At 40.7% G+C, this 253,742-nt stretch overlaps 1 protein-coding gene across 2 annotated transcripts; it reads left to right on the top strand.

The window, feature by feature from the left end:
• The first annotated feature begins 21,790 nt into the window (after positions 1-21,790).
• DOCK8 (dedicator of cytokinesis 8) lies at positions 21,791-246,119 on the top strand. 2 transcript variants are annotated; one of them, XM_007182233.3, is made up of 48 exons: positions 21,791-22,232; positions 71,818-71,920; positions 84,905-85,080; positions 87,805-87,876; positions 104,989-105,112; positions 109,734-109,946; positions 114,316-114,401; positions 118,213-118,279; positions 120,392-120,541; positions 124,132-124,212; positions 127,573-127,732; positions 129,641-129,771; positions 131,366-131,459; positions 132,187-132,349; positions 157,510-157,627; positions 159,087-159,157; positions 160,235-160,373; positions 160,990-161,091; positions 164,031-164,126; positions 164,819-165,053; positions 167,628-167,792; positions 168,982-169,151; positions 172,159-172,254; positions 176,374-176,469; positions 182,343-182,492; positions 184,278-184,391; positions 190,774-190,929; positions 192,739-192,878; positions 198,513-198,682; positions 202,431-202,573; positions 204,475-204,657; positions 204,988-205,120; positions 206,087-206,174; positions 211,133-211,229; positions 212,614-212,748; positions 213,787-213,939; positions 215,004-215,162; positions 215,794-215,894; positions 216,641-216,833; positions 221,901-222,044; positions 223,606-223,737; positions 224,200-224,334; positions 225,760-225,849; positions 228,816-229,052; positions 231,554-231,697; positions 232,933-233,039; positions 242,276-242,446; positions 242,835-246,119. In XM_007182233.3, the coding sequence occupies exons 1-48, from the start codon at positions 22,180-22,182 to the stop codon at positions 242,893-242,895; spliced, it is 6,297 nt and encodes a 2,098-aa protein (XP_007182295.1). In that variant the 5' UTR covers positions 21,791-22,179; the 3' UTR covers positions 242,896-246,119. The 2 variants fall into 2 exon arrangements, with proteins under 2 accessions (XP_007182295.1, XP_007182296.1); XM_007182234.2 differs by lacking the exon at positions 21,791-22,232 and adding an exon at positions 23,235-23,307.
• The last annotated feature ends 7,623 nt before the right edge of the window (positions 246,120-253,742 follow it).

The following is a 253,742-nucleotide window of genomic DNA, read 5'->3' as shown; positions in this document are numbered from 1 at the left end:
ATGGTAGGGTTGAGTCCCAGGTGGTTGGAACCTGGAGTGAGTAGCCTGTCCTAAACAGCTCTCATGAGGAATAGGCTTTATCAACTTGACATTTCTTAGTATCATTAAAAAAATTTTTTAATTCATAGGAGAAACAATGGGAAGCTGTTAACACTGCAAAGGTAATTGTAATTTTTCTGCCTGAACTAGTGAAACTTTTTTCTTTTTTATAATTGCATATTTTACATGTATATCCAAATTTTTACCACGTACATGCATTATTTTTATTTATTTTATCTTCTCATTTTTTATTTGGACTCAGGTACCCTGAGTTCATTTATTATATTCTTTAGTGCATGACACTCTCATCCATAATCCATGGATAGTCTGGACAAAGAATGTCACCTGCCATATCAGTAAACAAAGGCTGTTGCAGCCGTCAAGTCATTAGCCTCTGCACCCTACCAACAGTGCACCCTGAGGGGATTCAGGATGGAGAAAAACAGGATATGGGCCCTAGATAGTTAAGGTGCATATCAAAGGAATGATTTCATTAAGCCCAGACTCTTTCATCTTCCCATACATAGAAAAGCAGTAAATTCATTAACTTGAGATGTCTGGTTTTCTTTAACAGTAATCTTTTGACGTTCTAGCTACCTGGTTTGTTTTTTTTTGTTTTTTTGGTTGTTTGTTTTGCAAAAACTCCTAGATCCTGGCTCCTCCCTTACATCTTCAGAACAGTCCCTTAGAGCTATCTGAGAGGCTGCTCCCAGGCTTAATTCCTCATGAATAAAACGTAATTCTCAACTTTTAGTTTGTGCATTTTTTTAGTCTACAATAGCTCTCCTTTATATTTACATATATATTTATGTATATTTACAATGAACTCCTTTGACCTCACCTCTAACCCAAGAACATTACCAATAAGTTACACCTATTCATGTGGCTGTCTCCTATTCCAACCCTCTGCCTCTCCTCTGAGATAGTAAGCACTCTCATAGTGGTTGATCATAGGTGACTTACTTCCTCTTTTCTTTTTAGTTCTATCACTTATATATGTACTTAGACAATATGATGTTTAATTTTGCTTGTCTTTGAATTCCATAAAAAGAGTATCGTACAATATATAATCTCCTAGGGTTAGCTAATTTTCTAACTCCACTGTTGTATTATATCATTATATGACTCTGCAGCAACTTATTTATCCATTTCCTGTCAATCATTTTCAGGTTTTGCTCTTATGAACAGCATTGAGTGACGCTTCAGCATTACTGCCTGAACAGAAGCTGTTACAGCTGTGACTTCATTCTCTTACATACTTCTCAGGCAAGTTCTTGCAGATTCCCTTACATGACTCTGGCTGAACATTATACTAACATCTCTTATCTCTCACCAGGAACCACCTGTGCCCTTTAGCGGCTCAGTCAAGAGGATGGACAAGTACTGCTATAACAGTGTGTAGCCTCAGTCAGGAGCAAAAAGAGTTTTATACAGTGGTCAAAAGTTAAAGGCACCCCAAATGTCCATCAGCTGATGAATGGATAAACAAAATATGGTATAATGGAAAAGTATCTCACAATAAACAGAAATAGAGTACTGATACCTGCTACAAGATGAATGAACCTCAAAAGCATTATGCTGAGTGAAAGAAGGCATTCACAGAACACCACATATTATATGATTCCATTTACATGAAATGTCCAGAATAGGCAGATCTATAGAAACAAAGTAGATTATTTATTACCAGGGACTAGGGGACTGAAGGCAGTGACTGTAATGGGTACATCTGCGGGGTGACGAAAATGTTCTAAAATTGACTGTTGGTCATGGTAGCACAACTCTCTGAACACACTAAAAACTACTCAGTTGTACACTTTAAATAGGTGTATTGTACGGTATGTGAATTTTATCCCAAAAGAGCTGCTATTTAAAAAAGGCTCCCAGGAGTTCCCAGGTGGTCCAGTGGTTAAGACTCCAAGCTTCCACTGCAGGGGGCCCAGGTTCAATCCCTGATCAGGGAACTAAGATAAATAAATAAAAATTTTTTAAAAAATAAAATAAAAGAGCCTCCTCTGTGCATCAAAATGTGGTGGTGACAGTGTGCATTTGCATAGAAGCACTGCCTTCAGGTCTTGCCTCCAGCAGTTTCAAGTCCTGGCCTTCTGTGTAGAGTTATCATTTGTTGTAATTTCCCAATTGAGACATACCTAGGTATGAGTATAAAGATTAGAGCTTAAAATTTTTCTTTTAGTCTTTTTCCATAATATTCTTCAGCAAGATGTCTATGCATGAATTCTATGAAGTTCTACCATTTTCTTTTCTGACTAGTAACTAGACAGAATTTAGGAAGCACGTGTCTGAAGAGATGAGGGATTTGATTTATTTAGTTATATGGCTTTCAATCTCAGCTCTTCTTGCATGTCTGAGTATGACTGTTTTTACTTCTATCTTAACACAGGACACCAATTTTATCCATTCTATTCTGAGTGAGACGTTGTTGTTGTTTTTTTTATTTAATCCAAAATGCCTTTTAAAGTAAGTTTTTAAATGTCCTGAGTATAATATTGTAGAATCTATCACAATCTCTTCTATTCTCTTCTGCAATCTATTACAATCTATTCCAATGTAACTTTAAAATTTCCTCATTTTTGCGTTTTATTTAATCACAGTTGCTTTATGGTAAAATGATAACAATAATAATAATGTGTGGATCCCTTACTAAGTGATAGACATTATGTTAAACATATTAAATGCATTATCTCATTTAACTCTGCAAGATAAATATTATTTGTATGCCCACTTATAAGCAAGGAAACGGAGGCTTAGAAAAGTTAGATATCTTGCTCAAAGTTGTACATTCAGTATATTCAGCCCTGCAGCTCAATCCAGATCTTCCTGACACTAAGTCCCATGCTCTTCTAAACCAGAGATCTGCAAACTTTTTCTGTAAAGGGCCAGGCAGTAAGTACTTTAGTCAACAGGAAAATTCAAGGATGTTATGTAGGTACTCATAAGAGAGAAAACAAATGTCCACACGTTTTGCAATTTGAGCTTCATATAATTTTCATGTCATGAAATATTATTCTTTTAATTTTTTTCAACCTACAAAAAATATAAAAATCATTCTGAGCTTGCAGGCTGTACAGAAAGAAGCAGCAAGCCATAGTTTGCCAACTACTGATCTAATATGCACTGCCTTGTTAAGCTGAATTTTGCAAAAACAGATCACCCTTGCTATTTTAAACTCAGTTTGTAAATCATTCACCATTGCAACCACTCCCCGTCCTCAAAGGGTTAGGTACCATAGTATACTACCATACTAATATTCAGAGGAAGGTAGGTCTGAAACTGAGAAGTCTAAACGAGTTCTCCAAGGACACTGATACCCAATTTAAGGAGCACCTGACTCTTTCCATTGTGGTAAGAGCCCTCTGTTGGCGCAGAGCTGAATTCCAGCAGCTCAGCTTTGTGGCAATAACCCTGCCATATGTCCTTTGGCATAATTCCCTGCTCCTCCCTTTTGCCTCATTTTTCTCCTTTGAATAATTATGATAGTTGCCACGAGAAAAAGTAAGGACTGTAGCTACATCCAAATCAGAGGAAAGCTAAAAATAATGCCAATTTGGTATTGTTTTTTTCTCTCAATTTTGCAACTTCCTGCAAAGGAAAGAACACATCAGTGACCAGCAATAACTATTGGCTTAGAGAAAAGGAAACTGAGGGTTTCAAAATTAACCCAGTTCCTCTTATCTAGCTGTGCTTGGTAAATAAATAAATATTTCTTAAATGCTAATATTTATTGATTTATTTGCTATTTTTCATTAGATGCACATGAACTTAGTGGGAATATCTCTGAAAGGCCAGAGGCCAGTGGTTTTTATCCTTGTAACTGCCTTAGTTAAGACAGAATAACAATATTCAAGTATCATATAGTCCTCCGTTAAGATGTAAAACCATTTTATGCACATGAAATAATATTCCTTCCCCAAAATATTGAAGGTGACTGGCAGGTGAAATAAGTACATTTCTGTGTTTTTAGGGAGTGTGACTTTCATTTAAGGCTGTCAGTAATGTTACTCGAATTCATTGTCTTAGGCTGTTAAACTATGCTACTTATAAGGCTTAGTTTATAGTCCAGTCACTTTTAAATCAGCTTCCCACAAAATCTTTTAAAAAAAGAAAAGCACTGTTCAAAGCCTGCAGGCTGGCCAACTTGAGTGGTGCACTATTCTCTCCAAAATAGACTATCAGGCAAAGAGTGGGTGTTGAGCAAAACTAGAAAAATGGTGTGCAATGATTTATATTGTAATGGTTTAGGAGACAGTCTAAATAATATCCTCTTCTACTGTCGATAGAAATTTAGAAGTGACATTTGTGGCTTTATTTAAGTTTCACTTTCTAACTTTTATGGTTTTAAAGAAGTGTATGCCAAAATCCACAGGCACCTGCTCATGATTGCTTAAATGTAAATAAAAGACAGAAACAAAAGTGAAAGATCTCCATTCTTCCTTCCTCTTACTATTCCTCCAAATTTCCTCAAAGAGTGTTTAATTGCACTTAACTGAAATACTGTGCTCTCAGCAAAGCCAGGGCTTCCTGGTTTCAAGACCAGTGTCTTTGGAGTCCCATAGCTCTGTTTCTCAATTAGGCATTACGACTTCACTTATGGAGGAAGATTCATGAACTTTCTTCAGGTTGACTTACTTACTTTCCTCTTATTATTTTAATGTTTTTGTTCTGCCCTTGAGTCTCAGTGTAGGCTGCTCCAAATACATAGCAGCAAATATTTTCAAGCCACGCAGCCACTTCCGTGTCTCTATCTCAATCACCTAATCTTTCTATGGGAACTTCCTTCACATCAGCATCCTTCGGCACCCTTACTCCTTCTGCAAGCTACCTTTATTTTAGTGGTCCTTCCAAACGTATGTGCATAATAATTTGAAATTTCCTGAATTAGGTAGTGTATGACTCATCCCCCTCTTCTTTAATAATAGCAGACCCCCTGAATTTTAAGCTAGGTACGTGGCCTCTTAGGATAAAGATTACCCTTCCTAGTCTACCTTGCAACTAGGAATGGTCATGTGGTGAAGTTCTGGCTCATGGACTGGATGCGAAGTGGTGTGTGGCAGTTTTGTAGAACCTCATGTCCTTCATTTCTTCTTTCTCTTGCTGCCTGGGATACAGAAGTGATGGCTGGAGCGATTCTTGGTTACTAAGAATGGGAGCCACACCCCAGAGATGTGGGAGCAGAGACCTGGAAGCAGCCCACACCCTGGCGTGGAGCTGCAGGAGAGGAAAATGAACTTTCGTGCTGTTTAAATTTCTGTTCATGCCACTGAAACGAACTCTAACCAATAGAAGGTTTTACTTGTTTGTCTTTAAAATAATATAGGGCTTCCCTGGTGGCGCAGCGGTTGAGAATCTGCCTGCCAATGCAGGGGACATGGGTTCGAGTCCTGGTCTGGGAAGATCCCACATGCCGCGGAGCAACTAGGCCCGCGAGCCACAGCTACTGAGCCTGCGCGTCTGGAGCCTGTGCTCCACAACGGGAGAGGCCGCGACAGTGAGAGGCCCGCGCACCGCGATGAAGAGTGGCCCCCGCTTGCTGCAACTAGAGAAAGCCCTTGCACAGAAACGAAGACCCAACACAGCCAAAAATAAATAAATAAATATTTTTTTAAAAAAAATAATAATAATATAAATAACACCTGAATGTATTCTAATTAGAAAAAATTCAGACAGTCCATGTATATATGAGATTGTACTTATGTACGTGTGTGTGTATGGTGACACGCATCCAGTATGTTTGAAAGGATACACATCACTGTAATAATAGCAGACAGGGGCAATGGGGGAAGAGGAGAAATGGTTACATTTTATTTTTTAATACATCTTTGTATCATATTACTGGTTACAAAAGACAAAAGGTATCTATAATTTTTAACATGAAAACTAAACATTTTTAAATAAATAAGATATATATCAACAACCTTTTTATGGAAGGCAAATTTTTAAATAGCTATCAAAATCTTAATTTTATAGGCCTTTTGACCTAGGAATTCTATGGCTAGAAATTTGTCCTACATATATACATATGCAGACATTTATGACATTTATAGTAGGTGTGTTGTAGGTAAAATGTTGGGAAAATCCTAACTATCCACCTGTAGAGGAGTAGCTAAATAGATTTGACACATCCATACATTGGAATACTGTGGTAGAGTAAATCTTTGCACTGTATTTACATATGAAACTGCTAGAAGCATCTTTGTTTTGGACAGCCCCCAAGAAAAAGAAAGAAGAGTCTGCATGAAGCTTTCTGAATAACAAGAGAATCTATACTATACACGATGGATTTCTTTCTGATCACAGGTGTGGTAAATTCATGTACAGCTTAATTGAACAAATTTAATCTCGCATAACACTTGTATTCTATAGATTAAATAACCAATTATGATTTCCTTTAACAAACATGTTTATAAGCTTTATGGTCATTACATGCCTTAAAGTTGAAGGTGACATTCCTAGGAGGTTAAATAAAAACTTTGAAGTTAACAATTGACTCAACTGGAGAGCTACTTGCTCTTTTGCAGTAAACATTGAAGAGGAAAATTAACATAACAGGGATTAACATATACACACTACTATATATAAAACAGATAACCAACAGGGACTTATTGTGTAGCACAGAGACCTATACTCAATATTTTGTAATAACCTATAAGGGAAAAGAGTCTGAAAAAGAATATATATATATATGACCGAATCACTTTACTGTACACCTGAAACCAACACAACATTGTAAATCAACGATACTTCAATAAAAAATTAAAATTAATTTAAAATTAAAAAATAAAGACCAGGGCTTCCCTGGTGGCGCAGTGGTTGGGAGTCTGCCTGCCAATGCAGGGGACACGGGTTCTGAGCCCTGGTCTGGGGGGATCCCACATGCCGCGGAGCGACTGGGCCCGTGAGCCGCAACTGCTGAGCCTGCGCGTCTGGAGCCTGTGCTCCGCAACGGGAGGGGCGGCGGTGGTGGGGGGCCCGCACACCGCGATGAAGAGTGGCCCCGCACTTGCCGCGGCGGGAGAAAGCCCTCGCACAGAAGTGAAGACCCAACACAGCCAAAAATAAATAAATAAATTAATTAATTAATAAAAAATTAAATTATAAAAAAAATAAATAAAGACCATACTCATAAGCACACATATGATAAATGTATCATAATAGCAATAGCGCACACATAGACCTTTGCCCTACCTGGCCAGTGCTCCTTGTCTCCTTGTTCGTTGTGCTTCTGTGGTCACCAGAAAGTAAAACATTCACTTTATTATCTTAACTGAACAGAATAGTAACCAGATGAGTACTTTGAATTCTAAAAACTCTTGGGTCAATAAGATTCTGCCTTTCCAAGTTTTGCATCAAATATCATTGTGACCCATAATTTCTCTTTTAATATTAAGCAAAGCAGAATCAAGTTTTCAGTTTAAAATGTTTTATTTCACTAATACAAGAGTCACTAAAAAGATATATTCTTAAGAAGAAAAAGAAAAGTACAGAATAGTGCAGTTCCACTGGGAAGGGAAAAGCAGGAAAGAGAATGGTTAATATAATAATATTTAGTTTTAGTACTTCATTTAAAAATGTCTCTACCTCACCTTGTTTTCCTACTTACCGCTTTCTGAGCAATGGGTAAAATTCTGGTCGCTACTTCACCATTAATTTCTTATCAATCCATTGCCATTTTCCCAGCTGAAAGGTAAAACATCCTTTTAACCTTTAACTTTTCATTTTGAAACTACTTCAAAATAACTTACAAAAGTTACAAAAATAGTACAGAGATTCCCACATATACCCTTCATCCTGTTTCCCCTAATTTTAATATCTCACACAATCGCACCACAGTTATCAAAAGCAGGAAATTAACATTGACACAATGCTGTTAACTAATCTACAGACCTTTTTCAAATGTTGCTCACTGTCTTCTGTTTGCTCGCTAACATCTGTTTTCTGGACGGGGATCCAGCATAGGATCTCACATTGCACTTAGCTGTCACATGCCCTACTTTAATCAGGAGTATTTCTCTGTCTGTCATTCCTGAACTTGACAGTTTTGAAGAGTGTTTGTCAGTTATTTTGTAGAATGTCCCTCAACTTGGGGTTGTCATATGCTTCCTCAGGATTAAATTCAGGTTATGCATTTTGGGCGGGAGTACCACAAACCGATGTTATATCCTTCTCTGTGTATCACTTCAGAAGGCATGTGATATCCATCCGTCCCTTTACTGGTGATGTTAACTCTGATCATTTAAAAGTACTGTCTGCCAGGTTTCTCCACCATAAAGTTACTGTTTTCCCCATTGCAGTTAATAAGTATCTAGTGGGAGATAATTTGAGACTATGTAAATATCTTGTTTTTCATCATACTTGTACTTTAGCCCACTAATTTTATCATCCATTATTCTTTTTTTTTTAAATTACAGCCTTTTTAGGGTATAATTTACCTAGCACAAAATTCACCCATTTTTTAAAAAATTTTTATTTATTTATTTATTTATTTTTGGCTGTGTTGGATCTTCGTTTCTGTGCGAGGGCTTTCTCTAGTTGCAGTGAGTGGGGGCCACTCTTCATCGCGGTGCGCGAGCCTCTCATTATCACGGCCTCTCTTGTTGCGGAGCACAGGCTCCAGACGCGCAGGCTCAGTAATTTTGGCTCACGGGCCCAGTTGCTCCACAGCATGTGGGATCTTCCCAGACCAGGGCTCGAAGCTGTGTCCCCTGCATTGGCAGGCAGATTCTCAACCACAAAATTCACCCATTTTAAGTGTACAATTCAAGAGTTTTAATACATTTATCCAGTTGTACAACAATCACCACAATCTAGTTTTAGAACATTTCCATCATCCCCCAAAGTTCCTTTGTGTCTGTTTACAGTCTTCTCTCCACCTTGGGCCCCAGGTAACCATTGATCTGCTTTGCGTCTTTGTTTATACAATACACTAATCTTTTTCTCATTATTCATTTGCTTGACTTTTTACCCTTGTTCATCTGCATAGGAGCAGACTAGATAGTTTACAAATGAGAAAACTTAAATCTAACACATTGTTTGGTATTTGACACGGGACACTGGTCAGCCTGAAAGTCAAGAGAAATGATGAATCATTCATTGACGTCAAACTAAACATGGCCTTTGGAAATTCTGTATATTAGTAGGAGCTGAATGATCCAGATGCATTAGATCTTCAATTAATTCATAAGTCTTCTCAATTAAATTCCCTTTCTGAATATGCTAAGTCAAAGGCACAACATTTGATATCTTACAAGTGTTCAGTAATTCTGATTTTATCACATCAGCGTGACTTGGAAAAATATTAAGGTCCGGAGGTTTTGTTTCTTCATTTTGTTTTGTTTGGCTTTGGTTTCTTAGTGTTATAGGTCTTCTTGGTTTGCTGTTTAAAAGTGTTTTCATCAGAGCCAGTTTAACTAACTCGATACAATATAATTTCAGGGCTAGTATGTCTTTCCCACACCCTCCAAGTGAGTATGAAAAAGCTTCATCATTTTAGAACTGCCAGCTTGAACTATATAGACCTACCTTACGCATCACTTCCTTGGGAAAGATTTCATGACTTTCCAAGGATCGATTTGGTGTCTTTCGTGTGCTTCTGTAACACATACAGAATCCTGTTTGCCTGATTAAAGCAGTGAGTATCCTGTGTAGAAATTATTTATTTACTTATCTATATCTCAACTACACTAAACTATAGGCTCTTTAGGACAGCGGCAATAGTCATCTTATTTATGTGACATGTCTATAGCCTAGTGCAATGCCTGGCACATAGCAGGTGCTCATTAAATATCTTGTTGAATGAATAAATAAACGAATGAAGTTATACATACACCTCAGTTTGAATGAAAAAAACTTTTTCATTTAAAATAATGTTCTAATGACATTTTAACATATGTCAAACAGGATTTCATAAAACACACATCTTTAACACTTTACATTTACTATTCAGAATACAGATAATATTTTAACTTCCACATTTAAAACTGTAGTGTGGATGTTAATCCATGAAGTAAATGCTGACAAGTTTGCAAAATACTTATTGAATTTCATTGTAGAATTTTAAAATATGAATTTTAATTTATATATAAATTAAATGTCATCTTATTCTCAGATAGAAATCTGTCATGCTTTGAAGCCTTCTGTTTTAATTGGGGAAAAAATTCCATTATATAATGGTAAAGTAAAGTGCAAGGAATAATCAGAAAAGTATTTATGATCTCCAGTTGTTACTGTGAATGGGGATCTGTTGCTATTTTTCTTGAGGTCTATGTGGTAAACCTCTTATCGTAATTCCTGAGGAAATAGAAATTCATACAACTGTTATCAGAATTTATGCAAAATGTTTCCCAGAAGATGTGATTTTCCAGCTTAGACATCCTATGATTCAAAATCAGCCAAATTAAAAGAGCAGATTGATGGGATAAAAGAATGGGGAGAAGTAATAAACTCTTCCCTGAAAGACTACAACCTTTTACACAGTCTTTTAAAAATTGTAAAGACTTCAACTGCTTTGTCATGACACCCCATACAAATCTTTACAGTGATTTGAGAATCCACCTGTGGATTCTATTTAGAATCAGGGAAGGCCTAGGAAGCCACAGTCAACCTCTGAGCTACCCTTGAGGGAAAAGAGTCATTGACCAAATATTAACTGTCCAGATATATTCATAGCATGGCCACACAGAAATGAGAATGAATGGTCTCCAACTGAAGACAACAATATTGATGAATCCACAAACAAAGTGTTGACCAGGCAGAAAAGCTTCCATTTACACAAACTTCAAAAGCAGATAAAACTGATATATGGTGTTAATAGGATATTAGTTGCCCTTGTGAGAACTCAACTAGGAAAGGGTAGGATGGGGGCTTCTGGAAGCTAGTAATATTCTCTTTCTTGAGCTGGGTGATTATTACATGGATGTGTTTACTTGGTACATTTATTGCTGTGTACTTATCTCTATGTCTCTTATACATTGAAAAAATTACTAGCAAAATAAAGCATCATCTGTAGCATTTTCCAATAATCTACTGCAGTCTCCAAGAGCTCCTAATCTAGGGAAGAGAATGCTCTGAACTATGGCCTTCCTAAATGTGGCTTAATGGCAGGATATCTAAGACTATAGTAACAATATGCTGAAATGTAAGTTCCACTGGGATAAACAAATACAACAAATAAGATATTCCACAACCAGATCACCATATGCAGAATTTACCAAGGAAATTCTGAGAACCATTTCCATGATTCTTGGATCCCACAGGATTTCTAAAGTGTTTTTGTTTGTTTGCTTGTTTGTTTTGTTTTTGAGAAGATTTTGCCAAGGAGAGTTCCCATTTCTGCCTGTGGGGACAGGAGACATAAATGAGGGAGGGCTGCTACTTCCTTCCAAGGCTTCCAAGACACATTTTAGAGCTTGAAATGACAATTTTATTGCAGCTGGGAGACACAAGTATGCTGCCTGATGCCTGACCAAGGATGTTAAAGTGGCCTGGGACACAAAGGTAGAGGTTGTGTTGGTATCAGCCAGGATTGTCAAGCCAAGGAGTTGATAAGCAGTTTCAATGAATCGGATGTGGGCCACATGGAAAAGATCCAACCAAGAGTCATTTGGGGTCCCATCAAGTAGGGTCACTTAGAGAGTGGAGGACCCTAGCAGCAGGAAATTGGAGGGGAGCTGCAAAGGAGTCACAAGTAAACAGGAGGCATAGAAATGAACAAACCAAGTAAAATGACTTATAGGAGAGAAGTCTCTAGGAAAACAATCTTCCAAAAGACCTAAAAAGATCCAAGGAAAGAGTCAGCTTTGAATAATAAGAGCTTTCTTATACTCACCATTCCTCCAACCCCAAGAGGTCAGAAACTAGCTAGCCAGCTGTGGTGGGAGAAGAAAAGAAAGGAAAAATAGTGCGAAGTGGAGGGAAGAAGCCAACCATGCATTCTTCCCCTCCTTTGCCTCTGCAGGCTGCCAGGCTCAAGCATTCCCCAGCTGGGGGAATATTTGCCATTAAACATAAGGTGGAGTTTTGATCAGTATCTTGGGCTGGACATTCTGGTCTCAGACTTGAAACTATGTTTGCAACCAAGAACTTTGACCTAAGAGTAAGAGAAAAGTCATGGGACCTGCCCACATTCCCATATGGGATTGGCAAGGATTATCCCTGCTGAATGCACTTTTGAAGAGGCAGTGGGAAACCATAATAAAGATATGTTTTGTTTCCATTTATCAGTCATATATTCACTGGATGGGTTACGTGGACATTTACATTAGTATACTCAGTTTTTATTTTTTAATCTGTTTTTTAATTTTTTAATGAGGTATAGTTGACGTACACTATTATATAAGTTTCAGCTGTACAACATAGTGATTCGCAGTTTTTAAAAGTGTACTGAATTTTTAAAAAGTTTATTGCTGAATGATGATCTGGTCCTGGGCAGAGAACCATGTCAGGCTTCTAAATTCACAGTATGCCTGCTCATACAGGTTGCCTATACTAACTGACGTTTCTTCAAGCTATCCCTCTCAACTATGTTAAAATAATCCAAGCTAAAACTTCACCTGATAATAGTTTTTAATCTTATACCCTTTGAGGATATTTTCATTTTATTTGCTAAGTCTCAACAGCTTTGGTATATAACAGAATCATCTGGAGACCTTGGCAGACTTATGGAGGTCTATGCTTCATCCTATTTCAATGAGTCTGGGCCTCTGTGTTTGTTCTTAGCTCTCCAGGTAATTCTAATCTTCTCAGAGTTTGAGAACTATCGTCTTAAAAGACACAAATTGTTAGTGGTTGGGACATAGGTTTGGGGGCGTGGCAGACAGAGCACCTGAATTTAACATATTCTACATATTACTCTCCACCAGCACCGTGCCGCTACACTGTTATAAGAATTGCAAAGATCACATGGTTGAATTGTGCCAGAGTATGACATCCAATCTGTGGTCCTGCCCAGTCAGTGGTGTGTGAGGACCAGGGGACACTGAGTCAGGCAAATTTGGACAAAGAATCACCGTGCAGCCTGCTTTTCCATCTTTTGAAAGTGTCCTGGTGCTTGTCATGCTACCTGAATCCTTACGGTAATATGTGGGGCTATAGGGTGGAGTGAAGTGACCTGGGAGGATATTGAAGAACACTGAAATGGGAAAAAAGCATTTCAAAAATGCATATTAAATTCGGTCTCCTGTTGACAGTCATCCAGGGCCAACAAAATTTCTAAAATTCTGTGAACTTGTCTGGTTTCCACTTTTGTCCAAATAGCTCAAGGTATTTAGGGAGATCATAGTTCCTTAAAGAGAGATAACCTACACTGGTAGCATATTACTCAAAAGGGTGGACACAAATCAACAAGAAAAACTCTAAGGCTTTAATAGGCAAGTGGGACAAGACACAAATAGACACACAAGAAAAATACAACTGTATAATGAAATAACATGGAAAAATATTCAACTCATTTAACTAATAAACACATAATTTAAAATTTATTTTTAGTTGAGTAAACTTGCAAAAATTAAAAATGAATGCCATTGTTAGTGAGCATATAATGAAAGAGCCTTTTTTTTTTTTTTTTAAAGAAGCTTTTTTATTTATTTTTATTTTTGGCTGTGTTGGGTCTTCGTTTTTGTGCGTGGGCTTCCTCTAGCTGCGGCAAGCTGGGGCCACTCTTCATCGCGGTGCGTGGGCCTCTCACTATCGCGGCCTCTCTTGTTGCGGAGCACAGGCTCCAGACGCGCAGGCTCAGTAGTTGTGGCTCACGGGCCTAGTTGCTCCGTGGCATGTTGGATCTTCCCAGACCAGGGCTCGAACCCGTGTTCCCTGCATTAGCAGGCAGATTCTCAACCACTGATCCACCAGGGAAGCCCTGAAAGAGCCTCTTATACATTGCTTATAAGTTACCACAAACTTACAAAAGCCAGAATTATGTTTGTAATTTTTATTTTTTTATCTTTAACTTTTTATTTTGAAAATTTTTCAAATTTACAGAGCAGAAACTTCTACATACCCTTCATCTAGATTTATTTAGTTAATTTATTATTATTTACAATTTTATTTTAGTATTATAAACATTATTATCATTATCATTGTCGTCATCATTGATGACCATCTGAGAGTAAGTTGCAGACATCATACCATTCTGCCCTTTAGCATAAATACTTCAGTGTACATCTCCTAAGAATAAGGCTATTGTCTTTATTTTCTTATGCAACGACGGTGTAAGTATCAAATTTAGAAAATGTAATTTTGATACAGAGTCAAATACAGAGTCAGTTGGCACATGTTGCAAATTGCCTCAGTAATTTTCTTTATGGTGTTCTTTTCTTGATCCACGATCCACTCCAGCATCCCTCATTGCCTTTAGTTGCTCGGGCTGTTTAGTCGCTTTTAAGCTGTACCAGTTCCTCAGCCTTTCTTTGTCTTTCATGGCACTGACTTTTTTAAAAGATTGGCAGTTGTTCGGCAGAATGTCCCTCAATTTAAGTTTGTCTACTATTTCCTCATGATTACATGCAGGCATTTTTGGCATGAGATTATAACTTTTGACCTAACAATTTCCACTTCTGGGAATCTATTATGAGGAAATAATAGTAAATATGTAAAAAACAATTTTAAAAACAATTTTAATGTTGTATCTACATGAGATGATGGATGTCCGCTAAACCTGTTCTGGTAATCATTTTGTGATGTGTGTAAGTCAAATCATTATGTTGTACACCTTGAATGTATACAGTTCTGTATGTCAATTATCTTGCAATAAAACTGGGGGAAAACCCCAATTTATGGCTCCAAAGCAATACAAATGTCAAATAATAATAAAATCATAGCCCACATGTCCTGAGAGTGCATACTCGATAACCAGCAGTATGTTCTGCCGTTTATGTGCTTCGTCTTATTTAATCTCAATGAAATGAGTCTGGCAGCCTCTGTTCACTGCCTATCCAACAGCTACTCTCCCCTTTGTCCCTCTTCTGTTTTTGCAGCTCAAGAGAATGAATCAGAGTACTTCTAAGCCAAACATAATCACCCACTTCTGTTTCTAGATACTCTTTCCCTGCTTCCCATGCAGCCGAGAAGCAGCATCTGACCCATCTCTGGCTAGTGACTTCTCATGGCAGGTTTCCTGGAGGACTTCTGGGAAAGGCAGAGTTTCTCATGGAGAAAGCCTTAGCCTCTTTCTTTCTCTCTTCTTGGGGTGCTGGTGTGTGCTGTGGCTGATTGGAGTCCTGACCTCATGGCTACAAGTCCAGCTTGTAGCCATGAGGTCATAAGAGGGATAACCAACATGACCAATGGACTGAGTATGGCAGAGTGGAGGGATGGAAAGAACCTGGGCGCTTGATGGTGTTGTTGAGTTACTGACCTAGTTCCTTCCTCCGGTTTACTAGGGTAATAAACTTAAAGATTAAACTACTTTTATTTAGACTTTTAGTAATTTGCTTCTGTAGACATTTCAAATAGTGATAATAATAGGAATAATTATATGTCACTTTCTGTGAGAGTTTTACATTATTTAATCTTTGTAACAATCCTGGAATTGGTACCACTATTAACTACATTTTACACATGAAAAATGTCAGCTGCAGCCTAGAATAGAAGCCCACCACTAAATCCCCCCAGGCGTGGATCAGAACCCAACTTTTCCCCCTGCAGGGACAGTGGAAACTAGAGGAAGGAGAAAGCGCAACATTTAGTGGATGCCTGGGAAATTGCCCAGACATAATAACAAACCAAGGGATGGGTAACTGATTCTTTAGGGAGAAGATGGTAGATTGATGAGAAAGTGGGTAAATAAAGAGGCAGTAACCATATTCATGTGGGGCACTCCAATGAGGGGCAGAGGTAACCAGACCAGAGGACCAGCACCTGACTTTCTGTCCCCCATAAATCTTCCCTCTCTCCATGCGATATGACTTTGGGAAAATTGCCTAAATCCTGATGTAAAGAACAATTTATTTCTTCATTAGTGTCCAGTGTATGTGTGCTCAGGTTGAGGAAGATGGGGATAGCAATGCCAGATCTGGGAGACATAATCCTTACCACCCTGGGTCTACACTCTACGGGACAGTCCTTATCATGGATTGCCAGGTGGCAATGACCTTTATAGAAACAGCAGTCCCTTTTTGGTGGTTTTCATAGCCTTTGGGGTAAAGTCTGAATTCTTTAACAGGACCCTCACATTCAGGTCCTGCCCACCTTCCAAGCTTCATTTCTTGACGCTTCTCTCTGCACCCCTGGACTCCATCATACTTTTGACTCCTGGGATGGGCACTGGTGTCTCCTGGCTCCCTGCCTTTGCATGTAGTGCCCCTTCTGCCTGGAATATCCTGAATGCGCTCTTCTCTGCCTGGTGAATGCTAACTTGTCATTTAAGACCAGTTTCCATGTCACTGGGTCAGTAAAGTCATTCTTCCTCAGCGTCAATTTCTCCGCCAACACCCTCTCCACAAGAATAAAGCATTTCCTGTCTGTGCTTCCTCACTCTCACGGAGTTCTGTGCAGGAAAACATTCCTGCATTGTCCCATGCAATAAGCCTCTTCTTTCCTTGGTAACGTGTATCTTGTTCCTAGATCGTGAGTTCTGGGAAGTCAGGGAACAAGTATTGTTAACGATTTTGCCCCTAGTATCATTTAGTTCAGAACCTGACATATGGGAACCACTTGGTAAATGTTTGGGGAATTAATGGAAGGCACATAAACGATAATGAGAGAATTTATTCATTCATTCATGAATTAATCCAAGGTCCTTCTAGGTATAAAATGCTATAGTATGAATATTCCTATTGAATATGAAATAGCATTGTACATTAGAATATGGCCTAACTCCTACATTTAAAATACTAATATACATAGTAAAGTAACCACATAAGATACATGTATATAATATGTGTGTATACAGTAGTACCCTGTTATCCAAAGGGGATATGTTCCAAGACCCTCAGTGGATGCCTGAAACTGTGGATAGTATTGAACCATATTCATACTATTTTTCCTAAACATACATACCTATGGTACAGTTTAATTTATAAATTAGGCACAGTAAGAGATTAACAATGACTAACAATAAAATAGAACAATTATAACAATATAGTGTAATAAGTTATGTGAATGCAGTCTCTCTCTCTCTAAATATCTTATTGCACAAATTCAATGCCTTTTCCATATTAATAAGCACATATCACATACCGTGGTCATAACTTTTGCAGCCTGAAGTGTGATAGCAAAACTAGTATGAATTTCTTTGTCCTTCTTCACAATTTCATGGAGAGAAGATTCATTCTTACCATAGATCTTAGCAAATTCAACATACGATATTTTTTCTTTCCTTATTAATTTAGGAACTTTCACTTTTTCCCTTAAAAGAAGCGCTTTACAGCTTCTCTTTGGCATATCTGGATTCCAGGTCACTACTGTTGCACTTTGTGGCCATTATTAAGTAAAAAACATTGCTTGAACACAAGCACTGTGATACTGCATATATAACCAAGATGGTTATATATATGCATACATATAACTGACTACTGGGCAGATACACTGGACAAAGGGATGATTCATGTCTGTGGTAGGAAGAAGCAGGACAGCGGGAGATTTCATCACACTACTCAGAACAGTGTGCATTTTAAAACTTATGTTTATTTCTTGAATTTTTCATTTCATATTTTCAGACCGTGGTTGACCGAGGGTAACTGAAACTGTGGAAAGTGAAACCATGAATAAGGGAGACTAATATATACATATTAAGGGAAAGTTTCTTAGTTTTATTCTTCTCATATTTACAGATTTCTTGTGACAATACGAGGAATGAAGTGGAGAAAACTAGAAACTCCAAATTCTAATATCTGAGCTATGGCTGGATTTAAATACTAGCACACAAATCTTTCTATATCTGTTCTCAATTACAAGATGACAATAGAGAGATCTACTTACTAGTAATAATCTATGTGCTAGTTTGATTTCTCAACCCAAGACATAAATACAAAACAGAGCTGGAAGATATTCATAAAAAGGCACAACTGAAAAACTCAAGAGAGTAAAAAAGGCTCTAATGTCCTTCTGAAAGACACATGAACTTGGCCACTCCCATTCAAGTTCAATTTAACAAATATTTATTGAGTGTCTGCTTTGTGTTCAATACTGGATCAGCTTTTCATCCATTTATTCAACAAGAACTATGGAACACTTACTTTGTACCAGGCATTACGCTAGGTAATAGAGATAGAGAAAGGAATAAAACAAAAATCCCTGCACTCAGGGAACTTATATTCTAGAAGCATGAGCGATAATAAACTTGCAAATAAATAAAATATGTAATATGTCAGATAGTGACAAGTGCTATGGAGAAAAACTATGCTATGAAAGTTGGAAAAGGAGCTAGGGAGGGTCAGGATTAGGGAAAGGGGCATTGCAATGTTAAGTAGATGGTCATGGAAGGTGACATTTGAGTGAAAGCTGATGGAGGTCTTGAATGGCTTGCAAAATAAGGAAGGAAATGCACAAATGTCACCCTTTTCTCTATAGTCCTATGGACCTTGCATTCCACTAGGCTGTGTTTACTGGTAACGACCTATTTAACTAAACAAAGGGTGCTGTCAGACTGAATGAGACACTCCTTTAGGTAGAGGTGGAAATTGACAACTTGACTCAAACTTTAAAGGATGGGGAGAGACTGGATGTGATGTCTAGTGAGGATGGCAGGAAGAATGACATAAGCAAAGGAGGCCCCAGGCAGGAAGAACACCGATTTCTCTAGCTGAAGATCTTCCTTGCTTCAACAAAGAGGTAAGGGATAGAGTTAGTTACATGACATGGAGAAGCCACTATAAGCCAGTTGGAGAAGGTCAGACTTGGTCATAGAGGCTATAGGAAGCCACCAAAGTTAATTGAGCAGGGAAGTAACATGATGAAACGGTATTTTAGTAAAATTAATACAGTGGTAGAGTCAGATTGGATTGGAATAAGGAGAAGCTATAGGCAGGGAGCCATTTAAAATCCTATTTTTTGTCATCCAGACATTAATTTATAAGGGCTGGGTCAGAATGGAAACAGTGAGAACAGTGATATTTATAAAGGAGTGATGTTTATATAGAATAAATGACAGGCCTTGTTAGCTGATTAGATCTGAAGGGTAAAGAAGGGGAAGAAGTCAGAGCTGACACATTATAAAGAGAAGAGCAGATGGGGTCATTCTATGACTGAGAATTCTGTGGTCCAAACAGGGTGTGACTCGCTCAGGATCACATAGTTAGTGAAAACCTGAAGCCAGAACCCAGATTTCCTGCTTTCCCCTCCATTAAATGATTCCAAAGCTTTTAACTGGCAAGTGGGAAATAGTGCCACCAACAGAAATGAGTGATTATGGAGGGACAGCAATCTTATACAGTTGGGTAGAGGAGATGGAGAGTTTCAGTTTTTTGTTTGTGGAGTTTGAAGATATTTAAGTGGAAATATCTGGGCGATTGGAAATGCCCCGTACTAGTCTGTGATCTCGGGCCAGTCTCCTAACCTCTCTGAGCCTTGGTTTCCCCAGCTGCAAAGTGAGGATAATGTTATTACTTAAGGGTTGTTATTAATTAATTAATATTTGAAAAGGGCTTGAAACAGGCCCTGGTACAAGGTAAGTGTTATTTAATTGTCTGTTGTAAAAAATAAGTAAGATGCAATGTAAAGAAAGAGATTGGCTTTCTGAGAAGGTAAGAAGAAGATATGGAGAAAACTACAGGAGAATTTGGGATAATTGATATAAGGTCTGTCATAGAAGGGAGGAATTTTATAAAGGTGAGAAACAAAATCAAATGACACAAAGATGCAGAGAAAGAGGAAGGCCTAGAGACGTCACATGGTGTGGAACGAAGGAAGCCTTCCAGAGTGGGCTTTGGACAGAGTGGCAATTAGGAAAGAAGCCCTAGAGGGAAATTGGAGGGAGTGAGAAATGAAGCAAGGCACTTAGCTATTTTTGAAGTTTGCCAGCGATCTGTGACTGTACCCAAGAGCAGATAGAATATTTAAAAATAGGCATTTGCCTAATTTAGTGGATAACACACTCATGGTGAATTACCAAAAGGCTGTTATGGAAATCTGGAGTCATTTCTAACCATCATTTCTAACTAAGGAATTGATGGGATGGAGGTTAATGATGCTGGCCTTACTTTCATAGTTAGGTACCAAATGCTAAGGTGAATGAGTTGAATGCAGCATGAGCTGACATAAGATGGGAGATTTTAAGATTCCTCCCCCCCTCCCCCCACACACAAAAGTTTTCCTTAATTGCAAATTCTGAAAATTTGAGATACTCTCATTACATTTTATTTATGTCTGTGTGGACACCAATAAATTTTGCTCTGTATGAAAGTGTATGTCACAAACATTCAGAAACTAAGAGAAGCCCCAAAGGCTGACTTAGTACACGGTAGACTGAAGATTCTAGTGTGAAACAATTTTCTACAAATCATCTATTTGTTCCCAGTTTGAAGAAGTATTGAATTGTTATTATTGAATTGTTCTCTTAGTATTTTTCTATGTAAATATTTGCTTATAAATTCCAGTGTGGTAAACATACCTCGGAGAATTTTGAAAGTCAGAAACTCCACATTTCAAAAAGTTTTCTTTTCTTTGGATCTCGTTTCATAGTCTATGTAATGCTACACTTATGACCTGTGTCTTATACTATGCTTAAAGCCATTGATATTTGAAGTGGGGAGGGGGAGGAGAGTTACCTAGCCAGCTCTGAAGAATTACTAAACTACCTGAAATCGCTGAAACCAGAGAAAGAAAGGCAGTGGGCAAGAGACAGAATTCACTTCTCAGGCACTTTAATATTAGGTCACAAACTAGGTTCTATTGAACCAGCACTATCCAACAGGAATATAATGTGAGCTACATGTGTAATTTTAAATTTTCTTTAATGAGAGCCACATTCTGAAGAGGGAAAAACAAACAGGTGAAATTCATTTTAATAATATTTACCTAACATATGCAAAGTATCGTTTTAACATGATCAACATAAAAAATCATTGACAGTCTATTTTGCATCATTTTTTCTGTACTGTGTTCAAAGTTCGGTGCGTATTTTACACAGCACATCTCAATTCAGACTAACTATAATTTCAAGTGGTCCATAGCCACATGTGGGTAGTGGCTACCTACTGGACAGTAGTGCAGCTTTGAACCAAACGTATCTCGATTTCGTATTTTTCTTTAAGGGTCAGCTGACAAACAGAGGCATTACATACGGAGTGCTCTAGCAGAGTAAAACTTAGAGCAAGTCGGTAAACACAGACTTTTCCACTACAGTGAGCACTGGGAGTTTTCTCATTTTTTTCTTGAGTTTGGGGCTGGACTTCTTCGTACACTTCTCGGTCTGAAGCTGAAATAAACAGGGTTGCAGCATATGCTTGAATCACAGGAAAGTGCTGTGCACTGTTTCTCCAGAGAAAAGCATTTATCTCCAGGTTTTAAAAAATTGTTATTCCTTGCATGGACTCGTTATATTTATTTAAAGTCACCCCAATAAGGATGACGGACATACCGTTTGCTTTAAGTTGGTATGTCTCCTGAAGTTTCCACCAACGTTTTTTTTTTTTCTTTTTCTTGTTAAATTTAAGCTGCCTGCTCCAGGGCATGGTGCGAACACTTAACAAGGCCTAGCGCAAAGAATTCCAGGGTTGGTTTCCCGACCTCGCCAGCTGTGCGGGGCGGGCGGAAGGCGCACGTTCCCAGCTCTTGCCCACAGGCCCTGGCAGCCTCGCAGCTTCGGACAGATGGAGTTTCCGGCCTCGCTCAGTGGTCGCCGGGTCATCCGCCCGAGCTCCTTTCTGCCTGAGGTCAGGGCCCCGGGAAGAAGCGCGCCGGCGGTCCGAGCATCCGGAGGGCAGTTCCGCGGTGGGTCCACACCCTCCTCGCGCGCCGCTCCCTGCGCGCCGGGCCGGGCGCCGGGTGGCAGGGCTGGCCGCCGCAGCTCTGAGGTTGGGCCCTCCCCCGGGGTGATTTCAGCGCTGAAGGTGGAAATGCGGAAGTTTCCAGCTGCGACTGACAGATGAGGCTCGCGTCCCGCTCGGCACGTGCTGCTGCAGCCCTGCGGCGCGCCAGGCCCCCGCTGGGCGCCTCCCCAGACCCTAGAGGCCGAAGAGGCGGCAGCGCGCCATGGCTACGCTGCCGAGCGCAGAGCGCCGCGCGTTCGCGCTCAAGATCAACAGGTAAGAGGCGCCCCGCGGCGGACTCGCGGCCGCACCGCCCCAGCTGGTGGAGTGCGGCGCCTGGGCCGCTCCGAGGGGTGGGGGTGGAGGTTGCCGCCGCTGGAGTCCCTGGGAGTCCGCGGGGGAAGGGCGGGGAGGGCGCCCGAGACACGGGCCCGGGGCCCCGGGGCCCCGGGGCCCCGAGGCGGCTGCGATGGGGCCCTTGAGCGCGGGATGGCCCGAGGGCTGGGCTCAGCCAGCTCCTCCCCGAGAACCCCAGTCCTCCTGATGGTCCTGTCACCAGTGTCTCTTCCCGGAGCCACCTCCCCAACCCCGCCTCGCCCGCGCCACCCTCGGGGTTGACAGGTGGCCGGGCCCGGGTAGTGTGAAGGACACAGGGTTAGCAGTGCGGCACGCCACGGAGTTTCTCATAAACTACGCCTTGCTTTGAGGCTGCTTGAAGGGGCGAGAGAAGAAGTGGTTGAAATGAGGAGAGTTTTGCTTTGAGGCAGCTGCTTCAAAACTTCGGTTGTTCTGAGGAGGACTCTTTCCCCTCTCGTTTTATTTTTCCAGAAAAAAGTTTGGCTCCTACTGACATCGCTATTTTTATTCTCTGGTCCAAAGGAGCCATGAAGTGGAAAAAGTGATTTTTTAAATTCTCCGTTTAAATAAACAAAAAGGAATTGCCTGTGGCTGACATTTTTACATTTCTAGCACTCCAGCAAAGAACTAAGGACATAGATCCAACCCACCATCCAATTCATAATCAAAATTGCACAAACTAAATGTAAGCACATCTACTGCTCAAAGCTCTCACTAAAGGTGCTTTAACTGCAGTTTTTCCTCCACTGAAAACTGCTGACAAGTGTTTGGAGACCGTTTTGTCGTGCCCTGAGAAATCTAGACTGTCTGGTTAAAAGATAATATGAAATTCATCCTGAAGGGTCAACTTATTATTTTACTGCCCTCATTGCTCTAGGATTAGTTAGTCTTCTTTTAGCTGAGCCTGTGAAAGGCTAGTTCCACAGTCCATTTTTGTGCTGCTAGACTGCGAAGAGGTTTCAGCCACGGGGAATTAGAAGCCCGGAATAATAAGGTGGTAACGTCTTGCAGAGGGCATATTGAGCTTTACTGGCCATTTTATTTCCACCTGTTGTGTAGCTGTGAGCAAACCATTTCTCTTTTTTTTTTTTTTTTAATGATTTTTTTTCCTCCATATTTTAAATTTATTTATTTATTTATTTATGTTTCGTTGTGTTGTGTCTTCGTTTCTGTGAGGGCTTTCTCTAGTTGTGGCAAGCGGGGGCCACTCTTCATCGCGGTGCGCGGGCCTCTCACTGTCGCGGCCTCTCTTGTTGCGGAGCACAGGCTCCAGACGCGCAGGCTCAGTAGTTGTGGCTCACGGGCCTAGTTGCTCCGCGGCATGTGGGATCCCCCCAGACCAGGGCTCGAACCCGTGTCCCCTGCATTAGCAGGCAGACTCTCAACCACTGCACCACCAGGGAAGCCCCAAACCATTTCTCTTACCTTACTATTTCTTCATCTTTAAAATGAGTTTAATTATTATTGTGTACTGTGTATTAATGTTGGAGGCCGAAAGGTAGTAGTCAAAAGGCATAAAGTATATCAGGGATTTCCCTATGGGGATTTTTTTTCTGCATCGGGTTTTGTGCCTGTTGCCATGCAGGAGGGGCAGTTCGTTTGGGGGCTGAGGGAAATCAAACTGAAGTTCCTGATGGATGTACCACTTGTCATAGCTGCTGCTCTTCTATCTCTCTTCTATTTCAGGTCAGGTGGTATGACTCTGACAGAAATATGTTAGAGACTTGGGGTTGGGTGGAATTAATCTGAGGAGAGCAATAGGACCTTCACTAATCCCTATAAGGCAGTCTTGAAAGCGGCAGTGGGGTTGGTGTAGCCTGGGGGTTCAGAATAAAGGCCCTTTCTGACTTACTTAAAATGGTATAGATGATCCTATTTGCAAAGCAGAAATAGAGACACATAGAGAACAAATGTATGGATACCGAGGGGTAAGTGGGAGGGTGGGAGGAATTGGGAGATTGGGATTGACACATATACGCTGTTGATACTATGTATAAAATAGATAACTAATGAGAACCTACTGTATAGCACAGGGAACTCTACTCAGTGCTCTGTGGTGACCTGAATGGGAAGGAAGTCCAAAAGGGAGGGCATATATGTATATGTATGGCTGATTCATTTTGCTGTACAGTAGAAACTAACACAACATTGTAAAGCAACTATACGCCAATAAAAATTAATTAAAAAAACCAATAATACCTGTGTAACCATGACAAATACTAGTCTATTAATCCAACAAAACAAGATAATCAAAACTGAAATAAAAACAAAGATTCTAAAAAAAAAAAAAAAAAAGAATAAAGGCCCTGGCTGGAATCACATCTGCTTACCGATTGGCTCTCTGCACCAGACTAACTGTGTGACACTGGGCATGCTATTTCACCTCTCTAAACTTTGAGTTTTTATATGTTGAATGGGGATATTCATTGTAATCAATACCTACCTTGTATGACTGTTGAGAGGATTAAGGGAAATAATATATACAAAGCGCTTATAGTGCCTGGCTCAGAATAAATGTTAAATAAATGCTAGCTGGCTTCATCCACATTACTATCAGCTTCATCACTGTCGTCATCATCTCCATTGCCACCAACTTGAAGATCCTAAGAAAGAAAGGTAGGGGGCTTCCCTGGTGGCGCAGTGGTTGAGGGTCTGCCTGCCAATGCAGGGGACACGGGTTCGAGCCCTGGTCTGGGAGGATCCCACATGCCGCGGAGCAACTGGGCCCGTGAGCCACAATTACTGAGCCTGCGCGTCTGGAGCCTGTGCTCCGCAACAAGAGAGGCCGCGATGGTGAGAGGCCCGCGCACCGTGATGAAGAGTGGTCCCCACTTGCCGCAACTAGAGAAAGCCCTCGCACAGAAACGAAGACTCAACACAGTCATAAATAAATAAATAAATAAATAAAAGAACGTGAATTTCTAAAAAAAAAAAAAGAAAGGTAGGAAGGAAAGCTGAAGCTGGAGAACTTCCTGTGCAGAGACCAGTCTGGGCTGGGAACAGTGATGCCAGTAGCAGGTTGGAGCCCCCTTGGGGTTGATGTTCTTGCTCATATGTCTTTCATCTCTGTGCTGAGGATACCAGACACACCCAGTGGAACAGAATGCGTGATGCAATCTGACCAAGAAAGGCCCCACTCAAGTTAAATAAAATTTAAAAGGTTCCCTAATCCTCAGGCAAAAATAAGGATTGGATATTCCTGTTTAAGGGGTTCTATTTTCCCTTTGGAAGCATTTTGTGTACTGGGTAGAGAGTTATGCAGAGGAGCTTGGCAGAAATTATTGTTCAAAGGAATGGATTAATAAGGGCCTACCTAGTATTAACATAATGTTAAAATGCACCATTTATTGATCATTTACCATGTCCCAGACACTGTGTTATGTGCTTAACGGATTATATTGTTAGATTCTTACAAAAACCCTATGAGACTCACCTGACGTCTCATATAGAAGAAGAAAATGAAGCTTGGAGATGTAGTTGCACAGGCCATGTAATTTGTTCAAGGCCATGCAAACATCAGAGGCAGAGCTGGGATTACAAACTGCTCCAAAGGCTGTGTTCTTGATTGCGCATGTGCTATTTTGATCCACATTTCTTAAGAATTTCCTTTAAAAGCAAGCAAGTAATTTAAAAAACACATCATTTCAGTAGCAGCATTGCAAATTGTTCTGATGAGTATTTAACATGTAAACAAACTAAGTGTGATGTTTTGCAATTTTGAAGTTGGAAAAGAAAATATTTTCCCTTGCATGCCTGTGTACTATTCTTTTTTTTAAATAGATCAACTTACAAAAGTAAGGCAATGTTGAAATACGGCCATCAGTACATTCAGCATGGGTTCATATTTTTTCACCTTTCTACCCTGAATGATACAAACTATCATTAAAAAATGTTTGTGGGGTTAAATCAATGTGCTTCCTATAAAGGAAATACTCAAATCTGATATATTAAAAATTTTACTTGTAAAAAGCTGAGTTCTGCCCATACCAGCCTAAAGAAAGAGTGAGCAGACTACCTTACAATAGGAAAAGAATGTTCCTCATTGTTCCCAAATTCTTTGGCTTCCTGCAAGCGGCATTGCCCAGTCTAGGGGCAGGACCAAAGTGAAGGAGGAACCTGGGAATGCCCACCAGTGCCCATTCCCCCATGATTGCCCTGGCTCTTTCATATTCTTATGAAGCCTAAATTTCCATGTGTTGGAAATCATCATAGGATATTGTTTTGTTTCATTTTGAGCACCAAGTGTAATTGTATGATGTGATCGTATGATGTGTTACAGTTGAACATCTCTCTAGAACCCACAGCTTGGGGAGATACAAGAGAAAAGATCTACCACTGAATTTTTCTAAGCTGGAAGAGTAAAATTTAATTTCTTATAAGTGTTAGATATTTGTCTTCGTTTCAGTTTAATTGTCACTAACTTCCTGTGCACAAAGGAAAGACTACATCTGAATTAAGCAGTTCATAATTATGTTTGCATTGGGGAATTCAGGCACTGCTGCATTAAGTGTCATAATACATTCCTTGTATGAGTACCAAGTCTTATCAACTACCTTTCTTTCTTAGTAGCATTTAGGGCTTTCATGTGTTATAAAAATTATTATTACGATTCTGAAAATTCATTAAACAAAATCTTAGTTTCTTTCAAACACAGGATATAGAACTAGATCAAATATGAAAGTAATGTAAGGACCTTGGGTAAAGAGAGGAAAAATGCACAATGTAGAAAAAATATTAATGATCCTCTGGACATTAAGGATTGAAAGGGGTAAATAATAATGACTTATGCTTGTATAATTCTTACTGTATGGCAGGTATGGGTCTATGCATATCATAACTCATTCACCCCTGTGATGTAGGAACAATTACTATCTCCATTTTACAGATGAAAAAACTGGGCACCAAGGACTTATGAAAATTGTCCAAAGTCACAAACAGCTAAGGCCAGAGCTGGAATTCAAATGCAGGCAGCCTTGCTCCAAAATCCTCTCCCTAAACCCCTATACACCATGCTACTGTCTCAGTTTTATTATATTTATTTATTTAAAAAAAAATTTTTGCTGCACTGAGTAGCATGTGGGATCTTAGTTCCCTGACCAGGGATGGAACCTGCGTCCCCTGCAGTGGAAGCATGGAGTCTTAACCACTGGACCACCAGGGAAGTCCAGTTTTATTTTAAAATAATAATAAAATAAGTAATATTTATTGGCTACTTACTACGTGCCTAGTATTGTGTTGTGAACTTTACATACCTTCATTTCATCATTGTAGAAAAGGAACAAAATGTGATGCATAATAATTATCATTAGAGAGTGATTTTGTGTAAGATAAAAATAAGGGTCCAAGAAGACAGATTGCATTTAAGAAAAATCCCAATAATCTTAGAAAAAAGATACAAATGAACTTGTGTACAAAACAGAGATAGACCCACAGACATAGAAAATAAACTTATGGTTACCAAAGGGGAAAAGCGGGGAGGGATAATTTAGGGGGTTGGGATTAACATATACACACTACTATATACAAAGTAGATAACTGACAAGGACCTACTGTATAGCACAGGGAACTATACTCCATTTTTTTGTAATAACCTACAAGGGAAAAGAATCTGAAAAAGTATATATATATATATGTGTATATATATATATATATACACATATATATATACATATATATACACACACACATATATATAAAACTGAATCACTTTGCTGTACAAAGTGACATTGACATTGACAATGTAATGAGATCATAACATGACATTGTAAATCAAGTATACTTCAATAAAAAAAGAACAATCCCAATAATTTTCGGCATAAAGACCAGAGCAAGAAGAAGGCACTGAGCTGTTCCTGAGAAGTGTTTGCTAATTTTGTCTGCAAAAATGATGCAAGCATAAAATATATGTATTCATATGTCTAAATGCACGTCTGCAGTGAAACAGTGCTCTTCTTTAGTAGTGATGGCAGAGCAGGGTGTGGTTGCTTTCAGAAATTGCTTCATTTGTCGCATGTGTTCTAGACCAAAAACCATGAGAAGAGGCTTCAGGCAATTGAACTCAGAATTATGGTCTTTCACATTCAGAATCATTTTTTTTTTTTGGATTCTTGGAAAAGCTCCACTTGAACTTCAGGCATCTAGTGCAATTGAAGGAACCTTCTGCCAGGGTGAGCTTTTCAATTGGAGTTCTTTGAGCTCTGACAATTCACATGTATATGTAAAGTCAGTGTTTACTTCTACATGGCAAAGAAAATATAATTATGTCATGTGGTTACCTAGGGAGAGAGGGAGAGCTCAGGGGACCAGGTCTCCCATCTCCACTCCCCACACAGAGCTGGTGATGGAATGAGATGATGTTAAAAACGCCTCAACCTTCCATCCTCTGTAACAGACAGGGATGTGACTACTCAGACTTCTTGCTGGAGGAGGCTAACGAAAAAGAGTGCTTAGTTCTTTTCAATGGTGAACACCGGGTGCTTATTCATGTTTTGGTCAATAATAAGTGGCTAAAGCAACAGGAATGTGCTATTCCTTTTCCCACGAATGTTCAGTCTAACTTATTACCAATCAGCAGCTATAAAGGTTCTCTAGGCTCTACGAAATTACAACAGAGTTTATGCAGTTGTGGTTAAGTGTGGTCCCTGTGCTTCTAGAGTTTGCACTTTAGTAGTATAGTTTGCTGTATTGACAACTTGGGGGTACGCAGAATAAAAACAGAATGGTATCTCTGAAAGTATATAGGAAGGCATCTGTATGCAGGGTGCGGTGAAATCAAACAAATTGGCAAAGTTGGCCTAGGGTATAAGACCATTATATTATGTCCCACTGTGTTTAGATCAAATGCAGGATTAGAAAAGCAGAAATGGCAATGGCAGAACCAGTGTTTCATCCACATTCTATTCTTTCATCCATGTTCATCATTAAAAGTAGGAAAGTACAACAAGCAAAAATTTCTATTACCCATAAGTTATAACTCTTAATATTTGGATGTACATCTTTCCATTTTTAGAAAAATGAGATCACATTGCACATGTTTTATGCTGTATTTTTTAAATTTAAAAATATGAACTCTCCATGTTCATCCACGTAGAGCTACATTATAATTTACATAGGCTGTATAAAACTGTGTTGATTAGATATACAGTGATTTACTGAATTAATTCTCTATGATTGGGTCTTAAGATAGTTTCTAATTTTTTATAATAATGTACAGAGCTTGATGAACAGTTTTATGCATATATCTTTATGTGTTAGTGCAAATACTCCCTTAAAATTTCTAGAAGTGGAATTGCTTGCTTAAAGTAAAGAAACATTTTTCAAGCTTTTGCTACACATGGCCAAGTTGTTTCCCAGAAAAGTTATACCTATTTACACTCCTGCCAGTGGCCCTACAAGTTCTCATTTCCTCACATCCACACCCCCGCCTGGTTTTATCATTGTTTTAAAACTTTATTAGAAATCTAGACCCCTTCTCTTCAATGTCTCTTACCTCTTCCTATTCAGCTTCTCTCCCAGATCCCTGTATGACCTCTGAAGTCATTCTTTAGGGATTAAAATAGTTGTGCAATATATATACTACCAAATGTAAAATCCTTATGGGGATATTTGGGGCTTGGTAAAATTGAATGGTTGGGCTGATTCTCCCCTGTTTGATCAGGGAGATGTAGTTCCTCTATTGTACCATACCTCAAATTAGACAAACTGGGAAGAATGGCCATGGATAGAAATGTTTTTCCCCAAATCTCTGCTTTGCCTTGTTGCTACACAGGGCAGTACTCAGCACACAGCAAACATCTTCTTTGGTGGAACTGTTTGAGTTCTCGGTAGTCAGTTCTCTGCTGTGTACTCTGAACACTCAAGAGAACTTGGGGTCTCATCAAGAAGTTACCCACCTGAGGCCCTGGATTGTTAGGGAGGCAAACTAGAGTTGCCTAAGGGGTGCTAGTCCTCATGCAGTAATTTACACCAGAATGACCATCCCCTTTCCCTTATGCTAGTGGAAAACTTGGGTTCAAAGTCCACTAAAAATGCACTTTATCCTGCTATTTACCATAAATGTTGTTTCAAGGCAATGCTGGCCATCTGTTCTCTATGGGAACAGGATTGCCTCTGGTTTGCTTTACCTACTGGTATTTTACTCTTTCATTCTAAATCACTACCTATTCTCACAGTATCCCTTTAGAAGGGGTATCCAATTTGCCTATTTTTAAAAATTAATCTTTATTGGATTATAGTTGATTTACAATGTTATGTTAGTTTCTGCTGTACAGCAAAGTGAATCAGTTATACATATACATATATCCACCCTTTTTTGGATTCTTTTCCCATATAGGCCATTACAGAGTATTGAGTAGAGTTACCTATGTTCTGCAATAGGTTATTATTAGTTATCTATTTTATATATAGTAGTGTGTATATGTCTCCAATTTGCCTATTGTATCTTGTTCTCTACCCAATAATTTCAATCAACTCACATGAATTTTTTGATTGCCTATGATTTTCTCTAGGCATTATGAAAAACAAAAAAAACCCCAAACTCCCAAAACAACAAGTTTATGCCCCCCGAATTCAGCTGGAGTGAGCAGATTCACATAAGTGAACACAAGAGATGGTGTTTGGTTGCATGGCCAGGTGAGGGTTAAGAGCAGGAATGAAATGTTGACATAACTCAGAGGGGAAGGAAGGAGTAGCAGCCCTAGAGGGTGAGGAGGTGAGGCTTCAGCCAGGCCTGAAGGACAGGGCGGTGATTGACAGATGAAACTGGTATAGTGCAAAGAATGGGTTGGGGGGGGCTCCATGAGAGGGGTAAGGAGGCAGTTGCAGTCATTCCGATGTGAGGTGATGTCTGGGATTAGGCTGGCGTAATGAGCATGGAAAGAAAAGGGTCTGCGTCAACAGATACTTCAAGGAGAATCAGCTGGACTTGAGAAACAACTAAATATTTATTCATTGGCTCATTTCATGAATATTGATTGTAGTCGACTATGTGCCTGGCAGTGTGTGTTCTAAGAGGTGAGGATAGAGCAGTGAATAAGGAGACAAGGTTCTTGTCCTGAAAGAAGTCATTTTTCCAGTGGGAAGACAATAAAGAAATAAACCAGGAAATGAAAAGGAAATATCAGGTAAAATACGGTGCTATGCAGAGAATGTAAAAAGGGCCATGTCAGGTGTGTGGATACCTTAGGATAGAATGGTCAAGGAAGGCATCCCTAAGGAGATGAGCTCCGGCCAGGACCAGGCAGGGGAGTTAGTTAGCAAGTCCCATACCCAGGGCAAAAGTAAGGCTGATGTGTTGGAAGAAAAGAGAGCCAGTGTGTCTGGATAGAGTGAGTGAGGGTGGGGAGTGGTAGAGATGAAGAGAAAAGTAGGCAGAAACGAAATCATAAAAAGTCCTTAGAAGCCGAGGAAAATGTTCAAATGTTATTCCAAGTGCAATGGGAAGGTTTTGGGAGCAGAGGCACGATGTGATTGACCTCTGTGTTTAGAAGATCACTCTGGCTCCCCTATGGAGAAGAAAAGAGCAGAAGCAAGGCAAGGTGAGAGGTAGTACAGGGTCCAGGGGAAAGGTGATGGTGGCAGGACTGGGGAGCCGAGAATAGAGGGAGAGAAGCCGTCAGCTCTGAGACATATTTTGGAAATTGGGTTGATGGATTAGACGTGGCATGGAGGACAATGAGAGAAAAAGAGGAATCAAGATGTCTCTCAGGTTAGAGTTATGTGTGGATGTTGATGCTTTTAACAGATAAAAAAGACTGGATGAAGAACAGGCTTTCAGGCTGAATCAAGAGTTTAATTGGGGACGCACTAAGATGCATATTAGAAATTCAACTGGAATTACCTACTACGTAGTTTTATTCGGGAATCTGGGGCTCAGGGGAGAGGTCAAAGCTGGATATTTAAATTTGCACATCATTACCGTATAGATGATATTTTAAAATAATGGGGAGAAAGAAAATATTAGAGTTATCTTGGTAAGTTTTTTAACAGCCACAAAGCTATATGTATAGTATGATACCTTTTTTATGGAAAAGTACATATGTGTGTATCTCCCTACAGAGATTAAATAGATTGATACATGTGATAGGGAGGTGAGCGGAAGGACATGTGCTAACATGTGATAAGTGTTGGATAATACCTGGGTGTTAGGATTATTGGTGATTTTTGTTTCCTTGTATGCGACGTGTGTGGTTGTATATTTGACAAGTTTTCTTCAAAGAGTGTTTTTGTAATTGGGAAAACTAAAGTTTATAAAAGAGGTAACACTAAGATTTCCATCCTGGGGAAATTGGATAAAGAGGATGCCAATGAGAAATTATGAAAATTAGGACCTTGAGTTGGTTTAAGGAGGATGATTTTGTACTTCTCTTGTAGAGTTTTGTTTAAGAGAATATAGTAGATTTCACATTTCCATATATTTGCTCTCCCTCCCTGTCAGAGGAATTTACTTTTCACCTTGTTGAAAGTGATGTGGTCACTTTGAGGTACGCTTTCAGAGCTGGCCTGCCCTTTGTCATATCATTGCTTCCTATTCTATACAACCAGTAATGCTCCAGACAGAGGCTGATCTGTCAACCTGTGTCCTAGAGTAGAGACAGTTAGAGCAGAGCCACAATTGCTCTCTGGAAGTCTTTGTTTTTATAAGCCACTAAGATTTTTGGATTATTTTTTATCACAGCAAAACCAAGCCTACCCTGACTAGTACAGATGAGCATAAAATATACAGCATTTCTAATGGGCAGTTTGAGATACAAACTTGCGGCTTGAATGATAGGTCAGGATGGAAAATATTGATTAGGAAGTCATCAATAAGATGGGGCTGGGAATGAAGAATGGACACATTTTCTAAGTAGGGATGTAGACTGGGAAGAGAAAAGGAATGGGCCTAGAGGGTCACTGCTAGTTGGTGCAAGAGAAGAGCTATACAGAGAGGAGGAAGAATTTGACTAAGGTGTGGCAGACTGGGGTGCTATTAGAAAAGGGAGGTAACAGGGCAGTTAAACAGGTCAGATGCAAAATTATGAGGACAAAGAAAGAGGCATCAGATTTGACTTGATGGTGATCAGTGTGAACCTCTGAGACAGCAGTTTTAGTGGAGCTGTGGGGAAGGAAGTCAGATTTCACAGGTTATGAAGGGAGTCAATGCAGAGGAAATGGAGGAAGCTGGTAGAGACCACTCCTTTCAAAAGTTTGGATCAGGCGGAGGAGAAGTGGGGCAGCGGTAACCAGCGGCTCTAACAAGGCTTTGACTTTCACACAAATATCACATGCAATGCTAACAGAGGATTCTTTCATCTTAGAGAGAAAGCACGCAGTTTATTTTTTTTTCCCTATAAAGTAAGTCTTACATGTGACTAAAGATATTTAAAATACCTGATACTGTCTAATATATCATAAATTTTGCTGGCACTAACAGTAATTAAAATAGTCAACTTAGATATTTTCTTCCTGGGAGATTTTGAAACTCAGTGGCCCTGTTATATATTATCTTTAAGAACATGGTTATCCTTTCTGTTTTATTTTCTTTACATTTATCTTCATATGTTTGAATTACAAAAATTATAGGAAAGAGTACCAATGTTAGCTACATGTTAAACAAACCACGTGTTGTGCGTTGAGTTGTGTCCCCCCCCAAAAGATTCCTAAGTCTTTGTGAACGTCATCTTATTTTGGAAATAAGGTAATCAAGTTAAGATGAGGTCACACTGGATTAGGGTGGACCCTAAAGCCAATCACTGGTGTCCTTTTGAGAAGAGACACAGAGCCACACAGAGAGGAGGCCATGTGAAGACAGGCAGAGATTGGAGTTATGTCACCACATGCCAAGGAACACCAAGGTCTGCCAGCAACCACCAGAAGCTAGAAGAGGCAAGGAAAGATTCTTCCCTAGAGCCTTCAGAGGGAGCAGGTCCTGCTGACACCTTGATTTTGGACCTCTGGCTTCCAGAACAGCTTGAGAATAAATTTCTGTTGTTTTAGGCCACCAGGCTCATGACAATTTGTTATGGCATCCCTAGGAAACTAATAGAGTACCTCAAAGTTTATTCACTTAAAACAACAGCAGTTTAGTGTTTCTCATGATTCTGTGGGTTGGCAGTTTGGGTTGGGCTCAGCAGTTTGGTTCTGCTGGTCCTGCTGTGGGCATCATGTGGCTGCAATTCCCTGGTGGCTAGACTGAAGCTGGAGCATCTAAGATGGCCTTACTCACAAGTCCAGGGCCCTGGGGGGCTGGCTGTCTCTCTGCACATGGTCTCTTTTCCTTCAGAGGTCGGCTCCATATTCCTTACATGGTAGAGAGGACATTCTAAGAGGATGAAGGTGGAAGCTGCAAGGCTCCTTGAGGCTTAGTCTAGAGCTCCTACAACATTACTTACACCACATTCCTTGGTCAAAGCAAGTCACAAGGCAACCCAGCTTCAAGGGATAGGGAAGTAGGCTAAGTCTCTTGATGGGAGGAGCTGCAAAATATTTGTCCATTTTAATCTGTTACAGCCCCCAACAAAAAAAGTGATCATATCCCATTTCAAACTGCACATATTTAAGCCAAAGGTCTTGTCATTCTCTGTTCAGATCACAATACCCATTTCACTGGCAGAGAAACTGAGAACAGATTAAATCAACTCCTTCAAAGTTACCAATGAATCATGCTTTGTGAGAGACTTTTTTGGCCCATGGAAGACAGCTATATATCCGGAAGAGCTAATCACAGTCCTGCCTGGAGGCAAGTGAATAAACTTAATAACTTCCTGGGTTTCTCTTAAATCCCATAATTACATTGATGGAGCCCAGATTGCAGAGCTCTCTAGTCCAGAGATGAAGCAGCAGTTTGAGGATATCAGAGAAAGAAGGTGCTTGAAAATTGCTATGTGTCATTCAAAGGAGCAGGATTTGAGGCTAAATTAAATGACTAGGAAAAGGGCCAGTGAGCTCTTTATCCTCAAGAGTTACCAAATGGGCTTAGAAATTCAGTGACTGCCCTGGTCCAGTGTATGTTCTGGGCTGGGAAGAATTAATGAGAGTAGAAGAAATGAATGGTGCAGAGAAGCAGAGAGATCAACCTGTTAGGAAGGTATGTGCTGTGGTCTGTCTTAGAAGGTTCACCCTTTTATGAGTTAGGATTGCTTTTAGCTGCTGCAAGGAACAGACAATCCCGCTAAACAGTGGCTTAAATAAATCAGGGGTTTACTTATTTTTCTTGAGTAGGAAGAATTCCAGTGGTTGGCAGTCTAGGCTTGGTGTGATAGTCCAAAATACCACTGGAGACCCAGGTTCCTTGTGTCTTTGTGTTCCACCATCTTTAGTGTGTGGCTCTCATCCTCATGGTCAGAAGATGGCTCTTGAAATTCTACTCATTGAAAGAATATTGAAGACAGGAAGAAGAGGAAAGGCCAAAGAGGCATGTCAGCTAACTTTGCTCTCTTTTCAGGAACTTTCCCAGAAACTCCCACAGTGACATTTGCTATATGCCTCATTGATCAGATCTGTTACTCTACCTATAAGAGAGGTTGGCAAATGTAGTTTTTATTAGCCCAGCGCATTGCCACCTCCAACAAAACTAGGGCTGAGTTAGAAGGAAGGGGTAATGTCTATTGATGGGCAACTTAATGGTCTTTGCCATTGCTCCCAACAGTTGCTCTGGGGACAAATTAGTGACAGAACTTCCATTGTGGCAACATGGTGCTTCCATCCCGTTAATACTTGTAGCAGATTCAAGCTCATCTAATTCCAGGACCCTGGCCTAATGAGGAGGGATATCCAGGCTTATAGGTCTAGTATTAAATTAGCTGTTGTAACAAATAATCCCAAGATCTCAGTGGATTAACCCAACAAAATCTTATTTCATATTCATGTCACAGTCTGATGCAGGTCAGGTGGCTCTCCTCCAAGCAGTGACTCAGGGACCCAGGCTGCTTCCACCTTATGGCTCTGCCATCAGAAAAACTTTCAGGTTTTTCTGATAACATTCAGCTGTTGGCCAGGAGGAAAAGAGAGTGAAAGATTGTGCCTCCAGTTCTTAAATACCTCAACTCAAAAGTGGTCCACATCACTTCCACTCACATCCCATTGATGAGGACTACTTACAAGTCCATTGATGTGCAAGGAAGGCTGGGGAAGATAGTTCTTGTCCAGCAGCTACTTTCCAGCAACAGATCTTCACTGCAAAAGGGGAGCATGAATCTTTGGGGGTCAACTAGCCATCTCTGCTACAGGGTCCCAATCACAAAGGAGGAGCCATTAACAAAATATCAATAAATGTATGTGTAGGCCTGGTTTGCTGTGCGTTTGGTGGATAGATAAAAGCCACGTGGTCTCAGTCACAAGAGTATGAGAGTGGAGGCTGTAATGGAAGCAAACATGAAAAGCAAATGCTGAAAGCACCTGAGATTCTAGGAGGAGATAATAAGAATACAAGGCATAATTATCCTTTTAAGGCAGGTGACTGATAGTTAAAAAAAATTTATTTTAAATCTAATTGCAGTCAAGGACACCAGAAGGGCTATGTACAGCTGAACACTTATTGGAAACTCTGCAGATTGACAAGGAGCCAAGTTGCTCAGCCATTTTTTTTTTCCTGAGAACAATCAGTTTTAACACACTTGAGGAAAAACCACAAGATGAAGATATTTTTAAAGCTTTTGAGTGATTAACTTAGAATTAATATTTCATTTGACAGGAAGTAAGATGTTTCGTATGTTAGAGAAAGAAGCATTCGAAAACTTTGCATTCCCACTGAGGAGTAACAATGTCATAGTCCGATCTCCCCTCTGTGACAGGAGAACTTTGATGAGAAGCTGAATCACTTTACTTTTCGTGACTGGTTCCCTTTGGGTCAGTTGAATTCTCTTGTTTATTTGCCTTTTAATCGTTTTAATAATCTGTGAAATCAATCTTCCTTATTCATGTTAACAGTTGTAGTAATAATAATAACAACAACCCACAGAGCTCTCACTGCAGGGAGAAAACAGGTTAAACCTTTGAGTCAGGATAGGAGGAGGCAAACAAGTCAGATTCCTGTCCCTACCTACTGATTCCCAACAGGAGCATTTTTCAAAAGTTCTTTAACTTCCCCGAGTCTTAGTTTTCTCATCTGTAAGACAGAAATATTAATAATACCAACATCAACAGGGTCAAATGAAATAGTATCTGTGAAAATGCCACATAAATCAGAGAGCACTGCACGCATTTTAATAAAACATCTGTAAAATGGGAATAGATGCCTTGTTTCTGTGATCAGTCGATGAGGTGACATATGTCATACACCTGGCACAGGGTCTCACACTTGGTCACACAGGATCTCAGAAAAGAAAAATAAAACACATCACACTGAATATTTGAGTCACACCAGGCTCCAAATGCCCATTTTACCACTTCCTAACTAGCTGTGAGCAAGCTACTTAACTTCTCTGGGCCTCAATTTCTTTATCTGTTACATAAAAAGATAATGTACTATCCTATAGGGTTGTTATTAGAATTAAATGAGACTATGCAGAAATTACCATATACTTGTTTGATAAATGTTAATTTCTCTTTCCTCTTCTCCTTTGGAAAAGGAAAGTGATTTGGTATAAATAGTTGAATTCTCATTTGCGATTAAGAAATAAGCAAATTATTTAATCCATATTAAAGGAATTGTTTTGTTTTCTGAGCAAAGTTAAATAGCAACTGCTCCTCTGCAGTTTAAAAAATTTTTTTTAAATGTTAAAAAAAAATTGTTGGGGGCTTCCCTGGTGGCGCAGTGGTTGAGAATCTGCCTGCCAATGCAGGGGACTCGGGTTCGAGCCCTGGTCTGGGAAGATCCCACATGCCGCGGAGCAACTGGGCCCGTGAGCCACAACTACTGAGCCTGCGCGTCTGGAGCCTGTGCTCCGCAACAAAAGAGGCCACGATAGTGAGAGGCCCGCGCACCGCGATGAAGAGTGGCCCCCGCTTGCCACAACTAGAGAAAGCCCTCTCACAGAAACGAAGACCCAACACAGCCATAAATAAAATAAATTAAAAAAAAAAAAAAAAATTGTTTTGTTTTCTGAGCAGACTTAAATAGCAGCTGCTCCTCTGCAGAGAAGGGCAGCCTGAGCCTCCATATCAAGTAGTCCTGGTGATTCAGATTTTCTTTTGCCTGAACACCGCTCTCCTGGGCTGCTACACACACCCCGCATGGCCTTAGAAGAATTCACACATTTCAACTTTCTGGGTCTCAGTTTCTTCAAGATGGAGTTATAATAGATGATTTCTAAAATCCCTTTCAGAGCTAATATGACTTTGTTTGTTTATAAATGCTTCCCCCACTAGATCCACTCAAAAGGATGAATGCCAGGTCCCAGACTGTCCTTGAGAAGAAATTTGGGACCCAAGCCAATAACAAATGACAGCAACTTAACTATGACTTTTTTCAAAATTCTGTTTTACTGAGAAGTAGACAGATCAACTGTATAATTTGTCTTCATTGACAGAGGAAGACTGTCAATGAGAAACTGAGAAATCAGTGGTATACTTCTTGTCACATCAGAAGGAAAGAGATAGACACAATTCAATCAATGACTATTATTTTTAAAAATGAATTCTTGCATTTTTTGAGCACTTTTACCATGTCCTTCACATGTGTTACCTTGTATAATTCTCATAACAGCCTAAAAGGTTAAGGGTGTTCTTATTATCCCAAGGATGTAGATTTGGAAACTGAGGCTGTGAGGTTATACAGTTTTCCCAAGGATATAAATAGTAAAGCTGTGGTGGAAACACAGGTCTAGCTGAGACCAAACCCGTGCTCTTCCCCGCTTGCTTCTTGTTACTGCCAAGCATTGCTGCCAGCAAGCCAACTTTCTTGCTGAAATAAGTTTTCATCGTGACCTTGCCATGGAATTTATCAAGATTGTTTTTTCCATATGCCATAATATGTTTCGTTTCGCCTCAGACGAGTCAGAGGATTAACTTCCAAGAGAGACAGACTGTGTCCACTCCAAACACAACTAGAGGTAGCCTTACAGCATCTGAAAATCCTGTGCTGGTGTCTCTTCATCACAGCTTGAATATGATTTTATGGACTTTTTTCTATCGTTCCATTAGAGTGAACCAAAACAGACTTGATTTTTTTCCCTGAAATTAGCTATGAACAAAGGTGCATTTTCAAACTAAAGAGTCTTTTTTTTCCCTCCTCCATGTTATCAAAACTAGAAACAGTCCACTAAAAGCACTGCCCAGCCTCAGGGGCTTAATTAGCTCAGGGGTATAATGGATGAAACCTGATTTTTAGAAGGAGGAGAGAATGTTTGGGATGTTGGGAGGTATTGGGAGACCTCTTTATGTTTTGGTGTAACAAACACAGTTCCATTCACATCTGGCCCCTTCAAACCAGTGCCCATTCCCGTCCCCGAGTGCTGCTGACATTATGAACTGCACCACACCCACAGATGGAGAGTCAACTGCTGTGTTCATTCTCTGGGAAGATGTCATAGTGTGGAGAAAGAGATGCCACCCTGGGGATCAGACTTGGGTTCTAGTCTCTACCACCAGTGAAATTCGAGTTTCAGATACAAAGAAGAAAGATCTGATTGATCCCCTGAAAGTTCAATATTTACTAGTTGATGCGTGCTTTGTTTAATGTCAAGATTCTCAGGGTGCCCCAGTTTGAACAACAGCTGTGTTCCCAACTGCAGAGCTGTTTTTCTTTCTTCCCTACCCTTCCCCCGAGGCCTCAAGTGGCTCCAGATGAAATGGGGTGTGTGGAGGGAGGGGGGAGGGGGATGGAGTTATTTCATTTATCTCATTGCCCAAATCTAGACGACTCTGACAGCAAAAGAATTTTCCATCCTACCCTCTGGAAGAGTATGTCAGTGAAAGGGACTGCTTGGTCCACAGTCCCCCTTTCTCTCCACAACTCCATCATCCATCCTCAAAGATGATGGTACCTACTACTCCAAAATCTTAACTTGTTCTTTAATATTAGCTTTCAAAGTTTTTTCACCACTGCCCACAGAAAGAAATAGACGGTACATCACCATCTCCCCGTTTCATACACACAGAGCACTCTTCTCCTTTCTAGCATGTATCACAATTTGTAATCCTAAATTTGTGTGATTGTTTATTTCATGCCCCTGCCACCCCACCTGCCCCTAGTAGACTGGAGGCTTCAGAAGGGTAGGTTTTGCTAACTTTCCAATGTTTAGAGCTTAGCATAACTCCTAGCATATAGTAGATGTTTAATAAATATTTATTAAAGAATTAATAAACTAATTTATGTGGCCAGCCTTCCCCAGGTCTTCAGGGTTCCTCCATAGAATTCCATCACTCCTCTCAAGTCTAATGTTAGCTCCCAGCTGTGGAGGTTTGAAGTTCAAAATTATTGGAGGTGCTTCCCCACCATAGCCCCTGAAGGCCCTACTCGTGTTTTCTTCCTAGTCCGTCTATGGTCGCTTATGACAGGTGGGCCAGTGAATTTTGAAGATGGCTGGCTACTGCCTCACTGAGTTCTTGGGGGCAGGTGCATCCCTCCAAGGGAGCTGATGGAAGGGCTGTCCAGGGGCAGGGCAGACCTCTGGATCCAAGTCACAGGACACCTGGGTTTTCTGACTGCTGGCCATTTGTTTTGCCCACATCAGATTATCATTCTAGGTCACCCACCTTCTGAGGCTGCTTTGCTGATTGCTGACTTCAGGTCCTAGGCCCCTAAGGCCTCACTCAGCCTGCTGTGTACAGCGTAGTAGGCCATCTTCAGCTAACAGCATGGGTAATTTAGCCTTCGAGGGTACTTGCTTTTTTAAAAAAGGCAGCTCTCAAAGTATTTATAATACATCTCTAATGATGAAATCATTAGGCATCTTGAAAAACAGTGAAGAAACTGAAGGGTTCTCTCCATAGGACCCCAGTGAGGCTGACCCTACCCTACTCCCTGCCATAGGTTGGCCCCATTTGCTGTACTGCTGTGACTAAAGAAAGAAACTGATATCTTGAAGCATCTACTCTGTGCAAAGTATCAGGCATTTTCCCAAGTATCTCTGATACTTACACAATTCCAGGTCATTGGCAGAGAAGCCAACATTCGTTGGCTAGCACCAAGATGTGGATGTTAAAGCTTCAAACTCACTAGACCAAGTGATATGGGACTTTGAGATGATTTTTCAGACAATTTAGGCAAGCAAACAAAACAACTAAAAAGGGCACACAAAAAAAATGTGGTTTTTTGACCTACTTTTTATCTGACAGAGGCAGGAGAGGCAGAGGAAATGGACTGTAGGAATACTTAAGGGATTATTTTTTATGGTGGAAGGAAGGACAAATATATATTTGAAACCTTTAGAATATACCTATAAAATGATTCCACTTTTCTAAGTGGTCTTGCCGTTGAATCCCGAGATTGTGGACATGTAATTCACAGGTAATTTACCAGTTTTAAAATAAGACCTTCAACAAGTCCAAGTAAGTTAGGTAAACTAGATGGAGATGCCACAGAAAAAAAAGAAATTTACCAGTATTTTTTCTCTTTGAGCATTCAGTTTAGTGTCTCCTAATTGGTGTTGAAGATCACATGTGAATATTGAGTATTTAAAAGGTTTTATATGACCTGAATATTTTCCTTTTGATGCTTAATAAAAATATTTTTATACTTACACCCAAAATAGAATATAATACTGCATAAATTAATTGCCATTCACACCTGATGTATAGAAAGAAGTACATTTCCTTATTTATCATACTATTAATTTGAATTTGCTGTTTGTTTTTTATTTTCTTTTTTATTATTATTTATTTATTTATTTTTAACATCTTTATCGGAGTATAACTGCTTTACAATGGTGTGTTAGTTTCTGCTTTATAACAAAGTAAATCAGCTATATATATACATATATCCCCATATGTCTTCCCTCTTGTGTCTCCCTCCCTCCCACCCTCCCTATCCCACCCCTCTAGGTGGTCACAAAGCTGATCTCCCTGTGCTGTGCAGCTGCTTCCCACTAGCTATCGGTTTTACATTTGGTAATGTATATATGTACATGCCACTCTCTCACTTTGTCCCAGCTTACCCTTCCCCCTCCCCGTGTCCTCAGGTCCATTCTCTAGTAGGTCTGCGTCTTTATTCTTGTTCTTCATGACCATTTTTTTTTTCAGATTCCATATATATGTGTTAGCATATGGTATTTGTTTTTCTCTTTCTGACTTACTTCACTCTGTATGACAGACTCTAGGTCCACCCACCTCACTACAAATAACTCAATTTCGTTTCTTTTTATGGCTGAGTAATATTCCATTGTATATATGTGCCACATCTTCTTTATCCATTCATCTGTCGATGGACACTTAGGTTGCTTCCATGTCCTGGTTATGCTGTTTGTTTTTCAATGTCTCTTTGTCAGCTGGAGAAACAGATTATGAATTGCTATTTTATATCTTTTCACTGCTTCCACAATTTGAAAATTAATCAAATACAGCAAGCTAATGAGCCTGTAGAATTTACATGAATTTTCTAATCTTTTAATCAAGAAGGGTATTTTTGACAGGAGATCTTTTATGGTGCCTATTTGTCATTTTTAAAATATTCAAACTTGTTTTATGGCAGAGAAATCTTTGTTTCAAAAGTGTGGCAGTCTCTGGGGAAATAAATATTTCTAAGCTTAACTTCTGTTGATAGTATTATTGTTTATAAATAAAATATTTCTAATTCCATTCTGTAGCCTCCATGTAAAGTATATTAAAAAGTTCTTTTCTGTTCCTCTATAAATTAAAAAAAAAAAAAAGAAACAGAGTTGAACAAACAATCTGTGCAGACTTTGTGTTGAAGTTCTTCAATACCTTCAGGAAAAAGAGTCTTGTGTTTGGTATAGTAATCTGGTGGGCTGGGGCCTCGGGTGAGGTGGTTTTTCTGGGGGACACTGACCCTGAAGTGTTACATGCTGCCACACTCACTCTCCCCCTTGGGCTGTGTCCCTAGAGCCCCAGAAGGGAGCCCTTGGTTCTCTTGCTTGACTATTTTTCCCCATGCTTTCCTTGACCTGTGCCTTTTATACAAAACACTAACATTGCCCTTTCTATCATCTTATGGCCTGACTCATTACCAGATTTACTTGGTCAATTTTATATTTCTTCCTTTCAAAGAAATACCATTCACTTACATCAGGTGCTCTTTTTTTTCCCCTTTTCTCTGATTCAGTTATCAGGGCCTAAGGAAAATTGAGACATAAGTGATGTCGGTTTAGATTGTCCACCTTCCTATTCCGTCCCTCCCTGGCTCCACCCACTTCTAGCATGTTCTGAGATTCTGATCCAGACATGGTCTGCAAGGGCTCTCTCTATCTGTATCTGTCTTTCTTCTTCTCCCCCAACCACCTTCAAAACCATCCCTTACCTGATCCGTCCTTCAATGTGAATTGGTTTGTGGCTGGTAAGCATGCAGTGGGTTATTGCTCATAGAGTTAGTTGCATTTTTACTGAGATAAAGTTATTAATAAATGCAGGGTCACTGCCTGGGGAAGCAGAACTAACTCTGGAAAATGGGACTTTCCAGAAACATCATAATCTTATGGATGGGCTTTTGTGGCCTGATACTGTTACTTCATTCTAAAGGACAGAATGAGGTGAGGGCAGAGCTGAATGCAGTTTATACCTCCACTCTAGGCAGGTAGCAGGGAGGTTATGCCTTCCCAGGTTGGACCCAATGCCCCATCTTCTCATTTCTCTCTTTGTACCTGGTTGTGTTTGTAACTGTTGTCACTGCTGTATACACTTCCCTTACCTGGGACCTCACAGGATGGGGTGAAGGTGGAGGCAAAGGACTGCTGGGAAGTTGCCCAGGATCTTGGGCCAGTGCCAGGAAATGGCAAGCTTTCATGTCCAGAAATAGCCCTATGGCATGACTTTTGGGGATAGAACTGCCTCCACCAGAGTATTCACATCCCAAATTTGTCGCACTGAGTTTTACTCTCCGACAGTAGCCTCTTTAAAGCAGTACAAAGATAAGTCACCATTCCAAGTCTTAGCCTGCCTCTGACTGCCGTCTATTTCTCCACGCAGGTAAATGAAAAAAGAGCAGTCAGTGATGTTTTATATACTGTCAGCACCAATCTGACAGCCTCAATAAACGTCCCTTCAAAAACAATATATAACATCAAACCTTTCTTCTCTGTTCCTGGCTGGTTAGAGTGTATCACATCTGCCATGCCATTTTTGGCCTTTCTAAGTATATTCTATTACTTTTATTATAGCATCAAAACAATTCATCACACCCTGAAAGCTTGATAAAGTTGCCATTGGCCCAAAGGCCCTCTCGCTTATTTTAGAACATGGGCTTTGTAAGGAGGAGTCACAGCTTGTGACCATCTGATCTTCCTGACTGTATTCCACACACCAAGGATCTTTTAAGTTGTCATTATGTCCTGACACAAGCATTTACCCTATCTTTAGGAGCATGTGCGGTTCAAGATGAGAGGGCAAGAGAGGGCTGGGTTGTTTATTATTAAACTGACAGGAAACAGTCAAGGCTCATGCGCTACTGCTTTCAGTTGGGCAAAAGAGGAGAAATTGATTGCTTTATAGAGATTCCTTTCTGCATTCTTTAGGGAAAAAATTTTCCATGTGGGCCAAATGATCAAACTGGACAATTTTGAGCTCAACAACTTTGACATTGGCTCTTGAAGGAATGAAACAATTAACTGATTTCCTTCGAGAAAAGACCATTTAGTATAATCTATCTACTCTGCAGAAAATATTCACAATAGACTCATCACAACAGGACCCTCTAATACCACATATCATTGGGGTTTTCATTGCTGGGATTCTTCAATTTAATGCTTCCCCATATTTGAGGAATAGGATTTACTTACCTGGACCGGCTGCTGATCCTTTTCTTCTCAATCCCAAATTTATTCAAGTACTACCAGTTGGGAATTAACAACATCTAAAGGACAGAAAGGGGGAGGAAAACCAATTTAAAAAACTAAGGACATTTGGCTCGGAGAGTTGGTAGTATGTGTATAATTCCAGGGAGGGGTTTCATGAAGGATGGAGAAGGTCAACAGTGTGTGATGCAACAGAAAGGTCAAGTTAGAACAGGACTGGAAAGAGGTCAGTGGCTGCCCAGTGTATCAAGGGCAGCTTCTGCACGGAAGCCTGGGAGCCCTGAATTAAGGATGGGAGGGGGTGGCGGAAGGGGAGCTTGGGTGGTCAGGGGAAGGGGAGAGATAGGGAGCTTGAGGATGAAGGGAAGGTTTTCTTTTCTGACGGAACTGAGTTGAGCAAGTTTCTAGGAAGTAGTGAGGAGTTGGGAGATGGAGAGTGCTGGTTAAGATCGTATATGGATCATTGATGAGGAAAGATCTTGAATAACATTTCTGTTCCAGGTACCTTTTCTGCCTTCTCCATTCCACATCCCCCCAAAATATTTAGTGCATTAACAGATTTTGGATTTCAAAGGGCTTCACTTTTCATGTGCTTGAGATTTGTTCCTTGGTGAAACATGAAGAGACAAAACTCTACACAAAAAAAGAGAATCATAGTTGATGAAAAATCAACCTTCAGTAGTTGCTCTTAAATCTTTTACCATTGCTAATATGGGTATTTGAATTACATTTGGAACGTATTCCAAGACTACTTACTGTGGAAGGATTAATGATGTTGGAGCTGGGTTCAAAGTCTCAATGACAAGCTAAAACCTGTTCTCTTCAGTAGTCAGATGTAAGGTTTAATACCCCTTCTTCAGAAAGCTTTCACATGCTGGGCTTTCCATTGCTAAGCTGCTGGAACAGGAAAATGCCAGAAGTTTAACTCTTATAGCAATTATGTTATGCAAGTTTCTTAACGTTTGTTGGCCTCAGTTTTCTAATTTGTAAGGTGAAGATAATACCCATCTCATAGGGTTGTTGTGAGGATTAAGTGGGCTAATTAAAGCAGTTCCTGTCAAACAGTAAGCCCTCAATAAGTGTGAGCTAGCCTTATAATTGTAGCGATTGTAGGCTTTTCTAGGTTACAGGGATTATGGATACTAATTACCTCTGGTAATGGTGAATGACCAAGTTCCCTGTTAATATGAACTATTTTAAGGATACGACACAAAGTAAGGAGAACAGGAAACTACTTAGCACATTAGGTCGGCAGATCCAAGGGAAATGTTTTGTTTTTTTTCTCTTGCCAATACTTACAAACTGTAGATTTCATATGAAAATTCAGATTTCCAGTAACACTAGGCATGTTACTCCAATGATGGCCTGGAGCAAAGTAGTCCCTCACTTCTCCAGATGGGTCTGTGAGCTCAGGTTTGCCAAGGTTAGTGCCAATCCCCACTACTAGTTACGGGCCCAGGGCCTCCATGTAAGGTTGTTCAGGTTACTCACTGCACAAGGCACCTAGCTATGGAGCCAAATAGGGGCTGAATTCCTACAACCTGCAAATGGCATTTCTTACAGCCTGACAGATTTGGGACTCAGGGTATCCCTCTTTCCTTCTTTTCTTTATCCGCTCCTCCTTCCTCCTCTACTAGAACCACTGACATCTTTTCATTTCATGGCTTCTGCTCACCTATGGCTTCTACTGCTTTACAATTTCTGCTTTTGGCCTCCTCTTTGTCTCTATACCTCTGCCTACACCACCATGTTTAGAACGTCAACTAATTTGCCCCAAATCACACAATTAATAGGTGATGCAGCAGGATCTGATCCAAGGTTATCATTTGTTAGAAAATGATTACTATATAAGTTAACATGAGGATATTGAAGGTAAATTTCTTATTTGATTTTTTTATTAAAAAAAACTCCTATGTAGACTTCCTCGCAAAAATTAGGGCAAGGCTTATCGTTGACTTTTATTCCTAGCCAACATGCATTTAAACTACCTTGTTATTTCCTAATCTAAGGAAAACTGGAAAATGGACAAAGTTGATCCTAGAGTGCCCCCAAGGTCTTAGAGTGTCCCAGTGTGCTTTGTTCTGTCCCTGGGACAAGGGTTTGATTTAAAATGCATTAGTCTGAGACTAGCCTTGAAAACCTGATTTTTGCCTTTACTCTCCATCCCTCCTGGAAGAGGACCGGACCCCCCAGTCCCACCATTGCTTTTTGGGACTCGTTATCTTCCTCAGTCCCCTAGGCCAGCGGTCCACAACCTTTTTGGCACCAGGGACTGGTTTCCTAGAAGACAGTTTTTCCGCAGCCGGGAGGTAGGGGGGAAGATGGTTCAGGCGGGAATGCGAGCGATAGTTCAGGTGGTCATGCGAGTGATGGGGAGCGGCAGATGAAGCTTCGCTGGCTCGCCTGCTGCTCAACTCCTGCTGTGCAGCCCGGTTCCTAACGGCCCTGGGGTTGGGGACCCCTGCCCTAGGCCACCATGGGATGGTCTGGGCTCCATTTCCTCAGTGTCCCTGTATGAGAGTAGAGGAAATAGATTAAGCCAATATAGGGACCTGGCATAATAGTAGGTTTCATTTATATATTATTCTCTCAAGTGACTAATCAATGCAACCCAATGAAACACTTCCTATAATGCTTTAGAAGTGGCAGAAATTACAAGTACAGCAAGTTACGGTTGGTCAGGTATTTTTGCCCCCTTTAAATCATAACACATTGATGTATGCCCATTGTGCCTCCTTAAAGCAACTTTCTTAAGAAGAAAAAGACCACAGCTGACTTTCTTGAGCACTAAGAGAACTGAGTTCTCGTCCCAGCTTTGCTGCTTGCAAGGCTTGTTAGCTTTAGCCAGTGGATTAACCTCGCTGCTTGCTGACTTGTCCCTTAACTCCCTGAGTGTTGTTGACTGGTCGTGCCTATACGCAGTGAGGCTTTGGGCAGGGAAGGTGAGCCTTAGAAAGGCTCTAAAAGTTGTGCCAAAATAAGATACTAGCAGAGCTGGAGACATGTTCAGCAGGCTTCTTGTGGGAACACCTTGCCCTTGACCAAAAGGGATGCTACAGGATGGGCTGTGTGATTTTGGCTCTGTGCCCATCACGTGGCCTCTCCGCTAGGTGCAGTGGCTTCATGTCAGAAACTTGTTTTAGATATTTTGTTTCCAAAATCTCATTCATGTTAATTACCATGTAGTAACTTCCCCCCTACCATGTTTTGTGCAGTCATCTAGTACAAAGGCATTTGAACACTTTCAGGAATTATAAATACATACTCATGCTTTGAGCAAAGAGGGTGGGTGTGGCCAAGATTTTGAGATGTGTTCAAATGCAAGAGACTTTTTTTTGGCTGCATTGGGCCTTCGTTGCTGCGCACGGGCTTTCTCTAGTTGCGGCGAGCAGGGGCCACTCTTCGTTGCGGTGTACGGGCTTCTCATTGCGGTGGCTTCTCTTGTTGCAGAGTACAGGCTCTAGGCACGCGGGCTTCAGTAGTTGTGGCACGCGGGTTCCAGTAGTTGTGGCACGCGGGCTCAGTAGTTGTGGCACACGGGCTTAGTTGCTCCGCGGCATGTGGGATCTTCCCAGACCAGGGCTTGAACCCGTGTCCCCTGCATCGGCAGGCAGATGCTTAACCACTGCGCCACCAGGGAAGCCCCCGAGAGACTTTTAAAACACAAAGTGTTCTAGAACTGTAGGAAGTTAAAGCTAAGAGTTATTCCTTTGTCGAAGTTCAAAAGTAAAGCTATTTTCAGGAAAATGCTTTTCCTTGTGTGTTTAATCACTGGGAACTGCATAGGAGAGCAGTTTAATAGGAACCATGGCATCAACAGTAAGATACTTCTTAATGTAATAGCCAGACCCAGAGTAGAATTTGCAAACCCTTGGCAGACATAGGGGTGACTGAAGAAGAATTTGGTCATCAAGAATCTCACTGAGACATGCAATTCCATGCCATCACTTGATATGGATTGAGATTTCTGAGCAAGATCATCCTTTTAAATGCTCATGGACTCTGCAGAAAATATGAGGCCAGAAAATGAATGATTCCCAACTCTTACTATTTGGTTACTGGCCAATATTCTGGCTTAGCTGAGTACATGCCTTCTGAAGCAGACCCTGTAATTACGCAGCATTTACACTGCAGTCCATCCCACTTATGTGAGCCATATAACCTTTCTGTTATTTTTTTTCCTGTAAAAAATCCTCCTTTTCCATCGTTCCCCCTTTCTCTTTTCTCTTTCTTAACTTTTGTAATCTAAAGCCCTGAACTTGTTTACATAGAGTGAGGAGGAAAATATTTACTTAGGTTATCCTGGGAACCTTGACCTTACTGCCTTGTGGATAAATCATTCCCCTGCTGGAGGAAGTGGGAAATTACAGATTGGACCACAGAGACACACATTCTCCTCCTAGTTCTGTCTGAGTGAGCACCAAGTATGTATTATTACCTGAGATTTAGTGGTTGGTCTAATAGCAAGCTAAGTTTCTCTGTCAGGTTTTCCATTGGCTTTGAGGTCATGAGGCAGTCCTTCTTGTTCTCAAAGGGTGCCTAGAGGGATAGCATCTGAACCCCTGCGACTGTTGAAAGTGCAGATTCTGGCGTTACTCAGACTCATGAATCAGAATCTCTGGGGGTGGGGCCCAGACACCTGCATTGTTTACCAGTTTCCTAGCTGATTCTTATGTACACTTAAGTTTGAGGCTCACAGCTGGAAGAAAAAGGATTCCAGGACAGAGACAGCAAAGGAGGTGTTCAGTTTGGTCAAGTTAGCCTTGTTTTTATGTTATTAACTTGAATACCAGAAGATTTTTTATTAAAGTTTTCTAAAAAAAGAAAAAAAAGTCTCAATACATAAAAGGAAAGATTGTCACATATGTGCCCAATTATAAATATTTTGCATAATTTTCTAGGCATCTAAACAGAATGTCTTTAGGTCATCCTTATTATTTTGGGCCTCTTTGGACTGTTTTGATTTTAAGACAAGTAATAAGAAAGAATCATCAATTAACGGAGGAAGAAAGAAATTTCTTTGTATACAATCCTTACTTTTGCCATTTGTCTCTTTAAAAAAAGTTCATGTAACTTTACCATGCATGTCCTCTAGTCTCTTCTTATTTCTCAGTATTAAGAATATACCCAGTAGTATAAATTTTGCTATACTTTTATACAGTAAGTATAGTATCATTGTTCTAATATTGCACATGGGGGAAATACCACATAAGAAACCTCTTCCCGGGAATTCCCTGGCCGTCCAGTGGTTAGGACTCCACGATTCCTGGTTGGGGAACTAAGATCCTGCATGCCGCATAGCGTGGCCAAAAAAAATAAAAGAAATCTCTTCCCCCCAAAATTAGATGAGCTAGTGTTTTTAGCCAGTATTCTTGACTTAAAATACTTCTTGGTCCATAACTCAGGCTTTGCGATTTTGACAAAGCAAATACTCTAATAACTGTCATCTTAAGTAACTGTTTAGTACACAGAATATGCTCACAATTATTAGGAAGTAATTTTTTTTGAGGGTGAATACGAATATTTATTTATTATTTATTTATTTATTTATTTATTTATTTTTGTAATAACTTTTTTTTCTAACATCTTTATTGGAGTATAATTGCTTTCAATGGTGTGTTAGTTTCTGCTTTATAACAAAGCGAATCAGCTATACATATACATATATCCCCAATTAGGAAGTAATTTAAGGGACTTTTACTTCTGCATATATCACACTAACATGACCAACACTTTAGTAAGGGATGAATAAAAACTTATTTTTCTAACTACATAGAAATTTTATTAAGGATACAGCCTCAGGATTTTTATGGCAAATAGTGGATGGAACACAAGAACGAGGCTCTTTCTGCCTGAGGCCAGCAGGAAAGAATATTTGCAAATTGATAGAGGGCATGGTGGTTTCCTGGAAAATGATGGCAGAAGACTGGGCCTTGCTTCCGGAATAGGATGACTGCTAAAGCTAAGTGAGTGTAAATATGCCCATTCAGCAAGAAAAAAAAAACCTGGGAGAGGAAGACTTGACTTTTTAGGTCAGAACAGGCTCTGCATCAGAACTTGACCCAGTCACCCAATTCTTCTCTATTTCAGTGTCCTTTTCTGTAAAATGGGGGTATTACTTATCCCATGGGAGACGTGTTATGAGGATGGATTTGGCTTTATAGAATATACATGATACTAGGAACTTATAGAGAAATAAAATTTAGAAGCCTCCTTTGCTTTCTGAGTGGCTAAATTTGCTTAGTTGAGATGAGACTGGTTACCTTCCCTTTTTGAACAATTTTCCCTCATTTTGGCCATCTCCTCCCCTCCCGTGAAGGCACCCAAAGATTCCCTTGCCTCAGACACCTACTGTCATGAAACCCATGAGCTGAAAAATCACTGAACAGGGCAATGCTTAGTACCCACTAATGGTGCAGAAGCTCAGGTATCACTGCATATTCAGATATCAGCTTCTTAAGGGCAGGGACTTTTGTCTGCTTCCCTCACTGTAGAACCTTGAACAGGTAGGTACTCAATAAATATTTGTTGAAAGAATAAATCAATGTCGGACTTCTGGGCTTACATCTCATCTTTCCTTTCTACTCTTCTCAACTAAGAGATTCTCTTCATTCTGCATCTTTCCTCACCTTGCTCTTTCTCCAAAACATTCCCCCTTCTAGTCTCCACTGCCCCTCGATTCAGAGCTTTTTCCTAAAGTAAACAATAGTTCACTATTAATAGCTTAATAACTTAGAAATGGTGCAGTTTCTTTGGTTTAAGAAGCACTGTTCCCATCCTCCAATCTAAAATAAATTTTGAGGAGATGGTTTGGGACTGGGGAAGAAGGGACTGGGGAAGGTGATTATCTTGGGGTGCATTAACAATTTGTATAAAGTGGCATGTTTTAGTTAAATCTGGCTATGTAGGAATTTAAGCATCATTAAATGAATGTCTGTTAGAATCTTGATCTTCAAATTAACTAGCTAGGCAGAGTTAGTTAGACTGAGGAAGGGGGATCAGATGGCAAAGTCCAAAGTCTGAGGGAGGATGAGTACAAGGCAAGGGAAGGCTGGCAGGTGGTGCTGGAATTTGTCTGCTTCAATAGACCTGCGGTTCTCAGACCTGAGAGTGCATCAGAATCACCTGGAGGGCTTGTTAAAACACAGATTGCTGGGCCCCACCCCGGAGTTTAGGATTCAGTAGATCTGGGATGAGGTCCAAGAATTTACATTTCTAACAAATTCCCAGGGGAATGTTTTTTTGCTCTGGGGACCACACTTTGCGAACCATTGCAATATAGGGCACACAAGAAGATACAACCAATCTTACAGTCCATTTGTCCAGCACAGGTTGAGGCCGTGCTCAAGGGCAAACCAAAACTTTCTCTCTCAGTCACCTCAGTAAATTAAACTAAATTCCATTTAACATAGGAAACTCACAAAAATGGAGGGAGTTAAAATCGCTCCATTTTATCGTATGGTAAAAGGCATTTGAACTTTACAGCTGCAATTACTTTGGGTAGCAGAGGCCAGGGGGCTCTCAGGGTCTTACTGAAGGAACTGGGACAAATAACTTAGATAAATCACAGATCAGAGTGGAGAAATTAGGTGCTTTTTTAACCAGTGGCACCCAAAAAGGTTTGTTGAGTTTAATTGAATCCAGGTAGATCAGGAAGTGGATACAAGGGCTTAAACAAAGTGTACTGAGAACACAGTTTTATTTATAAATTGCAGGAGACTTAGAAACAAAATAATAATGGTGAAGGGGGCCCTCAAGAGACTCTTAAGATATTCAGGCTCATTCCTGTGTGTCTCAGCAGAAGAATTTACATTACTCAGTAAGTTGACACATGGGAGGTTAAAAATGTGTGTGTGTGTACATGATTTGTTGTAAGATTATGGCAACCACAGTACAGACACTTTGGAAAAAGAGAAGAGAATGGGGGGGGGAACCTTTATTATCCTGCCTCTCTAACACAACTGTAAATAGTATTTCCTTCTAGTGGTTTTTCTTCTGTATATTTTTTAATAGTGCACTTAAATTTAAATACACTTTTTGAGCTTATATAATCATAGTGACTATGAGCACAGTCTTTGCAGTCAAATAGCCTTGGTTTCAAATCCTGACTCCAGACATTTCCAGCCCTGAGTTTTGCGTTTGTTAAATTTGCGAAGATAAATTCAGTTTAGAGTGTTGCTGTGTGGATTCAATGGGATGGTACGCATCAGTGCTCAGCACAGGGCCAGGCATCGTGCAAACACTTGATAAATAGTGGCATGATTTTCTGTTCTCACTAAAAGGCCGTGTCAACTTTCCACAGTCCTAATAATTGGGAAGTTTTTCTCAACATTTAGAACCATATCTATTTTTATTTCATGCGTTTGGCAAAATTTTATTCCATAAATTCTTCTGTGGTTCAGACACTGCTTTGAGGATCTTTTATGAACAGCTTGTTGAGAGCCCTTATTACCTGGGTTTTCTCAAAGAGTAGAGTCATCAAAGAGGACTCAAAGCTAAAACATAAGGATGACTGTTTGTGCTTGAACTGAGAGGTTGGTTCAGTTGCTCTTTAGCTAGGTTGTGTGGCTTCGCTCCAGGACCACAGATTCTGACCACACCATTTCAGGTACCACATACAGCCATCTAGATGATGGGTTGCTAGGGAGACGGGTGAGAAACCATAGGTGGAGAGGTATAGATCTCTCACTCCTACTGGAAAAACAGCCCCTAGCTCAAACCTGGCCAAATTTACATCTGCAACCTGACCTATCATTTCTGCTCCAACCTGATTATCCAGCTGCCAACTTGACCTCCACTTGGAGTCCTTTTCCTTGGGACCACAAACTCAGTATATCTAGACCAAATCTTCAGCCTGATGGAAGGTAATCAACCATATAGTCCTGAGTTTTACAGTTGCCCTGTAAACGAAGGGATTAACTTTGTTAGATGACAGCTTCTTGTCCACAAAAGGCAAAAAAGCTCCTCATTGAAGACCTTGGTTTTGTTTATCACATAAACAGATCTTGACTCTACAGGATAGTTACAGATAACAATAGGCAGAATAGCCAATTCATTCATTAATTCCTTAAATTTGATGGAACCATTCTGTACGTTCTCTTATATTGCTGGCTAGAGTATTAATTGGTAAAATACTATGAAGGAGAAACACACAAACCCTTTGACCCAGCAACTCCACTTCTAGGACTATATTCCACAGATATAATTATAAACGTATGAATTAACACGTGCAATTTACTGAACGTCATTTGTGTTGGCAAAAATATAGGAACAACACAGGAATGTAAATTGGTGTGGCCAATTTGGAACACAGTATGGAAGTCCCTCAAAAAATTTTTAAATGTTGCCATTTGCGACTACATAGATAGGTCTCGAGGGCATTATGTTAAGTGAAATAAGTCAGAGAAAGACAAATACCATATGATCTCACCTATATGCGCAATCTAAACAAAACAAAATAAACCATAGATACAGAGAACAGATTGGTGATTGTCAGAGGCAGTGGGTGGGGAGTGAGCAAAACTGGTGAAGGGGGTCCAAAAGTACAAACTTCCAGTTATAAAATAAATAAGTCATGGGGATATAATGTACAGTATGGTGACTATAGTTAATAATGCTGTTACATATTTGAAAGTTGCTGAGAGAGTAGATCTTAAAAGTTCTCATCACAAGAAAAAACTTTTTTGTAACTACGTATGGTGACAGGTGTTAACTAGACTTATTGTGGTGATCATTTTGCAATATATACAAATACTGAATCATTATGTGTATACCCGAAACTAATATAATTTTATATGTCAATTATACCTCAATTAAAAAAATTGGAGGGCTTCCCTGGTGGCGCAGTGGTTGAGAATCTGCCTGCTAATGCAGGGGACACGGGTTCGAGCCCTGGCCTGGGAAGATCCCACATGCCGCGGAGCGGCTGGGCCCGTGAGCCACAACTGCTGAGCCTGCGCGTCTGGAGCCTGTGCTCCGCAACGAGAGAGGCCGCGACGGTGAGAGGCCCGCGCATCGCGATGAAGAGTGGCCCCCGCTTGCCACAACTGGAGAAAGCCCTCGCACAGAAACGAAGACCCAACACAGCCAAAATCAATCAATCAATCAATCAATCAAAACATACGCATCTGATTCAAGATCCTCATTAAAAAAAAAAAAAAAAAAATTGGAAACAACAAAAATATGTAAAAGAGACTAGTTGAGAAATTATTGCCAATCTATATAATAGAATACATATGCAACTGTAGAAAGAATGAGGCATTCTTATGTTCTTACCTATTAAGTGAAAAAAGGCAAATGCAGATCACCAGTGGATGATAAACAGATGATGGATAAACAGATTGTGGACGGGATAAACAGATTGTGGTATGAATGGATAAACCATGAATGGATAAACAGATTGTGGTATATCCATACACAATGTAATACTCCATAAAAAAAAGAATGAACTATTGGTCCACACTACGACATAGATGAATCTCAAGTATTATGTTCTCATTTGTGTAAAGAAAATGGAGGAAAGAATATATACATGTATTTGTGTGTATACTCTATATGCACAAAAGGTACACAAGAAACTGTTATGTGGATTGTCTATGGGGAGGGCACCTGCATAATTGGCAGACAAAATTATGAGGGAGACATTTTACAGTGTTCTTTTAAAATATTTTTTATATTTAAAAATACAAAAATATTACATACTCAAAATAAAAATAGAATAGTTTATAACCATTGCTATGTCTAGGTATTATATATAATTTTTCTCTCTTTTTTTTCTTTTTAGTTTTTAATCAGTTTAAAAAAATCCATTTACTCAGCCTATGTGCAGAAACATAAAGGAGATGATGCTTAATATTATGCCATTGGCAAAAATAAGCAAATATTTAGAAAGCTAGTTTGTTTTCATTGATTTCTAGTTTAATTCCACTCTGGTGTCAGACTACCTGCTCTATATGATTTCTGACCTTTGAAATTTGTTGAGATTTGCTTTATGGCCCAATATGTGGTCAATTTTGGTAAATGGTTCACTGTTCACAAAAAGAATGTGTACTTTGTCATAAGATGTTGTGTTTTCTATATAAGTCAATTAGATCAAGTTTATCATGTTCAAATCCTATATATCTCTAATTTTTTTAAATCTGCATGTTCTATTGCTTACTGAATGAGGTATGTTAAAATCTTTCACTATAATTGTGGATTTGATATTTCTCCTCTTACTTCTACAGTTCTTGTTTTATACATTTTGAGCCTTTATTACTTGGTACATACATATTTATAATTGCTATATCTTTCTGGTGAATTGATCCTTGAACATTTAGGAAATGTCACCTTTATAGTCATGTGTCTGCCTTAAAGTCCTTTTTGTCTGGTATTACTATAGCTACACAAGCTTTCTCTTGGCTATGTTTGCATAACTTTTTCCCACTACTTTATAAACAGTTCATCTAGGCATTTAGCCAAGAGAAATGAAAGACTATGTCCATATAAAGACTTACACGTGAATGTTCGTAGCAGCTTTATTTGTAATAGCCAAAACCTGGAAATAACTCAAATGTGCATCAACAGGTGAATGGATAAACAAATTTTGGTATAGTTATGCAATGAAATACTCCTCTGTAATGAAAGGGAACGAACTACTGATATACACTACAGCATAGATGGATCTTAAAATAATTATTCTGGGTGAAAGAAGCCAGACAAAAAAGAGATATATTGTCTGATTCCATTTATATAAAACTCTAGAAAATGCAAACTAATCTATAGTGACCAAATGCAAATAGGTTACCTAGGGGGAGGGAGTGGGAAAGATTAAGAAGAAGCATGAGGAAACTGTGATTGCAGTGATAGTTTCATGGGTGTATATCTACATTAAACTTATAAATAGTACACCTTAAATATGTGCAGTATATTGCATGTCAAATATACCTCAATAAATCTGTTAAAAAATAAAGTATGACTCTTGTTAAGTATATAGTTAAGCATATAGTTTTTTTTTTAATTGGCATATAGTTGATTTACAATGTTGTGTTAGTTTCTGGTGTACAGCAAAGTGATTCAGTTTATATACTGTTGTCTGTCTAGTTTATATATAGTAGTTTGTATCTGCTAATCCAAAACTCCTGATTTATCCCTCCCCAACTCCCTTTCCCCTTTGGTAAACATAAATCTGCTTTCTATGTCTGTGAGTCTGTTTCTGTTTTGTAAATAAGTTAATTTGTATCATATTTTATATTCCCCATGTAAGTGATATCATACATTTGCCTTTCTCTGTCTGGAGTACTTCACTTAGTATGATAATCTCTATGTCTATCCATGTTGCTGCAAATGGCATTATTTCATTCTTTTTTATGGCTGAGTAATATTCCATTGTATATATGTAGCACATCTTCTTTATCCATTCATCTGTCAGTGGACACTTAGGTTGCTTCCATGTCTTGGCTATTGTAAATAGTGCTGCAATGAACATTGCGGTGCATGTATCTTTTCTAATTAGAGTTTTCTCCCGATCTGTAGCGTATAGTTTTTTTTTAATGTAATCTGATGGTGTTTGTCTTTTAATTGGAGAATTTAACCTAGTGATATTTAATGTAATCACTGATATGTTTGAATTATTTTCTTTTTCTTGAGGCTTTTCCTTCTGAAAACTTAGATAACATCTCAAATATGAAGGTAATAAAGCTTATCTACCTATTTCCCTAGGTTATTTTGAGGAGTAAGTGAGATCATTATACATAAAAGTCTCAGTATGTTATAAATCATTATAACATATATAATATATAACATTATTTCAGTTTCTTTCCTGGTTTTCAGAAATGAGCAAGATGAATTCCAGCTAAAATTCTGAAGTAGATGTCCATTTCCATTAAAAACAGAAAGGTTTATACTTATGCAAATCCACTGGCACTGACCTAACAACATTGCTATACTTTGAAACTGGGTATGATGTCCTATTTCTTTAACTGTTTGACCCCCTTCACCCATTTCTTTCATCCCACATCCACCAATGGCACCACTAATCTGTTCTCTGTATCTATGAACTTGGTTGTTTTGTTTGTTTTAGATTCTACATATAAGGGAGATCCTGTGGTCTTTGCTTCTCTTTCTTTCTGACTTATTTCATCTAGCATGATGCCCTTGAAATCTATCCATGTTGTTGCAAATGGCAAGATTTCATTCTTTTTTATGGCTGAATAATATTCCTCTGTGTGTGTGTATAATTTCTTTTTTAAAAAACATCTTTATTGCAGTATAATTGCTTCACAATGTTGTTAGTTTCTGCTGTATAACAAAGTGAATCAGCTATGTGTATACATATATCCCCATATCCTCTCCCTCTTGCGTCTACCTCCCATCCTCCCTATCCCACCCCTCTAGGTGGTCACAGAGCACCGAGCTGATCTCCCTGTGCTATGCAGCTGCTTCCCACTAGCTATCTGTTTTACATTTGGTAATGTATATATGTCAATGCCACTCTCTCACTTCGTCCCAGCTTACCCTTCCCTCTCCCCATGTCCTCAAGTCCATTACCTACGTCTACATCTTTATTCCTGTCCTGCCCCTAGGTTCATGAGAACCTTTTTTTTTTTTTAGATTCCATATATATGTGTTAGCATACGGTATTTGTTTTTCTCTTTCTGACTTACTTCACTCTGTATGACAGACTCTAGGTCCATCCACCTCACTACAAATAACTCAATTTCGTTTCTTTTTATGGCTGAGTAATATTCCATTGTATATAAGTACCACATCTTCTTTATCCATTCATCCGATGATGGACACTTAGGTTGCTTCCATTTCCTGACTATTGTTAATAGTGCTGCATTGAACATTGTGGTACATGTATCTTTTTGAATTATGGTTTTCTCAGGGTATATGCCCATTAGTGGGATTGCTGGGTCATATGGTAGTTCTATTTTTAGTTTTTTAAGGAACCTCCATACTGTTCTCCATAGTGGCTGTGTCAATATACATTCCCACCAACAGTGCAAGAGGGTTCCCTTTTCTCCACACCCTCTCCAGCATTTATTGTTTGTAGATTTTTTGATGATGGCCATTCTGACTGGTGTGAGGTGATACCTCATTGTAGTTTTGATTTGCATTTCTCTAATGACTAGTGATGTTGAGCATCCTTTCATGTGTTTGTTGGCAATCTGTATATCTTCTTTGGAGAAATGTTTATTTAGGTCTTCTGCCCATTTCTGGATTGGGTTGTTTGTTTGTTTGATATTGAGCTGCATGAGCTGCTTGTATATTTTGGAGATTAATCCTTTGTCAGCTGTTTCATTTGCAAATATTTTCTCCCATCCTGGGTTTGTCTTTTCATCTTGTTTATGGTTTCCTTTGCTGTGCAAAAGCTTTTAAGTTTCATTAGGTCCCATTTGTTTATTTTTGTTTTTATTTCCATTACTCTAGGAGGTGGGTCAAAAAGGATCTTGCTGTGATTTATGTCATAGAGTATTCTGCCTGTGTTTTCCTCTAAGAGTTTTATAGTGCCTTACATTTAGGTCTTTAATCCATTTTGAGTTGATTTTTGTGAATGGTGTTAGGGATTGTTCTAATTTCATTCTTTTACATGTAGCAGTTTACATGTCCAGTTTTCCCAGCACCACTTATTGAAGAGACTGTCTTTTCTCCATTGTATATTCTTGCCTCTTTTATCAAAGATAACGTGACCATATGTGCATGGGCTTATCTCTGGGCTTTCTATCCTGTTCCTTTGATTGATATTTCTGTCTTTGTGCCAGTACCATACTGTCTTGATTAGTGTAGCTTTATAGTATAGTCTGAAGTCAGGGAGCCTGATTCCTCTGGCTCCGTTTTTCTTTCTCAAGATTGCTTTGGCTATTTGGGGTCTTTTGTGTTTCCATACAAATTGTGAAATTTTTTGTTCTAGTTCTGTGAAAAATGCCATTGATAGTTTGATAGGGATTGCACTGAATCTGTAGATTGCTTTGGGTAGTAGAGTCATTTTCACAACGTTGATTCTTCCAGTCCAAGAACATGGTATATCTCTCCATCTGTTTGTATCATCTTTAATTTCTTTCATCAGTGTCTTATAGTTTTCTGCATACAGGTCTTTTGTCTCCTTAGGTAGGTTTATTCCTAAGTATTTTATTCTTTTTGTTGCAGTGGTAAATGGGAGTGTTTCCTTAATTTCCCTTTCAGATTTTTAGTTGTTAGTGTATAGGAATGCAAGAGATTTATGTACATTAATTTAGTATCCTGCTACTTTACCAGATTCATTGATTAGCTCTAGTAGTTTTCTGGTAGCATCTTTAGGATTCTCTATGTATAGTATCATGTCATCTGCAAACAGTGACAGTTTTACTTCTTCTTTTCCAATTTGAATTCCTTTTATTTCTTTTTCTTCTCTGATTGCCATGGCTAAAACATCCAAAACTACGTTGATTAATAGTGGTGAGAGTGGGCACTCTTGTCTTGTTCCTGATCTTAGAGGAAATGGTTTCAGTTTTTCACCATTAAGAAGGATGTTGGCTGTGGGTTTGTCATATATGGCCTTTATTATGTTGAGGTAGGTTCCCTCTATGCCCACTTTCTGGAGAGTTTTTATCGTAAATGGGTGTTGAATTTTGTCGAAAGATTTTTCTGCATGTATTGAGATTATCATATGGTCTTTATCCTTCAATTTGTTAATATGGCGTTATCACATTGATTGCTTTGCATATACTGAAGAATCCTTGCATGCCTGGGATAAACCCCATTTGATCATGGTGTATGATCCTTTTAATGTGCTGTTGGATTCTGTGTGCTAATATTTTGTTGAGGATTTTTGCATCTATGTTCATCAGTGATATTGGCCTGTAGTTTTCTTTTTTTGTGACATCTTTGTCTGGTTTTGGTATCAGGGTGATGGTGGCCTCGTAGAATGAGTTTGGGAGTGTTCCTCCCTCTGCTATATTTTGGAAGAGTTTGAGAAGGATAGGTGTTAGCTCTTCTCTAAATGTTTGATAGAATTTGCCTGTGAAGCCATCTGGTCCTGGGTTTTTGTTTGTTGGAAGATTTTTAATCACAGTTTCAATTTCAGTGCTTGTGATTGGTCTGCTCATATTTTCTATTTTTTCCTCGTTCAGTCTCAGACATTTGTGCTTTTCCAAGAGTTTGTCCATTTCTTCCAGGTTGTCCATTTTACTGGCATATAGTTGCTTGTAGTAATCTCTCATGATCCTTTGTATTTCTGCAGTGTCAGTTGTTACATCTCCTTTTTCATTTCTAATTTTGTTGATTTGAGTCTTCTCCCTTTTTTCTTTATGAGTCTGGCTAATGGTTTGTCAATTTTGTTTATCTTCTCAAAAAACCAGATTTTAGTTTTATTGTTCTTTGTTATCATTTCCTTCATTTCTTTTTCATTTATTTCTGATCTGATCTTTATGATTTCTTTCCTTCTGCTAACTTTGGGGGTTTTTTTTTTCTTCTTTCTCTAATTGCTTTAGGTGTAGGGTTAAGTTGTTTATTTGAGATTTTTCTTGTTTCTTGAGGTAGGATTGTATTGCTATAAACTTCCCTCTTAGAACTGCTTTTGCTGCATCTGATAGGTTTTGGGCCGTCATGTTTTCATTGTCATTTGTTTCTAGGTATTTTTTGATTTCCTCTTTGATTTCTTCAGTGATCTCTTGGTTATTTAGTAGCATATTGTTTAGCCTCCAGGTATTTGTATTTTTTACAGTTTTTTTCCTGTAAGATACTTGACATCAATTTTCTTAAATTTACCAAGACCTGATTTGTAACCCAAGATGTGATCTATCCTGGAGAGTGTTCCATGAGCACTTGAGAAGAAGGTGTATTCTGTTGTTTTTGGATGGAATGTCCTATAAATATCAATTAAGTCCATCTTAATGGACTTTATTGTATCATTTAAAGCTTTGTTTCCTTATTTAGTTTCATTTTGGATGATCTGTCCATTGGTGAAATTGGGGTGTAGAAGTCCCCTACTATGATTGTGTTACTGTCCATTTCCCCTTTTATGGCTGTTAGCATTTGCCTTAAGTATTGAGGAGCTCCTATGTTGGGTGCATCTGTACTTACAATTGTTATATCTTCTTCTTGGATTGATCCCTTGATTATTATGTAGTGTCCTTCTTTGTCTCTTGTAATAGTCTTTATTTTAAAGTCTCTTTTGTCTGATATGAGAATTGCTACTCCAGCTTTCTTTTGATTTCATTTGCATGGAATATCTTTTTCCATCCCCTCACTTTCAGTCTGTATGTATCCCTAGGTCTGAAGTGGATCTCTTATAGACAGCATATATACGGGTCTTGTTTTTGTATCCATTCAGGCAGTCTATGTCTTTTGGTTGGAGCATTTAATCCATTTATATTTAAGGTAATTATAGATATGTATGTTCCTATTACCATTTTCTTAATTGTTTTGGGTTTGTTTTTGTAGGTCTTTTCCTTCTCTTGTGTTTCCTGCCTAGAAGAGTTCCTTTAGCATTTGTTGTAAAGCTGGTTTGGTGGTGCTGAATTCTCTTAACTTTTGCTTTCCTGTAAAGGTTTTAATATCTCCATCGAATCTGAACGAGATTCTTGCTGGGTAGAGCAATCTTGGTCATAGGTTTTTCCCTTTCATCACTTTAAATATGTCTTGCCACTCCCTTCTGGCTTGCAGGGTTTCTGCTGAGAGATCAGCTGTTAACCTTATGGGGATTCCCTTGTATGTTATTTGTCGCTTTTCCCCTGCTGCTTTTAATATTTTTTCTTTGTATTTAATTTTTGATAGTTTGATTAATATGTGTCTTGGTGTGTTTCTTCTTGGATTTTTCCTGTATGGGACTCTCTGCACTTCCTGGACTTGATTGACTATTTCCTTTCCCATGTTAGGGAAGTTTTCAACTATAATCTTTTCAAATATTTTCTGAGACCCTTTCATTTTCTCTTCCTCTGGGACCCCTATAATTTGAATGTTGGTACGTTTAATGTTGTCCCAGAGGTCTCTGAGACTGTCCTCAATTCTTTTCATTCTTTTTTCTTTATTCTCCTCTGTGGTAGTTATTTCCACTATTTTATTTTCCAGGTCATTTATCCGTTCTTCTGCCTCAGTTATTCTGCTATTGATTCCTTCTAGAGAATTTTTAATTTCATTTATTGTGTTGTTCATCTCTGTTTGTTTGCTCTTTAGTTCTTCTAGGTCCTTGTTAAATGTTTCTTCTAATTTCTCCATTCTGTTTCCAAGATTTTGGATCATCTTTACTATCATTACTCTGAATTGTTTTTCAAGTAGACGGCCTATTTCCTCTTCATTTGTTTGGTCTGGTGGGTTTTTACCTTCCTCCTTCATCTGCTGCATATTTCTCTGTTTTCTCATTTTGTTTAACTTACTGTGTTTGGGGTCTCCTTTTCGCAGGCTATAGGTTCATAGTTACCGTTGTTTTTGGTGTCTGCTCCCAGTGGGTGAGGTTTGTTCAGTGTCTTGGGTAGGCTTTCTGGTGGAGGGGACCGGTGCCTGTGTTCTGCTGGTTCGGGCTGGATCTTGACTTTCTGGTGGGCAGGACTGCATCCAGTGGTGTGTTTTGGGGTGTCTGTGAACTTAGTATAATTTTAGGCAGCCTCTCTGCTAATGGGTGTGGCTGTGTTTCTGTCTTGCTCTTTGTTTGGCATGGGGTGTCCAGCACTGGAGCTTGCAGGCTGTTAGGTGGAGCTGGGTCTTAGCATTGAGATGGAGATCTCTGGGAGAGCTCATGCTGATTGATATTACGTGGGGCTGGGAGGTCTCTGGTGGTCCAATGTCCTGAACTCGGCTCTCCCACCTCAGAGGCTCAGGCCTGACACCAGGCCGGAGCACCAAGACCCTGTCAGCCACAAGGCTGTGTGACTTAGGATAGTTGGTAAATAATTCTGAATTTCAGTTTTCTCACCTGAATAAAGAATATCTGATATGCTTTCAGGGTGCAGTTCTGGGTATCTGTATAGTTGCTTTATCCATTCAGTCGTTGATAGGCACTTAGGTTGTTTCCATATCTTGGCTATTGTAAATAGTGCTGTGGTGAAAATGGGGTTGCATATATCCTTTTGAAGTAGTGTTTTCATTTTCTTTGGATAAATATCCAGAAGTGGAATTGCTGGGTCATATGGCAGCTCTATTCATAATTTTTTGAGGAAACTCCATATTGCTTTCCATAGTGGCTGCACAAATTCTTACCAACAGTGCACGAGGGTTCTCTTTTCTCCACATCCGTGACAACACTTGTTATTTGTTGTCTTTTTGATAACAGCCATTCTAACAGATGTGAGGTGCTATCTCATTGTGGTTTTGATATGCATTTCCCTGATGACTAAGGATGTTGAGCATCTTTTCATGTACCTTTCTTTTTTTGGGAAAATGTCTATTCAGATCTTCTGCCCATTTTAAAATCAGATTATTTGGGTTTTTTTGCTGTTGAGTTGTATGAGTTCTTTATATATTTTTGGATATTAGCCCCTTTTCAGATATATGATTTGCAAATATTTTCTTCCATTCATCAGGTTGCCTTTTCATTTTGTTGATAGTTTCCTTTACTTTTCAAAAGCTTTTTGGTTTGATGTAGTCCCACTTGTTTATTTTTGCTTTTGTTGCTTAGGCTTTTGGAGTCAGATTAAAAAAATCATCGCCAAGACCTATGTCCAGGAGCTTATTACCTATGTTTTCTTCAGGACTTTTATGGTTTCAGGTCCTATGTTCAAGTCTTTATTTGAGTTTAAATGTACTCTTATACTTTTTTTTTTTCTATTTTTTCAATCTGTCTCTTGTTTCCATAGAGGTTACAATACATACTTGACTTAATAAAATTCTAATATTAGTGTTTTTTATCATTTCATAGACAATGCGGGAACTTTAGAATATATGAACTCCATTTACCCCTCCCACCTTTTATATAATCGTTGATGTATATTTTAATTTTATGTATATTTTAAATTCCATGTTATTATCATTATTTTTTACAGTCATTATCATTTAGATTTACTCACATATTTACCCTTTTGATGCACTTCATTGCTTTCAGCACTTCTGTGCTTCCAACTGGGATCACTTTCCTTCTGCCTGAAGAACTCTCTTTACTATTTCTTTTAGTATGGCTCTGTTGGTAATAAATTCTCTCAGTTTTTGTTTTTCTGATGAAACCTTTATCCTTTATTTATGAAGGATATTTTCACTGGGTAGAAAATTCTATATTGGTAGTTGTTTTCTTTCAAGACTTTAAAGATTAACATTGCATTGGTTTTGGACTTTACTTTTTCAGTTGAGAATTCAGTTATTACTCTTACTGTTCCACTTCCAAGGTAGTGTGTCTTTTCCCCAAATGTTTTTTAAGAGCATTAAAATTTCTCTTTGCGGGACTTCCCTGGTGGCACAGTCATTAAAGAATCCACCTGCCAATGCAGGAGACACGGGTTCGAGCCCTGGTCTGGGAAGATCCCACATGCCGCAGGGCAACTAAACCCATGCACCACAACTACTGAGCCTGCACTCTAGAGCCTGCGAGCCAAACTACTGAGCCCGCGAGCCACAACTAGTGAGCCCATGCACCACAACTACTAGAGCTTTACAAACGTACGTCTTGGTTATTTTTGTCAGCAAGTTTTCTTTAAATGTTACTTCTGCTCCTGTTATGTCTCTTCTTCTTTTGGGACTTCAGTTTACATATGTTAGATCTGTTTCTTTATGTCTCAACACATTTTTCTGGAGAACCCCTTTTTAACAACCAGTTACAAATAAAAAGCACTCAGTATTTATAGGTGTTCTTTTAGGTGATTATGCTGCCTCACTAGTAGGTGGTGATAATGGCAGGAGAAAAACTAACTTACAAGTCGATATCTGGGGGCTGGGAGAAGGAGATCCCTTAGAGAATCACTGAAGACACTGAGTAATCCTTCTTCTCTAGGCTTGCTGCAGGAATCCTCAAACACTGCAGTCATCTAATAAATATTCTTCTGTATGCAGAGGAATTTTCCAAGTGAAAGGGATCTGGGACTCCCCTGTGAGGGAGAAACAAGTTCCACAGCTTGTTAATAGGGGCAAACTTCTGTTTGTAGTCATGTTTCCACCTGTTGAATCATCTTTACAGAAGTTGTACATTTATGGCATGTCTGTTTATGAGAAGAGATGGAAAATATGAGGAACTCTAAAACTTGAAATATTCATTTTGAAACCTCAGCATGATGAACTTCTGAGGAATTCATTGCTCAAAATGTATGCATGGGGCTTCCCTGGTGGCACAGTGGTTGAGAGTCGGCCTGCCAATGCAGGGGACACAGGTTCGAGCCCTGGTCTGGGAAGATCCCACATGCTGTGGAGCAACTGGGCCTGTGAGCCATAATTACTGAGCCTGCGCGTCTGGAGCCTGTGCTCCGCAATGAGAGAGGCTGTGATAGTGAGAGGCCCACGCACCACGATGAAGAGTGGCCCCCGCTTGCCACAACTGGAGAAAGCCCTCGCACAGAAACGAAGACCCAACACAGCCATATATAAATACATTTTTTTTAAAAATTAGTGAAATTTAAAAAAAAAGTATGCATGTATGTATATGCAAGGATGGAGATAGATAGATATAGATATATAAATAATATATAATATTATTTATAGATATATAAATAATGTATATTATTAATACACATATATCTATAGCTGTATATTATATATTATATAACATTATATATTATATACATATAGATTTTGCCACAGAAATTCATTTTGTAGCCTTTTAAATTTAAAGATGTACTTCACTAAAAGTATCTGAGGATGCATCTCAGAAAAAGCCTTAGATCATTTGTATATGGTCAACTCCAGGAACTACTCACTCTTGAGCCAGCTCTGTGTTTTCAGACGTTATCCATGCCCCAAACTGTGATCCAACCCTGTGTTATTTACATCATTCAGAGCTAGTTTTCCTACATACATACAGCAAATTTTAAAAGCTTTATTATGGTTTTTATACAGCACTGCCCTAAACTTATAATTCAGGAAGTTCGGAGGGTGACATTCTTTCACCATTTACTTGGTGTAAATCATTTCTAGTTCTGAGCAGTGCCTCTTAGGCAAGGTTTAATTATACAGTGTGCTTGTGGCTACATCCATATATATGCCACCCACGAATGTCTCTAATTATTATTTATTACCAGCTGTGTACTGTACACTTTGTAGTTGTTGAGTGTTTTATAGTCAGTTGTTAGTTACCAAGAGTAACTATATGTAAACTAAGAGTGAATTATATGTTTGCTTTTCTTTATTTCACTCTTTTCACTATTGTTTAAAACATGTCAGATTCAGGAAAACCCTAACCCTCTTTAAACACTTATAGACAAGGTTTTTTTCTTGAATCAGTTTTTAAAATCCTCCCAACCATTTTGGCTGCTGGCCATACCAGCATACAGTGTGAAAGAATTTTCTTTTAGGGATGAAAGCCAGAGAGAAGCCTTCTGGGGCTGTTCAGTTTCCTAGCAGAGCTGCTGGTGTAGATGACGGTGCCGATTGTTCCCCTTGGAGAGGCTTAAGCATCTTTGCCAGTTAGAGCTGGAAAGGTGCCCAGGAGATCGTATAGCCCAGCCCCTTCATTTTACATGTAATGAAACTAAAACCCAGCTTGGTTAACTGATGTACTTGAATTCAAAACAGCTGGCAAATGGCAAAGCTCAGGACTACGTCACTGAGTTCACACTCTTTTTCTTTGCTCTTCTAGCTATGTCTGTTGTAAAGAAACAGGGCAGCCCAAATACTGCCCTGTTAAAATGCAGGGTTAAAATACTTGAAGTAGGAGTATAGAAACCTAATGTCTAGATGTCATGAAATGGTTAAAAAAAATGCTTGAAATGCATTTTTTTTTCCAATCAGACCTGTTCCTACTGATTTTTTTTTTTTTTTCCAAAATATGGTTCCAAATTCCCCTTTTCCTGGAAGCCTCCTAAGCATTCCGAGACTGAGTTAGTAACTCCCTCCTCTTTGCTCACAAGGCACTGTGCACATTCCTGTGTATAATACATGCTTATCATATTGTATTATAATTATTCAGTTATCCATCTGCCCTCCGCCCTCCCACCTACTGGACTGAACTTCCAGCAGCAGCAGTGTCTTCTTGGACTTCAGTCCCTAGCACTTGGCAGAGAGTCTGGCACTGTGTGTGCCCTCAGTGTTTTTATGAATGAATGGCTCAACCAACCACTCTCTCATAGACTTGCCCCATCAGTGAATCTTATGCTTTCTTGGACATAAAAATCACCTGGAGGTGCTGGTTGAAAATGCATTTTTTCCAGGCCACACCGCAAGAGTGGGGCAGGGTCTAAGAATCTGCCTTTTTACTAAGCAGCTGATGATTTGATGCAAATGGTCCATAGGCCACACTTAGCAAGCTCTGCCCAGTCATTAATTCCACTGATACTTAGTTCCAGCTGTATATATCACAACAATCTGTCCATCTGAATAAAAACATAGAGCTTTGCTACCTACCCCATTCTACCATTCTGACCCCAGAGTAGGGGTATCGACATTTGCAGAAATAAAGAAGATAATATTTATAAAGCATTTCAAGTTATTAGAAGAAGGCTATCTTAGCTCATCAGGGAAATATGATATAAATCTAGCGTCATGAAAATTATCTTAGACATGTTGAATTTGATCTGAGACTCAAATGCAGAGGAAATAAACCCCCATGTAATACCTGCATGGACACCACACCTATAGGAGCTCTTTCCCTGGTTGGGTTCTCTTATTTGTGTTCCATATCAGTAAATTTAATAGCTGATGTTTACATAATTTTTAAAAATCCCCAGTAGTGCATCTATGCCTGCATGGCACTTTATAGGTACACACTATTTTTTTAAATGATGTCTTTAAGCAACTTTATAGGAGAAAGAGCTGAATTGGGGTAGTTATTAAACTCCCTCTATATAACTACCAGAAAGATTTCTGAACCTTCTGGTATATTTATTTATACATATATTGTTGAATATTTGTATTCAGTTCCTCATATTACTTTTTATTTGTAACTTCTTTCTTTATGTACATTTCCATACAAATATTTAAATGGTAAAATCATATTTCATGTATTTTATGCTGTTATGTACTTAGTGTTCTCCCTGATATTGGATGCATTGATTATTTTCAATTATTTGCTATCATATACAGAGTTCTTATGTTCATTTTTGTTCAAATTATATTTTTGTCTGTATGAATTCCATGGGGTATATTCCCATGGAAGAGTAACGACAGTTTTAGAGTTCTTGTCACATGTTACAGTATTATTTTCCAAAGACACGACACCAATATACAACCCCACAGGGGTTTTCCCACAGCTTGACCAACATGTAATTTTATCATTCCAGCCTATTTTTGCTAGTTTAAATGTGCGTAGGGCCTCTCCAGAGCTATTTTATTTTGAAGTTCTTTAAGTGAATACAAAGCAATTCATTCCACGTGTGATGACTCAGTGTTTTCTTTTTTTTTTTTTGACTGTGTTGGGTCTTCGGTTCGTGCGAGGGCTTTCTCTAGTTGCGGCAAGCGGGGGCCACTCCTCGTCGCGGTGCGGGGACCGCTCTTCATCGCAGTGCGCGGGCCTTTCACTATCGCGGCCCCTCCCGTTGCGGGGCACAGGCTGCAGACGCGCAGGCTCAGTAGTTGTGGCTCACGGGCCCAGCTGCTCCGTGGCATGTGGGATCTTCCCAGACCAGGGCTCGAACCCGTGTCCCCTGCATTAGCAGGCAGATTCTCAACCACTGCGCCACCAGGGAAGCCCCAGTGTTTTCATTTTAAGGACAAACAATTCATCTCCTTATTTGACAGTTTTGAAGGGACAGGTTTAATTGCCTTTTGTACAATTGATTCTGTAGGGATAGGAAATAGGCTTGGGGCAGGCTTGACATGTCAGGGAAAAAGATGAGTTATATAGCTCTGAATCAGGAAGCTTATGTGAAGGATTGAAACAGGAACTCCAGCTGTTTATGAAGGGTTGGGGAGCAGGAACATTCTGATGGCATGATGAAAAAAGTATTGCAGCTTTGTTAGCCAATTTTACTTCAAAATGAAAACAAGAACCTGTACCTCCTGCCATTCTATGATTCTCTCACGACGCCACTTCATGTTGGCATGTTCACTTTCATGAACGTTTTCAGATCTTCCCAATTCAGGTAGACCCCTCTGGTCTATGACAGGAAAGGCTTGAGAATGGCCAGAAAACTAAAACTCATTATTTGAGAGGCCCTGGGGGGAAGACCTGGAAGCAGAAATCACAGGGGCAGTCAGTCTTATCTGTGAAAAGTCAGCTCAGTAACAGAAAAGGACCTTTGCTTGGATGTCTCTGCCCTTCGTGACTATGGTCACCTTCTGAAATAAGCAAATAAGTGATTGCTCTGCTGGCTTGGGTTCCTGTGGTGCCAGAAACAAGATACAATGTGGTTTATGCAAGATGGGCCTTTTGTTTTGGATAGTTTTCTAGGCTGTTGATTTTTTTAGAAATGGTGACTGCCAAACTTGTAATGAAAATGAGCCTATTGAGCACTGGGGATCAAAATCTGCAAGTTTTCCTCCATTCTTGGTCATGCTAAATTCTTGCCTTCACTCTTGTCTTTGTAGAATACTCACACACACACACACACACACACACACACACACAGAGCACACATTTATATCTGTATCTATCAGCTTTATTTAGAAATAATTCAGATACCACACAATTCACACATATACACAATTCAATGTTTTTTAGTATATTCACAGAGTTGTGCATCCATCACCACAATTAATTTTAGAACATTTTCATTACCCCTGAAAGAAACCTCAGTCCCATTACTCTATAGATTTGCTTATTCTGGACATTTCATGTAAGGAATTATACAATATGTGGTCTTTTGGTTTAGCTTCTTCAACTGAATGTAACGTTTTCAAGGTTCATCCATGTTGTGGTATGTATCAGTACTTCTTTCACTTTTTTATTGCTGAATAAAAGCCCATGTATGATATACCACATTTTGTTTATTCATTCATCAGTTGATGGACATGTAGGTTGTTTCCACATTTTGGCTACCGTAAATAATGCTGCTATGAGCATTTATGTATAAGCTTTGTGTGGAAGTATGTTTTCCTTTTTCTTGGATATAAACCTAGGAGTGGCTTTGCTGGGATATATGGGAGCTCTATGTTTACCTTTTTGAGGAACTGCCAGACTGTTTTCCAAAGCAGGTACACAATTTTACATTCCCACCAACAATGTATGACTGCTTCAATTTCTTCATGTCCTCACCAATACCCATTACTGCCCATCTTTTTTTGGTTTATCCACCCTAGTGGCTGTGAAGTGGTATCTCATAGTGATTTTTTTTTTTTTTTTTTTTTTTTTTTTGGCTGTGTTGGGTCTTCGTTTCTGTGCGAGGGCTTTCTCTAGTTGCGGCAAGCGGCGGCCACTCTTCATCGCGGTGCGCGGGCCTCTCACTATCGCGGCCTCTCTTGTTGCGGAGCACAGGCTCCAGACGCACAGGCTCAGTAGTTGTGGCTCACAGGCCTAGTCGCTCCGCGGCATGTGGGATCTTCCCAGACCAGGGCTCGAACCCGTGTTCCCTGCATTGGCAGGCAGATTCTCAACCACTGCGCCACCAGGGAAGCCCAGGAATAAGTTTTATAACATGCTATCAAAGATTGTATCTATAATTGTGATGATGTTTTAAAATAACCACTTCATTTAGATTTTTCTGTTTTAATCCAAGGTATTCTTCTGCGGAAATAAGGAAACAGTTTACCCTCCCACCAAACCTTGGCCAGTACCATCGACAAAGCATAAGTACCTCTGGCTTCCCCTCTCTTCAACTAGTAAGTATGAGTTACAGGTTTGCTTAGAGAATGGTCAAGGGCAGAAGTGCCCAGCGTTTACTTTTGCTTCCTGAGTCTTAGATTTTCCCACCGCTACCTTACATCACCAACCGCCAGTTCCTGGCTCTGCACTGCTTTTTGACATCAATTCCCCTCTCTCCCTCCGTCCACTAGGGCTGGGAATACAAAGTGGATCTCCAGGGACTCTGATTCTGAAGTCTCTGGACTCAGTGGACTTCCAGGCTATTTGATTTCACCCAAATTATGATTCATATTTTGGGGAGGGGAAGGATTAGCCTGGAAACTTAAAACCATTTGTAACATGCTTTTTAGGAAAAAAATGTATTCCCAAATCTGAAAAGCCAAGTTATGAACCTTAAGCTTTTTAAATAATTTTTTTGGAAGTGTAATTTACATACAATAAAATTTCACTCATTTGTAGGTGTTTGAGGAATTTGGCCAATTTATAGTTAACCTGTACTCAGTCAAGATATAGAACTGTTTCTTTACCCTAAAAAGCCCCGTTATGCCCCTTTGCAGAGGGTCTCCTCTCCCAGCCCTCAGCCAGCAGCCCTGGGCAATCACTGATACACTTCTGTCGTCATAATTTTGCCTTCTCTGCAACTTCATGTCTGTGGAATCAGACAGTAGAAACCTTCATTTTTAAAACACAGTCCCCCTTTCAAGTTGAAGATTGCCTACATTTTTATATTAACGCCAGTTGTTGAGTGTGTATACATATGTTATGTTATTTGAGGACTAAATGCAAGGCGTGTGCCCGGTGGGTTAAATCTGACTTAAATGAGATAGTTTATAAAACCAGAAGTGAGTCTTCACTTCCTTTGTGAGAGAGCTGCAGCCTCCACTGTGCTCACTTCCCCTCACAGCACAGCCCCACTTTCTTGCTCGTTCTCGTGGTTATCTTAAGGAGGTTAGGTTATTTTTTCTTTCTCACTTATTACTTCAAAACCACTTCTGCTCTTAGAAATTTTGTAACCTTCCACTCGGTTTCCTGTAGCCGCCATTTTGTCTCCTGTAACAGTTTCCACGCCGTGTAACTGTGTATCTTTTAAAGGTATGTTTACCGGAGTGATTTGTGGTTCTTTCAGTAGGATAATTTGTGTGTTGTGTCACTGATGAAATAGTAGTACTAAAAAATGTATAGCACCTTTTACTGAAAGAGGTAACTTTCGATGACAGTTCTTTAAAAAATCTACTTAATGACTTCTGTGGCTTGTTCAACTGCCCTTTTTAATTGTACTTTTCCTGTCTGTTTCAGAGTCACAGATTATAATAAAAGCACACCAAGGGCATAATGTCCGTGCTTTCAGATGTATTAGATACGCTTTAATCCAAGATAAATTAGATATGCTTTTTGGTTTCATGTGGTGCTGGTATAGATTTCATTGAAAACCAAAAAAAAATTTTTTTTTTAAATTTCTGACTCAGATTGTCTTCCAAAATATGCAAAATGCAGTTAAAAAGTGACTGGATACATTTTAAAATCTTAAACAAGGTGGGGGAGGTGGGGTTTGGTGCTTTGCTTCTTTGTAAATTCAGACTGCAGCTTTCTGCAGTAGTTGTCTTGAGAAATAGTGTGGACCTCACTATTAAGAGGCTTTAAGGAAGTTTAACTCACAGGCTTTAACCCCTTAGCTACACACCAGCTGCAGCCTGAAATTTCTTCAGGAGAAATCTTTTTTATTTAAAGTCACAAATTTTAAAAATTGTTTCTTATTTTTGCAGGCATTCTTTTGGTAGTTATGCCGCGTCATCAGGTTTTGACAAAAGTGAATTTGGATGAATTACTTCATTAGCTAGGTGGTAGAGTTAACGTGTGGCTTAACTTCTAATAGAATGTGTCAAAGAAATAGCAAAAATGTTTAACTATACATGAATCATGTGGTCCTGTCATAATTTCTACCCCGTTCTATTTGCAAATAAGTAGCCTTTAAAATGTATTTCTCCTGGTTAATTCCAGTTTAGTCTTCTGAATATTTTCCTCTAGACCGCTACCCCAGCTTCAGCACAGTGTACTGACCCTGCTCCTCCTTGTTAACTGCCTGAAGAGCAGGTGGCATGAGGGAGCAAAAGTCTGCATTTGATTCTTTTGGTTTTTTTTGTTTTTTTGTTTTTTTTTTTTTTAGAGCTTTACACAAGTGGAAGGTCACATCTTTATTGCTTTTTTTTTTTTTTATAAATTTGTTTATTTATTTTTGCCTGTGTTGGGTCTTCGTTTCTGTGCAAGGGCTTTCTCCAGTTGCAGCAAGCGCAGGCCATTCTTCATCGCAGTGCGCGGGCCTCTCACTGTCGCAGCCTCTTCCGTTGCGGAGCACAGGCTACAGACGCGTAGGCTCAGTAGTTGTGGCTCACGGGCCTAGTTGCTCCGCGGCATGTGGGATCTTCCCGGACCGGGGCATGAACCCGTGTCCCCTGCATTGGCAGGCGGATTCCTAACCACTGCGCCACCAGGCAAGCCCCCCTCTTTTGTTTTGTTTTTTTGTTTTTTTGTTTTTTTTATAAATTTATTTATTTATTTATTTATTTTTAGCTGTGTTGGGTCTTCGTTTCTGTGCGAGGGCTTTCTCCAGTTGCGGCAAGCGGGGGCCACTCTTCATCGCGGTGCGCGGGCCTCTCACTATCGCGGCCTCTCTTGTTGGGAGCACAGGCTCCAGACGCGCAGGCTCAGTAGTTGTGGCTCACGGGCCTAGTCGCTCCGTGGCATGTGGGATCTTCCCAGACCAGGGCTCGAACCCGTGTCCCCTGCATTGGCAGGCAGATTCTCAACCACTGCGCCACCAGGGAAGCCCCCTCTTTTGTTTTTTAAATGCAAGGTCTGCTCAGGAAATCCCAGCAACCTAATGTTTACCTGCTGGTCTTGTAATGTCAGAATGAAGTGGCTGTTCTTTCCCTTGAGTCATCTTCCCGAATGAAGGTTCCTCCAACAAAAAATCATCCACTTACATGGTGATTTCCCTTTCCCTTAAAAAAATTATTTTGTTTCATAGAAAGATAATGGGACATTTCAGGAAGATTTATTTCTGGCAAGGCAGAGGAGTAGTTTATCACCTAAAGACTCTCACCCTGAAGCACCTTTAAAAAAACTTTTCTTAAATGAGAAGCCATAGACTGTTCATTGTATGATTTTAGACGATTGGAAAATTTGATTAAGTACGTTTTGACCTTTATTTCCCTTACCTTTGTTTATAGAACCACCATTTCAACAATCCCACATGCTGATATAAATGTTTAATTTTTAAAAGTATTTAATTGGCACCACGTTATTTATTTATTTTAATTTAATTTTTATTTTATATTGGAGTAGAGTTGATTTACAATGCTGTGCTAGTTTGAGGTGTACAGCAAAGAGATTCCGTTACATATATACATATATTCATTCTTTTTCAGATTCTTTTCCCATATAGGTTATTAAAGCATATTGAGTAGAGTTTCCTGTGGTATACAGTAGGTCCTTGTTGACTTTCTATTTTATATATAGTAGTGCATATCTGTTAATCCCAAACTCCTAATTTATCCCCCCACCCCTTTCCCCTTTAATAACCATAAATTTGTTTCCGAAGTCTGTGAGTCTGTTTCTGTTTTGTAAATAAGTTCATTTGTATCATTTTTTAAGATTCGACATATAAGTGATATCATAGGATATTTGCCTTTCTCTGATTTACTTCACTTAGTATGATAATCTCTGGGTTCATCCATGTCGCTGCAAATGGCATTATTTCATTCATTTTATGGCTGAATAGTATTCCATTGTATATATGTACCACATCTTCTTTATCCATTCGTCTGTTGATGGACATTTAAGTTGCTTCCATGTCTTGGTTATTGTAAATTGTGATGCAGTGAACATTGGGGTGCATGTATCTTTTTGAAGTATGGTTTTCCCCGGATATATGCCCAGGAGTGGGATCGCTGGATCGTATGGTAGTTCTATTTTTAGTTTCTTAAGGAACCTCCATACTGTTCTTCACAGTGGCTGCACCAATTTACATTCCCAACAACAGTGTAGGAGGGTTCCCTTTTCTCCACACCCTCTCCAGCATTTACTGTTTGTAGACGTTTTGATGATGGTCTTTCTGACCAATGTGAGGTGAAACCTCATTGTAGTTTTGATTTGAATTTTTCTAATTTATTTATTTTTATTTTTTTTGGCTGTGTTGGGTCTTCGTTTCTGCGCAAGGGCTTTCTCCAGTTGCAGCAAGCGGGGGCCACTCTTCATCGCGGTGCGCGGGCCTCTCACCGCCACGACCTCTCTTGTTGCGGGGCACAGGCTCCAGACGTGCAGGCTCAGCAGTTGTGGCTCACGGGCCCAGCTGCTCCGCAGCATGTGGGATCTTCCGAGACCAGGGCTCGAACCTGCGTCCCCTGCATTGGCAGGCAGACTCTCAACCACTACACCACCAGGGAAGCCCTGAATTTTTCTAATAATTAGCAATGTTGAGCATCTTTTCATGTGCTTTTTTGGAAACTGGCACCAAGTTATTTAAAACCCAATCAATTATACCTTGTTGTTGTTTTGCAAGAGGCTGGAACTTGCAGTCAGCTGGATCTGGGGTGGAGCATAACCGTCACTTATTAGTTACATAATTTGGGGCAAGTTAAGTAACCTTGATGAAGGCTGCAGTTTCTTCATGTGCACTATGGACATAGCAATGCTACCCCTATTAGGGTTAATACAGAATGATAAAATAGATGCTGTGTACATAGAGGCTAATGTTGCTGTCTATGTATTTGGCACTATGGAGACACTGTGGGAGATTTCAAGAGGATGAATAGGAGATGGTTTTGCCTCTTAAGGGCCTTATAATATATTTGGGAAGGCAGAGAATATGGAGAATCCATGCTGGCTTTGGGTGTGGTAGGTGTTCAGAGAAGAGAAAGATCCAAGATAAAACAGAAGGTAAAGGCTTGAAGGGGGAGGTTGAGAAGATTTAGAGGAGGGTTCTCAGACCTGGCTCTCATTAGAATCACCTGAGACCATTAGAAACATACCTGTGGCCTATCATAGAACAATTACATCAAAATCCCTAAGGTTGGGGTCCAGGTACCAGTATTTTAAAGTTCCATGGGACTTTAACATGTGGCCCAGGTTGAGGATCGTTTAAAGAACCTATATGTTGATAGATAGAAGTAGTCCAAATAGGAGGAAGAACATATGAAAGGTAAAGTTTCTTTTGTTGTCCTGGTTGCTCTGAATTTCAGAAAATGTAGTAAGCGAAGACTACTTGCTAATCCTGTGAATATATTTTTATATAAATATAGCGGATTCTGTCATAAATCTGATAAATCAAATGAGAGGAAGGTTGCGTTTGATTTTGTGGGTATGTGTGTGTGCATGTGTGTATGTGTGGTGTTACTGGGTTTTTGTTTTTTTAACCCTAATTGTAAATGTTAGCTGTGGTGATTGTGTAAACATGCATTTTCAAAGTAGATAAAATATTTTAAAAATTTGCATTTTTGAATATGAAGAGGATTCACCATTTAGAGTTGGTTTTATAAAACAAAATGCAATGATTACAGACTTGCCCTGGGTCTTTTTGACACTCCTAATTCTCCCATCAGAGTCCTTTGTGGCCAGTGCCAAAGAGAGAGGCTTGTGAATAGAATCACCTGTGCATCACCCATTGGCCTTGGAATTCTCCATTGCCACAGCTATGTGAATAGGTTGGCCAGACCCCCTCTGATGCCAATCATCTATAAAGGCAAACAACTATATATTAGTTGTCTTCATTAAGATGAAACTGTAAAATATTAAAACTATTTTTCTGATTATTCAAAGTAGAAAGGAGAGTAAAGCGTACAAGAGAAGAAAGGTAGGTCTTCTTTGCCCTAAGTTAGAAAGGATTTGAGATACTGTGTGCATGGTTAATAACTTAACTTACATTTTTATAGAGGGAAAATTGTTGTTTTTAAAAGTGAGAATAGAAAAACTTTGAAATAAAATGGAATGAATCAGCTGGATCATAACAGCTCTGGCTGAAGAGAAGGATGTAGAAAGCCACATCCTGGATATAAATCAAAACACCATGGTTACACAACATGTTTGTATATAACAGTTACGGGGGAAAGAAAAAAGGAGGTCTCATACCTTAGAAAGCATTCATTTTTGTTTCGTGTTTAAGCTTCTCTGCAATAAAACAACCTTTTTTTTTTTAACCACTAAGGATGATCTAAATGGTGGATCACTTGATAAACGTGGTCTTTTTTTATTTTTCTTTTGTGCTTCATCTTTCAAAGAAGTTGGACTATCCTTAGGTTTCATTGATTTCACTGGAGGGGACATGATGGAAAATGAAGATTTCATTACAATTTTCATGCAAATTCACAGCGGAAGGCAAAATGAAAGAGTGCCACCCTGCACGCAGAGCATGAATTTCATTACTGTCACTGTAAAGCAGAGGAATCAAATCAGTCTTGGTAAGATGAGATTGATGTCCATTATGGCATGTCAGTGTCTTCCATGCAGTGGCATCAGTGGAAGATTGCCATTGGTGGAAACAGGGAAGTATTCCTTAATCTAAGCCAGGAAGTACTTTGAAATATTGAAGCCAGAAGAACTTTACTGCCTTCTGCTCTGTTTACTTAAAGATAGTAGAGAGCCAAGAGGATTGCTTTACATATTCATTTATTCAGGAAACATGTATTGGGTCTCACTCTGTGCCAGGAATTGCTCTAGGAGCTGGGGATGCAGTAGTGAATGTAACAAAGTGTCTATCTTCATGAGCTTACATTCTGGAATGAGAGACATAGACAAATAAGTGAATGTAGACTATCTCAAGGGGTAGTAAGTGCTTTGAAGAATGAAACGTGGATAGGGAATAGAGCGTGACACAGAAGAGAGCACTATTTTAGATTGAGTGGTCTGTGAAGGCTTGGCGGTCTGGAAAGGAGACACTTGGGAAGAATTCTGAATGAACTTAACAGGTATTTGAAGGAAGAATATTTGATTTAGAAGGAACAGCAAGAGCAGAGTCCCCAGAGCAAGAGCATATGGCGTGCTCCAGAAACAGCAAGGATGCAGATGGTGAGCTGAGCAGAGTGGGCAATAGGAGATGAGATCGAAGAGGAATCAAGGCTGGGTCATAGGCCTCAGAGGCCATGGAAGAACTTTGGCTCTTACTTGGATTAAGATGGGAAGTCACTGGAAGCACAGGCTCAGCACCATCTGAATTTTTATTATAAAGGTTGCTTATAGGGTTCTTTTTATAAAGATCACTCTGGCTGCTAAGTGAAAAATAGACTGGGGTGGGGAGGGCAGTTAGGAAATTGTCACAGTAACTCAACAAAACAATGGTGGTGCTTTGGAATAGGGTGGTGGCAGTAGAAAAGGTGAGAGGTGGTTGGATTCTGGATATATTTCAGAAGTAAAGTGGATAGGATTTTCTGATAGATAATATGCAGGATGTAAGAAAAAGAGAGAAATCAACCTTGACTCCAAAGATTTTGCCCTGGGCAGCTGGTGGAGTGGAATCACCACTTGCTGAGATGCACAGACTTGGAAAATATGGGAAGAGCAGATTGGCAGGAAAATTAAGTAATTTTGAATTTGTTATGTTGGAGAGGCCTGTTAGATCACCAAGGTGCGATGTTGAGATGTAATTGGAAAAATCAACCTGAATATCAGGGCAAAGGTAGAGGCTACAGATATATAGCTATAATTTTAAAAAGAAAGAAAAAGAAGGTATTTAAAGTCATGGGCATAGATGAGATCATATGGGAGTAAATTCAGATTGGGGAGAGAAGCTCTTTTAGGACTGAACCCTAGGGCTCTGCAAAGGAGAAGGAGAACCTAGGACAAGTCGTGTCCCAAAGGTAGAGTGACCAAGTGTCTGTTCCAGTTTGCTGGACTGAGGGGTTTCCTGGTACATGGACTTTCAGAGATTGGGACACACTAGGACAGTTGGTTCCTCTCCATGTGAAGAAAGTGTTTCAAGAAGGAAAGAGTGATTAACTGTCCAGTGCTATAGATAAACCAGGAATGAGCAACAGCCACTGAATTTGGCAACATGGAAGTCTTGGGTGACTTTGACCAAGACTCGTCTCTCATAAACAGCCAAGTTGATTTGAGGACCACCCACCACAGGGATAAACATGCATGAGGGTACAAGGCCAGGGCATTTGGAAGCATCATGCCTCTTCCTCTAGCCCCACCCAAAGCGGCATGAAGCTTCCCCAGTGTTGTAACAAAGGACCCAGGTCTTTTGTGATTACCTGTGTGATTTGGGCCAAGTTATTTAACTTCTCTGTTTTTCAGTATCCTTATTTGTGAAATATTGTCCAGATTTGTTATTTTAATCATCTATCAGTGTGATGACGGCATACTATGCTGTGCTAGGGCTACATAGATTAATTTTAAACAGACATGGTTCTGATGCTGTAGAAATTTTCAGCTTCAAAACAAATTGAATCCTACCCCGTGTCAGGGGAACTAGCCCTTGATGTGCACTAGGGGACAAGGAAAAACTTGAACCCTCTTCATTAAAAATGAATATTTGTCTCTGAATAATTTAAGCTTTTAGAGTATTTATACTTCTTGTGTATTTCTAGTCTTCTATTGATCAGACATCTGAAGAAAATAGCTAGAAAGAAAGACTGCACGAATCTTCACTAGAGGAGTGTTGAAAATTGATTGAGGGCATTGACTATGTCTCCTTGGCCTAGTGCTGGACTGCTTAGGACCCCAGCAAGTATTTGTTGAATTAGTGAAAGTTGGTGTATTATTCTAGATTCAACCAGAGCAGTGGAACTGGTAGGAGAAGCATCTTCATGTGTATTAAGGAATTGATTACAGGGAATTGGTTTACCCACTGGTGGTGGCTAAGCAAGCCTGAAGTCCACGGGGCATTCAGGAAGGCAAGATCACGGGAAGCTGGAACTCCACGGGCATGAGCTGAAGCCTGGAGCCCTGAACTTCCAGAGAGCCTCTACCCTCTTTGAAAAGACATCCAACTGATTAAGTCAGGCCACCCAGGCTAATCCCCCTTTTGATTATCTTAAAGTCAACTTTAAGATAATTAGAGACTTTAATTACATTGGTGATTTCACTTCACAGCAGCACCTAAATTAGTGTTTGATTGTATCAGTAGGTGTGCGTATGCTATAGAATAGCTGCAGTCTCCCTTCTGTCCTCCAGTTCTGGCAAGAGAAAACCCCTGTAGCCAACCACGACTGGGAAGAATGCTAGGAAGGGAATTTGGAGGAATGTAGCTCTGCTGAGCCGGGTTGACACATCACAAAGCCATCACAATCAAAGCCTGATTTAGGATAATTTGCAGTCTTAAGTTGTTTTGTTTTTAAAAATGGGGTTTTTTTGTTTGTTTTTATTTCGATTATTTAGGGTTTTTTCTTATATTATTTTAACAAATGATAGACATGATGTGATAATTCCTTGTATAAGATGACCTTGAAATTACTTTGGATCATACCATTTAAACTAGTCTTGAGTCTCCACTGACTAGGAGGCCACATGTAACTCAGTAGCAGAGAAAACAGAAATAGTAAATTTTCACATTTGGCTTTTACGCTCCCAGGAGCCCAAGGGATTGACCTCAGAACATGCCCCTCCGGCCCCATTCCCAAACTTCAGCCCCCAATGAAATGCAAAACCACTGTAAATCTCTTCAATATTTGTTTACCCCTAAATGTGTGTATGTGTTAATTGCTTAATAATAAAACCTACTCTTGAGATTGACTTCAGATAGTTTAGAGAACAGAAATCTCTTTTGGTTCCTGGTTATTTGAATATGCAAGAGGAACAACTTGCTTGGAGGCCTAGATAACGGTAGTTGGCCTCTCCACTCACTTGCCAACAGCAGGACTAGTTTACATCTCTTTTGGAATGAACAGTTTCCTCCCTTGCTAGTTTCAGCATAGAAAGGGTAGTGGTGACTTGTTATTAAATGCCGGCTTATGTGTAGTGCTAGAATGATACTCAAGAATTCTATCATTATGGCTTATTGTTATCGTCTATTCAGTCCTGAAGTAGATTCAGACCGTAAGAGTTTATGACTTTATGATCAACTGTGTCTATTGCTTTTGGCACATTGCCGAACAGTTGGTGCTCAGTGATGACACTGTATTCTTTGTCATAGCTCCCCCCTCCAAAGATAGCATTATTTTGTATGTGAGAAGGTGGCAAGCTTCCCCATCTCACAGTTGACTCAAGGTCTGGGGAAAGAGGCATGAGAGTAGCTTCCTGTATTCATCTTTATCCCTTAGGGCCAACTCAGTGTCTTGCATTTAGTAGATGTTCAGCAAGTAATTGAACTTGATGATGAAGTTCAAAAATGAAGGAGTCAGCTATCCTTTGCCCCCCGGCTCTTCGGCAGCATGTCCTGTAGGTAACAGGTGCCAGTATCAGCCAGGTTTTTCCTATCCCTTGTGGCTTTGAATTTTAGGGACATGATAAGTATAATACTTTGGCTGGACCTAAATTTTTTTCTCTCTGATGATTTCACACAAATGCCATTTCTCTGTGGAAGCTTCTACCTACTATTGGTTGGCCCAAAAGTTCCTTCGGGTTTTTTTTCCGTTAAGATGTTACAGAAAAACCCAAATGAACTTTTTGGCCAACCCAATAGTTATTAGTGCTAGTGTCACATTGTTTCAAATGTGCTTCAATATAATTTTTCAGTATATCTTTTCAATGCCTCTGCTTGAATAATTGCTATTCTTCATGATAAATTTACATTTAGTATCACTTTAATCAGTTAATTACTTCACTATTATTACTTTGAGAAGCCAATCTCCTGAGAAGTTCAGAGTGGAACTTGTGCGTGGTGGCAGATGGATTTATTTTACTCTCTTCTAAACACACTTACCACTGCCTTGTGTTTAATTATTTCTGGAAATCCAGATTCCCTGGAAAGCCTGCAAGAGAAAACAAAATTAGGAGCCTGCCTAGGTTTGAATTCCAGATGGGCTACTTCCCAGCTATGTAAACATGGGCAAATTATTAAATCTCTAGCCTTCAAAGTCCTCATCTGTAAAATGAGGGTAATAAAAGAGTGTACTTTACAGAGTTCTGGTAAGGATTAAATGAGATAATGTCTAGAATGACCTAGCACAACTTCTTGGCACATAGTGCTCAACAGTTTTTAGTTCAAGGGTATAAACTTCACAGTAATAAGGTTGAGTATGCAAACAGTGCAATCTCTTCATTTCAAGTTGAAGTCATTTCAGTCCCTGCCCCTGAACTCTGTGCCGTGTTGTGATAAGGAGTGGGAAAGTCTGATTTCTCCTTTGGGGTTGGTCTTATGTAAGTCTACAGTAGATTTTTTTTGTTCCATGCGTGGATAATGCCTGTTGTTCCCTCTGGCAGAAGTCAACAATGTCTTTTTGCAAACTGTCCCCACCTGGCTTCTGCATAGCCTGATCTGCAGTTCTCTGAGCCCCTGATGGTCCCAGCTGCTTCATTTTGAGAGGCCCCTCTAAGCACTGTGGTCCTCTCCTTAGCTGACTTCCAGGTCCCCAGTCAGAACCCAGGGAAAGAAACTTCCTTGTCCTCAGTCACACTTTGTGGGAGCCTTGGGGAACCAGGGGAGTGTCTGTGCTCTCTCCTACTGAAGAATGTCGTGCTGCCTTCTCTTCTGCCCCTTTTGGTCCTGCTGGCATAGGGCATTATGTAAGCCAGCCACTTCAAGGATCTCAGACAAGGAGGGCACGTTTGCTCACTTCTCAGCGTCGTCCTCACTCTTTCACGTGTCACTCAGGTCTCCACCACCACCAGGGACACAAAGGTGGGAGGAGACAGTGCAAGCCACACTTACCTTCTCTAATCTTCTTGCCTCTTCCATGGCACTTTGTTCCTCTTCTCTAACCTGGAGCCTTACATCTAGCCTGGTGTATGGTTTCAGGGCGATGAAAAACCTGTTTTGTCAGCATTTCCTTTGGATCTGTCCTGTTTCAGAGCGAGGCAGTACAAGTCAAGAATCTGGGGTGTTTGTTGGACTGATGGCTCCAAATAGTCTGCCATAAATGAACACCACAGAGCTGCTGTTATTATTATTATTATTGTTATTATTATTGTTACTACTACTACTACTACCACTACTACACATGTCAACTTGATCTAAGTGATTCTTTTACTCCCTTAAGGCAGTGGTTTCCTAAATCTAAGTGGATTTCACAAGCTAGAAAAAAATATTTGTTGAATTGCCAACTTCTTCTTTTATCACCTGAGGAAAATTATTTTTTCAATTACCACCTACTTCTATCATTTCTTTTATAACCCCACTATGGAAGGATATAATTGAAGAGACCAAAAAAAAAAAAAAAAGGCAATCCTTTTCAAGCAAGTACATTTAGCCTTATGAAAACTCAGCCAGTTGCCCTTAGTTTGCTCATTTAACTGCAGTCAGTGAAAATTCTTCCCAACCAGCACCAGGCAGTGCAGCAGCGTTTGGAAATCACTGCCTTGGAGTGTCCCAGCCACCCAGCCTGGTTCACTGTGGGCTGTGATTATGAATGAAGTGCCTTCAAGAATCGATGTGTAGGATAACTCACGCCAAAGAAAGCACTGTACCTAAATACTCAGAAGGACTGTCGAGTTTGACTGAATTTCTAGAAAATTGCCTCCGATTCGCTGCCTCGCTGTATTTGGGTAAACGTGGCCTCAGAGAGCTTTTGCATGAGAAATTATAAAAATGCAGCAAAGCCTTGTGATCTCATTTTGGATCTTCTCAGGAATCCTCATCAGATGCAATTAAGCAGAGAAAAATTCTGCCTTGGGGTGTGATTTTAATTACCCACTGTGTTCTGACTTGACTTCCCATGCTGTGTTTCTTTTCCTTTGCATATCACCACTTCTGTGTTTGACAGCTTCTCTAAAGACAGCCCCACTTAGTTGTACAAGAAGAGTGAAGCACTTACTGGGAGGAGAGGGAGGACAGGGCACGCATCTCCTGTCGCCTTAGTGCTTTTACCCTAAAACGTGTGGGAACCTCTTTTTCCTTTCCCTGCCCCCAGCCTCAGTTTTATGACCCGGTGGAGCCAGTGGACTTTGAAGGACTTCTGATGACACACCTGAACAGCCTGGATGTGGAGCTTGCCCAAGAGCTGGGAGACTTCTCCGAAGACGACTTGGACGTGGTGTTCACGCCGAAGGAATGTCGAACTTTGCAGCCCTCTCTGCCGGAGGAAGGGTAAATTGCTTTCTTAAAATGTGGATGGGATTATGATGATCATGGCTGTTCTTGGTTAGGGAGAGATGCCCTAATTCTGGACTTCTCTTACAAGTAACATGACTCAGATCTATCAAGATGTGCAGGCTGACTACTGTGGTACTGTCGCCTACGTGTAGATAGATTTTGAACTGGTTTGACCAGAGGCTTTGAAAAGCCATGTGGGGACTAAGCCAGTTAAAGGGCTGCAGTGGAACCAAATCGACTGCTTAAGAAGAGGTGAAGAGTGCAGGCTCTGGACCCAGACTGCCCGGGTCAGCTCAGTGACTGTGGGCGAGTCATGTGACCTCAGGAGGCCTCAGTTTTTCCATTTGTAAAAATACTGATCATTGAAATGCCTCCATTCAGGAGCATTTTAATTGTTTCCATATATGAGACTGGATCAACTCACAAAAGTAAGTCCAATCCACATTTCTTGAGCATCTACTATGTGCTGAGAACTGGGATAAAAAGATGAATAAGGCAAAGTTCTTTCTTTTGAAGCAAGTCTTGTCAAGCGGAAAAACAATGGGGAAAGCTCTGTAGTGTGAATATGTGAATAGCTGCTTAGGGTTGAGTTTCTACAGTGGGTTAATCGATGTGTTTACAGGTGTCAGCATTAGCCCTCAGTATCAAATGATGGAATTATATTTAGATGAAACTCCTGTTATTTCCACAGTGTAACAAGCAATGTCTCTTTGGAGGTTTAGGATGAACTTTTATTTGCATTCATCTTCAAAAACAAATTAAGATTCACATCCTCCTGAGATTTTCAACCTTCTCCACTTCCCCAAAAAGTCCTGGAAATGAGATCATGAAACACGGCCCCTGCCCTCATTACTTGGGGATATTCCAGTTCTATTTTGGATTTTATTTCATCACAGTTTAAGAAGGTTAGATGACAGTGATAGGGTATTATTTGACCCTTTGCTCTTTGTTTAGACAGTTCTCATTCATATAGAAGAGCTGACCATATGCTCTGCTCTAACATTTTGAAGATACTCACTTCCCAGAAAACAAAATCATGATGATTCTTGGGAAACATTTTTCCCTGTTGTCAGTCCATTTATTCAGATGTGACTTTCATATAGGTAACATCTATTATTGTTACCTTTGGTAGAGAATAATTTAATTTCTTTGTGTAAAATATATGGTTAATTGTCTTCAAATGAGATCAGAATCTTGGAAAAGCCTGTTTAAAATACTTACAATAAGTTTACAGTAGGAGGATTTTGATTTTTTTTTGAAATTTGATAGAAGAGGTAATTTTTTTCTTAACATCAGTTTTTGAGCATAATATTGCCTTGTCACCAGAATTGATAACTAACACATTATCTGTCTGATGGCTTTCAAATACCCTCTACTATTTCAATCGTTGCCCAAAAGTCTTGTGTATAATTAAAGCCCAGGAAAGTATCATCATCATCAGAGTAAACGACAGCTGACTCCTGTTGAACCCCAGTGCCTACCTGAGAACTTGATGTTGAGCTGTGATAGTGTAGTGGGTGCAAACCTGCACTCCCAGGTGAGTGGCCTGGGGTCAGTTCCCTGCTCTTCCACTTGCTGAGTGACTTTGAGAAAGATCTTTTCATCTCATCCCTCTGCAAAATGAAAATAGTAATAGTGTCTGTTCTATGCAGCTGATTGACATTAACTGAATTCGTACGTGTAGAGGGATTGCATCAGTGCCTAGTGCAGGATGAACGGCACACAAGTGTGAACTATCACAGGTAGGTCTTATTATGTGCCAGATGCTTTTCTAAGCACTTCACACACTGACTTCATCTTCATCACAGCTCTCCAAAGGAGCACTGCACGATTACTATCACCCCTTACGGTGAGGAAACTGAGGCACAGAAGGGTTGAGTGACTGGCCCAAGGTCACGTAAGGAACGGGGCTGGGATTTGAGTAGTCAGGGCCCAGGGACCACATGTCTGACTTCTACAGTATTCCATCTAAAACTAACACACAAGGTGGGTACTGTTCTTACCCTCTTTCTACAAACCAGAAAATTAAAACTTAGAGCACTTAGACCTATTTATCTGTAGTACCAACACATTTGGAAGAACAGCAAAAAAAAAAAAAACCCAAAAAACAAACAAATAAACAAACAAAAATAACCTTTGCTACTGTGGGGAAGTAGTGATTTCTAAATTTCCAGACTCCGAAGCACTCTAAGAGTTTCTCTCATGACACACTCTATGCAGTAGACAAGAGCTGCCCGAATTAATAATCACCAACCAAAGCCAGGGCCTGTCAGCTCCTCAAAGTACAACTCCTCTTCTTCATGGCTTTCAAAAAGGAAAACATGCATGTCCTAACAAGGTTACACGTGAGCAAAAAATATGCCCAGATTACCCTGGAAGAGACTGGTATTTATACTTATTCTTCTTGTTTTGTATGTGATTACAGCTAGTTCTACCTGTCTTGTGTTGGAATGCCTTCAGGGATAGATATAGTCTAATACGATTCGATGTAATAAAGAAAACCCACAAAGCATAAAATGCCAACGTTTGTCTCATCAAAGTAAAAATGTTACTGCCTCAGGAATACTTCAGACACTTGAAAGGATTCGATAACAATGCCCTTCCCATTCTCAGTTGATAGGGATTTGAAATCATGCTGCTCTCCTTGGTTATGATAAAGGATTGCTTTGTTGTGTTTACCTGGTAATAACATTTTTATGTTGTTTTCCACCTCATTAGGGTTGAACTGGACCCTCACGTCAGGGACTGCGTTCAGACCTATATTCGGGAGTGGCTAATTGTGAATCGGAAGTAAGTTCATTTTTTTCCCTCTTTACATATATACTTACTTTATAGCGTTACCTTTTTATAACTTTTTTTAAAAATTAATAAACTTTTTTTAGAACAGTTTAGGCTTACAAGAAAATTGATTAGAAAGAAGTACTGAGAGTTCTTATATACTACCTCCCACACACATTTCCCCCTATTATTAATATATTGGGTTTTTTCATGTGTGTGAGGTTTTTATGTCCTTGAATGACCATGAATATTGATTTTGGGGATTCCAAATAAATTTTAGCAAGTAGGCAAATTTGCAAATGCAAAATCCGTGAATAATGAGCATTGACTGTATCTCGTATCACTCTTCTGCTCAAACACCTTCGAAGGCTCTCTATTTCCTACTATATCAAATATACACACCACCTGCTTGCCTTTCAAGGGCTTTAATAATCTGGCCCAACTCTATCTATTAAAACGTATTTCCCTTAACTCCTGGAGCCCCTTCCTTTCTCTGAGCCTACGTCTCTTCCTCACTGTTGCACCACATGACTGACTCAGTCCTCCCTCCACACCTTTGCTCTTGCTGTCTCCCCTCTGGGCATGCTCTCCCTTCTTTCATCTGTCTACCCAATCCTACCCGTGGATAAAAGATCATATCAAATTTCTTTTTTATTCGTGCAGCTTTCTCTGACTAACTTATCCTTCCTTGGATGAGTCTTACTTAAGTGTGGAATATTTGGTACAATTGATGAGCCAGTGTTGGTCCATTATTATTAACTAAAGTCCATAGTTTACAGTAGGGCTTATTTTTTGTGTTTACATTCTGTGGTTTTGACAAATGTAAAATGACGTTTATCTACCACTGGAGTGTCTTACCGAATAGTTTCACTGCCCTAAAAATCCCCTCTGTGCCATTTGGTCATCCCTCCCTGGCAACCACTTATCTTTTTACTGTCTTCATAGTTTTGCCTTCTTTCTCCATGTCTTTTTGTGGCTTGATAGCTCATTTCTTTCTTCGCTGAATAATATTCCACTGCATGGATTTACTATAGTTTGTTCATCCATTCACCTACTGAAGGAGAAAGTTACATTTTAAACACAAAGAATAGAGCCCTTTTATTTCTATTCTGATGAATTCCTGGGGGGTGGGGGTGGGGATTAATGAATGGAAATTTGGCTTCAGATTCAAAGGGCACATTTAAATTTATGACCAAGAAATAAATTGCTTGCTTGCCTTCAAGTCAAAAAGGCCCTTCTCTCCTGGGTTAATTAAATGTTCTATGACATTGTCCTGAGCTTTTTGTCTCCATGCCAATGACCCGGACAGTACCCTCTAATAAGAAGCATCTACCCACGCTGGAATTCTCAACCTGTATGTGTGTACGTGTTGGGGAGCTGGCTGGGGAGAGTCTGCAGTCAGGGACACACCCCACTAGAGAAACATCAGAGAATCTGTGACAACACACAAGTAGTTTGAAATTCTGATATCCTCACCTCTCCTATACTCCAGTAAGAATTACTGTTCTGTGGGATAAATGATGAAAGACTTCGGAGGTTGGGTTTTGTCCAGCTCCTGGAAGTATGCCATTGAATTTGTGCTGATGTGTTTTGGAGTAATGTCAGTATGCATACTATTTTCAGTAGCTGAGAAAGAGAAAGCTTCACTTGTATAAAGTAATTAAGAGAAAGTTAGATGCTAATCCATCATCTGTTCTAACTTGAATAGAAAACCAAGTTTGCTGGGCAGTCAAATAAGATTATACTTTGCTGGTAATAAATAAAAGATTTCAGAACAGGTTGTTCTCATGCTTTTAAATGTTATAATTAGAGGTACTTTCTGGATATGAAGGTTTGAGAGAAATCTGAAAAGGGACAATAAATAGAAAGGTCCATTTTACTACATTTGGTTTTTATTTTCTATTTGGGACACTGCACTTTTTCATTCTTCATGGCAATTCCCATTGGAATTTTTTTTCTCTACCTTGAACAAACTTCAAGGACTCTTTTTAGAATACTCATTGTAAAAATTTTGGAGATCATAGCGAAACAAAAAGAGAAAACAAAAATCACTCAATTTCGCTATAGACAGATAACCACCATTAACATTTGATGTGTTGCCTTTGAATCATATTTCTTTATATATATTTGTATAAAAATTAAGTCAGATTATGATACTATTTTGCAGCATGCTTTTTCAGTCTTCACAGTAAGTGGTAACTATCTCTTTGCTATTAAATATTCTTCCTCAAGACAATTTTTAATGGTTGTATAATGTATTTATAGAAAAATTTATTTAAACAATTTTAATGTTTAGATGATCCCCTGTTTTTCAGTGTTATACCCAGTATAGCAACATTCTTGTGTATAGTTATGGTTTTTTTCCTTTGGAATAAATTCCTACAAGAGGAGTTTCTGTGTGTCTAACTGTATGCACAAATTTAAGGATTTGGGAATAATATATCGGAAAGATTATTAGCAAGATATGCATGAATCCTCAAGAATATTGGATGTTATCTTTTAATAAATTTCCAATTTTATTTGTAAAATGGCTGTCTTTTATTTGCAGTTTCTTTGATTGTTTCAATTTGGTATCTTTTTTTCCATAAATTTGTCGTCCATTTGTAAGTTTTCCTTGGTGCTCTGCTTATTCATTAAATTTGTGCATCTCTATTAATGTATTTGTCTGGTCTTGTTTATCTTTAGGGCTGCTTTTATTTGGTAAGGATATTAACCCTTTGTATGTCATATAATACAAATTCCTTACCCAGGATACTCTTTGTCTTTTAAATTTGTTTATACTTTTTTAACATTCAAAATTATTTATTAGTAAAATTTATATTGACAGTTTTCCTCATGATTTATATTTTTGCTGTCATGCTTAAAATTTAATCCATAAATCTAATATTATTTACTAGGAATTTTGGATTAAAATGTTAAACTAGACCATTAGCCACTTTGATTATTGCTTCCGTTCCCTCATGTGTCTCCATTTGTTTTTATCTCTCCTGTAGGAACAGTGGTTTTTCATATATTTATTCTATGCAAGTTTTGTATCTTTTTATTTTCACAAAACAAAGCAATGTCTGTTTTAACTTTATGTTTGGCAACATACTGAGGATGGAGGTTGTCATTGGCCCCGTTATCTGCGCACTTGGGTAACGGACCAGCTTGTTTCCCAGAAATTAGCTAATGGACAGGAGGACATGTGCAACTTCGAAACTCGTTGTCAGTTTCTGGCAAGCTTTGACTAGTGTTTAACTGAGGAAGCACCTTTTCCAACCCCACTGTTTGACTTTTGGTGCTCTAAATCTACTACTCTAACATAAAGGCTATAATTCCTATTGCACAGTCCTCCCAGGATCATTCTGCCCTCACGTGCATCCGTAATATTTTATTTGTGGGGAGAATCCAATACACTATTCCAGGTGCCCTTCATCTCCCAACCCTACATACATATTCAGCTAGTTGTTTTCTATGAGTTGTTTCTATATGGTTGCAGAATGATGGTAGAAAGAGAAAGGCAAGGAAGGTCGTGGTTCTGGTGGTGGTTCATTTCAGTAAAATCAGGTGGAACCTGTGAATGGCTTCATAGATAAGCCACTACAGTGAAGAAGGAGAATTTAGATTTCTGACTATCATAGACATTGACTGTTCGGGGACTGGCAGGAAGGAAAGTACAAAGTGCCTTCCTCTGCATTGCCCTTTGGGGAGACAAAGTATGGTACATCCTTCTCTTTCCAGCTGCATCTGATCCACAGAGATTCCGTCTAGACTTAGGCATTAAGTTATCTGTTTTGGTGAGTTTCCATTTTTTTTCTGTGTCTTCATAGGCAGGGAAGTTGGAGAAAGTCACAATAGTGGTTGCTGACCAGTTGTTAATTAGCAATTAATGAGCTCTCCTTTAAATTTGTTATTTTATGTGCTCAATCATGTAAGCTTGTTTTGAAAGAAATCAAGTAATAAGGAGTGTATGAAGTAAAAAGCTAGTCTCTTGCCTCACTGCTCGCTTGCTCCCTGCCCTTCTCTTCAAGTCACTCTTTTTTTTCTAACTTTTTTTCAGATTTATTTTTTTATTGAGGTAACATTGGTTTATAACATTATATGTTTCCCATCTACAACATTATATTTTTACTTCTATGTACCCTACAGCATGCTCACCACCAAAACTTTAGTTTCCATCCATCACCGTATAGTTGATCACCTTTACCCATTTCATCCTCCTTCTGCCCCTTACCCTCTGGTAACCACTACTCTGTTCTCTATTATCTACGTTTTTGAGGGTTTTTTGTTTTTTTCAACCCACTCTTAACTGCATGGAGGTCATTGTGTAGCCTCCCAGATCTTCTTTTCATGCCCTCACAAACATACATGAATATTCATATTTACATAAATATTTATGTATGCAAAAATACACATGTAAATAAATATTTTACATACATACATAATATACTTTGTTTTCAATAATGTCTTTGAAATCTTTCCATATCAAAGACCTATCCCTTTCTTTTAAAATGCTGCCTGGCATTCCAGGGGTGAAGGAAAATACCATAAATTATTGACTTTCTTACTGCAGTTGTCTCCATTTTCCACAATATAAATGATACCACAATGAACATCTATGCACATTTGCCTCTACACATGTGTGAATATTTCTGAAGGTAGAAATGGAACCAGTGCATATGATATAGTCTAATAAGTACTGCCAAATTCTTCTCCAGAAAGGTTGTGTTAATTTACTCCATTACCAGCTAGACATGAAACTGCCCTTTCTCCTCATATCCTTGCCAAGGCTGGATATTATTGATTAAAATAAAATTTAAATTCCTCCAATCTTATTCTAGTTATAATTTTAAACCAGAAGCTATTATACCCACTTTCATAATATTGTTTTCTATCACTGGGTTTTCTCCCCTTACCTATCCTAAAATCCCAGTTAAAGATACACTTACCATACACCCTGAAGTCCCACTCCTGGGTATTTACCCAAGCAAAATGAAAATCTGTGTTCATTTAAAAATCTGTATGCAAATATTTATAGTAGTTTTTCCAAAAACTAGAAACGACCCAAATCATAGTCAGTGGAGGTAATGGATAAACAAACTCTGGTACATTCATGCAATGGAATACTACTCAGCAGTAAATTGGAACAAATTATTGATACATGCAGTAACATGGATGAATAAGGTATACTCTGAATAAGGAAATAAGACTAAACATTTAGAAAAGATATCGAGAAATATTCAGAATAATTTCTGTTTTGGGATTCCTAAATGCTAGCAAAATAAGCAAAATTTAAAATATAAATCATATTGTTCACCAATATCAATTAATAAAAAAGTATTTGGGGGGACTTTTTTTTTTACTGAAGTGTAGTTGATTTACAATGTTGTTTAGTTTCTGGTGTACGGCAAAGTGACTCTGTTTGGAAGCAAATGGAATGACTTTCGAGGGTTAAAAGGCCAGAGAGACTCAGCTCACAGCTCAAATCTCAGTACATCAGTCGGTAGGTTATGTTGGCAGCTTTTCTCACAACCTAAGGTCTGTGAAGTTGGTTTTTGTTCTGTGCGGAAGGACACCAGACTCACTGAGGTGGCTAAAGTCAGGGCTGCGCCCTTCTGTGTACTTGGCCAAAGGCAGCCCTGTTGAGGGAAGGACTGAGGAACAAATATGTGTTTTGCATCAACTGCGGGCCTGGCCTGCCCTAGGCACTGGGGTTGCAGCTGTGAACAGGACAGAGGCAGCGCCCTTTACAGAGCTCAGAATCTAGGAGGGCAGAAAGCACTAGATAAGAGTTGGAAGGGGAGCACTCCGCAGTGCTGTAGATGTCTTTAATGAGATGGTTTAACTTGGTCGGGGGCATCAGGGAGGGTGTCCCCAGGGAATAATAATGATAATAAACAGCCTTTATTGTGAAAAAAATATGTATATGTATTCTTTTTTTTAAAAATTAATTTATTTATTTACCTATGGCTGTGCTGGGTCCTCGTTTCTGTGCGAGGGCTTTCCCCAGTTGCGGCGAGCGGGGGCCACTCTTCATCGCGGTGCGCGGGCCTCTCACCGTCGCGGCCTCTCTTGTTGCGGAGCACAGGCTCCAGACGCGCAGGCTCAGTAGTTGTGGCTCACGGGCCCAGTTGCTCCGCGGCATGTGGAATCTTCCCAGACCAGGGCTCGAACCTGTCCCCTGCACTGGCAGGCAGACTCCCAACCACTGCGCCACCAGGGAAGCCCCAGTGTATGTATTCTTTTTCATATTCTTTTCCATTATGGTTTATTATAGGATATTGAGTATAGTTAGCTGTGCTATACAGTAGGACCTCATTGTTTATCTATTTTGTATATAGTAGTTTGTATCTGCTAATCCCAAACTTCTAATTTATCCTTACCCCCCTCTTCCCCTTTGGTAACAATAAGTTTGTTTTCTATATCTGTGAGTCTGTTTCTTTTGTAAATAAGTTCATTTGTATCACATTTTAGATTCCACATGTAGGTGATGTCATATGATATTTGTCTTTCTCTGTCTGACTTCACTTAGTGTGATAATCCTCTGCGTCCATCCATGTTGCTGCAAATGGCATTATCCCATTCTTTTTTTTTGTTTTTTTGGCTGCATTGGGTCTTTGTTGCTGCGTGCAGGCTTTCTCTAGTTGCGTTGAGCAGGGGCTACTCTTTGTTGCGGTGCGCGGGCTTCTCATTGTGGTGGCTTCTCATTGTGGTGGCTTCTCTTGTTGTGGAGCACGGGCTCTAAGCACATGGGCTTCAGTAGTTGTGGCGTGCGAGCTCAGTAGTTGTGGCTCGCGGGCTCTAGAGCGCAGGCTCAGTAGTTGTGGTACATGGGCTTAGTCGCTCCGTGGCATGTGGGATCTTCCCGGGCAAGGGATCAAACCAGTGTCCCCTGCACTGGCAGACGGATTCTTAACCACTCCGCCACCAGGGAATTCCCTCCATTCTTTTTTATGACTGAATAATACTCCATTGTGTGTGTGTGTGTGTGTGTGTGTGTGTGTGTGTGTGTGTGTATACATATATATACCACATCTTCTTTATCCATTCATCTGTAGATGGAAGTTTAGTTTACTTCCATGTCTTGTCTATTGTAAATAGTGCTGTAATGAACATAGGGGTGCACGTATCTTTTCGAATTATGGTTTTGTCCCGATATATGCCCAGGAATGGGATTGCTGGATTGTATGGTAGTTCTATTTTTAGTTTTTTAAGGAACCTCCATACCGTTTTTCATAGTGGCTGCACCAATTTATATTTCCACCAACAGTGTAGGGGGGTTTGGGGGGACCTTTTCGAACAATTCCTGAGAAGAAATAACTATTTAAAATATTTATGAAAATGATTTTGGTTCCAGTTGCTCTAAGTGTGCAAATCATAGTGGTAAAAAAAGAAAGTAGATCCATGTGTGACCAAACTTCATTTTATCTTATAATATTTATTTTCTACTTTCTAACAGAGATCTTTGAGAGAGAGCCTCACATGGGCATTCATAAACTTGCTAGCTTCTTCAAAGTTATTCTCACCAATATTCATTAAGCAACATGTATGTATATGCCAAATGGGTAAGCTTTTCTAGTGTATAAAATCCTTAGGGGGCTTTCCCTAAGGATTCAAATAAAAAGCTTCATGTGATCTAATGTCCTGGCAAAAAAACCACCCAACTCAAAGTAATGGAAAATATAGGCAAACATTAAGTTGCTTCCTAAGATTACACTACCCTAAATGACAACACACTGAATTAGTGAGTGTTTTTCCTGAGAAATCCAATTTTAAGGGGAAAAGTTCCCAAAGGAATTAACTAACGTTAATTTGTTCTAAGATGGAAAGAAAACAGTGAATTAAAACTCAAAATTCACACTTGCCCTTTGCCTTTCCTAGGATGTGTACACTCCAGAGGATATTGATGTCACAGGTTCAGTGTCACATACTTCTTCATAAGGAAACCTGTGTGGGCCACAGGAATAAAAATCCGGAAACAACCTAGCTTAAGACCTTATGTGTGGTAGCCTTGGAGACCAGAACTATATCTGGTCTTTAGCTTTAGCTTTAGCTTTCTTCCTTGTGTCATAAAATGCACTTATTTCCAAGAGTGTCTACTTACAAGTGAATCCACACCCCCCAGCCAATTACAGCCATGTGCCTGCTTCCATTTTCTTCAAGTCACTTCTCTCTACGCCTCTTTCTCCATCGGGTATGGTATAGACATGAGCTGAATTCTAGGACATTTCCCCCAGCTTTAAGATTTTAAGATAAAGAGTTCATACACCATATCTGAAAAATTTTATATTAGATTTTCTCCTCAAAAGAAGCTTAAATCTGGGAGAAATGAAACTTATTTGGTTATTGTTCTTTTGCTATTTTATGCAAGCGTATGCTTTCTTTTTTGTCCTCCATTTTGTTAGAATGTTTTCTGAAGTCATTTACCTGGACCGCCCGAAGACACTAACAAATGGACATTTTTAAAAAAAATGAGTTACAGAATACTGTTAAAAATTCATTCCACAACATGTATACTCTAACCCTATATCTGTGTCACCCTCAGGATTTGGGGGATGGAAAGTGTTAAGACTAAATGTATTCCATGGCTGTGGATTTGAAACCGGAGCAAACTGTCCTCCCCTTCCTCATTCTAGATTTAACATCTACTTCCCCATTTTGAAATCTCAGAAAGTTGCAAAGCTACCTTGTGACAGCAAGGGTAAAGCTGGCTGGAGAGGAGAGGCCCAGGGTTGGCAAACATGTAAAGATAACTCATTTCAGAAGTGCCAGCCACAGAAGTCAGAAACCACCACGGGGTAGGTAGTGAGACTGCTGGCTGAGCGCCATCAGCGACAAGAGTCCCAGCCTCATTACCCTACCCGGACATCTGAGCCAAATAAAGCCATGTTCCTGTTGAGCCTATTTGCAGACAAGAGAGAGATGGGCAAGTAGCCAAATGGTAGAAAGAGTATTTCTCATGAAATAAACACAACCTATTGCTTCTCCAGAGAACTGTGTTCCTTTTCTTCAAACACTACTGTTACCCATTTAGGGACAGTCCAAAGACCAAACATATTTTGAGAGCGTTCTCTTTAGAGGCAGTGTCATGGAGTAGACAGAGTCTAGACTGCAGAGTCTGGGACTTGGGTCCAGATGCTGGCTCCTTATGTAATGGCTATGAGACCCTAGGCAAGTGACTTAATCTCTCTGAACCGGAGTTTCCTCAAGTGTGAAATGGGGAGAAATGTTGCTCATTTTGAAGGCTTATTGTGAAGACTGGAAAATAATAGATGTTCCTTTTCTTCTTTTTCCTCTTCCCCTTCCTATACCCTTTTCTCTTTCTTTCCTCTCCCTTCTTGTACAACTTGGTGTGAAAACCATCAGAACAAGTTAGCCATCCATGACTCAGGGTGGGGAGTAGCTGGAGAGGACCAGAATAAGGAGTTGAAGGCCAAACACAGTGAGGAGGACACACATTTAGAAGGGCTGCCTGGCATGGAGAATCAGAACCTACATGGTGTGAGGAGGGTATCTGAGCCTGGGGCAGCCTGGCATGTGATACCAGAGCAGACATTCTGAGTAGAATGAGGGGGTGTTACATGGGGGAGAAGCCTACCACGAGGTGTCAGAGCCCAGGCAAGGGACAAGGATGTCCTTGTGGGAGAGTGTCCTGGCACTAAGTGTCAGTGCAGACTGAAGAAGACATCATGCCAGAGGGGCAAGCCTGGTGCAGGGTGTCAGAGTCAGAATATAAGGAGGGCAACATGTGTGGGCATGGAGGGGTGCTGTTAGCAAGGGTTACATATAAAGGGATTAATCAAATAAGTAAGTATTTTAAGGACAGTAGGTGTTAGATTTTTCACTATCTGAGAAGGAAGTTAAAAATATGGAAACGAAGAAAACTGGAATGGATACTGTGATGTCAGATTGAGATTGCAAGGATCAACATGAACTCCTGGCTTTCAAACACACACACATACACATACACACACACACACACACACACACACACACTCCATACCTAACTCTGTTCACTGAGAAGACATAGGAGGAGCAACACCTTAATAGCAATGAGCACACCCAACACCTACATCTTGGCTTCTAAGAACCATTTTCCGCTAAAAAGAATCAGAGCTTCTTGGAGAAATGACTGATTCCAGGGTTGAGGAAAGGAAAGTATAAGATCAGCCTGAATATCTTGTGGCAGAAAGCAGGATGTGATCAGTGACTGCTGGGGACATGTAAAAAGATGTAAGAGCCAGCTGAAGGGATTCACACTGGTCGAATTGAGGATAATTAGAGCACCAAAATAAATAATAGAAATGGATTAAGATATGTTGAATAAAATAGGAAACTGTGAATCCATATTGATACAAATCAAACTGAAAGCTTGATGAGGAATGGGGCATTTGCAACAATCAAACCCAAATGGAGGGACTTTCTAAATAATGACTGGCCTATAATCTTAAGGTCATGAAAGTCAAGGAAACACTGAGGAACTGTTCCAGAGTGAATAAGACTAAAGAAATGTGACATATAAATGCAATGCATGACTTTGAACTAGATCCTTTTGCTCGAAAGGGCATTTGGGGGACATTTGGTGAAAGTTGAAAGGGGTCAGAGGATTAGATGGTAATAATGAATCAATGTTAATTTCCTGAATGTGATGGTTGAATACTAATTATGATGGAGAATGTCCTTGTTTGTAGAAGTTACACACTAAAGTATTCAGGGAAAATGGAGAACTAGGTCAGCAACTTACTCTCAAATAGTTTGAGAGGGGGGAAAGGGCTTTGTACTATATTTGCAAGTTTTCTGTAAATTTGAGATTGTTTCAAAATAAAAGGAAAATAATATATGTTAGGTGCCTGGCATTGTAATAAAGACTACAATGCCAGGCACCTAACATATAGTGGGTCCCCTTTACCGTCCCATGTGTTTATCTTGCAGCTGCCGTGCGTGTAGGAGCTATTGTGCCCAGAGACATTTGAGCAATTCACTCTACCTCCCAGCCCCTTAACCTCCCACTTTGGATTGGTGGTGGTGACCAATGCCTGACTGGCACAATAGCACTGGTGCAAGGGATACCATAGTCCCACCTCTTGTCTCAGAGTGGGACAGTGGGACAACTTCGCAATATGATCCTTCCAGAGCACCCTGTGTATCAGGCCAAGAATTTATCTGAGCTCTCATCCTTAGTTGACTCCTTCTGCTTCCCTATCTCTCTTACAGGCTTTTCCTCAAGAACACACTCTCAAAAATCACATGCACCTGAGTCCCTGCTTCAGACTCAGCTTCTAGGGAATCTCAACTCAGACAATCACATAGACAATCACTAAGACAATTACCAGTCCAAGAAATGTTAGCTATATTATCATCAATGATAATACCATTAGATGCAATACCAGTGCATGTATTATAGAACTAGATACCCTTATTTTGTGGATATGTTGAATTTAAAATCTCCTAACATCCCTGTTTCTGCTAAACTATATAATAATTTCTATATGAGAAATTTACTTTCTACCAAAACCAAAAGTAGAACTCTGAAAAGTGCTCACTTTAGGATTCCACTAGTAGAATTCTCCCCCCAAACAATTAAACACCTGAAGGATGCTGTTGACCTGGTTAAACTTGTTGCATTTCACCCCTTCCGGGAAGTCTTGGTGGATATCCTTTCCCAGATGTGCTGGTAAAACTATGGTTTAGATTGGATTTGGGGATTCCAGTTTTCTAATATCTTAGTAGCAATGGTTCTCAATGAGGGTAATTAATGTTTCTGTTTTTAATTGTCTCAATGACTGGCGTGGGCTACTGCATTTCACACCGTGCAATGCATGGGGCATTACATACAATGAAGGATCATCCCAAATTCAACATCCAACACAACTATCAAATGTCCTGCTGGACATTAAGGGTGGTGAAAAACCGGTCTATAAATATCCAAGCCAAGCCTCTATGCCATCTTACAAATATTTTTGCACTGAATTTTTCAGGAAAACAACTATCATGTAAATATAGGGGAAATTAAACTTTGTGCTGATTAGAGCTCTACAAGAGTTTTCCCCCATTTTGGAAAATCACATTACTGACAGCAGTACTGCTTTGTGGTGTTTGAGTCACCCATACAACACATCTGTTGCAGTCTGCTTTTGCAGGTGTTATATTTACAGCGATTCTTCCGGCAGGTGCAAACAGCTATTTCATTATGTTCTCTGGTGTAGTTGTGTCCAAGCATTTGCATATTTACATACATGCTATTTTAGGTATTATGTTTCTTTTATTTCTCATTTATATAACAGCTGGGAGATCTTATTGACTTCTAAAAATGAGAAAGTTGATGGGTTATAAAGGTGGCATTATAAAACATTGGTTACAGAGAAAGACAGTGTTGGGTCTGACAGATTTGAAAACGCTTGTGTGAGAGGAACACGATATAGATATTTGCTTGTTAGAGTTTCATTCGTTCTCCCATTCAACAAATGTTTAGAAAATATCTCCTGAGAATAAGGCACCAAAGAAGATGCAAAGAGGAATACACAGGAATCCTAGCTCTAAAGGAGTCCCTGTCCTCAGCAAAGTCATAGTCTAGTGAGAAAGAGCACATATTTAGCAGGGGAGATAAAAATTTAGACAAGTAATTAGACTGTAACATAGAATATTATAAAAACTTCTAAGAGAAATACAAACAACATGCTTTGAAAATTCAGAGAAGGGAGCAGTTACTTCTGGCCAGGTTAGGGAAGGCTTGGTGCAAGTGCTGGCCTTTGAATTGGGCTTTCGTGGGAGTGGATTTATGGGGATGGGGAGTCTGTGTGTAACAAGTCAAGAGTGGCTCAGTGATTTCCACAGCTGGATTGCTCTTTGTCACTGCATAGGCTGATGAGCCTGGCTTGCTTTCCATACTTTTAGAAAGCAAATAGCTAAGCACCTTGACAGCCAGAGCAACAAATGCATGTCATAATAAGCAATTATTGATCAGGGAGACATTTTTATGGTGTTTTGGGAGTAACTGAATTATATGCACTGATGTGTTTGAATTTTAATTGTTTACCAGTTCACTGGGAGTAAAATATGGAGTAATAAAACAGATGGTACCCCATTCCTTGATATCCCAGCTCTCCTTGAGCATGACCTTCCTTCAGAATTACCTTAATCACCCAGGATGAAAGACAAAGTCTAAGGGCTTTTATGATGCTGCTCATAACACTCATGAAATGTTTCACTGTCACTATGGGTAATACACCAAGAATAAATAGCATGTAAACAAGTTTAATTACTTCAGAGTTTTACTCTCCACCAAGACACCAAACACATTCTTAAGTTATTCTCTCTTTAGTTCATTAAAGATAATTACAGAGAAAATAATGCTTATAATATTTACCATCACCCAAAGGATGCCAGTAAACAGCAATACATACAAAATTGTCAAAATATGTGGAAATAAGATGAGATAAACAAGCAACCATGGCACCGTTGTATTCATTAGATTAACGGCCATTTGCAAAAGTCATGAAGAGAAAAGCACTATGATTTTTAGAGCAAGGACACAAAACTTTGTGCTATAGACATGAAAAAGATAAAATGGAATTCATTCAAGGCATCTTCCAGTCTAAGTAACAGAGGCAAACAGTTTAAGTAGGAAAATACATTTTTCCCAAAAGGAGAACAGGACTTTGTGCTTCTGTGTAGTTTTAATCTTTCTCTACTAAGTTGAAATCTAAAACTTTCCTCTATCCTGCATGAGCAGCACTATTTGTCTGATTTAAAAGTCTCAATTATAGAACCTGAGTGGCAAATGTCCTATAGAATTATGAGAGTGGGAGGGAACACAAGTGGCCATTACTCTACTCCTCTGCCCCCTAAGTGGGATTCAAAGCCATTATCACAGATAGCAAGGACATAAAAGACTATTCCTAGGTATTATAGAGAAATGTAATATCAGCAAGGAGATAATGGAGGAATAAGAGCTAACTAAATCAGTGTTTGACTGTATGGTTATGGATGACAAAGACATGTCCATAGACCAAGGGGGGAAAGCAAGGGTGGGGGGGATGGTGGTGGTGGTGAGATGAATTGGGAGATTGGGATTGACATGTATGCACTAATATGTATAAAATAGATAACTAATAAGAACCTGCTGTATAAAAACAAAAAAAAAGACATCCATAGAAATAAAGCGGCTTCATTAAGCATGGTCCTCCAGAGGAAAGTAGTTTTTTCCCCTGTGATGCATTAAAATATATGAGATAGAGTTTTGGGTTCATTCCTCTGACATACTAAGATAAGTGCTTTTTCTGAAGTCCTCAGAAAATCTTATTTCACTTGAAAGGAATATTTTGCATAGGTTGAATTGAAACTAGAATAGCCCTAAAGTATAATTCTTATGATTTTTCAAATCTTATCTTTATTCCATGAATACATACATTTTAGTGCCTATGATGTGAAATCTATCCTGGACCATTGCATTAAAAGAAATCTTCAACAACACTGAGTTGTACCTTTTTTTTTTCCCTTTGCTTATAATACCTTATTCATTGGTCTAATTTGGATTATTTGTCCACTGACAGGGACAATTGGCATATAATTGAGCCATATTCTCTAATACTATTTAATAAATATCATTAAGTAGTAGCAGATATTTACTAATTTATTGCCATAAGCCAAGAAATCTTCTAAGTATTTTACATATGAGAATTTATTTATTGCATGCAGTAGAACTGATGACCTAGGTATTATTCTAATTCTTATTATCCTGATAAGGAAATTGAGGCACAAAGAAGTAGAGTAATTTGCCTTAAGTCACACAGCTTGTAAGCTGTGGAGCCAGGACTTAAATCCATTCACTCCTGCTTCAGTGAGACCACCATCCTATAATAAACCGTAGCGAAGTATCAGCCCTTATGTTGAATGACTATTAAATGTACATACTATCCTAATTAATGCCAGGCATAATCCGAAACTGTCCATTGATTTGGAGGTAATTATAATTCATCCTTTTTAGACTAAAGTTCTGTGAGTTTTGACAAATGCATACAGTTGTGTAACCACTATTACACTCAAGATACAGAACGGTTCCACGCCCCCACCCACCCCCCAAATTCCCCCAGGCCTCTTTGTGGTCAACCCCTTTCTCTACCCCCAGGCGCTGGCAAGCCACTGATCTCTTTTCTGTCTCTACAGCTTTTCCTTTTCCAGAATGTCATATAAATGGAATCATGCAGTTATCTTTTTATTTTTTTCCTGGCCTCTTTTACTTAGTATTGAATACTTGCTCTGTGCCACTTGCATAACCCAACACTTCACCCCTCCCAAAGAGTTATAAACTGTATTTGGATCATTGCTTGTAGCTCTCCTACATTTCCTGCTTTACCTGTCTTCCATTTGATCTGCCTAATAAATCCTAACCTCATTTCACGTCCCTTTACCAGTTTGCTCAGTGGTTTCCTAATAGTGTGGGAAATCAAACAAAACAGGTGCATATTTGTGTGGTTGAGTTTGCAGCATGTTTTCCAGGAAGACTTTGAGTCATAAAAATGGGGAATACACATGTTGGTTTCTATAGTTAATATTTGACAACGTATATCTGTTGCCTTTTTTGTGATGGTCTAACTTCTTTCTCCAGTGACAGTGCTAGACATCATATTAAACCCTTTCCATAGCAACACATTTTTAAAAATTGAAGTATAGTTGACTTACAATAGTGTGTTAGCTTCAAGTGCATAGCAAAGTGATTCAGTTATATATGTATATGTGTATATATATATATATATATATATGTTTTCAGAATATTTTCCATTATAGGTTATTATAAGATATTAAGTATAGTTCCCTGTGCTATACAGTAAATCCTTGTTGCTTATCTATTTTATTTTATTTTTTTTGAATTTTTGAATTTTATTTTATTTATTTTTTATACAGCAGTTTCTTATTAGTTATCTATTTTATACACATTAGTGTATATATGTCATTCCGAATGACTATACTACCCAAAGCAATCTACAGATTCAATGCAATCCCTATCAAATTACCAGTGCAGTTTTTACAGAACTAGAACAAAAAATCTTAAAATTTGTATGGAGACACAAAAGACCCCGAATAGCCAAAGCCGTCTTGAGGGAAAAAAATGGAGCTGGAGGAATCAGACTCCCTGACTTCAGACTATACTACAAAGCTACAGTAATCAAGACAATATAGTAGTGGCACAAAAACAGAAATACAGATCAATGGAACAGGATAGAAAGCCTAGAGATAAACCTAAGCACCTATGGTCAACTAATGTATGACAAAGGAGGCAAGGATATACAATGGAGAAAAAAGTCTCTTCAATAAGTGGTGCCAGGAAAACTGGACAGCTACATGTAAAAGAATGAAACTAGAACACTCCCTAACACCATACACAAAAATAAGCTTATCTATTTTATGTGTAGTAGTTTGTATCTGTTAATCCCATACTCCTAATTTATGCCCCACCCCCTTTCCGCTTTGGTAACTGTAAATTTGTTTTCTATGTCTGTGAGTCTGTTTCTGTTTTGTATAGATTCATTTGTATTATTTTTTAGATTCTACATATAAGTGATATATAATATTTGCAACATTTTTTAAACACAGCTTTAATAGCGTGCATGGAGTGGCGATTGAGAATGGCAGCAAAGATTTTCGGTACATAAATCATTTATTTCTATTTTTTCTTAACCATGTCCTGCCTTTTTTATTCATTACTAAGAACATTGATTTGGAGATTAAATGTTTTCCTCTATTTTTATCTTCAAACGACCTTTATTCACTGCGTCCGCACTTTGCTAGATTTATTCCAGCCTCTTACACTAGGGTCATAGTTTAGCTTCAGCTTGGAGCCAAATGCCCCACAGCTGAAATGGCCGCACCTCTGAAGTGGCATTTTCCCAGGCCACTCCTGCCTTTGATAATGAACCAGCCAGGAGGCAAGTTTGTATCTCATTACAACAGAGCCTTGTGTTAGGCCTGGTGCATAATTAGATGTGAAGAATTACAACTGGTCCTCTCTTTGCAAGATCTTTCAGCACCATGTCTGCACTTAAGCCATTACTTTTATTTTAATCTAATGATTTTGCCTCTCTCTCTCTCTCTCTCCCTCTCCCTCCTTCCACACTCTCTCTTATTTAATAACAACAATGAAAGAAACCAAGGAAGTTCGGAGATTTGCGGCTTTAAAAAGACGGGATCCCGAAAAGATTTTCACAAGACGCTTCAGAAACAGACGTTTGAGTCAGAAACCTTGGAGTGCAGTGAACCCAGCACTCAGGTATTTCCTATCAACAAACACGGTTGCCAGGTTACTGGACGTTCTTCCATGGCATGCTGTCGATCTTTTTTTAAACTAATAAAAAGGCTAGACTCATAGAATATTGGAATAGGAGGAATTCTACCATTTGAGTCAGTGATATTTTTTTTCAAACTTGTTTGTAGCTATAGACATTGGTGTTCAAATGAAAATAGATAAAAGTGGAGGGGCTCTAACTGGGGAGGGGGGGAATTGGGCCCATCCCTATAATGATTCCTGCAGAGACTCAGAGGTGCCCCCAAGCCTAAGGCAGGCTGCAGTATGATTGAAAGCTCCACACTGAGGCAGACTGTCTGTCACATACCAACTCTATAACCTCAGACAGGATAACTCAACTCCCTGGGCTTCAGTTTCCTCTCCTGGAAAACAAGGATGATAAAAGTACCCAACTCATGAAGTTGTTTGAGTATTAAATGAGTTAATGTGTGTAAAGCATTTAAGACAATGCCAGCTCACACTTTGTGCCCTATAAATGTTGGCTACTGCTGCTGCTGCTGCTGCTGTTATTATTATTATTACTATTACAGAGTAGTTACAGTTTAAAAGTCAGTGCTCTATACACCTGTGTTCATAGAAGCATTATTCACAGTAGCCAAAAGGTGGAAACAGCCAAGTGTCCATGGGCAGATGAATGGATAAACTAAATGTGGCATATACATACAATGGAATATTATTCAGCCTTAAAAATGGGGGGAATTCTGACACATACTACAACAGGGATGAACCTTGAAGACATTATGCTGAGTGAAATAAGCCAGTTACAAAAGAACCAATACTGTATGATTCCATTTATACGAGGTACCTAGAGTAGTCCGATTCATAGATATATAAAGTTAAAGTGGTGGTTGCCAGGGTCTGGGGAGGGGTGGGAATGAGGAGTTATAGTTTAATGGGTATAGAGTTTCAGTTTTACAAAATGAAAAGAGTTCTGGAGACTGGTTGCACAACAATGTGAATGTAATGAACATTACTGAGCTGTACATTAAAAAATGGTGAAATGGTAAATTTTATGTTGCGTATATACTTGACACAATTTTTAAAAGATTTTAAAAACCAGTGCTCTGGTCCAATCTGTCCATTTTTTTTTTTTTTTTAATTTATTTATGGCTGTGTTGGGTCTTCGTTTCTGTGCGAGGGCTTCCTCTAGTTGCGGCGAGCGGGGGCCACTCTTCATCGCGGTGCGCGGGCCTCTCACCATCGCGGCCTCTCTTGTTGCGGAGCATAGGCTCCAGACGCGCAGGCTCAGTAGTTGTGGCTCACGGGCCTAGTTGCTCCGCGGCATGTGGGATCTTCCCAGACCAGGGCTCGAACCCGCGTCCCCTGCATTGGCAGGCAGACTCTCAACCACTGCGCCACCAGGGAAGCCCCAATCTATCCATTTTATAGGTAAGAAAAATAAAACATAGAGGAAGAAATGTGTCCAAGTTTGCACAGGACTTGTTCTAAAACAGTATAGTTTTTAGCTTCCAGGTGCCCTCATAACACAAGCATCTTGCCATGCTGAATATGACTAGAGGTTTTAAATAATACCTATTTTTCAAACTACAGTCGGGCTGACTACTTATCTCTGCAGAGGAATCAGCCATCAAATCCAGTGCTGAACCTGGTGGGCTTACGGAGGAATGGGATATCTGTATGCTGTCCTCTGTGGGAAACTTCAGGGGTTTTTCATTGGTAATTTTGACTAAATTCAGCTTTCATCATGTAGGTGACCAACTAAATTGTTCCTTGTATCAGTCAGACAGAAGACACACTAGGTATTTCCACAGAAGAAATTTAACATAGGGAAATGGTTAAACACATTTTGGAGGACTGCGAGAACCAAAAAGGAAAATTGAAGTCTTACAGAAATTGTAACTACAAGAAACATCATGCCACCCTAAGCCTGGGGTCTGTGGCAGTGGTTCTCAAACCTAAGCTTCATCAGAACCCCCTGAAGGGCTTGTCGGAACACAGATGGCTGGGCCCCACTCCAGAGTTTCTGATTCACTGGGTCTGGAGTGGGGCTTGAGAATTTGCATTTCTAAATAGCATTTCCCAGGAGTTGCTGATACTGCTGGTCCCAGGACCATGTTTGAGAACCATGGGTCTAGTGGGAGGAGCTTGGAGTTATCAGAACCTAGCAGCTCAGAAGAGGGGCCTCAGAGCTAGGACTCAAATATCTGAGGAGGGAACACAGCCTAGTCAGTGGTGTCGTCAGAGGAGAGACCTCACAGGGGCTGGGAGTCCGGACTTAGACCTCCTGGGAGAAGGAATTGCCCAGTTGGTGCTGATACCTCCAAGGAAGGTAAGATGAGGGTTGTTCTGGAAGTGCCAGAGAAACAGAAGACTAGGACCAATGGCCACAACCAAGGTGAGAGGAACAGCAGGCAGAGAGGAAGGGGTCAGTCCCTTCTCCCTCCCCCAGCCATCCAGTCTCCCTGGAGTGCTCCCTGTTGGCAGAACCTAAAGGGAGAAGTAGCAAAGCAGAAATGTGATTGGCTGAGTTGCAGACCCAGCACCACAGAGCAGAGCAGAAAAGGGTAAATTCAAAAGGTGAGCATCCAGCACAGCCATAAAGCACACTCATTCCTTCAGCGCACTAACACAGCACTCAAGTCATCAGCTGGGTTTCAGAGCCAAGTTATACAAGACAGGTGTGGTTTTAAGTATTAGACTAATACTCATCATGGAGAGATGCTCAATCCAGCAACATCCTCCCTGTCGATCATTTTTTTTAAAATTTATTTATTTTTGGCTGTGTTGGGTCTTCATTGCTGTGCGCGGGCTTTCTCCAGTTGGGGTGAGCAGGGGCTACTCTTCGTTGCAGTGCACGGGCTTCTCATTGCAGTGGCTTCTCTTGTTGTGGAGCATAGACTCTAGGCGCACAGGCTTCAGTAGTTGTGGCACGCGAGCTCAGTAGTTGTGGCTCATGGGCTCTAGAGCGCAGGCTCAGTAGTTGTGGCACACGGGCTTAGTTGCTCTGCGGCATGTGGGATCTTCCCGGACCAGGGGTCAAACCCGTGTCCCCTGCATTGGCAGGCAGATTCTTAACTGCTGCGCCACCAGGGAAGCCCTTTTCAATCATTTTTATGCACCTTATTGAGTGGAATTGTGAGGCCAAATGCCTGAATTTCGTAAGTTAAATATATATATATGATGTGAATCCGTGATACACATATATTTCATAAAAATTATATTATATATAATATTGTAAAGCTTCCTCTTTTTTATTAACAAGACAATATACTATGATTATCTTTCTCTTCCAATGACAGCACATTTTTCTTTTTTTTAATGGCTGCCTAATGTTCCACTGTATGAAAGTTACAAAATCTCGTAATCTGAAAAGTTTCTTTTTGAGGGGGGCATTTAGGTTGTTTCTATTATTTTGTTATTACAGAGTTCCAGAGATACTCTTGTCCTCACATCTTTGCTCACTTGTCCAGTTGTGGCCTTAGAATAAATTCTGAAGATAGATAAAGACATCAATAGCTTTCTATCTATCTATCTATCTATCTACATCTTTACATCCTTTTAAAGAATGTTGGGAAATCCAATTCATTTTCCCAAGCATCTTACAAATTCTAAGATGAACAAAAGTATTAATTAAAGTATTACCATTGATTATTGTTAACACATTCAGTTTAGATAAAATTTATGATCTAGGAGAGTAACACTTTTATGAGTTAGACAGATGTCACCAAAAATATGTATTATGGAGATACTGTACAGTAGTATGTCCATTTAATAGTACTTTGAGAATAACATTTTACCGTAAATTTTACAGGTGTTTATAACAGATCCATCTATTATTCTTACAACATATTCTTGATTATGGTTGTATGTTTTTTGCCAAGTCTGTAGTTAGGTATCCATTTCCCAATTTCCAGGACATTTCTAGTGGAGTGAAGTGGCCACTTTGTGACAGAAATAAGACAGTTTTTTTCAAGCACACTACTCAAGCTGAGTGAATACTGCTGGAATAGCAAACGCTCTTTTTTTTTTTTTTTTTTTTTCCTGGTGTTTATTCCTGTAACTGCTACTACAGTCCTGTAGGAAAGTGTTTCCATGCCCACATCTCTGTCTTCTGAAACATACTCTTCAGCTTTGGAGTTTATATAAAATTTAATTGGGAAGGCTTCTCACAGATGGTCTTATTTTCCAGTTTCGAAATCCAGGCTCTGGAGTTGGGATTAGGATGAGGTCCCTTTATTCCCCAGTCCAGTCTCTGCTTTTTTAAAACGCCTTATTCCAGTTTTGTTCTGCTTGAGCACAAGACATGAGTAGGGTTCATAAGAGGTTTGGCTCCCAATCTCCAGAAAAGAACATGCCCCAAACTAACAGCAATCCAGAACTGTTTTCAAACTTTTCCTCAAGAACAGGTGTATCTACATCTGATGAGTTAATTACCTGCTTCCAGGCAGGAAGGATACATTTAATTTTAGGATACTCAGTCCAGGAAGCTATGTGATTCTTGTCAGAAATTCTTTGAGGCCCAACTCTGCAATCTCACATTGGAGCAGTCTTGAGACATTCCAGACCCTTTAGTTCTCATTTTAGACCCACGATCTCTCTCACCAAGACATGTCTTTTTTCACAGGCAGGCCCCTGTCACTTGAACGTGCTGTGCGATGTATCTGGGAAAGGCCCCATCACTGCCTGTGACTTTGACCTCCGCAGCCTGCAGCCTGATTTGCGGCTGAAAAACCTCGTGCAACAAGTGAGTGCCGAGGACTTTGAGAAGCAGAATGAGGAGGCCCGGAGGACCAATCGGCAGGCCGAGCTCTTTGCCCTTTACCCGTCAGTGGATGAGGTGGGTGTGACCATCTTTATGCTGGAGAATTTCAGTGAAGACACAGGGAGCCTCCAGGAAAATATTATTGTTTGTCATTACTGTATAGTAATGTCAGGATGCTTACTTGTGTGACTTCTGGGCTGTTCTTTTCACTAAGGCAAGCCTGTGTAACAGCAGAGCAAATTATTGATCAATCATACAGATGAGGTTCCTTAATAACAACTAGGATTTTCATAGCACTTTACAAAACACTTTCACTGATACTGTCTCATTTAATCCTCAGAACATTCCAAGGGTCTACATGCAGTAAGCCCACTCAGCCAGTCAAACCATTAAGTTACTTGAAGGTGTGTTTTGCGGCTAATCTATCAATACATGTATTACTTAAGCCTTGATGCTCGTTAGTGCTTTGTTAAGATTTTTTGTTTTTTGTTGGAGGGTCTCTATGAACAACCAGAGAGACCTGCTTTGAAAACATTCCAGCCGAAAATAATCATAGCTGTGTTCCCAATGCATAGAACACCCAGATCTTCATTGTCCACTCTATATAGTGGAGCTGACCTGAAACAACTTGATTTAGGCTTTGCCTGTGGTTGCTCCTGGGGTCACTTTGGATGGGATGGCGGATGACCGTTATTCAAGCCTGTTCAGGCTCCTTTATAAGAGGCTCATAGTCTTCCGTTCTGCATGTCAGAATATCTACATTTCTGCGTCTTGCCAGAAACGGATTACCACAATATATCTTTGCTGTCCAAATTTTATTAAAAGCTGAGTTGCAAGAAATAAGATTTAGGGAAATTTTGCATAAAAGGTATGCCATCCTTCCATGCCTCTAAGTATTTGAAATGTGATCTTTGGCTCAATCAAAACCATCAGGGAGCCTCATTCTCACACCTTGTGAATCCCCCACCCCTGTGAATTGTTTGCTTATTTGCCCTTCAATGAGCTTACTAGTGGTCAGCAAAAAAAGACAATAAGGGAAACAGTAGCTATTTGATATGATATGTCCACTGTGCAAATATTATTGAGGATATTGACCTACTCGTCATGCAGCACCCACCTCAATGAGGATCCAAAAAAAATTGTCCCTCGAGCCTTCAGACAAAGAAGAATTATGCTCCCACTGAGAAAATGTGTATGCTTAGAGATTGTCACATCTTGTAATCAGCTCCACAAAATTCGTTACTTGGAGTCAAATTTCTGTTCACCTCTACTAAATCTGGTGGCTTACTTATTGGTGTCCTGAATTTACTTCAGCTTTCTTTTTTTCTCATCCTTATTTTCCAACCACCTTGGTTTTCTCGTCTATTTATTTTATTTGCAATGGCCTCAGATCCTTTTTTTTAATTGTCAGGGGCCTCGAATCCTCTTCTGAATGAGGCAGATTAAAAATAAATATGAATTATGTGGGCAATGTTATCATCTCCATCTTCAGATTACAAAGTAAGAATCAGAGAGGTTAAATAACTTGTTCAAGATTCAGCAGGTAAATTGAATTATAGAATGGGGAATCCAAACCCATTAACTCCAAATTTTATGTTTAACTGTTTATTTATCTCTATATGACTACCTGGTATATTAGCACACCTAATGGAAATCCAAAGATGACATAAACAATCACATCTTGTAACTTTTCAGTTGCCATCTACAGCTTTAAAACTTCTTACCAAATTTGTCAAGAAATATTATATCTGACTGATATGACCTTCACTTGCATTCCTTTTCCTCCCAATTCCATGATGGAGGTGCCAAAAGGTAATAAAGAACCAAAATGGACACCAGTAGAGAGAAAACAGTTAAAGGGTGAGGAGAAAACTTCCAGTGAGACATAAGCTCATTAAAGTCTCCTTCATGAGATTAAATGGGAGGATATCCAGGCTTGATTACAAGGGTGAATCATAGACTATTTTGAAGGAATTTTGTTTTATGGTCTTTAAACAATGCAGAAACTCAGTTGAGACTAAAAGTTATGATCTAGCAGATGTCCTAATGGGGCCTGCCATACTAAGTGGAGAGGAATGCTTTGTGATTAGTGTATAGGTTATTTGGAAATTGGTAAGTCTGAAATGTTAGAGGGCTTCTATTACCAGCCCTTTAATGTGTTGGAGTTGTAAACACAGAAATTGCATTTGTTCTTGTAATTTGTACTTTCTCCAGAGAAAGTCCTGTAGAAAAAAGGGTAACTTTCTGGCCTACCATGAAATGATTACAAATGCTGAATTTTTTGACAACACATTAGTGAAATTATCTTATATTATTATTACTTTATTTCCTGATGAAAAAAAGTTAGAAGAGAGGTGAACTCTTACATCCAAATTATGACTGAGTATACAAGGGAGGCAAAAGTAGAATTCAACCACCAAGCTTCTATGAGGTGAGTTTTTTCCCTGATTCACTCTGATTCTATAAAAGGCATCCTATGTGTTTGATCCATAAGAAGGGTGCCACTATACTCCAAATCGTAGAGGAGTTTGCATTAGGACTCTTTTGGTTGCAAGTGATGGAACCCAACTAAAAACAAATTTTTAAAAAAAGGTAGGGACTTATTGGCTCACATAATGAAATCACAAGTAGGCAGATGTAGAGTTGGCCTCAGGATCCACTGGGTCAGCTGATGGAAGAACATCATCTCTCATATTATCCCTTTCTCTCTTACGATCTCTCTCTCTCTCTCTCTCTCTCTCTCTGCCTTTCTCCCTCTCTCTCTTTCTCTCTCCCTCATTGTAAATATCTATCTGTTTTCTCCCAGGAAGAGGAAAACAACAGGTATCCAGTACAACTTAACATTTCCTCTTCTGCTTTATTGGCAATACATTCTTATTTCAGATAACTGTAAAGGTGCAAGAAATTCATATAGATTAGAGGAGAGTTAGGAAATATATGAATATGTAGACTTTGTTTGGAACCTGAATTAACAAACTAACTATAAAAAAAACTGAGACAGCTGGGGAAGTTTGGAACTGACTACGTATTTCGTGACAATAGGAAATTATTTTTAATTTTTAAAAAGTAATAATAGTATTATAGTATGTGTTTTTAAAAAGTCCTTATCTTTTAGAGATCTGTACTGAAATATTCACAGATGAAATTATATGATATCTGGGGCCTTGCTTCTAAGCGTCCAACACCGAATGGGGGAAGGTAGTAAGAGGGAGTATAGATGAAACCAAGTTGCCCATGAGTCGAAATTGTTAAAGCTAGGTGATAGGTAAATGTGGTTCGTTACATTCTTCTCCTACCTTTGTATATGTTTACAATTTTCGAAGTGAAAAGCTTTCTAAAAAGGATCCCAGAGTTTTGAATCCAGACCAAAGGCAGTCTTGGAAACCCATGAGTGTCTTTACGGTGAGGTGGTTTTCCAGTTAGGGGCCCCTTCCCTTTCAGATGTGTCTGTTCTGATCACACTGAAAATTCCAGCTTGCTCTGAGAGACTTCAGCGCAGTGTAGGCATCAGAACAGAATCTTAAAATTCTTCTGGTTGCTGTGGGGTATTTGGGATATCATTTATAGCCCAGGAAAATACAATTAGACATGGCTCTATTCCTTGCACCCTTGTGAGCTGCAGACCACTCATCAGAGTTTGTATAGCCTACTACAAGAGCAAGAATTAAAGTTCTCAGGGAAACTTGCACTGTTGATCTTTGCATGCATGACTATACTTAAGATACTGTGATAGTTCACATTTGAATGTTAAAAGTTACAATAGGGACTTGATACTTCCCTTTAAGTCCTTTGGTCCCTATGTAGTAAAATAGACAGACGTATCTCTTAAATTTGTCATTACTAAGCTTCTCTATACTTAGAACTTTAGCAAGTTCTAGCTGGACATGTCTATTTAGAACCTACAAATTCAACCCCAAATCTCTATCGTCTGTTTAAGAAAACAGTAAACCGAGAAAGACACTGTATTATAGTTTTAATGGTTTACAGCCTCAGGTGAACTGTTCTGACTCAGATCTCAAACCTGAAACTCACATATTTACTAGTAAAGCCTTTGGCAGGAGAAATATTCTGTGTCCTTAGAGCAGGCCAAAAAAAAAAAAAACAAAAGTCAACAATAGGTATAAGATTTTGCATTGCCATCTGGTGGATGTTACTAAGCCATATCCATGTTCACATTTCCTTCCTTCCTCCCTCGGTCTCTTTGTCTTAAATGCTTGGCTTTCTGAAAGGAGAAAATGTTTGCTGTAAATGCTGACTTTGAAGCGTAGGGGTTGGATAATAAACTCTCCTGTAAAAGTCAATGTGTTATTCTGCGATTAGAAGTAAAGCAAACGCAAGCTGTCTTGCATGGCGGCTAGCAGCCTTCCCTTCCCCGAGTTGACTTCAACTGGAGCTCTTCATGGGAATTCACTACTGATTTCTTCTGCAATGTGATTAACAATAGGAGGATGCTGTGGAAATACGTCCGGTACCAGACTGTCCTAAGGAACATCTGGGCAACAGAATATTGGTCAAGTTGCTGACCCTGAAGTAAGTACGAGCAGACACTAACCACTACATTGAGGTCTGTCTTGCCTTTCAAATACAGTCTGTGTCTTTACCATCAGAGCTTGAATCAGGGAGGATCCCCAGCACACTTTTAACAGTGCCCTGTGAGGTAGTAGAAAGAGCAGAGTTTGGAGTCAGCTAGTCCCAGATTCTAATCCTGCCAAGCCTTTGACAGTCATTCTTCTATGACAGGGAAGGCAAAACACTAAGGTTAGGCGTGTAGGTAATTAATTGAGTGAAGTGGCCTACATTAAGAAAAATAACGGTAAAAGCCAATGGTGTGTTGGAGTCCGCTCTAACTCCTGAGAGCTGATTGTATACGTCTCTTCCCAACTCTTTATTCAGTGAAGTCACGTTGGTAGCTTGAAATTGGCCATGGTGGAATGGTGGAAATATTTATAACACTGAACTCAGAAAATGCTACAAATTAGAGCCTTTTTTTTTTTTTTTAGAGGCTTGTTTGTTAAACATTTACCAGCACACCACTGTTAAAACACAATGAAAAATGCAACTAAAACTCAGTCTCAGTGCCAGTGGACAATATAGAGTAGTGGGGACTGCAGCAAACTATCTCAATGGGGCACCCACTACTAGCTAGGGCCAATTCTTGCCATCCAAGTAAACAAGCCCATTTTGGTCAATTGTCTGTTTTTTTTTTTAAGAGAAGCTAGAAATCCAGATTTTTCTGCATAATTTCCTGACTTCTTAAATACTTTCTCATTTCCTTCTTAAGTACCACACATTTCAAAAAGAACATGTCTGAAATCTGGATTCATCTCATGGGCCACACTTGCTTTAGAGCAATTGTTTCCGTATTTTTTGATTGTATTTAAAAGTCACACATCCTCTGCATGTGTGTATTCATTTTGTACTTGTTTATTAAATATTATATATATATTATAAAACATATATAAATGAGGCATTTTGAAGGATGAACTCAATAAATAAAAGTAAATTATAGTGTTTTCTTCCTGCATTCCAGTGGATTGTCTTGCCTACCTGCTGGAGTGCTTGCATGCTTCCCTTTCCTCTTTGCAGACTGCTGCTTTAGAGAATGAGTTCTTCCACTTCTTCATAGGCTCTTTTGAAAATATTAAGTTGTGAATGCTCTACCAAGGCAAAAGTTCATAAGCATAATATGTTTTCATACCCTATTAGGAAGGTCATCCATCTCTTGAAGTCAATTCATGGACCCCTTAGGCAGCACCTGGTTTGCAATTAGAGCCTTTGGATTCTGGATTCAAGACTATGTTTCAGCCCTGGGGACTCCTCTGGGATTTTGAGTTCTTGTAAATGAAGTAGTGGGACCAGATCTCAAAGTTCCTGTGTGCCATAGATTTCTGATTCTATTGCGGAGCCTCCCGAATTCTCTGCTCAGAACACAAGCCAGCGTGACTGCTTACACAGGTGTGGACATCTCTTGATGTTGTAACACCCTCCTTAAGCCAGTTCTACCAGTAGGATGGGGGGAGCAGTTCGGACTTTTTGTCTTGCACACGGAGATGAGCGGCCAATAAGTGAGCTCTGTATCAAGCAACAGGTACAGAAAGGCAAACTCTAGCCCTTGCGAGCTGACCCGGAAGGGGGAACCTCCTAGCCCTTCAGCAGGAGGACTGAGTGGAAGTGGCTGATCGGTCCCCCTCTGCATTCATTGTTCAGGAAATCCACCCTATTGTCTGAGGCACTCACCCACCCACCACAGGAAGCTCATCAGATACAGCAACTATGCCCTTTGGGATTGGAGGAATTCTTCCCTGTGATGCATGACACTAAGTCTCCTAGATGTTTTCCATAAATAAACGGTAGCTCTTCTCACAGGTGGGAACACATGGTCACTAAGATAGTCATGTAATATTATTTAAAAAAACAAATTGAGTCACTTGGATTTCTCTTGATGAAAACTGTGAAGTGTAGTTTCTAGTTATTTTTCCCCCAAACTGCCAAAGCAGAAATAAAGTAGAATCGCAGTGTTTGCTCAACGTATACTTGACCTGCTCCAGTATCTTAAATAGTATTCATACCAACATATGCCTGAAATAGGGGAGATGAACTAAAGAGATCATCCTGTCTTTCACTACTTTAAATAAACTGGATAAAAGAAAGCAAGTTCTTATAGGTAAACCTAGAATGGTTAAATATGAACAGCAAAAATTTAATGATAATGTTAAATTTTATTTGTGGTGAAATATGCATAATGTAAAATTTGCCATCACAACCATTTTTAGTGGTGTTTCAGTGGCATTAAGTACATTCACACTGTTGTACAACTATCACCACCATCCATCTCCAGAACTCTTTTCACCTTCCCGAATTGGAATTTTGTACCCACTAAACTATAATTCCCATTTCTCTCTCCCACCATTCCCTCATATAAGTGGAATTATATAATGCATGTCCTTTTGTGACTGGTTTATTTCACTTATACAGTGTCTTCAACATTTTTCCATATGGTAGGATGTGTCAGAATTTCCTTTCTTTTCAAGACTGAATAATATTTCATTGTATGCATATACCACATTCTATTGATCCATTCATCCCTTGACGGACACCTGAGTTTGCTTCCACCTTTTGGCTACTGTGGATAATGGTGCTCCTCGACATTGTTTATAAAGCATATTCACACACATTATCTTTCACAATGCTTACAACAACCCTAGGAAATGGGAAGAGCAGGTGTCCTTTCCTCATGTTACAGATAAATAAATGCAACTGGGAAAAGTAAGTAACCTGATTAAGATCCCAGAGTTAGCAAGCAGTGGGAGAGGTAACAGAGCCCAGGTCTGCCTGACTCAGTGCCCTACGAGTTTGCCATCATGCCTTACTGCCTCATTTCCAAAGGTGCCATTTGACCAACTCACTCTTGTCTGTGGTTACCTCTGCCCAAATATTCTTCTTCAAAAGTCCTGTTTTTAGACAAAGCTATCCAATGATAAGGCCATCCTCTCACATATGCCTTGAAACAAGATTTGACCTAATTTACATGACTTCTGCAGTAACGATGATCCAGGGCCTGACTACTAGGGCTCTTAGCTGGCAGTATCGTGGATTGTTAACCTGAGAAATTCGGAAGGTGAGCACCTCTGCTCCACGTGCATCCTATAACGTGTGGCAGGATTATGCTTTGGGGATGCCCTCTCTTCAAACCCACCGTTTCTGGGGGAATCGGCAATTAGGGCCGTATGAGAGCTGCTCTTTCCAGCTCTCTTTGGATCCACACACCTCAGTGTTTATCAGCAGTGCTCAGTTCCCCTCCCTCCACCTCAGGTCAGCAGCTGCCCTGGCAGTGGAGTTAGGAAGGGCCAGATATTCACACACATCATAACCTAACCTAAAGAAAAGCAACTGAACTTTTTTTTTTTGTACTAGCTGAAAAGGCCCAGCCCTTAAAATTGAATAATAGAGCTTTCTATTCTAGCAGTAATCTGTAAACTGTAAAGAAGACCTTTAGCTAAGACAGAGACTCAATCCCCTGAAAACACAGCAACTACAATGGTAGGAAGTGCCACACTGGATCAGACCAAGGATCTGTTCCATCCGCTCTCTATTGCAGGGCCACCAGCAAGCACTTTTGGGGAGAATGTACCATCCACCATGATCTCAAATGATTAGGAATTTTCCATGAACCTCCCATATTTCTCCATTAACATTCCAGTGTGATTCTCACATGCATAGAGCTACCCAAATACTTCTGAAAACAACTTACATTTTTAACCAGATTATATATCCAGGCACTTTCAGAAAATTCAAAATTATCTAAGTTAAAACTATATGTTTTTCTCTCTTTCTCTGACAGGTTTGAGATTGAAATTGAGCCTCTGTTTGCCAGCATTGCCCTCTATGATGTTAAAGAAAGGAAAAAGGTAAGACAGCAAAAAATAGCCCAACCCTGAGGGCGTCGCATGTTGTTCATTGTCTTGGGGTTCATGTTTTTAAATCTCACTTCTATGTAGGAAAACCACATCAGATTTGAAAGCAAATGGCCTTTGATGTGTCCAGTTCTATTGCCTTTCCAGTTTTTAAAGAAGTGACCTGGGAATTTATGTTCTTTGAAGAATCTTTACGAGAAATTCGTCTGGAGGTGGTAGCCTGGCTGAAATAGAGAAGTGAAATAGTGACATATGGGGTTACACGTAAAACAAAGCAATTTAAACACGGCTATAACAAGCTCAGTGCATGTAATGTTTCCTCAGTTTGGGAGTTTTTTGCATTGTGAAACAGGCTTATCATGAATGGAAGGCATCTTGTGCAATGAAAGTCTAAATTTGCCATCGGGTAGAGACCTCACCAAGTATATTGTGCTTTTAATTGAAAAGATTTCTCCATGAATGTCTTAATGTTTAGTCATTTTGTAACTCCTAGAGGAGGGCACAAATAGCAAAACCAGAGGAGATGTTTCTGCCCCTCTACCCATAACCATTCAGTAGTTAAGAAAGTGTGTATATTTTGAATAAATATTAATAATCACTAAGATTTGTATTGGTTAGGGTAGGTAAACTGCTAAAACAAGGAGACCTCCCACACACACATTCAGTGGTTTAAAGCTGAATGGTTTAAATGGTTTAAAGTGGTTTACTGGTTTAAGTGGTTTAAATGGTTTACAGTGGTTTAAAGCTCAGATCTGCACAGGCATCAGAATCACCCAGAGGGCTTGTTAAAAGAGATGGTGGGCCCACCCCCAGAGTTTCTGATTCAGTAAATCTGGATGGGGCTTAAGAATTTGCATTTCGAACAGGTCCCCAGGTGATGCTGAAGCTGCTGGTCAGGGGGCCACATGTGGAGAACCCCTGGCTAGAACAAGGAGAATTTTCTGCCTTTGTCTCTTAACAATCCAGAGTAGGGAGGTGTGGGGTCAACAGTGGTCTGCTCCACTCAGGCATTCGGGAACCCAAGGGGCGGTGTCTCCTCCATCTTCAATATGTGCCCTCCCCAGTCACTCTTGTTTGTCACTGCCACTACGGCCCCCGAAAAAAGGGGAAAAGATGGTGGGGGTGTGGGGTGGTGCTGGAGCCTGGAAGTGAGACACATCATCACTTGTGCTCACAATTCACTGGAAAGAATCTAGTCACATGCTCACTCCTAACTCTACAGGGGAGGCTGGTAAATGTAGTCTCTGCCCGGGAGCCACTTCTTGGCTGTAAATCTATTAGTGATGAAGGGGAAACCCAACTCTACAGTGGTTCTTAAGTAACACTGCGCCGGTGAGCTCAGGAGCACTCATCGTGACACGCTCTTGCTCGAAATCTTTAATGGATCCTCACTACGTGCAACATTAAAAACAAACTCTTCAGCTTCCAGGCCCGGCTTTCTTCAGGATGGCTCTCATCTGCTTTCCTTCCCTCGAGAGCCTAGGCAGAGTCAAGCCAGGCTCCTCGATGTTAACTAAAGTCACTCCACGTGTTCCAGCCTCTGAGATGTCTGTGCTGCACTCTCTCCCTGGTTCACAGTCCCCCTCCAGCTCTGCTTGGCGGAACCTTCTTTCAAGGCCTGTCCATCTCACATGCCTCCCCCATGGAAAGCATTCCCCATCCCCCCAACTGGAAGTGACCTCTCACCCTCGGGAACTTCCACAGCGCTTTTTTGTATGAGTGTGGTCACTTATATTTTACTGTAGTTAGTATGCATTTGCCTTTTCTCTCATTCTTGATTGTAAACTAACTGAGAGCCAAAGTAATGCCTTGCTTTTCTTCAATGCAGTACCTAGCACATCACTGAAATTCAGGAGATACTGGTGGGTTAATAAAAATTTAAATGTTTCAAAGGACATCTCTCAAATGACTCAGAAATATCTAGAGATTGTGACAAAATATGTATCAGATTTTCCAGCAGCCACTGGTCATCAACCATGTCTACGGTTATACTTATTTCTTTGGTGAAACTCGGTGGGTTTTTCTTTTCCACTTTTTTTTTTTAACATGTTTAGACCATGAGAGCAATAGGTATAACTCATTTTTCATTTTGCCACTCATTTACAGATCTCAGAAAATTTTCACTGTGACCTGAACTCTGACCAATTCAAAGGATTTCTGCGTGCTCACACGCCCTCTGTTGCCACATCCAGTCAGGCAAGATCTGCGGTATTCTCAGTCACCTATCCATCCTCGGACATCTACCTAGTAGTCAAGGTAGTTCAACACAATCTGATTTGCACAGTCCCATGTTCTCATTGTTGCATTACTCCCAGTGCATGTTTAGAGTGAAAGAGGTATCAGAAAATAGTACATGTCCTCTGTGAGATTCGCTTTGTTTCCCTCTCAACTTTACTCCTTTTCCTTTACAAGCAAATTGTGTTGGGTGCTAGAATGACTATGGGTTTTGGAGTCAAACAGTCCTAGGTTTGAGTCCTGGCTTTGCAACTTAGTAGCTATATGACTTTGGGCAATTACCTAACCTTTCTGAGACTTAGTTTCTTCATCTGTAAAGTGGAGATAATAACACCTCCCTCAGTGAGTAGTTGTGGTTACAAAATAAAGCCTGGCACGTATAGACACCCTTCCTTCTAACAAGGAAAACACCCTCAGCTATCCAGCTCTGGGAGGCTGCTGGGGAGAAAAATCTCAGATAGAGTCTCCTAATCATGTTCACATTTTTCTAAAGACCCAGAGTTAAATGTCTGAAAATCCAGGCTCTGACAGTTTGAGGTGTGGGTTATAGGGTCCAAGCTTCACTCTCCCTTTTCATCACCATCTCACAGACTGAGTATGTCTAGTGAGAGTCAAAATCTGTGGGCAGTTCTAAGTGGAAAGACCTTTCATTCTAGGTTGTACTCTTTGCTGATGTAAGAAAACCAGAGACTTTCTCTACACACCAAAATGGCTGGTTAGAAGTTAACAGCAAACATTGAGTATTTTATCTACTTTAAGCCAAATAATTAGTCTCATTGACTCTTTACCCTCAAATTAAAAAAAAAAAAAAAAGTCCTGGTGTTTTAATTTCATATACACCCAGCATTCTAGGATTGGGACATTTTCTAGTTAGCACCGTGTTTTATGTCCATAATCTCACTGATTCCCCCATGATCCCATGGGAGTAGCATACAGATTCCAAAAACTTCAGGTGATGTGGAGGTCACTTAACAAGAGGCAGATGTCCTTCCATTCTAGCTCCCTTTACACCGTTTTACAAAGATTCTGAAAGGTCATTATAGCTTGAAGGGAACTTATTTAAGTTTTTGGAAAATAGAGTTAAAATTCTATTGCTGAAAAGACACGTATTGTTGTCAAACTTAATGTGTGTCCTTTTCATTGCAATATGACTTAGACATACAGGAAAATTAGCTTAAAGTCCACTCTAGCAAGCTGCAGCGGCTTGCAGTTACTTTTAAAATTCACTCCAGCCTGGGAAATCAAAGAAGCCAATACCAGTTCCATAGATCCAAATTTTACTTCCAATTCCAATTCTCAGTGGATGACTTTATTTTGGGTAACCCATGGTAGTCTGCTAAATATCAATGGTTACCTATGGGTGACTATTACTTACTAAGTATATTCCAAAATTTTCAGATGAATAAATGCATTCATTTGGCAGTGATAAACATTCTCTAAATTGTCTGGATAGAGTTAAGAAATTTAAATCTACTCAGTAAGACAGTCCCTGGTTTGCTTCTCATTTGTTTTTCTTTATTGTAATACCACAGTTGTTGCTTCTTTCCCTCTAAATAGGGCTGAGGGTAGCCTCTTTACCTTAAAGAAATTCCCAGGGAATTCTGATATGCCCCTTTCCCCTACCTGCCATGGTTATGAGGACTCAGGCATTTCTTTTACATATCCATCCTGAAGGACCATATAGTAGGCTCTCATAGCAGCCGGCAGCTCCTTCTCGCAAAGTACCTGAAGTTAGCCTTGTCCAACTCAGTGAAGGGAATAGTATCTGCTGATCTGGTCGAATCTGGATCCTCCTTCCAAATTCTGGAGATCCCTCTCCTGTGGGTTCCATGCTATAGATGCAAAGTCATGGCATTCCCATTCTTTGCTTCAGGATTCTAATGAAAATGTTCTTTATCCCTGTTCAAAGTTCATTTTAAAGACCACATTTCTATCCACTGACCTCATGGAAAAATTAGCTTCTTTCCAATTTACTGTATAAACTCCCGACCATAAATTTCAGGAGGATAGGGACCAGGCTTATCATGTTCACCACCTTGTCTCCCCAACAGCTACCATATAGAAAGGACTCAACAAATGTTTTTTGAACGAATGAATAGGTGAATGATCGCTGACTAACAGGAAAATGGGTTAGTCTCTACCTCGAGTGTTATGTGTCCATGGCCTCAACCTGGTGCATCTCTCAGGAGGATCAGCCTTGTCTTCAGGCTATGGCAGTGGGAAGGGGTTTTTAAGTTCCTCTGTGAGACGAGACACTTAATGCTTGCAGTCTCCCTGAGACAGATGTTCACTGAGCAGTCCCATGCCATTTCCTTTGAAACTCTATGAAACACCCTCCATCACTTGGGTGTTTCTGGTTTAAATACTTTGTACCTAATTGATAGTGCCTGTTAAGAATGTGTGCCTTGGGGCTTCCCTGGTGGCGCAGTGGTTGAGAATCTGCCTGCCAATGCAGGGGACACGGGTTCGAGCCCTGGTCTGGGAAGATCCCACATGCCACGGAGCAACTAAGCCCGTGAGCCACAATTACTGAGCCTGCGCGTCTGGAGCCTGTGCTCCGCAACAAGAGAGGCCGCGATGGTGAGAGGCCCGCGCACCGCGATGAAGAGTGGTCCCCACTTGCCGCAACTAGAGAAAGCCCTCGCACAGAAACGAAGACTCAACACAGTCATAAATAAATAAATAAATAAATAAATAACGTGAATTTCTTTAAAAAAAAAAAAAAAAAAAAAGAATGTGTGCCTTTTAGGATATGTTGACCCAAACTTCTTCTTCAAGGATTATCTCAACTAATAACACAGACTAATGGGACTAAATCCATTTGTTTTTCTCTTCCACATATAAGTTAAATTAAATTTTCTTTGAGCAGAGGGTTAGACAATTTTAAATTTCTGCTTTTTTTTCTCTTAAACATGGTGCCTAGATTTATGGCCAGACAGGTCCTGCACCTGCAGCAAGATGGAAGACGATGCTTGACAGTAGTAATTCATATTACCAGCCAGTTAGCAAAGTGAAAAGCTGTACCATCCTACTGCTTTCAAGTTCCTTTCCAAGTCTGTTAAATCCAGAGAAGCAGCCCTAATAGGAAATACAAGGGAGACAATTACAGATAATTTATTCTGTTCATTTATTCATTTTGTGGAAGGTTTTAGTCCCCAACCTGACTTTCACAGAGGTCATATCTCTTTTTTTACGTTATAAGCAATAGTAAACAAAATGAGCTATTCACATCCTACATATGTCTCGTGGGTTTTGTATTAAAAAATAACTTTTATTGTATTTTTTATTGTAGGCATAATACATGTTTATTGTTTAAAAACAGAAAATACACATAAGCAATAGGAAGAAAATAAAGATAGTACATAATCCCACCATACAAAGATAACTACTATTAACATTTGCTGTGTATCTATCATCCTTTTAATATGCCTTTATGATTCTTTTTACAAAACTGTGTAATACTCCTTGTACTAATTTTTTAAGTCAAAAAACATATATTATGGACATCTGATGTCATCAAATATTGTCATAAGACACTTTTGATGGTTGCATAGATTCCATTATACAAATGTAATTCACGCACTTTGTTTTAATATTGTTTTTGTTGGTAGATTGAAAAAGTCCTTCAGCAGGGAGAGATTGGAGACTGTGCAGAACCCTACATGGTTATCAAAGAAAGTGATGGTGGAAAGGTATGCTATTTTGAGTATTGCTAAATGGTAACATTTTAGAATAAGCAGATATTTTTCAGAAGTCTCCCATAAAATAGTTAATGGAGTTTAGTCCATAATGTGTCCCCATATGAAGCACTGATAAATTATATTCAAACAAAATAAGGAAGGGAAACTTCATCAATGACAACTTTTTAAAGAAATAAACTATTAAACTCAGCAAACGATGACGTACACACCGATGTCTAATTACAAAACTTGACTAGGGCAAAAACGCGTCCTGTTGTCTTGGTTTGAGGCCCAGACTCGGTTGGGAGGGCCACAGACACCCCACGAAACTGAACAGTGCCAGAGCCCCCCTAGCTTCCTCCACAGCGTGGGCCACCACCCCTTCTGATTTGGATATTTGGACATTAGCTGAGACTGCTGTACATCATAAATTTATTAGTACAACATAGGTACTGAGCCATGAAAAGGACATCTCTTCTCAGCACCCATTTGCAAAAGTTTCCAACATAATTTTTAAAACATGGCCTTTTTGGAATAAGACTTGCCTGACAGCATCCTACTGCAGACTCATAAATTTCAAGTAAGATTTATTGAACTCAAGATAACTTGCTTTTTTTAATCTACCTTTTATCCTGAACTTAGAATGATTACCTTGGAAGTGTTGTCAACCTAATAAGGAGGTTGTTAGATCTTTCTGGAATCTTCCAAGACAACTTTGGAAAAACAGGCTCTCTTAAGAGCTTGATAGATGATGTAGAAAACTTTACATCCCAAGATTCCCTCATGCGAATCCAGTGTAGCTAGCACCTAAAAGAGGTACTTGTTGATTACGTAGTATAACAAGCCCCAATACTTTTGGGTTTTTTGTTTGCTTGTTTGTTTGTTTGTTTAGCTGAAGGTATATTTAATAATTGAATGTAGGCTTTCTTTAATTCTTTAAATTCCTCCTTTTCTATTCTGTATTTCCTTATCAGTTGGACTTCTGGCCTGAGATGTGTTGTTTTTCTGACTATTCCCTCTTTTTAATCAGTAGGGTAAGGATTTTGGAGATGGCTGTCATATCCATGGCAGAGGCAGTTGACTTGGTGCTGGTGCCATGTTGGTTTGTTTGTTTTTTTATATCTTTATTGGAGTATAATTGCTTTAAAATGTTGTATTAGTTTCTGCTGTACAACAAAGTGAATCAGCTATACATGTACATATATCCCCATATCTCCTCCCACCCTCCCTATCCCACCCCTCTAGGTCGTCACAAAGCACTGAGCTGATTTCCCTGTGCTATGCAGCAGCTTCCCACTAGCGATCCATTTTACATTTGGTAGTGCATATATGTCAATGCTACTCTCTCACTTCGTCCCAGCTTCCCCTATCCCCTTCTGCCCTCAAGTCCATTCTCTACGTCTGTGTCTTTATTCCTGCCCTGCCACTAGGTTCATCAGTACCGTTTTTTTAGATTCCATATTTGTGCATGAGCATACGGTATTTGTTTTTCTCTTTCTGACTTACTTCACTCTGTATGACAGACTCTAGGTCCATCCACCTCATTACAAGTAAGTCAATTTCATTCCTTTTTACAGCTAAGTAATATTCCATTGAATATATGTGCCACATCTTCTTTATCCATTCATCTGTTGATGGACATTTAGGTTGGTTCCATGTCCTGGCTATTGTAAATAGAGCTGCAATGAACATTGTGGTACATGTATCTTTTTGAATTATGGTTTTCTCAGGGTATATGCCCAGTAGTGGGATTTAGGTCATATGGTAGTTCTATTTTTAGTTTTTTAAGGAACCTCCATACTGTTCTCCATAGTGGTTCTATCAATTTTCATTCCCACCAACAGCGCAGGAGGGTTCCCTTTTCTCCACACCCTCTCTAGCATTTATTGTTTGTAGATTTGTTGATGAGGGCCATTCTGACCCATGTGAGGTGATATTTCATTGTGGTTTTGATTTGCGTTTCTCTAATGAATAGTGATGTTGAACATCTTTTCATGTGTTTGTTGGCAATCTGTATATCTTCTCTGGAGAAATGTCTGTTTAGGTCTTACGCCCATTTTTTGACTGGATCGTTTTTTTGCTATTGAGCTACATGAGCTGCTTTGTATATTTTGGAGATTAATCCTTTGTCAGTTGCTTCGTTTGCAAATATTTTCTCCCATTCTGAGGGTTGTCTTTTCGTCTTGTTTATGGTTTCCTTTGCTGTGCAAAAGCTTTTAAGTTTCATTAGGTCCCATTTGTTTATTTTTGTTTGTATTTCCATTTCTCTAGGAGGTGGGTCAAAAAGGATCTTGTTGTGATTTATGTCATAGAGTGTTCTGCCTATGTTTTCCTCTAAGAGTTTTATAGTGTCTGGCCTTACATTTAGGTCTTTAATCCACTTGGAGTTTATTTTTGTGCATGGTGTTAGGGAGTTTTCTAATTTCATTCTTTTACATGTAGCTGTCCAGTTTTCCCAGCACCACTTATTGAAGAGGCTGTCTTTTCTCCACTGTATATTCTTGCCTCCTTTGTCAAAGATAAGGTGACCATATGTGTGTGGGTTTATCTGTAGGCTTTCTGTCCTGTTCCATTGATCTGTATTTCTGTTTTTGTGCCAGTACCACACTGTCTTGATTAGTGTAGCTTTGTAGTATAGTCTGAAGTCAGGGAGCCTGATTCCTCCAGCTCTGTCTTTCTTTCTCAAGATTGCTTTGGCTATTTGGGGTCTTTTGTGTTTCCATACAAATTGTAAAATTTTTTGTTCTAGTTCTGTGAAATATGCCATTGGTAATTTGATAGGGATTGCATTGAATCTGTAGATTACTTTGGACAGTGTAGTCATTTTCACCATGTTGATTCTTCCAATCCAAGAACATGGTATATCTCTCCATCTGTTTGTATCTGATTTCTTTTATCAGTGTCTTATAGTTTTCTGCACAGGTCTTTTGCCTCCTTAGGTAGGTTTATTCTGTTTGTTGCAGTGGTAAGTGGGAGTGGTTCCTTAATTTCTCTTTCTGATTTTTTGTTGTTAGTGTATAGGAATGCAAGAGATTTCTGTGCATTTATTTTGTATCCTGCTACTTTACCAGATTCGTTGATTAGCTCTAGTAGTTTTCTGGTGACATCTTCAGGATTTTCTAAGTATAGAATCATGTCGTCTGCAAACAGTGACCGTTTTACTTCTTCTTTTCTGATTTGGATTCCTTTTATTTCTTTTTCTTCTCTGATTGCCATGGCTAAAACTTCCAAAGCTATCTTGAATAATAGTGGTGAGAATGGGCACCCTTGTCTTGTTCCTGATCTTAGAAGAAATGCTTTCAGTTTTTCACCATTGAGAATGATGTTGTGCCATATTGTTTGTTTCTGCTGTCTCTTTCCATTTTCCTCTAGAGTAAAGAAAAGATTGAAAAACTAAAACTTCAAGCTGAATCCTTCTGCCAGCGTTTGGGGAAATACCGGATGCCCTTCGCATGGGCTCCCATAAGCTTAGCAAGTTTCTTCAATGTCTCTACCCTCGACAGGGAGGTAACTGATGTGGAGTCCATGGTTGGTAAGCTTTTCAACTGTGGTGTGAAGGGAAGGGCTCCCCAATGTACCAACTCTGAGGTCAGCTACTGATTGATGGGGGGTTGGGGGTGCAGTAAGGTGGGGGGAGTGGGCAGGAAGAAGGAGATGAATAGGATGAAACATGATTAAGACTGGAATACAAACGCTTGATTGGACAGCGATCCCCAAGACAATTACAATGAACTTTGTGGAGTTTATATATAGTAAGATTTTTGGTTGGAATTTTCTGTACAGTTTGACACTTTAAAGAGTTAATTTTCAGTGGCCATCTCTTCTTAAAAGTAAAATTCTTGAAAATAACAAGAAAATATAATAATATAATAATATAGTTTATAGTGTGTTAAACAAAGCCACCATGGTTGGCTCCTAAATATAAGAAAAGCAAGGGCTTCGAAAGGAAAAACTCTGGTTTCTAGCAAAATTTCCAGTTCCTTAAAGTTTATTTTGCCAAGGGCAAATGAAAAAAGTGGATACCAAAAGAATATTTAGTTACTGTTCTGATTTATTTAGCATATTTCTCTTTTTCATTATCTAACCCTTGATCTGAATTATTAATTTCCTCAACAGTTTGGGTATGGAACTATCCAAGAGGGTTGCAGAGTTTGCAAGTATATCACCCCTCACCTGTGGCACAGTTTCTGTTTTTTAAAATGTCTTTGTATCCAGCAAATATTTATGTCTCCAGTCACATTTCTTGGGAAGTTTCTCATGCATTCCTTAGCTCTGCCACTTCTGAAATGTTGCCTTTACCAGAGGAGTGGAGGAAAAGTTATTTTGTTATTGCTGCTGCTATCCTGGAGTTATTGATACATAATTACCAGTCAGAACTCCCAGGTTATTGCTGATTTATCAAAAACAAATCTCATTTTAGTGCATCCCAACATTCACACCACAATATGTGTGTGTGGTTTTTTTTAATGCTAATTTCTATGTAGACCCAGGTAGCCTTATTTGAAAGAGTTCTGCATAGAGCTTAAAGGACACATAAACTAGGTAGTTAAGGCATAGAGCTTGGTGGGTCCTCAGTCATCTCTGGGTCAAGGAGAAATTAACCTGACTACAGAGGCTGATTTTTAAGAAGCAACCAAAAGATGCGGTGTATTATACTGAGGCAGCATGGCAAGTTTAGGTGGCTCAGTGGTAGCAGGAAGCTCCAGTTCAGCATTATGACAAGAATTAAGGGTAAGAGAATGTTCAAAGATAGGGTTGAAATATTACGGTTCTATGCAGTTTGACCATTCACTACAGAACCCCTGAGTTTTGCAGTATAAAAGTAACAAAATCCTCACCTAAATCTCAAAAGGGGTAAGAAATAACTAAGCAGAGTATCAGGGTTCAGGTTTGGGTGTGACTCAGTTCTAATTACCATTAGGCAGGTTGGCCAAGGCAGAAACTCAGTTCTGCTGCCTGGTCCACACAGCAAGAGCAGAAGAAAGCTCAGATCCAGGATGTACTCAGGCTGACCTGTACGTAGCATGTTCGGGCCACAATCCCAAATGCCTGCAGGGGCATTTGAGTACATGCCTCTCCCAATGGAATGTAAATATAAAAATAAAACAAAACTAAAAACACTGTTGACTAAATAAAGCTTATTATTTAGCCAGACCCTGCTCTGGCTGCAGTTCTGGACTCCTGCTACCTTGATCGCCACGTGGGAGGGCACTGTGGTTGCTCACGGGCTCTCACTGTGATCAGAGGAGGATTAGGGGCTCCAACAGGGGGGTCTAAGAACAGGGATCAGGGGAGGGAAACTGTCATGCAAAACAAGAATGGCCGTGTTCAGTGTTCTCCTTCAGTGAGCTTCAACATATCTCACATACGGTAAAGTTAATAACTGCTATATATTCAAACAGAAAGGCAAACTTTAGAATGACAGTTGTTTTCCTTAAAGGGAAAGGATCTGTGGGTGAGCGGAAAACTTTGTCCCAATCTCGAAGACTTTCTGAAAGAGCCTTCTCCTTGGAGGAAAATGGGGTTGGATACAACTTCAAGACCTTGACCATTAACAGCTTTTTCAAGCAGGTATCTCTTCATGTTACAGTGTGTCTGGCTTTGTCCCCTCACAATGGCATGAGTGCTGGAGCCCGGAGGGGGAGTATATGTAGTGACTAAGAGAACAAGTTAGTCAACCTCACCAAGCCTCGGTTTCATTATCTACAAAACAGGGATGATGGCACTTGCTTGATGTGGCTTTTGGGAGGGTTCGATGACATGAGATGTGTAAAGCTCTTCTCAGAGTGCCTGGGGTATAACAAGTGCTAAATGAACGTTAGCCCTTTTAATCGAGAGAAGGACTGGTTCCCCTTAATACAAACTATCCTATTGAACTATCATGGTCAATTCGTTTACTAGGCTATGAAAACAGTCTGGCTAAAATATCCATTTCCCCCTGGGCTTGGGGTTTCCTGGCCTAGATGTTGTCCATCTCACCCCTTTTCCACGTGCAGGCTTTCTAGAGCTGCCTACGTCCTCACAGAGTGTGACCATTACAGATGGTGCGCTTTATTAGCTCAGAAATCATGGAGACTGCTTAAAGAATGAAGAATTTCCTAGCGTAATCAAATTCATAGAGACAGAAGGTGGAATGACAGAAAGTAGAATGATGGTGGCTAGGGGCTGCAGGAAGGGGGAAATGGGGAGTTGTTTAATGGGTATAGAGTTTCAGTTTTGCGAACTGAAAGCATTCTGGAGATCGTTTGCACAACAAAGTGAATGTACTTAACACTACTGAACTGTATACTCAAAAATGGTTAAGATGGTAAATTTTACGTGATATGTATTTTACTACCAAAAAAAACAACTTGACATATGCTTGGTTTGACTCTGTTTTGGAAAATTTTCTGCAGCTCAAGCAGTTCTCATGGGGCATGTCAAGGGGTTATGTTAACAAACTGAAATGCAGAAGAGATGCTAAGGGTTCTGTGTGCCATGCCTCATGATAGAGATTGCAGGGGACTGAAAGGGTTTCTATTTGGGAAATACTCCTTCCAATTGCATTGCCTTGGGGAGCAAGGCCCTTGACTAAATAAGCCAAAGTTTTCCCATCTGTACTTAGGAATAGGACACACCTACCTACCTACCTACCTACCTACCTTCCTTACTGAGCTGCTGTAAGGATCAGAGCTCGTGCACACGTATCCCTCAGCAGCATGCCTGTCCCACATACGCGCATGGAGTGTAGTATGTGTGCTTAGCCTTCTTAGTCAAGACAAATGTGAAGAATATGAGGATAGGAAAAAGATGGAAAGATGCTTTCTCCATCTTCAAATCTTTGAAGAAAACTTTTATTCTGTTTTGTTCCAGGGAGTAAACAAGTATCAGTGGGTTTAAGTTATAGGGGGAGGACCTTTCGGCCTGGATTACTAATGGTCAAACAGCCTTCCTCAGGAATGCAGTAAAATCCCCATCCCCAGGAGGATTGAAGAGGCTGAGAGAGTCAGAATGGTAGAGAAAGAATGTTTGACAAGAGGTTGACTAAAAGATTTCAGAGTTGCCTCATATCTGTGAAAGGCACGTTACAATAATACTTAAAGATAAAAATCTTCTGAGAAATCTTTGGTCCCGACCCCAGGAGTGTATGGTGCATCTACACTAACCCTGACTTCTCTCTTGGCAGGAGGGAGATCGCCTTAGTGATGAAGACTTATTCAAGTTTTTAGCTGACTACAAAAGATCTTCATCCCTACAGAGAAGAGTCAAGTCAATTCCAGGTGTGGATGGCTTGTCTTTATCCTCTTTGTTGTGCCAAAGCCATTTATGATTAGACACATTATTCATGTAATGCTGCAATTTTTTGTCAAGTGAAATATAGGATTTTGTATTAGGAGTTAAGGTCTGGTTTTTTTTGGCCAATCTGTTAATGTTTTCTATTTTTATTAAAGGACTGATTCTGTAAATAAACATCATGCTTTATATTTGATTGCTCACTCAGAAAATCAGATAATTGTTTGAAGAGAGGAGCCTCTTTTATCATATTGTATGGGACTCTTAACATGAGAAAAAGTGAAAGTGAAATGCTTTGGTAGAAGGTGAGGGCACACCCTCCTTATCCTCAGCTTAACAGCCCCCAAGGCACTTCTGCAGCCCCCTGGGGTACCAGGGAACCTAGCTTGAAAACCACCAATTTTTAGTGCTTGTAATGAGAGAAGTTACTGAACTATATACTTATGGTGTGATAGTTCTGGAAGCGACTTTAAAGATCCTGTAATGTGTTCTTACTCATTTTACAGTTTCTTGCTTTTTAAGTTCTAGAAACTAAATCTCAAAAATTGTCATGACATGCTTTTTCTCAAACTATGGGAAATTAACTGGGTATTACAAAATGCTTATACTCACAGAACTTATCCTCATTTCCATAAAAGAAATATAGTACAGCAGTCTTTCTTGACTCCCTTGTATGTAACATCTTTACTAAGACAGTCCTTTTTCTTTCTTTAGGCTTGCTCAAACTGGAGATTTCTCTGGCTCCAGAGACAACCAGTTGCTGTCTGACTCCTGAAATGATGCCAGTGAGACCCTTTCCTGAAAACCGGGGACGTCCACACAAAGAGATTTTGGAATTTCCAATCCGAGAAGTGTATGTCCCTCATACTGTGTACAGGTAAGAAACAAAGGCTCTTGGAAAATTGTTGAACCAAAAAATTTTTTTTTTTTTAATTTATATATTTATTTATGACGTGTTGGGTCTTCGTTTCTGTGCGAGGGCTTTCTCTCTAGTTGCGGCAAGTGGGGGGCACTCTTCATCGCGGTGCGCGGGCCTCTCACTATCGCGGCCTCTCTTGTTGCGGAGCACAGGCTCCAGACGCGCAGGCTCAGTAATTGTGGCTCACGGGCCCAGCTGCTCCGCGGCATGTGGGATCCTCCCAGACCAGGGCTCGAACCCGTGTCCCCTGCATTGGCAGGCAGACTCTCAACCACTGCGCCACCAGGGAAGCCCGAACCAAAAATTTGAGCCTTGTTTGGGTAATGCTTTCATCATCCTTTGACCTATTTTCCTACTTCCTAAGTTTTGGGGAAAATGAAATATGATGTTTACAAAACTATAGATAATTACTTTTTAAGATCAATTTTTAAAGATGATTTATCTCATTTTTTTTCACAAGAAAATGTTACTTCAGTCATAACTGGAATGTAGAATTATAGTGGACATATTCCTTCTAGAAACAAAAAAATCCTCCTAGACATTACCTTGGTTTTCCTATGGGCAGAAGGACATATTAGGGAAAGAGCAATGACTAAAAGTGTTCTGGTTGTCTAAAAGACAGGTTTTTAGCTCAAGACCAGCTGTCAACAGAATTTAGAGGAATGATAGAAATGTTCTATATTTGTGCTGCCCAATAAAATAGACACTAGCCACATGTGGCCCTTCAGCCTTTGAAATGTGGCTAGTGCAGTGTAGGGACTGAAATTTTCATTTTATTTAACTTTAATTAATTTGAATTCAAATTCAAGTAGCTGTATGTGGCTGGTGGCTACCATATTGGATAGCATGGAACTACACAGTAAAGGCCTAAAAGGTTAGGTTACCTCAGTTTCTTGGAGGCCGTTTGCATGGGGGCTCAGAGGGAGCTTGTCAACATCTGTCTGCCGAAAGCATTGCTGATCATATACTTTTATTTTTTATTTTGAGATTTTTTTTTAACGCAGAGAAGAAAGTTATTATAAGCACCTTTTCTCCAGCATCTAGAAATGACATTTTGTTGTTATGTATGTGTGTGTGTGTGTATGTGTATATGTGTGTGTGTATGTATGTATGTATATATATATATATATATATATATATATATATATATATGTATATATATGTATATATATATACATACACACAAACAATCATACTGGTTAAGTTGAAGTCTCCTTTATCCCCAGTCTCCAATTACAGACCCCTACCCTGCCTCTCACATCACATTGTCATGAACTTACATAGGTCCTTTCTATTTTCCCTGGTTTTACACACACACACACACACACACACACACAGAGTCATGTATTATGAATCTGTGAACACTGAATGGTATTATTTTTATATTCATTTGAAATGTACATAAATGGCTTCATACTCTATGTGTTATACTGTACTACCGTACTTTTCACCCAAGAGTATGATTTTTTTCTTTTTTTTGAGTATTATTGTGGACTCATGAATTTTATTGATTCAGTGTGTTACACTCAGTAGCAGTCATTATTCTTTTTTAGTTACTCAGATTTTCACAAATGTAACCAACGGGAATTCCTTAATACCTTGTATTTTAGAAATATTGATTTATATAGAGCTTTGCCATTCTTTTAAACTGCTATCTAGTGTTCCTTTCTGTGAAGAGGCCATATTTTATTTATCTATGTCCTATTTTTCTATTGATAGATATTTATATTTTTTCAATGTTGGGCTTTTATAAACACTGTGCAGTGAGAAGTTTTGTCTTTGTCTCTCTGTGCACATATGTAAAAGTTTCCCTAAGCAATATGCCTAGAAATAAAAGTATTAAGTCACAGTGATATATATTTTCAGTTTTATTTATACCACCACTTATTTCCAAAATTGTGTCAGTTTGCAGTCCTTCCAGCAGTGTAAGAGAGTTCTGATTCCCCCAGATCCTCACTCATACTTTCCATTGTGATGTTTGGGTATGTGGGACTGAAATGCAAAGAATTTCAGAACTCACCTAATCTAAGTACCTCTACCCCTCACGTTTTCAGATGTATAAAATTGAGACCCAGACAGGATAAGTGAGTGGTTTGTTGATGTCAAAAATGGCAGTGAGTAAAACAACAAGGTTTTACTGTGTAGCACAGGGAACTATATTCAATATCTTGTAATAAACTATAATGCAAAAGAATCATAGAAAAAGAATGTAGAATCTAAAAAATGGGTACAAATGAACTTATTTACAAAACAGAAGTAGAGTCACAGATGTAGAAAACAAACTTATGGTTACCAGAGGATCAGGGGAAGGGATAAATCTGGAGATTGGAATTGACATATACACACTACTATATGTAAAATAGATAACTAATAAGAGCCTACTGTATAGCACAGTGAACTCTAGTCAATACTCTGTAATGGCCTATATGGGAAAAGAACCTAAAAAAAAGAGTGGATATATGTGTATGTATAACTGATTCAGTTTGCTGTACATCTGAAACTAACACAACATTGTAAATCAACTATACTCCAATAAAAATTTTAAAAGAAAAAAGTATATAGATATATATACATGTATATATGTATAACCAAATCACTTTGCTGTGTAGCTGAAACTAACACAATATTGTAAATCAACTATACTTCAATTTTAAAAAATGGCAGTGAGAAGTACAACCAGCCATTCATACAGTTAGAAGTGCACCTCTTCCTTTCAAAACTGAAGTACACATGCATTTCCCCCATTTAATCCTTTCTGAAGCAGTTCTTGGTTTTCTCTTCTCATTCCTAAATACAAAGTCAGCCAAGTCTCCCTCCTAAATCATTAAGCGTTCCTAGGATGCAGTAGTTTCCATTCTCCATTCCCTAGAGGGAGATGAAGACATGAAAATGTTTGCTTATGGTTGCTGTGTATCTTTTTAGAAACTCTATCCTATAATTGGAAAAAAGAATGCTCTTGGCATTGGAATAAACTTGCACCAAATGAATTCTATAGTTATTCAACTTCCCCTAGCTTTTAATCACCCATGGGAGGCATTTACAACTCTCTCTACTCCTTGCTGCAAACATTATCCCTTAATTACATCACAGCGGGACTCAGAATGCGTTAGTGCACCTACTGACTCAGAAATGAAATGTAGGAGTGCTGAGGAGGACAAGTTTGAACGGATTACTATGGACCCAACTGGGCATCATGAGAAACAGACCCATAAGTGCAAAGTGAATATTCTTCAGCTGTTCTGTACACTGTGGAAATGCCAAGGCCACCCCATTAAAAATCAGGTCTCTTCTCTTAGGAATGATAGAAGACAATACTTCCCTCCAGCTTTGGTCTTCTGTCTTCTCTTGGCTCCCAGGCCACCATATTTTATAGCTTGTTTAAGGGAGGAGAGTTGTGGTGAACTTGGTTCAGAATCTTACTATGTGAAAATGTCAAGGAATTGAGAGAACATTTTGTCTAAATTTCTCATGCTGTTGTTAAATTTTTAAGTGTTTCTTCTCCAGGCCTCATATGCTTTGTAGTGGTTTTGATTAGGCTGCTCTGGATAGTAACCCAGTCCTAGACTAATTCTCCCCTTCTCTCCACCACCACTCCCATTTCACAAGACGGAAATGGAAGACTCAAGTCAGGTCCGAACCCCAGGTCAAATTGGGAAGTTGACTCAGTTTACCCTTGGTGACCTCATCTTCTCATTTTTTTTTGATTTGTATTTCCCTTTTATTTAATATATGTTTTCATCTTCTCATTTTTGTCGAAACTTGTAACCTCTTGACTTTTCTGTCCCCTCCTCTCCAAATCAAAGTCTCCTTTCAAGCAAAGGTCTCTAAACCTCTTTACATTATGGTACCAATAACAGGTGAGCTCTAAAGTCTTATCTCTCCCAAGAATATTATTTCAGTAGGGACAGCAGTTTCTGTTTCTTTTAGAAAAGTTTTCCTTTGACTGAGTTGAATTCTGGACATCATTCTAAGGGTTTGGCATGTAGGGTAACTTTTCATGTTGACCTTGCTATTTCCATGTCTCTAATTCTGGCTGTATGCCTTTAAGGAAATCAAATAAATGAAAATTAGGATTTACAGAGCAGATTAAATTTAGGGATAATTCTTTGTTTGATAGCAGACTCACCTCATAAATTTGAAATATGGCTTGACATAAAAAATTGATCTACCTGGAACTTGTGGAGAATATATCTATTGGGCCAAGCAAGGAATGCCTACAGTGACAAAGCCAGGATTCAGATTTCCAATTTGTGTATCTTTCACATAAACTTCAGAGCTCCCTTGAGTGGAGGGAACTATTACCTGGACGAATGGCAGGTGTTGTCTGGCCTTGAGTGTCAGTTGTGGCCAGAGTCATGCTTTACAGGATTGTCATATGGGTGGGGTTTCAGTTTAACACCATATGAAGAGCACTCAGGTTCTTTACCTCTCTTAAAGGGCAGCTGCCATGGAGCCTCAGATAAACTTGGCCTGGCATAGCCTGAGCTGCCTTCCTGCCCTCAGTCTCCCCGTCCTCCGATCTCTTCAGGTGCCTCCTTTGACAGCCCTGCCCCTTCAGGTGCCCTCAGTTGGGGTCACTGTGTTGCCCGCAGGGGCACCATTCATACTGTATTCTCTGTGGATGCTGCCTGATTCCTCTACCTTAATTTAACTCACTTTGAGGAGTAATCTAGATCGGTTATAAAAGAACTGGGCCTGGCAGAGGAAGTATCCCCATGAACCAATGAGAGTGTTCGTCACTCATAAGACAAACACTCACTTTGAGGGACGAGATGAACTTCTAGAGCCAGAAGTACTCATTCTAGGAATGGCGAGCATCTCCCCAACCAGGGGCTCGGGTCTCTGCAGTGCTGTTGGCAGCCTCTATGTGTGAGAGGCATGGGGTCAGACAAGTACACCGAAGCAGACCCAGGCAAGAGCTATTTCAAAATCACAAGCAGAAGGACGGTCATTCCGAGAGCGGAGCAGAACAGCTGGAAAAATTAGGTTGATAAACAGGATTATCCAACTCTGAGTATGGCATTCTTTTCTCCATGCCCAGATTTAAAAAATGCTGGTTGTTAGCCCAAGAACACGTTTGAACCAACTCCTGGCTGATTTTTCCATGTGGCCCAGCAGCTGGTAATGGAGACTCCAGCTGCCTTCTGGTGGGAGCAGAATGAAAACAATGCGGCCTGGGGCCAAGGCCCAGCGAGACCTTAAAGGGCATTTTATCCTGTGGCAGTTACAGGGGGTTTGCTTGGAGATCACAGGCGCTGAGGTTGTAATGAGCTTGTTAAGCTCCTTGCCGTCCCTGTAACTGGTGATTACATAAGAGAAATCCACATAAAGTGCGTTTTCATCTCTCATCCCAGCCCCCAAGAGCCTCTGAGGTCGTTTTATCCAATTATCAGACTCGCTGTGGACGACTGTGCTTGCCGTGAACAAGCATATCAGTTAGAACATGATTTCTTTGATGGATAATTAGCTGTTTTCAGGCTGCCTCCTATTTAGCTGAATGTTCTCAGACCAGAAGTCTGCCTTCTGGTCTAACAGGGAGGTGCCTCTCGTATCACAATGGCGTTTTGAGGAACACTGCCAGGCTTGCATCCTACAGGGGCAAAAAGCACGGCATAGGATAAATGTGCAAGCTGGTCTTGAATGACTGTCTGGAGGTTATAATTTAGTGAATAGCATTTCTAAGGAATAAACCAGAAATAATTCTGGGTGACGTGTTTAGGAAGGAGTCAGGGCATGGAGAATGGAAGGTATCCTTGAGAGGAACTTTCTTTTGTCCAATCTGAGCCCAGTTGTCTCTCCATCCAGAGTGAATCTGTTCAGTGTTGGGGGTGGGATGGGGGAGGGGAAGAAGGGTAGTGTGCCTCAGAGTTCATTGTAGAGCTTTGTAAAAATGCAAGTGTCCAGCCCTACCTGGAGACTCCCATTCAGGAGGCCTGGGGTAGGGTCTTAAGGGTACAACACGCTTCTTTGAGGATCAAAGCCTCTCTCTCCCTTTCATGGTCCCTCTTAATGAGTTCCTCCACTCATGGGAGTCATCTAAAGTCCACAGTGACACAAGCCACGGGAAACTCAGGGGAAAGAGCCTTGCAACTTAATCCCTCTGACCTGGAAAGCAATCCTAGCGTATGCCAGGATACCAGGTGAAATGGATACGGCAAAGAGCAAGTGTTCAATACTTGTCTATCAGGAATCTACAACACCCAGAAAACCTCTCCATGTGAGGACGATGTTTTTTTTATGGCGTAATGCTCCTCAATGCTGTTAGTACTCCAGGGTTATTGCTAATTAATGATTAGTAGTTTATGATGTGATTGACCCTGGTCTAAATCACCATCAAAACAATGCCTTACTTAAATAACTATTCCAAATAATAACTCCCCATTCTTATTTGATTCTTTGATTGTTTGAATTTTATTTATTTTGGAATAGGTATCCTATTCTAATATTTCAATATTTTAAAAGTACGTAAGTGCACAGTGAAAATTCTCTCTACCATGCCTGACCTCCAACTGTAGATTCCCCTCCTTGGAGACAGTCTTAAAATATATATATATTTACACACACACACACATACATACACGTATTTTATTTTCTTCATTTTATTCCACAAATAATTCAGTGCCTGCAACATGCCAGGCCCTTTTCTAGACACTGGAGAAATACTAGTGAACAAAACAGATGAAAACCATGTATATTTCACAGCTCAATCCTATTTTTGACAATTGGAAACAGCCTTTTTTAAAAAAATAATTTGAGGTTGCGCTTTTTCTTTCTTTCTTTCTTTCTTTATTTTTGGCTGTGTTGGGTCTTTGTTTCTGCGCGAGGGCTTTCTCTAGTTGCGGCAAGCGGGGCCACTCTTCATCGCGGTGCGCGGGCCTCTCACTATTGCGGCCTCTCTTGTTGTGGAGCACAGGCTCCAGACGCGCAGGCTCAGTAGTTGTGGCTTACGGGCCTAGTCGCTCCGCAGCACATGGGATCTTCCCAGACCAGGGCTCGAACCCGTGTCCCCTGCATTAGCAGGCAGATTCTCAACCACTGCGCCACCAGGGAAGCCCCCGAAACAGCCATTTTTAATCAGTTTCTTGTTTATCCTTCCAGAAATAAACTATGTTTGTACAAACCAATACAACCCTGCACTTTTCCTTTCAGAGTGCAAGTATAGCATAATCCTCACACTGTTCTGCACTTTGATTTCTCATTGAACACTATATTAGGGAGAGCACTTCTGTATGAATACAGAGAGTGGCCTCGTGCTTTTTTACACCTGCACTGAATCTCATTATATGGCTGTATCATAATTCATTTAACCCCAGACTAATGAGCATCTAAGATGTTGCCAATCTTTTAACATTACAAATGATGTTAAAATGAAGAATCTTATATAACCTTTCACACATGTACAAGCATATGGTATAAATTCTTACTTTTCACCCTTTAAAGGAGTGTTTAAATAACTGTTGTAAGTATAAGACAGCCCTGAAGCTCAGTCCTTGGTTTTCCTTGACTCAGTGAGCAGTTGTTTGTGGAACATGAAGCTTATTATAAACAAACACTTTATTTAGGAATAGCAGTGACAGCCCAGGCAAAATCTAATCATTTAAATTAGCCAAGTAATGGAGACAGGCAAAGTGAATTCCTGGTGCCAAAATTACCCAGATAATTAAGTTCCTGTACTTGACTCTGCTCTGGCAAGTTGGTCTCAATAATAAATCAGGAACACAATCCTCACTTTCCTCCAAAATTCAGTGGTCCTTCCTCTTTTTAGACGAATGAAAAAACTCAGGAGGGAACAAGTTACCTAAGATTTCTTAGCAACAAGGGCTGGTTTTGCGAAGCTCCCCTTCCAGTACAACATTTAGCCACTTGAGGGCACAATTTGCTCACTTTCTAGATTCAGAAGCAGCTAGGTATCTTTCCATTTCTAAGCAGATGGAGTCGTGATTTATTAAAGGCAAACATGCATTGTAGTTTTTGACCTTGAAGCGCAGGACCAAGAAGAACTGGGAAAGTATTTCAGTGTCCCAAGAGATCACTGTTGGCACTTTTTGCAAAGGATTTTCTTACCCTGTCAGCTTCTGCCTTCTTTAATCAGTTAAGTCAGGACCTTAGAAATCTGTCACTTTGTTGAAAGATGTGGTGGAGAGGAGGATGGAGAAATGTATCCTGTGGTCTAGAGAAACAGCAAAATCTCGTTTTGGGGGTGTATTGCTCACTATACATTTTTACACATTCACCAATCCTGCCTCAAATACAAAAGTAAAAGAATGTGGTTTGGCAGTAATGAAATAGTGTTAAGGAGGTTCTGTGTACATTAAGTACAAGTCACAACCCCTCACTAGTCTGTATTTTATACGCATTCCCTTTGAGTCCATCATGCTTTAGTGTTACTGCCTGTAAACAACTGTCCTAACCAAAAATCCTGCTCTGTCCATGTATTGGGGGTGAATGTCATTTCTTTCCCCAGAGATCCTTTACATAGATTTCAGCAGGAAGGTTCATGAAGCATCCTGTTTTTACATGGGGTGGGAATGTAAGGTTGGTGGGGGCAGAAGCAACAGAGAAATGGTGATGAAAATGCGGCAAATCTGGGCCTGCATTTGATGATGATGATGAATAGTTTGCCTAGATTAGAAGGCGCTTCCTAAAATTCGAAAAGCCTTCTTTCTTTGATTTCTCTACTTCTGTTAGTTTTTTAAATTGTTATTTTAAAATTAGTTCTTTGAAGTGGCTTTGTCTTCTGATGAGATATCCTTCGGGGAATTGTTCCCTCTTATTTCTTTTACCATTTAGGGGGAAAAAAATCTTCTCTACTTTTTAGCTTCTCATTCTTCGTTCTGACTTTACTGTATACTTTAAAGATCCACTCTTCCCATGAAGTGTTTGGCCATCTCTAAAGGAGAGGTGTTTTAACAGCTCTCCAGTAATGGGTGTCCTTTGGTTTTAAGGACTCAGATATGCTGCCCTTTGCCCCTCTCTGCTGAAGTCAGAATGCCCTGGGTCGAAATATTAGATGCTGTGTCAGTCTTCCCAGGGCAAAAGTGGGTTTTGGGGTGAGGACAATGCAGGCTAGCCCAACAGCACAAAGTAAAATAGAACTAGGAGTGGGGGGGGGACTGAGTTTTGACTCAGTGTAAGAAGGTAATTTTTAAAAAGCCATGGCTCATCAGTCACATATCATGTACCTTTTATAATTAAAAAATGAATTTCATTTATCCACTGGCCTAAACTATAACTTCCAAAACTGTGCTGTTCCACCTCACTTGTTTAATGTGTTCTTTGTTTGACAACGTTCAAAATGTAAACTGAGATCCATGCAATGGTTCAGAAATAGAAATATTACAGTTTAATAAAGATAAAAGTAGAGGAGCTCAATTTAATGGCTCATTTTAATGATTTTAAAGAGATTTCCATGCCTAGACTAATAATTATATATTTAGCAATAAGAACATCTCAAAGCCCATTTCTCATCTTTTCCTGGAGTTACATTTTTTATTTTTATTTATTAATTTATTTAAAGGGAACATGCTTTTTTATTGAAGTATAGTTGATTTACAATATTATATTAGTTTCAGGCTCTGGACACAAGAGCCCAGAGAGGGATACACTTCTTTTTTTTTTTTATATAAATTTATTTATATTTATTTATTTTTGGCTGCTTTGCATCTTCGTTGCTGTGCATGGGCTTTCTCTAGTTGTGGCGAGTGGGGGCTACGCTTCTATGCGGTGCACGGGCTTCTCATTGCGGTGGCTTCTCTTGTTGCCGAGCACGGGTTCTAGGTGCGTGGGCTTCATTAGTTGCAGCACGCGGGCTCAGTAGTTGTGGCTCACAGGCTTAGTTGCTCTGCGGCATGTGGGATCTTCCTGGGCCAGGGCTCGAACCCGTGTCGCCTGCATTGGCAGGCGGATTCTCAACCACTGCGCCACCAGGGAAGTCCCTACACTTCTTTTATATGCTCTCTAATGTCTTCTCCCAGAGTTGAGTTGAAATGAAACCAACTCTAGCACAAAAATCCAAAATCCGTATCCCAGCCAGCAGCCAACAAAGTGTTGCCTCCTTGTGTTTCTAGGTCAGGGAGAAGTAAAGTCCATAACAATGACTGTTACTCAACCTTCCAAATGGTCTGGGGATGGCACAGCCCCTTGTGGACTTGTCACTCTGGTGTGAGTGTGGGGAGCGAGAACTCTTCCCCTCTCCTCCTTCCTCACCCTCTGTCATAGAGCAGGATACCTGTCCTTTGAAAATCTCACCAACTGAGCAATACTTGTCACGCTATGAATAAAGTTGATGCAATCGCCTAACGTATTTTTGAGCCCCAACCGTGTGCCAGGCACAATGCTTGGTGCTGAGAGAGACGAAGAGGAGGACTGCCTCTCCTTGGAGGTAAACCCCCGTCTCCTGGAGACACTGGAACCCCTCACAGTCACATTGATCTACAGAAAGACACGCACGCAACTTTGTCCTGCAGTCACTTGAGATCTTTGCAAGTTCTCCTGCCTCCAGAACCCAGACAAGCCTTCTCTCTCACCAAGTACCCAAAGCAGGCATATGCTTCTAGAAGGTGTTGGGGACATCTGAACAATTTATTTCTTAGTAGGCCTGCTGTTTCCTCCAATTCGAATATTTTCTTCCCCAACCTGAAACAAGACATCTGCCAATATAAAAATCATCAGGAATGTTAAAGCAAGCATTTTAATCAATAGTATTGATTTATTCATTGGCTGTTTTTTGTTTTTGTTTTTGTTTTTTAATGGATAGGGGACTAGTAAAAGTTCTGCCTCAAACCCAAAGAAAAAAGTCAGCTTCAGCAACAGCAAAACTTGGAAATTTTCTGGTATGTGTATGAGTTTTTGTCAGTTGGCAGATTTGTTTTAGGAAACTATTTGCAAAGCCTGGAAAAAATGTGCTCCCTCTGTCTCTCAAAAGAACATGCAGGTTGGTTCGTGTTAGTCCTCCACGTGACAATTCTGCCTGGTGACCTTTTGAAAAACGTTGCCCAGTTTTGGCATCAAAATGGTGTCTTTAAACTTGAATTTTAGGTCTTTCACAAAACCAAATATTGTTGAAATGTTTGAATATTTACCAAACATATGTTTGGCAAAGCCAAATATGTTGAGAATGTTGTTTTGTTTGGGGGAAACTTTCATTAAAAATTTGATGTTTTAAGGGAGGAGGAAGGTATTTGCGGTCGGTACTTTTTAGCATTCTTCTCCTCTTTTATCTGACCTGTCACAGCCTCTTTAAGAAACATTAATTCAGTGAATAGAATCAAAACTAGAACCAAAGAAAATTTAGTTATTCATATATTTTTAAATTCTCAAGTTTTTATACTTAGTTGGTGATTGGATGGACTCCATAGAGGCTATTTTGATGTTGAGTGTTTTCCTCTAGGTAGTCATGATATTATATTCCTTAGAGCAGGAATAATAACCCTGAGATACAGTTAAGAGGCAGAAATGTTACAAGGTAAAGCATTTTTAAAGGAATCACATGTTTAAATATCAGCGAATACCTAACATATACTTTTTTAAAATGTATATACTCGTATCAGTTACCTATTGCTGTATAACCAAAACTTTGCAGCATGAAACAACAGTTGTTATCTCACAGATTATGTGGGTTATCCAGGTGTGGCTTAGCTGAGTGCCTCTGACTCAGGCCTCTCCAAAGGCCACAGTCAAGATGTCAGCCAAGGCTGGGATCACCCCAAGGGTCAACGAGGGGAGAATTCACTTCCAAGCTCACTCCTGAAGTTGTTGACAGTGTTCAGTTCCTCTTTGGTTGTTAAACTAAGGGCCTTAGGTCCTCTCTAGCTGTTGGCAAGAGATCGCCTCGAATTCCTTGCTATATTGGTTTCCCTGTAGGGCAGCTCACAGCATGGCAACTGGGGTCTTCAGAATAAGTGAGAAAGAGCGAGAGAGAGAAAGCAAGATAGCAGCCAGGGTCTTTTTGTAACCTAATCTTGCTGTATCCTATTGGGTAGAAATGAGTCACTAGGTCCAGCCCACACTTGAGGGGAGAGAATTACAGAGGGTGAGAACACCAGGAGGCAGGCATCATTGGGAGCCTTAGAAGCTGCTACCATAGTTCTTAACCAAGCTACCAAAAGTTGGGGCACTCCAGCTGTGTGAATTTGAAGGAGTGTGGGGAGGTGGGAAGGTGAGTGAGGGAGGGTGGATTACTTCTGCTGATGCAGAGGACCAGGCTCCTTGTGGAGAGTGTTCCCATCAGCCTGGTATATTTTTAGGACAATACACCTCTCCTAATAGAAAATTAACAGCTTCTTGACAGATCCTCTAAGGTGAGAAGAGTCCGCCCCTGCCCCCGCCCCCAGCCCAGCCCTCACTAACCCACACTCCAAAGAAACAAGCCTACCATGTGGGGGAACAGTTTTTTCACCTAGGTTAAAGGAGATTTCCCAAGTTTTCTTAGATTCATAGTAGTAGGAAAAAACCCTAAGCTGTACATATTAAGGAATGGGGTCTTTTATCCCATTGCCCAGCACGTAGCACCTTACCCACCCCACTCCCCCCTTACACCCTACCGTAGACTCACCTCCCAAGCATCTGTTCATCTATATACATATATAAAACCTATATAAATCCTCTGAGTGAAATGCAAAATGTAGCTGTGGAAGGGTGAGTTTTATAGGATGTCTGAAATGTATATTGCTAAAGTAGTTCCAATCTCTGTTCATGTAAAATAAAATACATTCTTATTAAATATTTTCTAGTCATCCATAAAAACCCACTGAAAATAGGCTAATAAACCAACTGAGAGCTTGATCTATTTAATTTAATTTAAATTTCTGAGCCCTCCCTAAGTGAGAATCACAAAGAATATCCAAATAACTTAGACCTTAAAACCACATCATGGGTTCCATGGTGGTAGGTGGGAGTTGAAAGAGCTGCAGTTATCCAGTGAATATTTTGACTGTGTTGTCAGTGTCAAGTTTAAGAAAGTTATAGAAAAAAAATTGTGGAATAAAAAAACCTGGATTTGGGTACTTTTCCAACTTCCCCTTACTTTGTCACTCTCCCTGACACCCTAGGCAACTGGGGAATCTTCCTCAAAGCAGTGCCTCATGGTTAACAATTACCAGGTCATCCTTTTTATTTCCTTTCACCACTCACACCTACAGCCCCTAAATCTAACCTCTTTGTAAGAAGGAAAAAACTGGGTAAACTAATTCATACTAAGGTGGGAGTGAATGATATATAAACCACTTAATATGTTCAATCTGCTAAGCAGAGTTTCAAAAGAATATATGGTAACATGAATATCTTTTTTTTTTCCACACACACACACTGTATTTTATTTTTACAAGAGATAAATAGACTGACACCAAGCATTGTACATGGATGACCACAACAAAAGCAACAATGATTGCAATTACCAAACATGAAACACACTCATACTATAACATGAATATCTTAACTGGTAAAATTTCAGCCAGTTCAACAAAGTATCTTTATAAAAACGTTTCAAGCAAGGTTAGAGATTTATTTTTTTCTTGAAGCAGTCGGTTTTCCCCAGCATGTTTCAAATGCTTATGTATTTGTGATTCTTTTCCATGGGAATCTGATCTAGATAAAGCCTAGGATCATAAACATCCCAACTTTCCCTTTGGGTCTTTTGCTATTGAAAACTAGCTGGACTTTTCCTAAACAAGTAAGTGGGTTTTAAGGAGAGCTAGGGTGCTTTCACTTGTTTCTAAAAGGTAACATTTTCTTTGCCCCAGCTTGAGGTCCTGCTTTATTTCATAGGAATGCTGGCTTTTCAAGCTCTCACTTAAGTGGAACTTTTTATCTATCTCATAAAAAGAAGGGATAGGGATTGATGTAACAGAAAAGGTACTCTGCAAATATAGGAGCTGTGAGCATTTAGTTAGTTCATGTTCGAAGACAGATTCTTAGTACTTAAAATACCTTTGTAAAGACACCATATTTGATGTTCAAATTGTAGTTCATCAGTTGAGAAAGCATAGACCATTTTCCCTGCAAAAGTCTTGAAAATGGTGTAATAACAAGTATTAGAGTTTGCTGTTGTTTTTTTTGTTTTTCTCTCTCTCATTTGATTTCTGTTTTTGAGTGCATTATTTTAACATAACAAGACTATGGAGAGAGCATATTGGGTCATTGTAGTGTTTCTAAACAATAGGGTAATATTTTGTCTCTGGCTTCTTAACCGTGTTTGCTTTTTGTGGGGGCAGAGGGTAGAGGTCCACAATGTTCAGGATACAGTACCAGCATTTACACAAAACATTGCAGCCCAGCCCACAGAGCACAGAGGTTACTAAGGGGCAAGCTGCTGCTTGTGACAGCATCCCCGGTGCCTCCTTCCATTTCTGTGCCACTTCGCAGGGCAGGCAGCCTTGTGCAGATTCTGACTGGTGTCCTAGAACAAGACTCACATTCTGTTTTTCTTGCTCTGAGTTCTGAAGATGGAACGTTCTCTTCACCCTACACGTTAGGGGTTTTCTTCCCACTTCCGTTTTTCACTGATTCCTTTGTGAGTTTGTGATGTGATCTAACCTAAAGTATTAGAAATAGGAATAAACACAAATAATGGCATGAGACCATGGAATGACAAGACAGGAGGTAGCAAATATTTTATTTTTATGCATTTATTTATAAACATTCCCATTCTAAAAAAAGTATGTGAGGCAGCTTATGGAGATTGTATAACAAGGAATAAAATTTCTGGGTGAAAGGAAAATAAGGAGAAGGAAATCGGTATAAATCTGGGTAAGGTTAAGGTCCTCTACACTTTCATAAAAAGTGAGCTGCAAATTTGACTTTGAGCTTCCTAGCAGCCAAAAACAAAAAACAAAAACAAAACAAAGCAAAAAACCCCCTGAACTACAGGATTCATACATCTGTCAAATTAAAAAACAGACCAGTTCCCTTGGATCAGTGCTTGTCAAACTGGAATGTGCATTTGAATCACCTGGGGTATTGTTTTTGTTTTTCTTTTCTTTTTTCAATTAGCTTCCTCAGTTTTATTTTTTTAACATCTTCATCGGAGTATAATTGCTTTACAATGGTGTGCTAGTTTCTGCTTTATAACAAAGTGAATCAGCTATACATATACATATATCCCCATATCTCCTCCCTCTTGCATCTCCCTCCCTCCCACCCTCCCTATCCCACCTCTCTAGGTGGTCACAAAGCACAGAGCTGATCTCCCTGTGCTATGTGGTTGCTTCCCAGTAGCTATCTATTTTACGTTTGGTAGTGTATATATGTCCATGCCACTCTCTCACTTTGTCACAGCTTACCCTTCCCCCTCCCCATATTCTCAAGTTTATTCCCTAGTAGGTCTGTGTCTTTATTCCCGTCTTGCCACTAGGTTCTTCATGACTTTTTTTTCTTCCTTAGATTCCATATATATGCATTAGCATACTGTATTTGTTTTTCTCTTTCTGACTTACTTCACTCTGTATGACAGACTCTAACTCCATCCACCTCACTACAAATAACTCAATTTCGTTCCTTTTTATGGCTGAGTAATATTCCATTGTATATATGTGCCACATCTTCTTTATCCATTCATCTGTTGATGGACACTTCGGTTGCTTCCATGTCCTGGCTGTTGTAAATAGAGCTGCAATGAACATTGTGGTACATGACTCTTTCTGAATTATGGTTTATTGTTAGAACGCACGCTCTGATTCAGCAGGTCTGCGACGCATCCTAACTGGCTCCCAGGTGATGCTGATGGTACTCCTCCCTGGATGCCCTTTGAGCAGCAAAATCAGCTCATCCAGAAGCATTTACAAAGCATGATCCCACTTAAAATATATAGCCACTTTAGGCTTGCAGGTTTCCTATTTCCAGAATATACCAAATATTAAACTCTGAGATTTCTAACTTCATTTGCACTTGATGTATTTAAAACACCAAAACTTCTAACACTGAGGGACAGGACTCACTCTCATCTTCTCAGTTATTTTAAACTTTTTAAACTTTATTTTAAACTTAAAAAAAAAAAACCTCATATAGTTTGCTTGGTGAAACATCCTTTAGCCCTTGAACAATTTAATAAAAGACCACATCATGATAAAGTTCTGGTGAGTCTGATTGTTGACCAAAGAAACTGTTTACTGTTCTTAGAAGCAGCAAAGGTTATGGGCAGTGGGTCTAGTATGAGTTTCAGGACACCCGCATTTGAATTGCCCTGTGCCATTTGCCAGCTGTGTTACCTTGTGCAAGTTTTGCAACCTCTCTGTGCCTCAGTTTTTTTTTTTTTTTTTAATGATATTCTTGTCTGCTTACATTCTTTTTATGTATGTATGTATGTATGTATGTATGTATGTATGACTGTGTTGGGTCTTCGTTTCTGTGCGAGGGCTTTCTCTAGTTGTGGCAAGCGGGGGCCACTCTTCATCGCGGTGCGTGGGCCTCTCACTATCGCGGCCTCTCGTTGCCGCGCACAGGCTCCAGACGCGCAGGCTCAGTAATTGTGGCTCACGGGCCGAGTTGCTCCGCGGCATGTGGGATCTTCCCAGACCAGGGCTCGAACCCGCGTTCTCTGCATTGGCAGGCAGATTCTCAACCACTGCGCCACCAGGGAAGCCCTGTGCCTCAGTTTTATCATCTGCCTAATGAGGCTAAATAGTAGTACCTGTCATTGGTACTATTAGCTGTTATTAGAATGGTGCCTGCACATGCTAAAAAATAAATATTATTAGCTACTTTTACTATTACATTTAAAATAAATTTTCCTGGCAGTGAAATGTGACTGAAAAATAAAATCACCTCCTCAGCTTCTTACCTTGCAAAGGTACCTCAAAATGGTATCTCTAGATTTGCAGTTTTCTTTGGAATGCTTGAGTAAAAGACATCAGATAACTATAAGATATTACTGTTATTTGAATTTCATTCTGCTCACATCGAAGTCTGTTGCTAAAAGGAAGTAAGAGCCACCAACCTTTTCCTGTAGTTTTTGAATGAGGGCATCCCATTCTTACATTTGGTTTTGCTACATTTCTGCTTCAGCAAAGAGTTCATCAGTTCTTTGGCTCTGTGTTTGTAAAAAAGACTGGAGAGGGAAGGTTTTAAAACACAAGGAAAGAAAAAGAAATTACTTTGAAATTCCCAAAATAGTTAGGTTGAGAGTGTTTGTTTAGAAACCTGGAGAGCTTTTTATATAGAAAGCTGTTTCAATAGTGTTGTATCAGGAGAGGTGGATACTAATTTACTACCCCATCTACTTCAATCCAGTGCCTATTGCTAGTGGCCTGCTATTAAACCAACATTTGCGTCTCTAGCTATAAGAAAACTAATAAAACAGAAAAACCAATTTCTCTGGTATTTTATTCTTCGCCTCTCCCATATCAATAGCCAAGTTCCTTTTAAAACCTCCCTAAACCCAAAGTACCAGACCACATGTTAATGAAAACATATTAAGATGCACCCACTTCCTTATTAATTACATATACCCTATGTATAATTTTATAGCAATCTGCAAAGTAGGGGGGAAATTTTTTCACCTGTAGATTAAACTCAATAGAGTGACTGTTGACTAATTGACCAAATGTTGCATTTGCTAAGCATTTAATTTAAAATTCATTAATTTTGATTTTGAGGTTTTACTTTTCATATTTTGGAGCTAATCATTTTTGAAGGTCTCAGGCGTTTTTGTTGGAATCCTGAGACGTTCATAGATCTTGGGCTCTGTGCCTGTCATCCTGAGAGAAAGAAACAGCCCTGCCTGTAACCCAGGCCCAGCTCAGGGTGGGAAATCATCAAACGCTTGTGAACTTGTAAGGAAATGGATTTCAGTGACTAGATGAAACTGAAGGAGTGCCCCCGCAAAAAGAGCATTTTGCCTTTCTGAGAGGCCATGGGAGAGAGAAAAAGATGGTAGAGGCTGTATCAGAAAGACAGAAAGAAAGAAACTGAGGGACACTGAAAGAGAGGCAGAGACACACACACACGGATTAAAGACAGGGGGTGGGTGAGAGAGAGGGAGAGAGAGAGAAAGAGAGAGAGAGGGAGAGAGAGAGCGCCACCAAGAGATATACGGGAGACATAGATAAATTGAAAGATGGAGAGAGAAACCCAGAGAAATTGATCCATTCTTTAAGTAAAATGTTTTAAGATCTCACAGTCCTCTTGGTGTCAGTCTATTTATCTCTTGTAAAAATAAAATACAGTGTGTGTGTGTGAAAAAAAAAAAAAAGATCTCACAGTCCTGCAGTGTTTAAAGTTGCATTATAAAGTCCACTCAGCTGTTTTACAATTTTGATAGGAAGAGAATCTTCATTTGTGTCATATTTTGCAGTTTACTAAGCACTTTTGGAGTATCATTGCATTTGAGACTTAACTCCAACCTTTCTATTACAGGTGAGGAAATGGACTTGTCCACCTTCTATTTGTAGAACATTTTGCAGTTTTTTAAAGGACATTCTCGCCCAATATCTTACCTGGCGAGGGTCACTAATCATAGGTCTCCATACAAGCCCATCTTCCCTGGTATAAAAGAAGCTTAGGTTACAGGCATTACTGATACTCAAAAGACAGTGAAGATAACCCAGGCCACAAAACCTGCAATTCTTTTTTTTCTCCTTTTTTTCTTTTTTTTTTTTTAAAAAACATGTATTTGATATTATTACTTTGTTACAGGTTCTATAGTGAAATAACAGAAAGAAAACCAAAATTGACACCAATTCCTCTCAAAATCACATTACCTTTTTCATTTCCCCAGATCATCTTTTAGCCCTTATCCTTTATGCATATTCAGCTTCTGAATATTTACAGCCCTTTCCTACAGAATGTTTTATATTCTAAATTTTCACTCCACATTATGCAGTGAGTATAAGCCATTTAACTCACTTCAGTCTCACTTTCAAAGAGATACATAAGTAGCACCAAGGATTGTCTGACCTGAACAGCTACAGTTAATCCTTTGGCTCTCTTTGGGATTTCCAAGGCCCTGTAATATTCTCAGAGTATAGAAGGCTAGGCTTCTGGCTTTATGGCGTGACTGAGTGGTTCTCTATGTACTCCTTGGCAGATGTGGTAGTGAGTGACACAAATATGTTTTTATTCAAAACATGGTTTAGGTTGCCATTATCAGCTACAGAAGATACGTAAGTATTTGCATCCCAAAGGATTAATCTGTACCACTACTCTTTTTAACCAGGCTTTTGCACAGGAGAAATAAGCCCAACTTGATGCATCTTACCCTTGTGGCTTATTTTCCAATCGGTTAAAATCATGGTTAACTCAAATTATCAATAACGATCTACTCACCTTGATGGCACCCATCACCCTAGTCAAAGAGAGGCCACCTGCCTTGAATAATGCAGCTTCCCGCAGCTTCTGCTCTAGCGATTTCAGCTTCTCGTTGAATTTCTCCCTGGGCTTCATCCCTGCAACCAGCCGATGGAGGCCTTCTGTCCTCTTGTCGGGCTGGGGCTGCTCAGCTCTCCTCTCAAGGCCTCCTTTCATCCTCTCCTGCTGGCTGAGTTGTGTTAGAAGCTCAGCTAAAGAGGTGTTCAGAGCATACAGTTGTTTAATCAGGTGGCCAGGATGCTTTTTGCTCTAGCTTACTTGCTCCTTGAGCTCCACTCCGAGCTGGAGAAGCCTCTGGGGGAGAACACTGAACCTATGACAGGGCAGCTTTTTTTTTTTTTTTGGTCAGCAATGTTTTTATTAATGTGTATACTCACACTTCTTTTAAATTGAAGTATAGTTGATTTACAATATCGTGTTAGTTTCAGGTGTACAGCAATTCAGTTATACCTACACATATATATGTATATATATTATATATATAATATATATACCTATAAGGGAAGATAATCTGAAATGTATATATACATAATATATATTATATATAATATATATTATATATATAGTAGTGTGTATATGTTAATCCCAACCTCCTAATTTATCCCTCCCCCCAATCCCCCTTTCCTCTTTAGTAACCATAAGTTTGTTTTCTAGGTCTGTGAGTCTCTTTCTGTTTTGGAAATAAGTTCATTTGTATCTTTTTTTTTTTTTTAGATTGCACATATAAGCGGTATCATGATATTTATCTTTGTCTGGCTTACTTCACTTAGTATGATAATGTCTAGGTCCATCCATGTTGCTTCAAATGGCATTATTTCATTCTTTTTTTATGGCTGAGTAGTATTCCATTCCATACATACATATATATATAATATATATACCCCACATTTTTATCCATTCATCTGTCGATGGACATTTAGGTTGCTTCCATGTCTTGGCTATTGTAAGTAGTGCTGCATTGAACATTGGGGTGCATTTATCTTTTTGAATTATGGTTTTCTCCAGATACTTGCCCATGAGTGGGATTGCAGGATCATATGATAGCTCCCTTTTTAGATTTTTAAAGAACTTCCATGGTGTTCTCTACAGTGGCTGTACCAATTTACATTCCTACTAACAGTATAGGAGGGTTCCTTTTTCTCCACACCCCTTCCAGCATTTGTTATTTGTAAATTTTTGATGATGACCATTCTGACCAGGGTGAGGTGATACCTCATTGTAGTTTTGATTTGCATTTCCCTAATAATTAGCGACTTGGAGTATCTTTTCATAGGCCTATTGGCCATCTGTATGTCTTCTTTGGAGAAGTGTCTATTTAGATCTTCTGCCCATTTTTTGATTGGGTTGTTTGTTTTTTGTGATGTTGAGTTGTATGAGCTGTTTGTATATTTTGGAGATAATTCCCTTGTCAGTTGTATTGTTTGCAAGATTTTCTTCCATTCTGTAGGTTGTCTTTCTGTTTTGTAGGGCAGCTTTTCTCTTTGTTTCCTTGCACTGGATAAAGAATAGTGTAAACTGAGGAGAAGCCAAGCTGATGTTTTTGGCATTGCGGCTTTGAAAAATTTCAAGGTCCCTTGAGTTAACCCGTTTGCAGCAAAAGAAATAGAGGATAGTCCCAAGACAGTAAAGAGCGGAGAGAGCTTGGTCAACAATTGGATCTAATAATGACCAAATTCTACAAGTTAACCTCTAACTTCCTGGAGCTGCTCAATCCCAGAAGTTTGAAAATAAGTTGAGGGGCTGTTGCTGAGTCAGTGGAAAGAATTTAAAATTTCTAAAATAGTTTATAATCAAGAGAAGCCATCTGAAGTGGCTTTGGAAAGAAAATTGTTGATGAATACCAAATGTCCTGTTCTATGTTGTGATGCATATGACTGAAGAGAAGCATTTTTGCCTGTATTTGGGGAAAGATGAGATTATACTAAATGATCTGCACTTACACTGGACCTCCACTTACACTGGAGAAACTTTCAAAATAACTTTGCTTTAACAAGGGATTCCTGTTTCAGTTACGGGTGAGCTTCTCAAAAATCATTAGATAATATAATTCTTAGGATTTTTCTCTAGCTAATATGACACTTAATTTACCATATATAAAACGTATGAGGCTGTTTATCAGTTTGTTGATCATTACTCTTATCTGTTTGAGGCTCTGTGTATCACTGACCCTGCAGGTAGATCTTCTCTTCCAAGAGAAAACACTATTATTTTCTTATATTCATTTCTTAAACATCATACAGATTTAACAAAACATATCACTTGGCATTCTTGCCAGGAAGAACTATGATGATCCTTGGGAAATGCATCCTCTTAAAAAAATTCTTAAGCAAAGTCATTTAATGTCTCTGGGAGTCAGCTTGTGGCCTGCAAAAAGGGATGCTGGACTAAAGTCTCTTGATGTTTCCTTCCTGCTCTGCACTCTGTGGAAAGTGCATTCAGTATGGGCAGAACACTGTATGCCCGTGGTGATGATGTTTGAATATAAGGGGTCAGCAAACCCTTTGGAAGCCGTGTGCAAAATTGCTGGCCGGTGTTGGGGGATGTGTGGGATAGGTAGGTGGTGCCCCTGTGTTGGGATGTAGGAGAGGAGTGTGGTGACAGCTGACTTGCTTATCCATTCTGGCAGGGCTACTACCACTGTGATCTACACAGACCCTTTCATCTAGCTACTTCAAAGCATTTTTACAAACTCTTGCTCGTTATTTCTTCAAGCACAGCATAAAGAAAGGTTGATTGGTGTCTTTTCAATTAACTCAAAGATGAAGAAACTGAACTATATAGAACTAAAAGGGATTCTCCCAGAAGTATACTGCATTGCAGAGGGGCAAGATAGAGAAAGTGTTCATCCCGGCTTCGTAAGTGACAAAAAAGGAAAAAATCTTAGTGCTTATTTTTGGAGACTGTGTCCATTAATGGCACCCTCATAATATGGAAGATCATGCAGCCATTATACTCCCCTCTCTGCATGCAGCCTCTCTCGTGCAGAGAGGGGAGTATACCCCACACAGATCCCCGCATCCCAACCGTGAACTGCCTTCTGCCATTGTTACTACGTCCATGGCCTCTCCTGACAGCATCTGAGGTTCAACTCTATCTGCCTGCCTTGAGATTGGGGTCCCTCAGTGTGACAGAGAAAGATTTGGAAAGCGGCACAGAGACATCCATGTTGTAGAGTCAGAACAGCACTGAACTGGACGCTGTGCCCAACTGATGGCTAATTCTCGGAGTGAACTGTTACTTCACCTCTCAGGGTCTCAGTTTCTCATCTGCATGACCATCAGATGCAGGTCCACTAGGCCATTCATTGGGACTTGTCCAGGGTTGTGGTTATTAGTGTTGTCACTCTTGATATTGTTGTAGCAAGGAAGATCCATGGGGTAAATTCATGGATTTATGCAAATACTGGTCCAGAAAGACCATTTGCGTACACGCACGCACATACACACATGCACACACACAGGATGGAGGATCATTCTGGTTATGACGATGCAGAGGTTAGACTTGGTCCCTTTTGTTTTTTCAGTTCCTGACTACCCCAGACTTCATAAATCAAACTTTAAAATTTTTCTTCTCCTACCTCGTACTTGAGTATTGACTTTACCCTTTTCCAATGGAACAAACCTTACATGTGAGTATGAACCCAGTAGGTGGCACTGACTACATCTATTAAAGATAGGAAATTTGCCAGGTATAGTTGTATAGATCCATAATGCAAAATTCACATGTATAGCTCAGTGGTTCTCAGATGGGGGTGACTTTGCCCCACCTGGGGACATCTGGCAATATCTGGAGGCATTTTTAGTTGTCACAACTGAGTAGGGGGGAGATACTACTAACATCTAGTGGGTAGAGGCCAGGGATGCTGCTGAACATCCTACAATGCACAGGACAGCCCCTCAACAAAGAATTGTCCAGTCCAAAATGTCAGTAGTGCTGAGGCTGAAACCCTGGTATCAGTTAATATGCAAATCCTTGTAAAGTATTATGAGAGCCTATATTCACAGAGGGAAAATCTGGTCACCTGGCCCTCCTTCTTGGTCACTGCTCTCCTGGTGTCTAGTTCACACAAAGGCTGTTTTGTCATCTTGAAGCCTTTGGGGCAAGAATGTGTCCATTTGGGGAGAATGTGTTACCTAGGAGTTAGAATAGTGGACCAAGGGTGAGGAAGACAAGACATTTTCCCAGAGAACATGACACAGTTGAGTCAGCCTTTGGTGTACTGTTGACACTCAACTGCTAATAAGATCCAGAGAATTAAGGCAAGCTTGCCTCTGAGACATGTCATGAATAACATAGGCTGAAAAGGCCATTCTTATTCTTTTATTTAATGGCAGTCTTATCTGAGGGGATATAGCTTAGATAAGGTTAAGAGCATGGCTCTGGAACCAGAGTGCCTGACTTTAATTCTTGATTGCCATTCACTAACTGTATGTCATTTTTTCCCTCATTTGTGATGTGGGGATGATGCCATCAAAATACTATCTACCTATAGAATAATTATGAGAATTAAACAAACTAATAAATACGAAGTATTTGAAACATTGCCCAACTTAGGATAAGTACCTTATAAATATTAGTATCACTATTGTTTCTTTAAGTCAGGAATATGATTGAAAGTATATACATTCATTCTTTTATTCAACAAGTATTTTTTTTAGCACCTACTATGTCCCAGGCACTGTTCTAGCTGCTGAAGATACATCAGTGAATCAAAAACATCAGATAAAAATCCCTGCCTTCATGGAGCTTACCTTTTAGTGGATTATAGTAGTAATATTGCAAACAGAAAGAAAAAATATACAAAATTATAGTCAGCCTGGTACTTGTCCTATAGTTTTTGAATGGATGGATGTATTATTCAGAGTTTTGTATTATGTTACGTAGCTAATTGGGCTTGGAAGTTTGAACTGTCATCTTATGTAAGAAAAGAAAGTTAGGGACTTCCCTGGTGGTACAGTGGTAAAGAATCCGCCTTCCAATGCAGGGGACGCAGGTTCGATCCCTGGTCGGGGAACTAAGATCCCACATGACGTGGGACACAGCCCGCGCGACACAACTACTGAGCCCGTGCACCTCAACTAGAGAGAGAAAATCCGCACGCCACAACTCGAGAGAAGCCCGTGTGCCGCAACGAAGAGCTGGCATGTCACAACAAAAGATCCCGCATGCCGCAACTAAGATCCCACGTGCCACAACTATGACCCAAGGCAGCCAAAAAAAGAAAGTTAAACCAATACAGAAAGTCATACCAATAAAAAATGGAAACTACTGGGACTTCCCTGGTGGTCCACTGGTTAAGACTCTGCGCTCCCACCGCAGGGGGCACAGGTTCGATCCCTGGTCGGGGAACTAAGATCCTGCATGCCGCGCAGCGTGGCCAAACTAAGATTAAAAAAAAAAAAATTGAACTACTACATAACATTAGAAAGGAGAAAGAGGAGAACTGAAATTAGGCCATTGTCTATGGCCATGAGTTTTGTTTAAAATGAACTGAACGTTTTGCCTTCTTAACTTTGTATCAGACATATAGTTACCTCTAGGCAGATTTGCACATTCCAAGACATTCCAAGACTTTCTCAGCTGCAGCAGGCACCTCTGTCTGTGTAGCAAAACAGAGAACAATGTTGGTTATTATCAGATCACTGCAGCTGAAGAGGAAGAATCAACAGTAGCTCACTCTCCAAAAGTAATTCACTTCTGAAAGGAAAAACTCCTTCAGAACAATCATCTCATGAGCGCAGGCTTTAGCATTCCCTGAAGAACTTGGTTAAAAGAAACTCTAGACCTTACTGATTGGTTCCTCATCTTTTGTTTTCCAGGAACCTTCTCTATGTCTACCCACAGAGGCTGAACTTTGCTAACAAACTAGCATCTGCCCGGAACATCACAATCAAGATCCAGTTTATGTGTGGAGAGGATGTCAGCAATGCTATGCCGGTAATGAGGGAAATAAACATTTGCCTCGAACCAGGGTGGCTGAACTTCCCTTGCTGGTTCACACAGACAAAATCAAGGGCTGATCAGCGTAGCGTGTGCGTTGATTCAGGCCAGTACCACTGATGATCTGCAGGGGCCTTTGTGGCTGGTCCAGTATTGCTCCCAGGATACTGATGGGGAAGCAGGGTCAGCCTAAATCAAAAGTCTCTTTCCCAACTTATTCCACAGTGAGCTGTGAAAATTAGAAATGCAGATCATTTTAGAAGACTGAAAAATATCATGAATTCTTTCCATGCCACCCTAACAGCATAAGAAGTAGAAAGACAGGCCCAAGGTGTCAGCCATGCTTGCCGTACTTTCAGATGTGCACTGCGGTACACATCTACCTAAGCCCCAGTCCACATCTAGAGATAAATATAATAGAAAGTACTGCCTAGTAATAATAAACGTACACCATCTCAACACCTTCTAGGAATGGATCTTCATCCTGAGGTAAAATGTAAATCAAATAGTAAATACATAATGCAGTGTTCCCTAAGGAACCCAAAATGCCAGAATTTGTATTTCTTTAACCATCTGCCAACAAACGAGATGGTGGTTAGCTATTACTATTTTATTTAAGGTGTAGAATTCAGATAATATACCTTTCTACTGAAGTCACTTTTTTCCAGTGCTTCCATTCTTCAAATATCCACTTTTTTAGAAAAACCATCTTTTTAATGTCCCGCCTACCTTCCCAATGCAAGGCATCCTTTTGCAATGGTTGTGGGAAAGAAGTCCTAGAGGAAGGCTCCCCTGGTTCTCCCCACTCTCGCCCCTGGCAAATCCATCAGGGCTGCCAGGTACAGCTGTGCAGATCCTGGTGGTAGCCAAGGTACCCAGCCAGGGATGAGTGGGGGCCAAACTCCAGCCTGTTCACCACTCACCAAGCCCTGGGACCTGGCATGGGCATTAGTGCATCTAGTAGGAAGGGCTCTTTTTTTTATTTACCCAAAGGTGAGTCCACTTGTGAAGTCATGTGCCTTTAGGGCTGACCCAGGCCCAAAGAGGTGTCTTTTTCTAAATACCATAAACGTGTGGCCAGTGATGGTCCTGATGACCCAAGTGACCAGGCAAAAGAGCCTGGGAAAAGAACCTCGACCAGGGATCTCTCACGGAGGGCAAAACTCTGTAATGTTGCCCGTAGTATAGACCTCTAGGTGAAGAGGCAGATGGAGAGAGCACTGGTTTTCTAGTCTCACAAGCCTATGACCCTTGGTCACTGATGTAGCCACTGGGGTCTCAGTTTACCCTTCATAACCAGTTCTTCTGCATCAGTTGGGCCACTTGTAGAACTCAGCACTCTTAATTTACAAAATGCAGCTCTATTGAGACCAGAACCTCCTACTGGGCTGATGATCGTTGATTTGATTTAACCAAATATCACAGTTAATTTGGCCCTTTTTATACTGGTGAACAGGTCATCTTTGGAAGATCCAATGGGCCTGAATTTCTGCAGGAAGTTTACACGGCTGTTACATACCACAACAAGTAAGTATATTTCAGAGTTCTAAACATATGCCAAGATTGTTTTATTATCTCCTGGCTTTTCTGAATCCCCTAGGTGATTCCTCGTACCAGTATTTATAATTCAGGGACTAAGGGACAGAGGAAATCCATGCCAGTTCCCTGATTCTGTGTTGGAGAACCACAATTTTTGCCATTAACTGTGATTGGGAGAAGAACATATCTTCAAAAACCTAATATTGTTTTGAGTTTTCTGGAGCCTTCTACTCTAGTGTGATATAGAGAGGTCTTATGGTGTTCCATAAAGAAATAAATTTCTTGCCTTGCTTTGAGATACTGGAGGGGCCAGAAACAAAATCCAGCCCTCCTTGGTCTGTCTCTTTGTCTTCTATCCATACCTGCACCACTACCTACTTTAAGAAGATTTAAGTTGACCAAAGGAGAAATGAAACACTCATTTTTATGTGGGTAAATTGAGTCAGAGAATAACGTCTAAACTGTTATTCACATTTCCAGGTAGGACATCTGTATAGGGTCAGACAAACTTGGGTTTGATCCCGGCCTGATAACCTTGGCCCATTTAAGTATTGAATACTTCTCTGAACCCACCCTCTTGGACTGGAATGAGGATTAAATGAGTAATGTATGTGAAGCCCTTAGTAAACTGCCTGGGACGTCATAATTCAGTAAAATCAGATTCCCTTTCCTTCCTTCATCCTTCATTTGTTTCCCCCAAATCCTTTGATGAGTGCCGGCTGTGCACCAGTCCCTGTTCTTGGGGTAGAGATAGAAAAGGAGGTCACAGCAGGACTCCAAACCTCATCCTCTGTCCAAATTAAGTTGTTGCATTTTTGCATTGTGTGCAGAGATTTTTTTTTCTGGCAAAGCTTTTCGTTTGTGAGCAGCCTTATGTAAGTGAAGTGTATCCAGTGACATAAGCTTGGTCTCAGGACTTTAAGCTTAGGAGGAGACTGATGTAAAATGAAAAGTAAAACACCAAGCAGGCGAATTCTGAGGGGCAAAGGGTCTGTGGCAATTTATAGTCAGAGAAGCCATCATTCTTGCTAAAAGTTATTTGTGTATAATGTGCTTTTGAAACAGGTCTCCTGACTTCTACGAAGAAGTGAAAATTAAGCTCCCTGCTAAGCTCACAGTAAATCACCACCTCCTGTTCACCTTCTACCATATCAGCTGTCAGCAGAAGCAAGGAAACTCCGTAGAAAGTCTCCTGGGATATTCAGTGAGTTGTTTTCAACTTGCAGATTCACTCTGCAGTTCTTGGTGCATCCAAGGTTCCTGCAGAGATAAACAACTAAATTCTATTCACTTGCTTTTTTCCTGTCAGAAGTAGCAAAATGTGCCAAACCAGATTACAGCAAAGAGCAGAGATGACTTGACTTAGCAAATGACAATTTCAGGAATGAAAGGTAGTGGGTGAGAGATATTGAAAGAATACTCATTTGTAGAAAAAGCATTACAGTGTCCATTATTTCCAAATTTTATATATATGCTTCACATATAAAAATAGCTCTTTTTTCCCCAAGGGGAAAAAGTTATTTCTTTAAAATATATAAAAGGTAAAATAAACATTGGTGTTTTCCAGATATACACACACATTGGCTATAAAGAAAAATGCTACTACTTTGGCTCGGAAAGCAGTGAATCATTGATATTACCGTCTCAGGAGCTCTCAGGGAATTTAAAATCTAAAGAACTTGACAGAAATTACTGCCCAAAAGAGCTCTGGTCAATATCTAATCATCCTTTAGTTGCATTTGATTTTTGTGAGCTAGATAAATTGCCAGAATTATATGCTGTAATAAATACCATTTTATTCTTTACATCATCTATTTCAGTGGCTGCCAATTCTCTTAAATGAACGTCTTCAAACTGGCTCCTACTGTCTCCCAGTTGCCTTGGAAAAGCTGCCACCCAACTACTCTATGCATTCTGCGGAGGTAACCAGCAGGCTGGCCATCACCTGTTTCCTGTCCAGCCATGGTCTTGGACCACCTTTCCAGACCCACTTCCCATTCCTTTATACGTGACCAAGGATGCTCAGCATGTTTTGGGGAGCAGTCATCTGTCAGCACAGGGTGTTTTCTGAGAGCACGTGGTTCTGATAGGATGGGGGAAATAACTGGTTTTAAGACCTCATTCATTTAGATTATCACCAATTCAGAATGTTTGGTAAATACAACCCATACCCAGGCAGCATTACCTTGTATTATCTATAACAAAGGGGTTTACAGAATGGGGTATTTTAGAAAGGAAGGCAAATAGAGCTCACCTGTGATAACAACTGCTCTCACCTCCCATCCTTACAAAAGGTTCCCATGCCAGATTCCATTGGTTTCTCCTCTGGGTCAATTGTCACAGTCTCCAGGTGGATATTGGGGCTTTCATTCCTCTAAAGAGCCCAATGTCAATACTCTTTCTCTCCTCCTGTTTCCTGTCCCACCTTTTTGCCCGTACATTCTGCTGCAATCCACCAGTTTAAAGGGAGCCCAGTGAACCCTCCGTTCTGATTGCACCAGCAGCAGCTCTCATGCTTCTCAGTCTGGTTGGTGTAGGTTTACATCAATAAGATTTATTTTAAGCAAATACCAGACATCATATCATTTCATTTATAAATAGTTCAGTGTTTCATCTTAAAAGATAAGGGCTCCTTTTTTAACCATCACAATACCATTGTCACACCTTAAAAATTAATAATAGTTCCGTAATATCTTCATATATCCAGTGATCAAATTTCCAATTATCTCATTAATGTCATTTTTTTTTTACAGTTGTTTGTTGCGTATCAGGATCCAAATAAGCTCCATACATTGCTATTGCTTGACGTGTCTTTTAAGGCTCTTAATCTATAGGTCCCCCGTCATCTCTTTTGTTTTCCTTGCATATTTCAAGTTGAATTTCCCAGGAATTTGAATTTTGTTCCAAATTTTATAGTCAACTTTCTTTTCTACTGTGACTACCCACCCCCACTCCCCAGGCTATTCCATTTTCTATTTCCTTTTTTTTTTTCCCCCTGGAGAGAGAAGCTTCCTTTGCCCTGGGCCACAGGCATATGCCTGAATTTAGATCAAAACTATTCTCCTCAAAACCACCTTAGTGGTTTTGTGAGTATGTTCACAGATACTCCCTGATTACTTTTTATGATTTGGACACACAGCCCCTTGCTGAAGCCCTCAAGACCACCTTTTCAACATCAAGCTGCACATTCTAATTTCCTTCAACACTCAATTATCTTCTTAATGCTGCCAAACAAACCTGGCTTTGGAGACAAATAAATCTTGATCCAAAATCCAGATTCTGCCATGCCCTAGCCGTGTGAACATGGGTGAATTGCTTACCCTCTCTGAGTCTCAAAGATGAAACCTAGCCCAGACCTGCCTACAAGGTTGCTGTGAACATTGAATGAGATAAAACATATCAAGCAACAAACTTGATGCTTGAGTAAATATTAGTTCCTTTTTCCTACTTGCCCTAAGCTATCTTTATCAATATGCCCTCAGCTTCTCCTAATATTCTTTAGGCCTACCCTGTCCAGTATAGTTGCCACTAGCCACATGAGGCTATTTAAAATGTGGCTAGTCCAAACTGAGATGTGCTATAAGTATAAAACACAAACTGGGTTTCAAAGACTTAGTAGCAAAAAAAAAATTTAAAATATCTTATTCATAATTTTCTATATTGATTACATGTTGAAACAATAATCTTTAGGCTATATTGGGTTCAATGAAACATAGTATTAAAATTATTATCACATTAAAAAATTTTTAACATGGCTACTAGAAAATTTTAAATGACATAGATGGCTCACATTATATTTTTAGTGGTCAGTGTTGCTTTAGATTACTGCAAACTCCAGTGACCCCACAGGTCGGACTCATTAATAATGAGTGCAAGGTCCTGGTGGAATTTGTTCACACTGGAGACTGTCTTCCCACCCAAGGTCATAGCTACTCCTCTGCTCTGCACATTGGTGCCACGCTGGGATGCAAGACCAGTGTCTTCATACCTTCAGATTCTCAAAAGACGATAGAAGAGCAGGCTTTCATGTGAAATCTTCTGACATTCTAATGTTTGGCAGCTAATTCGACGGTTTCTAACACTGGGCCAAACAACACCTGTCTGTGGGCTGGATCCAGCTTTGGGCCCCAGTTTGTAACTCTGTCTGAGATAGTTCCAAAGGTCCCCACCCCCTGCACACATCCTACCCTTGCAAGTACAGTATGCTTCCTTCCATTAAAATGCAAGAGACACAAAACCCACACTCACATGGCCAGGTCTGCCAAGGCCCTCCTTACTCAGCGCTGTAGGATGACAATTCTCTTGAGATTTTAAGGCAAGAAATGGTCTCTGAGGACTACAGGGCTATTGATATATAAATATTATAAAAGTCATTTTGAGTAATTAAAGCAGGAACCTAGAAGGACGGCTACTTGGAAACATTTTGTTAAAAGGGAACAAAACTGTAGTCACTCAAAAGCATTAAAATTTCATGTCTTCTAAAGATATTCTACACTTTGTCCTGACATTCCTGATTAATGGAGAAATCATTAGAATATTACTTTATTTTAAATCCTAGAATCAAGGATTACCAGTGCTGGATGGAAGCTTAAATTAGATAGATAACTCAATTCAAACCCCTTCTTTCAGCATGAGAAAATGAAGGCCCAGAAAGTTTCATTGACCTGTCGAAGTGAAAATAATTAATTTGGTGTAAAACTGAACTTGGACCCAGGGCTCCTAACTCTAAGGCCAGTTATATTAGTTTTCCAGGGAGATTTATATTTGTATAACCCTGACATCTGCTGTCAAGTTGCTTTACTCTGCTTGTTAGTACTGAGAAAAGGGAATTGAATTGCTAATTTGTTTTCTTTTAACACAGAAAGTCCCTTTGCAGAATCCTCCCATTAAATGGGCTGAAGGACATAAGGGAGTATTCAATATTGAAGTGCAAGCTGTTTCTTCTGTTCACACCCAGGTAAGGAGTATCCAGGTCAAGTTTAAATCAGAACAGCAGGCTAATAATGAAGATGGGGTGCAGCAGAGAAACTTCTAAGGACAGTTCAATAAAAGATCAGTGAAAATCTTTGTGCCTGGATAAAACAACACCAAAAAACCCTTTTAGTTCTGTGTGGGAAATTGCAAGCCTGTTATGTTTTATTTGTTGTTTTCATGGAAAGACCTTATAAAAATGTTGAAGCAGCTTGGCACCTGCACTGTTGGTTGAGAAGTTTCGTGGGGAGACTTCATTTAAACATTTTCCTGCTGTTACTGTCTCATTTCCCTCTGTAATTCTGCCATTTCTCTTCCAGATTTTTTGTTGTTATTGTTCTACTTTCCCTCCTTTTCCTGCCACTGTCTGAGTTTTGCATCTGCTTAGACCCCTATCTCGACAGTGTGTTTGCCTGGTATCCTTGCCTCTGCTTACAGAACATGTCAGAGTCCAAATTAATTTTTCTTCAGCTAATAATTATTGAGAGGTTCTATTCTGTGCACAACACTCTACAAAGAAATTCATAACCTGGTCTGAAACATCCGTGTCTTAGAACTTCTGCTCTGAAACACTGGATAAGAGGTTTTGCCTAGAAGGAGCTATTTGATTGTGTTTATGAATCCACTGGTGAGCGTTGAGGGGATGAGACCCATGAGGCCTGCCATCTGCCTTCCCAGGACAACCACCTGGAGAAGTTCTTCACCCTCTGCCATTCCCTGGAAAGCCAGGTGACCTTCCCCATCCGCGTGCTGGACCAGAAGATCAGTGAAGCGGCTCTGGAGCACGAGCTGAAGCTCAGCATCATTTGCCTCAACTCCTCCCGCCTGGAGCCCCTTGTGCTCTTCCTGCACCTGGTGCTGGACAAGCTCTTCCAGCTGTTTGTGCAGCCCATGGTCATCGCTGGCCAGACAGGTAGGAGGCCTGGGGGCCTGGGAGGAGGCAGGCAGTGCCGTGTTTTATGAAACACGATTTTCCAGAAGTTTCAGGAGCAGGGCCAATGTGATCTTTCTGTTGAGGATGTGAGTCCAAGGGAAACCAAGTCCACTGCTATTTTTTTTTTTTTTGGAGATTCCCTGGATGTTTTAAAAAAAGAAACATTAATATAGGATGCTTAAAATTATCATTTTTTTTTACATTAATGTGTTGAATAACTGAAGCCAATCCTTTAAATTCCATTCCTAGTAATTGATGGCTTTCTTTTACCTCTAAGATATTTTTTGTTGACTTGACCAACAAGGGAATCCAATGTTTTAAAGAAATAAGACAACCCATATTAAATGGAAGGAAAGGAACTGTCTAAATTGAAATTCATTGTGATCCCTTTTTTATTGAGATAAAATGCACATACCATAAAATTCACTAAAGTGTACAATTCAGTGGTTTTTAGTATATTCACGAGGGAATGCAACTGTCACTACTATCTAATTCCAGACCATTTTCATCAGCCTCAAATGAAACCCCATACTCCTGAACAGTCACCCCATTCTCCACTCCCCTCAGCACGCAGCAAACGCCCATCTTAAATGCTTACTTTTAACAAATGAACACTAAATACAATGTGTAAGACTTTCTTTGGAAATAATGTCATGTAGGGCCTGGGTCCAGTGGTTCTTCCAACTCCTGCGGGGGTAGACTGGCTGCTGTAGGGCATCTTTGTTTGACACTATTTTCAGCTGGGCTTGTATTATTCTGTGCTCTCCAGCCCAGCAGATATCTTTGGGTACCATCCATGCTGCCAGTACTGTGCTTAGAGTTGTAGGTTTTGCAATAATAATCAAGAGCATATTGAACCTCAGAGGACTTACAATAAAATATAGCAAAGATCAGCGGCACAGGACACAAGTCCTCAAATGGACACAGCTAACTACTGTTGGGGGGATGGTGAAGACATCCATCTGGGAGGATGAGGAAGGCCCCCCAGGAAGAAGACTGCAATTGAGACGGCTTTGAAGGGGGGTTAGAGGGAAAGAAGCCAAAATGGGGGCAGTGACTGGCAAAAGCAGAGAACCAGAGTGTCTGGATCAGAAAAAAAGTAGTTCAGAAAAAAGTGTCAAAAACCACTGTTCTAGGAGTGTCAGAAAAGAAGGAGATAACACTGTAGGGCCATAGAATATGAGTAAGTTGGTGGGAGGGAGAAATGAACTTGTAGCCTAGGACACATGGGGGAGCTTTCAGAGCTAGGGAAGAGCGTGACCTCTGAATCCCTCCCTCAGTTTGCAGTGTATCCTGGGATGCGTCTTCTGTAGCTCCACAGATAAGCCATCCTACATTGTCGGCTAACTTTTCACACATGTAGCTGTTGCCTCTCCAGCTAGATTCCTGTGGAGTGGCCACCTATCTGTACCCTCCCTGGATTTCCTTCTACACCCTCCACATATTTGGTGCACTGCTTTGTAGGCCCCAGCTATGGAATATAGACTTGTTCACTAGACGAAACATTCATTCACACATTTTGAGCCAATATTTGGGACTCCAGGGTGTTGGGACAGGCAGCATAGGTGGAGGCACTTAGTCTCCAAGCATTTATTCGGAACTTCTCTGTGTCAGGCACCGTGGAAGGCATGGTGGGGAGAGAAGAAAGCATGAGAAATGCACTTTGCTTCCAGCCTATCAGAGAGACAGAATTTCCCATTGGAAACAGCCCAAGAACTTTGTGATTTGGTGTCACTAAAGCCCTGTACTGAGTGGTGTCAGAGGCTTCATTGAGGAGATGGGGTGGTGCTTAGCATCGAAAGGTTAGTATGATTTTGTGGGTGGGAGCAAGGAGGGCTTTCTAGGTGAGGACAGCAGCACGAGCAAAATTGCAGAAGTGAGAAGCAGACGTGTGATGGGGACAGTATAAAGATTGCCTATTTTAAGGAAGTTGAATTTGAGCAGAAGAGGGTACCAGGTGGGATAAGTAGGGTGGAGCCAAACTGTGGAGGGTTTGGAGCTCCTCAACAAGAGAGTGTACACGGTGAAGCATTGTTTGTACAGGTCCAGGGACTGACATGATACACATACGTTTTTAGATTAATCTGTACACCAAGAATCTGTATTGTTCAACAGCCCATCTCAAACTATAGTGTGCATAAGAATGACCTGGGCATCTTGTTAAAATGCAGATTCTGACTCAGTTGGTCCTGGGTGGGGCCTGAGATTCTGCATTTCTAATAAGATCCTAGGTGATACTGATGATGTCCGGACAGGCCCCACTGAGTAGCACCAGTTTACAGCGTGGTGTAGAGAGGGGAGGATGTCTGGACAGGCTCACATCTTTGTCCTGAAAAACCACAGTGCTGGCAGAAGGAGGAAATGTGAAGTCCTTTGCAGTAAGCAGAGCTGGCATGCTGGAGCTTACTAAAACCACTCACCCTGCCCCAGGGGCTTCAGCCTGGTTCAGCCGGTCAGTGGTCAGGACTCCTTGTCACTGCCCCAAAGAATGTTCCACCTCAGGCTCATTAAGGACTCACTGCAGGGCCGCCCATTTTTCTCTTGGTTCCTCAGCCAACTTCTCCCAGTTTGCCTTTGAGTCTGTGGTGGTCACCGCCAACAGTCTGCACAACAGCAAGGGCCTGGGCAAGGACCAACATGGGAGGAACTGCCTGCTGGCCTCCTATGTGCACTACGTCTTCCGCCTGCCCGAGCCGCAGAGGGACGTACCCAAGTCAGGTAACGTCCCCCTGTTCCCCCCTCCTCCCCGAGTATGGGAGCCTGGCGGGCAGCGCACCCTCACCCCCACCCCACAGAATTCACAATAAAATTAAAAGCCCAAAAGTTAAATTTTATCTTTCAGAATAAACAAAACTTACATGAATGCTGAAATTAAAAGTTCATGTCTAGATTTTTCTCTCTTGCTTTCTATCTGCCTTCCTCCCTATTTTTATATTCTAAACACTTTTTTTTCTGCCTATTTGATAATCCCTCACTGATCTTCACCCAGTCGGTACTTTCTGATTCAGTTGTGAGTCCCTTCTTTTAAAAGCTGGAGAAGTGACAACAGATGCCTAGGATTCTAGGATCATAATGATAAGGAAAATAATATATATTTGATAGCTGTGGTAAGCAGTGGCCCCTAAACTTTTCATTATGAAAAAATAAATCCCTTTTCTCATTCCCCCCAAACTAAACTTCTGAAATAATAATTCATTTCTCCACTCTTTTTAATTATTTACATAAGTAATAATCAACCAGAACGTCTGGTCAGCATGATATAAAAAGTAGCATCAATAAGTTAACAAAATTCCAGGCTCTAACAAAGGAACTTGGGCATATTTATTAGTCCATGCAGCCTCATTTCAAGTAAACCTGTAATTTTAAATGTTTTTAAAAAATACTCATAATATTCATAGACTCACATAATCACCTTTGAACACATGTAAATACTTAAAGGTGAGAAACATTGCTATACAGTGTATACTGATTCACATAAGATTCAGATGATTCCTTGGATTCTCAAATCTCAGAAATGCAAGACTTATAAAACTGTCATCATTTAAATATTAAGAAATAAAAAATATCCACATTTCGAGCTTGTCTTGAGAAACCAGAACCTCATGGACTGTTCCTCCATGGCAATAATAAGCTGGAGATGAGGAGCAGCCGCTGTCTTTGGATGAGGCATGTGTTTCCAGTTTACCACAGTCCTCACCACTCCCTACTGCCTTACACCCTATCTTTCCACCAAAACATTGCCCCCCTGGCCTCCCCTCGGCATTTGCTAATAAGACCCTAATTCCAAGACCTAATCTAGTGGGTTTCCACTCTACTACCTACCCCATCCCTCCTCAGTTCCTTCTCAAGTCCAATAAGTGACTCTGATCCCCTTTCCGTTGACATGTCTATACCTGGTGGGGTGCAGGCGGCCCCACTTCCCTCCCGGACCCTCGCTACCACACATACGGACGCACGTCTGCTGCCGCTGTGAGTTCGAAGCTGATGCAGGCCCGAGTGATGAGCAGCAGTAACCCAGACCTCGCGGGGACACACTCTGCAGCAGACGAGGAGGTTAAGAACATCATGTCTTCAAAGGTAAGGAAGATGTCAAACCCTGGAAAGAGACATGGGCTTTTTTATTTTTAACTAACACTTGGAGAGACAACACGAAATCAACCATTACTGCTGCCCACTGTCTTGGTCAAATGCTCAGCTTTCAAGTTATTAATATCCTTTTCTTTTGAAGTGACTGAGATCATTCTGATGCCAGGCAAGACTGGCATTTGAAGGTATGCGCGGAGTTAGTGAACTCTGGTGGGAAGTTTCTCGAGCATAGCTGGTTTAGCCCCGTGGAGTCGATGAATACCATGAGTTTTATCTTCAAGGAAAAAATTTGGCTTTAACTGTTTTTGATGCCTAGAAAGACTGTTTTTTGTTTTATTTTTTAATAACTTGCCTTTTAGATTCATTAACATCCATAGATTGATTATCCCATGTAAGAATCCCAAAGATCAAAGCCAAATTTATAAACAAACACCAAGATCCTGGGAGGGTTGGTGACTTGCCCTAGATTGTTTCCCTCCATGAATTCTTTATGGTTGCTCATAAACTTTTTTTTTTTTTTTTAATTACAATGACTTTTTTTTTTTTTTTTACTGAATTTATTTATTTATTTTTGGCGGTGTTGGGTCTTCGTTTCTATGCGAGGGCTTCCTCTAGTTGCAGCGAGTGGGGGCCACTCTTCATTGCGGTGCGCGGGCCTCTCACTATCGCGGCCTCTCTTGTTGCAGAGCACAGGCTCCAGACGCGCAGGCTCAGTAGTTGCGGCTCACGGGCCCAGTTGCTCCGCGGCATGTGGGATCTTCCCAGACCAGGGCTCGAACCCATGTCCCCTGCATTGGCAGGCGGATTCTCAACCACTGCACCACCAGGGAAGCCCCTCTCAAAAACTTTTTATTTTATAAAAGTTTTAGATTTATAGAATTATTGTCAATATATGACAGAAAATTTTTGTGTACTCGATGCATAGTTTCCCTGTTATTAACATTTTACATTAGAACAGCACATTTGTCACAATGAACCAATACTGATATATTATTATTATTAACTAAAGTTTATATTTTATTCAGATTTCCTCAGTTTATCCCTAATGTCTGTTTTCTGTTCTAGGATCCCACCCTGGATACCACATTAGATTTTGTAGTGACGTTTCCTTAGCTCCTCTGGGTTGTGACAATTTCTTAGACTTTCCTTGTTTTTGAGGACTTTGACAGTTTTGAGGCATACTGGTCAGGTATTTTGTAAAATGTCTCATTTGAAATTTTTAAAAATTGTGATATAATTCACATAGCATAAAATTCACCCTTTTGAAGTGTGTAATTCAGTGGTTTTTCACATATGTACAAAGTTACCGTGAATTCTTAATCTAAATTTTCTTTCCAGTTATCTGTGGCCTCAGGGTGGCTAAGCTTTTAGAATAATGTAATTTCCTCTGATGAAGATAAATCAAACTCTCTAGGTTTTGACATCATTTCCCTTACACAAACCACCCACTTGAGACAGTACGTTGTGAGACAGGAAATCTGGAGACCAGGGTTGGGTCTCGATCTGATACCACCCAGGCCTGTGGTCATGGGCAAGTCAATTCCTGCCCTGAGCCTGATTTTCCTCATCTCTGTAGAAGTTCTGAACCCTGGATGAATGTAAGAATCATCTATAGATCCACTCCTAGAGATTCTGATGATCTATAGGTTGTATCATATGAAATTGTTGATATTCTATCCTTTTTGACTTACAGAATCAACCCAGGGATGTGCTGGAGCTGGTTCATACCAGTTTCTGAGAGCTGATTGTTAAATTTTCAGGAACTTTCTGAACCAGTTGTTAAACACAGACATTATTAAAAATTAAATTATATAAACTAACAAATAAGTTATATGGAAAACGAAGGTAATCTAAATGCAGTGTTCTGGAGCAGAACAGGACGTTAGTGGAAAAATTGGTGAAACTCAGATAAAGTCTGTGGTTTAGTTAATAGTTAATGTGCCAATGTTAATTTCTTAGTTTTGACAAATGTACCATATTTATGTAAGATATTAACATTAAGAGGAACTTGGTGAAGGGTATCCAAGAACCACCTTTGCAACTTGTCCATAAATCTAAAATGATTCCCTTTTTAAGGGAGTACTCAAACCTCATCCCTTCTTAATTACTTTACTACATTTTACTGTTATCTATGTTCTTGAGGTTATTTATGCCTACTGTACGGTGGAAATACTGTACAGTGGTTTGCTACTGCACATCTCTTTGCAACACCATATTTGGTAATGTCATGTTAATTTGAGATCAGCTATGATGGAAGCATTCACAAGCACAGAAATTGGCAGATTCTACCAATCAGCCCCTCCCCTCCGAGAGCTAGTTGTTAAGCATTTGCCAGCACACCCTGGTTCAATTTTGCATCTAAGTCCTCTTTAAGCAGTATCTTTTCGGATTGCCTAGGGGAGAAGTGGTCAGCAGCTGTTATCCACAGACTTGATTATTACGGTTTCCTTTAATAAAAGTGAAAATATTAAATTTTCTCTGTGGACTAGGTTAAGAATTTTTAAATTATTCTGTAGTGAGGGGAAAAAATTTTGTCTAACTAGAAGTATCAAGCATGATCTTCCTTTCAGAAGTGTTTTTTTGACAATTTATTAGAGTGTTTAGGAGACTGGGTAAAGTACCATGCTAACCCACAGAGAGGCACTGTTCCCACACATTTTTTTTTTTCCTGCTCTTCCAATTAAGTCAGAGACTTAGAAAGTTGAAGGGACTGCTGAGCACCTGGTGGTTTTTAACTAGGATTTAACTATAGGTGGCTACACACCAACTAACAGTGAATATCTCAGGAGCAAGTAGAAGTAGGTGTAACTTTACCTTCTTTGCTTTGTTTTATGTTTATTCTTGGCAGTTGTTTTACCTTTGTAACCAGAAAAAAAAAAAAAAAGAAAGAAAGAAATATGTTAACAATGAATTCTAAGCTTGTGATTTCCAGCCCGTTGGGCCATCTTTCTGGGGACCACTGTTGGTTGACTGTTGAGTCATGGTTTGTGTATTTCAGATGGCTGATCGTAGCTGCATGCGGATGTCTTACTATTGCTCTGGCAATAATGATGCTCCAAGTTCAACAACAACCCCAAGGCCAGTCAGCAAAAAGGTACTGAACAGGCAGTGTGAGAATAATTTGCCCAGCCTCTCACTATGATTGAAAATAGATGCCATCAAGTACTGTCCTGTCTTGTTCCTGCCCTCCTAACACACACATGCACGCACACGCACACACACACACGCACGCACACACTTTTGCAGCCCTGTCCAAGGTGCCCCATTTTTTGACCACCTGATTACCTACTAACTCAGTGGTTCCCCAACTTACCGTACATCAGAAGTACCTGGGTGGCTTGTTAAAACTGACTGCTGGCCCTACGCCTAGAGTTTCTGATTCAGTAGATGTGAAGTAGGGCCCAAGGATTTGCACTTCTGACAAGTTCCCAGCTGATGCTAGTCCAGGAACCACACTTTGAGAACCTGAGAACTACTGTATTAGCTTCTTTTTTTGGTAAAAGGAGAGCTGGGGACAATTCATCCTCAAAAAGTGAATGGCAGGGCTTCCCTGGTGGCGCAGTGGTTGAGAGTCTGCCTGCTAATGCAGGGGACACGGGTTCGAGCCCTGGTCTGGGAAGATCCCGCGTGCCGCGGAGCGGCTGGGCCCGTGAGCCACAACTACTGAGCCTGCGCCTCTGGAGCCTGTGCCCCGCAACGGGAGGGGCCGCGATAGTGAAAGGCCCGCGCACCGCGATGAAGAGCGGTCCCCGCACCGCGATGAAGAGTGGCCCCCGCTTGCCGTAACCGGAGAAGGCCCTCGCACGAACCGAAGACCCAACACAGCCAAAAATAAATAAATAAAGTAGCTATAAAAAAAAAAAATTAAAAAAAAAAAACAAAACTTTATAAAAAAAAAAAAAAAGTGAATGGCAATAATTAGGTATCAGTTATTTCAATACGATATCAAACATGAAAAGCCTTGTAATTCTTTCCAATCAGCCTTACCTATGAGTTCAGAGACGTGACAAGCTGTTAAGCTGCTCGTCAGAAAGAACTCTTTATATTAAGAGGATTCTCCAGTTGTCACGTCATGTGTGGTCCAAGGGGTGGAGGATAAAGGAACTGTCTGCCCCGAGTTTTCTCCTCTGCCAGGCACCCAAGAGTCTCACCATTTTAGTAGCTACTTAAGTTAAGGTCTTGAGTGTCTTTCAAGACCCCTATTAAAATGTAAATATGCTGATTGGAAGGATAACACAGGAAGCTCTTTGCAACAGCTCACACCACTGGGAAAGATGTGTTAAACAGGCATGGAGGGAATGAGCTTCAGCACAGCTCACTTTGGACCGGCTGAGGGGAAGATCAGGCATGAGGAGGCCCTGGTAGGGTCCAGTGCCTGCAGACTTGGCAGTAATACGGGCTCCATTTGTCTGGAAAGAGGTACCAGGAGTTAATTCTAACAGGAGGAGTAAAAGAAGGTGTCATGAGGTGCTGAAAATAAATATTTCACTTACTTTAAATCTTAGCTTTGGGCTTTGCAGGGACTGGTTACAAGTACCATTTTCCTTCTTAAAAACCATGATTTGCTTACAGCCTGGCTTGCTTCAGGCAGGGGCTGATTTCTTCTGGGCACATTTGCCTTGTTTTGATTTTGTTTCTGGTCATTTCAATGACCAGAAGAGAATCATTTCATTTCAGAGGGAGGTTTAACCAGTGTGTTTCCTTAATAGCTCAGCAAACTGGGTTTAGCTGCTTGGCTATTTTCTGTAACCTCCGGAGCAAGGTGTTCTTGTAATAATGTTGCCTGGTAAGCAACATAAATTACTTTAAGAAGCGGCTTATCCTCCTCTAATCTCCTCTTGCCTTAAGATTCTGGCAGTCAAACTGACCTATTTTCCAGAGGTTACCTTTGAAGCTTGTGGAGCTTGTCTTCCATACAATGGGAAGATCTGGGTGTAGCTGAGTTACATCAGGGCAAGCTTAGACCACCTGCTAGATTAACACGCAGCCCTGCACCTCTCCCAGGTGGGAGAGCTTCCCTCATGTCTCACAACAGCACACAAATATGTTCACGTGTATTGAGATTATAAAGGTTTGACTCTCCTGACAGAATGAAGTGGGACCAATGACAAGCTGAAACACTTCAGCATTCTCCATTCGTCCCCATTAACCATCAGGGGATGTAAATAGTTTGAACACCCAGACATCTGCACAGAGATTTTTCCATTTGTCTCCTTTTAGTTTAGTTGAGTAACTCCAATTTTACTGTACATAAGAATCAGTAAATTGTGTTCCATGCCTACTGTACACTGTAGGTAATTTAAAGGTTTGTCAAGGGTAAGCTTTGCTCTAATCAATTTTTGCTTTGGGTGTTGACTTTAAAACTTTATTTCCACATATGCCAGTACTCTAGGATGTGATATTAGGGTGTTCAAGTAGTTTCAGCTTTCTTACCCACTGAGCAATAAAAAATGAGTTCATCTGTATTTATTCTAGATTTTATGGTTGTAAAATGAATGGAATCCACAGAAAATGCCCAGACATCATTTTTGCCATCAGTTAGGGTGACCAGCTATCCCAGTTTTTCCGGGACTTAGGGGGCCCTTGGGATGTAGGACTTTGCATTTTAAGACCAGGACAGTGCTGACTGAAAAGAACGCACATCCTAAACGTTGAGAATTATGTTTTATTCGGGGACATTACCGAGGACTATAGCCCAGGATACAGTCTCTCAGATATCTGAGGGACTGGTCCAAAGAGGTAAGGGAAGAGCCAGGATATATAGGGATTTTTGCTGAAAAAAAACCCCATGTAGTTGAACGTCAAAAGATGTTCGTGAAAAACAGACATCTCAAGTTAATGATTTTAGTGTTTTTCTGTGTATGGGAAGATGCAAGAGTCTGGGCTCATTGAAATTATTCCTTAGATATGCATCTTAACTACCTAGGGCCAGTATCCTGTTTTTGTTCATCCTGAATTCCCCTCAGGGTGCACCGTCTGGGTCTCAGTGGCTGATGGCTTGATGGTCTGGAAACGTTTGTTGTTCACTGGAATAAGCAGGCAACATTTGTTGTTTACTGAAATGACAGGCAACATTGTTTTTGTCCACAACAGTCTCAGGCAAACTGAGATGAGTTGGTTGCCCTACCTTTAGTCTTAAACTTGTTCCCCATCAGAGCTGTTGTCAAGAGTATTAACAAGTATCCAGATAAAGTAGGGAATGAGAAAGATGCAAAAGGTGTAAAAAATCACTGTCTGCTACATTTGCAGTCAGATGACTTGACAGGGAGTGTAGACATAAAGTGGAGCATCTGACCCTGGGACAAAGAAGTATAGAAATTGGTTGAGTTCAAGCTGCTACCCCTATGCCTTTTAATGCAGACAATCTACTGATAAACCCAAACCTCGTTTCCCACAAAGCCATAGCAGGATTATAAAAACAAAAATTGTTCCATCTAGAAGGGAGTTGAAATACCATCTAGACAGTGGTTCTTTAATCGAGGTCCCTGGACCAGCCATGACAGCATCACCCGGGAACTTGTTAGAGATGCAAATTCTCAGGCCCCACCCCAGACCTACTGAATCTGAAACTCTGGAGGTGGGCTCAGCAATCTGTTTCTTAACAAGCTCTCCAAGGGATTCTGACGAACATTCAAGTTTGAGAACCACTGCTATCAACTGAGTTTATAGATGAGAACGTTGAGGGTAAGGAGAGGAACAGCTAACACATGGTCACACAGAGGGTTTACAGTGGGACCCAGAAGGAAGAGAACAGAGTCTCAGTTCCGACTGCTACCCAGGAATGCTTCCCCCATAGAATGTATTAGCTTCACTCCCCTGCCGAGGCCATTCCTTCAAACCCAGTTCTCCAGTAAGGTTTAGAAGCCCCATGTGCACAGGTTTCCAGTGACTCAGAATGCTCTACTGCCTTTTGTTTTCAAGAAAGGATTAAAAATACACTCCTGCTGTGCCCCCTTCCTCCCTCGCAACTCCTGCCTGTGTTTGTGTGGCTCTGGGGATTTGGGATCCACACAGCTTTCTCCTACCTACTTAAAATGCCTTCCAGTCTCAGATTATGTCAGCATTGACTTTGCCATCCACTGTGGTCTAAGACATCTAGGACATATACTAACAAGCTATTACAATTGGGAAAAAAGAAAAGTGGGGTTGGCGAATAAAGCACCTAGTACAGACCATCATTACGTAAGTGTAATGCTTTGTGTTTTTTGTCCAGCATTTCCATGAGGAGCTTGCCCTGCAGATGGTGGTCAGCACTGGAATGGTGAAAGAAACAGTCTTCAAGTACTCCTGGTTCTTCTTTGAGCTTCTGGTGAGATTCTTGCATGTTTATATCTGTGCTCGGTAGGGCACGAAAAGCAGACAGGCAGTGAGGTTTCCCATAGTAGGAACTGACATCTTATCTACTGAGTTGCTCCTGCAGAAAACCTGGGATCATTTCTTCAGTTTTAACTCTCCCTCACCCCTCCATCCATCTTCCACCAAATCTTACTGATTCCACCTTGAAAATCTACTTCCACCTGCCGCTTCTCACCAATCTTCACCGCTCCCCGCCTAGTCAAGCTGCCGTCATGTCTGCAATCGCTTCCTCTTTGCCCGCCTGCATTCACTTGTGCCCTCTGCCCATCCAATCTGCACAGGGCAACTCAAAATTAAGCAGATAACGACACTCCCCTCTTTAAAACCTTTCAGTGATTTTCAGTGTACTGGAAATAAAGCACACATTTTTCTCATGGCCTAAAAAGCCCTTGGATGATTCTGTTTCCCTTCATCTCTAACCTTATCTTAGGCCCTATTCCCCCCCTCATTCAGCCACATTGTTTCCAGTTTGGTCCTTTGAAGATGCTGAGACCTTTTCAGCCTCAGAGCCTTCTTAAGATTCTTTCCCCTGTCCGTACCTTTCATGCCCCCCACATACATACACACTTTGGGAGTTCTTCTCTTTAGGTTTCAGCTTTAATGTCACCACTTCTGAGAGGCCTTTTCTGACCACCTTATACCATAATATGTCTTCCACTCTATTCCTCTCCTTTTAAACACCCTCTTTATTTCCTTCCTAGCACTTATCACAATTTGTAATTGTTTTTCTCTCTTGCCTGTTGGATTTCTAGGATTGAGGTCTGTCTTCTTCATTATCTTATCTCTAGCCCCAGAACATGGCTTGGCATCGTACAAGCACCAACTAATATTTGTTGGGGGGAAAAATGAAACTTGTAAATCTGTTTACCTGCAACTTCTATCTGTTCTCTAACAGAAAAGTAAAAGGTACAGCATAGTCTTTAATTTCAAAATAAAGAGAATAATAGTAATACCTATTTTATGCTAGAAGTGAAAGGATTTTGCCATAAAGCCACTAGAATAAGCATTTTGTCAATGTTGATAAATTGAGATGCATTGTGAAATGAGGTTAAATGAAAAAGGTATGAAAGCACAGACACTAACTACATAAAAGTGCACATACGAACAATCCAGAGGATAAAGAGTGGGTTGAGATTTAGCGATAGAGTTAGCTTTGTATTGACTGGGTTCTTTCCTCTGTGACACTGTTAAAGGGGATAATTTTTTTTTTGAGAGAGATGGTAGGATTTTCACCTGAGCTCTAGTTTATCTATTTAAGTTCAAGCCCAAGTAAAAGAGAACAATACTGAACAATAAGACATAGAGGACAAGAGGGTCAAAGGAAACAAAAATAAAACCTACATTGGGGAGGAAATGGGAAGTAGTGTGCAACAGAGTTAAAAAGAAGTGAGGCCCAGGCCACAGAAGCACATCCAGGATGCAAATCCCTTAGAGTTTCACCAAGTTCCCACCCCTCGTTTGAGAAAGGTATTGCTAGCGAGATGTCTTTTCCAAACACAATCCCAGATGCCTGCAGCAGAACCACCTAGGGTGCTGCTTAGTGAGAATAAAGCAGATCTGGAGCCCCTCCCTAGAATACTGAGTGCAGTGAGGAGGGGGAAGCCGGCAGTGCCTGAACCTGTCTGCCCAGGTGCCTTCCAAGCATGCTGAAGATCTGCTAGTCCACACCACCTCTGCTCTGTGAGGCCCGAACAGAGCTAGGGGTCTCTACATGCAGCCAGCACCAGGAGTTTGCATTCTAAAAGCCAAGCTGCTTCAGGTGGGTGGCTGCAGCTCACAAGTCTTGGAGCAACCGCATTAGCAGTGAGACATGAGCTTTGCAATCTGGCAGGAAGAGGCTGGCCATAAACTCTGTCTTGAGGCAAGAGAAGGATCAAAACCACCACTGTGTGCCCAGTACATCCTGTTTCTATGTACCCATCCTACCACCATCAAGTTTCTCCATAAAGAAGATTGACTCAGGTGGTAATCCATCTATAGATAATTCATACAAATAATCTTCAACTGAGTTGATCTGCCATATTGCAAATTTTAAAAGACATGACGCAAAAACTCACTTTGACATTGTGGAATCTCTTAGAAGAGAGTCCCAAAGGAAAGCAGTATCTCAGTTCAAAGATGTTTCATGTCGTTTACTCACACACCTGCACACATTTGCACACACTTCACCTAATCATTCTTAGATCTTATTTAGTAGCTATGTATTATAAGCTCTATCGTGAGCAGTTATCCCTGGTGCAAACACAGGACCCTGAGGCTAAGTAGGGGTTTGTCCAGCCCTCTCAGCCAGGGAGGGGCAGGGCCTCAGTTCCGCAATGCTCTAGTTCAAATTCTGTTCCTCTGCCATTTTGCTTCTCCTTGGAAGCTTAAAGTTACAAAACATTTTCTTAGCCTAACGTATTAACAACATGCGAAACCTTTGTATTCCAAAGTCAACTTTAATGGAGTGCTGCAATCACTATCCCATTCTCAGTCGGCATGAACTCAGCATTGCTAGCCCTAAATGGCTCCTCGTGGCATCTTAGAGCTCTCTTTCAAAGGCAAGTTTGCATTCTCTGCAAATGTAATGATACTCTGTGCTTCATATAATACCAATGACAGCTGGCATCCCCAAGGAAGGGAAAATAATAACACCTAAAATGTGTTGAGCATCTATATACATGCTAGGTGCCCTTGTAAGCAATGTAAGCATCATCTGGTTGAATCCTCAGACGACCCTCAGGCCGGAGCTTTCCATCATCCCCAGTTTACAGATGGGGTTGGAGGAAGGGTGGAGGCCGTAAGGAGAAGTCTCCAGGTCCGCCAAAGATTTCATCAGTACCACTTCAGTGCCCCTAACTGCAGGGATCTGAGAGCCATGGAACAGGTGAAAATTGCTTTTGATCTTGCACATTTATTTACTAGGACTCAGTAGGCTCAGGGAAGAAAGCAAAAGCTAAAGCTGATAGCCCTCCTTCCTCTAGGAGTCCTTTCTGGTAAACAGATGCAGAAGCTGGAAAGAAAGTCCTACTGATACGAGTGCTTGGAGGGGGTTGGTCAACATGCAGATCACCCAGGATACTGACTACTCAGTCGCCCAGGGCTCTGCAGGTTATAACTAAGTCTGTCAGGGTCCTCGCAGGACAGTGTTGGCGTTGCTCAAAAGGGTTAACTGAAAAGCATTTATCAAAGGGACTTTGCCCAGGGTATGTGCCAGGTTACAGAAGCAGATAAGGGTTGGTGAGGCACCCTGGGAGCAGGAGGTGCTGGAAGCCTTTCTCTCTCCTAGCTCTAAAGAAGCAAGGGTATGGAATAGTGTAACTGGGGGCAAGAGAAAGCTGAGGCAGAGAAGAGGGTCCACGTGACAAGGAGCTGGCATCTTAGAGAAACACTGCCACTGCCAGAAGCACGCTGCATAGGGATGAGGGCAGTGGAGTGGATGTGTACCTGGACCACTCTTCTCCCGCCCACTGGTCCCCTGATGGTGCCTCCCATTGGCCAGGTCCAACCAGAAGCCTAAGTTCAAGGAGTCCTGAATGATGGATATCAGAGATAGATGGAGAAGGGCAAGAAAGGGAGCTGGAGTTTGCATTTGGAGGCGAATGGAAACTATCAGCCCCAGCCAGAACTTTGCAAGGAAACTGATCTTGGACCCAGACAGGACGCCCAGTCCTCCACACATTGCTTTTGCATTTGCCTTACAGATGCCTAAGAAGTTGTTTCAAAACCCAAACAGTTTTTTTCCCAAGAAGCTTGAGGAGAAAGGAACTACAGCCTCCTTGGGCTTAGCCAACAACCTGGGCAATTCAACACCCTTTAGTTGTATTAATGCCCACGTGCTAATGAACGACCACTTTGGCATCAGAGCTGTTGAACACAATCCTTGGGCAGATTTCACACTTGCTAATGAATAAATCCCCATGCTTCTAGAAACTGCTGAGCCAGACTTTGGGGATCCAGAGGTAAATGGTGACCCAGTTTACCCAGGACATGAAGTTCTACACCAAGGGGTTCTTGGTATCCCAGCTTTGAATGGGTCACAGAGGCCAATATGGAGGAAAATATTTTCCTGCCTTATCCCACCCTACAAATAACGGACCAAGTCTCCACTACTATTTCTACTGGGTGTTCCTCTCTTGAGATGCAAAGAACATAGTAGTTGGCAAGTAGCTGACAGTCTGGCAAGAGGCCAATAGTTGGAAGTATGGTATTGTGAGGATTATCTATTTGTTTGTAGGATGGCCAAAATCAGCAGGCAGGAGCCGAACACAACAGTGAGTTCTAAAAGCCTGGTGCTGGGGTGGGTTAGGCAGCAGGGAATCAGGAGCAGGTAGCTCTAAACAAAGGGGCCTCGTCTTCCTCCGTCCTTTGTTAGGATCATAGTGAGAGAGGCGTTTTGTCAGACAAATACTGGGTCCAGTTCCCACCTCTCATTCAGGTCTTCCATCAAGTACATGTGACTCTGTGGGGTACAGACACTTTAGTGTGTCCTGAGCCAAGAAGGACTCTACTGTGAAGAGAAACTGTGGTTCTTACCCTGGGCTTCAGGATTTTATGTTCTTAGGTCTTCCCCAAACTGGCTGTGGCATTATCTGAACACAGAAAACACATTTACCTATCTGTATGTTTTCACTTCTTAATTTACCTCTTCTGTGTTTTGTTTTGTTTTTGTTAATCTCTGTTTATCTCAGTGCTAAAAATATTGCCACCCCTGCATTCTTAGAAACAGAAATCCGCTGTTAGCGCTATTGGGAGTGCAAGTCATTTTCCCATACACTGTCTTTGTCCTCTCTTCTTCCAGCCCTGACCTAGTGGGTCACCTTCAAGCCAGTGTGGGTGGTTTAAGTTCCAGGGCCATTTCTTTATGCAGTGACTCTCAGACTAGTGTGGACATGTTTATGGAAGGGGTAGGCACCTGACCACAGCCGCTCCCAGCCTTTCCCATCAGACTGTTCCCAATAGCTCTGAGCAGCTTCCAACAAGACGCAACCTCAGGCTGTATCAAAAGGGGGTGTATTGACCCACGATCTCCTGGCCCAGGAAGAAGTCCAAAAAATAAGCATGATTTTGGCTTAAAATTGTGGTAGGCATTGAGCTGGTATTGCACTAGTCATAATATAGACAATCTCTGCTTGATATATAGGTTTTTATTTAAACTACATATACATTAAATATGTATTTTAAATATATAATTATATAAGATAAATGTATACATATATATGTATATTTAGCAAGCTAGTCGTATAAAACTCTGAACATAATTTCTCCTAGAGGTAATGTTCCAAGCAGTGGTTAAGTTTCCAGCTAGCGTACTGTAGAATTGTTTCTGGAAAAACTGTTCTCCTGATCAAGTGGAAACTTGACATAAGAGGACCATTTCTCTCTTGTTCTCCTTACTGTAGTTTCAGAGGCAGAAATTACTTCAGTTCACATCAAAAACAGTCTCATAAACAGTTCCACTTTCTGGACTGTGTTGTGTGCCATGATAGGGTGGTGCCTCAGTGGCCGTAGGGGCCCAGTCTAGGTCTGCCTTCCCAGTTGAGAGAAGGGGGGTCTTGTGACACCGCAGCTAAAGAATTAAGCTCCCTGGCTTTGTCAGCAGCAAGAAGGGAGCCCCTTGACTTGGGGTCAAGAAGGGGGCACCCTTCCCATCTCCTGCCACCATGGTAACCATCCGGGTGTCAGGAGCATTTTTCAGATCAGAGCCTGCTTGGGCAACCACCAGCACAGATAGAGTGTTAGAAAGTCCATTGTTAATGAGCTTTTCTTCCAGGCTTTTCCCCTTTTCCACAGTGTACAAGCAGGTCACCAGTTTCCACATTGACATTTCCCCTATCTTCTCTGCAGGTGAAAAGCATGGCCCAGTATGTACATAACATGGACAAACGGGACAATTTTCGGAGGACTCGTTTTTCTGACCGTTTCAAAGATGACATAACTACTATTGTTAATGTGGTCACCTCGGAGATTGCAGCCCTTTTAGTGAAACCTCAGAGGGTAACTGTGTCATTTTACTCTTTACTTTCTGAAATTTTTTACCTTGGGCATATGTTATTTTCATAATCAAAGAAAAATAAGCATCATCTTAAAACAGTAATTAAAATGTAACTAACATACTGCATGACAACTAAATGCAGTATGTTATACTGGACAGGACCCTGGGGTGGGGCTGGGGACTGCTAGCAAGAAATTACAATATGGAATTGCAATAGTTTAAATTATTGTATCAATGTAGCTATGAGAGATAATATTCTTATTCTTAGGAAATATACCCTGAAGTATTATGAGGTAAATGAGCATGATATTTGCAACCTACTCTCAAATAGTTCAGAAAAAAAATTGTATATGCAGAGAGAATGATAAAGCAAATGTAGCAAAATGTCGAGTATTGATGCATCTAGTTAAAGGAGTTCTTTTTACTATTCTTGCACCTTTTCCTTAAGTTTGAAATTATTTCAAAGTAGAAAGTAAAAAAGTATGTAAAATGAAATAAAACAAAATTCTAAAATTTGAAGCAGAATTTAAAATTCTATAAAATTTGAAGCAGCAGTGATCATTATTAATACCTTTATCATTATGAAGAATTTGTATGCCACCATACAAATACTCAGGAGAAGTATTTGTATGGTAGCATACAAATACTACAGGCAGCATACTTCTCCTGTACTCAGGAGAAGAAATTTCCATTTGGTTATTTCTTATGGCAAACTTTGTGAGAGCGGCAATGGTGTCTCCATTTTGGCAGGCATGAAAAATGAGGCACAGTGAGGTTGATAAATTTTCCAAAAGTCACACAGCTAGCAGCAAAGTCAATACTGAAGATTCCAAGCCCATAATATTCAGTTTCTTAAGGAGCGGTCCATGTGGAGGTTGCTGAAAGCATGAGGACTTGCCACTCCATGGTAACTGTGGAAACTACCAAGTCTCCATCCATGCCAGTGGCTGGTCAGCTTGGCCTGAATTTGCAAACTGTACATGATAACAAGAGGAAAATATTTTAAAATCATATTTTCAATAGTGTCAGAGCAAATTGATTTATAATTCTGAGAATAAAGGACATAAACATGAAAAAGTGAAGCCCCAATTGCTCTGAAGTGTTGTGAAAATCCCTCATAAATATGAGCACTGAGAAGTAATACAAGCAAAACCACAGCCTCAATTCATGCAAGAGTTTACCATGTATGACTCTGACCTCTCTTAGGCTGGGAATGCTGTCTAATTGGAGAAAAAAAAAATCCTTAAGTAAAAACTGGTTCTTTTATCCTGATTAGATTTTCTGCAACAGTCCTTACAAATTAAGAATCTATCTCATTGAAGATAGTGAATGCATTTCAAGTTACTTTTGCCAAAACAATAGTTACCAGAATTGAATAAATTATAGTAGAGCAATATAAAGAAATATAAGAAATATGAGAAACCAGAATGTGGGAAAATGTTCATAGTATAATGTTGAATGAATAAATTCAGGACCCTGTTGTAGATAGAGAATGAGCTCAATTCTATACAAATAAATATGCACGTAGGAAAAAAAGCCTAGAAGGAAATGTATCTAAATATTAACAGTAGATAAGGAATTACTTCATTCAACACTCATGGCATCAATTAAGTTCTAAATTATATTTGCTATAGTTTTGCAGGGTTACCTGCTTTGCTCAGTATCTTCCAGAGGGACACTGGCTAAAAACATAGGACCTACCTCTCCCAACTTTCCCATCAGAGACCTGGGAGTTTATGACCAGGGTTTACCACCAAATGATGTGGGTGTTTATGTTTGTTTTTAAGGAAATTGAACAGGCGGAAAAGGTCAACATCAGCCTGGCTTTCTTCTTGTATGACCTCCTCTCACTCATGGATCGTGGCTTTGTGTTTAACCTCATCAAACATTATTGCAACCAGGTGAGTGTTCTCTCAGACCCAGCCCTGTTGTTCTGGTTCCTTCCCATCTGATGTGATGCTCATTGCCATGGCATGCTCTTTTGTTCATTGCCAAGTTAGACAACTTGACTCTTGTACATTCTGGGTTTTGCGGTATATTCTTCAGGTCATTTGTTTTGTGTCATGGACGTCTGTAGACACACTGGTTTGTGTGGATTTCTGAAGCATTTACCAACCCAGCACGGAAGAGCCAACAAGTTAATCTATGGGAATTGAAATTTGTTAGTGATATGAGCTGCTTTCTTCAATTTAACATTTAACAGAAATTACATGACTGTAGCATTCAGTCTTTGACCAGGTATAGAATTGAAAATATGAGGTCTTTTTTCTCATATCAGGGTAATTAATTAATTGTAGTTGTGAAATTCTGACATTAAAGAACCCTGGTAAAATCAAAGAGACTGAATTTGACCTGGCACGAAGCAAATACTGTCCTCTGGTGTATCTGTAGAGGATTATTTCCAAGACCCCTCCCCAGCTCCCCCAAGGATACCAAAATTCATGGATTCTCAAGTCCCTTCTATAAAATAGCATAGTGTTTGCAAATAATTTACACACATCCTCCCACATACTTTAAATCATCTCTGGATTACTTATAATATCAAGTATAATATAAATGCTATATAACTAGTTGCCAGTACAAATTCAAGGTTTGCTTTTTGGAATTTTCTGGAATTTTTTTTTCTGAATATTTTTCAATCCTCAGTTGGTTGTACCCATGGATACAGAAACTGTGGATACAGAGGGCCGACCGTATTTTATAATCCAGGAGCATCTTATCAGTGCCCCAGATTTTTCAAATGGAATTCTTCTTTTGTTCTCTATCCTCCTCAAACTATCCCAACAATAGAAATGTAAGTAGCAGTTATTATTGCTGCTGCTCCTTTCCTTCCATATTCCTACTTTAGGACCACCACCACTGTCCTTGCCACTAACATCACTACCCGCCACCACTGTCTTCACTGCCACCAGTATCACCACCCACCACCTCCACCATCACCATCACTGTCACCACCCCTGGTTTCTTCCACCCCTGGACAAAGCACTGTGTTAAGCACTTTATAGAAATTGTATCATTTGATCCTTGCAAGGTGTCATTGTCAACATTTTGCAGATTATAAGACTGAAATTTAGAGGAGTTATGTCACTTCTCCAGGGAAGAAAGAGCCATGGCTACCTAACTCGAGGTACAGTAGGTTAATTACTCTGTACCTTAGATAAGTCATTAAATTTCTATGGGTCTCATTTCCTCATCTGTAAAATAACAGGATCTCCTCTCCCCACTAAAAAGACCATGACTATTCTAAAGAGACTCCTAATATGGAAGATGACTTATAAAAAGCGAATCCTAAGGAAACATCAGAAGTCCCAGAGCACCAACATCTTGTGCAGCCTGACCTCCTGACCCTGCATTGATCTTCTGTCCCTATCCCACCAGATTGGAGTGGTGGAGGAATGTGCCATTTCTCTTTGCCATCCCTCTCAGGTGTTTAGGATGGCAGGTCACTGGATGAATTGCAAATATAAATTAATATGTTTTTCAAAACTTGAAGTTGAATATATGGAAAGGAGATACTGGAACACCACTATAAGCCCAGGGTTAGCCTCTGTTAAAGAAAAAATTTATCCATGACACGTGGTAAACTGTAAGGCAGACTTTATTCAGGACCATCGTGATAGGTGTAGGGACCACTGCACCACAGTTTTACAGTAGGGGAGAGAGATTGTGTTCAACTCTGAATACAACAGGAAAAATGCCAATTTATAGCCAAGGAACAGGGTAGGAATAGTCAGTGGATGAAAAATTACTAAGAGGAAACATCAGGGGTAAACGAAGAATTCTGGCCAAACTAACCTAACAGGATTTTGCTGAAGGCAGGCCAGGTGATCATATACCACCTGGGGGATGGTGAGGGATGAGGAATTTGGTCAGATCTCAAGAGTGATCAGATATCAAGGGTGAGGGATTCTGGCTAAACTGACTTAGCAAGATCCTTGTGAAAACTGGGCCACCGAGGCTACTGCTTTGGGTCCTGACCTTTGCAAAGGATGTTTTGGGGACTGCACTTTACTCTTTGCTAAACATTGCTAAAATTATTTTTGAAATTTCTGTCTTCATGGAAGTTTCAAGGGACCTATGAAAGATGGCCACAATGTGGTCTTCTTTCAAATGCAAATATCTTGTGCTTTCAGAGAAAATATAAACAGACCAATCACAAGCACTGAAATTGAAACTGTGATTAGAAATCTTCCAACAAACAAAAGCCCAGGACCAGATGGCTTCACAGGCAAATTCTATCAGACATTTAGAGAAGAACTAACACCCCTCCTTCTCAAACTCTTCCAAAATATAGCAGAGAGAGGAACACTCCCAAACTCATTCTACGAGGCCACCGTCACCCTGATACCAAAACCAGACAGAGATGTCACAAAAAAGAAAACTACAGACCAATATAACTGATGAACATAGATGCAAAAGTCCTCAACAAAATTCTAGCAAACAGAATCCAGCAGCACATTAGAAGGATCATACACCATGATCAAGTGCGGTTTATCCCAGGAATGCAAGGATTCTTCACTATACGCAAATCAATCAATGTGATACACCATATTAACAAACTGAAGACTAAAAACCATATGATCATCTCAATAGATGCAGAAAAAGCTTTCGACAAAATTCAACACCCATTTATGATAAAAACCCTCCAGACAGTAGGCATAGAGGGAACTTACCTCAACATAATAAAGGCCATATATGACAAGGTCATATACGACAAACCCACAGCAAACATCATTCTCAATGGTGAAAAACTGAAACGATTTCCACTAAGATCAGGAATAAGACAAGGTTGCCCACTCTCACCACTATTATTCAACATAGTTTTGGAAGTTTTAGCCACAGCAATCAGAGAAGAAAAAGAAATAAAAGGAATCCAAATCGGAAAAGAAGAAGTACAACTGTCACTGTTTGCAGATGACATGATACTATACATAGAGAATCCTAAAGATGCTACCAGAAAACTACAAGAGCTAATCAATGAATTTGGTAAAGTAGCAGGATAGAAAATTAATACACAGAAGTCTCTTGCATTCCTATACACTAATGATGAAAAATCTGAAAGAGAAATTAAGGAAACATTCCCATTTACCATAGCAACAAAATGAATAAAATACCTAGGAATAAACCTACCTAAGGAGACAAAAGACCTGTATGCAGAAAACTATAAGACACTGATGAAAGAAATTATAGATGATACAAACAGATGGAGAGATATACCATGTTCTTGGATTGGAAGAATCAACATTGCAAAAATGACTATACTGCCCAAAGCAATCTACAGATTCAATGCAATCCCTCTCAAACTACCAATGGCATTTTTCACAGAACTAGAACAAAAAATTTCACAATTTGTATGGAAACACAAAAGACCCTGAATAGCCAAAGTAATCTTGAGAAAGAAAAACGTAGCTGTGGGAATCAGGCTCTCTGACTTCAGACTGTACTACAAAGCTACAGTAATCAAGACAGTATGGTACTGGCACAAAAACAGAAATATAGATCAATGGATAGAAACAGGATAGAAAGCCCAGAGATAAACCCACGCACATATGATCATGTTATCTTTGATAAAGGAGGCAAGAATATACAATGGAGAAAAGACAGCCTCTTCAATAAGTTGTGCTGGAAAAACTGGACAGCTACATGTAAAAGAATAAAATTAGAGCACTCTCTAACACCATACACAATAATAAACTCAAAATGGATTAAAGACCTAAATGTAAGGCCAGACACTATAAAACTCTTAGAGGAAAGCATAGACAGAATACTCTATGACATAAATCACAGCAAGATCCTTTTTGACCCAGCTCCTAGAGAAATGGAAATAAAAACAAAAATAAACAAATGGGACCTAATGAAACTTAAAAGCTTTTGCACAGCAAGGGAAACCATAAACAAGACGAAAAGACAACCCTCAGAATGGGAGAAAATATTTGCAAATGAAGCAACTGACAAAGGATTAATCTCCAAAATATACAAGCAGCTTATGCAGCTCAATATCAAAAAAACAAACAACCCAATCCAAAAATGGGCAGAAGACCTAAATAGACATTTCTCCAAAGAAGATACACAGATTGCCAACAAACACATGAAAGGATGCTCAACATCACTAGTCATTAGAGAAATGCAAATCAAAACTACAATGAGGTATCACCTCACACCAGTCAGAATGGCCATCATCAAAAAATCTACAAACAATAAATGCTGGAGAGGGTGTGGAGAAAAGGGAACCCTCTTACACTGTTGGTGGGAATGTAAATTGATACAGCCACTATGGAGAACAGTATGGAGGTTCCTTAAAAAACTAAAAATAGAACTACCATACGACCCAGCAATCCCACTACTGGCAATATACCCTGAGAAAACCATAGTTCAAAAAGATACATGTACCACAATGTTCATTGCAGCTCTGTTTACAATAGCCAGGACATGGAAGCAACCTAAGTGTCCATCAACAGATGAATGGATAAAGAAGATGTGGCACATATATACAATGGGATATTACTCAGCCATAAAAAGAAACGAAATTGAGTTATTTGTAGTGAGGTGGATGGACCTAGAGACTGTCATACAGAGTGGAGTAAGTCAGAAAGAGAAAAACAAATACCGTATACTAACACATATATATGGAATCTAAAAAAAAAAAAGGGTTCTGAAGAACCTAGGGTCAGGACAGAATAAAGACGCAGATGTAGAGAATGGACTTGAGGACACAGGGAGAGGGAAGGGTAAGCTGGGACAAAGTGAGAGAGTGGCATGGACATATATCCACTACCAAATGGAAAACAGATAGCTAGTGGGAAGCAGCCACATAGCACAGGGAGATCAGCTTGGTGCTTTGTGTCCACCTAGAGGGGTGGGATAGGGAGGGTGAGAGGGAGACACAAGAGGGAGGAGACATGGGGATGTATGTATATGTATAGCTGATTCACTTTGTTATACAGCAGAAACTAACACACCATTGTAAAGCAATTATACTCCAATAAAGATGTTAAAAAAAAAAAGAATAATTTAAATAAAACATCTAAAACAGGCTTACTCAAATGTTAAAAAATCTTGTGCTTTCAAATTCTATTAGCTGGCTTGACCCAACAAATTTGTGAGTGGCCATTAAGTGATGGGCGTAAGACCGAGTTCTAATCAGTTCAATTTGCTGGTGTCCCCATTGGTCCAAAATCAGCCAGTAATGCACATTGACAAGAGTACGGGTTCTGGTAAATGTTTTTACACAGAAGTCATATATTCTGTTTATTCTATAATATATAATGGTGTTCATTTTTTTCCAGTAACTGTCTAACTACAGATTCTATAGGCAAAATGCCGTTAACACAATGGCTTTTCCTAAAATGGCTGAAAATATGTGCTCATTTAAATTGTATAGTTTATAAAACTGCTCTTAAAGTGCATGAAGAGGAAGCATGGCCATGTGTAAGGATGAGATGCTTGGTTTCCTGTGCTGCGGCAGCAGAGTATTTATAATGATATATTGAGAGGTAGAAGGTCCATCAAGACCCTCCTTTCCTTACTTTGCCTTAAGAGAAGCTGTCTCTGAGTCACAGCCCATAGGGTCTCCGTCCTTCAGTTGTCAACCTACCTGAGGGAAGCAAGAGATCTATTCCAGACTGTCACCTTTGCCAGCTTTTCATTGCTTATTTCAGGGTTGGTTTGTTCAAGGGAAGATTTTTCCTGGAAACTCTTCCAGCTTTCTCTTTCTTTCTCCTCCACTTCCTCCTCTCCCACTCTGGGGCAAACTCCTTGGCTGTTATGCAGGGACTACATACTTTTCTAAGTAATTTGATGCCTTCATCTAGGGAACAGGTTTGAGAACTTCCCAGGGGGACCTTTAATTAGAAACCACAAAAGAATACTTGTGGCATTGAAGTCATCCAGTCCTATTCCATTAGCTTTGTGTGGGCCCATGTAGGGTCAACTGCTTTCATTTAGTTTCTCAGACACAGTGGGATTTTTGTGAAATTATATTGTGTTACACTGAAGACATACCTCCAGATTATTTTTAACACAGGCTTGCCATGGTATTAGAGATTTGACAAGGGTGGGAATCGCATCCTCATTTCGGACAGCTGTTAGACTAGAATCATTAAAGGGAACAGTAATGGATGAAAATTTACTGGGCCTCCCGGTAATGCAGACTTTGCCATCTGTTGCCCTGTCCCATTCGTTTTTATTCGATTGATTGCCTTAATCTGGGGAGAAAGGATATTTTTGTGTCTGTCAACCTCAACCCCATTCACCTTAAACAACTCTTCTCATTTTTCTTCCCAGCTGTCAGCCAAGCTCAACAACCTTCCAACGCTCATTTCCATGAGGCTAGAGTTCCTGAGAATTCTCTGCAGCCACGAACATTACCTCAATCTGAACCTCTTCTTTATGAATAATGATACTGCCCCAGCGTCTCCCTGCCCCTCCATATCTTCCCAGGTAATCGGCTAACTGAAAAAATTGTTTAAGCTATTTCATTGAAATAGCTTAGCTTAGTCATTTATTCCTGTAAAGATTGGTCTTCTTAATTAGAAGAAAAATTGAGCTATTCAAGCCAGATTAGTTGATCCAGATACACACAAGTATGCTACCCATATTTGTGCCATCTAACTAATCATTTACAAGCTACGTGATTGTTTTCTTCCTGGGTCCAAGGATCCCTGCTGAGGCCAAGTAGAGCAAGGAATCCATATGCACTATGAAAAATGTGTAATTCATAGAAAAGTCACAGATCTTCCTTTGTCTGACAATCATCTTTCCACTCTAGCTTGACAGTCTCCTTTGCTCACTTCCCTTTTCCTAAACCTCAACACCATAAAATTTAAGAAATGGCAGCTTCCTTTATATTGATTCCCAAATGATCTAGTAGTGGTTTTTAACATGGATATTATATCTTTGAACGATCCTAGAACTTTCTGCTGATTCTGCTTTAGAATGGAATTCAGCTCAGGATGATTCCACCTTGAATCATATTCCAGATAATTTAGCTCTTGAAACACTAAAAAGATCTCATTGTAAACTAATCAAATGTTCTGTTTTATAGAGAGTGTATTTCTAACAAGTCTTTTTCTTCATCAGCCCAGAAGAGTAACACTTGTATTAAAATTTAGAGATGAGGCTTTGACTGACATGGCCAATCTTTTTTTGTAGAACAATATTTTGCAGGTTAAGTTTGGTGGGCCCCAGATTCTACAGAATGTTAAGAGGTATTATGCAAATACAGAATTCCAAAGACAAATCCATTTTGAAAACCCTGTGTTAACAGATTTCTTTGCTGTAGTCTCTAACTTGTTCATATAAATTATAAATGCCTGTGGGGTGGGAGAGGAAATGGGAGGCTGTGTATGATAAGCAGTGATTCCCAATATGACTGGACTCTGGAAATCTTTTTTTTTCCTCCATCGATGGTTCGGGGGACTAGTGTCCTCTAGAAAAACTTTAAAGAAATGCTGTTTAATAGTCACATTCCATTTATAGGGAACAAATCAGTAGCTCAGAGCAGCAGGCAAGATTTCTTCTTCTTAGGTTTTCTTTCTGATGCATATTCCTTGAATACTAGCCCAAAGGAGAAGGCTTGTCTTAATAATTTTTTTTAAACTCTTAGCTATTCATGCCAAATGACATGATCCAGATGTGCACTGCATGACCATCTTCCTGTGAACTGGGAAAGAGCTGACTGGCAAGCAGCTGTTCCAGAGGTGCCAGCTCTGCCCTGGGTCCTCTCCCACATTCCCCTTCTGACTGCCCCAGCCTTACCAAACTGGAAAGGCTTTCCAGAGACATTTTGGATTCTCCTAGTGACATATAAAGTATGCCCCCAAGATAAGAACACAGGAATTGCCCAGGACTGGTCAATCTGACACTTCCCTGCCTGACGCTGCTTCTGGTTTCCAGGCCAGCAAAATTCAGACAATGTATGTAAGCCATATTCAGAAGTGTAACAGGAGCCTTAAATAAAGGTGGCAGTTTGTTACAGAGGAATCACCTGCTCACAGCCATAACATTGGATAGAGTCCCCATTTCCCTGTCCAAATGTGATCCTAGAATTTTAATCCTCTTTGCTGGGAAAGCAGAGTGAATGCTCTAAGTCTCAGTTTCTTCATCTGTCACATGGGGACACAAGCGGTACCTGCTTCACTGCATTGTGCCTACAGAGCCTGGCCATAGCATGTGCTCAATAAATACTAGCCATCATGATTTTAATTCCAGTTCTTGTCACTCATAGAACTGCTCCTTGCATTTCTATAGAACTCCAGCTCCTGCTCCAGTTTCCAGGACCAGAAGATTGCCAGCATGTTTGATCTGACACCAGAGTACCGCCAGCAGCACTTCCTCACTGGGCTTCTCTTTACCGAGCTGGCCGCCGCCCTGGATGCCGAAGGGGAAGGGTATGTTTCAGACATTTATAATGGAACACAAAGAAAAAAAAAAAAGGTGCCCCTTACTAAAGTTTGCAGTTCAGCCTCTCTTGCTTGGCGAAAATCTCTGCCATTCACCAGTTCCAAAGAGTAGAAGCAGCCACGTTTAGAGAAAATGCTGCTATAGGAATGTGGAAAGGCATGGCGTAGGGAGAGAAACCATAAAATAGCTCTTTTCAACCTCCTATTCTCTGAGAGGAAGTTTCCAATTCTACTGGGTTTCCCAGGGATGCTTGACTCGTGAGCTCCGTAGAAACAGGAGCACTATTTTTAGTGCGTGCCTTGGGTGATGTGTGCACACAGAGGCAACAGCCAGGTGCCATTTGGATCCGTGCTGACAAAGGAAGTGGCCACTGATGAGAAGGTAGTTGCCCCGTGTCCAGATTAGGTTTCTTGCAAAAAGACCTTCCCAGTCTAAGAGAGAGGCCACAGGTCCAGGGCTTACACATTCTTTCACTGCTTATAAACCTGATCACCTATAGGCACGTGGCGATATCTGGACTTGAAGTCAATGAACTGGGACTTCTGTTCTTTCCTTCTTTTCCTCTGCTCCATAAGCCCAAAGGACTGGACAGAAGCAGACAATGCCTTCCACAATACTACACGTTCCATTCAGCAATTACTGAATGCCTACCGTGGGGCAGACATAGTTGAGTGTTGGAATATATCAGCGATATTTCAATGCACAAAACAGACAAAATCCCCTGCCCCCAGAGAGCTCACCATTCAGGGGCTCAAATCCAAGGAGCCTTAGGATTGGAAAATAATTTAGGTTCAGGCCTTTTGGTGTTCACATGAGGCCCACAGAATTGAAGGAACTTGCCAAAAGCTACATAGTAGAGCCAAGTCTAGAGCCATGGTCTTGAGAGTCCCTCCTCAAGGCCCACCCTCCTATACCACATCATCTCCCTGCCTGGGAACTTACTCCTACAATGCCTACATTCTTCCTTCCTCTGCTAAAGAACTTTCTGGAATAGAGTATGCTGACTAATGGCAGCATGGCTGTATGTTATAGATTCTTGTCTCATTGGAAATTCTCAAGTTCTCTCGAAGTGCTTATAATTTTATGACAAAAACAGGACATCCTTGTATGAAACAATTGCAGGAGCACAAGATTGTGTAATTTCAGTAACAAATGTGTCCTAAGCGCTTTGCTCATACTGATATTGCCTAAGTGAATGTAGGTCTCTGTTGCCCAGCAGGTCATTGAGGAAAGTCTGATGTTCTTAGCTCTGAATTCTGCCTCCTTCCAGAAATTCAGGTGCCAAGTGTATCCTTAGAGAGCTTCATTTTCCAAGGCTTCAATTTCGTCGTCTTCTCTCAACCCTAACTAAACTCCTCTCAATTTTCTCAGTAGAACTTTCTACTCTGTAGCTAACATAAATTTCCACAGCAACACAAAGTGCCCTGACAAATATGCTGAAAGGCACTGAGGAGGCTTATGCACAAAGAAAATTGCCTTCATACACACACACACACACACACACACACACACACACACACACACACACACATACACATGCTTTGTCTTAATTGTCCTTTAATAGCACGGACTTACGTGATTTCTAAAAGTACTCTTTAGTATTTTCATAAACGGTAGTTTCTATTTTCCATTTCTCTTCTAGTGAAATGTCTAGGGAAACAGCCTTTACATCTGTTTTGATTCCTCCTAAAATTGTTGCTGTTATTTTAAATACTAGCAACAGAGTAGAGTATGTTCAGAAGCCATGATGTGATTATGTTCAATCAGGTAGCTACATTCTTCACACATGTACACACACACACACACACACACAAATACACACAAGGTACCTTTTCTACCCCCCAGAGGAAACTAATTAAGAGTGTCACTCCTTTGGCAACACAGTAGTCCCTGATTGCGGCGTTGTCAGTTACTCTCCTGGAGAGTCATTAAAAATACCATCACGGACTTTACCATGTGGGCGAAAATCTCAGAAACATCTTATCCTTTGACAATATTTCCTTTTGATCAGTACTTCCTTTTGCTGCCAATGTAATTAGTAGACTCACCAACACCTGCCCATATGAGGCGCAAGGCCAGTGGGACACATCTCAGTACCTGAACTCCTGAAAAGGAGCCACAGGTCTAGTTTCTAATGGATCTCTCTGGAACCCCCCTTACCTGGGGGTATCCACAAACATCCACATGTCATTAAATCCATAGTGGTTTTCAAGAATGTGGAAATTATCTAGCATCTTTGTGTTATGCTACCAAATGTTTAAAGAATTAATTCCAATCCTTCACACACTCTTCCAAAAAAATAGAAGAGGAGAGAACACATCCCAGCTCATCCTATAAAACCAACGATACCCTGATGGCAAAAGCAGACAAAGACATCAGGAGAGAACTGCAGACAAATATGAATATTGATATAAATATCCTCAAAAAATACTGGCAGACTGCACCCAACAACATATAAAAAGGATTATACACCATGGCTAGGTAGGATTTATCCCAGGAATGCAAGATTGGTTTAGCATCTGAAAATCAGCTGATGCAATACATTATATGAAGAGAATAAAGGATAAAACCTGCTCAGTCATCTCAATAGGTGAATAAATACTGAGTGAAGTAAGTCAGACAGAGAAAGAGAAATATCATATGATATCGCTTATATGCAAAATCTAAAAAGAAATGATACAAATGAACTTATTTACAAAACAGAAACAGACTCCCAGACTTAGAGAACCAACTTGTGGTTACTAGGGGGGAAGGGTGGGGGGAAGGGATAGCTGGGGAGTTTGGGATTGACATGTACACACTGCTATATTTAAAATGGATAACCAACAAGGACCTACTATATAGCACAGGGAACTCTGCTCAATATTATGTAACAACCTAAATGGGAAAATAATTTGAAAAAGAATAGATACATGTATAAGTATAACTGAATCACTTTGCTCTACACCTGAAACTATCACAACATTGTTAATCAACTATACTCCAATATAAAATAAAAAGTTTGAAAAAAAAGCATTTGACAAAATCCATTAACTCTTCCTGAAAAAAGACACTTCACATGCCCTTTAGGAATATATGAGAATTTCCCCAACCTGATAAAGGCATCTGTGAAAAACCCACAGCTAACATCATACTTATTGGTGAAAAACTGAATACTTTCCTTCTAAGGTCAGGAGCAAGACAAGAATGTCCACTCTTGCTTCTTCTATTCAACATTGTACTGGAAGTTCTACTCAGAGAAGTTAGACAAAAAAATGAAATAAAAGGCATCCATATCAGAAAGGAAGAAGTAAAGCTATCTCTATTCACAGATGACATGATTTGTTTATAGATAATCCTAAAGAACCCACTAAAAGAACTATTAAAGGTAATAAGCGACTCACGGACTTAGAGAATGAACTTATGGTTACTGGGAGGAAGGGTGGGAGGGAGGGATAGACTGGGAGTTTGGGATTGACGTGTACATACTGCTATATTTAAAATAACCAACAAGGGCCTACTGTTTTAAAAAAAAAAAGGTAATAAGTGAGTTCAGCAAGGTTGCAGGGTATAAGATCAATATACAAAAACTAACTATTTCTATACCCCTGAAATGAACAATATGAAATTTAAAAAAAAACATTCCACTTAAAGTAGCATCAAAAGAGTAAAATTCTTCGGAATAAATTTAACAAAAGAAGTACAAGACTTGTACACTGAAAACTACAAAACACTTTAGAAAGAAATAGAGAGATCTAAATAAATTGAGAGGCATGACGTATTCATGGATCAGAAAATTTAATATTGTTAAGATGGCAGTACTCCCTAAATTGATCTACAAATTCAGTGCAATTCCTCTCAACATTCCAGCTGGCCCTTACAGAAATTGACAGGCTGATACTAAAATTCATGTGGAAATTCGAGGGACTCCAATATAGCCAAAACAATCTTGCAAAAGAAGAACAAAATTGGAGGACTCACATGTCCCAGTTTCAAAACTTACTACAAAGCAAAAGTAGTCAAGACTGTGTGGTTATGACATAAAGATAGATCTATGTAAATTAATGAAATTGAATTGAGTCTATAAATGAATCCTTACATTTATAGTCAACTGATTTTTTAACAAGAGTGCGAAAAAAATCAATGGCGAAAAAATAGTGTTTTCAACAAATGGTGCTGAGAAAACTGGATATCCACATCCAAAAGAATGAAGTTGGACCCCTATCTCACACCATATACAAAAGTTAACTCAAAATAGATGAAAGACCGAATTGTAAGTGTTAAAACTATAAAACTCTTCGGTGAAATCTTAAGGGTAATCTTCATGAAATTTGATTAGGCAGTAGTCTCTTAGATCTGACATAAAAAATACACCCAGCAAAAGAGATAAGTTAGACTTCATTAAAATGGAAACTTCTTTGCTTTATAGGACATCATTAAGAAAGTGAAAAGACTCCAAACAGAATGGGAGAAAATATTTGCAAATCATAGATCTAATAAGGGATTTGTATCTAAAATATATTTTTTAAATCTTACAACTCAATAATAAAAGAACAAATAACTCAGTTTTTTAAAGGGCAAAGGATCAGAATAGACATTTCTCCAATGAAGCTATGACCAATAAGTACATGAAAAGGTTTTCAACATAATTAGCCATCAGGGAAATGTATATCAAAACCAGTTAAAAACCCCTTCTGTCTTAGCTCCTTTAGGCTGCTATAACAAAAATATCATAGAATAGGTGGCTTACAAACCACAGAAATTTATTTCTCACCGTTCTGGAAGCTGGGAAGTTCAAGATCAAGGAGCTGGCAGATTCAGTGTCTTGTGAGGACCCACTCCCTAGTTCACAGATGGCCATCTTGCTGTGTCACCCCTATGGCAGAAGGGGGCAAGGGAGCTCTCTGGGGTCTCTTTTATAAAGGCACTAATCTCATTCATGAGGGCTCTGCTGTCATGACCTAAAGCCCTCCCAAAGGCCCCACCTCCAGATACCATCACATTAGGAATTAGGTTTCAACATATGAATTTGGGAGGCAGGTCACAAACATTCAGTTCCTAGCACCTTCATACCCACTAGGGTGGCTGTAATACAAAAGATAGATAATAACAAGTGTTGGCAAAGAGAAAATAGAACCTTCATATACTGCTAGTGGGAATGTAAAGTGATGTAGCCACTGTTGAGAACAGTTTGGTGGTTCCTCTAAAGGTTAAATATAGAGTTACCAGATGATCCAGTAATTCCACCCTCAGGTAGATACCCAAGAGAAATAAAAAACCTATAACCACACAAAAACTTATACACAAATATTCATAGCAGCGTTCATAATTCATAATAGCCAAAAAATAGAAACAACCCAAATGTCCATCAATTGATGAATGCATAAATAAAATGTGATCTGACTATGCAATGGAATATTATTCAACAATAAAAAGGAATGAAGTACTGATTCTACAACATGATGAACTTTAAACATTATGCTAACAGCAGAGCCAGGACTAGAACACAGGCAGTTTGTCTCTGGATTCTGTATGCCTCTACCCTACTTTGCTTGGTTTTCACGTCGTCACCCCATTGTTTAGGAGCATTCTGGTCAACCTCGCTTCACTATAACCTTTGGCTTTTTGTGTGGTGCCAATAGGATCAGCAAAGTGCAAAGGAAAGCTGTCAGTGCCATCCACAGCCTGCTCAGTTCTCACGACCTGGACCCGCGTTGTGTCAAACCAGAGGTGAAGGTCAAAGTTGCTGCCCTTTACCTGCCTTTGGTTGGTATCATTTTGGATGCTTTGCCTCAGCTCTGTGACTTTACAGGTAACAATGCCTTCTGTTTCCTTCTTTAGATTGATGGGAGCTCTTGCCAAATGCCCCACTAAAATGAGGTTTCTGTTACTAGCTCCAGTGCTGATATGTTTGTGTGAGCAATTCCCAACACTGGAGCTCTCCAGACTTTTTTAACATAGGCCCCAATAAGTGTATTTTTTTTTAAGGCACATAGCCCTGTATATGTTTTTCATTTAGAAACTGTTTGTTTATTCATTCACTCATTGGTCTGCTGGTATATGATGAACATTATAGACCATACACCACAAAGGATAAGATAATAATAGAATTATTTATTTATTTATTTATTTTTAAAAAAAAAGGGACTTTCTAATTAGTCTTCTTTTTTTTTTTTAAGATGGGATTTTATTTATTTATTTTTATTTATTTATGGCTTTGTTGGGTCTTCGTTTCTGTGCGAGGGCTTTCTCTAGTTGCGGCAAGTGGGGGCCACTCTTCATCGCGGTGCGCGGGCCTCTCACTACGCGGCCTCTACTGTTGCGCAGCACAGGCTCCAGACGCGCAGGCTCAGCAAGTGTGGCTCATGGGCCTAGTCGCTCCGCGGCATGTGGGATCTTCCCAGACCAGGGCTCGAACCCGTGTCCCCTGCATTGGCAGGCAGATTCTCAACCACTGCACCACCAGGGAAGCCCCAGAATTATTTCTTTTGGAGATCCGTGCTCTAATGCCTTGAAATAAAGTTGTTCCTTTTTTTTTTTTTTTTTTCTTTTATGAGCTTTTAAGGAAAGAAGCAGACTCGAATGAGTCTAAACACTTGTACCATGCAAAAAAAAAAAAAAAAAAAGGCATGGTGTCTGACACTATTAGGAGATTCTGCCACGGTAGAGAAATTTTGCCTTTGACACTAAGAGGCTCATTCTAAGGTTGAAAGTCAGTATCTCCCACTTGGCCACAAGAGGAAAGGATAGATTGTCTGAAAGGCCTTTGCGTACCTCCTGAGTTTATTTGCATGTTACTGTGTGGATTAGGGAATGTAGACAAACAAAACTACCCTCTCCCAAAAAAGAGCGTCTTACCTGAGACCTGAGAAAGACAAGCCCATCTGCCTACCCTCCCCACAACACACACTCACACACACACAATTCTGACCACTTCAGAGTGGTTCTTGCTTTTTCCTCAGCAAAGGGAAGTTCTTAAAAATTACCTTGCTTGTTCTCTCAACTGAGGAAGGATCCCAAGGAATGCTTATTGAGCCCAGCATCCTTGGAAGCAATCATGCTCGGAATCTTAGAACCATCCATGTTTTCTTGCTTCCTCCAAATGCAAAGTGTCCTATGTGACTAAATTATTTCTAAAATCCTTGTGGTGACAATTCTTTAGCTCATAAAATGAGAGAAAAAATGGGCAGGGAAATTACAGAAGCAAGCTTGGCACACGAGATGAACCGGCTGCAGGGTGAGGTGCGTGGAGCTTCCTGTAGCAGTGCCTGACTGGAGGGCAAATGGAGAGCAGAGTTGTCTTCAAGATTTAAAGATGCAATTCAGAGCATGGCACGTGACTTGCAGACCATTTCTAGGATTTTGCCTGGACGTTTCAAGAAAGTTTCACTTGAAGACCTGTGATTTGTTTGTTCCCAAAGCAGGGAATCACATTAGCATGCATTATCCTAAGCTTCCTTGTTGATTAGAATTTTCCAAATCAGTGACTTGGGATCAGAACTTTTCAGCACTTGGTCTTTGAGCCTTTTAAGTCTCAATGGTTTCTTTACATATGCACTGAACTTTATAGTTATGATGTAGCTGACAAGTGGGAAAACAGTGTAAGTATTCTATTATTATAGGTAATATAGTGCATCTGTTACATATGGAATCTTTCGATTGATAAACTAATAAGAATATAGTATATTTTTTTAAAAAGATACAACTGAATTCAAATTCCAGCCTATTTATTACTATATATGACCTTTGGAAAGTTCCTCAGCCTTTTAATGCCTTCCCTTCCGTTCCTCGGTTGTAAAAATGTGATAACAATGCCTATATCTTAGGGTTGTGATAAAGATGAAATGAGAGAACTTCTATAAAAGCATTTTGGCAGCAAATGTTTCTGTCCTCTCCTCTCCTTGTCTTGTAACCATGACCCTATGCACATTTAGGGGAAATGAGAACATATCCTCAAATTAATCCTGATAAAGTTATCAGGTCTTGAATAATTGCCACATGCTCTTCATTTCACCATTTGTTTAAAAACTCAACTGACTTAAAAACAATAGTGAATTATTATTTTTAAAAATTGAGTTCTGTTTTTATAAGTTTGGCAGGTGAAAATACTGTTGACACTGTAGTTTTTATGAAAAATTGAAAGTCAAAATACTATAATGTTGACAGGTCTAATAAAATTACAAGTTTTTAATGGATCAGTCATACATGTTTTAACACACTTTTCTCAGAACTGCTAAACAAATATTAATACTTTCTGTGTGTATGATTCATAATGATCTTAAAACCAGCCTTTTAAATGGTGGGTCCTTATTTTGTTTGCATACATCTAGACCTATGTATAAATATAGATACATCTATATTACATGGATACATTAAATTAACATTTATTTCAAACATTCAGTATTTAATAAATTATTGCTGAATTTGTGATAATAGCTTGTTATTCTATAAGGTACTTGTTTAATTCTGTAATTATAGGTTCCTTTCTATTTGGTCATTATTTGAAATATATGAATGAAGTAAAAATATCATATTATAGAAAAGTGTTATGAAAGCTTTGAATTTTTTTTTCACAGTTTGAAAAATTAACTTCTAGCCTAATCTTGTGCTGGACATTTTGTCTCTTTTATTAGACTGCCTACTTTTTCCTATAGATGATAAACAGGAATAAATAGATGATAAATAGATGCTATTTTCCTATAGCAGATAAATAATGCTAAATTTCAGGTTTAAAATTACTGTGCTGACCTTAGTAACTAAGTATCAGTCACACATGGGGCAGTGGGTAGGGAACATAGGGTAATACCATCTTTGGCTTGATGGCAAGAAAGATTTTTTTAAGACTTTATTTTTTAGAGCAGTTTTGGGTTTATAGCAAAATTGAGAGGAAGGTACAGAGGTTTCCCGTACACCCCCTGTACCCACACATGCACAGCCTCCCCCATTATCAGCATCCCCCACCAGAGGGGTGAATTTGTTACAATAGATAAACCTACAATGAGACATCATAATCACCCAAAATTCATAATTTACATTAGGTTTCACTCTTGGTGTACATTCTAGGGGTTTGGACAAATGTATAGTGATACGTATCCAGCATTGTAGTATCATACAAATTAGTTTCTCTGCCCTAAAATTCTTCTGTGCTCTGCCTATTCATCCCTCCCTTCCCCCAACCCCTGGCAACCACTGAACTTTTTACTGTCTCCATAGTTTTGCCTTTTCCAGAATGTCGTGTAATTGGAATCACACAGTATGTAGCCTTTTCAGATGGACTTCTTTCACTTATTAATATGTGTTTAAGTTTCCTCCTCACCTTTTCATGGCTTAATAGCTCATTTCTTTTTAGCACATTGTCTGTATGTGCCACAGTTTATTTATCCGTTCACCTACTGAAGGACATCTTGGTTGCTTCCAAGTTGTGGCAATTATGAATAAAGCTGCTATAAGCATCCATGTGCAGATTTTTGTGTGGACATAAGTTTTCAACTCCTTTGGGTAAATACCAAGGAACATGATCGTTGGATCGTATGGTAAGACCAATAGTATTTTAATTGCAGCTGCAGATGCCCGCAGTGGAAAAAATCGCACCAATGGCTCAGATGAAGAACAAGAAGGGACCAGTGCAATTAACCAGAATGTGGCACTAGCCATAGCTGGGAATTTTAATTTGAAGACAAGTGGAACAATGCTGTCTTCCCTGGTATGTTGGTGCACATTTCTCCCGTTTATTTTTCATTTTGTGTCTTTTCCCATCCTTTAATGGGCTTGTTCCTAAATTCACCTACCAGAACCCAGCATAGAGCAGGCAGTGAGGTTTCTGCCTCATTGCTTGACGCCAGAAGGAATCACTGTGAGGCTCGCCGTTGAGAAGGGAAGTGGCACAGTTGAGGCAGCACACAGGCAGGGTTCTGGCAACAGCAAGAGACTCACAGATCAAATTCAGGCAGTTTCAATGGTGCTAAGTTCAAGGCTCAGAAAACCAAGAAAGGTGAACTTGGAAAATCTGAGATATTGCAAAGGAGATCAAACCAAGGCTCCCTCAGGTGGGAGGCTGGCACTGTGTTTATTCTATGTGTATATTATTCATTCTGTGTCTGCCTTAAAAAGAAGATTGAAGGAGGCCGGTCGCTTGGTAGGGTGCGTCTTAAGCTTCTTCAGCTTTTCTAGGTCCCCAAGAGAGCCTAAGCACAGTTGTTTGGCTCTGTCCTTTTGCACAGACGCTATGGGCTTGAAGAGGGGCTCCTACAGGAATACAACCTCTGATTCACTTGAGGTGGGATCTACCTCTGTACCTTGCTGAGCTCTGACAATCCTTTTGTCAAGACAGCGCTGCATCCTCCAGCTTAATTTAACTTTGCATTTCAGTGTAGGGTTCATATCTGCAGAGAACTCAGCTCAGTTCTTTCCTAGGAAGGCAGCCTCTCAACCTAATTCTGCTTTGCTGGGTGACTTTCTTCTCTTCCCTCCAGCACTTCCCCATTCCCCACACACCCCCATGAGAGTTGAAGGGCAGGAGGTAAAAAAAGAGAAAAGAAACACTGGAGAGTTGACATCAGTCATCCTACAGTTGAATAAATATGGTGTGCTTTATGACCTCTTCCACCTTCCTAACTTCGTACCAAAGTTAGCTGCCTGAGGTGGTGTGTGCCTTTTACATTGTTGTTTTTCTCCAACAGAGAAACTCAAAAGCCCAAGAACCTTCCCCTCTTAGAAGGTATTTCCTATGAAGTTATAATATTGTGTGTATATTCAATACATCTAAAGATTTCACTTCTTCTTGTAGCCATACTCAGAAAAACTAAAGTTAAAGTAATTTCGTAAGCCCTGTCATTCCCATCCAGACCTACCATTCCCCTCACGTATGAACTAATACCTCACTGCAGCTTCACCACTACATTCCGTTGGATGTTAGCTATGCCACATGAATCACATATTGTCCTTTGTGTTGATTGGATGAGTGACAGAAAGTGTGCTCAGCACTCTGAAATGAACACTGCAGCAGCCAAAGTATGAAAGCAAACAGCCTGAGCCCCTACACCTCCCCCCCAGGAGAGCATAAATTGTGGTTAAAGTCCCATTACAGAGGCCTCCACTGAATTATGCACTTGATTAATTTGCTGAGCAGTTCACGACCCTTATACTTTGGACTCTGACAAAGAAGCTAAATCTTGAACAGTTAGGGTATTTCAGGAAACCAGCCAGGGTAGTTCTCTGCTATAAGTCCAACCCTGCTGTCGCCAGCTTGAAGGAGAAATATAATACTTGAAGATCTCACAGCTGGGAAGGCCCTGTGTATCACTGAGATTGGGTTGGGGGAGGGCATGGTCAAGGTCCAGGGCGGACCACCAGACCACACTGCTCCTGAAACAGAGGGTGCCCTGGCTGAAAGCCTGGTTAGAATACTGCCCCGGGCCAGCCCCTCTGCAAAGCAGCCCAGCTCAAAAGAACACGGCCTCCCCAGCTGGAGGAAGGCAGAGTTCCCAGAAACATCCCCGTCAAGGAAAAGTACAGTTACTGTGTCTTAGGAAATAGCATCCCTTTCAATGTGTCTGCTGCTCAGCCTCTTGTCCTATGTCGATCTCCCAATCTGCCTGCTTCCAGCCCTACAAGCAGTACAACATGCTGAATGCCGACACGACCCGAAACCTCATGATTTGCTTCCTCTGGATCATGAAAAATGCTGATCAGAGCCTTCTTAGGAAGTGGATTGCTGACCTGCCATCAATGCAACTAAACAGGATTTTAGATGTCCTTTTCATCTGTGTCTCATGTTTTGAATACAAGGTATCGCTCAAGTTCTATCCTGTCTTGTCACTTTTCCCCTCTGTTTGGGCAATGGGGGCATCCTTAACTTTGTCTTATTTCTGTATTAAAGTCCATAGCCTATTTGTATATCCATAACCTATCTAGCTATGATAATTCCTCCGGCAAAGGATCTCTGCCTTCTTCAGAGAGAACCTCATTCCCGTTAACAGGATTTCAGCCTTAGGGGCATGTCTGTGTAGCACATGTCCAAACTGGCTGATGTCACCATGAAGTGTTCTGTCTTTAGGATTCTCCCCATGAACAGAGATCTAACCAAACTTAATGTCCTTCTGCTTCTGTCCGATCCAGGGAAAACAGAGTTCTGACAGAGTCAGTACCCAAGTTCTGCAGAAGTCGAGGGATGTCAAGGCCAGGCTGGAAGAGGCTTTGCTCCGTGGGGAAGGGGCCAGAGGGGAGATGATGCGGCGCTGCCGGGCTCCAGGTGTGTTGGATCGGCCCTTCCCTGCTGTCAGCAGAGCTTTGTACCCTTTGTGGGAAGGAGTGTCCTCCCCACATGATGAGTAGACACCATCACTTTCTTAAGACGTTATGGTAATAGAGACAAGCAGTTTCTGGGGTTCTGTGCAAGATGTATGTCATGTTAGCCCCATTCCTCTAAGGGAAAGCTCCTTTCCTGAGATCACAGGAACCCTGGAAATGTCCTCAAATGGCATCTTCTGTTTAAAACTTGTTGGTGGTAAAAGGTCTCGTCCAAGAATGTGAGTCATAGGATGAGATTAATGGTGTCTCCCTCAAGGCTGACACTTCTCCCCGGGATATTTGAGTAGTCTATGTAGATAGTTCTACTGGATAGTTCTGGTTCCAAGGTCATCTTCTCAAATCATGCAGGGCACTATTAGAATGGATCCAGTCCTCGCAATGGTCTCAGAGTGTTCCAGTCCTCCAGGGATCTCACCACATTAGGAATGATCTCCAAGAAGCTGAGCTCTTCTCTGTAGGATAGAGTGAAGTGTTCAGGCACCCTCAGTCTTAGTCACTGTGCTCAAGAAAAACAGAGTGACAGCTCCTTCTAGCAATGGGACACCATGGTAGGGAACTTGGAAGGAGACGAGCTTTTTCAGTGGTGGTTGGACACCCTCATTCAACACAAACACTCTCCTTTTCAATAATTCAGGGAGAACCCCCAATTTCACTGGAACCCCGTGTTCATGAGAAATGTGCTTGCTGACACTCCAGAAGGGCAGGTGTTCTTCTAAGCTCTAGCCTGTCAATCAAAGAGCAGGTCAGCCCAGACTTGGATGTGGGCTTTGTCTCCCACCAGCACCCAGCATGGATTCTAATTAGCCAGAGAAGTGATGCTGAGTCCTCTCAGCTGAGCTTGTTCCGGAACTTCTGGTTATCTTGCTGCTGCTAATCAAATTCCTGTCGTGCATTTCTTAACTCCTAGGGAATGACCGATTTCCAGGCCTAAATGAAAATTTGAGATGGAGGAAAGAGCAGACACATTGGCGGCAAGCTAATGAGAAGCTAGATAAGTAAGTCACTCAGCAACTTTGTGCTACTTTTACCTAAAGTTCAAAACTATTTTTCCCAGGCTACTTGTATTACTGAAACAACTACATCCTTCCAAGGGTAAGAAAATGAAACATCATTATCTGTGTAAATTCAGTTCATCCAGGGACCCAGGATAATCAAAGGTATAAAGAGTTATGATTTCCTTAAACATTTATCACACTGATAAGCATTTAAAGAAAACTAATATTTAGCAATCTCAGCTAGCTTAAGAAAAGCTGCTGATGAGGCAGGACAGGGTACCCAAGACCACATCATTTCAATCCATATTTACACTCCAGAAATGTGTACAAAGATGTATATTTAGGGACATTTATATCAGCATTACATAAAATTGTAAAAAAACTGGAGCATTCTTAATGCTTAAGAATAGGGAAATATGTAATGAAATATTAGATTGGCATTTAAATGTTTTCAAATCATTTTAATGATAATGGGAAATGCTTATGATATAATGTTAAGTAAACAAAGCAGAACAGATACTTGTTTTTAGAGTATAATCTTAAATCTCCAGCTACACATAGTAAATACATTTTTAAAAGACTGGAAGGAAATTTACCAAAACATTAACCATGGTTTTCTTTGGGTGCTGAGAATATGTGTAAATGATGTTTTCCTTTTTATACTTTGCTGTGTGTCCTACAATGGATGTGTATTATGATATATTATCAGAAAACAATGCTAAAATGAAATGAAAGAAGAAAAATCCTGCTTGGATTGCAATATATGCTATATACATATTGCTATATGTGCAGCAATTTGGACATATAAGTGCTAAAATGAAATTGAATAGATAGCACATATCTGCTGCTCCTCTTAGCAACAGGTAGCCTAATGAATCCTAGGGTTCACTGGCAAAACATTATATGGCTAAAGACACCCCCACACACACATACACACACTTGACAAGGCATAGGTAGGGTATCCCCATGGTGTATAAAGCACCCATCATAAGGAGGGGTGGGAGATGGGGCAGACTTGAGTAGCAATGTTGTTTTGTAAATAAATATGTTACTACCTTGGTTGTTACCACAAGAATGAATCATTCTGGCTCACTTAGGGACTTTTGGGAGTCAAATTTATTTTAAAACATTAAGGAGGTAAATATTTTTATTGAATGTGTTACTTGCACGGCCCCGTTGTTGGTCTTATGAATAATATCCATTTGGTTTGGGTATTTTATGCTTGTTCTAAGTTCCCTGAACTGATTTATAAGATATTTGGTTCTGAGAGTGCATAAGTTCTAGTTCAGGCAATGAAACCCTCCCCCCGCCCCCCAAAAATTAAAGAAATATTGTATGTAGTTAGTTGCCACAGAACTGCCTGGGTGGTTAGGCCATCTACGCCATGAGATTAAAAGAAGAGCCTAACAAAGCATGTTTGCCTGGGCTGTGTGAGTGGATGTTTGGGGAAACCTTTCCCTTTTGCTGCAGAAACAACACAATACTGAGACTTTCCATGCAGGGTGCACCAAACCCCTCCAGGTCAAGTCTCAACCCTGAGCTAGGGGATGGGCTGCTCATAATCAGAGCTAATGATTCTCCTCTGATCATCTTCAGGGGTGATTTTTTTAAAAGAGAAAACATAGTAAAATTGTAACTGCTAAATTAAGCTATTTGGAAAACTTTTGTAATTATAATAGTGGTGTCTTTCACCTTTTTCTTTCAGATCACTTTTCAATTATTTTGGCTCTGTTTCTTTTAGAGCAGTCATTTTCAACCTGGGCTGTACATTAAAATCACCTGGGGAGCTTTTAAATCTCCCAGTGCCCAGGTGTACCCCAGGACAATTAGTTTGGGATCTCCAGCAGCGGGACCCAGAAATCAGTATGTGGTGAAACTCCCTAGGTGATTCTTGTGTAGTCAAATTTGAGAACCATCGTTTTTAAAAAAATGGCTTTTTAAAAATCAAATTAGTAGTGGTGATGGTTGCACAACAATATGAATGTACTTAACTGTACACTTAAAAATGGTTAAGGCGGTAAGTTTTGTGTTATGTGTATTTTACCACAATTAAAAAATTTGGAAAAAAAAAATCCAGATTAGGTCACTCTAGATCTGCACTGTCCAGTACAATAGCCAAGGTAGTACTATAAGTGAAAAATACATGCCAGATTTTGAACTTAGCACAAATAAAAGAATGTAAAATATCTCATTAGTAAGTTTTATTGTGATTGCACATTGACTATTTTTTGATATATTGGGTTAAATAAAATATATTAACATTAATTTCACCTGTTTCTTTTTGTGTTTTTTGGTGTGGCTACTACAAAATAGAAAATGACACATGTGGCCCCCATTATGTTTCTTTTGGATAGCTTTACTCTAAATCTAAACCTCCAGTAAATTAATAAAAAGTAGCTTTTAAATTTCACTTATTTTACACAAATATTATCATTTGGAGAATGAGGAAAAAATGTAGAGCAGCTTGGGACCACAGAGCCTATCCTAAGCGTGAAAACATTTTTTTTTAATTTTTAAAAAAAATTTTTTAACATCTTTATTGGAGTATAATTGCTTTACAATGGTGTTAGTTTCTGCTTTATAACAAAGTGAATCAGCTATACATATACATATATCCCCATATCTCTTCCCTCTTGCATCTCCCTCCCTCCCACCCTCCCTATCCCACCCCTCTAGGTGGTCACAAAGCACTGAGCTGACGCCCCTGTGCTATGTGGCTGCTTCCCAGTAGCTATCTATTTTACGTTTGGTAGTGTACATATGTCCATGCCACTCTCTCACTTTGTCCCAGCTTACCCTTCCCTCTCCCTGTGTCCTCAAGTCCATTCTCTAGTAGGTCTGCGTCTTTATTCCCGTCCTGCCCCTAGGTTCTTCATGACCATTTTTCTTTTTTTTTAGATTCCATATATATGTGTTAGCATACGGTATTCCTTTTTCTCTTTCTGACTTACTTCACTCTGTATGACAGACTCTAGGTCCATCCACCTCACTACAAATAACTCAATTTTGTTTCTTTTTATGGCTGAGTAATATCCCATTGTATATATGTGCCACATCTTTTTTTTTTTAAATAATTCTTTATTTATTTATTTATTTTTGGCTGTGTTGGGTCTTCGTTTCTGTGCGAGGGCTTTCTCCAGTTGCGGCGAGCGGGGGCCACTCTTCATCGTGGTGCGCAGGTCTCTCACTATCGCGGCCTCTCTTGTTGCGGAGCTCACGGGCCTAGTTGCTCCGCGGCATGTGGGATCTTCCCAGACCAGGTCTCGAACCCATGTCCCCTGCATTGGCAGGCAGACTCTCAACCACTGCACTACCAGGGAAGCCCCTGTGCCACATCTTCTTTACCCATTCATCTGTCGATGGACACTTAGGTTGCTTCCATGTCCTGGCTATTGTAAATAGTGCTGCAATGAACATTGTGGTACATGACTCTTTTTGAATTATGGTTTTCTCAGGGTATATGCTCAGTAGTGGGATTGCTGGGTCGTATGGTAGTTCTATTTTTAGTTTTTTAAGGAACCTCCATACTGTTCCCCATAGTGAAAACATTTAAAACGCAGGGAAGGGACTTCCCTGGTGGTGCAGCAGATAAGAATCCGCTTGCCAATGCAGGGGACACGAGTTCGATCCCTGGTCTGGGAAGATCCCATGTGCCGAGGAGCAGCTAAGTCTGTGCACCACAACTACTGAGCCTGTGCTCTAGAGCCTGCGAGCCACAACTACTGAGCCCACACGCCACAACTACTGAAGCCCGCACGCCTAGAGCCTGTGCACCGCAACAGGAGAAGCCACCACAATGAGAAGCCACCACAATGAGAAGCCCGTGCACTGCAACAAAGAGTTGCCCCCGCTCGCCACAACTAGAGAAAGCCCACACAGAGCAGCGAAGACCCAACACAACCAAAAGTAAAAATTAAAATTAAATTAAAATAAAATAAAATAAATAAATAAAATTATGCAGGGAAATATTTATTCTGAGCCCTTGATGGTATGTAAGCCATAGCAATGCCCCCATCATTGTGTGAAGGGGACTCAAGTGATTATCCCGGACCAAGAGTTTTAAGCTCATATCAGGATGCCCCAACCGCTATGGCAACACGTTGGCCACTGGGACATCTTGGGAAAGTTAATTCTTCACACTTTCCTTTCCTAGCCACTATATTTAGGAGATACAAAATGCCTCTTTCCAGCTTCACTTGGATTTTATGAGAATGGATAAATTAATGCATAAAATGTTCTGATTCTTTAAGAAGGAACCTAATAGAGAAGCAGCACCAGGTAATTTCCCATTCCCTCGTGGCTAATAACCAATGACGTTCAGCAGGATGTTAGATGGCCTGCCCCACAGGAATGCAACCTTGCTTCCTAGTGGAAAAGGACAAAAGGCCCATACTTGACTCTGCAACCCCAAGGCAGTCTTTGGAAAGTCAAGACACTGACTCTTCCCTGACCCAGTTCTGAAACATCATCCTTTCCTAATCAAGCAGCATCGCGATTAGCCAAATTCACATCACACCTAGTCTCACCTCCTCTAGCTGTTGCCAAGCTAGGCTTCTTGGCTCAGATCTAGGCTTCTTGGCTCAGATCAGGAGATGGCTCTCACGGGTGATATGCAAGAATGACCCTGAAGCTTTAAGCACCAATCTGATTGGCTGACCTAATTGCTAGTAATAACCAATAATTGCTTTTTTACCCTTTTTGTTATTTTTATAATTGTCATCATTATTCATAATAGGGGGAATGGGGATGGCCTGGAGACTTTACCTAGAAAGCCTTTTTAACCAGACACCAATTACAGAAGGCATCTATATTCCTTAGTTACCAGTAACCAGCTGCTTTGTTTTCACTTCAAGATTGACTCTTCAGAAGATTTCTTTACACTTGGAAAATAGATTACCATCATTGGGAAATGGCCAGATTTGATATGCACTTTAATTTGACCTCTTTTTGTTTCTTAGAACAAAAGCAGAGTTAGATCAAGAAGCCTTGATCAGTGGCAATCTAGCTACCGAAGCAAATTTAATCATCCTGGATATGCAGGAAAACATTATCCAGGTGAGGACAACGGACACCTGATCTATTCAACATGAATATGTTTACTAGAATTTAATAAAGAATTCTTTATAGAAAATTGTGAAAGAAATAAACGTGATATGAAATGCTTTTTGTTTAAATGAAGTTGGGAAGTTTACCATTTACAATAGTGTCCACCTTACAAATTCCAGAGATACTTACCGAACATCCTTCTAGATTCATTGACTTGAAGCTTGCTTGGAAAGAGTTAGGTGCTTGACAGACTGACTCCCGTAGTTAAATCTGCCTGTGCATGTGCAAAGTTTATAATGCGGGTGGTGGGCTTATAGTTCAGTATCTAGAATAGGGGTGGTAGGTTTTTTTTTTTGATAGGTCAACTCCATTTGAATTATGGTTGATGTCTGTATGGGAGCTAAGATTATGACTGGGCTAGGTAAAAGGAGTGCGAAGTGTGATTAATGATGTCTGTTTTGGACACAAATTAGTGAAGAAAAATAATTTGTACCATGAATTTGCCATCCCTGCTGTAGAAAAGTGTTATATCAATGTGAACTTTATAGTAATACAATTCACCATACTAATTTCATTTTCTAAGTGAATGCTTCCGAAAATTCTCAAGACATCTAGGTGATAATGGGTTTTTAGTTAATCTGAAAAATGAGTTCTTACATGTTTCCAATGAAAAATCATTTATTAGAGGGCTAGAAGAAGAAATATTGTCGAAACATAGTTGAACTTGGTAATCCAACTTTTAAGTTATCTTTTAAAAAGTGATTATTGTACAAAAATAAAGACCAAAAGTATATGGTACCTTTGATAAATACTTGGTATCAAATACTTGGCATCATGTTGATTATATCTTTATACAATACTGCTTTGAGTGCTATATTCTTAACCCCAGTCCTCAAAATGTATTTGCAGTTTTCAAAGGAAGCTAAAACTTATTTATCATTGTCTTTGGGGACATTAGTCCTGCTGCAGCTGATAAATAAGCTTCTATTTAGAAACATCACTGCCACAAGCAGCCCCTAGTGTAATGAGAAGCCCACAATTGTGGTTTGAAAGCCCACAAGAAAAGCTGTGCCTTGTATACAAGGAAAGAACATTCCAAAAGCTGTTGCCCAGGATTGGGGGAAGGTGTACCTTATAACTTGGTTTAGCAGCCCAGAATTAGGCATAAATCCCAAATCAATTGGGAGTTTTGGAATAAAGTCACGTGGAAATAGGTCTTCAGCTCTCCTGGTAGTGGACGATATATGGGATGCTTTCCCAAACCCTTAAGATCATAGACGGAGAGAGATGAAACAGCATCACTGTGCTAATTGCCAAGAGCACCCACCTGTGTCTTCCCCTTCAGTTCATGGGCACAACACAGGGATTCACTGATGCTGTTCTGTTCCCCCAGGCAAGCTCGGCTCTGGACTGTAAAGACAGCCTGCTGGGAGGCGTGCTAAGGGTCCTGGTGAATTCTCTGAGCTGTGATCAGAGCACCACCTACCTGACTCACTGCTTTGCGACACTCCGTGCTCTCATTGCCAAGGTAAACATGGGACACTTGCTTTCTTACTCTTAATTAAGAGTTAAGATTCTCATCAATCTAGCTTCACGTTTCTTGCTTCAGGTGCACCAAAACCCGCAGACCACTGTGTTAAGTGACACTGCGGTAAAAGTCTTAAGTCTCATTAGGAAGGAAGCAGGTACACTGATTCTACAGGACTCACCGTGAAGAGGAAAAACAGTGCCTCTCACACTAGAAATGTGGGCCCAACTATAGAAATTTGAAATGGCCACTCACTGAAGACATGAGAGTGGAAATCAGTTGAGCACCTTTGTTTTTCACCCTTTTTCTTTAGTACCTTATCTGAGTGAGATTCAATTCCTATACATGACTCCCATTGGTAAATCTTACAAAATGTCACGTCATAAAATGCAGAAGGTTTAGAAATACATTTCTCATAGCCTGAAGAATATAGATTTTCCTGAGGTAAAACAGTCTATTGCAGACTCCTATCTCCCCCTTTATTGAAAATCTCCGTTGATGCCTTCTATCTGGGATCTTTTACATTTAGAAAGCGGAATCCCGGGATTTTCAAGTGGCTAAGACTCTGCGCTTCCACTGCAGGGGGCGCATGTTCAGTCCCCGGTCGGGGAACTAAGATCTGCAAGCTGTGCAGTGTGGCCGTGGCGGAGGTGGGGAGAAAAAGAAAATAAAGTGGAATCCCTCTGCTCTCACCCGTCAGGATCATTTGCTCTTTCTTAGTCACCAGTAATTTCCAGGGAACCCAGTAAACTCAGGCTAATTCCTTCAGAGTTGGGACTTCACCGGGGAAGGCAGCCTGCCTAACCGTGCAGCTAATTATGCAGCCCTGATCTTAGCTGAGCAGTTCATAATGAGATCGACTCCGTTGCTTCACTTCATCTTCTGATTCAAGTAACACATCATCTTTATGGAGCAACGCATTAATTCTTGTGGGCTTTTTGCTTGTCCAAGCAGCCATTTCCGTACTTCAACAGCATCCAGTCCAGAAAGCGTACGATCGTGCCGAGTGATGTCTTATGGCCCCTGTGTCTCTCCTAGTTCGGCGACTTGCTGTTTGAGGAGGAAGTGGAGCAGTGCGCGGACCTGTGTCAGCGAGTACTGCATCACTGCAGCAGCAGCATGGACGTCGCCCGGAGCCAAGCCTGCGCCACTCTCTACCTCCTCATGAGGTTCAGCTTTGGCGCCACCAGCGTAAGCGCCCAGGGCGACCCAGAATCAGCAGAGAGAGTCAATGCGAAGCCCTGGGGGAGGAAAAGTGTGCACTGTTGCAATTGACTTCTGCCACGTGGGAAGGAAACAGTTGGGCATGTAGATGGATGGCAGCTTTTGTTTGAATTTGCATCTAGAAGGAAACTATTAAGATTGATGAATGCAGTGGTTTCCATCCATGTGTTTCAATAAGAAATGAACAAATATGTGTAGATTCAAGGTTGTCATCTGTGGGAAAAAAAAATACAACAGAATTAGGACTTCAGAAGAGTTTGTCCTGTTTCTAAAATCTTATTGGTACCAGAATGACCTGTGGAAGAGAATTTGAAATGATCGCTATTATCTACACCTGAGTGTTAATTGAAGCTTAGCAGCCTTTGGAATTCAGCTTTATTACAGCACAGTCTTAGTTTGTCTAGATTTTAGTATGTTCTTTTGGAATTTACGTTTGTGGTCACGTTAATGAGCATGCTCAACTGATATGAAAAGATAACTTGGCCCATGGAAGAAAGGCAGGGCCCTCAGAATGTATTAGGTATAACTATTTAAAAGCCTTTAGGACATTCCTCAGAGGCCAGAGGCCCTTGGAATAGCCATACTTTTCCATGGGCCTAGAAGGAAAGGAGAAACAAAGTTGCTGCCTGCCCTGAGTCCAGAAATCTCAGAAATCTTCCCCATATAGATCCTGTTCCTCCTTGCAGTTTAAATAAAGTTCCAAGAAGAGGAATCTTGACACAAAGGGAGACATCCTGTGACCCAACTCTGTAGGAACCTTCCAGCCTTGCTGCACAGAGCTGGCCAGGTCCTCAATGAAAATTTAAAGGGAACTGACAGATTTATGTCAGGGCAATAGCCATTTAAACCAGTTAAACAACAGTATGAATCTTGAGCAAAGTATAGCTCATATTTCATTGGGAAAAAAAGGAAATGATTGAGACTGGGTTAAAGAAACACCGGAGAGTTATTTGTATCTGGCTCTACTGCCTTCAATTATCTACTAGCTGAGTGCCTCTTATTTGTTCCATCATTATTTTTTCCTGACTCAGAACTTTGCAAGAGTGAAGATGCAAGTAACCATGTCTCTGGCATCTTTGGTGGGAAAAGCACCAGACTTTAATGAGGAGTACCTGAGAAGATCCTTGAGGACAATCTTGGCCTATGCAGAAGAGGACACAGACATGCAGACCACTCCTTTCCCCATGCAGGTAGACTGAAGAGCATGCCTTGTGTGTGATCAGCCAGTTATAAACTTGTGTGTGTGTATGTATGTGTGTATATACACACACATACATATACATACTTATACATACATATATATGTGCGTGTATATATGTATGTAATATATAATTCCATATATTATGTAACATATGTAGTTATAGATTATATAACTTTTGTGAAATATATATATTATAATTATGTCATATGATACAGATAATTATATAACATATCATGATATATATTAGATGGAATCTAAGCTGCCTCCTACTTGGTATAAAAAGCCCTGATGTTCCAGAGTACAGTTGAGGGCTTTCAGGTTGCAAATAACTGAAACTAGTTCAAACTAATTTAACCAAAAAGGTGTTGGAGAGGGAAGATAGTATAACGATTCAGGACTAATTCATGGCTCCCAAGGGCCAACTCACATCTGGGCCTCGGAAGTGCCTGGACCTGCAAAGGTGAGGTCAAAGAGGATCCAGTCTAGACTCCCCTCACCTGTGATCTCTCCTGTCTTAGCGAAGCCTGTCCATGGCTGACCCTTGGACTTTCAATGCATCCTAACTTGTTACCATGGACTACAAAGCTGAGACTGTTTGGGGCGTACACTTTTTTTTGCAGGTGGAAGAACTTCTCTGCAATCTGAATAGCATCTTATATGACACAGTGAAAATGAGGGAATTTCAGGAAGATCCTGAGATGCTTATGGATCTCATGTACAGGTAAACTTTTCTGGTAAAATCAAAAGGGTGTCACTTAAGGATCTAGGGTTTGTCACTATGAAGTTTTTATGAATATAATGATCACAGGAAATGTGGGTACACTGTTTTGGCTGACATCCAAAACTGTACTTAGAAATTGGTAGAAAATCACCATTCAGAGGGTGTTGGTTCATGTACACGTTTTCAGAAAGATCTCCCTAATTTAAAGGGAGGTACTTATTTTTTGAAATTATTTTCTACTTACCATAGAATGAGAGAAAAGAACTATCAACTGTTACATGAATTATTTCTGAAATGTTTTTCCACTTACATTCAGACATACATGGAAGTTTTATTTAGAAATCATATTTTACTCTGTCGTTTAAAATTTTGCCTTATAGTCCTTGTTTTAGGAGAAACTACTTACAAAGGCAAAATTGTTCTGATGCGATGTCATAAGAAGGATAGTACTTTTGTCTTCTGTTTTTTTTTGCGAGAAAAGAAGAAAATTGCTAGAGCTCCATTCAAATAGACATCATTTTATCAGGGTTTTTTCCCCCATAAATCTTTAACTAAATCATAGCATCCTTGGCGTCCTGCACACCCCAAAGATGGAATGAAAACAGCTGGACTGATAGATGTTTGCCTTTTCTCTCATTCTCTGAACATGTAGGCAAAACTCTTAACGGGAAAAAAAGTGGCCATACACAATAGAAAAACAGTGTCACTAACCCGTTGTCCTTGAAACTTTCTCAACCCATCTTCAGAATTGCCAAGAGTTACCAGACGTCTCCTGATCTGCGGCTGACCTGGCTCCAGAACATGGCGGAGAAGCACACCAAGAGGAAGTGCTACACAGAGGCTGCCATGTGCCTGGTGCACGCGGCTGCCTTAGTGGCTGAATATCTGAGCATGTTGGAGGACCACAGCTACCTGCCCGTGGGCAGCGTCAGCTTTCAGGTGTGGGGCAAGTTTAGCTTTTCCTTTAGCGCAGTGGTTCTCAACTGGGGGCATTTGACGGTCTCTGAAGACATTTTAGGTTGTTACAACTGAGGGTGGGAAGGTGAGTGCTACTGACACTTAATAGGTATAAACCAGGGATGCTGCTGAACACCCTACAATGCATAGGATGCATAGGATAGCTCCCACCACAAAGAATTATCTGGCCCCAAACATCAGTAGTGCGAAGGTTGAAAAAAACCTGCTTTAGTGTATTAAATTTGCCTCTTCTAATTGCTTTACCATCTTGGGTTTTTAAAAAAAATTGTTTACAATAAATGTAGAGTCGATAGGCACTTTAGACATTCCCAAACACTTTCACGTCCATGATTTCATTTGACCTTCCCCATAAACCAGTGAAACAGACAGATAGAGAAGGTATTATTACTCCCACTTCACAGATAAACTGAGACAGCAACTTTTCTAAGGTCATTTAAACCCTTTCTCAAAGACTTGTAGTTGGCACAGTATACTGACAACTGTGAAAGTATTTTTTCTAAATATTGGAGAAATTATTTCCCTCAGGGCCCATTCCTTTGATTACACTCCCCAACTCTGTAATATCCTCCTCACTAATCTAAAATCAAGAAAGAACCAACTTGGGACTTCCCTGGTGGCGCAGTGGTTAAGAATCCGCCTGCCAGTGCAGGGCACACGGGTTCGACCCCTGGTCCGGGAAGATCATGCCACAGAGCAACTAAGCCCGTGCGCCACAACTACTGAGCCTGCATTCTCGAGCCCGCAAGCTACAACTGCTGAAGCCCGCGCACCTAGAGCCCATGCTCCGCAGCAAGAGAAGCCACCGCAATGAGAAGCACACCTCAACAAAGAGTAACCCCCTCGCTGCAACTAGAGAAAGCCCGCACGCAGCAACGAAGACCCAACGCAGCCAAAAATAAATAAAATAAATAAATAAATTTATTTTAAAAAAAAGAAAGGAAGAACCAGATTGACCTGGGAAGGGAAAAGGCTGAATCAATACTGTCTTAGGATGAGCTGAATATTACCCATAGTTAGCAGAGGGAAGTTGTCTGCTAGGCCTGAAAATTGGTTCAGGCTGGGATGCTCAGTGGCCACTTGGACTGTTTTGGCTGAGTAGTTTAAAACAGTCTTTAGAGGAAACAAAAAATTTTACGAGTACTTTTAGAGGCATAATCTGTAGAAATGACAATCCCTGAAACCTGTAACAATATAGTACAGTAAGAGCCCTTTTCAAGCCAGACTCACAAAGTCATTTACAAGTGTTTGGATTATTCTTGTTTGAATTTTCATGACTGATTTTATAAAAGGCTCTGTTCTCATTGTTGCTCTTCAATACAACTTTGTGATGCTGTGTGAACCAGAAAGAGAGGACAATTCAAAGTAGCTTTCCCAGGCTTATAGAGTAAGGCACAAAAACTGTTGCTGGTAGAGTTTTTTGTTGTTGTTGTTTTTTAATTTATATTTTATATAGAGTTTTTTTTTATTTATTTTATTTTATTTTATTTATTTTTGGCTGCATTGGGTCCTCGTTGCTGTGCACGGACTTTAGTTGCGGCGAGCGGGGGCTACTCCTCGCCGCAGTGCACAGGCGTCTCACTGCAGTGGCCTCTCCTGCTGCGGAGCACAGGCTCTAGGACCATGGGCTTCAGTAGTTGTGGCACGCAGGCTCTAGAGTGCAGGCTCAGTAGTTGTGGTGCATGGACTTAGTTGCTCCGCGGCATGTGGGATCTTCCCAGACCAAGGCTCGAATCCGAGTCCCCTGCATTGGCAGGCGGACTCCCAACCACTGCACCACCAGGGAAGCCCATACAGATTGTTTTGAGCTGAGCAGCTTCAAGTCCTTCTGAATTCAACAGAGTGCTTCTCCTCTTTGGGGAGAAATGAGTAAAGGGTGGAGAGATGAAGGAAGTGGTCCTTGGTTTTCTTTTTCATTCTTGGAAGAGGCATTGGAATTATTCACATCAATAAAAGTTATCCTGAATACTGTTCACCAGGCAATCTGGGTATTGCCTCATACTGCTAATTCCTCCTTTCTTATGGTCTTCAGTAACAATAGTATTTATTCTATCATTTTATTCTCAGCAAACAAATTTTATTCTCAATTCAGGAATGTTCATTATAAAGCCAAAAATTTAATTCTTATCCAAAAAGCATAAAAAATCATCTGATTTTGAATCACACAAAAGTGAAGAAAGGTATAAAAATCAATTTTAGACATATTTGCTTTTTTGTAAAATTTATTTTGGCCATATGATATTAGCAAGGATAAATATTATAAGTGCTACTCTTTCAATTACCAGAGATCTCTGGGTTTAACACTTAATGTGGAATTATATCAACCTCTTGTCTTGTTTCATTACTATTGCTTATAAATTCTTTTTAATTTGCTTATAGTAAGTCATGCCAAGGTGAGTAGAATAGTTATTCTAGAAACAACAGAAAAACTCCACATTGTCCCTACACGGGAGCATATAGCTCTATTTTTTCATAGATCTTTATCCACATATTCATTCTTTTAGGTGATATTTATTGAGCACTTATTCTGTCCTCATGAACTTTACATTCCAGCCAGGGAGAGTGGCATCATACAGTTAATTCTTCCATTTCTTATTCAATTTCAATTATGATAAATGCTGTAATAAAGAGGTACAAGATGCTGTGAGTGTTTATCACGTGACTCAGCCTGGGGGTCATGGAACGCTCAGAAAGATGAGGAACGGGAGGGCGAAGCAGAAGGAACTGTGAAGAATGAGGTCTTCAAAATACACAGAACATGGTGAGTTAGGTGTTCTCAGCTACAGAAGAGAAGCCAAATTATGTTGATGCTTATGAGCCAATTCTCTTTTCTCTCAAATGAGACATACCAAATCTTTTTGGAAATGTGTGCTTGCAAGTGACAGAATACCTAACCCAGACGGACCTAAGGTAAAAAATGGAATCTATCAGCTTGCATGAGAGAGATGAGTCTGGAGTAGCACCTGCCAAACTGGACCTAGGGGTCCAAACAATGTCGTCAGACCTCAGTGTCATCATCACTTCCTGTCTCTGCTTTCTGTTATGTCAGCTTCATTATTCATAGGCTTCCCACACTCATTGAGAGATATTTATGTTTACATCTTCCCAGGTTCAGGTCCAGGAGAATAGAGAAATGCCTCATTTGTAGCAGTTGCAGAGACAGTCTCAGTGCATCTTATTGGCTCTGACGGGGTCATATGCTCATCTCTGAACCAATCATAGTGGCCAGAGACATGGAATGCTGTGATTGGCTGAGCCAGAGCCAGAGTTGAGGTCCACACCTGGAGTTATGGATGGTTTCTCAGGAGGCTTTACTTTATAGAAGGATGAAGGAATTCTGGGCAGCATTAACTACAGATGTCTGGTGTTGATTTCTTAAATGCTGTGTGCTTTAGTTTTCAACCTTGTTCTTCTCCAGTAAAATTGAATTTTTTGAAAAGAATTATAAACTGGAGATAAATAAATCTGTGCAAGGAAAATAACTCTGAGGCCACAGAATTCCAAGGAACTGAGATCATTGAAATTCTGTGCCCCAGAGTGCAATATTTATTCCACAAATGTAGATATGGATACATTCTCACATAACTGCTGTTACTTTCACCTCCCTAATTCTGAAGCCAGGAAAGTCTGCCCAGAATCTTTTCCCTCTGACGACAGCTAATAAGACTGCATAACTGCAAATATATTCCTCTACACGTGGAAAATTGCATACAATACTAACAGTATTCATTTCTTGGGTTATTAGATTCTTTCAACTGAATCTCTTGGACCTTTTATCATTTCCAATTCAGAAACATCATAATAGAAAGACCAGGTTTGAAAGAAAGGCTGGCCACAAAAGGTTCTGAAAGCCTCCTGTATTCCTAAAACTACCTTATAATTTTGGATATGAAGATACAGGACTGTAACAACTCTCTCTTCCTTGACTGCTAAGGATGAGTCACTTGATCTTGCTAGCCAGGCCGACGAGAGGCAGACAGATTTTACTTCTCTAGCCAACTCTGGTCAGTTGGTAGTGGCTGAATGGGGTACCATGCTGAGAAGAATTTTGAGACCATATCCAAGCTTCAGGGAAAAGAGTACTATAATTAATTAGTTCTGTCTGCCATGAGTGTAGGCATAAAAGGAATGGCAAATGTGCTACCTGTATGCAAGTCCTAAGCTACAAAGGTTTCCAGTTTCTTTTATGTTCCATATTCATTTCTTCTATATCCATGAGACAGGTTGAAGAAAATGATTCTTGACCTGTCAAAAGTAAGAGAGTCACTGCCAGAGCCAGAACTGGGGTGAGGTGAGTAAGGCACATGAAGTGCAGAATTTAAGGAAGCACTCACTCTTGGGGTCAAGCAAGTTCAGGGTCACGACTTACAGGACCCTGAGAGTGAGTGTTCCCTAAATTTTGTTTTCACCTTGTTCACCCTAATCCTGGCCCTGATCACTGCATTCTCTATGAGACTTTAAACTCTATGGTTTATGTAAAAGAAAAGTGTGTAGAAAGGAACAAAATGTTTGGGGGGAGAAAAAAAATAGTAACTGCTGCATTGCCATAAAGATTTCATAAAGAAGACCTTCTCATTTGCAATTGTCATATGATATTATGGCCGTTCACCTAAAAGCCAAGTCAGTCGTAGCAAGTACTTCAGAGGGTCACTCAGCTGGTGAAACAACGAGTCTAGTTAACTGTTCGTTGGCCTTTGGCTTTTAAAAACCACGATCCCTGCTGGACGTCCCTTAGGGTCCTTTCTCTAAAGCAACTCAACTATTGTTACATTGAAGTAAGTGTCCTTTCTGTATCTCCCAATAGTTAAAAAGAAAAGAAAATCTTGAGTTTTGAAGGCCAGTTGTTCTGTGCATTCTTTCAAAATGAGTGGCAGCCAAAGGCTCTTCTGGGTGGAGTTACAGACCTTGTATCATCAGGGATGGTGAGGACCTTGGAGTCACGGCTTCCTCCTCCATGCGTTATGGGTTCCTGTGGTGCCTTTGTTAGTCGGATTCCCCTGTTCTCCTGGCTCATACTGTGATCTCTTTCAGAATATTTCTTCCAACGTGCTGGAGGAGTCTGCGGTCTCTGATGACACCCTGTCGCCGGACGAGGACGGGGTGTGCTCCGGCCGGTACTTCACCGAGAGCGGCCTGGTGGGCCTCCTGGAGCAGGCGGCCGAGCTCTTTAGCACGGTCAGTGCACACAGCTGTCCGGGCTTCCACAGTCAGCCTGGACTCTGGTGTCTGTGCCCTGCGTGCCGGTCTTAACGTCCAGCCAGTCCCACTTCATGCTGACACCGCGTGCAGGGGCGTGCAGGGCAGGGGAGGGGCTGGAGGACTTTGACGTATGTAAATTGCCTCAGCTCTCAGGGAGGCGAGAAGGCCTTTCATCACTGCAATATTCTGGTTTTCACTGCACGCTCACTGGCTGGGCAGCAGTTTCACAGTATTATTTCCATTTAACAGAGGTGGAAACTAAGCCACAAAGAGGGGAAATGGCTTGCCCAGGGTTACACAATAAATCACGAGGCATGTTCTCACTCTCTTATTTTCCCTCTCTTTGAAAAAAGGGACTCCTCAGGATCGTCACAGACCAGGGACAGCTCAGAGAAATGTGGGAGTGGAAGCCACGGAGACTCCCCTCATTAACCTAATCTGGGTCTAAACACTCCTAATAAGAGAAAAATATATAGAGATTAAAAATATATAGATTAAGTCATTGAGATTCAGGGCAGGGAAGAAAGTATGTTGTTCATTTTCATAGTTTCCCTACTCCCTCAAATTTGTTTTTTTTTTAAATAAATTTATTTATTTTATTTATTTATTTTTGGCTGCACTGGGTCTTCGTTGCTGCTCGCGGGCTTTCTCTAGTTGCAGCAAGTAGGGGCTAGTCTTCGTTGTGGCGCGCGGGCTTCTCACTGCTGTGGCTTCTCTTGTTGCGGAGCACGGGCTCTAGGCACGCGGGCTTCCGTAGTTCTGGCACGTGGGCTTAGTAGTTGTGGCTCGCAGGCTCCAGAGTGCAGGCTCAGCAGCTGTGGCGCACGGGCCCAGCTGCTCCGCAGCATGTGGGATCTTCCCGGACCAGGGCTCGAACCCATGTCCCCTGCATTGGCAGGCGGATTCTTAACGACTGTGCCACCAGGGAAGCCCGCCCTCAAATTTTAAGCCAAGCAGATATTTAATACTTCACTCTGTTTAGCTGATCCAGTTTTGTTTTCATCTTGATATTTTTCTTTCTTCTCTACTTTTCATTTCCAAGTTTCCATCCTACAATCTATGTATTTTAATTATTATTTTGACTGTCTTCTCTTTTTCCAGCTTTCCCTTTCAGAATTCACATAAAGTCCAAGATACTCTTGTTTTTCCTGGAATTCTAGAAAACCAGGTAGTTAGACCCCTAACTCTTTTCAGGCATGCAATGAACATCTGGCTACAGGAGGACCCCTGGTGACATTGAAATATGCTAAAGCTGCCTTCCTGAATTGTTCTTAGTTCCTGTTGCCAGTCTCCTGTCCTATTTTTTTCCCCAGGAAACCCCTTTTTCCAACTTAACATTATCAAATAGGACCATTTAGTGTGTCTAGTTCAGTTTGAATGCTACAACCATCCCAAAGATGCTCAGACTTTATTCCTGCTCTATAAAATATTGTGGTGCCAGTAATAAATCCATTCTCCAATGCCTAATGCATTCTGGTTGCTCTTTTAAGTTTCCAGTGGATTAAATTCTCTTTGATTTTTTTCTCCTCTTTCCAAGGGAGGACTGTACGAGACGGTCAATGAGGTCTACAAGCTGGTCATCCCCATCCTGGAAGCTCATCGAGACTTCCGGAAGCTGACCTCCACCCACGAAAAGCTGCAGAAGGCCTTTGACAGCATCATTAGCAAGGTAGCGGGGGGATCCTGGCTAACAGGTCCTATAATCTGGCAGCAGGTGACCCTGTCTCAGAGATGCTTAGCCCTCCTTCCTCTCTAGGGAGTGATTTACCTTAAGGACATCATTACTGTAGCTCCCTCCTATCAAACGGAAGAGGGCTGAGAATAGACAGAGTACCGTAATTCAAACCGTGAAAGAAGGCAGCTTGAATTACTTTACAACCGGGAATGTGAAAATCTTAAATTCACTTAAGAGACGTCCTAGAAATCTTTCATGGCATTTGTTTTTTTGCTATTATTTCCCAAGTTTATTCCATAAACATTAAAAAAAATTTCAAAGGAGTGAATTCTGTTTGTATTAGCCACAGGAATAAAATGCTTTATAACCCAACAATAAAAGACTCCTGCCCTCTCATCTCAATGGATCCTCATGAATTACATAACTAAGGAGAGGTTTTCTTATTTTGTTCATCAGGGTCATAAGAGAATGTTTGGAACCTACTTTCGAGTTGGTTTCTATGGATCCAAATTTGGGGACTTGGATGAGAAAGAATTCATTTACAAAGAGCCTGCAATTACCAAGCTCCCTGAGATCTCTCATAGACTAGAGGTAAGACAAGTGATTCCGGGTGATTGACATTGTGTACTTTACACCAACAGGTCAGAGTGGGTCATTACAACAAAACCAAGAGTCATGGATTCCTCATTGATCCATATATAAAGTTTCCCACATTGCTTGTATAATATCAAGATATTAGGTGAGATCATGAGGTAAAGCAAGATAAGGATAGCTTTCCCCTAAGATTCTGTACATACTTTTCAAACTTTGTAAGTTTATATGGTGAATATTTATTTTCAGGAGCATCCAAATTCAATCAGTGTCATGTGCTTTCTTATAAACCTTTCCAAATTTTAGTAATAGTTTTTCAGCTTGAAGTTTATCATCTTGACTGTGAAGTCATAGGGTCAGATTATCAAATTACCCCTAGAAAATGCTGTGGTCATCCTTTTGGTGTCACCAGACACTTCCCACTTCTGACATGGAGAAGCTTGACTATAGGCCCACTGTGACCTGGAACAAATGAACTCTCCCTGCTGACCAAGGAGCACCCCTCTTTGGATAATCAGAGCCGGTGTCGCATTCCATGGGCTGGCAGCCCCTATCCAACCTGCTGTTTACATTTGATCCATAATGTAGCAGAAGAGAGCAGCATGTTCTTGGAGGAAAGGCTGGAGAAAAGGAGAAACAACACAGAGAAAAGCAAGAAAAAAAGAAACAGACGTTGAAAGGGCCAAGCACTAAGAACTCAGGAGGAAAGTCAAGGGGTGCCCTCAAAACAAAACCATCTCAGACTGAATAACTGGGGTCCCCTGAACTGCTGACAACAACCAGAGATTCACTTCTTTGCTTTCTTGCTATTGCTTTGAATTTATGCCCTTTCGTGGCTGTCAAACCTAAAACACGTTCATTGTCAAATTGATCTATCCATGCCAAATGAGACAAGAGACTTTAATCCTTACTTGACCCAAAGAAGCCATGGCTCAGAGTGGTTGGGTGACTTGCCCAAAGTCGTTCAGCTCATGAGAGGAATTAGCAATTGACCCCAGGCCACTTGGTTCCCTAATATGTTTCCCCAATTTAGTACTAGAAGCATATATTTTATCTTCCTGTGCACTGTGGTTTGTCCCATTATGGGAAGCCTGGTGACCTCCAAGACCCTAGGGTACAAAAGGCAAGAAGTAAATAGTTCCATGCCCCTGGAGCATCTTTAGGAAATATGATGATGTTGGTTGAATTAGATGTCAAGCATACAGTTTATAGGGAAGCATATATCAGTTTGCAGTGCTGGACTTCCTTATGTTTTTATTTTTGTCTCAGGAAATGCTGAACTTGCCTCATTAGCTCAGAGGGACTTTCAGTAATCAAAGAGCACATTCTCCCTTACATTTGTTCCAAACGTATTCCACTTCTGAGAGACAAAGAGTTGCAGTATATTAAAATAACCTTTATAATCTGTTGGTTTCTCTTGCCTAGGGATTTTATAGTCAATGTTTTGGTGCGGAATTTGTGGAAGTGATAAAAGACTCTGCTCCTGTGGACAAAACCAAGTTGGACCCTAACAAGGTATGGGAAAATTGCAAAAAATAACCATCAGGCTCTGATTCCCTTTGTTCTACACCCAAAAACATAACATGACCACCTCTGTCTGGACTCTTCAAGTCATTACAATGCAGCCAAATTTTTTTTGTCTACGGTTTAACTACTATTTGGTTAGGTCTTAAAGAAACAATACTCAAAGGCAGGGATCATAATAGGAGCTACCAGTTATTAAAGATCATCTGTGTGCCTCACACTACATTAGACCCTTTACGTACATCATTTCATTTCATCCTCCTAAAGCCCTTTGAAATAAGTGTTGTTATTCCTATTTTACAGATGAGAAAAGAAAGGGTAAGCAACTTTCCAAGATCATGCAAGTGTCAAAACCAGTATTCAAACTCAGAGTCTGTCATCCTCAAATCTGCACTTTTTTTTTTAAAGAAGATTCTTTTTTAAAAAATATTTATTTATTTATTTTTGACCGTGTTGGGTCTTCATTGCTGCGCGCGGGCTTTCTCTAGTTGCAGTGAGCGGGGGCTACTCTTCATTGCAGTGCGCAGGCTTCTCATTGTGGAGGCTTTTCTTGTTGTGGAGCACGGGCTCTAGGCGCGCGGGCTTCAGTAGTTGTGGCTCGCAGGCTCTAGAGCGCAGACAGTTGTGGCCTATGAGCTTAGTTGCTCTGCGGCATGCGGGATCTTCCCGGACCAGGGTTCTTTTCAATGACCAGCCACCACCCTGAAGCCATCTAGGGACCCACCATGAATTACCTCATGAGAATAACAAAGACACTTCTATCACTTAGAAAATTCCAAGGATTTTTGAAGATCTGTGCCAGGAAAGAAGGACAAAGGCCAGATACATTCTTTATTATACCACAGGGTGATGCCTGCCTGCTCAGCCCAGCTCACAGACAGATATGCACATGAGAGAGCTTTCTAAGCTGCTGGAAATAATGCAAGTTCAAGATATTTTTAAGGGCTGAGGGACAGAGGAGCAGTCATCATCTGGCAGGCCTATAAAATGAAGAGTTCAAACTCTTCTCTCAGTTCTGTCCTCCAGGATATTATGAAGATGATGCAAGTAGGGAGAAGTGTCCAAATCTAAGAGTTTGTTTTTCTACACATTTCAAAGGACTCCCTCACTTCAGATACACTCCCTAATCTAGCCTGGAAGCAATAACTCTGGTAAGTAGCTGAGCTAAGCTTCACACAGAAATGTTTGACGTCTTTGAAAGACAGGATTGGCTGTGTGCCCACGGTGATCTGTGCACAGCACACGCCACGTAGAGTTACCAGTGACGTCCCTGACGCGGTGCTCTTTTCTCCTCTGTTAAAACGCCCAAAGTAGGTTGTGAGAGTTTTAAATGAGAATCTGCAGCCAGAATTACAACCAGATTTCATCACACTCAGTAGTGATTTATGGTCTGAGGTCAGTGACCTCATCCATCCGTTTCAGTGGGTGGGTGTTGCAGTGACTATAGTCATTGTCATTCTCTTTTTTTCTTTTAATAAATTTATTTATTTATTTATTTATTTATTTATTTATTTTTGGCTGAGTTGGGTCCTCGTTGCTGTGCGCGGGCTTCCTCTCCTTGCGGCAAGCGGGGGCCACTCCCCGCTGTGGCGCACAGACCTCTCACCGCGGTGCCTTCTCCCCTTGTGGAGCATGGGCTCCAGGCTCACCGGCTTCCGTAGCTGTGGCACGTGGGCTCAGCAGCCGTGGCTCACGGGTTCTAGAGCGCAGGCGCAGCAGGTGTGGCGCTCGGGCCCAGCTGCTCCGCGGCATGTGGAATCTTCCCGGACCAGGGCTCGAACCCGTGTCCCCTGCATTGGCAGGTGGACCCTCAACCACTGCGCCACCAGGGAAGCCCAAGGCCTTCTTTTTAAATAAGTGCTCTTCTTCATAGTATGTTTGTGTGGGTTCATGTGTATGTGTGTACATTTTTTAAATGAAATACATGCAGTAAAATTCACTTTTTTGGTGTTTATTTCTATGAATTTTGACAAGCACACGGAGCCACCACCAAAATCAGACACAGAAAAGTTCCATCACCCCAAAATATTTCCCCATGCCGCTTTGTAGTCATTCCCTCCCTCTGTTTTCAGCCCCTGACAGTCACTAATCTGTATTCTGCCTTTGTAGTTTTGCTTTTTCCAGAATGCCACATAAATGGAATTATATAGTGAATAAATGGAATCATATAGCCTTTTGAATCTGGCTTCTTTCACTTAGCGCAATACATTTAAGATTCATCCATCTTGTAATGGTTCATTCCTTTTTATTGCGGAGTAGTATTCTGTTGTAAGGATGTACCACCGTTTGTTTATCCATTCCCCACTTGAGGGGCATTTGGGTTGTTCCTATTTTTTGTCTATTATGAATAATGCTGCTATAGACATTCGTGTACAGGGTTTAGTGTAAACACAAGTTTTCATTTCTATTGGGCACATGCCGCGGAGTGGGATTGCTGGGTCGTATGGTCAGTATAATGTAACTATGTAAGAAACTGCCACCTGTTTCCTAAGGTGGCTGCACCATGGTGCATTCCCACCATCAATGTATGAACACTCCAGCCGCTCCCCATCCTTCTCAGCCCTCGGTATTGTCCGTTTTCTTTAGTTTGGCCATTCTAATAAACATGCAGTGGTCATAGTTTTCTGAAAAGGAAAGTTTTGCTTCTTCTGAATAGCAGTTGGCAAACTCTCATACCAAGTTTTCAGTTGGATCAGCAACTCTGCTAGGAGGGGCAGCTTGTGGACCTGACTTCCCACGGGCACACTCCCGTCCCTTTGCCCAGTCTTGTCTCTCATATCCCTGGCATGGAGAGGAAGGATGGCCGATGGCTGATGTCTCGCCCGATGCTCTCAGCTTCCGTGGCTTTTGTGAGCGCAGAGGGGTGGTGCTGCCACTCTGTGTTCCGCGTGCCCCCCAGCGCATCCTGGGCGGTAGTCTGCAGACCAGCTCACCCCTTGCCTTTCCCCCCCTTTCAGGCCTACATCCAGATCACTTTTGTGGAGCCCTACTTTGATGAGTATGAGATGAAAGACAGGCTAACCTACTTTGAGAAGAATTTCGATCTGCGGAGGTTTATGTACACCACCCCCTTCACCCTGGAGGGCCGGCCTCGGGGAGAGCTGCACGAGCAGTACCGGCGGAACACTGTCCTGACCACCATGCACGCCTTCCCCTACATCAAGACCAGGATCAGGGTCATCCAGAAGGAGGAGGTAAAGGCACTGGAGGGCATGGGCTCTGGACGGAGGCCACCACTGAGTGAGTGGGCCTGGGTCATCTCCCAGGATGACACACAAACCTCCTTCATGCTCCTTCATGGCAGACTCGAGTGAAAATCTGAAAAGGGATGCCTTTGAAATATTATTATGGTGGTTATCCTCTCACTCTCATGGTGCCAGGGAATCCCATTTAGGCAGCTACATGTTTTATAGCACACTTTATATGTAAGTATTTCCTATTTTAAAGTTATATCTTTAACATACATATATGTACACAATTATAATACTTACTATGTCTTTCTATTTTAATGTTAAATTTACATGAAATATAAAAGCTTACAATATTTTATATTAGATTTTTATATATTTAAAAGCTTACATGTGATTCAGGCAGCGTTCTGTTGTTAATCGTCAGAGGCAGGAACAGCAAGTGAGCAGCCCCAAGGAGCTGGTGTTGAGCTGGAAGAGGGCACCATGCCAGTCAGACAGGAGACCAGTTGTCTTCTAGCCCCCAGCATCCTCCTGTGACATTGCACAAGGCACTTATCTTCATTCAGTTTCCTTATCTAAATGTTGATACAGGGAAGACCTCTTTCTTTTTTCTGGTTCCATGTGTAGCAGAAGTCTTCAAATTCATTGTAATGACACTGATCAAGAAAATGTCTCAAGCTACAGAACTGCTCAAAATTAGACATACTGTAAACATTTTCTTTTACTTTAAAACATAAACATGTGCACTTATTTGTCATTCATTTTGTGTAGAGCCACAGCCTTGTCTGTGATTTAGGGTTGGCTGATCATGATTCAGCACTGTCTTTCTTGTATAAACCATATGCAATGTCCACCCATATGCAATGTCCACGATGTTCAGTTTTGGTTTCTGTAAAGCAGAGTGAGAGCTTAAAGATCCTTGTTAAACAATATAAGAGCAGAATGCTTCTGGATTTTTATGATTTTTTTTTCCCCCTAGCCTTTTACCGTTGTCTTGTGCACACCTAATAAGACAGGAATCTTTTATAGCAACTTGCTTTCATGACATCTTGCCCAAGCGTTAGCTTGGTTTTCATAGAAACAACTCTTCTTCTTTCCACAGCCATAGTTCACCAGTTTATGCATTACTGAATTAGATTAGGTCATTAAAATAACAAGTGTAACAGGCATAAGCAAGTTGGTGAACAAACACTGATGAGTTGTGAATACACACCTCCTTGGCAGGACCACAGGGACTGAGGTTACTGGAGAGCCACCCACCAGCTCAAGTGTTCAGCAATCACATCAGAGAGTGGTTTTCACAGAGGGCAAAGGAAGCCAGAACTGATGACTCAGCTAAGAGAAGGTTTGTTTAGAAGGCATCTGCTGTATTTCTTACTGTTTTAGACTTTTGAGCACTAGGGCATGTCGGCACAGCACAGAAATAAACTCATGGTCCCAGTAAGAGTCCTCACAATTTTTCTGGGCCATTTGTAGTTCCCTAAGAACCTCAGTGTGTTAGTTTGTTAGAGCTGGTGTAACCAAGTACCACCGACTGGGTGGCTTAAACAACAGAAATTTCTTGTTTTATAGTTCCAGAGGCCAGAAGTCAAAAATCAAGGTGTTGGCAGGGTTGGTTCCTTCTGAAAGACATGAGGGAAGGATCTATTCCGGACCTCTTTCCTTGGCTTGTAGATGGCTGCCTTCTCCCTGTGTTTCTTCACATCATGTTCCCTCTGTGAATGTCCCTATGTCCAGATTTCCTCTTCTTATAGGGACATATAGGTCATATTGGATGAGGGCCCATCCTAATGACCTCCTTTGAACTTGGTTACCTCTATAAAGACCCTGTCTCAAATAAAGTCACATTCCGAGGTACTGGGGTTTAGGAATTAAATACTTGAATTTGGAGGGGACATGACTCCATCAATAAAATTCAGAAAAGGTCATACTCCAAGCCAATAGAATTTAGCAACTAGCAGATTGACCCTTAAGAGAATTCTGTTTACTAAGAATTCACCTTCAGGGTGAGTTAGAAAAGGCACACATGATGCCAAAATCTTGTGTTATGGTGGAGAAGAAAATCTTGAATGCTGTGCTTCTAATAGCTTTCCCAATTATAAGTCAAGTAACTTCTTCAACAACAGGAAAGGAAACCTAACAGTGTAGAAAAAAACATGGATTTTGAATGTAGACGTTATTGTGGTCAAAATCTGACCTCCCCACTTACGACCTGTGTCACTTACTTAACCTTACAAATCCCTCTTTGATTGCAAGGTGGAGAGAATAGGAAGTTGTTTAAAGAAGTACATCATAAATGCGTGTAAAGTTCCTGGAACATAATAAGTACTCAAGAAATGTTAGGCTCTTCCTTCCTCTTAACCTGTCCTGATTATTCTAAATTTCTCTGAAAGCCTTCTTAGCTGCTGCTTCAAACCCAGGTGTCCTCTTTGTCATAGCTCCAGATTTGTCCATGGCTTATAAGACCTGACAATGACTTTCCTACATTTATGTCTTATGTTCAGTTTGTTTTGACACCAATCGAAGTTGCCATTGAAGATATGAAGAAGAAGACCCTGCAGTTAGCAGTTGCCATTAACCAGGAGCCTCCTGATGCCAAGATGCTTCAGATGGTGCTGCAAGGCTCCGTCGGAGCTACTGTCAATCAGGTAAGCAAAACCAGCTGGTGGCAACTCCTCTGGTTCTTGTTATTTTGATTTTTGTTACTATATGTCTGCACCCTCCTTTCTTGAGGTCGATGAGGAGTCTGATCAAAATACAAATGATGTTCCTAAACTTAGACTGAACGCTTGAGGAGGTCCCTTCTGCTTCACGTAACAACCCAAGGTAGACAAGGAATCCCTAGAGATGAGTGGACCGTGTCTAAGGAGTACCATTTTTTGGAGAAGTTGGGGCCAGTCCTGGCAATATGATCCAGATGGAGTGCTTAGTCATGCCCAATTTAGGCAGAGTTGTTGCAAGGCTTGAGATAAATCTGAGAAGGCCTGTAGAAGAGAAGGGAAAGGGTCTAGGACATTGAACCCCTGGGTCAGTCACCAGATGAAACCAGTATGCCAGGAGCGTTGCTAAGCAGGAGTGACCTGGAACCGGCTTCTTGGGCCACTTCAAAACAGACTGGATCTTCTCAGATCCATTAGAATTCTAACTCCGATCTCAGCATGGAACTAATCCGGCCTCAGATGGAGGGCGTACTAGCTTAGTTTTCTCTGTCCAGTGTGCTTCCTTAATTTCAGAACCAGATCTGCACACCTCCACACGCAAAAACTCAATGAGTGCCATGACCCTTTCCTCACTCGGCACAACTGGACTCCCCAGCAAAAATTCTCTGTCCACATAATATCAAGGGGACAGAAATAGTATTTGTTACATTTCCATGATCAGAAAATATTAGGAAGCTTTTGCTTTTGTAAGTCCCAATCTTTTAATGAAAATGGAAGACTTTATAAGCCCACAACCATAGATTACACATGTACTATGCATATCTCTGACTCAAGCCAGCAATTACGCAAAATGGTGCTTGCCACTAGGGCAACTAGACAAATGAATATGAATGGCTGGATCAAGACAATCTCTATTTTCGGAAAAGCAACTCTAATCACATACCCTTTGATGTAGTATATTACCTTTCTATATGAAGGAAAATCTGTAATTAGTAGTATTTGATTAAGGAAATACATTTATACTTTTGAATATTCTCCTAAAACTGCAAACTCCTCCTAAGGAATCAGCATTTTCCTGAGAAGTTCAAGACCTTCCTTGACTTTTTGTTTCGGTCAAACTAACAAAATTAAATGTTCAAACTACGACCTCACTCCCAACATTTCCTCCCAAGTAATTTCACTTTCTTTCCAACATCAGTAATGTTTTTCACTTTTCCCATCAGGGACCACTGGAAGTAGCCCAAGTATTTTTGGCTGAAATTCCAGCTGACCCAAAACTCTATCGACATCACAACAAGTTGAGATTATGCTTTAAAGAATTCATAATGCGGTAAGAGGGGAAATGGCTGGGATTTCAGTAGAGCAGTGGTTTTCAAAGTGTGGTCCCCAGGCCAGCAGCTTCAGCATCACTTGAGAAATTTGCTAGAGAGGAAAATTCTCAGATACCGATCAGACCTACTGAGTAAGACTCTCCAGAGGTGGGACCCAGCAACCTATATTTTAACAAGTCCTCCGGGGGATTCGGATGCATGCTCAAGTTTGAGAAGCCTGCATAGTGCACCACTAGTTGCACTAGTAACTAACAAACTGTATGGTGCTTTCATAGTTATCATCTCACATTGCAAAATAAATCTTCATTTTACAAAAGAGGAAATGGAGGTTCAGAGACGGGAAATGATTTTACTTAAGGTCACACAGCAAGTTAGTAGCAGAGCTGAGTTCAAACCAGGTCTTCTGAATCCAAGTAGCGCATACTTCCTTCGATGTGCTGATATTCCCCTGATGAATTAGAGCCTGAGAGGTTCTTGGCATTGGCAGTCTTTGTAATTTCCCATATCATACAATAACTTATTTTTATAAATGTAAAAGACACTGCCTCAAATTGAGAGATAGAGACGAGATTCTAAAACTAGAATTTTACAAAGGTATCAGTCGTCTCTATGGCAATTCCCACTGGCAGACCAGCGTCATCTCTGCTCCTGGATTCTGCAGTAGAGCTGGCTCCAAGAGCAGCCTGTTCAGGCTGGATAGGAAGTGAATCTTGGGACAAGGTCTTGCAAGCTGCTGCAGTGCAGACAGGTATACTGGGACTCCTGTGGCCCTAAAAGGAATGATTATGAAGGATGTGGGTGGCACCTCACCCATAAGAGAGAAGGACATCAGAAATACATGTACTAATATTTCTTTTCACCCAGAATCTTAGAGCAGCATATAAAATGTAGGAATATCTTCACTTGGCAGATGGGGATAAAGGAGGCTAAAAGTTAAAGTTTGCTAAATTCAGTGAAAACCCACCAGAACGCTAGTGTCAGGTGAGGTTCTCCTCCTTCACAGGCTTTGGTGAGACGTATGTAAATTTGCTACGTATAAAGGAGACATTCTTTGTCCTGCAGTGAATCTCAGCTGCTTAGTAATAGGGGTGTGTGTGTGTGTGTGTGTCTGTTTATGTGCGTGCACACTATACATATGCATATACATACACGTGCACACAAAGAAATTATATTTATTAATGTTTTATATTTGAATTGTTTCCTGTATTTCATAACAATTTTGACATTACGCAAAATCTAGATAATCTTCAGTAAAGAGTGCATTTTCATAAAACAAAAGGCTAGAAAAATATTGGGGGAATTTTTAAAGATCAATTTACTTTCCACGTATCTTCATATAAAGTGAAGTTATTGTGAAAGGCCCATGAAGGTGGCAGTGGCCCGGGCCTCTCTGGACCTCTGCAAGGACCTGTGAAATGTTTAATGAGCACACACTAGGACCCAGGTATGATAGTAGTTGTAGGAATACAGGAGCTGGGTATTCCTCTGCTCCTGACAATAGGACTTTTACCTGGCTAAATAACAAAGCAATGCAGCATGTTCTAAGAACTGTGGCGAGTACACAAAATATAGGGCTACAGAGTTCAGAAAAGAACAGTCAGTTGCAGTCTGGAGTGGCTAGGGAAAGCTTTGTGGGAAAACATCACTTAAACCTTGTCTTGAGTATGTAGGTGGTAGGAAGAGGGCAGCGGGAAGACAGAGGCATTACTGGGAAAGGGACCAACAGGAGCACAAGACACAGAGGCAGGGGTGTCCTTGATACGCCTGGGCTCCTCTGAGCTGGCAAGAGCAGTGCATTCTGTGTGCACGCCAGCACAGGGAGGGGAGCCTGGGAAGACAGCACTATTGATAAATGGGGCTCTGAATAGAATATAGATGTAAAAGGAAGCTTGCTAAGAGAAGTGATTTTTTAGTTAAAGTGTCCTTATAAAATCCCTAACGAACATGCATTTTCTAATTAGCTTCCAGCCCCAGGACAAGTGACTACAAAGAAAACCAAAGCTGAGTAAAACTAGTCTCAGGCAAGATACACAAAAGGAAATGGATTTTCTTAGGGATGATCCTTTAACAAAGTCATGTATTGTTAGACTTTTGATGGTGCAGTTATCTTTCTCCCCAGATGACTTGCAAAAATGTTGGATTTCCAAAATCAAGTTCACCATTTACAACGTTGTTCTCCAACCCTTCCAATGATTCCTATGGGAAACTAGGCTGTAGTCCTACCTTCCCCCTGCTGGGTGGGTTGCCGCCCTGTTCTAGGAATGCCACAAGAATATCTGTCAGCGCTTCTCAAACTTCACTGTGCAAAACAAATGACCGGGGGATCTTGTCAAAATGCAGATTCTGATTCAGTAGTTCTGGGGTGGGCCTGAGACTCTGCATTTCTAACAAGCTCCCAGGTGCTGCTGAAGCTGCCAGATGGGACCGATCTTTGAGCAGAGGCTGCAAGGCTGTAGAGGTTGCTTGATTGCCGCCATCTCACATTTTCTCCTCCCTGCCCCCTCCCCGAGGGCTTCACGCGTCACGTCCTGCCTCCTGTCACTCACCCTTTTTCCTCCCCTTTCCTCCCTTCACAAGAGGAAATGTGCCATTACTATTAACATCTTTGAACAACTATAGATGCCAGTTCATTCATTCAGCAAACACTTATTGAGCCCATACTTTGTGCCAGGCACCCTGCTACCTGTGTGCAAAGATGAAGTTCCAGTACAAATGAGACAAGGCTACAGGCAAAACAATACTTCTGCTCAGTACTTCATTGTCAAAGTCAAAGTACAGTGACTTTCATTCCACTTTATTTCACATGCATCAAAGGTAGTGGGTGAGATTGTGGTGAAGGTTGCATAACTGTATTAATCTACTAAACCTAATCAAACTGTATATTTACAAGGGTAAACGTGATGATCTGTAACTCATACCCTCAGTACAAGTAGTAGGTGAGGAAACCTTCCTTCCCTCCATTGCTTAATTGCTTCTCAAGTCCAATCAGCAAGTCACAGCTTTGTAATGAATAGAGGAATTGTTTGGTCAAGTTGTTTGCACCTGTGTGTTTTCTCCCCGGAACCTGCTATCAGCAGATATGATGCAGGAGTGGAAAATGTTTGGGGGTGAAACCGTTCCCGGTTTTGCCTTGAGTGAGCTCCGGCTTCTCAGCAGACTTGGGCTGTAGGTCGATGAGCCCAGGTTTCCAAGGTGAACATAAGTGAGCCTTCCAAGGCTGATTGCTAATAACGGGAATGTACGCTTGCTGGGTACACTGTAGCTGGGTCCTGCCCCTGGGCAGTGGCCTGTGTGACTCAGCTGTAGCGGGCCTGGATGAAGCCATAAAGAACCTGGCAGGCTGAGCTGCTGCCGCTGACACCTGATGCAGCCAGTCCTGCGGCTCTTCAGATGGTTGCCAAGTTGGGGCCTGGATCCCCTTCTGAAACATCTCAGGGTTTCAGAAGCCACGATGGAGAGGTACAACATACTGTTTCCCTCCTCTGCTCCCCAGAGCACCCGGACCATTTTAAACACTGCAATCTGTGCCAGTCTGTGGTTTTAAATTTTCCTCTTACATTTCTGTCTTAGTCAGCTTGGGCCACTATAGCAAAATACCACAGACTGAGTAGCTGAATAACAGACATTTATTTCTCGCTGTGCTGGAGGCTGGGAAGTGCAAGATTAAAGTGCCAGCAGATTCAGTTCCTAGGGAGAACCCTCTTGCTGGCTTGTAAATGGCCACCTTCTCACTGTATCTTCACATGGTAGAGAGACGAAGAAGACAGCTCTCTGGTCTCTTTCTACAAGGGCACTAATCCCATCATGTGGGTCCCACTCTCATGGCCTAATTTAAACCTTCATTCTTCCTAAAGGCCCCCACCTCCAAATCCCATCACATGGAGGTCACATGTGAATTTTGGGGGGGACACAAACCTTCAGTCCATAACACGTGAACTTTCTCATTCCTATAAAGACTAAGTGATTTTTAAGTTCATTTTTATATTTAAAGAAAAGATAGCAGGACTCAATGGCACCAGGCCCAGGTTGCCTTTAAGGGACATAGTTTCAGATACGTCAGTAGAGTTCCACCGCATAAATGGTCATAGAGCCTTAACGGGAGTTAAGGTCTGTGAAGAGGAAGGAGAGGGAATTTGCCCAAGTGGCCTAAGGAAAACCAACTGTGTGTAGCGTGGGTGGAAACAGAAGCAGTAGGTGAAAAGCGATCTGAGTATTTGGTGGGAAAACGAAGCCTGAAACATTACGAGAGGTTGCTCGGGAGCAGGTCCATAGCAGGGACATATGAAGGACTTGTGTCCCTTTTCCAGGTCACAGAGACCTGTCTTAGTGGGCCTAGGAGGCTGGGTGGAAAACTGAGAGCCAAGTGGAGCAGCACATACACACACACACACACACACGCATGCACACGTGCACGTGGCTTCCCCCTCCCACCCCTTCTGCAACCATTCTCAAGAGAAAAAATCCATTTCCATTACAGTGCCATCCTGTCCTCCTCTCTTAGCGCGCCTCCACCCCCGGTTCTCTTGAACAAGGTCTCGGTCCTCAGGGCTTGACGGGGCTCTCACTTCAGGGCCAGGGCACTGCGTGGGAGGGTGTCTGGGCTGACTGTGAATTCGAGAATAGTGTGCGATCGTCGGGACCACAGGCCTCTGTAACTCCTCAGGACAGAAGCCCAGGGCCCAAGGAGGCGGAAGACAGCGTAATGTGAGTCGGGCCCTAGAGACTAGCCTAGAGTCTGATCTAGGCGGACCCCACCCCCCGCCTGGGTTCTGGGGTGTTCAGCAGGTCCTCAGAACCTGCTTCCAGGTGTCAGACTCGAGACTGGACACCTTCCCAAGCCCGTAGTCCCAATCTCGCCCCCCTTAGGAGGAGGAAGCAGGGCCACTGTGACTTCCCCAAGGGAGGCAGCCACGCCGGCCCCTCTGGGGCTGCCCAGCCAAGGGAGGTAGAGGGGGCTCAGGGGGACAGCCGGAGGATCCAGCCGCGGCTGCTCCTGTCTGCCCTGGGGTGCGCTCCCTGCCCCCGTGGTGCCCTGTGCCTTCAGCCTCAGGCGCCTCCCCACTGGCAGCCGCGGGGGCACCCAGGACAGTGCTCCTGTTGGGCCGTCTCCCCCCGCTGCGCTCCAGGAGAGGCAGGCCACGCCGCCTGCACAGCACTCCTCCCGCAGCCGCTCGGCCAGGTCCTCACACGCCCGACACCGTTTCATCCTCATAAACCCACTTTATAGATGAAGGAAGTGCGGGTGAAGGAGACCACGATTAGCCCAAGGTCACACAGCAAGTAAGTGGCAGAACCAGGAATTAGGCTAGCCTTCCATTGAGACCGGCTGCCCTTGGGATCTGGGGTTTGGTAGAGGTCGGGCTGGGAGGGAGGAAATGCAGGGGACAGCGCTGGAGAAAGCCACTGGGAGGTGCCAGCCGAGGTGGCTCTGACCAGGGGACCCTCACATCCACTGCAGCTCTTCCTGTGGAAAGGCCAGATGTTCCTTTGGTACCCTGCCCCCAAGTAATCCTTCCTTAACGTAAAGGGCCTGGAGCATATATATCACTCCAGTCACGGGAGGAGGTGGGGAGCCAATCCCTCAGTTTCTCCGGTATCTCTCCTCTCACTCCAGCAGCTGTGTTTTTTCACTGGACCTTAGGTGGAGACTTGCTAAAGTGTTACCAGGAAGAAGCTGAGAAAGGCAGAATACTACAAATTGGGACTCCAGAGAGAATAGTTCCAACTTGAGACCAAGGCCATATGCCTGGATTCTAGCTGGAAGGGTCAGGGTCTTTCCTAGGCAGCATTTGTGGTGTTGGGGTTATGAGTGTGGGCTCTCGGGCCCAGTTGCCTGGCTTCAAATATTCACTCTGGGACTTCCCTGGTAGCACAGTAGTTAGGAGTCCGCCTGCCACTACAGGGGACACGGGTTTGATCCCTGGTCCGGGAAGATCCCACATGCCACAGAGCAACTGAGCCTGCGTGCCACAACTACTGAGCCCGCATGCCACAACTACTGAAGCCCATGCGCCTAGAGCCTGTGCTCCGCAACAAGGGAAGGCACCACAATGAGAAGCCCATGCACTGCAACAAAGAGTAGCCCCCGCTCGCTGCAACTAGAGAAAGCCCGTGTGCAGCAACGAAGACCCAACACAGCCAGAGATAAAACAATAAGTAAATAAATAAATAATATCTACTCTGCCTTAACTAGCTGTGTGACCTTGGGCTAGTTACCCAACCTTAGTTTCCCCAACTGTAAAATGGGAATAAAATAGTAACTACCTCTTAAAGTTAGTATCAAAAGAGTCAATTCAGAGAGCTTAGAACAGGACTTGGCACATATGAAGTGATTGATGAATATAACATTATGGGGCAAGTAGAAATCAGATTGATTTACATAGGAAACAGACTTAACCTGATTTAAATATAGACATTGTCTGCCCATGACTTGTGTGCCTCTGTAAGGTTTGTACCATAACACACAGTGGGGCTGATGAGACATCAGCCTGGGAGCAACAGGATCCTGGATTTACATCCACCTTTGCTGTTCCCAAAGGTGTATGACTCTGGACAGGGCACTTCATCTCTTTGCATCTTAGTTTCATCAACTATGAAAAAAAAGGGACTGGAATATAAAATCTCTGACATTCCATCATCATTCTTATATAGAACAAATAGTTTCTGCACTCAGACTGGGTCTATCAGGAATAGTAACAATAATAATAATAACAATAAGTGTTCTAGGTTTTAGCTATGTACCAGTACTATTCTAAGCATTTTATATGTTTAATTCCTTTAATCTTTATAAAAATTTATGAGGTAGGCTATTATCGCCATCATGTCACAGGTGAAGAAACTAAGGCATGGAAAAGCTTAAGTAACTTGTCTAATGTCACAAAGCCAATAAGTAGCAAAGCAGGATTCAGAGGTGAGCACTCCAGCTCCAGAGCCTGTTCTCTCTAGGAAGTACATTCAGTTGGCAGTAACAGAATGGAATTAAGAGTGTCTTAAATTAGATAGAAAATTATTTTTCTCTCATATAAAACAAGATCAGAGATAGGCATCCCAGAGCTGTGTGGTGGTCACATAAAGTCATCAGAGACCCTGGCTCTTTCCATTCTTTTGCTTTGCTATCCTGGTTATAGTAGATCCATCCTCATAGTCACAAAATGGCTGCTAAGGCTCTGGCCATCACAACCACATCCTAGGCAGGTATCAGGAATAGAAATGAGGAAAGAGCAAAAGGCTACACCCCTTTAAAGAGCTTTCCTAGTGACTTCATCTTATAGCTCATCAGCCATCCCTATTTATAAGGGAGGCTAGGGAATGTAATTTTCCAGGTGGGTATACCACCTGGAGTTCTGCTACTAAGCAAGAGAGGGAATGGTTGTTGATGAAGCAACTAGCAATTTTTTGGCCATACTGAGGGACTGATATGTGAGCTGTGCTGAAGGAGCATCACAGAGAAGGGAGGGCAAGAGATGCAGAGGGGGAGGGCTGCATGACCACCCTCTCTGTAGAAAAGACACCTTAGATAGAGGACTATGAAAGTTACCCCCAGCAAAACCAGGAACCATGTTCTGGAAGCACGACTTCCCGCCCTTTCTAGACCCCATCAGTCTGGTTTCTGTAGGACTCTGCTGAAAAATCCCAGCACATCGACTGTAAGAAAATGCTTGTGTTCAGTGAACTTATCAACAAAGGGAGCAGCAAAGGAGGGGGCTGTCTGGAATGGTGGTGTCACTGAGTGAAAGTTGCACAGTTCAGTTGTTTGTGGACCTAATGAAAATGTTACAGATAGGACCATTTTTAAAAAATGATTTGCAATGTAGTTATATGATCCTGTATACATTTCCCAAGAGATATGGCTCTTCTCTAGGAGTGAAACATAACGCATGGCTCTCTTTAGTTTATGGATTTAAATAACATAGTGGAAGTTATTTTAACTTTAATAAGAAAATCTAGAGAATATAATAATCTAAATGGAAGGAAGAAATACAGAAAATGTCTATGAAACAATTTTATGTTATAAAATTTGTTAAAATATAAAGTTACAAAAATTCGCTCCACCTATTAATATATGTCTTTTTAAAACACTATATAAAAATATTTAAAAATTTAAAGTAATAAAAAAAAGAAAGAAAGCAACCAAACCAAAAAACAAATCCACCAATGATAATAAGCGCTAAAAGCTATACTAAAAAACAAAAACACTATATATATCTATAGCTATTATGTCTTCTGATAACAAAGATCACAGAGAGTATAGTTGCTTCTTCCAAAGTTTGCAGAGTAGCCATCCCCAAGTTAGCAGTTCGCTCTTGCAGGTCTCTTGTCTGCCAGTGTTACAAAACTGGTCCTTGAAGTCTCCTTGAAGAAACTGATTTCATTTTACACATTGTGGTAGCTCATAATTGTTAGTTAAGAGGCAATAAAAAAATAATAAGGGGTGATGTAGATTTCTCAGGATTCAAAGGCTATATACCTCCCCTTCCTACCTCTTCCCTGAAACCTTTGATATGTAACCTTTGGTATCCTACAGTTTGCTTCAGTTAATGTCAAACTTAAAAGACAGGTGAAAATCCAGTTAAGGGCCTGCTTTTGGCTTCCAGGGTGAATTAAATCAAGCCGTTCTTCTACAGCAGGCTGATTCCATCATGAAGCTATGGCCGTAGGTTTAATGTTGCCTAGGCCAGGTAGCTTCCCCCTGCCCCATAGCTGCATGTGTTCAGTGGTAATAGGGAGGATTTGGTAGCAAGGCCTGGGTATCCCCATAACACAATCCAAATCTAGCACCACTATTAAGAAAACAGTTTAAACCATGTTGATCATGAGAATCCTATTCATCTGAAGGAAAACAGAATCATTACTAATCATTGTACGTCAGCTAAGTTTCAGCCATTATGTTGTCCCTTCAAGATTTGTTGATTTGTAAGTTCCCTTGGATAGAACAGTATAAAATAAAAGGCAAGGCTTCATCATGTTTGAATAACATGATTTTCTTCTTTAGTACATACCATACTGCATGGGAGAGACTGGAGCTGGCTTTGCAGCTTATTGACTTTGTGACATGAAGCGAGTTACTTAAGCTTTCCGTGCCTTAGTTTCTTCACCTGAGGTGTGAGGGTGATAATAGCCGACCTCATAAATTTTTGTAAAGATTAAATTAGTTAAATATATAAAATTCGTAAGCACTTCAAACTCGTATGAAATGCAACCTCATTTTCTCCCCACCCTGATATTTGCATCTCAGATGCGGTGAAGCAGTAGAGAAAAACAAGCGTCTCATCACGGCAGACCAGAGGGAGTACCAGCTGGAACTCAAAAAGAACTACAACAAGCTGAGAGAGAACCTCAGGCCAATGATAGAGCGGAAAATTCCAGAACTCTACAAGCCGATATTCAGAGTTGACAGTCATAAGAGGTAAGAAGAGGGCAGGGGAGGCGTCTTCCCAGAGGATAAAGGATAGCGCTTGAGGCCCAGCAATCAGAACTGCAGAACCTCTGGGTGTGGGAGCGGGCCCTGGAATCAGAGAAGCCACCCAAGCGTGATCTGCTCTGCTTGCATCCCGCTCCTCCTGCGCCTTCTCCTTGACCTCTCCGGGGCCCCTCCATGCGGCCTTCTGCCAGCCGTCTTCCCAGGGCCGAATTACTGCCTGTATTTCTTCCTGCACAGCGTGAAGGCATGGCCGCACTTTCCCATATTTACTTACTTCCTCCATGATTGATGTGCTTTTCTAGCGAGTGATTTTCCTCTTTAAAAGGCTAACTGATGTTTCTTACTTCTGTTCTCTCTCCCTTCTTAATTTCAGAGACTCCTTCCACAGATCTAGTTTTAGGAAATGTGAAACCCAGTTGTCACAGGGCAGCTAAGAAAAGCTCTCTTCACCCATGAAGACTGGAGGCCCTGTGACCCTGGAGAAGGACCCGCTGGAACTTAAAACAGGACATTTGCCGCACAGGACATGCCACATGCTCCTTGACCAGACAGCACTCTGGAAGCTTTGGGATGCAAGTGACCATGGAAATTACACCCAAATGGGGTCTGAGCAGATCCTGGGGCATTTGGGGGATGGAGGTGGTGGAGGATGGTTAATCAGGGGTGCCTGTGTATTTATTAAGCCATGTTTTTTCGCATAATTGTGCAAAACAAAGCATAAACAGCATCACCTGCTGAGTGGTCAGGAACTGATGACTTCCTCCCGCCTGTATTTGAATTTAACCTGTATTTAGATAAACCCAAATTGCCCAAGGGAAAATGGACAAGTTGTCCACCAACCTATTCAGAGTGAACTTCTCTCCTCCCCTCTTTATGGGAAAGGAGGGTGACCTTGCTGGAGTACAAAACATTTCCAATAAAACTGTGAGGGGAGGCCTTACTAGAAATAAGATCATGAAGGCTGGAAATGTGGGGATCGATTAATTGTTTGTGAACTTGTTACCCGTTTGGTAACGGTGGACTAATTGTTGTATAGTTATTTTTGCTTTATTGTTCTATTAGGTGGTTAATTTAACATGCATTTATAGAGGAGCCCACTCGAAGCACTGAGTTAGGAGATACATGGTACTCTGAGCGACCCCCCCGAAGTTGCAGATGCTGCAGTTACTTAAATCGAAACAATTCTCCTCTAAAGCTTTGCGTTTTTTCTTATGCTCTCTCTTGCTCACTCTTTTTCTCATCCTCTCTGGGACCAAGTTTATTTTTATAAAAGAATAATATTTCTACTTTCATTTCTGAACATTGTGCTGTCCGTCAGCATGTGCACATCAACTAAAGAATATATTCAGGATTCTTTGGACAGTGTACTTTAGGAGGAAGATGAACAAAGTTATTATTTGAGAATTAAGTTATATATTTTTTCATATGACTGATTACCTTGACTGGTACTAAAAATGTAATAAGAATTGCAAGCAAAATGTTCCCCTTTGCAACTCGTGTTTTTTATTTCGACAACTCATGACTCTTTTGTAAAGCATTTCAGAGAAGAAGAAAGATGCATGATCATGGCCTTGGTCAAACAGTGCTATCCAGGGTCACACCTCGTATATAATATTTAATCTTGGTGGTCATGAGAGAGAATTTAATTTGGATATTCCAGAACTTTTTGTTTACACCATCAGGTATGCATGAATTTATATTCTGAAAGAGAACCATTTTGTTTTGTTTTTAAATTACTAAAGCTTACTAGTTTAAGGGGCAAACTTTTTGTTTTTTAGGCATTTGGGGCAGAACTCTTTCTAAGTATATGATATGTTTGTTTTCTTAAATGAGTACGCATGACATATTTTAATTCCATGTGTTGTTTAGTGTCTTCTGTGTGGGAGACACTGGGTGAGACCAAGGTCAAACAACATTGTCAAAGCCTCTTAGTTTAGAGAGGAAGAGCATCTGTATGTGTAGCCATAATACACAGCAGACTAGAACAGACCCTGTGGAAGGTAACCTTTCCTGAGTGACTCCAGGGTGGCCATTATTATCAACACCTATTATATTTTGCCTTCAAACAATAAGCCTTAGGTGGTAAGTAATGTAGACCTGGCTTTTAACTCTAAAAGCCCTAATAATCCTATGACCTAAAATATTCCGGATTAAATGTCCCTTGCTTTTAGATACGTGTTGTCACTTTTGATTTCAGTCTCTCTTATACCGCAGTGGGTACCACTTGCTTCACAAGTGCAAAGGCTGTGTTCACTGTTGCATTCCTATCCCCTAGCCCAGAACTCAACACACAGAAGACATTTAATAAGCATAAGCTGAATAATTAAATGAATGAATGAGTGTGAGTAGGCCAGCTTCTGGACCAGCACTGTGCAGTAGAAATATAATACAAGCCACATATGTCATTTTAAATTTTCTAGTGGGCACATTAAAAAAAAAAATCAGGAAAAGAAACAGGTGACAGTAATTTTAATAATACATTTCATTTAACCCAATATATACAAAATATTATCAATTCAACATGTAATTAATATGAAAAATTATTAATGAGGTATTTTACATTCTTTTTTTCATACTGTGTCTTCAAAATCTGTATGTATGTGTTTTATATTTAGAGATTTTACACTTTACACTTAATCTCAATTAAGTCCAGCCACATTTCAGGTGTTCAACAGCCACATGTGGCTAGTGGCTACTGTATTGGATGGTACAACTCTAGAAGCTTCCAACTTTTATAACGTGATGCCTCTGATCTGTGGGCTCAGACTATAGATAACCAATGTAGGAAGAATACTGTCTAGAGTAAGGAAGACAGAATTCTGACTGAGAGCCCACGGGCTTACCTAGAAGTGAAGCTGGTGGAGTTGGCAAGTGTGGACTGGTCAACACTGGTGTAGCTCATACTCTTTCTAGGCTAACCCTGGCTCTTTTCTCAATTCCAGATAGTTTAGTTGTTCTTTACGTAACAGTTATAAATGAAGTGGAGACACTGCTGCATTTACATAAGTAACGGCATAAACAAAGAACTTGGGCATTGGTCCTCTGATTGTGTATCCTAAATACGGGGTTAAGAAAGAAGCATTTCAAATATTGCTAAGAGTAAAGCACATGAGGCCTTTTGAATCCTGAAGATTGGAGAAACCTCTATGCCATGGTAGGCCTCTTGATTTTACTTTGGAAAACTCTTCAATGAAAGTTTATGGGAGAAATCTTCTGATTAGCTTCTTGCCTCTTTTCCTTTAGCAAGGTCAAGGGTGCAACTGTCACCAGCTCTTAAGAATCTCATGAAAGTGAAACATGAATATACTGCATAGACCTGTTTGGGTTTGTCATGCCACACATTGTCTTAAACTCCGTAATTCTATTCAGTAAGAAGTCCTTTCCATGACAATAGATTAATTGTAAAACAAAAAACTTTTAGAGCTGTCACTGGTAATTGTGGTTTGCAAGTATGTTTTCAAACACAGGGAGCTTTTGTTTTGCTTTGAATGTATTTTTAAATGCTTGTTATCTCAAATGTTGTAAAGCTGCTATTGACTAAGTATCATTTAAAAAACAAAAACCAAAAAACTAAAACTAAATGTTCTATTATATTCCAGAATGCTGGGTATGTCCACAGTGTTTCCCAACCTTTTTCACATTCTGGGTATAAATGTTATCTATTGAGGCATAACAAATAGCCCCCAAACTCATTAGCTTAACACAACAATAAACAATATCTCACCCAGTTCCTGTGGATTAGGATGAGTTTAGTTGGGCAGTCTGATTTAAGGTCTTGCATGAAGTTGCAATCAAGATATTGGCCAAAGCTGCCATCATCTGAAGGCTTGACTGAAGCTGGAGGATTCTATTCCAAGGTGGCTCATTCATAACATTGGAAAGTTGGTGCTGGTCATTGATGGGAGGCCTCAGTTCTTCTGCTTGTGGACCTCAGCCCCTACTGCGTGAGTGCTTGCTGACTTCCCCTTTGATGAGCAGTTCAAGAGAAGCAAGGCAGTGTCTTTTTATGACCTAGCCTCAGAAGTCATACTCTCTCTTGTCTGCCATATTGTATTTTTCAGAAGGAAGGCACTAAGTTCAGTCCACATTCAAGGAGAGGAGAAGTAGGCTCTACCTTTGGAATGGAGGAGTGTTAAAGAATTTTTGAACACATTTTAAAATCACCATAATGGGGCACATTAAAATTTTGCATTTGTTGTCTCACTGGGATAAATGGACAAAGCTACTTGCTTCTAGAGATGACCAGCCCTGGCACTCTGGCTGCCCTGAGTCCCTCCCAAAGACTAGGGCCATCAAGCTCAAGTAATATCTATAAGCAAGCTCACAGGTGCACCGTGGCACACTGTTTGGGAAGCCTTAGCCTAAGGGTAGTTCTTCGTTGGCAATCTTTTGTAAGGACCAGAAAACCAAACTCAAATTAGTGTTTTCAAAGAGGGTAGTGGAGTTAATTGGTTCACTTCACAGATTAACCCAGAGGTAGAATTGGTTCAGACCCAGCTGCATTCAGGGCCTACCCACCATGTCCTGGGCCCATTTTTCTTCTCTGCTTTCTCTTGTTTGGCTCCATCCCCAGGCTTTCAACAGTGGTCCCTGGAAATTCCAGGCTCATCCGTCATGACAGAGGCAATCCTGAGCCTCACAACTTCATACCACCAAGCTCCACAAAGAAAAGAGATTCTATGTTCCAGAATTCCCAGGCAAATTCTCTGGGTTCACTCTGATTGGAATGGCTCAGGCTAAACAAGGTTCTCCCCTCTAAGGAGAAGCAGGATGAATATCAACTCAAACCACAGGGCTAGCAAGAGAGGGGGCGGTGGTTCCCCAGGGAACCAGGAAGAAAGGGAAAAAGAAGCCTAACAAACCATGGGGGCTCCCTGCAGAACATTGCTTTAAAGTAAATGCATTCAGAAGAAGGAACGTCTATGGAGATCAGGATTACAGTTTATTTCATATCATGTTCACAACCATTGACCTGGAAGCATCTTCCCTAGAAGGGGAGATGAAAGGGCTATACGGTACATGAAGGAGGACTTAGGGCTTATCCTATCCTGAAGGAGTGGGGACTGGGACAGATGGGAGTGGGAGGTTTTGCTGTACCAGTAATACATCCTCTGTAGTGTCTTGCCAAAAATGACACAAATGACCAGGAATCAGAACTCAGCTGGGAAGGGCACTGGGAGAAAAGTGAGAGCAACAGGGAAATAGAATAAGTTATGGTAGGTTTGAGTGGAAAAAGTCAAGCATCGGGCTTCCCTGGTGGCGCAGTGGTGACAAATCCGCCTGCCAAGGCAGGGGACACAGGTTCGAGCCCTGGTCCGGGAAGATCCCACATGCCGCGGAGCAACTAAGCCCGCGCACCACAACTACTGAGCCTGCGCTCTAGAGCCCGCGAGCCACGACTGCTGAGCCCACATGCAACAATTACTGAAGCCCAAGTGCCACAACTACTGAAGCCCGCTCGCCTGGAGCCCATGATCCACAACAAGAGAAGCCACCACAATGAGAAGCCCGCGCACCGCAACCCAGAGTAGCCCCTGCTCGCTGCAACTAAAGCCTGCATGCAGCAATGAAGACCCAACGCAGCCAAAAACATAAATAAATTTATAAAATAAAAAAAAAAGTCAAGCATCAAAATTGTGTCTCTCATCATGGTATCCTCAGGGCCTGGGCCATAGTGGGCACTCAATGAATATTTGTAAATGACCAAAGTACTGAATGAAGGTGGCCATCAGGGATGACTTCTGTCAGACTGTTCCTCTTCTGTATCTCTCGGCTAAAAGCACCTAACAGAGGACAGACAATTAAGGTCAACTAGCCCCGGAGGAATGGCCTTCTACTCCCTCTTGACTTTACCTATTATGAATGCATGGGCAAGAGTTAAGAGGATTTTTCCCCCTTTTCTGCTGTTTTCCCTTGAATCACCCTAGACCTTATCCTTAGTAAGAATCACAGAGCCTGATTAAAAAGCCAGAGCTCTGATGGTCACTGCATTTTCTGCCATGGGATTACTGAAGGAAACGTAGCGTAGCCTTGGCTGAAAACTGTTTGGAGAGCTGTCCACGTTCCTGATCCTTAAGGCCTTGATGCTGCAGCACGTCTTGGGGGAGCAGTGCTCTCTCTGGAATGATGCTACTGAGCCCAACCCAGTTCCTGGTCTGATGATGATCTTTGTGGCATTAGCTTGGCAGCTAAATGGCTTTCACCTTTACTATTTTCCCCACACGTTTGGAAGATGGCAAATCACTGGTATCCAGGATAAGGGAGTGATTAGCAAGGTGGTAGAGCTCTAAAGGATACAGCTGAGAAATCAGCTCTCTTGTCCCTTATCATTTCCTTTATGCAACAAGAGAACATGACATGGATGAACAAATTGTTCTCTTATCCAACAGGATTATCAGGGTAATTAGTAAGATTAAAAAAAAAAAACAAAAAAAAAACAAAGACTGTGACTGCCAAAAGTTTCTAGACCAAGGATCAGAAGTCCTGGTTTCTTATTCTTCTATTGTACTTTCTAGTCCTGCAACTGTGCCCAAGTCACTCTACCTCTCTGAGCTTCAGGGTTTTTCACTGCAGAATAGGGGTGAGTTGCTCCATCTTCTCCCAGCCTGCTGAGGAAATCCAATGAGACAATTACTGCATGGAGCATGTTTTGGAAACTCCAAAGTGCTGCCCCAAATGTAAGGAAACACTATTTACAATTGACACCTCCAGAAAGTTTAGCCAGAACCCCACATGTTGTATTCACTGCTGGCAACATTTATCAAAAGCAGGCCAAAAGGTGCAGGCAGGACAGAGGCCTGATTTATCAGAAAATAAATGCCTGGTCTATTCAACTTGCAGTGTCAGTTTCCATGGTCTGGCCAAGGCCAAAAGCAAGGGCCTTCAGGGTAGAAGAAGAAAAGGAATCGGTGGAACGGAGAGGGCACACAGGGGCGCCTGGAAAGCCAATCTGACCTGGCTTCCCTTCTCCTCTAGTGCAGCGTGTCTCCAGTGCATTCCTCTAGAAGGTAAATACACGGATTCCAACAGCCCACCTGTGTCCCCCGCCTGTAAATGCTCCCGGAGGGTATCAAAGCACACCGACTTCCACTGGAAACAAAGCTACTGAGCGGCAAGTTTCCCTTACAGTAAGAAAGAAGAAAAAGAGGACTAGGCAGCCAGGACGGATCTGGAATAACTAAGCTGACGTTGCTCTTTGAGAAGCCCAGGGTCTGTCTGCCTGCTCCATCCACTCCATCGGCTCCAGCTTTGCAGCCCGGACGCGAATGTCTCCAGATGCATATCAAGCAAAAAGTTAAAAAGGATTGCGTGGAGCCCAGAAATTGATTAGGAAACTCAATGGTCCTAACCCACCAAGAATTGAGCACAGGACGCCCCAGCAAACGTTCCAATTTAAAAGCGGCTTAGAGAAATCAAGCAACCCGCCACGCCCACGCCCCCCCCCGGGGTGGGGGGAGGGGGGATCATGCGTGGTTAATGCGCATGCGCGCGCATCGAGTGGTTTTTGTGGGGTTTTTTTGGCGTCAGGAGCGGAAAGGTGCTTCAGTCTGGCGGTGAGTAGCCGGAAGTTGGGAAAGGGAGCTGCTGCACAGCATCAAGGAGGGATTCGGGGAGGCTTGGGGACCATTCGTCTCAGGAATTGTGAAGCTGCCTGATAATGGAGTCGAAGTGGGAATCAAGTAAAGTGATACCATGGGAAATAGGCACAGTGCTAAAATCTCCTTCCTGGGTTCCCTCCAACTGGAGGAACCCAGAAGGTGCAGCTAAACGCGTATCTGGAGTGAAAGAGTGAGAGGAAGTGGGGCGGGGGGGCCGGGGGGATGTCTAGTAAAGTCTCCTGAGAGGAACCGCCACCTGTGCCCAGGCTTGGTTTTCACCGGCCTGAACCCTGAATCTCACGGCAAGCCCACACAGTGGCGAGGGCAAGCCGGGCAGGCTTTCCTGCAGATGAGGAGACAAGACCCAGTCCCTGCCCGGCGAGAACACCTCCACTCCAGTGGGGGCATCTGTGTGCACACAGCTATGGCTGCAGTTTGAAAGGGTCCCCACCCTCCTTTACACCTGAGCTCCCACTTGGAACCTAGCCGCAAGCTAATCCCCGCCTCACGCTTGCTTCTTGAAACTTTCCTCCCTTTCCCACCCATCTCTCATCGGCCCCTCACTCTTTGCTTTTATCTGAGTGTAAGACTGTCCGCTCCACTTGATTGGAAGTTCCTTGAGGCCAGGAGCTATCCTTCTTTTTATCAGTGGAGAGATTGACGATCAGGAAGTTCTTATCCAAGTAAACACTAGCCGTCCTGGGCAGTTAAGACAGACCTGTTCATAGTTCTTGTGGTGATTCTTATCATGTAGACTAGACACCGGAAAATTTTAATTCTCCAACTAAATAATGCCAAGTTTACTGTTAACAAGGAGCTAGTCAGTCAGGTTAACAGAGAAAAATATCATTTCTTCAAATAAAACTAGATTGTGTCGTCACTGGGAAATATGAAAGTTCACTTGGTTGCAGTTGCTTGTGTTTTAGGTAATGAATGAAAAAACTCTCCCACAGCTGTCACTGGTGGGAAACTGCACTGGGATCTGATCCCCCACCAATGTCTCCTTCACTCACTAGACGGAACCTTGTCTTTCAGAGCCAACGAAACTGGGCATAGGAGAACCCCAGCACCAGTGGAGGCTGTAAATGTTGGAATTTACAAGAAAGCACCAAGAGAGGAACAAGGAAGGGCAGTATGTATGGGGGGAAGTAGGTGGGGTTTCCTGAGAAAGGGATGAGTACACTGGATGAGGGTGTGAAGGAAGGAACTGTAAGGGGGTGAAATGGGAGAGGTGGGGTGGGGAGTACACTGAGGAGAGCATTCAAGAGATGGGGCTCTCAGTGTAGCAATCCCTCCTTCTGAGAGCCTAAGTCGGCCATCTTCCCTGGAGTGGGACAGAGTTGACTCAGATGAAGTCACAATTTCTGGTTCTTCATCACTCAGCCGTTCTGTGAGGCTAATCGACATTTTAGTAAGAGAATGCATTCTCCTAAACCTTCATTGTAGGTGGGTGTCACCATTTGAGGTCAGGTGAGCCATCCAGCAAGGACCAGAACTGACTCCCTGGGCCCAAGGAACAATAAAAAGAAATCTGATCCCCACACCCACCTCTCCCTTTGCTTCAATAAGAGGTAGCAAGAAATGCCTTTATGTGACTGAGAAGAAGGGGCTCTGGTCCTCTAGGGCCAAATTATATCCCCATAGGCCCAGACATGGTCTTGTTCATAATTATAGGCCCTTCGTAAATAGCTGATAAATAAAGACAAGCATTCCATGAGGTTATATGGCCCACCTTATCCACAGCCCCTTGTTGAGAGCCCACCCAGCCTGCAGCCCCTGGAAGGGGCAGTTATCTCTTCTGAGTGACCAGTTTCCTGCTGCTCCCCCCAGACCATGGCTGACTCACCAAGGAAACCAATGTGATCCCTGAGAGGCAAGGCATAGCCTCAGGCTCTGAGTTTCTAACTCTCATTTCCACTTTCCTAAAGTGTGGCTACCCTTCTTTCTGGGAGATTTCTGACTCTCTACTGTCAATCCCTCTTTTTATGAGGAAGCTTAGGTGGGTTTCTGCTTCTTAGCACCAAACAAGCTCTGTCAGGACCTGACTGCTCATGGGAATGCTGGAAGAAGGAAACGGCGGTGAGGTGGATGGCCGCAGAGACTTTCCTCCTCCTCCTCCCCTTGAGTCAGCATGGCCTTGTGAGTTGCTTTGGCCCGTGGAATGCAGTGAATTGATACTGTGTGAGTCCTGGCCTAGGTCTTAAGAAGCTTTCCAGCTTCTTCTTTCACCCTCCTGGAGCTGGGAGCCTTTGGGGAAAGAGATGTGGCTACAAGTACTGGCTACATAATTTGCAGGACCCAGTGTAAAAATGAAAATGCAGCGTCTCTTATTTTAAAAGTATTAAGAATTTCAAGGCAGTGGCAGTGGTAACAGAGCATTAAACCAAGCAGGCGCCCTTCTGGGTATGGGGCCCTGTGTGACTACACATGTTGCACCCTATGAAGCTGGCCCTGCTGACCACTGTGATGGAGTGACCTCACGGAAAGAGAGGACCCTGGCCAGGTCCTAGCTGTTCTAGCCATCCTAGCAAAGGTGCCTGATATGGGAGTGAAGCCATATTGGATATCTGAGACTAACTGAGCCTCCTGAGGGGATGCAGGAGTGCATTAGTGACTCCAGGCGAGCCCAACCCTGATGGCTGAACCATAGCAAATACCTGGCTGTTATTCAGGTTAGTTAGCTAAAGCTCTCATGGCACATGGGCATGCATAGTCCTTAGGGCCACTTCCGCAGGATGGTTTGTTATACAGTAATACATACTGAAACAGGAAGAAAGAGAATTCACAGTGGCTGAACACCTGCTGTGCTCCAGGTCCTGTGCTGGTGTTTTGTGTGCTGGCTCACCTGGTCCATAAAGTAACCTGGACTGTGATTCCTGTTGACAGGAGAGGCTACTGCAGTTCCATGGGCAAGGGATTGGCCCCCCTGCCTCACAGTCAGTAAATGACAGAGGCAGAATTTGAACCTGAGTCTGAGTGGTTCCAAGATCTGTATAATATCCCTACAGTGAAACAAAGAAAGATCCAGGGAAAGTGTACGGACCTCAAAGACTTTTGGCTAGGGATCTGATGCAGACTTCCCCAAGTTTCCTCACAAATCCCACAGTTGAAATGTTAGGGAAATGATCACATGTGAAAGACCCCTAATGAGACACTGTCACATCACAGCTCTATCTTTTACTGTAATTCTTATGGTCCTTGGTGAGCTTAGAAGTACCCTAAAATGAGGCTTACTCTGGTTTTCTGATAGGGATGATACTAAGAAAATTTGATGTGGTTAGCTAGGGTAGTCACCACTTATTTATATGTATATTATCCCCCAACAAACCTCAGGCATCTGTGGTCATCTGAGAATGATCTGGGAATGTGTCCAGACAATGAACTTACATCTGAAGGAACAAGAGTTAATTTCAACATTCAGTTAAGCCAGAGTTAATTAAGAAGCTGAAACAGTTGTCCCTATACGATGGCATCTAACAAAAAAAGACTTTATATTATGCACTGTTTTGAATTTTCTTTGCTGAGCCTTCTTGAGTGTCATCAAGGGGTGAGTGAGTGTGTAGGTAGGTGCCTGACTGTCTGTCTGCCTCTGGGTGGTGAACTCATCATGCTAGGTCAGCCATGAGATCAAGATTAAATGCTAAGTCAGCCTTAAGTGACATAGCGACATTCCCTAGCACAGA

This window comes from Balaenoptera acutorostrata, chromosome 6 (genome assembly GCF_949987535.1).
Source record: "Balaenoptera acutorostrata chromosome 6, mBalAcu1.1, whole genome shotgun sequence".
NCBI classification, from domain to species: domain Eukaryota; kingdom Metazoa; phylum Chordata; class Mammalia; order Artiodactyla; family Balaenopteridae; genus Balaenoptera; species Balaenoptera acutorostrata.
This window is presented reverse-complemented; position numbering and strand designations above follow the sequence as displayed.

Excerpts from the sequence above, each read along its gene's own strand:
- DOCK8 (XM_007182233.3), top strand. The coding sequence starts at position 22,180 with ATGGCTACGCTGCCGAGCGCAGAGCGCCGCGCGTTCGCGCTCAAGATC. Across the intron at positions 211,230-212,613 it reads TGCAGGAAAACATTATCCAG|GCAAGCTCGGCTCTGGACTG; the intron begins GTGAGGACAACG and ends CTGTTCCCCCAG. Across the intron at positions 231,698-232,932 it reads TCGGAGCTACTGTCAATCAG|GGACCACTGGAAGTAGCCCA; the intron begins GTAAGCAAAACC and ends TTTTCCCATCAG.